Below are 266,527 nucleotides of genomic sequence, written 5' to 3' on the forward strand. Positions count from 1 at the left end.
TATCACTCCGGAGGTAATGGTATTCGAATAATTTTGGAATAGTGTCTAAGTCATGGACTAACCAAGTTTCTGTCACTGCTACGATGAGTGGCTTTAATCTGTCCACTAATGCTTCGAGTTCATAGAAATTATTTCTCAGACTACGAGGATTAGCATATAAAACTCCTAAGTAGGACGACCTATCCACACAGGCCTTGGTGGCATTCGCTTCCAAGACCTGACTATCCGAAAACCCACTAGCCGGGGATTTTCCTCACCGTTTTGCCGAAGGGTTCCTAATTTGGCCAGTGCTCTCTTCCTTTTTATTATGTTTTCGACAGACATATCAAGTCTAACTCGGATGTCGGAATTGTCGTGACAACAAGCGCTACTTAACAGGAGATCCCGTTGCTTCTCCGATCCTAGGATTACCTTAAGGAGTATACGTGGTCGGGGTTCAACATTGTCCTCAGTCCTCTTACTTATTCTAACCAGTTTTTTGACCTGAACTCAGAGTTATCTGGTAAGATACTACGAATATATTCTCCCAGCTTCTCTAAATCATGCGCGTGTCTAATTTTGGGACCAGGGTCGTTCGACTCCAGCAATCTGCTTACAATAATATTCGATGATATTAGATTCTTCTTTTCAGTCACGCCAGGGTGGGTTTCTCTCTTACTATCAGATTTTGGTAGTGTATTTTGTGACTCACAATTTGGGTCCACCAATGACTTGCTAACCACCTGCGTACTGCCTTCAGCTTTTTTCTTTTCGTTTCGTTTTCTCCATACTGTAGTCCATTTTTTATCCCTCAGGACACTGGGACTATTTGGAGCGGTGACAGTTTTATCCAGATTTTCAGTTTCCACTGGAGGTGCATGGTTACCAATGTTAGTGTCAGGTGGTACTACCCTACTCATTAATGTTAACGAAGATTTCACTTCCCCGTCAGTCAAAGTCGATTGTTTAAGACGTCGTGTAACAGCGGGCACTACACTGACACATTCGTCACTGTCAATGATTGTGTTATCAGCTAACGTGCCATCGTTCTTCTTAAAGGCCAAAGCCAATAGGCTCGTAGCCTCCTGTATTAATGACGTCTTATTTCCACAGCAAAACACGCAAAGCCAACGTGAGTTAGGCTTCGAACATCTTTTGTATGCGGTGGGACTAAAACAGGTGCACATCTTATATAACCACTTTTTGCATTCATCACACTGCATTCCTTCCTCCACAGGGAACAAACAGTTTGGTTGTCCACATTTGTGAGTACTACCAACCATTTTAGTCAGATTAAGGTGTAAAACAGAATATGATCGCAGTATGAACACAGTGTCAGTCAACGAGTAAAAGGGTACTACAAGACAAACCTTAGCAAGATTTCAAACTTTAACTATAGTATTTTGATTTAGACTAAGAATGCTTTTGATGCAAGGATAATCACAAGTACAAAATCACTGCCCTTTTTGAAACACCGACGAAAAACTAATATGGAAGCAGAAACGATACTGTAATTGAATACCTTAACTGAAATAAATCCAATTAATGTGAAAACAGTAGTTTTGATGTGTAATAAACGACCAAAACAATAGAATTTACTCAGCGAGGAAAAATACCACTGTCATTTTAATTAGTGCGCACAACTTGTTCTGAAAACTTAAGATAGTTCCTGTAAGTTGTCGTCTATTTCACCAGAAAATTCTTGTGAGTGGTCGGTTCAATTCATCTTTCTCAAGAAGCAAATGGCCAATGCCTCATTCTAGTAATCTCTGGAGATAATCAAAGTACTGTATACGTGCATAATAAAGTCACAGTACCTGAAAAAACAGCCCAGTCATCAAGTGGTCCATTCCAATCCTGAGAGCATGTTTTAGTGTACTGTGCTACAATCTCTTAAACGAAGGTGTGATTCCAGATAAGTGGAGAAGACAATATTATGGGCCAACTCTATTAACTTCAACTACGGCACTTTCTCGTGAATACTCCCAAGAACTGTTAAGAAAAACCGAGGCTACCTCTTATCGACAAACTTTTTAGATCATTAAAAATTCCGCGTAGTGTCAGCGTATCGGCATCAAACACTAGACAAACTATCTATCTACATAAACGTACCCCACATTAGAAAAATGACAACAGAATGGTGAATCATACACCTAATTTCATTGTTAATGATATTCAGTGTAGAATAGTTAATCGGCAAATGTGGCTATTTCAGGCATGAGATTGTCAGTCTGCCGTGAGAATTACTATTTGCAATACTTCATCTACAACTAAACAGGCTTAAAGTTTATACAGATATTCTGGAACTAGCAACGCTTTTGTCTGTAGTATATTTATTATCAAAGGTTAGCGACACAGTCAAAACAAAATTCAGGTTTGAATGTATTCATAAACATATTTGGAAGGTTGTCCGTACTTTGAGAAGCGTTAGGTCTGAGCTGCTTAGCAGTTGCAAGGGGTGAGTAGCAAGGCATACCAATTCATGATCTGGTGAGAAGGCATGATCGCGAGCCTTGAGCTTCAGTGCGTCCAGCAAATTTAGTGAAGTCGGCATCAACACTAAAGTCTTACAGAACCATACATTTTATTACTGAATATTTATAATATGAATTCATCTGTCCTCTTCGAGTAATACAGAAACAGTATGTCTTGGTTGCGGAGTTATGGAGAGCCGTCGTTTTAGTACCTTTGTAGAATTATGATCTAGTTCGGTATTACTGCTACTCTTATAAAAGATCCAACCACCAAATTTTAGATTTTTCATGATGTGACTAATTTATTTATAAGGTCTTACGTGAAAGTCACATTATTATCTACCCTAACTCAACCTACTGTGACGATCGGCAATATGATGTCTAGTATTTCTGAAGAACACCTTTGGGGTTAGAAAAAAATAATATATTTAATACAAAAAGCAAGAAATTAAAGCAACTGCGCCTGCATGACTAAGCCATGCCATTTCGATTCATCCTTCTCGCGTCCATCATTGTTGGCTTTCTCTTCCTGTTATTTGTTGAAAGTTGATCTCAGAAATTATACGTTCACCTTCAAGGATTGTGTGGTTAGGGATGAATATTACTGTAACACTTTAAAGTAACACGGGGTTTGTGTTTTGATATAATTTATTGCGAGTCATACGAAAACGCTTTGTACGCTATGCAGAAAAACATAGTCTGGTTGAACGGAATAAGTTTTAGTTCGTTAGTGCTGCGTTCATACAAAATATTGGCATTTAAGTCGTTACAATGAACTTATTTTTCAAAATGATAATAATTACAGTGATAAGGATAACATAATTTTTAATAAACATGGTAAAACCAAGGTCATATAAGCAGGGGCATGAAAATGTCATTTTTATTGAGTAAACTGATAATCATGTCGTTGTCAAAAGTTTTAATATTCAGCGTGAATATAAACAAATAAATAATCATATAATTAAACGAGAAGGCTCGACGTGGCGAGATTAATTGCTGAAATTGAGGTGGACCATATTTAGGAGGATCGGTAAAAGAGAAACATGTCGGTCAACAGCAAAAGGTCTGTGGTGAAGATGGACGGAAAGTAAACTGCTGCATGAGAGAAGAAGAAAGAGATACAAGAGGTTAAGACCATTGTAAAAGAAGAGGTTGCACGTTTCCTTTGTACACATAGATTGTCATTGAGCATTGATCGGCTAGAGAACAAAAATCTCAACGATGCTGCGAAGAGCGTTCTAGTAAGATAGTTGGGAATTCTACGCTTCAGGATGTTTATAGTTACTTCATCATTGAAACAAATATTCAGACATAGTGTTTTCTACTCCATGAAGGTTATTCGTGATTTAGGAGGTTTGAGTCTTATATTGTAGCGGCAAATAAATCCCCAAAATAAATAGCTCTGTAAGTTTTCGACATTGGATGCTGACTACATTAGTTTTAGTGGACCCACCTAGCTGAAGGAGCTCGGTCATGCATCCGCACCAGATCACGAGTGGGAACGTCGTGCTCAACAACCCCTGCAATCGCTAGCCAGATTAGATCAGACGATCCTCGTTATATTGATAGCTTATCAAATATATTTTCGAACCTTCTCGCTTCTGTCTTTTGATTTCACTTGGTGGGTACGAATCATATTAGGTGTTACTGGTTAAAGCATTGTCAAACTCCGAATACCTGTGGCATCTTCATTGGTGAGTCTAACGTGATCTGGTACGCCAAATTTCAAACTGTGAGTCTGTTTCTTTTTGGGATTTTATATGTCATTGCTTTGTTTTAATTTTTTATACATTGTGACACTTGTTTACATGTTTATATATATATATATATCACTCGTTCATTCTCGTACTTGATATTGCACTATGACGGAACAGACACCCAAGGTACTTAAGCTAAAGACTATGTCCCCACCTTCGTTCCAACTGATGCCCTTCTGGCCAGACAACATCGAAGCCTGGTTCTGCTACGCAGAAGCCGACTTCTACGAGCTTCTCCAACGATGACTGATGGCAATATAGTCTATTTGAGTTCATTGTTGGTTTGGTGCACGCGGTCGCCATGTTAGATGATGTCTCTCCTAATGCTTATAATCAGTGTTTGCTAAAAATAAACGATTATCTGAACACAGATGCAGAAGACGATCACCATTATCTGTTTGTTGAGCCAGGATACCAAAATACTCATCTAAAAGTCTTTCTGTTTGGTCTAAGCTACTTACTTAGACATTAAAGTCACTTGCTACGAGTACTATGTCTCAGCATTTAGCTTTCTGAAGAAGTTCAGAGAGCTTTCTGTAAAAGTCAACTTTCACTTCATCCAGGCTGCAGTCAGTGGGAGCGTAGGCAGAAATGACGAAAAGGTAACCACGTGTGTCCCTAACCTTCCGAGTTCTTACGAAGCAGTTTAGCCGAACTGCACATAGACGACTGTTAACGGAGTTCCACTCTAATGATACTTGTTCTGCCCTCGTACTTAGTGCTATGCCTACACCTGCCAGTCTACGAGAATTAGCCATCAGATCGCACGAACGAACTTATTGTGTTTGGAATTTGAAACCAGGCAATCATTAAGTACGGAGGAATCATTAGTTCATACAGACACCATATTAGCCGAACATCTCAAACTCAGTATCATAATCCTCCAACATGGAGTCAAGTGGTATTCTCGATTCACATTCCTTGGCATGTGTGAAAGATCAAGAGAACCTAAAAGATTCGCAATATGTCACATAAACCAGGACTCTGTAAGAAAGCTTGATTACGATAAACAGTTAATCTACTCCTTATCCTTCAATATAATTCCTTTGTTTTTGAGATGGTGAAGGAGATCGACAGTCTTGACACAGTAAGAGATCTTTCTTGGTAGTTATACTTAGTTTGAAGTAAAAAAGGAAATAACACAGGTGGATTCCGATTAGGATGTCAAACTTAGCTTTTTCCCAAGTTATTTAAATAATCATAATCATTTTTTATCTTCTGGAGCCGGTGTAAATAACATGACATTCGATAAGCGATTTTCTTGACAATCAGGATATCGGGTATTACCAGATACTTTCCATTCATTATTTTTTTTGGCTGCACCTATCATATAATATCCAAGTTATATGTATGCCATTTAAAATTCTGTTTTGTGTTTGTAATGGTGGTACTGGTTCATGTCCTTACTGAACCCTAGCAGGTAAAGCATGTGTTACAATTGATCTGATTCACCTTAACCTCGTAATATTGTGTCAATTGAGATCGCTATAAAAATAGGACTGAGGGACTCAATTTATGTAAGTTTCAGTGGGCAATATATAAAATGATGCTGCGTGATCGACCAGCTGATAAACCTATCTTTAATTGCACTGTGGTTCGAAAATTTAGATTATGCAGAGACATTAGTTCATCTCTGATATACTTTTCACGTGGCCTTTCAAGTGTTTAATTTATTGACGTAATTGATTGGTTATTGGTTGACATAGAGGTTCAGTTATTCAGTTTATAATCATACTAAAACATCTTTTTATAGGTATAAATATTCTGACATATACTTCAGTGTACTGGGATATTTCGGCTTACATCAGAATCATTAAAACTCTGTCTAACTTAAGCAGGCAATTATATAAACTAAATGGGAACCCACGAGTATGAAAGGCTTATCCTTGTGACTTAGACAAGCAGTCTTCATTTTTCTGTTTCGATTTACAATTATTTCAAATACATATTCAAGCATAATTAGTGATAAATGACGCGGTTAGTGGTTTCAAGTTAGGATGCTAACATTGATAAACATATGCTTAGAGTTTTGGAAACAGGAAATATATTAAAACGAACTCTGCTAAGAATTATGAAGTGAAGGCATATAGAGCTACACGCAGAATAAACGTGAATAGAAAGATTCAGAGGACCGTACTGACAGTATATCTACCCAGCTTTATAAAAACCAAATTCAATAGGTTAACACTTCACCTGAAGAAACATCCTATCATCAAAATGAGATTTCACTTGATCGAGTTCTAATTTTATCATTGATTTCTTCCCCAAATACATTCAACTGCATTTGAAAATTTATAAAAACGTTTCATAAATATCTATTAAATAAAAACTGAATAAATTCTACTCCCATGTTGGTAGTAACCCGAATTTATAAATTATATTAAACTGAGGTTTGATGACTTAAGCCTCTGAAAATGTCTTAGTTACTATGAATTAATTTCATTTCATAATAGACATTTTAAAAGTGCTTCAGTCTTTGGTTATATAATGCAGAAATATACTCAAATCATTCATCATCAACACTACGATTACTGTAAGAGTTGCAAAAACTATGTATTCATTGTAAAGCTTTAAGAGGTATCCAAGAATAGCCTGATTGTGGAACTTAGGAAAATCATTTATTTATTAGTACACAAATTACGTGGAGTTGCACAATTGACTAAATTAATCAATCTCCACTTAGTAATGTATGGAATGATATATCAAACTAATACCAGAACTCTTTAAGTTTGAATTAAAGTGTTGCACTTTGTCACCCCGCCCCCGCAAATCTGAATATATCGCAATATATATATATATATATATATATATATATATATATATATATATATATATATATATATATATATATATATACTTTATCATCTGTTGTGATTTATACGGAAAGCAGAGAATTCTGAATATCATTTTTACTATGTTTTTTGAAACTCGTAAATTTTTACCATTATTCGTTGGAATTATGATAGGAATTATTGTTATCTCACTAAAACCTAGATATGAAAATAAAATTATTCTATGTAAAAATGATAAATCCAAAAAAAAACATGCTGATTTACATCCAAAGATAAGAAAACAATATAAAATCCAATCAAATAAAGCAGTCGAACAAACTTACTGTAAGTTATGCTCAACCATTTATTTAACAAATTTAGTTCTCACTGACTCACTAGAATGTAAATGATAAGGTTATCTCTATGAAATTTACGTAGAACTTTGGCAGAATATATTTTCTTACAGACCAGTAACAAAATAATAAAGAATAAAGAGGTATGTAGTGTTAAAGAGCTGTCTGATTACCAATGTTTACCACAGTTTTCACCTAATAGCCATAAATTAAGTACTTACTTACTTACGCCTGTCAATCCTAATAAAGCATAGGCCGCCACAAGCATTCTCCAACCCACTCTGTCCTGAACCTTCCTTTCCAGTTCTATCCAATAGTTTTCCATTCTTCTCATGTCTGTCTCTGTTTCTCGACATGATGTGTTTTTTGATCTTCCTCTCCTCTTTTGGCCTTGAGGATTTCATGTGAGGGCTTGTCTTGTGGCGCAGTTGGGTGCTTTCCTCAACGTGTGTCCTATCCACTTCCAGCGCTTCTTCCTGATTTCTTCCTCTGCTGGGACCTGGTTTGTTCTCTCCCACAGCAGGTTGTCGTTGATAGTGTCTGGCCAACGGATCCGAAGTATTTTGCGTAGACAACTGTCATAAACTCTTGTATTTTCTAGATGATGGGTTTCGAAGTTCCACAGGTTTCCGTCTCATACAGTAGAACTGTCTTGACATTTGTATTGAAAATCCTGACCTTGGTGTTAGTTGACAGTTGTTTTGAGTTGGAGATGTTCTTCAGTTGTAAATATGCTGCTCTTGCTTTGCCGATCCGCGCTTTCACATCTGCATAAGATCACCGTATTAATCAATGATGCTGCCCAAATATGTAAAGGTTTTCACATCTTCCAAATATTTATTTAAAAAAATTAAGTACTTTTGGAAAAATTACTAATCATAATGTTGTTGTAAGATTAATAGAAAAGTAAACAAATTCTATAAGATAAACAAACATTTTAACAAGCTATTTTTTGGAGAATTTAATGAACAAGTTTGAGATTGTCTGATTCTAAAAGAAAAAAATGGAGTAAACTCATCAGTCAATTGTCTAATCATAGTTAATATATTTCTTATAATTATTCCAGTCTTAGCAGCAGCACTATTTTCATACGTGTTCCGTGCAAAGAGTCAGTCAACTTCTGTAGTAAATAATTAAAAGAATCATTGAAATTATGCGAACATTTTGAATTTTATAATTAATTATTTTATGAATTTTAGTTTTGATTGTGTTACATTCCAATATTAAATTGAAAATTGCCATTTCAGTTTTTTTCTAAAATTGTGACATTCGTTTTTTCCTTCATTTGATAATTAAAGCTTCAATAATTGGTAAATTACCATTGAAGAACAATAGGTTGAACACTCGTAATTACATATAACACATTACATACCAGTGAATTACCAACATAGAGCTTAATATCTTTTCATGTTTAGCTTTCAATATAATAAATGTGAATTTTCTAACTTACATACATACATACATACATACGCTTGTGACCCTGAATGGAGCATAGGTCGCCGACCAGAAATTTTCCAACTATCTAATAAAAAATATACTTTGAACTCTATGAAATACATAACTTTTTCATCTTGATTCAAGTATTAACCTAGTAATTCTTTGAATTTATACTGTGTTCATCAAGTTGATCAAGTATAATAACTCGAATATTGTTAAGTATCCAATTAAACAGTATGAATTTCTTGACAATTATTTTTGAACATATAGATTTTGATCTTAAATTAAATAATTAACTTAATGCTTTCGATGAATTTGTTCTAAACTAAATTATTTTACTAGGAAACTTCAACTTTTCACTTCAACAAGTACCCTATGAATTATTTTTTTCTGAACAGCTTATAATAGTTGGTTAATTAATTAGAGATATGTGATTCCTATTAAAAACCTAGTTTTAATGCTAGTTAAAGTCTACAAACAAGTATTAGTTACAAACAGCTCATGATGTTATTTACAAATAGTCTATAGAATTCATATATAGTATCATTTCGAGTACTACTAACTATTCAACAGTAAATATATTTAATTTACCAAGATTGATAGTCTCATTTTATAACTTACTTTAAGATACATTCAGTACTAAAGATAGGACAAAGAAACAATGGTGAATAACAAACCTAAACAAATGATGCTGAAGAATTTATTCGAATTCTATTGATTTCTTCTCAATTCAGAATACATTATACAAAAGCTAGTTCTTATAAAATCAGTCTTCCTTACGAATGTTTTACTTTGTCATCTTGAAAATATCATTTATCGGTAGTTAATCTATACAATTCAAAGGATATACTTTATATTTGATTTAACAATTTAATTAATTTTTAACTATTAATGGCTTTATACAATATTACATTTAGGTACAATATAGAATTCTCAGCACAGAGTATTTCAACAAGTTTCTTACACACAAAAAAACAGAAACAAAGATAAAACAAGGGAAAAAAGATTTTTAAAAATATGTGAAAAACTGTACAACTTTTAAAATTAAAGACATGTTAAGAATGCAGGTTATTGACTAGGTTAACTCTAACAACCTGTTCGTCACAGAGTATATTTGCTAGGTAAGGTATTATAGAACTTTTATACTTTTGCTTGTGTCCATGGATTTTAATGTAATTACGTCTCGTTCTACCAGATGATATACAAGGAGAAAGATAAGAGTAAAGGGGATGGTTAGTATCTGATAAAATAACACCTGCCAAGAGTTTGCATAACTTTAGATGTCTATCCACAACCATATTAATCATGACATCGAAAGGTTCACCACACACTTTGCTAACTGCCTTCAGCACTCTCCGCAACACAGCAAAGTCTTTTCTCAAAAGCCCTGGAAAGAATAGTGGAGAACAATAAAGAATAATACGTAATATGCAAGAATTGGCAATGAAGTAAACATCACAAATTTCTGAAATACAGAAACTAACTTGATAATATTTAATATTAACTCATAAATATTGTATATTGACAAATATTACATTAATGTTGATATAATAATTATTTGTTATTTTCATATTATTGTTTAGTAATGAATATAGAAGAAGCTAAAAAATTACATTTATCTATTCGTATATTATGTTACATTAATACAATACCCAAAACACATGGAACCAAAGCTATTTATGTTAAAAATAGTTGGGCAAAACGTTGTACAAAATATCTATTTATGAGTAGTGTATATGACAAGGAATTACCAACAATTAGTAAGTAGAAAAAAATTTTATATTATAGAATTCTAGTTTTTATGTAACTTCATTTAATCTAATTTTAGTAATCTTTACACTTTAGTTAATATAAATTGTTTACTTTGATTAGTTAATAATTTACACTAGTTGAAAACATGAGTCATTTGAAGCTAGACCATCATGGGAAACATGAAATTCAAGAGGCATTTCCTGGAGTTTTAGTGAGAAGCCGTGACCAGTGGAGTTCAACCAGGTCTGTTGTGAAATATCAGCTCACTGAAGACAATGGTTGATGGTGGCGCAATTTCGTGCATTGGCTGAAGTTAGACATTAACACCGTTGGATGTCGGCCGGCTCAGTGGTCTAATGGTTAGGCGCTCGCGTGCGAGACCGATAGGTCCTGGGTTCGAACCTCGCGGAGGGCGGGATCGTGGATGCGCACTGCTGAGGAGTCTCATGCTAGGACAAAATGGCTTTCCAGTGCCTCCAGGTTTTCCATGGTGGTCTAGCTTCAATTGACTCATGATTTCAACTAGTGAATTTTCTAAAATCTCCACAATACTTCTTCTGATAATAATTTAGTTAATTTGTTAAGCTAAGACGTTAATTTCAACGAAATAAAAACATTTTGATGAAATTTGATTTATTTAGTTAACAAGTTTACATATTTTAAATCATGAATTGATTTTGATTTGACCATCATTAAAATCTAGGAAATACTAGACAGTTAATTCGTTCTAATATGTCATTCCTCGACTGTTACTTTAATATATACAAGTTTTATCATGGATTCACACTTTGTAAAAAGCTGCAGATCTTTTCAGTTATGATGAATTCTGTAATATTTATTCAAAACTTTAAACCGTTTTTGTTACAAATAATTTGATACTCTTAATCTGTATGCTTTTCAGTTACGAAATCACATTTTATTTTCATGAACTCTGTTACAGCGATACGAACTGAAAAGTTCAAATAAATTATCACTATATAACAGTACTTATTGTTTATTGAAGTTGAAACTACAATCACAATGCGGATTGAGTTGAACTAAGGTGTCGAGTAGTGCTGATATAGAAAGAAACTCTTTATGACTCCCTACTTTTCTCTAGAATTAAAGTTCATATGACACTAACAATAAATTTTTCACTTTCTCTTATGCAATTTCAAATATTTAATTTTCGTTTTAATCAAACTCTCGATTAGAATAACAAAAATCAAGAGCATTGGCCAGAAATTCTGTCGAATTCAAATTGCTCAGTTGTGAAAATGCACAAATAAATTCTAAATCACATTTTACAATAAAAGGTTGATCTCAAGATTCCTAGCGATACAGTTGCCGTTACTATTTCCGAACACTTCAAAATAAGACATCAGTGTTTATGTCCAAAGGATTACACATAATTACAAAAAATCCCACAGAACAGATACCAGTCAGTAGATTAAGCAATTTCTGTCTTCGAGTGAAATGTTCTACCATTTGCTGAAATGGTGTAAATATACTTACTTACACCTGTTATCCCTCGTGGAGGAGTATAGGCTGCTCACCAGCATTCTCCATTGAACTCTGTCTTGAGTGATCGTTTTCAGTTGTCATACATCCTTTTGATGTATGAGTGTAAATATACTAACTCTTTATTCAGCTTTGACTACCAACGAGATTCGTTCCTATTATTACTTCATCTGAATTTTTTCACTGATGAGATTGAAAACTGAAATAGTAAATTTTTAATGACATGTTGATTCATTAAGTAAAAACCTTGATATTACGTAAATACACATACTCTTCATAATTTTCCTGGTAGTGACAAACAATCGAGTCTAAAATGTAAGTTCCTCGTTATTCAGGATTTTTCAACCGAATGGACCTGTATTATAATGCTGAAATGCATAATGAAACTCGAACTCAATGTTCAAATTATGAAATCATAAGACTGAATTTGAGAAGGGAAATTATAATAGTAAGACTTTGCACTGTTTTTCAGAAAAGTTTTTTTGAATACTTTTGTTCGCCTAATTAATCTACTAATATCACTAAGGTTTTAAAATTTATTTTAAACTGAGTATAAACTTTATTAAAGTCTATTAGTTAATTAAGTCATTCCTTGAATTATCACGTAAAAATCACCGAGTATTTCTGAATAATATTGAAAAACTGTGAAGATAAATGATGACAATTATTCTTTCTAGTATCGCGAATTTGTGAAGATTGTAATATTTTCACTTTTTAAATCACGAACTGGTTATACCTAAACCACCATTGAAAACCTGAAAGCACAGGACAGGTGTTTCGTCCCAGTATGATACACCCCAGCAGCCCTCCGTTAACTAGCATTTGCCACATTGTTAATGTGTTTATTCTAAGGCAGAGATAATAGGCAAACAAACAATATGGCTATATACATTTTAAACTATTTATTATTCTTTTACTAAACTAACATTTAACAACTGTTTTTGTTCTTAGAGTTAAATTTAAGTTATCCAGAAAGTCGTCAACATTTATGGAGTAAAATGCGAGCAATTCTTCGTTATGTCTATCAATATCGAAATGATTATGATTATTTTTTAAAAGCAGATGATGATACTTTTGTAATCATGGAAAATTTAAGATCTATTTTACATCAGCATAATCCAAAAGATCCATTTATGATTGGTTATAATTTCCCTGTAAGTTTGATTATTTTTAAACTTTTGGAAATTCGCAATATCTAACAGTAGTTATATTCATGATTTCCTCTAGTTCCCAAATGTGATTATGTAACAAAAGCGCATTTAATAAAAGCACTCTGAAATTTTTTAGTTTTTAGTTTTTATACGATAGTTCTTTTATCAGTTATTGTGAACGTATAAACCTGAAATAATCGTAAGCAAGAATACTAGTTACTTGATCTCTGAGTATGACTGGTTGACATAATATTATTGACCAAAGTACGAAGGTTTTTGTAAAACGTCAGTCGGGAATTATCTAAGACAAGGGCACTTTTACTCTCTCTTGATAATTACCCAAATCTTATGGAGAGTGCTAATACTCTCAAGCTTTCAGACATGTCTTCGTGATAATAGCTAACGCTTTAAGAAGCCACTCAGTTTTGAGTTGCATTAGGTTTGTAAATAAAGCTGTTAAAAGTAAGTTAAGTCAATGTTTAAATTATAAGCGTTTGTCATAGTCTGTTAGTTGTGGGATATAAAAGAAATACTCAAGTGATTAAATTCTTTTTCCAAAGTTATTATAAATAAGTTTATTTCTGAATTCATTTGGTATTGTTTACTTGAATCTTCCCATTGATGTTTAGGACTGCGATTGATCAGTCTCTTATTGGCATATGTGCATAATATGCGTATTGCCTCGATATTGCTTTAATTCACAAGCATTATAAGCAAAGATGGATGATGACAAGCAGTGGAATCCAGGACTCAGTAGCTGAGTGAGTAAGGCGATGGCATTTGAAGCGAATGGTACTAGGTTCGAGTCTCAGAGTGAACATCAACCCTGAGATGCAGGTACATTCAGCTGATGAGTCCCAAATAGGACAGAAAGCGTGTCCTGGATTCCACTGCTAGCCACTATCCATCTTTGCTCAGTGTTATTTTTGTTTTATACTGGGCCCTATTTTGCCCTATTTTGTGTTTTTATAATTAAGAGAGATTACCTTATAACTCAAATTATTAGTAAAATCCTTTTATACAAACAATAAGGAGATATAATGGAAGAACAAATTTCTGCATCCAATAATATGATTTCTTTTCTAAATATATTTGATCATTAGTAATGAAGTAGTATATCCAATATAAACGAATAATTCAACCTAACAAATCCTTTTTCTAAATAATCAATTTATAAATGGTTAGTTCAGATAACTTCTATCACTAACTGACATAATCTAGAGAATTACTAAATATTGCTAAACTTAATCAACAGATAAAATATACGACTGGCATCTATAAGATCAAAGGTGAATACATATTCTTACTCACAACTCAGTTGATTATTTTTATAGTAATCTATTTGATGATCAACCTTTAATGATCTAAATTTATTAGAAATTAGATAAATTGGGTTTATTCGACTAATTTATTGATTAAGAGTGAATATGATCTTTGAACTTAAATGTTAAAATTTAGCAACTAAATCAACTCAACTTATCAAAAATAGAAATCACTTAAGACATTTTCTTTTATTAAAACTATCGGAAAATATCGGAATTAATTATCGAAAAGAATGAAGTCATGGTAAGCGATGGTGATGTTTCATCATATACTAGTATTCCTATTGATAAATGCTTAGAATTCGTTAGTGGTTTACCAGAGAACGACAATACTCTTTCTGACAGATGTCCTTTAAGCATTAGTCTAATCATAAAATCCTCTGTTTAAATTCGACACTTTACTTTTAACGGGACGTTAGACAAATAAACTAACGGTGGTAACAATGGGATCCCCCGTGTCTCCGATTCCAGCCAACTTGTTTATCGCACACATAGAATCAAGTATTTTCGCCAACGACATTAAACTACGAATTTGGCTTAGATATGTAGATGATACCTTTGTTGTAATAAAAAAGACCCATCTAAGATCTTTTTCGAAACGAATCAATAAACTTTCATCGCACATCAAATTTACGAACGAGAATGAAAATGAACATGATGAGTTACCATTTTTAGATTGCTTAGTGAAAAGAAATCAAAATGGGATTCTAAATCTATCCATCTACCGAAAGCCTACACATATCCATTCAGTGCAAAGATCTCGCTAACCCTAAATCTTTTTAGAACAGCCAACAAGATTATCACATCGAAATAGGATAAACAAAAATTTCAAAAGAATGTAATTAGCATCTTACAATTTAATAATTTCCCTATGAAGATTATTAGAAGTATATTAAAACAAGACGTTCCATTGCGTAATATAATAAATCTAATGGAATGCCATGGATTGGTACTGCAATTTTACCATACCATCATGGCACAACAGAAGAACTCGAAAGAATCTTAAAACAACACAGAATTAAAGTATATTACAAAACAACTTGCACACTTCGAAATACTTTAGTTCGCTTAAAAGAAAAAATTCCCTTCATGTCAACACAGAACTGCGTCTACAAATTAGGTTGTGTGGATTGTGATGCCTTCTATATTGGAGAGTCATCTCGCGAAATCTTGACTCGAACTAAAGACCAATTAGGCACACAAAGAAACAGCCTAATAATCCCGTAGAACCGGATAGAATTCAAATTCAATAGACAATAGCAGTCCATCCTTTTTTCAACAAACACCAAATCGATTTCAAAAATACCTGAATATTATAAAAAGGTTTTTCCAATTACAAAGAACGGAGTGTAGCTGAAGTGTTCCATATACTGCTTAATCCTACTGCTCTCAATAGAAAAGAAGGCCTTATCATACATCCTATTTGGACTATCTATCCTAGCCACCTAGTCTGATATCATTCACAATTCACACTATTATCTTACAAGTTAAACTCTATCCTTTCTCACCATAAATGTCACACAATTTTTCACTCTTAAACAATACACACATATATACACACAACTTTACATACATATCACTTATAAATCACTTTGACCGAAATGACATGACATTAACCTGTTCAGACCTGTTTTTGGTTGATCAGATATTATTCTTATTGTTCCGTTGTACTATTTAAACTTGGATTAATTTTGATTTGGCTATTTATTCTCTGAAGAAGTGGCTTACACTGAGTCACGAAACGTCGGAAAATCTAATTCTTCTACTCATTGGGATATTACAAATATATTATTTGTTTTTATTAAAACTATTCATAAGTCTACACTAGACTTTACCAAGTGAAATCAGACCTACGAATTACAAACCTTTTGATGAAGATTTCGTTTTTCAGTATATTGGGTAATAAGGTTTACAGTAATAAGAGTTATTACGACATTGAGAATTTAATGTTTTGTAGTCATGTAAAAGAGTGAAGAGTCAAGTGTAAGCCCGGTAGATTTTATAAAAGATTTCCGAAACACGACTATTAGAGCTTTCAATCTAGGAATCAATACATAGCTTGTATCAACTGTTATAATAGTTCTGTATATGAAATATACTAGTTTCTTTTTGTGTAGTTCTGTTCTTTGTCGGATTGCCTTTATTTTAAAACGCATTAGTTTGCACATCGTATACTGGTTCTGATTTGCTTGTTGTAGACATTTTAGTCTGCCCTTATTCTAAATTATTTAGCTTGTATACATTTGAAAGTTGCTAAATAGATCCGTTTTAGTCATAAAACCATTTGTTCAAACAGTCTGTCATCAAGCATTAAGTCAAATATTCATTTCTTTCTGATATGAAGAGTCATCTAACGACAGGTATGTTAGTCTAGATATGTGGTATAATATCTAAGAGCGAATATAAATAATTTTGCATCCATGTTTAAAGGATTACCTATCAGTTGAGTAAACATCTCTACTCTCCTGTACATGAACAACAAGTTGGCATTACATTACATTTCCGGAAACAAGAACTGTATGCCGTTAATCTACAGATATTGAGTTCCAATAATCCTAATAATCTGGATTTACATAGTTAACATCAGCAAACTAACGAATATTTGTTAACTTCAGAACTCTGTAACCATTTAAGTTATAATTTTTTGCTTATTGGGTATCGAATCAAACGATTCTACACTATAATAACAACGGGAGTGAAATCTTATCAGAGAACATAAGTTTCAAACTACCTAACAATACAACTTGATTATTTCTTTCATTTGTTTCTAAAGAAGATATATATTGTATTGATTCTTTGATAGTACCTTACAAAAAATGGTTATTTCTCTGGAGGTGCAGGTTATGTCCTCTCACAAGAAGCATTAAAGCGTATTGTTGAACAAGCTATTGACAAGCATCCAAGTTGTCCGACGTACGATGAAGACAAAGAAGATGTGAAATTAAGTAAGTGCTGGAAATCGATTACATGCTTAACATCAAAGTGACTGAAAACTTGATCAGAAAATGCAATGAAATTAGGTGGTTTACTCAGCTGATCTAGTCCTGAGCAAACGGCGCAGTGATAATACTTCGCATTGACTCAAAAGATACTGAAAAGATTTTGTTCATTTCCACTATTACTGAATTTAGAACAACATATTTAAGCGAACAATATTGTTTTCGATTAGATCCTCATCAGGCTTTACTCTAATATACAGTAATATTTATATGCATATACGAATTTATTAAACCAATCAAGGTTGTTTATAAGTCAATGATAACAATGAAAACGATTACATAATAAGTGAAACGTGAAAAGTACAAATTGATGGTGTGACAACAGGTGCATTAGTTTTGATAAGAATAATAAAGGTTCAAATCAATGTTACATAATCGGAAATAGGTCAATGATTAGAAGAATATAGACACTGAAATAACATTTATAAAATTATGAGATGACGTAATAAGAAATGTTCAGATAATTAGACCATGAAACGTATAGTTGAGAGAAAATAAAGAGGTAGGAGGGGGTGAAGAAAAATACTAATAAACGAAGAGAAAGTTTGAAAAAGAATAAATAAATTCATTTATTACTTAAGGCCAGGGGAGAGATAAGGGTGTTACAAATTTCTTCTGAACACAAAGACTTGGCTTGTTGGCTCGGATTCCTATAGCTTCTGCTATGTGTAAGAGACGAGGTCGAACACCATAAGGAAAACTAGTGGGAATATGATAAATAACTTTGGACGACTTGTTTCTGTCCACTATATGACCGCTATCGATCAAGTGTGATAGAACTGAGCTGCGTATTGTTTTGGCGTAACCTTTTCCTAACCACGAAGTGAGGTGTTCACTAACTCGTTGGTTCAGTTGCCTGGTGGTGCGCCCAATATAGCTTTCTCCGCAGGAGCAGCTGGACTCATAGATACACATAGAAGTGGCATAACCAGGTAATTTATCCTTCAGTTGGGGAATCACTATAGATCGGGTCGAATACGATAGACAGAGGTTGGCAGCATTAAACGTTCTCTTTACTGTTCTAGTCAGTCTATCACGCAATACATCATTAGATACATCACCACTGAATTGCAGCTTCAAGAAAAGCAGTTTCTTATTAGCCGTCAGAGTCACTATTTTCTTGTTTTGTACACGCAAGTGTTTCTTCAGGAAACCCTGTGGATATCCCAATTCAATCAAAACATTATGAATGTGTTGTAATTCCCTATCAGTTGTGTCGACTGAGCATATCTTAATAGCTCTGTTTGCAAGACATTTGACTAAGTTTCTCTTATAATGAAGAGGCACAAAGCTTAAAAAATGTGTGTATTGGCTTCGAGAAGAACTTTTTCTATACACACCTCTGCTGACAGAACCATTTTCTTTTCTACTTAACAAAACGTCCAGGAAATTTAGTTTGTTATCTATTTCCTCTTCACATGTAAATTTAATTGCAGGATGTTTGTTATTAAATAGTTCTAGTAGTTGTTCTTTTCTAATGTTCTAATCGGCAATGATGAAAGTGTCATCAACGTAACGACAGTAGAAATCCAGTTTATTGATAACCTCTTTGAGAGGTCCGTTTTCTAGTTTCGCCAGAAAAAAATCCGCAAGGATGAGACCTAGAGGCGAACCCATCGCTATACCATCAATTTGTCTATAATATGTGTTATTAAAGACAAAATGGACATTCATTGTGTATTTCAAAAGTAATTCTTTAAGACTAACCTCAGGAATTCCAATATTAGTTTGTTTTTCCTGTAGTTGTTGGCACACAAAATCAATAGTCTCTGTTAACGGTACATTGGTGAACAGGGGAGCAACATCTAAAGATATCATTTGTTTCCCGTTTAAATTTATATGTTTCACTTTAGAAATGAAATCGAAGACGTCTTTCACGCTTCCATTGACGACTAATTTGTGTAAGGGGTTTAGGATACGAACTAGCCACTTTGCAGTTTTATGATAATGCGAATTATACATATCTAAAACTGGACGAAGAGGAAGACCTGTATTGTGAACTTTAGGTAAACCATATAGTCGCTGTGTGTTCGATCCAGTAGGCTTGAGTGAGTCATGTATGTCAGGAGTAAGAATACCTTTATTTTTTAATTCCTTCAGTGAGTTTGTCAGCAATTTTTCTGCCTTCATATTTAAGTCCTTAACGTCGTTGAGTTTCTGAAATTTTTTCGGATCATTCAAAATCACGTTCATTTTATTAATGTAATCAGCTTTGTTCATAAGAACTACCCTCCTCCTTTGTCCGGCTTGCTTATGATTAGAGTATTGTCGTTTCTAAAACACCACCAAAATCATCCACCTGAGCTACAAATCTTCTCCACCATCTCAGTAAATAGTGTACATTGTCAGCTCGTCAGCTTTTCCTAATAATCTACACATATATTAGAGCTTTTTGAAATTCAGTGTTTTTTATTTTCAGGTATGTGTGGTCAACCAGTCGGTGTAAAACTGTATCATATGGTTGATTTAAATGGAACCTTTCCATTCACCTGGCGAAGAGAACAAAGAAATTATTATCTTTTCCAATGGCGCAGTCTCGAAGGTGAATTTCTTAGCTTAGTTTATCCAAAGAAACGCGCTAAAAATTCTAAATCTCCAGCAACTACAAAAACGGTTGATCATCTTCATGATCCAAGTGTAAGAATTTGCATATACATTTTTATTCATTTATAAAATTTTGTTAATCTAAATGTTTTGTGGAACTTTATGAACATAGATGAGCAAACATTGATCAACTGAATATCGAAGATTTGATTTATATTTATTTAATTTACACAGCACATATCTAGCTTGAAAAACCGTTTTTTGCACTAATCAAGATCCAAAGTCTTTCACAGTCATATAATTCATATTTTGAGTTATTGTAAGTAAACAATATTCTATCCATGTGTCCACTGAAGAAGTGGCTTACAATGAGCCACGAAACATCGAAAGATTTAGTTTTTCTATTGATTGGGATATTACAGATATATTATTTTTATTGGTAATATTCTATCCAGTTTTTTAATATGTTCGCTTACTTCAATCAGAACATCTCTTTATTCCAAAAGTGATCATTATAATAACCACCATATTAGTTGAAAACAAAATCACACACAGTGGTAAACTTTTTGCACGTAGTTACGATGTATATAAGTTATTTCTTCAACACATTACTTCCATTAGTAAGTATCAAAATAGTCCTGGAGTGAACACCAACTCTGGGATTCAGGTACATCCGGCTGAAGAGTCCCAAATGGGACGAAACGCGCGTCCTGGATTCCACTGCTAGTCACCATCCATCTTTGCACATAAGGCTTGTGACTTAATGCAATATCGAGACAGTATGCCCAGTATGCACATATGCCAATAAGAAACTGATCAATTGCAGTCCAAACAATAATGGAAAGATACAAGCAAACAATACCAAGTAAGTTTATTTTACTATGTTTGGGAAGAATGCAAAAACAATACAACATGTAGGATACCTTTGTTTGTATATTTAAAAGTGTTTTAATATTAAGATATTTTGCTTTTTATGAAAGCACTCCAAAATTACCTATCAATTGTCAGTGACAACCCATGTAACATACATATATACCAGGGATAAATAAATAATCTATAGAGAAACCTTGATAGATTTTATAGATAACCATCCAGTCTTCGGACCGTTGAACACATGATTAAAGCATTTACTATATTTGTGGATGATCATTAAGGCATAAATTACTACGAAAACTGAAGCATAAATTAAAACTTTGAAAGCAACCATTTATGACACACATCCTTCATTGAATATGTTTTATTTATAAGGATTTGTACTTTCCCATTGTTGTTATTGTTGTTAAATACTGCAACTGATCAGTTACCGGATTTAATAAAAAGTTGTGACTAAACAACGATGCACAGTCAATCCACTCATGACGCACACATTTCAATAGGAACTGATCAACTGTGATCCTTAACATCAATAATGGTAAACCTTTACAAATCAAAAATTTCATACCGATCATATAATCTAATAAAGGTTTGAACTCATTATCTCCATGGATTACATGTTGTGAGTTTGAAGAGGACAGTAAGAGTTCGAGTCCTGGCGTTAGATTAAAGTCCATCTGGCTGACGCATCTGAAACAGAATAAAACATACATCCCTGATCCTACTACTAGCCACAATGAAAATTTAGTAAGACACTAAGTTTAGTTGAAATTTAAGAAAACATTTAATTTTTCATGTGAGCTTATGTATTTATTTATTGTCAGCAAACGCTAACCTGAGATTTTTCCAGCTTATTTATGTAATGTAATATTTTTCTTGCGGATCTTTGGAGATTTTAGAATTTTCGGTTTCAATCGCAACCTGGTCTTAACTGGACCACTGTTAAAAGCCTGTTTCGTTCTAGTATGGGACTTTTCAGCATTGTTCGTTCACGAACCAAAGCAGCAGCGTTCAACTGTGTTACTGTTTGATTTCAACCAAACCACGATGTTGAGCAGTCTCCATCCATTGGCTGAAGTCTATAGCAGCCCACACTCGATACGGATAATGTCGTAAGAGAACTCTCAGGTGTGGAAGATCAATTCATTGTTAAATGCACAATCACACAACGGTTTATTAAAATGTGAAAATTATACATCTAATAAATCGTTTGCAAATCTTTGAATAATCACTTACAAGCTTCATTGTTTTTTCATTCCTGTTGTTATCTTGATTGATTTTAGTTTTATTCTCTCTTCTTTTCACTTCAATCTTCTCAACCTTCTGCTCACAGACGTCCCACTTCTCACTGGTGTTGCATACTACTTATGTCTGTAAACACAAGTAACACACAACACGATAGGACTCCACTGGTCACAGCTTCTCACTAAAACAGGGGAGACCCATACTAAGACGAAACGACCTTTCAGTGCTTCCAGGTTTTCACTGGTGATCTAACTGAGACCAGTTCGTAATTTAAACTTTAAAAATATTTGACGAAAATATGATGACCTTTAAATGTACTTAAGTTTGGGTCCTAATCAGTATTTTTACAGTAGAAATAAAATGCTATGTTTAGTTATCTGGGGATATTTTGAGGTCTGACGCCGGTATTGAAATGACCAGGCCATCCTTTAAAAATATGATCAAAAAATCAAAGAGTAGTGAATTTGTTAATGATATAGTTTCAATACTAATGCAAATGGTGATACTTTTCTGGATTTTTTTAGGGAAATAAACATTATTTCAGGTCTTTTATTTGAGTATTTATTTGAAAATTAATCGTTGATGACCATTAAATACTATTTCCACCAGATACATAAGGACGTTTTGGTAACTCTTCCTTCCCTGAGCTAAGCTTTCGTTTGGAACGAAATCTTTGACGTTTATTTCTTCCAGTGGTAAATGCATTATAACGAAGCAAAGAATGAAACATAAATGTAAAGTAATATAATGAATCAGACTTGACAAATGGAATGAACTATTCAAATCACTTTTTTTAAAATCATCATTATAGTGAAATAGCTTTCACCTAAGTTCTGCGGCTTAATGGCAGGCTTTGTAATGAAGAGGAAGAGCTGTTGTTAAAACAAAAACACAAACACAATAGATGCGATACATGGTCCTAACAAAATCGTATTTATCTATCTTACTGACTTAATTTTTTCATTGAATAAAATTATGTAGTCAGGTATGACATCGCCACCACTGTAAATTCAAAAGACTTAATACATTTTTTTTTACTTACGAGTGTATAGTCTACAATTTCTGTGTCAAACTATGAAACATCGGAATACTTCATGATTCTGTTGAGCATTGGGTTTTATGTTTATATCAGAAATATTACTCTCTGTGTGTATAAATAAGTAGTATATGCTTTTAAATCAGGCAATAATCTTACGCTAAAACACTAAGTCCTAGTTAGTTATTTGGAAATGAGTAGTCATGTATTTTAAGTTATTTTTAGATGTTATTGATAAATATTTCTTCTGTACCCTGTTAGTGTAACTCTAATAACTTATTTTCTATTGATCTAAAGGATTTGCTCAGTGATCACTTGATTAGTTTGCATTATATTCAACCATTCTACATGTATTTACTGGAATTTGTTTTATATCACTTGAGACCAATCCAGGAAATGGATTATTTGAATGGATAACTGTCGAGGAAAAAAAATTAAAACTACGTTGAGAAACCACACTTTATGTTCATGATTTTTAAACTTACTACTGTCTCTACTTCTATTATGCACTGTATGAAAAATAATTAAAATTAACTTTATCGTTTATCAACGATTTATTTCATTTTAAAATCATGTTTATTTTTAATGTTACCTTTTTGGAAGGACGTATCATGTAATTTGTTTGTTGTGACACTTCAACTGTCTTCGATGTAAATATTGTTTAATTAACCAGTAAAATGTAAATATTTCATCATTTTTTCTTTAATTTCACGTTTCCAACAAATGACTACGTATGTTATTTCTCTACTACATTATTTAAGCGTCTTAGATTGTATAACTAGTTTCACCAAGAACGGGCAATAAATTAATAACTTTATGTCTGCTTTTTACAATAAAGCTATGTAAAAGCATAATTCTTTAATTTTACTTAAATGAAAGAACACTTGGAGGAGAAAACCATTTTAGTATCTAATGCAAATCACACAGTGTCTTAGTATATTATGGAAATTTTGCAATAAATACATCATATGCACATCTTTTTCACGTTATCCTTCACGTATTCTATTATTTCTCTAATTCTGTTGTTCTATCGATTTCACTTCGACTTCCTTCCTGTTTTCTTCATTTCGATCTTCGGCTTCCAGAGATTCCGCTTCAGATTGGTACTACATACTACTTGTATTTATCAGTATACAACACACTACTTGTGTAAATCAAGCGCTTTTTGATAATAAATATCTAGCCAAATATGGATTGAAATGTATTAATGAATAATTCCAGTTTTTGTTCGGAAGAAATACCAAAGGGCTTGAAACAAAGTAAAGTAACTAAAATTATTAGTATCCGGAAAACGTCTAACAGCACTTGACATACTTCTCCATCAATTGTGGTTAGGATAATCAGCAAACATGAAAATCAGATAATTAACAAATAATAAGATAATACATATTAGCGTTAATTTTTTAGTTGTAGATGATTCAACACCTGACGCTAACTGCAACGGAAAATCTTCGCGAGTCATCCTTACTCTTGTAACTCCAAAACATATACCTGTTGAGTTTGATTGTGTGAAATTTTGTCTAGCTTTTTAACAGTTGAAAATGATTCAGTTCACTGTATGATATGCATCACTCTTCTTTTCAGAAAAATAAGGACAGTGGTATTTTTCCTCTGAGTATATTTTATAGCATTGACCGTTTAATTACGCATCAAGATTATTGTTTTGCTTTAATTAAATTTATTTCAGTTAAAGTAATCTCCAAGAGTATCGCTTTTTTCTAGAAAGATTTATAATCTTTACTTTTTGAGTACGGATACAAAGAAGGCACTGGTATTTTTTCATCGCTGAGTATATCTTTTAGTATTGTTTGTATCCAAAAGTGTTAAGGTTTTTTCGTATCTACTGAAGTCGGATTTTTTCATTGTTGTTAGATGCACCAATAAACAAACCTCTGTTTTTTGTGTTCAGTGTCTATCACATAATAAGCCACAAAATATACTTATTCTAGTGACCAGTTTTCGCTTTTGTTCTTCCTGTGATATCACAAAACAATTTTATGCTGCAAATAAAACATAGTTGTGGCAGACCTGCATGCTATTTCCCCGCCGATGATGGGATGCATTGTGACAACTGCAATAAGTGATATCACAATGTGTGCACCGGACTTACACCGGCTACATATAAAAGGAGCTGCAAGCCACTATCACATTGGCTGTGCAAAGTATGTTGTTCTACAAAGTCTCTGTTGATACTTGAAGAGATTGAACTGCTGAACATGGCTAGAAGATTGCCCTCACATAAACAGGCAGCTGAATTCCTCTTTCAAGGAAATAGAGAGCGTTATCATGAGCCCAGCTCTAGATATGAATGAGACCATAAAAGTGAACCCAATCAGGGGAGCGGATCCGTAATCAACGTCCGTGAGTATCTCAGCCTGGTTGACCGTATTGAGAGATGAGCTGCAAAGGTAAAAATAAATGAGCGCCTCCGAAATGGTGAAAGAAACCTCGTACTCAAGGGTTTTGAAATTGTAAACGTTTTCAGCAAAACGATCCTCAAACCACTCTGAGTGGTAACAGAATTAAACGTGTGCTACACAAATGCTCCCAACACCAAGGTCGGAATTTCCAATACAAATGTCAAGACAGTTCTACTGTATGAGGCGGGAACCTGTGGAACTACGAAAGCCATCATCCAGAAAATACAAGTGTTTATTAACAGCTGTCCACGTAAAATACTTCGGATCCGTTGGTCAGACACTATCAACAACAACCTGCTGTGGGAGAGAACAAACCAGATTCCAGTGGAGGAAGAAATCAGGAAGAAGAGCTGGAAGTGGATAGGGCACACGTTGAGGAAAGCAGCGAACTGCGTCACAAGACAAGCCCTCACATGGAATCCTCAAGGTCAAAGGAAAAGAGGAAGACCAAAGAACACATTACGCCGAGAAATGGAGATAAACATGAGAAAAATGAACAATAATTGGAGGGAACTGGGAAGGAAGGTCCAGGACAGAGTGGGTTGGAGAGTGCTGGTCGGCGGCCTTTGCTCCATAGGGAGTCACGGGCGTAAGTAAGTAAGTACACAATCGCTCGCAGCCTACCAAATAAAATGGCGGAGCTCAAGACAGTGATGGATATAGAAAAACTGGATGTCTCAGAAACATGGTTGACGTCAGAAGTGTCCGATAATGAAATTCAGTTGACTGGTTTTTTATCCAGTAGGGCCGATAGATCAAACCGCAGGGGAAGCGGGGTTATCTTGTACATGAAAAGTACTCTTACCATACGAGAGTGGTACATGATTCAGGACGATGTGATTTGATATGCTGCAGACTGAAATGTAGACGGCAAGATATTGAATTAATCGTAGTATATCTCAGTGCAGAATGTGTAGTAGATGACTTCCTCCTAAGTCATCTTAAGTCCTGGTGTAACAAGGGTAAAAGCCTTATAGTAGGCGACTTCAATGCACCGAATATAAACTGGGTAAACTCAGAATTAGGATCATCCAAAACTTCATTTGATTGCAAACTGTTAGAAACCTCAATTGGTTTAGCTTTATTCCAGCACATTAGAGATCCCACAAGATATGATTTACGAAACTCCTCTTTCGGATTTAGTCTTCACACATGGCAAGTGATTGAGTAAAAAATTGGACGGGCATTAAAGCTCACTAGGTTAGGACTGACTTCGACCCTTTATCTTTTATCATCGAGGCAAACATCTTGCTGAGATAGTTCAAACAAATTCCCAGGAATCTTTCAAGAGGAAACTTGACGTATTCCGTCGGATTTAGTCTTCACACATAGTGATGACGTTGGTCAAATGACTTTTGTTATGGATGCAGAATAATGTGCCAATCATTATCATGTTAAGTCTAATGATGTCCTTGGACGTTAAATGGACATTTCCTATTGGCCATTATTTACTTCATCCGTTAAATATTGTGCAAATGTTGTTTTCTATTTTTATGGTACGATGTGGTATGTTTGGTTACTATATAGCGACTCACGTGCAAATGGGTTTATTCTCATTTAACTCGGTTAAGCCCTTTTGCTAACTTATCTAGCGGACAAAGCCATCCGCACTATAACAATTTATTGCACCCTTATTATTATTTTGTTCTTGTATGAAATACGCATGCTTGAATATTGCTTACGGCCTACGCATTTATTCACTCTGCTAGTCTCACTACTAACCGCTTATTTGATTCGATTACTCATTAATTTCACATGCTATAGATATGTCCATGTTATTCATATGGCTGACTCTGCTTTCTCGCTCGCTTGATTGTACTCGATTGCTTATATTCGCTCAGTCGCTCGCTTGCCTGTTTGCCGTTCGACACAACTCTTAATGCTCGTTTAATGCATCTGCAATTTTGGACATCTGTGTGTGTGGTCTCGAAATAAACGTAATCAACGCTTCGTATTCGCCTTCTGAATAATATACCGTTGGGGTTAAATAGGACGGTTATCAAGACGACTTGTATACGAAGTTTAAGGGATATATCGAATACCGACCACCACATAATTGGCGATCCCGACGCGCGAACACGAAACAATCTTCGACGACGTAATCCAATTCCTAAAATCCAACGTACTCGATTACAATTGTAACTATCATTTGGATTATAATTATAACTGTGGATTTATTATCTCATTATTTTAATTATACGTACATTATCTCACAAACATTATAGAACATAACGATAATATTCATAATAAACAACGATATTTTTACAAACAATTGATATTTTGGTGCAATTTAGTAAGTCCGTTCTTTGTTATAAATTGTACCATTTGTTTTTATCATTGTTTTTATCGACTCACTTTTCTCTGTGACATTCGCATTATATTCGTGTACTTTTTGATCTTTATAGATATGTCTTTAAGTAACGATACAATAGAACTTTCCTTAACGCCGTCCGTGAGGTCCATTAATGTAACTATTCCTCCTTTTAAGGTCACAGATCCTCAACTTTGGTTTATCAGACTTGAACATTACTTTGTAGTTAATCGTGTTCATACACAGCGAGATAAATTTGACCACGCGAGCTCGCTACTTCCAGATGAAGTAGCAGATAATGTACGAGAGATTTTAATCAAGCCAGACATAGAAAAGCCATACGATGCATTAAAACAGGCAGTGATTAAAGCCGTCTCATTAAGCGACCGGCAAGCCATCGAACAACTTCTCAGTCAAGTGCAGATAGGAGATAGGACTCCATCTCAACTAAAAAACTACGTGAGAAGCATAATCGATGACAGAAAAGTAGATAAAAACATATTTTATCAGTTGTGGTTACGACGACTTCCAGCGAACGTGCAGCAGATTCTTGCGGTTGAGGACAGCGATGTCGATATAGACAACATTGCTAAAATAGCCGATAGAATTTATGAGAGAATGAAACAAACGAGTCCGCAAAGGCATAGTACTGTAATGGCATTTGACCATAACCACACAAGACTACTCAGAAAATAGATATTCAATATTTAACACGGAGAAATGCCTAAGAATGGAGAAGGCGCGAACAATGAATTGAATGGACTGGAGTTGATCGGATGGCATGGCTCGACCATGCAGGCGTGGTCCCTCTGAATGTTACCTTATATCTTCTATTCATATTAAATATATTGTTCTTTCTCTAGCCTAACCTTGTTCTACATCATGTATTGGTAATTGATACGTTGCAGTGAGTTGGTGTAGTCGATGGTGTGACTTCCACGATTAGGTCTATTATTAGAGCAGTACTAATATCATAGTAGACCATAGTTCTACATTGGTGAGCCCAACTAAAGAAACGCAACTTATTATTATTAATCCTTATTTTCACTTCAACTTTCTCGATCGATTTTATATTTATGTTAACCCTGTATTCTAATAGTCCTCTGATTAATGCTCACATGCATTATCGTAACGTTATATTGATTAGTCCTCATGACACACTAGCTCAATAGATAAAAACTGGTCGTGTTTTTATAACTAATTAGCTTTGATGGTTTGTTAACAAGCTTTAATAGCATTTACATGCTTCAGCGACATAGTCTTGTTTAAACATCAAGCTCTAGCAATTATGACCTGTAAATAGCGTAAATATACATTGACTAACAATGCAACCAAGGACTAAATACTTGTGTAGTGACTCACATTTATCACGAGAACACGACTGGTTTAATAAAAACAATTATTATTATAACCAACTGTACCAGTGTTTGTTTTAACGTGCTTTTGTTTGACTGTGCTAATTATAGCCATTTTGTGCTTCCATTACCTTCCATCATTGTTCCGCGGTTTTTGGTACTGTTCGCACGTACTCCTTTCTTCTGCTTTCGCTTGTACCATTCCTTGGCACGATCTCGGTATTCGTTCAATACCACGAGATCGCCAACGAAATAAATCTGGTTACGTTCGATCCTCGCCTTCTGATTTATCTGGCACGTGTTTCTTGGTAGCGGTGTTCACAGTTAATCTCAACTCGACACCACGCTACAATTGGTAATCCCAAATCGAATACAATTGGTGACCCGTATTTTGGAACACGCCTCAGCTTCTGGTCAAATCTTCCAAAGAAGCCAATTCGGTGAGTCTATGATTTATCTATCCACGTCTGTCGTATATTTTCATATTTAATATATAATATACTCGACATGACGGATAACGATAAGAATAGTATTAATATAATAGACTCACATGTATGTGTACCGAATCCTTGTCACTTTATTCGCGTGACGATGAATTCCACGCTTTATTCGAGAAATTTCCCCCTATTAACTATTCTCCTCGCTGACCCGGCTGTTTGGTACGGAATGCATTCGCATAAGCATTAACGTCTACCTCCCAGCATCAAATGGTTAAGTTGAACGGTTTCACTGCCAACTTAAAAGTGCTCTACGAGCACACGAGAACGACAACTGGTACGAAACCTTATCGCTCGTCCTCTAAGGTATTCAAACGAGCCTGATGGCAGATATACAATGTTCCGCCGCTGAAATGGTATGCAGCACGACATTGCGTCTGCCCGGAGAATTCTTCACACCACGGAGCAGACCTAATTTCGGTAAATCAGACAACGTCCGTCGACTGTCTGCATTTATGTGAACGCTTTCTCCGGTGTCAACTCGAATACAACATCGACAGGTCGCTCTCCCTCGAGAGTTATCTACCTGTTCACATGTTTTTGTACGAGTAGATTCGGTACGCAAACCTTGGCAACAACCTTACGAAGGCCCTTTTCACGTGATCGCTCGTCACGAAAAGACCTTCAAAGTTGATCGATATGGACGCGTCGAGATCGTCAGCATTGATCGTCTCAAACCAGCACACGTCGATGACAGTGCCCTATCTGACACCCTGAGATTCAATGCTAGACCTATCAAACCTAGCGGGATCCTTAAATCTTCTTCAGGTCCCACGCTAGATGCATGTGAGACCTCATTCTCACGTCCCGGTCAACAGCACGCGTCATCTGCACCGTCTACGGACGAGACGACAGTCTCACGTCCAGATCAGCAGACCACGCCGCCTCTGACTTCGGATGAGATTGCAGGCTCACACGACGCGAACGAGACTGCCGTCTCACGTTCCGGTCGCCGAGTACGGTTACCCGTACGCTTCCGCGAATAGTCGCACAGTCAACAACCGATACGGTGTAGGATTATTCCTATACTACACGTATGCTACACTCTTCTTTTTTTGATTTTCTTTTTGTTTCCTGAGCCCACGCCTTCGACCATCTCCGTTTGGTTCCGTCGACTTCAGTCAACTTTGGCGAAAGCTGGATTGGCCACCCATGCTCTTGTCAACGCACTCAGTCGATATATTGGTTTTGAATGCTTGGCATAAGCTTGGTCGTTACGGTCGCTTCTGGTCTTTTGGCTCAACGTGGTTTCGTCCTACGTCTGCAGCGTTTCTGGTGCGCACCTCTACGAACGCCCTCTTCAGATTCTGGATACAAACCACCCTAGTGTAGCATGCCAACTCAAGCAATACATACAGCACATCGCTCCTGGCACCGTTCTCTGAAAACAACCTTCGTTGGCAACTCGACGATCAACGATCGCTTTCCTGTTCGCCAATTCTTCCGTCCTACAATCGCTCGTCAGCCGATCAGTCCCACGATTTAAACCTCTATTTATCGAAAGTGTTAACCCTTTCTAGCGAAGGGCTCCTGTAGTGACTCACAATTATCACGAGAACACGACTGGTTTAATAAAAACAATTATTATTATAACCAACTGTACCAGTGCTTGTTTTAATGTGCCTTTGTTTGACTGTGCTAATGACAGCTATTTTGCGCTTCGTTTCTCTTACTTACACTTTGATTGTAACTTCGCGCGAACTCGGTTACGTTCTGTAACCAAGCTTGTATTCTGACACGATCTCGGTATCCTTTCGATGCCACGAGATCGCCAGCGAATACATCTCGATTTGGTCCATTAATTGCCTTCTGGTATTTGGCTTCTCGGGGATTTTATGGAGTCATTTGGAACGAGCTTCTTACGCCTTCTGATCTATTTGGCACGTGTTTCTTGGTAGCGGTGTTCATAGTTAATCTCAACTCGACGCCACGCTACACTTGTCTGGATCTAATTATCTGTGTTCCTTCACCTAACACCTCTTGTAATATCTTTTCTTCCGACCACTGCCTGCCTAATTTCATATTCTCGAGTTCCACTGCCAAACAACAAGGGTGACACTTCTCCAAAAAAATACGGTGAGTTCTAGCTATAAGTTTTCTGCTATAAGTTCATTTTAGATGGCTCATTCAATGGCACACACAATTATCTGGATTCATTCAGTTGTTCTGATCAGAGTGAGTCCCAAAAACCTCGACAGCATCAAGCACCCTGGAAGTGATTGCCATACTGCATGTTTTATCCTGGATACTTTCGGATCATTACTACTCACGAATGGCGTTATGTATGTCGTCCACTGAATAATCTAATTTTCAAAAATAACCCAGGCGAGTTCAACTATTTTACTTAATGATTTTTTCTTACTTAACATGTATATGTTTTCCGGTTCTTTTTGCCATATATTTGTAAGTGTCCCTAGGTTAAATGCAGTGACTTCTTATGGAATGTTTATAACGCGTCATATTCCTGCCTGAAGTTTCACAAGCAGTCTTAACTTGGAATTTATTTATCTGGTCATGTTCATTACTTTTAAATCGTCATATACGTCAACAACCTGCATGTTAACCTGGCCCATACATACGTTACACTATATCTCCATGTCTTCTAAATTTACAATTATCATCTGGATCGCCTTTAACATTTATTAATAAACCCATCATAGTCGTTGTTGCTAATCGTATTTAAGTTTGTGGATTGGTTTATCATATTAGCAGCCTAAAATGCGAACATAGTTTAGATAATAAGATTAAAAATTTAGGTACTATCAACTGCACTAGTAAAATAACTAAATCCCTAGGTAGCTGTTGGCTAAATAAACGTTTAAAATCAAAACTCCGTAGCCTACTAGAATTAACACTAAACGAATCTTTCTGATATAAAATTTATAATTAAATTAGGCGTCTCGGATTCTTTAACGTTACAAATTTCTGATAATTTCGAATCACCTAAAGCAACAATACCTATTTTTCCACTGACTAATCCTCATTCAACACTATAACTAGTTAAACATAATAGTTTCAGGATATCGTCATAAAGCATTGTCATGACTTGACAATCACGTAATATAATTGATAATATTAATGAAAATAATAACATAATCGGTCAGCAAATTGTCTTATAATTATCACTAGTGTTGTTTTTCTTTTATCTTCATTCACTACAGATGATTACAGTATGTTTCTCTATCAGTTGCTCATTCAGTAAATATCTCAAAACCTTGTCAGTCTAATTGATGGTTTAGCGACACAATCATGCATGCAAATAATCAGTATAAGCAGTCGAGCAAATCTCCTGCAAACTGAAAACAACAATGTCGAATTTACCCCAACACTGACTAAGGTTCAAGCCATTATCATAGACATGAGTTGGGAGTGTACTCCCCCTGTTTACAACTTATGTTCTCACTGATAATCACATGAGCATCACTCACTATTAATCATCTTGTAAAAACTTATTTAGCCAAGTCCATCTTGCAGCGCCACATCACTTCGTAATATGACACATAGGCTTAACTGATTTCAATAACTTATAACCACCATATCTCAATTAAATCGTATTCCGCCTTATGATAAACTGCATACTTGCAACTAACTTGTATGACCAATCAGCCGGCAAGTATAAATATAAATAAATAGTCTGCTGCAGATCAGAACATTGAGTCTAGAGCATGTCTCTAACGAATACACTCATGTTTAACGATTTGTTCCTAGCTATCTGTCCAAAATTCATATAATTATCACTCATGTATTTAAATTTTATTTTGATAACCATTCATGAGTATTAGTAGTATTACTAAATTCTATCACGGTCAAGTAAACACGGGGTTGAGAAAATCTCCCCGTAACTAAATAAACCGTATCAAACTAACTGGAACACTAGTTGGGATTCTTCTCCACGGTAATACTTTTGTTCCTTCAGTTAGCCTACTAATACAGATGCAATTGTAATTCAACACATATGGACAACTTACCGGCATAATCGTTATTTGATTTCATAATTTAAACCAAAACTAATACCAATATTAACATTTCTACAATATTCATCACTTTAATATTCCTAAACACAAAATACTTACTACCTATACGTTAAGTTATTAACCAACATCTATTAACACGCATCGATTTGTTATTATTATTATTATTGTAATCCCATTTTTTATAGCTCAAATAATCTTCACCCAAATTTTTATTTCAAGCATGTTAAGCATAAAGGCAGATATTTTAAAATTATTACATGTAATTCCCGACCAGATGCTGCCGCCTTCTTTTTGATTTATCTTTCAGCTTACCAATACCCGGAGGATTCCTATTATCCTTGGTAACCTCCGGCGCGCGACGATCCCATCCAATTTGGTATCGAACCAACATCACGTTGATTCTGGTGGGAGAGTAGTGTAGTGGCGTTGGACCATAACCATACAATCTTCAAAGCTGAACACAAGACTATTGAGAAAATAGATATTCAATATTTAACACGGAGAAATACCTAAGAATGGAGAAGGCGCGAACAATGGATTGAATTGACTGGAGTTGATCGGATGGCATGGCTCGACCATGCAGGCGTGGTCCCTCTGAATGTTACCTTATATCTTCTATTCATATTAAATATATTGTTCTTTCTCTAGCCTAACCTTGTTCTACATCATGTATTGGTAATTGATACGTTGCAGTGAGTTGGTGTAGTCGATGGTGTGACTTCCACGATTAGGTCTATTATTAGAGCAGTACTAATATCATAGTAGACCATAGTTCTACAGTACTACAGTAGATGGACGAATCGATGCATTACAAAAGGAGATTAATGTTTTATGCCACAAGCTGATGAAACTAAATCAGAGCGATACACATAGAGGATGGTCACGAAGTAGATCAAGGGAAAGAAGTCGATCACGTTCTAGGAGACGCTCAGCTCCTACAATATGTTGGTACCATCAAACTTTCGGCGATAAAGCTCGAAACTGTAGATCACCATGTAAATTCAAACGACCACACCGATTGTCGATAACCGCCGCAACAACTACAACAGCTCCTAGAAACAGTCGTTTATTTTACGTTCAGGATAGAGTAACAGGCGCTCAATTCTTAGTGGATACGGGAGCAGAAGTAAGCGTCGTGCCTCCAGTAAGTAACGAAACACGAAATATCGATGCAGCGCTAACGCTTAAGGCAGCAAATAAATCCGATATAAAAACATATGGCAAGCGAAAAGTAACCTTGAATTTCGGTCGTACTACCTCATTCCTCTGGGAATTCATTATCGCAGATGTATCCGCACCTATAATTGGTATTGATTTCTTAAAGAATTTTGACTTACTAGTGGATACCCGACGAAACCGGCTCGTGAACGGCGACCATTCAGTAGTGATAAGAGGAGTGACGACTGATCACGGATCCATGAATTTAGTAGTGTCAAAAGACAAAAACGAGCCATATAGATCGCTTCTAAACGAGTATGCCGATCTGACGAAGGTATCATACGATAACAGAGATCTTAAACATACGGTACAGCACCATATTATAACGAAAGGTCCACCGACTAAATCAAGACCACGAAGGCTAGACCCGAAAAGGTTGAATGTCGCGAAACGAGAGTTCGAAAAGTTGACGAAGCTTGGTATCATAAGACCTTCTAATAGTCCCTGGGCGTCCCCATTGCATATGGTTTCGAAGAAGAATGGGGAAATCAGGCCATGTGGAGACTATAGAGCCTTTAACAAGCAAACGATAGCAGACAGATATCCGATACCACATATCCACGACATTACTACCAATATGGAAGGTGCCACGATATTTTCGAAAATCGATCTCGTTCGAGCTTATTACCATATTCCCGTAGCGGCAGAAGATATATCTAAAACGGCTATAACTACTCCATTTGGGTTATTCGAGTTTTTGCGAATGCCCTTCGGATTAACTAATGCAGCCCAAACCTTCCAAAGATTCATCGATCAGGTCGTCAGGGGTTTTACAGGAGTTCACGCATATATCGATGATATACTAGTAGCTAGCTCTACCAGGGAAGAACATCTACAACATCTACGACAGTTGTTTACGAAACTTCAAGAACATGGCGTCACTATTAACGTGGAAAAGTGTGAATTTGGAAAGGAATCATTGCAATTCCTAGGTCATATGATAAATTCACATGGTATCATGCCAGTTCCGACAGAAGTTGCTGCTATTCGTAATTATCCGTTGCCCGATTCACAAAGAAAATTACGAAGATCTTGGGGCTAATAAACTATTATAGACGTTTTATCTCAAACTGCGCAGCAATATTACAGCCATTGACGGACGCCCTGCGAGGACATACTCGAACATTCCGTCTTTCAGCGGATGCTATACAGGCTTTTGAGAACGCAAAGCGAGCGCTAAACGAGATGATGTTGGTACGACGAAAGAACGAAGCACCATTAGCAGTAATGACAGACGCATCGAACTTAGCAGTAGGAGCCGTTTTGCAGCAGTTAGTAAACGGTGCATGGGAGCCACTTTCATTTTTCTCGAAAAGATTAAATCCTACCCAAACGAGATATAGTACGTTTGGAAGAGAATTATTAGCAATCTACTTAGCAATAAAACACTTCCGTCATATGGTCGAAGGCATAAGTTTTACCGTCTATACAGACCACAAACCACTAACGAAAGCATTAAGCGCAAAGCAAGACAATTATTCCCCGAGAGAGATCCGACAACTAGAGTTCATTTCACAGTTCACGTCCGACATACAGTACGTTAAAGGACAAGAAAACGATGTGGCCGACGCATTGTCACGAGCAACGATAAGCACACTTATGGCAAGTGGAATTGATTATAACGGTCTAGCAAAGTTGCAGGAGAGAGACATCGAGCTAAATAAACTCAGATCCGGTGGTTCAACATCATTAGTACTCGAAGAGGTGCAGTTTGGTAACACGAAAGTAATTTGCGATACATCAACAGGCCGACCGCGACCATTTATCCCGAAAACGTTGCGACACAAAATATTCGAAAGCATGCACAACATGTCGCACCCAGGAATACAAGCCACGATAAAGCTGATTAGTGAACGATTCGTATGGACAAACATGAATCACGATGTACGTAATTGGACACAAGTATGCATGAAGTGCCAAAAAGTTAAGGTACATCGTCATACTAGCTCTGCAGTAGGTCCGTTTTCGCACCCAGACACTAGATTTGAACATATACACATCGATATTGTAGGACCACTGCCCGTTTCAAATGGATACAACTATATCTTTACATGCATCGATAGGTTTACACGATGGCCGGTAGCAGTGCCGATAAAAGACACCTCAGCTGAAACGGTAGCTAAAACCCTAGTTGAAAATTGGATTTCTTACTACGGTGTACCAACGATTATCACAACTGATAGAGGAGCACAATTCGAAAGCCGACTCTTTCAGCAGCTTACAGAACTCCTCGGTATTAAACGAATCCGAACGACGTCGTACCATCCAATGGCAAACGGAATGGTCGAACGCCTACATAGGCAATTAAAAGCGTCCCTTACAGCCGTCACCGTTAACAACGATTGGTCTAATAAACTTTCCCTAGTAATGTTAGCTCTAAGAGCAACAATTAAACAAGACATGGGATGTTGTCCAGCCGAGTTAGTATACGGAACTACTCTACGATTACACGGAGAATTTTTCACTTCAAGTAAAAGTGTCCCGACTGATGTAACCGGCTATGTGCAACGCCTGAGAAAGCACATGAGCGATTTAAAAATAACACCCCCCAGACCACAACAACGACGGGTATTCATACCACAGGAACTGCATAACAGCTCTCACGTATTCATCAGAAGAGATAAAATACAACCACCTCTTCAACCGAGTTACGACGGCCCATTTAAAGTGATAGAGAGGACAAATAAAACGGTTACCATAGAAAAAGCTGGGAAGACAGATGTAATTAGCATCGATCGAGTAAAGCCAGCTTTCATCGATAGCGATAATCAATCAACAAGTACAGACTAATCTAAGATGGTCACACCAGCGAAACACGAGTCCCAAAAATCAACGTTAACGCAACAAAAAGACAAGACTCCGATAACAACAAGATCCGGCCGCAGAGTAAGATGGCCCCAACAATATGTCGCTACGATTTTTTATTAATGATCTTCTACTATTTTAAATATTAATTATAACTTCATCTTAATTTTGTATAAGCCATTTTTTTCAAACAATTGAAACGACCCTATTCAGTCTACTATTTTTTTATGCAAACACAGACATTTTCCATATATCTTTGTTTGCAGGGGGGAGCTATTATAGCGACTCACGTGCAAATGGGTTTATTCTCATTTAACTCGGTTAAGCCCTTTTGCTAACTTATCTAGCGGACAAAGCCATCCGCACTATAACAATTTATTGCACCCTTATTATTTTGTTCTTGTATGAAATACGCATGCTTGAATATTGCTTACGGCCTACGCATTTATTCACTCTGCTAGTCTCACTACTAACCGCTTATTTGATTCGATTACTCATTAATTTCACATGCTATAGATATGTCCATGTTATTCATATGGCTGACTCTGCTTTCTCGCTCGCTTGATTGTACTCGATTGCTTATATTCGCTCAGTCGCTCGCTTGCCTGTTTGCCGTTCGACACAACTCTTAATGCTCGTTTAATGCATCTGCAATTTTGGACATCTGTGTGTGTGGTCTCGAAATAAACGTAATCAACGCTTCGTATTCGCCTTCTGAATAATATACCGTTGGGGTTAAATAGGACGGTTATCAAGACGACTTGTATACGAAGTTTAAGGGATATATCGAATACCGACCACCACAAGTATATAAATAGAGTATGTCTGAAATACAATGATTCATATCTCAGAGGTTGTGACTTGTGTTCTGGACTCATCTGACTGGGCTAGACAGGGAAGCGAGACCAATCGAGACTCTAGGCCGTCCGTACGTGTTTTCCGTGTCATTGAATCGATCGATAAATACGCTGCTCTCTAATCTCTTCAGTCAAGGACACAACAATTAGCACAGGGTAAAAATCGACCCAACTTAAATTCATAACAACTTTCCTCTCACCACTAGGGAGAAGTGACCATGTAGTTATAGTATTCAGATTCATAGCTGAGGTGGCCTGTCAGACAGTTGCGCCGGCCCGTCCTAATATCTGGAAGGCAGATATGAAGGCAATCAACTCTGCTGCATCGGCTGAAAACCTGGAAATTGACTCAAGGGCATCACCATGAGAGGCATGAACTCACTTCAGACAGTTATACAATTGGGTAACTCAACCATATATTCCCTGGACAGTCCCAAAGAAGAATAAGCACGGCCATCCCGGGATAGGCTGGAATGGTCGACGTTCACTATGACAAAAGAAGAAATGTTGGAATGCTGCCATCAGCCTTGGCACAGCAAGTACGATGGAACGCTACAGGTCGGTAAGAAACAAGTGTATAATTAAAATCCGCAAAGCTCAGAGAAATTATGAAACGCATTTAGCACAATCTGCAATTACGCAGCCTAAGAGACAATTCTCGTATATAAATTACCGAACAAGGATGCAACATTGTATTCTCAACCTAATTAAAGGAGGAAATGAATCTGAAATGATAGAGGATTATCAGCAAAAAGCAGAGGCTATACAAAAACTATTTCGTAGCAGTTTTCATTCAGGAACCTCTTCTAGACGAAGAACTAGATCCAAGTACAAAGTAAATAAACTGTCTGATCATTGTGCATTTTGATGGAGACGATGTAATTAGGGCTATTAGTACCTTAAACACGGAAGGGTCAACTGGGCCAAATGAACTGCACTCCAAAATCCTAAGGAGAATCGCATAATATATTGCATTCCTACTAACTGTGATATTCAATATGTCACTTGACCAAGGTGTGTTACCTATAGACTGGAAGGATGCGATCGTCAGTCCTATACATAAAACAGGACCAAGACAACTTCCATCGAACTACGTACCTGTCGGCGTCGACAGTGTCGTGGTTAAATTACTGGAAAGAATAGTCGAAACGACCGTAATGACACTCGTGCAAGCCAAAAACTTGTGGAACAGCGAACAATATGGTTTCAGAAAAGGTTTATCTTGCATAACAGACCTCCTCGTAACAATGGAGCAATGGATAGAGTCTATGGACAGTGGAAACTCAGTGGATGTTGTCTACATAGACTTCAGCAAAGCATTAGATAAGGTGCCAACAAATGGACTGCTCCTGAAGCTGGAAAATCTATACATTGCCAAACGTCTTGTAAAATGGCTCAAGGATTTCTTGGTAAGTCATAGACAGAAAGCAAGATTAAATTCGAAGTGTTCAGCCTAGAAAACAGTATTCAGTGGAGTACCGCAATGTTCTGTCCTAGGTCCGTTACTTTTTATGCTCTATGCAAATGGTCTCCCAAGTAAAGTTCAGCCCCCAATTTTACTATGCGCTGATGAAGTAAAAATCTGGAGAAACAACAGGAAACGCTGATGCATGCACAATTCGGGCATACTTAGATATTCTGATCAGCTGGTCAAAAAAATGTTTGTACCTATCAATTCAACCAACTTTGTCTATGTGCACTTTGGGGATACAAAGGTTAATAGGTACAGCGTAGGGGGAGTACCTGTATTCGTGGTCCGGTTTCGCAAGGATCTTGGTGTATTGGTGAGTCATGGTCTTAAGACCACAGACAGTTCCCGGGAGGTTGCAGCTAAGACGTTTAGACCTAATATATTCTCTCTTTTACTTCCCATTAGATCAGAACATGTCAGAGGACATGGCGGGCGGGTAGAAAAGCCACGAACGAACAAAATACCCGTGGCATACAGACTTTCACACCGAATCATCAATTCTTGGAATTTGTTACCCGAAGTAGTGTTGTCCACACCTTCAATTGACTCATTTAACAGAAGACTAGACACTCACTGAAGCATACTAGAAAAGGAATAATGTAAGCTAAAGGCCTTCTACCCTTATTACAAAAATCTATATCTGCTTTAAAAGTGAACAGTTATATCGGTTTGTGGTCTCAGATTAAACAATAACGAGTCGGGTTTCTATCAGGGAATGTAATTTAGAGCGATCCCCTTCGGAACCTATAGAGCTAAAATATTATTCGAGCCTTCACACTAAATGTCCATCAGAGGGTCACATCATCGTAACCTACGTTAGGGAGTTCCACAACTTATTGATTATAGCCTCGGATAATTTTGCACTAATTTTTATGCAAGCTCGTTTGTGTTCTGTATTGGTTAGGTACCCTGTTATGTGTATTCTGGTAATAAAATCAACTGTTGATCCACTAGTGTTCAGGAGGTTACTAACTGCATGATACATCATAAAGTAATGAATCGGCTGTAAATGAAGCGCTTCCAGGTGAGTCAATTTAGGTGTGCTTTTATTCACAATATATTTTTAGTATTCCCTGTTTAAACCCATTGCAAGAGAGTTATGTTCTTTTTTAAGTAAACACTGAATTCAACCTTGAATATTCCCGCAGTTGTGCTATCAATTGTTTTAGGAAGAAATCACAAGAGGTAGCATGATCTATTGGCCCCAGAACCCAAGTATGAGTGACACCAAGAGTATCACAAAGAATGATTCTAATGTCATTTTCATCAGTGGGAAGTGTGATATTAGACTCTCCCAGAAAGGAAGTGTTGGATGAAGCATCATTTCCATTCACCACTGGCATTCTGTATTTACTGGCATTAAGAAGTACAATTACAGAAGTTCAGTTGTGCATCCTGCCAAATCCCCTTGGAGAGTCAGGATATCAAAGAAGCCAACTATCTCATCAGAGATGGTAAGGCCATCCACATTTGGGAGCGTTTGATATCCTGGAAAGTGAAGTAGGTTGTCAGTTAGGTACAAAAAATATCGAAAATCAATCCGATAGAGTGGTTCAAACCCTGGTATTGTGTAACTTTCTTCTTCGGTAGTCTGAGAGCCACTTTATCAAACACCCGACTATATTCTGTAGGTTGCCTGAGGAGAGTCTAGGAGACTAATGTGCACCAAGTGGTTGTGTTTCGACGAGATTGTCAAGATATCCTAGACATTCAGCACATTTGTGTAACAAGGTATACAAGGTAGAAAATTGTGTTGGAATCCAACGGAAATGGATTTTTTGAAAACTCAGTCACAGAGATAACCATTACTAACGCTTGTTACGACCCTCACTACATCAGAGAGCAAGGAAATTGAATGATAATTGGATAACTTTGCAATGTTACTCTCTCTGTGCAAAGGTACGACTACCACTCATTTTCAATCTCAGGAAACTACTCATAACGGAGAAACATTTGTCGAGAATAGAACTAGGGAAGTGAAGAAGGTCTGAAAACTCTTCCTAAGTTAGGTATAATTTCAGATAGCATATTTATAGAATTATGGTTCACTTTGTTATTCGTACTGCTCTAATAATAGACCTAATCCTAAAATTGTAGATCTGTCATTGATTTAACTGCCAAATCTATAAGATATTACGTAGAAGTCACATCCTTGTCCACCCTGACTCATTGTATCATAAAAATCGCTAATATATGATGGAAACATTTAGGCTGGAGATAGAACATTATACTTAATATGGATATACAAGAATTACCACGCCTGCAAAGCTGAGCCATGCCGTCTGATTAATCCGAAATTATTGAATGAATGTTACCGCGCCCACCCTATTGACCTTCTCTTAGCGTTACATGTTGAAAGTCTATTTTCTCTGGTCTCGTATTCAGCTTTGAGGACTGTGAGGTTAGAGCCCAATGCTAATGCATATTTACACGGGTTCACATACCTCAGAGTCGCACTAATTTTGAGAAGTTCCGACTCCATAATGCTTAGGTGAGCTTTGGGAAAGATATGGGGGAGTCATTTGAAAATGATTTTGCCGGATGAGAATAAATATAGTCAGGATTCTTTAGCCATCAGCTTATCTACTATGTGTCTGTGTGTTGCTAAAGCATCCTAACCCACGATACTGAACTTGATGTTTGCTTTCTCTTTTAAAAAAGTTTTCAGAAACTTATGGTTACTCACCATTGGCGTCATCACACTAGATTGGTGAGTTACTCTATTTCGTTTGATTTTCTCGGTGGAAGTATTTCGTAAAGCCCTGTAGTATTAATGGTTATTGTTATCATCGGAGCAACGACAGTTGTTCTGAACAGCGGAATTGGTCTGGGCGAGTTCGCAAGTGCCATACTCTAGTCAGGAGGATGACCTTAGATGTTGGATATATGATTGGCCGAGGGAGGCTGCTGACAAAGGACTTGTTGGAGGATATTTCAACATTTGTACTAACTGATGATTTCTTTGTACTTGTAGCGGAAAGAGAACGATGAAAATCCCTCTGCAGCTTCTTTGTTGAACAGTATTTTCACTTATTTGTTCCTTCTCCCTGTTGCGTATTTTAACCTTTGTTCCGATCTCGTTTAACCTTATCTTTTGTTCTTCTGTCTTCTTCGTTTGAGCCTTTATTATGTGATTTTGATTAAAGACTTATCTTTTGTTGCCTAATTTATCATTGCATGTTGCCGTACCATTGACATTAAGGTCGTGTTTGACTAAGATCAAGGTCACGGCGTGGTTCAGTGTGTGATTGTTAACCTCTTGCTCATCTGCTTGGGAGGATTGCTGGAATCCCTGCGGATGGATATTTTGATCCCATCTTGTTGTGAATATTTTAACTGATTCTCAGCCCGATACTTTGCGTTAGAGAAACTTCTGACTGTATAGCACAGGCTGTACCGTTTGAGAACCGTTTATATTGAGCACAGAGTTTGTGTTTTGATATAGTATAATACGAGTATCTCAAAAACGCGTTGTGAGCTATACAGGGGAACGTGGTCTAGTCTAATCGAATAAATTTTGGGTTCGTCAGTCCGTCGTTCCAACCGAATATTGGTTGTTCAGTCGCTACAGTACTTGATGACTGCTTGGTTTCGAATTCCAAATACATTACGTTCAGAAGCGCTCATTGAGTCCTACCTACCTTAATTTGCACTGTTTTGGAAATTCTTAGCTAAGACAATAATTCGAATACTTCTAATTATCATAGATATTTTTCGGACAATTTCATCCTCCACCACCTTCGACAGAATCTTATTCCCTCTGCCAGGTCAGTCTTTTGAGATCTGCTCTGACATCTCGAAAATCAGCTATGAGCAAGCCTTAGGATTGGTCACGGAAAGTAGGTTACGGAGAGGAGGGATGGTAGGATGACTCTGTTGCTATGATCCAAATAGTTTAGTACTAGTTAGTCAGTGAATTTCAATACATAACTGGCGAAGATACAATCACGATACATGTCCATCAGGTCCTCATGGAGTACATCAAGTAACATCTAATAATCTGAATCATCCTACCAAGTCTCTAATGTAAAAACCACTTTAAAACCACAGCCTAGTTAGAAGTAATTTTAAATGTTGAAATCACCAATCAATAGCATCTGAGAAAATCTTAATTTTTTAGGGTTCTTCATACCTCTTGAAAAAATGAACTGTTTAGAGCAGCCAAGACTATGGGTGATGTATAAAATACTCTACAAGGCAAAAGACAAGGATTCCACCCACGCTGAAAAACAAAACATCCTGAGGACTTATTATGGAAGACGAAATTTCTAGATCTCTGACGGATTCAAATATATAGAGTATGACTCTATCACCAACAATTTCAGCTCTATCATCATAAAACAGCCAGAGGTTGTTGTAGGCATGTTCCCTATCACTGATATCACTGGTATTTTCACAGGAGGCCGTTATACTTTAGTCTCTTCCGTTTGTAAAGTGTGATCCGTAATCGAAATCATCAATGATAAGATGAAACGCTTACTACCATATATACTCCTCTCGACCTTGCTTATTCACTAATCACAATTTTATGTTTATCATAAAACAATTTTCGTTTTGTTGACTCATTTTTCCAATCATCTAGTTACTGTTCGGTATGTTGTTCATGTCTCTGTTTTCCCTGTTCAATAGAATGTAATAACTGTTTATTTTGCACACTGTTTTTTAGAAGCAGTTAAGGTTTATCAGGCCAAGCAGTTCACTTGTTGTGACTTTGGCTAAGCTAAGACTCTGTGTTTGACACTCAGGGGGATAGTTTAGAATTGTATCTGTAGGAAATAACATCCCACACCGTTGTCTTTTACTACATAATTAATATATTGGAGAGAGGAAACCATATTTCACCCAAATTCATAATAGCTAAGTTGTTATTAGAACAAGAAGGCCATTTATTCTCACTGACGACCCGAGCTCAGCAAATTAAAATATTTTTATCACAAAACCACTTTATACCTCTACACTACACGGAGAGAGCTTAACCATTGCCGATTGTCAAACGTTAACTGTAGTGTCTATGTCATACACTGAAAACTAACACTTTTTAAACGGCCAAGATTTCTATTCACTGTCTTTAGTCGATCCCAACTACCAAAAATAACTTTCGCAACACATAAGATGCATTACTCCTGCTAGATAGCACTGGAGTAGCATACAGTCAAACAATTTAGAATGAGAACCAATCATATGAGCTATTCATTTTCGAAAATCAGGTAAGATCATAAACATTGTAGTTGGCAACAAACTTAGTGAAAATAATGAATGTTCTGACATCAGATTTATGTTAAAAAGACTGACAAGTAAAATAGAAGAGTGAATAAGTCCTCGAAAACTATGTTTGCCATCGTCATATAGACCTTTTAGCTCGATAGCAGGTCAACAGCATTAGAAAAGCTGAGTTCAATTTTCACTAAACTAGTTTAAACGTTGCTAAATTAACAACCTTGTGAACTGGTGTGACTTTGCACGTTTTCAAATATTGCACTAGGTAGCGTTGGCTTGTTTTTCATATTGATAAACAATTGTGTCAATTGTTTTTATAATTTTAAATGCCCATATTTAACTGCGAAACTTTGGCTCATGAGTGATAATTAGTTTAATGACGTTGGAAACATTAAAATGAACGGGAAAGCAGTGGTCATAATCAGGTGTTTATACGTTAGTTACTTTTAATTAATGATTTTGAAATGTATTCAACCTTCACATTGTCTAATTCAAAGCCAATGATAAGATATACTCTTTCCATGTTTTTGTTTATGTATGGATATTTTCATTGTTGATTATAATCAAGTATACTTAATTTTGCTGCCGTGATACGTCATACTACTATCTTTTTAAGTACTGAGTAATGGTAAAAACAAAAGATAATTTAGAAAACTGCTGTAACAACAGTCGAGATGCTTCACCAAGTCCTTATCTATATTAAAATTAACTGACTAGTTAGCTATATTATAAAATAAAAGCTGCGTCATTAACATTCAAGCCTTAAGTTATTCAAATAGAAGATAGCTAGTTTTGTTGCATATCTTTTCTAAGGCATGATGAAAAAATTCTCAGGTTTCTAATAGACTTTCCTAGTAGTTTAGAAATTCAATCTAAAAATTGACACCAGTCTAACGAGTACCGTACCCACTAGTCTCAATCAGGATATGAGTTTGCGTCACTATCCAAAATTTTCTTATCACTACTCCCAAAATCTCTATGACCTTATAGCAAATAAGCTTTTGAAAGCGACTTAACACTTGTTTTTGCACTCTTGATATCTGGTTTCGAATATTTAATAACCATTTCAGTCCGCAATCAGATTGATGGTGGGTTCGTAGACCTACGTTAATGTTTTCAGTACATAGTTGCATAGAGTTAGATTTTTCTACCAGGTATTCACTGAAGAGAGTAATGCCAGTTACTTCGCTCTAGTGTTCCAGACGTTGATTAATGGTTGGTAAGTACGGTTCCCCACCTTGAGTTCCTACGATCACGCTTTTTAACTTTGTTAAAATGGTTTCACATATGATTGATCCTAGAGGCAGAAAAAAATTGAGACGTGTTAGCACTCAGTTCATTTAAGGTGCGAAACAACAACTTAAGATCACTTTACTTCCTGAAGAAAGGTGAAGAAATAGGGTTAGGCAGTTTAATCATACTTTCATCAAAGAAATTAAAATGTCTAAATCTTGCTAGGACAAAATCTCTCAGTATTTTTTCCTTTATTTAACTGGCCTTTGGGTTATTCATTTTACTCATTGTTGACTAAAAGATATCTGTGGGGTTGATTATATGACAATGGAGCTTTTACGTTAACGAACTAGTCTAAACCTGTGTCGACCGATATGTATTGATATATCAGTCTTTTAGGCTAGTGTCATGCCTTATAGCGTATAAACTACGCCACATATTTAAACGAGGGAAAAAATTCGATTTCGATGCTCTTCAAGCCTTAAACGCAACACAAGTTAACCACTGTTGATAAATTGAAGCGGGACTTGAGGTATAAAACATCACCGAACCGAGAGGAAAACAGTGTAACGATAGGAATCCTCATTGTATGCAAATAGTTGTCACTTCTTAACGGAGGAACAGTGATTCGTTTAATAACAGCTAAGGGCTTTTACTAAACTCTTACTTTGATTTATAGATTCTTTTTAGCTCTCTTGCGCTATCTTTACCTTAAAATGAGTTGAAATTCATCATTAACATGTATGTATTGTATGATATTCCCCCAGTTATTACTTCTTGCTCAATATTCACTTGAAAAAAGTCTGTTCTGTACGATTTGCCTTATTTTATGCTACTATTTGAAAAATACCGTCCTGAAAATCATACTTCATCTAACTTTCTGAAAATTGATCCTCTTACATATATTCACTTATCAGCTTAGGACAAGTAGACGATATTTTCTTATTTAAAGGCGCTGACAAATCCCATCTTATAATCTCTTAGAGTAGTAATTCAGCCATGTTTGAGATGAGTTTTCATCCCTCTCAATGCATATTTTTGCACCATAAATGACCTTCACCATTTCTTAGTTTGATCGTAGGGTGTACAGTAGTTGAGTGCGTCAACCATATGTGGTGTGCAGTAGTCCGCTATGTATTACTTAACGGCTACGAAATACGGTTCATGGAAGCTAAAGACGTGTTGGCTTCTGTTTCATAACATTGGATTCTCTGAAGTATTGTTTGAGTATCATGAAACGACTGGGTGGTTAGGCATAAGATACTAGGGGAAGATGTAAAATCGGTCGATGAAGTAGTAAATCTTCATTAACTGAGGTGGACGGGACGCGTACTTTTTATGATTAACTGCCTACTTCAGCAGTTGATGCTCACTGGAGTGGGAGAAGGTTGGAAGAAAGCTAATGGTGTTGCGAAACCAAGACACTGAGTCGGTTCTATGTGAAGTTCTACGATGTGTAACTTACAAAACCATTCTTACTCATCGATTAACATGTTTAAACAGTATTTGAGATGTTATCCTTATCCATTAGAATAGTAAAGATGATTCCGATTCAGTCAGATGAAAAACTCCAGAAATACAAAATTAGGTAGATTAAAGAAGAAAAAGTTCTAATGTTTTAGCAGTGATTAACTATTAAACCTAAAATTGATAAAATAACAAATATTTATATCGGACTTTTTTTAATACCTTATAGTTTTAAAATGTTATTTCTGTTTTTTATATATAAACTGATAATATTCACCCGTGGTTATTAAACTAGGAGTTTCGGTCAGTAATAGACCTGAATAATTTTCAAAAAAGTATGCAATAGGGACATTTTCATCTTTGTTTTAAATAGTTAAATGATTTTTGTGTTTTTCGTTTTTATTTATATTTCTAGTAGGATTTACTTTTTATCCTGATCAATGTGAAGGTGTAAGTTAAGCTACAAAGCTTCCTTCATCATCATCTTCTTAATCAGAATATTAATGTTTCTAAAGAAGTTTTCATTTCTATCACTTAATCTTTCAAAGGGAAATCTCCGTTGAAAATTAATTTGTTCTAAACAACTGGTCTATTCATGACCTCAATTATTCAACCGTCAACACAATCCTCGTCTTTTTTATCGTTATCATTTGAACCACATGTCCGAAGTAAAGTTTTACCATTATTGTCACCACAACAAATACACAGATCAAAGAATACTCGGCATGTTATCAATTGCAACCATTTATGCCACAAATCTTCAGCGGATGGGAACTTTTTGAATAATATGACACATCCACATGTAGTTAAACATCATTTGTCTTGTAAACCAGAGGCTACTCCGACTAATATTCCAAAGACATTACTTTTATCTCCACCACTACCAATACGTCGTAGACCCTGTGATTCACTAACATCACATCGTTGTTCAAGAGGTTCAACTAGTCGATCATTATCTTCGGATCATTGTGAACGCAGTAAGTTATGTGAAACATAACAAATATTTATTAACAGGGGCAAAACGTAATTTTTATTTATAAATACTATTTAATATTTTAATTTGTAGTGAGATAATGGTTATTTAACTTTTAACCAATAAAAACTACTAATTCAGTCAGTCAGCTACAACGTAGGACCAGGCACATATATGCATCGGTCCAGGTTGCCATACCGCATTAGCACAGCAAGATGAACACCGGATTCATAGAGTGGTTAGGTCAAAGGTGGTAATACATAGGAGAAAGATTGCATATAAGGATACAGTACAGGAAGAAAGAATTAGTTAGTAGAAAGAAAGATATGAAGCGATTTTAATCTCTTAGTTTAAGGGAAGACAGAGAATGTATACGCCTACGCCATTGTGATCGATTCTGAGCCATGTCACCAAGAGTCTCCAACCATCGGTTACGATAGTCACGCGAACCCCAACCAAGCAATCTGCATCTACCAACATGGCTCAGACTAAAAGTTAGTGACTTCAAGCACTGATGCCACGTTTTGGTTTGGCCGCCCCTAATTCTCTTCCAACCATCTCTAACACCGGTTAGCATTGCACGTCGTGGTAATCGGTGTTCAGGCATACGTAACACGTGGCCCAACCATCTCAGTCGATGAAGATTAACAACCTCATCAACTGATTTACCATCATTACCTAATACCCTGCATCCAACTTCACTACTATTCTTACCCCGTGATCCCAGCAGATGCCAGCAATATTTCTAAGGCATCTGTGGTCAAATACTAGTAGCTTACGGGTGTCTTCTACTCTTAAAGGCCGTGTTTTGCTGCCGTAAATTAAAACAGAACGGACTACCGCGCAGTATACTCGTCCTTTTATTGATAAACGGATATCTCGCCTTCGCCATAGGTGACGTAAGTTGGCAAAAGCCAAGCGAGCTTTTCGAATCCGTGCTGATTTCGTCACACACCAACCCATTAGGGCTGATCAGACTTCCAAGATAAGTGAAGTTGTCAACGCGTTCGACTACTTCACTCCCTATCATTAGTTCAGGTGTTGACGCAGGCCAGTCCTGAAGCAACAACTTGCACTTACTAATTATAGATTATATATGTATAGATAGTATTTCTAATATTTCCCCCTACCCAAAGATGGAGATAACATAAAATTTAACATTTAAAGCTACCCTGCTTCACGTTATCAGGAGGAGATGGAAATAAGAAATAAGAATAGTAATGGTATAAAAATGACGGTACCAAGAATAGTAAAAGATAGAGGTATAGTAGTATTTAGAATATGAAAATAAAAAATAATGACTGATCTGTCTGACTAACCGATTTTATGCCATATAAATTAATGTCATTTTAAGCTTCGCTTCAGTTACTTTAAACATTCTTGTTAGGTAGCTTGTACCTTCATGTATGGTTTGAACCTAACAGAGAAGAAACCGTTGCCGTCGCGAATAGAATTTAAGTAAAACAACATAGCACATTGTAGTAGGAACTGACTAGATGAAAGCAACAAGTACCTCACTTATTCTCAACGATTGACATCTATAACTTCAGTAACTGATTCCCAAATAGAAATTTCATTTGAATCAACTGTAATATGATTCGGAACTTTATATGAAGTGTAGAATGATTTTGTGATTTTTATAATTTAACAACAATAATCATATCTTAAAATTAAAAGATGACCTTGACCCGATCTATAATAATGTAGTATGTAACTCTCAACATAGACAAATTTAGTGAGTTTTACTTAAATCATTAATTATTTTTCTTATTCTGACATAACGGATTTTGTAACGACACTTAAATTCTTAATTGTTTTGAAATTGTTTCAATACAATAATTTGTGTAAACTGAAATTCACCGGATTATCATATTGTTACTTCGCTTCGATTGGGACTCATTCACTGAAATATATTTCATCTCAATATTAAGTTATGAAATTAACAAAACACCGTTAAACTACATCTATTAATTCTATCTTTAATGCTTGAAAGCGTTCAGAATAGCGGAAATTTTACGGACGCTACTAAGATGTAGAGGGAAGGGATTATTTATTTTTGTTTTTAGCAAAGCAACAATATTTAAAATACCGAACGGCATTACATCCTTTTTTGAAATTTTCTTAATTACAATCTACTTCGTACAGATTGCTGTCAATGTTTTTTCATCCTGATGAGTTTTCTTCCAATTCCTTCCTTAAGTAAAAGTGACAAATAAATGTGTACCTTGTGTGTTTTGTGTGCGTATGAAAGAGAAAATAAAGTGAAAGGAAATCACCCGATGTCAAAAAATTTGGCACAGTGCCAAAATTTTCCCTTTTGTTGTTTTCGCTTTATCGTTAGACTTCATGTCCTAAATTAAATGGACCAATCAACTGTGACATAAATACTCTTTATTCATTGGCTAGTCTTGACTACTAGAAATTTTGTTGTTTTCATCTATCAATAAAGTAGGGAAACTAACATGTCCTACAAAAAAATAGATAAATCAGCTGATGTAGTGTTTATTAAATTCGTTTTATTTTTTCTGCCTTCAAAAGGATTAATGGCATTTATTTGACTTTTTTAAGGATTGATTTTTCTACCTAGTATGATTAATCCATTGAATGAAGACGCTTAAAATAATCTGAAATATTTTGAATGGCTTAGGTGACAATGTTAACTTACGAGAAATGTATTAATCTCTGTGTCTCCGTAAATTCAAAGCATCATTGAACAAGAACATAAGTAAGTTAAAATGAAATCCCATAAAGTGACTTACCCTTCAAAGAAGTTTTTAGAAGTCACTCTACACTTTCTTGAAACACTTAAAACTATCGGTAATCAGCCGAAGACATAAATACTTAATCGGGATTAAAAATTAATATTAGGTAATGTGCTTGAAATGTTGACTGCTGTGTTATTAACTCCTGGTAGATTTCAGCTGAATTGCTTGTGGAACTTAAAAAACTATATAGCTGTTTGGTTTAGTGTTAGATTTATTTCTAATGATCCTGACTAAATTCCATTTGTAATGGTCTTTATAGAGCACTTGTCACTGGAGTCAATGATAAGCAACTTGTAATCCGACATTGATTTACATCAACCCGATTTTCCACACTCGATACTAATCCAGTGAGTGGAAATTAACAAAATTAAATGCATTTTAGTTAAAATAATACTAGCAAGCTCAGTAACCAATCCAACATCGGACGTAGAATTCCTAAAAAACAAATAAATAATAGGAATGAAAAGTGAAAAATACTATTAAATGTGAATATTCAGGGGAAAATGTAAAATGAAGGTATTTGAGCCACTGACAAAGATTGTAAATCATGTCACCTAAGGTCTCCAACCGTAGATTAGAGTCAATTCATAAACCTCCATTAAGAAGTCCATACTTCCCAACACTGCTCACAACGATGGTCAGTGACTCAGAGCTGATGTCATCCGTTGATCTGTCCTATTTTAGTATTTTTTTTATCCTACTTACACATATGCTATATAGTATCGTATTTCTAGGAAAATGGTGATTGGGATTGCCGAAAATACTCCCCCTTCAATTTAATCACCATAGGACCATTAATTCATCTATCGGTTTACTTTTTCGACCTAATACCTTCAATAATCTCGCGCGTAAAGTCATGGGCATCTTGAGTAAGTAAACCTATGTAGGTTAGGAACATTTATCGGCTGAAGCACTTGAATGATGTAATATTCACACTATGACAGCGCGCATATATCCGTGTAAATTTTAAACGCTATATATTTCCCTATTAATATAGTCCTGTTACATCCTTTTTGTTTATCTAAGTTATTTTTATACATTTTTTATTTCTTAAGAGATTTGATAACATGAATTGGTGCACTGTTGTGCATCATTCTTTTTCACTGACATGCGTTTGAACCTTGGAAACTTAGTATATTTCAAGTTATACACTTTCCATCATCTGAGAGGAAACACGAATTACAGTAGACAGCTTGAAATCAATTAGAAGATTTGGACTTGGCAGATGACCTGGCCTTTCCATCCTATACACATCGACAAATGCAGATGAAGACAACCAGTGTAGCATCAGCCTCTGCATCAGTAGGCCTCAACATACACAAGGGAAAAGCAAGATCCTCAAATGCAACGCGGAGAACATCAACCAAACCAATCACACTTGATAGAGAAGCTCTGGAAGAGGCTTGAAAGTTCCAAGTACCTGGGTAGCATCGTCGATGAACATGTAGGATCTGATGCAGACCTAAAGGCAAGGGTCGGCACAGCGAGGGCCTCATTCCTACAATTGAAGAATATATGAAACTCAAAACAACTGTCAACCAATAGCAAAGTGGGAATCTTCAATACGAACGTCAAGGCAGTTCTACTCTACGGAGCTGAAACTTTCAGAACTACAACAACCACCATCAAGAAGGTACAAGTATTTATAAATAGCTGTCTACGCAGGATACTCAACATCCATTGGCCGGATACCATCAATAACAGCCTTTTGTGGGAGAGAACAAACTAATTTCGATCTGAAGAGGAAATTAGGAAGAGATGTTGGAAGTGGATAGGATATACATTGAGGAAATCACCAAACTGCATCACGAGGCGAACGCTAACTTGAAGTCGTGAAGGGAAACGAAAAAGAGAAAGACTAAGGAACACATTGCATCGAGAATCGGAAGGAGACATCAAAATGATAAGTAGCAGCTGGAAACAAACGGAAAGGATTGTCCAGGACAGAATTGGATGGAGAACGCTTGTTCTCGATCCTTACTTCTCGACGAAGGGTAACAGGCGTAAGGAAAAAAAGTAAGTAGACCAAGATAGCCTTGGAATCGGAACCAGAAGTAGATGGTTTAACCCGCTACATGTACTTAATTTTATTGCTAAGTTTATCTTTTCGTCTCTGTTTTGTTGTTGCCTTTTGATTTTACCTCTAAAAAGCCTATACTTTCATCAAAACAATAAAAATTACCCTGATAATAAATCCCATTTAATAATAATTTTAAGAAGCTAGGTTAATGGGCATTTTTTCTCCTGTTTTTCTTTCTTCTAATTTGATCGAAATGTGACAGTTTAAACCAAACTAAATAACTAGCTCAAACTTGGCATGGAGCCAAATCTCACATACCTAAGAGATACATGATTTCTTCCCTTAACTGACTGCCTATTACTTTTTGTATAGTTGTTATTGTTGTTTATGTGTTTATCATATGTTATCTATCTAGCTTCTGTTCGCTGTTTGCTCATAGTCCAGATATTAATAAATTGTATGTAGTGTTTAAAAACAGACATAAATCAAACGTGTATGTATACATTGTGAGATTAATGCTTATATGGGAGAAATATATATACATACATATATGTGTACGTATGTAAGTGTCATACACTTGTCTGGGATTCATTCAGATTGAATACAGAAAGTCACTGTAGCATGAATTATTACATAGGCCATAATTATCATCTTTGGTTAAATATCTTAAATAGTTGTATTGTCATTCTTTAGTTACCACTATAAGAGATAGTTTCTATTTAATAATGTGAACATAATAATGACAGTAATTGATTGAGTTATTTTCGAAAATATTACGACATACTCAGTAACTTTATCAAAGTTATGATGATCTCTTTCTTCTTCTGCATTTTTATTTTCTGTATAGAAATTTTTTAAACAACTTTTTGGTGTAAACGGGATAGATACAAATGTCCTCTAGATTCTGCCATACATTCAAAATACTGTAATAAATAATTATAATCTGATGGGTACAATATCACTAGTTCAAGAGTTGTGATTAGCGTAAATGTTAATGTTCAATTGATGTACATGTATGTTACTTCGATTATGATGAATATTAGTTAATGGGCAATCGAGACTTATTTTCGCATTCGTCCATTTATAACTTACCCGAAATAGATTAAAAATGTGGATTATTCATTCAGTTATCGGAAAATTCGATGAGACTATAATTTATGGTATCGTTCCAATCACTTGAAGCGTTAAAGAGCGCCATCAGAACTTATGAAAGGGTGACGTACTGCCATTATGCAGTGCGCAACTCTCATTTCCATAAGGATCAGAAGTTTTATATTAAATTTGTATGTTGGAGAAATGGCCGTAGAGCACCTAGCGGATCCTCACAGTCGATTAGACGAAGGAGTTAATTTGAATAGTGTTATTATATTATTCATGAAGGACTGCAATGAGCACCCAATGTCCGGCCTTCATCTATTGTAAGTTTATTGAAGGTTACTGGACTGTTGTTTGTGGGAATGTGCATCACAATTATGAGTGCAATTATCTGAGGTACCACAACAATTCTTCGGTGCACAGGTTAAATGACGCGGAATTTAAAACAGTGCTACCTTTTCTGATTTCGGTTTGTTAGCGGGACATAGACTGGATTAAAGCATGCTCAATGCACGATTGCTTTGGTTTACGCTGATTGGCTAAGTCTTATCAAATCAGTGTTAGTCAATACTTAGTGAACACTCTAGAAATCTTCTCATGTGGAAAACTACAAATATACTAATGTTTTCCCTATTACTGACTTGCTTGCTTCTTACGTCCATCTAACCTTGTTATTTGGAATATAATCTCTTTCCTGTTCAACCGTGTTCTGATTTGGGGACTTGTCGAGTGAATCGGTGTCCGAGAATACTAAGCAATAGGAATAGCTGGGTCATAACCGTAAGAAAGAGATTATAACACGGGTACAGCAGCATTCGATGTTGTGCGTCAACACCTGAACTAATGATAGGGAGTGAAGTAGTCGAACGCGTTGACAACTTCACTTATCTTGGAAGTCTGATCAGCCCTAATGGGTTGGTGTGTGACGAAATCAGCACGGATTCGAAAAGCTCGCTTGGCTTTTGCCAACTTACGTCACCTATGGCGAAGGCGAGATATCCGTTTATCAATAAAAGGACGAGTATACTGCGCGGTAGTCCGTTCTGTTTTAATTTACGGCAGCAAAACACGGCCTTTAAGAGTAGAAGACACCCGTAAGCTACTAGTATTTGACCACAGATGCCTTAGAAATATTGCTGGCATCTGCTGGGATCACGGGGTAAGAATAGTAGTGAAGTTGGATGCAGGGTATTAGGTAATGATGGTAAATCAGTTGATGAGGTTGTTAATCTTCATCGACTGAGATGGTTGGGCCACGTGTTACGTATGCCTGAACACCGATTACCACGACGTGCAATGCTAACCGGTGTTAGAGATGGTTGGAAGAGAATTAGGGGCGGCCAAACCAAAACGTGGCATCAGTGCTTGAAGTCACTAACTTTTAGTCTGAGCCATGTTGGTAGATGCAGATTGCTTGGTTGGGGTTCGCGTGACTATCGTAACCGATGGTTGGAGACTCTTGGTGACATGGCTCAGAATCGATCACAATGGCGTAGGCGTATACATTCTCTGTCTTCTCTTAAACTAAGAGATTAAAATCGCTTCATATCTTTCTTTCTACTAACTAATTCTTTCTTCCTGTACTGTATCCTTATATGCAATCTTTCTCCTATGTATTACCACCTTTGACCTAACCACTCTATGAATCCGGTGTTCATCTTGCTGTGCTAATGCGGTATGGCAACCTGGACCGATGCATATATGTGCCTGGTCCTACGTTGTGGCTGACTGACTCCGTTTACCAATTTTATGGGAAGCGCCTGAACCCTCAAAATGTTTTTAACATGCGCCAAAATGTGTTCTCGCAGGCCAACCTTTCTGGTAAGCAGTGTGCCTATTTATATTGTAAACATTAGGTGATTACGCTAAATTGAAAACTCACATCATATCACTTGGTGGGTTTTTTGAGTACGAAATTGACGAAGAAAATTGTCTTCAGTACCTTTTCTCAATTGCTGATCAAATGAATTCGACAACTAGTTTTCTTGATGTTGTTTTTTTGACGGGACCTACAAAACCAATAACGAAAATTTATTTTTGTATCAAATAGGTGCATTGGATATGAATTTAATGTCAGTATCTGTTTAAGTAGCCTTTATAAGTTGCAAAACATCTGCCTTGCTGTCACGTTTACTTTCATTCTTCAAGCGTTCAACTAACAATCGGGAGTTGGTTAGTTTTGTCACAGATGACTCACCTGCAATAGCCGATAAGATGTCTCACTCATGAAATGGTTAACTTGACAGACCGGATTTACTCCTGTTCGAAAAGTATGGTCGATAATCGAACTCACCAATGATAACATGAAATGCTAACTACCATATTAACTCCCCTTGACCTTGCCTTGCTTATTCACCAACTACAACACTTATAAAGAGAATGGGTGAAAGTGGCATATAAAATTCTTAAGACGGATAGAGAGCGTTTATTTATTCGGTTTGTTAACTCATTTTTCCAGTCCTCTAGTTACTGTTCGGTATGTTGTTCATGTCTCGATTTTCCCTGTTCAATAGAATGTATTAACTGTTTATTTTGTATACTAATTGTGTTGATTTGCGTTTTAGAAACATATAAAGTTTATCAGGCCAAATAGTTTACTTGTTGTGACTTTGGCTAAGCTAAGACTCTGTGTTTGACAGACTGGTAAATTGTTTAGAATTGCATCTGTAAGAAATTGCTTCCTACACTGTTTTCACTTAACATTTAGCTGACGACGTGAGTTTTCGAGAAAAAAATATCACCTCTAAAATGTAAGAATTCTCTCTGAAAGCATCTAAATTATTAATTCAGTTTGTCATAATTGTTAACTTTCCTCAACTAAAAGTCGAAATCTAATTTATGTAATTAGAATTCCTCGCCTTCTCGTGGCGGGGGTGTTGTTTACGGAAATGAGAGGACGAAAAGCGAATGTCTGGCGCTTTAACCGGATCCCAAACCAATGGTGCACATGGGCTCCAGTATCCTGAGGGAACAAATGGAGTATGAACCAATCGTTGGTCACAGGCTACCATGGGAATGCATCTCCTCACGATGCTCCACTGCCTTGTGGATCAGACCTTTAGGTCAAAGGCTCGGGGTGTGGCCCCCTAAGAAAACTACCTGCTTCGGTTTGGACACCCGGGCAGTATCACAGCCCACACACAAATATGGTGTGGCGCATATATATTTGGTGCCCTCTTGTACCGATGTTTATGTGTTGAAATAAATAAATAATATTAATGATAGTTTAAGTTATCCGACTTTTGATATTCAGTTCCGAATTTTGATTAGTCTTTATTGGCCTATGTACATCTCGTGTGGATACATTCGATATAGGTCATTAGTAATTTAGAATAGATGGACTGTAGGAAGTTGTAGAATCCAAGACGCGCTTCTCGGCCTATTTAAGATTCATCATTCCGACTTATCAATACACCAGTGCTGATCACTTACCCGTTAAACAGGTTAGGGATTATGCAAACTCCGTAATCTGACGGTTAGTGTATTTTTGTTTGGATCAAAAGTAATGGATTCGAATCTCAGTGTGAACTTCAGCACGAATGCATGTACATTCACCTAACGGGTCCCAGATGAGAAGAAATGTACATCCTGGATTCCGCTGTTAGTTTTAATCCATCTATTCTAAGTAACTTGACTGTTTACGACTTTTTAAGATCATAATAATAATTAAATATACGTTGACTAACTAAATTTTGACAGTCTTCTTCGTTGGTCAAATATTCTGACCACTAACTGTAAATTGTAATTTTTACCATCACTCACATTGTAATCACCATACCGATTATTGTGCCATCATCAGTTATCTTGAAATGTTAACATTCACTTGGGGAATTAGAAATATTTAACATTTTTCCTAATTCAATGCAGTGAAGATTTTCCACATCACTTTTTTCGTCATTCCTTTAGACAGCTTTTAAAAACTTTGCATTTTTTGTCTATAGTTAACTAATTCCTTTTTTATGGTTTGCATCATATGATTTGGCTCAAATTCACTGTTTTATAATGTCTGGTTTTATCTTTTCTGGACTGTATGATAAACGAATTGTCTAGATAAAATGAAATTCGTTTGTTTCAATTCGTTATTTCACTGGCAAGTGATTAAATTAATTGGAAAGTAATTTTTTCTACTAAACTGATTGGTAGGTTTCGTTTCGCTGAAAACGATTATTTTCAAGGTTGTTTTCCCTATGAACCACGAAAATAGAAAGACGGTTTACAGAGTTATGGAGCAAACTAATGAATGAAGATGGTCAAAAATGCATGTTAATAGTATCTAAATGATCTCTTACTGTATTCGTGAATCATTTAGAGTTGAAATATTTCAGTACAAATGTACGTACTATGAAATTTAAGAGGTTTATTTGCTCTATAGTTTACTTCATGGACTGACTGTAGTTAGACCCCCAGTGGGATAGTGGTTGCGGATTGCTGAGAAGTCTTTTAATAGAACTAAATAGCTTCCTGATCTTTAATAGTTGTCTAATTTAGACTTGGAACTACAAAACTCAACAATTTCTATAAATAATCCCTCATGCTAATTTATTTATTCATTACTGAAAGGAATGTGGCTATTTCTAAATTCTCTTTGGTATTTTTCTACTCGATAATGCCTCGTAAATTTTTGCGCGAAATTGCAAGCTCATTGTAAGAAAGCTTATGTGTTATATGAGCTAAATGAAACTTGACAATATTTGGTTCTTAAAATGACTCGAATTGACAAAAATATCTTGTATGAAATCAAACAGTAAATATGACTTGATGTTTTTAAAAATCACAAGAAATACCCTCTGTTGATAAAGACTGTATGATAGAGTATTTGATTTTATTCAATGCATTGGTAAGGGTGTAGGCTTAACTTTTCAATAACTATCAGTTTGAGATTGTAGTATGTTTTCTCGAAGGCTCTCTTTTGTCTATCTCAAAACTATGCTATGTGATTTTCCCCTAAATGGTGAAGTATTATATACTCTTTTCTTCGAGACAGAATTCAAGAGTTTTGGTGTTATTTGAGTTTTAAACCGATTTAAGAACTTTGTCGGATAACTGTTTGATATCAGTTTCTTGGTCAGAAGTTTGTTTCTTCTTCGAGAGCATCAGAATTGATACATTAATTCACTCTCCTGTTTAACAATTTCCTAGTCTCATTTCTTGTGTTACACGTTTGAAATAAAGTTCATTTTAACAACTTCGTATCGAGTTTTATACTACTGACCATTGTCATAGAAACGGTAATCTGGTTTAGTACTAAACGAGAATTAGGATAGACTTGTTGATACCTACTATAACTTATCTGGATAGCCATGGCGACCGACAAATATGAATGAATTATGAGTTTGACTATTGGGGATTGGGGGATACAGTTGGCTATATGTCTTTTACTTCTTTCTCTGTCTAGTTGTGTGTTACCCAAGTGTTACAACCATGCGTCGTAGCTTATTCAGACCACAGACCTTACACTATCCTTCTATGTTTCACACTGATCAGCTTGATGTCTTTTAGATTTCATGGGTTTATTAGGAGAATTATTCAGGACCGCACCGAAAGATATCATCATTTTCTAAAATAACCAATATAAATTAAACGAATTATGTACGCGTAGTACTGAGAAATTGATTGACTGTCATGTTCATTAGTTCATTAACTTTTGTTTCGTATTGCATTCGTTTACATTTTGATCATATAATCTGAAATTATTTTTTCCCGAAAACAGATCATTCAACTTTAGATGATGAATACTTCCAAACAAAAACTTCTTTTCAGTCATTAAATTCAACTACAAATAAATTAATCAAATCGCAATCACCTCCAATGAAATTGAAAAAGTCTTCACATTTTATATCATTAACTAAAAGCAATGAATTTAATTCAAATGATTTATTATGTACTAAAAATGATGCAAATCATCACCAGGTTGCTAATCAATTAAATAAAGAAGAATTTTCACGTCTTCCTGTTGGTTTTCGATGGAATTACATTTTTGTAAAATTATCTAATTGGTTTCAACGTGTACATACAATAAATTATTCAAGAACATCATCAGATCGTGTATCATCTTCCATACCGATACATAATAATAAATCTGCCTCTATTTCAAATTCTTATCGTTATCAAATAAGAAAATTTGAACCGATTAGATCACGAAGTCAATCAGATGAAAAATCTGGCAAAATTAAATCTAACCTACATAATAATGATCATTTTTGTAGTGATTCTAAAACAAAAATACAATTATCAAGCGAAATTAATAATTCTAATCGAAATATTTTATCGTAAGTTGATTTATTTTCCTTTTGCATAGTAGTTTATCACAACTAAGTGTAAACGTGTTTATATTCAATTATTGTTATTGATACAATTCAAATACATTTATTTAATTTGATAATCATTGACTGTTTAACTAAGCCATATAGGTAGAATCAGAATACCTGAGCTGATGTCCTCATGACTATTATAACAAGTGGTTAAAGAAATTAAATAGGATGATTTAGAATCGGTTGTAATGACACAAATACATTCTTTTCCTGAAAATATTTATATCTTTTACTTCGTAAATTTGTTCTTCCTTCTTGAATTATATTGTTTCTGTCCACTTTTCCCTATTGTTATTATTATTCTTACTACTACTTCTAATACTGTCACGACTTTTACCACTCCGACTATTGTCTTGATAATTTCACCTTACCGTACTGATGTGGTATGGCAAATTAAACAGATGGATAGATGTGATTTTTAGGTTGATAATTGTAGAGATCTAATTGTTATAACTTGTGACCGCCGATTAGGGAACAGTGACTTATCGATCGGATCGATGACGCGTAAACCCGTATGAGCAGCCTAGAGTTCTGATTGGCCCTGCTTTCCGTCTAGCCCAGCCAGATAAGTCCAGAACACAAGTTTCAGCCTCTGCAATATGAATCATTATATTCCAAACATACTGAGTTTATACACCAATCAAACAGACCACAACGTACCAATAAAATATGAAACAACATTTGTACAAGAATTATCCAGATGTGGCTGTGAATGATGGAAGTGATAATTAATATACTGGGTATAACTCAAGAATGGTAAAACGTATAATAATAGTTTATGGGTCAAAATAAAGCTTATAATAAGAGGAATATGAATATGCATAGTTTAGTTACTTAATAGTTATACAATAGAAATATACGTCTAGTATTGGTTCATCAATAGATCCCAAAAGTTACCATCCATTATTCTTGTCGGGACATAACACTAATCGGTTGAAAAAGCATGTAAATTAAGATATTTTTCTTAAAAAACTGAAATTTAATTAAGGACCCATTACAGATAGTCCAAAACCAGAAAAATATTTTGGCATTGTTTAAAACTTTTTAGCATCACATAACCACAAGATTGAACTGATATCCATATTGAAAAGTGATTGACTCTCACAATTTTTATTACCACTACCTTTATTATTATTATTATTATTATTATTATTATTATTTAAGTGGATGATTTTCTGCCACATACCTCTAACAGTTTATTATGAATACTGTATCCACTTACTTTATGGTTTATCTACAAATTATGACAGTTATAGGAGAATTGATTTTTACGTTAAAATACATTTAAAAACGTGTCATTATTTAATTTCCTTTATTATGGAACGATTTCGATAAAGAGTTGTTTTGTTGTACTTAGATTAATTGTAAAATTCAGTGTTATTTGTCTACATTTTCGTATAATTAAATATTTAGTGAGGTCAGACAGTTAGCTACAACGTAAGACCAGGCATATATATACATCGATCCAAGTTGCCACACTTCATTAGCACTACAAGACGATCACCAAATTCATAGAAGTAGTTACTCCAGTAGTGGTAATGTATAAAATAAAGATTGCATATGAGGAAATAATGCAGAGAGAAAGAAGTGGTTCGTAGAAAGATAAAGTAATTCTAATCTCACGGTTTAAGGAAAGACAAAGAGTGTATACACCTACGCCATTGTGATCGATTCTCATCCATGTCACCCAGAGTTTCCAACCATTGTTTAAGATAGTCGCGCGGATCCCAACCTAGTAGTCTGCAACTACCAACATTGCTCAGACCAGAAGTTAGTAACTTCAAGGACTGATGCCACGTTTTAGTTTGGCCGCCCCTTTCTGTCAACCGTCTTCAACACTAGTCAGCATTGCACGTCGTGGTAATCGGTGTTCAGGCATGCGTAACATGTAGCCCAACCATCTCAGTTGGTGACGATTTACGACCATTATTCCCTAATACCCTGTGCTTAATCTCACTATTATTTAACCGGTGATCCCAGCAGATGCGAGCTATATTTCTAAGACATCTGTGATCAAATAATAGCAACTTACGTGTGGTGAGTTAAAAAGCTAGTATTTATCATTCATTCATGATGACAGTTGAACGGAATCCTAAATGATTCAAGTGTTAATGAAATAAGTTTAATATACATGTTTTTCATATCACAATAGAAGTAGGCTATTAAATAAATTAGTGGTTTAATGGTTGGTTGTGGTAATTAACTACCAATCATTGAATTTTTGGTCAACTAGATAATATTACAAAACCCTCTTACAAAATTTATCGTTTAAATAATTAATCACCAAGATCATAATCAATACAAGTTAATGTACTCAGCTTAAAGTCACAATGTTTATATAGAGACTAGTGATCTTGTTTCACAGTTCAAATAGTAATAAGTAGATTGAAGTTTGAATCTGTTATATACTGGGTATATATATAATTACAACTTAATATTTATTACTAACTGTTTCTTCTTTTTTTTGAAAGTACTTCTAAAATTCGACTAAAATGTAACTGCTGAAATTGTTCAAACTAACACTTAATAAATATAGTTCGTCTCTTATATTTTTATTTTATTATTCAGATCAAATATTGAATGTATAAACAATTTGAAAAAGGGAAGTTTACCATTCTTTTCATCATCATTAATATCTAATGAGAAATCAGTTGAAAATTTAATAGGTTTTTGTCATACTGATCAATCTCCTATAGTTTCCAATAATAATTCTTGCAGTAATAATAATAATAATAATAATAATAATAATAATAGTAATTCATGTTCGTGTTCAATTACGTCTCTCACTGATTTAACATACAGTAAATTTCACGAAATCTCTCCAAAATATAGTGATATAAATTGTTTTTGTACTCAAAGTTGTCCAATAAATTCACATCAATTAAATGAACTACATCTTGATAATGAGATATCATTTACATCATGTGTATCTGATTGTTGTTTTTGTCAAAGATACCTCAATTACTGTGATCATAATCGGTTAGTTTCATTTTCTTCTAATAATCAATATGAACAAGATGATCGAATTGTACAATCATCACATTATCATGATCTAAAACAACAGTATTACCACCATTATTATTCTTGTCAACATCATCACCATTATCACCATCATCATCACCGTCGACTACAACATCATCATCATCATCATTTAAGTCATGATTTCAATCAACGTCATATAAAGTTCACGAATAATCAACACACAACAAATACATGTTGTACAAATTATCCAAAACAAAACAAAGCTGTAAGAAATTTTCATTTGAATTTAGAAAACCAATATACTACTATTGGTCAACTAGATCAAATGAGATCTGATTGTAGGAAAATATCTCCATCGGATAATAAAAAAATTGATTGTTCATCACCTGTTATCACTTTACAGTGTTTAAATTTTACAGAAAAACAATCAAATAGATTGGACGATAATATTGGCAATGTAACAAGTGTAGGTAATAATAATAATAATGATAATAGTAATAATAATAATAATAATAATACAATAGATAATGAGCATTCAATGAATACAAGAAATATCTCATCATGTTTCATAGATTATCATCAACATCATAATCAAACGCTTGTACAAAATCCTGAGCATGACGTTGTTGAGCATATGAATGAAGGTGACAAAATTGTTAAATGTGCAAACTCAGAAATTATATGTTCAAATTTAGTTAATGGTAAATCTTTTGATGAAAAAGTACATTCGACGAATATTTCAAAACCTGATATTACTACTACCACTGCTAATACATTTCTTCATCAAAAGTTTGTAACAGATTTGATACTTTTAAAACGCGTAAGTTATTTACAAATAATAATTGAATATATTCACTATTCAAGATTTAACTATTTTCTATATGTTGGGTTAGAGTTGAAATACAAGGACGAGCTTGAGAGAATCGGGGAATGAGTTTGGCAGGCTGTTAATACATTCAGCCAATCAGAATACAACGAATGGATGAGGGTTTTATAATGCCATGATTGGGATTCAGACTTGTTATTGAGACCTAAGAGGATAATTATCTTGGGTTAAGATTATGATATGTAGTTCAGGTATTAGAGCTAGAATTAGGATCTACACCTCATAATTGACGGTTTAGGTCTTAAAAATTGTTATTGGTTTTGCCAAACCCTGAACTGTACATCCTAATTTTTTTCAATATGTTATAATATTTTTTGAGTGAATCTTTTCACGATGGAGTTAACCGGGAGAAATTCCCTCGTTAAGTTATTTACTTCACCATCTGTAAACGACATTTCCAATTTATATATGATGCGCCGTGACGTTCAAACTATTTGTGAATCCACTACCTCCCCGCTCTTATTGTTCAGCTTTGTTATATCCTATGACCCGTCAAGTATCATGTGACAAAATCGCCAATCAAAATATGGATTTCTATTACCTTGTCCCTGTGCTACATCAGTGGTGTGTCAAACAGCACTATCAGTCTTAAGTTAACTCATTAGTCTTCTGTATAGCAACTCACCTAACCAATCCCGTTCATTCCAGAACACAAATATCAGCCTCCAGTGTGTGAATTGTATATCTCAGACATATGTGCTCTATATACAAGCCGACCAGACTGCATCACACCATAAAATTAAAAAAATTATTATATAAGATCAAGTCAAAAGTGGCTGTATGGGATACTGTAACTAATAAACCGGTAATAAATTAAGAAGGGTAAGTCGTATAACAGTAGCCAATAAGCCAACTGAATGCTTATGACAAGAAGAATATTAATATACATATAATCTGGTCACCTAGTAATTATTCATTGAGAATCTATGTAATAATAATTCACAAATAACTCCTAGCGGTTACCATTCATTTATTCTTCATTCGGATATAACAAACTCAGTTAATGTTGGTTGTTTTTTCAAGATTATACTAAAGAAAAGATCTCAATAATGGTATTCCCAAGTTTTTTTTGTTAATCACTGTAATGTAAATTTCAGTTATGATCATATTAGAAATGATGCTAATTAACTGGGAGATCATAATAATGATAATTTTATTTTGCATAATATACCGCTTTATTTATCAGTTTAGATATTATTTGACGATCCAGATTAAATCGTTCTGTAAAAATAAAATATTTAGTACTATGTGATTGTGGATTATAATCTTCAATGGATTATCAATTAAATTCAATTGGTTTTCGCATTTAAATTACTTTTAAGTATTAATCAATGCTAATAATCACTTGTATTATATTCGATTTAAGAACTTACACTAATGTACATATACACTGGGTTTTTTTCTTTTTCATTTAAAGATATGTAGGATTATTTCAAATTAATAAGCTTAGTAAAATGTTTCCTCTCTTTAACCATTTTTCCATACTTATTGAATAAACGAGAAAATTCTTTATGAATTTTGGTTCAAGTACTTTATATTGATTAATTCAAAAGGTTTTTAGGGGCATCTACAAAGAGTTAGTAAAATTAAAATAATTTAAGGAGCTATCCGACTATTATCACTTTGTACTATAAGAACTTTTGTGATTTGTCAAGTTTCATATATCTTATTTAAATCTCCAACTCTCAGGCTGAATTTGGTTTGTAGTTTGTGTCTTCTCATTGATATCGATGAATTTGCTTTATTCTAGATGAGTTTATCTCAATGGAATTTTTAATTGTAATATGAATGCTACGTAAAAATGTAATCGAGTCAACAAAGCAAAGAATGCTCGAGTTTCATTTTGTTATATTTCAAGACGTTTACACAGATTTTCTGTTATTCATATTTTAAGTACATGAACCAAATAAATTATCCGCTTCTCTAGACATCCATATTGTACTATTTACTTCTTATCAATAAGAAACAAGTTGAATTTTTCAATTTTCAATTGGATTTCTAAGTTTTTATTCAAACGTTTTACAAATCTTATTATACTACTGATAAGTAGTGCGATAAACAATATTAAATGTTTTTCTATTGAAGATTGGTTGGTACTGGGGTCCATTGACAGTGGAAGAAGCTGAATTGCTATTAAAAAACTGCACAGATGGAACTTTCCTTGTACGTGACAGCAGTCATGATTCATATATTTTAAGTGTCAGTTTTCGCTCTGGTGGTCAAATTTATCATACAAGGATTGAACATCTGGCTGGTAAGTTATCTTAACAGTAGAAATCGGTACAATAAAAATAGTTGTTAAATACCTTACATATTATATCTTATCTTATAACACTTTCAACTATACTTGGGTTTTTATGCATTTAAATCTATTAAGCTCTTTAATTAACTTATTTAATAAACGATGTCATCCGGTCGGTAACAATTTGTCTATATCTTTACGTTATTGCTATCATGTATGAATGATCACACATTACAGCCCACACGTATATAGGCCTTGCTGGCTTAGATGTTAGTTAACTAAATAATTCGGTAACTCCTTCGCTTTCTAATATATATGTGCATCTTGAAACCCATTCTTTTATAAATTCGCCTGCATGCTCATTTTATCTGTTTTCTCTTTGTGTATTTGATGGTCTTGTTATCTGTGCTATACTGTAGTAAACTGTAGTTGTCTCTTGATATTGTCTTTTGAATTTATACACCTCTGGTAGTTATTTAATAACGATTATAAGAACGATTGATATACTAAAATATAGGAATTATCTCGAAGATATTCTACTACAATCTAATCAAGAGAAGTTTATGTATATATTCTTCCTGTTACATCTTATATGATGTTAAAACTGCTCGTAGGAATCGTGAAATCCTGGAATCAAAATACATGATATTGTTACTAATAATGCAATGCATTTTAACAAGCGCCAATTTGTGAGCTATTGAAGATATTTACACATACCAAGGTATGGACAGATGAGAAGTACCTTTTGTGATATTTATATAGGAATTATTTACAAAAAACATTTGGTTGACTAATTAACAGCCAGTAGCTCGATCAATTCATCTGTGGGGCCCGTCATTTAGATCGGACGATGTTTGTTGACGGGCTCTCCACTTTAGTGGCCTGAGTTCTGACTTTAATTCGATCATATGAATGATTGTTATTGAAATATATATGTTGCCTATCCTCGTTTATAATCATCGGCTTTAATCGCGTTAGTCAATAACGGATTTAGATAAGTTAAATAACGAGAATGGACTTTTGAATACATATATTTTGTATATGAAGCGAATGGAATAAAACAAAGCAAAACGACGCGCAGTGGAGATGGCGGGTAAGCCAACTCCCCTTTAACCAAACGTTAATTAATAATTATAGTTACACAAAAGTAAGTTACAGATATGTGATGAGTAATGGGATAAGAAGTGTACACACACCTACGCGCTCATATAAAAACAGTTAAGATTGATAAGCGAATAATTAACAAGGTCAAAACTTGACTCAAGTAGAATGAACAGAATAGGCTGTCCGAAAGCTAGAATAAGGTATATGGGCTTAACATAATAACCGACACTATACATCAACTAACAAATTGAAACGAGAAATGTACTCAACAAGTATATGCACTGTTACAAATAACTAAGTGTTTAATGAAAACACAAGAAATGAATACAAACGGTTAAGGATGTTAATTAAATATAATTACAACAGTAAATGGGTCAAATATCACATTTTCGTAGAAATACTTAGTAAAACCGTACATTAACGGGGAAGATTCATCGTCAAGCGCCTAAAAATGATTGAGGACGATATAAGTTACTAAATATTAGTAAGTAGTATAAAATGAGCAACCATAAACAGGTAAACTCTAATTACAGTTTTACTTTTCGAGTGTTGTCAACAACTAAAAACAGGAATTTGAACCAAAAGAACAGTAAATTGTATTTGATATTGGTTCTGTCTATATTGCTAATGGAGAGCCTTACACTTCAGAAAATTTGTGTTCAACACACAAATAACAAGTCTTATATGTTGTCTTCAAAGGCATGGCTCATTACAAATTTAAAAGAATGTCATTAAATGTTATGGTTTGAAGTATTAACGCTACAATTACCATGACAAAACAAGCCTTTTGCGGTAAGGTTTGATGTATACAAGCAACCAATTAGTCAGTCTTTTTCTGTAGTGGTTAGTATTGATCGAATTTTAATTCACTAAATTAAGTATCTTATACTGCCTTACTGAAGAACTGTATTTCGAGTCTCTGAGGTTTCATTACAATATCAGATAACTTTTGAAAATTCGGATAATAAAGTATAAACCTAGATGTTCAATATTCTGGTAAGGTTTATTTACCAATCAACACTGATATAAATGTTAACCATGAAGTTGTTTATTTTACTGAGATTCTAATTTCACATGTTACATCACAGAATGCTTTTAATTAGACGATCATTGAGATCCAGGAATCAATGGAAAGCTGTTTCATCTTAATATGGGATTTCTCAGCAGTGCACATCCACAACCCTGCCATAACGGGCGGACCCAGAACATTCAGTCTCATTGTGTGCTCTTAATATGTAGACTACCATACCGTTATCATTTCACGTTACTGCACGTTCAATACTTCCTAGTTTCCAATAGTTTACTAGCTAAGATTAATCTATGATGTAAACTGAAAATTTAATAATCTTTAGAAACTTCCTATCTAAAATATTTTTAAAATATTCATTTTATTACAATAGTTATCCTATGTTATTTGTTCATTTATAATTACAGGTAAATTTAGCCTGGCTCTGTTAAATGATTTAAATGACAATGTTTCATCAAGTGTAGCTGAATGTATTGAACGTGTAATGGTTGATTCTTTTCAAGATCGTATGCATTTTTTACCAACTCTTGATGACTCTTCACCATCTATTAATATTAATACCAGTGTACAGTTTATTAATAATGATCAACATCAATCTGACCAACATCGGCAACTTCAACAATTTAATAATAATAATAATAATAATAATAATAATAATAATAATACATCACAACCATTCGAATCCACACGCCGTTCTACCTCTACTACACATATTAAAGCTTCTTTAATTCATCCATTGTCACGTTTTTTAATTGTTCCATCATTAGTACATTTATGTCGTTTTGAATTGCTATTACATGTTCGACATGATCATATTGATTTATTACCATTACCACCGCATATATTACGTTATTTAAAAGAAAGTCAATATTATGCAGAATTTATTCCAGCTTATTTAGAATTATTAACCAATATGAATAGTAATAATGATAAAGTTTAATCACTATTCTAATAATAATAATAATAATATAGTCAATTTACATGGATTTCTTTGTTTTATTGTAAGAAAATTTACAGTTAGCATTTCTATTATTACATTCCAATATATAACTAAGAATTTATTATTATTCATTCAGTATGTATACAGTGATGAAACGATCAAAGATTATCATGACAATGGATAGTCTACACAAATTACTATTATTCTATAGTTTTATGTTGAGTAAAAACAGAAGAAAAAAGAACATTCTGTTTTGATGTCGTTCGTTTAGTTTCATTTATTTGTTTGTTCCACATCTATTTTTTATTGATTACAGTTATGTGTGTGTGTTTTTTTAATGCAACTGTTGATGTTGTGTTACTATCATGTTGATTATTGAGAATTTACCATTGTGGATATCACAAACCATACTACTATTCAATCATGAACAGTAGTTTTTTTTACTATAACTAGTTTGTTTAGTGAATATTTAAACATATGAATACAGAATTTGTTTGATTATGGTTCCTTTTTCTTTTTTTTCACTTTTAAAGAACAATCAAGAAAAACTATGTATGAATTCTACCTCACACTATGCTTGTAAATATATGTGTCCTTTTCTTCAAATAATTACAATATATATATTTACGGAATTTTTATTCATAAATTTTAAAGTGAGCGTTTACTTCATAAATATCCATATAAACATAAACTTGACTTAAAAAACAATACGACATTCAAACGGATTCGAATATTGAACATCAGTTCTTATTTTTATGTTCTCTCTTTATTGATTATTTGTTATTGTAGTTGTGTTTTGTTCTCTTTTTTTTGGTTTTATATTATCGACAGTGATAATAAGATGGACTTTTACAACATAAACTTCATTATTTTACTAAATTCTCCATTGGTTATTATTATTTATGTATATAAGTGTGCTAATCGTATTGTTTAGCTTATAGTCCTACTAGTTTCTTTTGTCTTTGTTGTTCTTCTGGTTATTTTCACTGTTTATTTTATATAGTTGTTATTATCAATGTGAATATTTCTAGTGTGTAGTAGTAGTAGTAGTAATTGTTTTAAGTAGTAAGATTTAATCACTGTTTAAATATATTTCAATGTTCTTTACGTCTGCCTACCGAAATATTAATGAACTGTGTAATAGTGTTATGACAATCAATCTGTATTTTGTTGTTTTAGTTTACATTACAAACACAAATATTAATGATAATAAATAGTTCTTTTAAATGAGAGATAAATTTTAACAAAACTATTGTACGTGTAAATAGGCTAATACTTTTATTTACATTTTCAGGTAGAAATAAGTAAAATGTAACGTACATAGATTTATGATTAAATGATCGACAACTTATAAATCCACACTTCATATCAATACTTCTTTTAATTTTTAAATATAATTCATCTAGTTTATTCAGTTGATCGAACTGTTGATATCAAGCAAAATTCTTCTTAGAAAAGAGTGAGTATGTGTAAACAACTACAATAGTTTACCATCGTAATTATTATTATGACATTTAATAGAGCAATTTTTTTCAGTCCTTGTAAGGATCTAATCTGAAACACTTAAACTTCACCTTGAATATATTTACATTAGCTAACAGAAAGTATTACATAATATCTGGATAGTTTAGTTAAAACTGTGAGTTTCTTACCATTGTGACAATGAATTCTTAAGTGTTTGTTGGTGATTGGCAGAATAGTTGGTTCGTCAAAAACATGGTAAGAATTTTTAATGTCCATGTTTCAACCAAATATTAGGTCCTGCCATTCAGAAGAAGAGAAATTAATGGATCAAAACCACTTCTCACTGTTCTTGTTGACTTCTTACAACATAGACCATAAATCATAAATTTCTATTTTGATAGTAGAGATTATATTGAGTTAATCTCTTGATTTTTCTAAAGACTAAGTTGAAATGAATATGATTCAGTTAAGTTTACCAAAATTTAGCTATGGCGTAATAACCATTTATCAATGTAGTCAAAAGCCAATAAAGTCCGTGAAATATTTGTAGATAATGGTTCGATTTAGTACATTATTATCACACATTGGCATCAATTCAAGATCCATTGAAAACTGGGAGGTAGGAGACGGTTGTTTCGTCTTTGATAGTCCCGAAATAATATACATCAAGAATCTAACCAAGAACCTTGCTATCTGTCGATAAGGGATCTTATGGACCATATTTTCACGTGATCAAAATATCCTAGACTGAACCTCTATTACGGTATTGAATGAGGACTACAGCCGGATCCTGATATAAAACGTAACAGCTATCTTTTACAATGGGATGTCAGTTAATATTCTTATCAATTATCATCATTAGTTACAGTGAAAAATGTAGTCTATCTCAAGGATGATATTCAACATATTGATTATGTTTCTGTTGGTTGTAAATCGATTTTTACTCAATTCGATTTAGTGATTTGCTATATGTTCTCAAGATGGCTATTGATATCTGTTCATTCTATTTATAATCATAGTTTCCAGTAAGGGGTTGTCGAGATTGTTAAATTTCATTAGAGTCATGAACCAATTGAATTTACACAATCATTCAAAGGCTGGGAGCACTAGATAGCCGTCTCTTCCTAGTATGAGACCCCTCAGTAATGCCCATCCACTACCTCGCGTCCGGGAATCGAACTACTGAGGAGTACCATACTAGAACGAACCAGTCTTCCAGTGCTTCCAAGTTTCTAATGGTGATCTAACTTAGATAGCCTCATAGTTTCAATTATAATCATTGTGACAGAAAGAAAGTACTTGATTCTTTTGAGCTCAGCATTCCGCAAAGGCGTAGTCAGAATATAGTAAACCATATCTCTCAAACCGATGTTGAACGTAATATAGCGAAAATAGCCCCTTTAGTTGTAATGGATGATAAAAGTTTTTCATCAGAGGCTAAAGTGGAGATTGATTATAAACTAGATGCTGGGACCAGTATTATTATCCCTTGCACAGATGATACCAGTAGAATATAGTCACTGCCCATCACAGAAGGCACTGTCAGTGACATAGAAAGCGGTTATAAGTACGTTGATGAAGGTAGAGTAGTTGGTCAGTCACTAAAGCCTTCGAATGTTTCGGCTTTTACAGGCATATTGTTGTAAGTCCTGTGCTTCCAATTGACACAGAGTAGTTAGCTAGGAAAGCAGTGCTTGACTTTTCAGAGACGTCTTTACGTAGCTGGAGGGATTCGGGTAGCCAATGTAACGGAAAGAACACACCGAAAGTCTCTCCAAAGCATTTTCGTCCCTTTTCCCTGTCATGTATTCTAACCTTTATTCAGATCTCTTTTAGCTACACTTTATGTTCTTCAGTCTTCCTTGTCTTGGCTTTGATTTTTGACTTTGATTAAAGATTTACCATACCACAAAGTTGCACGATGGCTGGGAGATAAATTAGAACCACTTCGTCAACGATTAGCCACCTATACACTAAAGGATTCATTTGCATTTGCTGACAGCTTGAATTACATAAACATTGCTGGTAAGTTTATAGTTTCTTTTGATGTGACATCATTGTTTACAAAAATACCACTTCTTGAAACCATAGACGTAATTTGTCAGCATCCTGATATCCTACCTCTACCAGCAATAGAATTCAAACGTCTATTACTCTTGTGTACAAAAGATGTTCAGTTCCAATTCAACAATACTATATACCGACAAACCGATGGTGTAGCAGTGGGAAGTCCGTTAGGCCCTGTCCTAGCAGATATTTTCATGGCTAACCTCGAAAGAACCAAGCTCAAAGGAGCGATTGATGAAATGATGTATTATTCGAGGATGTTGATGATACCTTCATCGTATGTAATAATCAACAACACGCAACAAATCTGCTAAAATTATTCAATGAAGCTCATCTAAATATTCATTTCACCATGCAACATGAAAAAGAAAACAAGTTCCATTTTCTCGATATCGCGATGAAACGAAGAAAGGATGGTACAGTTCAACGCTCGGTTTATTAGAAAGACACATGGAATGATAGTTATCTCAATTTCAACAGCTTTTGTCCAATCAATTATAAAAAGGCACTTGTCAAAACATTGTTTCACAGAACAGAAAGAATATGTACTACCGATACAATAGAAGAGGAAGTTATGAATGTTAAAAAGTGTTTAAAGAATAACGGATACCCATTGAAATTTATTGAGAAATATGGAAAACGTGGAGATAAAATACCCAAAGAAACTACAGTAAATAGAAAACCTGTTTTTATTCAACTCAAATTCAAAGGTGATAATGTCATAGGGTCAATCAATATGAGACTAAAAACTGCATTGACAAAAACATATCCTGCAGCTAAATTGATTGTCCTGTCCAAAATAACATGTTCCTTGACACAATCAAAGGTCGACAGGTATCCCTTTCATAATACCACCAACTGTGTATACAAATTTACATGTATCTGCCAAAGCAGTTACATTGGTAGAACAGAAAGGAGAGCCTACGTCCGATTCAAAGAACATATTCCGAAGGGTTTGAGATCAGACGGACAAAAAGCATTCGGCAGTGCCATCGCAAGACATCTCCTTGACACAGGACACGAAGTCGATATGCTGAAGTCCTTCAATGTGATCAACAAACAATCAAATTCAGACCTTTTGAAATTTGCCGAAGCTATAGCAATAAAACGTTTAAAACCAGATCTTTGTATACCAAAAGAAACAGCAATAAATCTTTCTTTGCCCTGGTAACATTACCCACCTTTTTTATTTTTATTTTTGTTTATTTATTACGTCATACCAACTCTTTCTGAATTTTATAATTACATCATTCATAACTGACCAATTTCAATTCATATCTGTCTTTATTACCATTAATCTATTTTCAGTTATTTTATTGCATAATAATCTAATGTGTTTTAATTCCATGATTTCTAATCACTATTCCAATGTTCTGGAACCTTCCCTCCCAAACTCTATATATTCGAAACAAAATTTTATGACCTCATTAACTCTAACGAAATCTTGGCCACATTATGTTACATATATTCATCCTTCATCGCCCTCTGTTGTATAAGTATGTCAATATCTATAATAATGTTGAATTTCAAATATTTTAGGATGTAAGCAGCTGATGAGAACCTAACGAAGTAAAATGAATTCATATTATTCTGCACCAACCTTTGTTCTTGCTCTCTTTAAAGATTTACGTTTAATTACTTCATCTTACTGTTGTATGTTACCGGACTATTGACAATAAGGTTGTGTTTGACTGAATTCAAGGTCATGGTGTGGTTCAGTATATAATTGTCAACCGTTGACTATCTGCTTGGAAAGGTTAGTGCAATTTTTGCAGATAGATATCTGATCCCATCTTTTTTGGAAATATTTTTTTATTGATTGTCAGAACAGGGTGTACCGTTTGAGGTGTTTAGTACTTTTGATATTATTTATTTTCTATCTTAATTTAGAACTGCTTAAACTGAACACAGAGTTTGTGCTTTGATATATTTTAATACGAGTCACTCAAAAACAATTCGTACTATATAAAGAAGAATATAGTTTGACTTAATCGAATAAACATTAGTTCGTTAGTTTTGTTTTCATATCAAATACTGAGATTTTGATCGTTACAATTATGGTTTATCAGAGAACAATATAGTGCATATATATTTAAAAACTCGTCATTATAATTTGATCATTTTATTAACTGGCTTATTTTCAGTTCATAATCATTCAATCCTCTTAACATACAAGACAAATTATTTACAATAATTTACAAACTATCATTAATTTTCAAAATGGGAATTTCATCAATTGATTGGTACAGAAATTAACCGAAAGTTAACATCTAAATCAATGTTCAATATTATTGAAAATTTGTTTATTTTAATGCATAACTATTATAAGTTAAAATAAATAATCATTATCAATTTGATTCCGTTTGTTTACAAACATGTCACGTGACCTTTTGCTTAGAGATGTCTATATTACAAATGAAATAATAATAATAATAATAATAATAATAATAATAATAAGCTAACTATACATCTAATACATAGATTGATGTGATCAACTTCGGCCATTTGGAATTTATTGTCTTTCATCCCCTTGATATTCTCTCATTATATTAGCTTATCTCATGAAAAACTTGTTCTCTTTATTGTAAAAAAAAGTTGATTGGAAAAATATAGTGATAGAATATATTTATTGTTATATGATTTAGGATTATCAATGTTACCAAAAATTTTCTATCCACAATAGAGATAACATATTTTCAACATAATAGTAATTCGATCAAAATGAATGACGTAATAGTATAAAATATAAGCGAAAGAACCATTGTTTTTTCCATACAGATAACATGACATATAATATATACATAATAAAGGAGAGAAAGATCTGACTATAGTGAATTTATTTATTGAAATCACGAACTGATCAGTGTTAGGCCACCATTTAAAACCTGGAAGCACTGGATGGCCGGTTTGTTCTAGAGTATAGGACTATTCAGCATCCATGATCCCGCACGCGGGATTCGAACCATGTGTTCACTAGCGGTTAGCTTCGTGAGGTAATTTTCGGAGTTCTAGAGAGAAGCCATGATCACTGGAATTAATCCGTGTCGGGTGTGAGGCAGTTACCCATTGATGACAATGGGAGATGGTCGCGCAATATCATAGATTGGTTGAAATTAGACATTAAAACTGTTGGACGCCTGTTCAGTGGTCTAGAGGTTAAGTGTGTGTGCGCGAGACCGAAGGTTCTGATTTCGAGGTCATCATTGATCCACAAACTGATGTTAGAAAGATAAATTATTAGACAAAGTAAGTTTAGAATATAGAAATATAATGATTGGTTAAACGATAGCAAATAACTTATTTAAACTAAGTATTGGGCAATATAACATTGATTATTAGTCCTTAATTAATAGAAGTAGTCATTACGGTTATACAAAATGACCATCGTAGCTCAGTACCAAAATCTCTGATGATCTCACCGGGTCATATTAAGTCAACTCACTAGGGAGAGCATCAATTGGTTCAAGATGTTTCTTACTGATGAATGTCAACTGGTATAAAAACTAGATCCATGAATTTGTATTGATTGTCACTAACCATCTATAATCAAAGAAAAAATTTATTAGCCTTATGGTCACATTATCAGAAGCAGCCTACTATGGAAGAGACCAAACCAGCTTCGGGCTGAAGAGGAAAAATTAAGAAAAGACGTTGGAAGTGCATAGGATATGCATTAAGGAAATCATCAAACTGCATCACGAAGCAAGCACTAACTTGGAATCGTAAATGTAAACGGAAAAGAGGAAAATCAAAGAACACGCTGCATCGAGAATAGGAAGCAGGCACCAAAAGAAGGGATTGTCTATGATAGAGTTGAACAGAGAATGTCGCTTGATGGCCTGTGCTCCTCCACCACGGGTAACAAGCGTAAGTAAATAAGTTATAGTCACATTGTGAAATGTGATCAACACTAGAAATTAAACAGTACAATAATGTTAACTACTGAATGATTGATTAGTACTATGTACTTTGTTTTAGCTAGTTAGTATAAATTGCAATGATAATACCGACTAATAAATCGATAAGGCTTGTAGAACGGTCATTGATCATTTCATTGAATTCATTATTAGAGACAATGAAACATTTAAGGAAAATGAAATTGAACTTTAGGTTTTCACTGATTATATTATGAAAGTTCGAAGATATACATTTATTGGAACACAAATGTAGTAACTCTTTTCGATTATTTATAAAACGATAATTCACTTACTCTACATTCTAAAAATTTCTATAATTTCAATAAGATTATCATACAGTAAGGTTTACTTATAGATTAAAAACTGGGGTTAGTATGCAAATATTCTCTGGAAACGTTGGTAAAATCATTAAATTTCTGATTGTGAAGTAACTAAACAGGGAAGGGATATCTTAGTTTGTTACTCGGTGAAGTAGAGTTATCTTTACTTTCGATTTTGATTATGGTATATATCTTGCCAAGGACAGTTATGTTTATTAAGTTTTCGGGTTGGCGTACGATAATTACAAATTAAGGAACAAATGAGATATTCTCATACGAATAGTTCTGTGTTTTGAACCGGATAACGGTAGCTGACACATGACACTAACGATTAATTGCGAACACTGGAAAAATGCAAAATGTAGTAAAAACTTGTTATTCAAGCAGAACGAACAGAAACAGTGTGAAATCATACAACGTAGTGCATAAACTAACGAAAGCATAATCTTCAAGCACACAGGAAATCAACTAACTGAAAATAGTGATAACCAATCTGAAAAGAGGAAGGAAATAAATAAGATTGATTTGGGAAATAAGCATTTTTAGTTGCCGCTCCTAGTAAGTATTACTAACAAAATACTGAATGCTTTAATAACTGTCTTAATAAATTCATCTTGTAAAATAATATGTATATGGATGACTTTCATCTCACTGCTAAATCAATAAATATCAACTAATCAATCATGTTTCCATTATATTCTTATATTACATAAAGAACTGATTTTTTAAAGAACAATTCGGTTGTAATTACACACCAGATCTCATTTTTGAAATTTTTTAAACTGATTTATAATAAGTTTATTTATTAATTTCAATGGTTAAGATCATGAGTCAGTTGAAGCTAGACCACCACAGGAAACCTGGAAGCACTGGACGGCCGTTCCGTCCTAGTGTGGGATTCTTCAGCAGTGCGCACACACGACCTCGCTCCCTGCGAGATTCGAACCCAGGACCTACTGGTTCCGCACGCGAGCACTTAACCACTAGACCACTGGGCCGGCAACCAACAGTGTTAATGTCTAACTTCAACTAATCCACGAAACTGAGCGACACATCTACCATTATCTTTAGTGAGTTACTATCTCACAACAGACCTGGTTGAACTCCACTGGTCACTACTTCTTTATTTATTAGTTTAAAATTATGGGACATATTTTAGGAACAGTAATAAAGAGACATAGTAATTAACACCATGGGCTTTACTGTAGTTAATAGTCATCAATTTCAGGGTAGAATGAATAAACGTACTGTTTACCAATAGAAATTGTAGAGGTATTTATCATTATAATTATGCCTATTTGTTATTCGAGTGATAAAACAATATTCCATAGAAATCATAATTTAAAGACAGAGATTTGGTTAATATTTACATTTAGAAATCTGGATTATTGCACAATTATTTGGTGAATTTCGAATGTCCTGATATAAAATTTATCTGCACTCAGGAGAAAGTATTGCCAGTATGTAGCATAATGTAATGATAAATTTTATGATTCTCCAAAAAAAATACCTATCAAAATCTAGTTGTTTGAAAAACAGTTCAACGATCTCTTTATTTAATATTCATATATTTCGCGGAAGAAAAATATCTTCCTTAATGTCAACGCATAAAATATGAAGAGGTATAAATATCAGTTAACCAATATAATATCAATGTTCTTTATAGATTGAGAGACTATTAGACAAAGGTGGTGGGACATTTTAACTGCAGCAAGTTTTCTTTCGTCATGACAAGTTCATTGTTTTTTTGGTGTATTTGAAAAATTAGAAAATCTCTTCCCCTTTCCTTATCCTTTAGCCCAACTGAAATGTGATTGGTTATTTAACACTAAGCGATATGACCAATCGGAAAAAAGAATATTTCTCCAATAAATGTAATTTACTCCCCTTAAACATCAGCCTATTATACCCAATATTATATATGTATATATATGGTCATTCGTATTGAAACTAGATTATAGATTACTATTCAAGCAAAACATTCTAATTGCATGACTTTTAAAGAAATTTACCTATTCTAAGAGGAAATTATATAATTTATTAAAACATGGTTAAAGGAAGAAATGCCAATAATAATAATAATATTACTGAGGATTCTATAGATGATTTTGGTGGTGATGATCCAGGGTAAGTTTTAAAAAAATTTCTACTTGTTTGTCAATAATCTTAAAGTTTTTCGGTGTCGATCATTTTTGGTACAAGTCTCATGTAAATTTTCCTTCAGAGTATTATACAATATGTTGCCTTTATTAAAAAATGACTTCAAACGTTAAGTTAAACGTAAAGTATTTCACCGGTTTCACTAACTGATTAGTAATGTTTAGGTTACGGAAACCAGTTTAACTAAGATCTAAAGACTAGATAGTATCACATAAAATGTGCCTAAGGATCTGGTTTACAGATATTTAAGTGTACAAATTTAACTTTATTCAGCTCACAATATTGCACGATTATCTTTCATTGTCCGTGGTGGGTACCTTACCCATACCAAACGCGGTTGGACTCCACTGTTCATTGCTTCTCATTAAATCTTTGGGAACTTCCTCTTGAAGCTAGTCACTAGTAACTACCTATATCTGTCAGAATGGAATTATGCAAATTGTTAAAATTCATTGAAGTCACGAAACTATGAGTTATTTGTTGATTTTAAATTAAATCAGTAACTACAATAGGTTGATGCGTCTCTCTTTAACGTTAAACTTACTGTAAGGGATATTGGTGTTACCTGGATGCCCCAAAATAAGTATGAAAACCAAGGTTTTAATTCATAACATATAGGTTGAATTTTGAGTTTTCTAATTGCTGAGACATTATTTCACTCAAACAAGAGGATTATTGAAGTGAATTAGATTAAGACTAAATTATTTTAGCCAATAATTAAATTAAGTATCTAGCTATCTTATATATATTTATAGCCTTTAAATATTATAAAAGTAGAAAACTTCATTAGAAGCAAACAATAACTACACCTGGATTCCGTTAGTAACAAATTGAATAGGACACTCAACTTTTTGGTTTTCTCAATAATGTTAGAAAACAATTATTAATATGAACAATACATGTGACAAGAAAAGATCATTAGTTATCGTTTTTTTAAACATAAATGTATATAAGACTGTTTATCAGTTATTTGGTTTTTTGTAGGTTCTATATGAGTAGCAGTTATCCGATGTTAATTATTAAGAAATTTATTGATTGAAATTAATAGTTGAATTCGTGAGTGATTTAAAGCTAGACCACCATGGAAAACCTAGAATCACTGGATGGCCGTTCAGGTTTTCCATTGTAGTTTAGCTTTAATTGACTCATGGATTCAACTATTAAATTATTAAAATCTCCTTCTGATAATAATCGAAATTAATTTAAAAACGTTTGCAAATGAAATTTTTTGGTGGAGTTTTATTCTCTGAGCTAAATGGTTTGGTTGTGGAGCTTTCATCGTTCTTCTGAACCACATCATTAGCACAAACTTCACCAAACTTCACCAAAGTCATCCACCTGAGCTACAAATCTTCTCCACCATCGCAAATGAAAATGTCATAAATAATAAAAAAAAACATCTAATTTACTTGATTATATCTTTAATGTCTTAGTACAATATGTGTGAAATATAAAATATAGAAATATCTTTTAAAATTGTTTTGGTAAAATATTAATAAGGACATTTTCGTTGTTATATTTCATGGATATTGATTTAAGATGTAGACAGTATACGTCACTTATTGACTTCATTAAAGAAACTTGAGTTCTATGTACAGCTATTTTCTCCCAGATGAAACTTCCTAGCGAAGAGCGCACACACCTTCTCTAGAAATATAGCCAAGGATCTTTAGATCATGTCGCTTGGATTCCTGACACTTATCACCTTCAGATGAAACGAATCTCTAGTGAATAACAACTTATTTAAAAACAATCCCAGATTTTCTTGTTAGAATTCACAAATAGTAGTAAGTAATAGAATTCAACAATGTTTGGCGTGAGACACGTTCCATTGACAACACTAGATGATTTTCGCGATGTATGGAGAGTGTATTGAAATTAAAGATCTGAGCCACAGTATTCCAGTTCAATTGTGGTATCAATAGTTTGAGTTCGTTGTGTATAACCCTTAGAGAAGTTATAGATTCATACTGATCAGTATCCTTATACTATGACAAGACTGTAGTCCACTGTCCCCTAGTTTTTAATGGTACCCCAACCACAGTCAGTTTGTGATGAATAAGTATTTTTATTAAAATAGTATGAACTATTTGTATTTCACTTACACCAAACTTACTACCCGTAGTATGATAGGTTAGTGGCTAAAGTGGTTCAAGTTTCATATATTAAGTCTCAGGTTCAAATATCACTCCACCTAGTTCTATATGAAAAACTGAGTAGTGTCACCAACCTTTATAGACCAAAAGTAATACTCGAGATTCAGTACTTAGACCTCTAAGTAGGAGATGACCTAATTTACCGACCTGAGTAAATATTTGAGAATAAACACTAAAATTAACAGTTCCATTAAAAAACTCGTTATGTAACATTCACAATTCACGACGTATTAAAAGTTAAACAATTGAAGATTAATAATGGTGGAGAAAAATTATAACTTGTTGCGTAAGGCATCAAAAAGTCTCCTCAACATAGCAACTAGATCAAACTGAAATGTAACCATAACTACAGTTAAAAGATATAAAAGGGGGTGGATCATAATGCTTATTCCTAAGGGAGTTGAAAACTCGTTACATTCGCAACAAGTCATTCTTTTGTCTTTCAGTTGATATACTGACCTCAAAGTAAATTGAGATCATTCGATAATCTGTTTATAAAATTTTACTCTGATTTAATTGCAGTGATTTTGTGAAAATTGGTTCATCGAGTAGGTCGTATTCGTAACAGGTTAATCCCAGTTAGTGTATCACTGAAATCGGGGGGTACTGTCTTGTCCTAGAATCACACTCTTTAACAATGAGCATCCGTAACCTAACCATGTATTGAATCCATGACATTTATTCATCCCAGAGAACGCTTAATTGTTAAAACCAGTGGATCGGCGTCTAAAGATGAAATTGTGATTGAAGTTGAGGTTGAATTAGTGGTCTGAATGGTCATGTATTATTCATGATACAATGTCGATACCTGGTGATATTGTAAGTAAACACGCTATAGGAGTTATATGCCAGGGCGGGGGTGGTTGTCCGCTACTACTATTATGTTAATTCAGTGACGAACGACTTTATTATTAATACTACCCAACTGTTTTTTCAAGACCGAAGTTCCTTGTGAAATATTTTGAAAAAACGATTAGATATACATTTTTCACCAAAATCAAGTAGGAAAATTCATTTGAATAAAACAGAAATCAATATTTTACTTTTCAAATCCGAATAATGTACAATCAGTTTAAGATCAGAAAATGTTCCGAGCCTCACATTATATACTGCTAAACAATATTACTGGAAAGCACTATAAACTATGAACAAATTTGTGGATATCTGGATTTTTTTCTAACTTAATGGATGAAAAGTGACAAATTCAAGTTCAAGCATGAACATTTAAATAGATACGATAACAACCTGGTGAAAAGTTCCATAACAGATGAAAAATACACTTTCTGGAATGCACTGTTAATCACAATACATCTATTTTCATATTACTCGACTGTCAAAACATAAGTGAATAAAATAATTCTATCACAATTATTTTGTACAGTATTAATAATTATAACGATAATAATAATAATAATAATAATTAAAAATCCTCGACTCATTTTGATTCTATATGAATGCATAGCACTTATCAACAATGGTTAGGTTTTACATAACTTCCATTATATATTTAGTAAATGAAACAAGGATTCATTGTTAAATAATGAAGCAATTATTCATAAATCTCTTTAGCTATCTATTCATTACTAAGATAAGAGGTATGTGTAGATTTTTCAGTATGACTACAGTTTTAACTGGTTGTCGAAACCAATTAAAGAACAGGCAGCAATGAACAATCATTTTAAAGTATTTATGAAACATCTGTAATCAGTTTGTAATGGTATCGTGAGTGAATTCTGTGAAAGAATCTTCAATTAAAATGAAACAATTTTAGATGTTTTTTGGTTTACAATGATTCTCTAGCTCAAGTTTAACCTTAATGATATTTATCCAATTGAATAAAAATACTTTATTAGGGAAACGTCTAACTGTTGTCTTATGAAATGAAATAGTGTAATTTGACATTCAATATGTATTAGGATATGTATTGGGATCGTGGATGCGCACTGTTGAGGAGTCATACAGTAGGACGAAACGACCGTCCAGTGCTTCCAGGTTTTTCATGGTGATCTAGCTTCAAATGACTCATGAGATATGTTTTATGCTTCTGTCGAAAATAAATTTTACAAACGAATGGTAATACGACAGTGACTACTGATCAATACACCGGTAATTTAACGGTTGATTTATTGATTTTCTAACAGTTTGAGTATATGATAATGATCAGAAGGGGCTTTGTGGAGATTTTAGAAATTTCACAGATTGAAATCATGAGTCAATTGAAGCTAGACCATCATGGAAAACCTGGAAGCACTGGACGGCCGTTTCGTCCTAGTATGGGACTCCTCAGTAATGCGCATCCACGATACCGCACCCCGCGAGGCTCGAACCCAGGACCTATCAGTCTCGTGCCAAGCGCTTAACCAACTAGACCACTGAGCCGGCATCCAGTGGTGTTAATATCTAACTTTCTAATAGTTTGAGTATATGATAATGATTAATTGTTCACCCGTTGAGATTCACCAACGAAGTGGCTCATCGTATATATTGGACTATATATATATATATATATATATATATATATATATATATATATATATATATATATATATATATATATATATATATATATATATATATATATATATGTTTAATCAAAATAAAAATTATGAATGATTTGGTAACCAAATTACATCATCATTTATTTTAAATAAAACGTTCATTGTTAATCATTAAGTAATTTTGACAATATAAAATTACACTAAGTAACTGAATAATAAACTAATATGAACGATATTTACAAGTAAAATATAAGAAAGGAACTTGTTATGTAATAATTATATGGTGATGCAATATTCATTGGAAATTGTTGTCATTAAAATTGATTTCTTTAGTGCGACATCTGTCTGACGATTTTTATTATGATTAGTCTTAGGAACAATAAAAATTGGAGTAAAGTGTATAATTAAACGTATAGAGAAATCTTACATAATTATGTATTTAACAGTTGGTGTAAAACTATTGAATAGTAGTCCTACATCTGAGGCTTTATACATCAATATATAGAACAACCATCGTTTATTTGATATTGTTCATCAGACTTATTTTTCTTAAGAAATCTCAACTGGTTCACTCATATAGTTGAAGAAGATATCTCCAACTTAAAAGGTCTATATGCAAGGGTTGAACAGATAAGATTTTCACTGCAACTGAAATGATTCTACAATATCACTATGGTTATAATCAGAAATTAGTTGTGAATTGATTTACATCCTATCTGACAACCTTAATTCTTTCATCCAGTAAATAAAAATGTGTCCTGTAGTTTGCTACAATGTTATGGTATAAAATAGTAACAGTCATCTAATGTCTCATACCAAACAGATCGCTTTCCTCTTATTGAAGTATACAGAAATAAAGGTTGCAATTAAATGAAAAGGTGTATTTTCTATTTTGATTACTTTTCAAGGAACTTTATTTATGAGAATAGACACAATGAAATAGGTAACTTGTTTTATAAAGGCAATAAATTATAAATCTTTTTCTAAATACTGGTTACACTTGTTTTGCTATAGATTTCCGTATGTGCTGGTGGTGGAGGGGTGTGGTAAGTGGAAATGTTGATCTGTGTATGTGTGTGTGTGTACTAGGAATGACTTATTTTCTTCTACATTGAATAGAGATTATAATTTCAGGTCAGTCGTAATTAAATTCATTTAGAAAAAATAGTATTTGAATTACAATTTTATTAAAATATGCTTAATTACGTGCAAAATATAGAAGTGATTTCCGAACTAATTAGTAGTGGAATCATTGTCATCATTGTTGTTTATCTTGTTTTGAATATTCAACTGACTTAAAAAAATATGACCTATTCATCATCTATTTACATAATTCCATGTCTGTTGAATCAATAAAGTGATGTGTACATTATACTCATTAAAAGTGAACCACTTACAAAATATCCCTTAGATCAACTTAAGTTTATTTCTGTGCATATTTGTAGGTCTATGCCCAATTATTTCTATGTAAAGTATGGTAAAATCATTAAATGTTTGTTTTAAGTAATTGGATTTAACAGAAATGTTGTTAGGAAAATCTTTTTGAGACATAATTAATCGAGTTTACATAAGTGTATGTGTGTATGCGAGTATTGTACAAAATGTCTTATGAATGGTTTGTTCAAATTTTCGTTTATAGTTGGTACTGTATTTTTTTCTGGGATTTCAAATACTTCAAAGAATAATAATGGTAAATAGATGAAACACATGGATTTTCCCAAATTTTGTTTAAGTTATTTCTTATAATTTATGTTGTTTTTATCTCAACATATTGAACTCATAACCGAAGATAAGAGAACATTTTGTATTGCCTGCTTGATGTAAGTAGTCCCAATTAAAGTTATTATTACAATAAATTGAACGTATGTGTTTAACTTAATTTAGGACTCATCAGTTCGGGTTACTAGTAGTTTTTCAAGATCCGTATCGCCTTATCGACACTTTATCAGAGTAATTACAATTCGAGATATGATACTATTATTGCCTTTTTTATATAACGTAGGTTTCATATACTTAGCTTTGGGTTATACTATTTGTGAAAACCTAGATGTGACTGAGTTTCAACCTTCAATCTAATAATTGAAAGCCTACTGCTTTAACTACTCACTCATCATTCTACTCATTTCACCAAAATTAATAGCAGGTATTCTCAAGCCAGTACTTAGAAACAAAGAATAACAGTTGTCAAACTGATGTGTTAATCTAACTGACTATTATAACAATACACAGAAGTCTCTTGACCTTTCATAACGTCAACTTCAACGATCCCTACTATCATATCATATTCTTTTCATAAATCATATAATTATTTGAACCATACTGTAACCCATATAGATTTTGTTAGATTAGCAACTAAATTAACCTCAAATGTGTGAAAACTATGTTTGAATGATGCAATTAATCAAGTAAGGGAAATCATGAAGGTGTGGACATTTATATAATAAAAAAATAAGTTATATAAATGTAAACACTACTGATTAAATCCTAGTTTCAATAAAAGTTTTGTAAAAATGATTTGTTTTTAACAAAATACACTCATCAAGTTAGAATAATTCTCATAAAAAGATGCGGATTTCTAATACAAAAAGCAATGTATCCCAGGTACTATTTTTATAAGACTTAGTTTAAGTAGTCTTATCTATGGCTTTTCATAACCTGAGGATCTCATTAGAAATGGCATCTCTAACTTCAAATCTCATAGACAATCTTAATTTCCTAAAAGACTTCAGCTACTTTCTTCTCATTTGATTTCAATTATCTAATATTTAACACATTGTATTGTGATACCAGATTACTGATACTGTTTCTTGATTGTCAGTGACCAAGGAAACATGATAATGAATACCAGTCAACAATCAATTAATAATAATGTTTCTTTTGAAGTTATATTCAAAATTCTAAGCGCTAATAAAGTTTTTTTGTTGTGTTCTTTGAAACCAATCCATTCATTGCTTTTTATTACATATAACTGATTACAATTGAACGATTATTTAGATTATAGAGAACTCAGTACTTTCATTATTTCATCCAACCAGATCCTTTGATAAATTAAGCAGATCAACATATATGTTGAATTGCTTCTATTTTACAGTTTCTCATCGGCCGCAAGAAGTCTGAAATCATACTTATAAATACAATAACAAGCAACGGTTTAACATATTATAATCCTATTTTACCTTCATTACGCTTATTACTAAAAATATAAATACGCATCAACCTTAACTATGTTTATTTATGGAATTTCTTTGGTTTTATCCCTTCTATTATGATTGTTTTCGGCTATAAAATAGAATGAATTTATTTCCTATTTTGACAGCTTACTATTCACACTCTGTTTTTAAATCATTATTATCCATTCTGGAAATTACACAGTGAGTGATCACATTAATCAAAAATAAGAAATCTATTAATTGTAAATTAAAGTAAAGCTCAGCATTTGATAGATACAGTGTTAATGTATAAAGATGAAAAAAGTTTGCAAACTTGGTAACTAAGTGTATTTTCATGTACTTGCTTTTAAGTCACAGGGTTTTATAATGTATGGTTAAGCTATTTATCTCCTTAAACGATGAAACTATAATTTATGACCTTTGATAAACGCTAAAATGACCTTGGAATGTTCACCTATTATTGGGGTTAAATAAGGGTTATATATATTAGTGTAAGGAATTAGGATTGAAATTTACAGTTGAACGTTAGGGTTAGGAATTAGATTTAATGTTTTCATCAAGAAGTGACATACGATATAATGCCAAAATGGTATTTAACCAAATAAGTGAATAAATTTCGTGCCAAAGCCCAAATCTACTATCTCAAACCTGATTGGTTCGTCCATAAATTATAGTCTCGCCAAAAGCAGTCAACTCATCATTATCCAGTTGGAACTATTGATAAGTTTTGGATGACGAGATTAAGATCTTGGCGACATATATACATAATTTATTAATAGTAGTAATTGACGATTGTTTCTATTAAATGTAATCAAATGAATTCTTTCTCGAAGCTGGTTAAAAGTGTAATTGTTTGAACTAATCAGTTCCTTAATTTAGTGTATATCATAACAGGTAGAAATAAAGGATTTTCAGTTCTTACAACCTCTCTATGTGTAAATGATATTCAGCTACTCAACCTTAATAGTTAGTGAAATAAATTTAGTGATAATTAGTGATTTAATTCAACAGATAAATTCAAATATATTTATTATAATAGAGAATAAACTGATTATAATCATTAAGTTACAAGTGATGAAGGATAGTGATCAAAATTCAATTATTAACATCAACAATATTCAAACAAGCATAATAGGATTCATTCTCACTGCGTATACTAGTGGTTATTTGAAGTCAAGAGCTCAGTGGAAGATACTGGGTTCAGATTGCGGAATGAAAATCACTATCGAGATCCAGGCACATCCGACTGACTAGTTCTAAATAGAACTGTCACCAGCTATTCATCTTTATTAGAATCATGTTTATTGAATAGATGTTCCAATTTATTATCAAACTATTTCAATTTTTCTTTTAATTCTAGTTCTCCATACACTTCTGGAACAGATAGAAAACGCAGACGTGGAGTAAGTTATAACTTACAAGAAATTTCAATAGATTTGTTTCACATTAGACTTTAATATATGAAATTCCAATGTTTATGACATACATGTTTAAGTGGAATTGGTTATTTTATGGTTAAAGATGCTAAATCCCTCATAATTATATTGTTCCTATTTTGCTAATTTATTTTTTCATTTCGAGTCGTATCTTCAACATCTAATCTTTCCTATTACCACTGATACCGTTATTGCCTCGGCTACTCTAGGATATGATTTGAAAACTTCATCGCTCTGTGCTAATTGGGTATGGCAACTTGTACATACATACAAGTTCTACGTTGTAACTGACTGACTGACTAGAAATATTTTGTGTGATTACTACTAGAAATTTTGATCTCAAAAATGTTATTTATATAGTTATTTAGTATTCAGAAAGAAATTGTGACATGAGTTTTTAGAAATTATTGACCCGTAAACTGGTAGTGAACTGTTCGAATATAGTTCAAAGACGGTATCATTGATTGCTTAAATAAGTTAGTCTAACTTACTAAACTATCAAAAAGATAATAAGATACGGTGAAAAAGTCGTTTATACTATGCATCACAAACTGTTTGTTAAGTTGTTATACTGTATACACTAACTAAATTATGATAAAGTAACTCAGGATATTACAAGTTAAAGGTTGATCTCATCAACAATGTAACATATACATTTAGCTAATACTTAGAATACTGAATTACTACTTATTATTTAATTAATAGTTGAAATCACTTGGAGGACGGCTTTTAATGTACATGATGGTAACTACTTCCCATCAATGTAAGCTCAAACTTATATAGAATAACTCTAGAACACCTTTAATCAATATTATTCATAATGTAAAAAATTGATTATTTGTATCTTATATAAACCTTCTTTTTAGCTGTCATCTGTATGAAACTAAATTTATTTCATTTAATTTATGTTAACATTTTGGAGAAAAGAATTAATCATTATATGAACTGTAATGACAAACCACTTTTTCCTAAAAATTTCCTAAACCAATATCGGTTACTATTTTACAGAAACTAATAAATTTGACTATCATTGATTTGAAAAGTGTCAACTAGATAATATAGATAATGACATAAAGAGAAAGAAATAGATAGTGTAAATGAAGTTGATAACTCATCTTCCAATGAAGTACAAATAAGATAATAATAATAATAAATAATCTTATTATAGTTGACAGAAGAGGATAATCAAATTCATGAAGACAAAACAGATATCTATTTATGACATTATCAATTTGTTGAGAAATATCAATTTTATCTTCATGTTTTACTTGTGATACTTAGAAAGATGTTATTCAATAATATTTGATCATCTCATCTTTTAAAAGTTATGAGATAAGAAAAATATGAGTTTAAATCATCTGAATGAAGGTTATGTATTTAATCCACATGCACATATAAGTCATGTATTTATTTACAATGTAGAAGTTCTTACTATATGGAATCCGCATCAACTAATTTAAATTTGTGGACTATTCTCTTAGATCTATGCTGGACCATCTTTCAGAGTACAAATTAAAAACAAAAAGTTTTGGGACTCTTTACTGACAGTAAAAAATAAATTCTCTTCTTGTTTGAGATGTTAAGTCATTGAGGGTAGTAAACTGTAAACCTTGAATCTAGGTGAAAGCTATATAACACAAAATTTAAGTTCCGAGTGTCCTGTCAACTACTTTCAATTAACTTTGGCGGCCTGCATGGATATCTGGGGTACCTGTTCCTGCCATCTACATATTTCAACAGGTTATTAGTTTTTGTTTATATTAACACATCATTATGCCTATTAATCGCATAACCTATTCAGAAGTGTTTATGAAAATTCTACGATCTCTCAATGTACAAGACGTCGTGGTGGCTGACAATAGGCATTGAAAAGAATGAACGTTATTCAGTTCTCGATTGCTGAACAGCTAACATCTAACTGGCAATCACTCAGTATTTATCGTCAGAATCGATGAAGAAATAAGCAAAGGAAAATCGCTGAAATACTTTGTGCTGAGAATTCTGTATTGTACCAAAAATATAATATTGAATAAAGTCACTAATAATAATAATAATAATAATAATAATAATAATAATATCTCATCACAGTGTATGCGATGTGAAATCACTTAGACCGGTAGCCACATCACAAAGTGAAGGATGAAATATCGATAGAATTAAGTTTATGATAATAATGACAGAGATATTACTACTACTATGCAGTAGGAGTTATGAAAGTATACATATAGAAATAAACGGTTTTGTTATTTAATGCGAATAATTCATCACCTATTATTATATAATGTGTTTAGTTTTATTGGAAAAGTCACAATCAACTTTCTTTACATCATTTACTAGGAAAGAATAATTACTTATACCATTTTTAAGTTGATTTTCTGAAAAAAGACAATAAAATAGATGACTGATCAAACTGGATTAACAGTTTGTCTTTTAATCAGTCAGTCATTCAGCTACAACGTAGTATCAGACACATATATACATCGGTCCAAGATGCAACACCTAATTAGCACAACAAAATGAATACTAAATTCATTCAAGTAGTTACTTCAGTGGTGGTAATATATAAACGGAAGATTGCATATAAGTATGTAATACAGGAAGAAAGAATCAGTTCGCAGGAAGAAGGGAATAAGATAATTTTAATCTCACAGTTTGAGGGAAGACAAAGAGCGTGTACACCGAAGCCGTTGTGACCGATTCTGAGACATGTCCCACACAGTCTCCAACCATTGGTTACGATAGTCACGTGGACCCTAACCAAGTAATCTGAATCTACCAACACAGATCACACCAGAAGTTAGTGACTTTGGTCATCCCTAACTTTTTTCCAACCGTCTTCAACACTGGTCAGCATTGCGCGTCGTGGTAATCGGTGTTCAGGCATGCGTAACATGTGGCCCAACCATTTCAGTCAATTAAGATTTGATTATCTAACTGGATTCAATTTACCACTAATCAAAAGAAGTCAAACATTTCTACAGTGTGATTCATGCTGTGCTTGTGAACTGTTTTTATAACATTTATTTCTACTAAGTTTTATAAAGAAATCAGTTAAAATTGAATAGAATTGATATTAATTTCCAATATAACTGATTACATTATGAATATAGAAGGAAAGTAACTGAGGCAATATGTTAAACGTTAAATTATTTATTAATTCACTAGAAGGAATTGACACACATGACAGTGATCATCACCCAGTGACCAATCAATTGCTATTGCATCTCAGTCCTACAAGAAGTCGGTCGCGGCCCAGATAGCCCAGTGGTAACGTCTCTGAATGTGAAGCTGGTTAACACGGGATCGAATCCTTCAGGGAGCACCAGTTCCCTCAAGATTACAGGCACACCTTGCTGACGAGTACCAAGTAGCACGAAACTCGGGTCCAGGGTTTCCTGTCGACTACCTCCAACCACCATCTTATCTCAACATAGTGCACGCAATGTCGAGCCACCTAGACTAGTGGCCACATTTCAACTTGGTCGATAGCATTCGATTTGCACTAAGAAGGACTTGACATCCATGACATTGGTCACCGCCCAATGATCAATCAATTGTAATTAATTCACTAGAATTTTCGACCTTTGATTTGTACAACTGAATTCACTTCAAAACAAGTTTAATCAAAACAGATACTTAGTACAATCAGCCATGTATTCAGATATTAAATTACTCTAAAAAAATTAAACTATTTTTAAAGAAAGTACCCAATATTGAAATGGTACACCAAATTATTACTATAAATGAAAATCTCTAACATTTTGAATCAATGGTGTTTGTAAAATGTGAGATTCATATTTAGCAGTTACTTGACAGAACAATGTACTCACGTCATAAAAATTTTGATTTAGTTTAAATCAACAAGTTATCAAATGATTAACAAATATAAACTAAGTCATGACAGTAAACATCCTTATGCCTAAATATATACATAACTTACCTATATTATTATTCGATAATTAAGTTTAATGTTATCATTATAGCGGTAGATAAATGATTAAAAGACTCAATGTTTACACAGTTGGTCTTAGGTTCAAACTTACCTCTGATTACTTTAATCTGAGTAATCTTGATTACGTAAACATGTACTTTATAACAAATTTATACTCAGTAAAAAGAAAAAAAAGAATATTCATACCAAGATTTAGAGCTGATTATTTTTTTTTCTTCTGTTTTTTCCCCAGGTGATTGAAAAACGTAGACGTGATCGAATCAATTGTAGTTTAGCTGATCTTAAACGTTTAGTACCAGATTCAAATCATAAACCTGTAAGTAATTCATTCAGAATTGAAAAGATATATCACTAGAAAATTCCCATTATATTAAAACACAGTTATATGAACGACAAACATTCTTTTCAATAATTTCTCATCAGGTTCTACAATTATCTCATATCCAAATTAATAATCCATAAGATTGGCCAGATTTAAGGCAGAGTACACCATTTAAAATTGTAATATGTAAATCAAGGTTTTCCATGGTGGTCTAGCTTCAATTGGCTCTTGATTTCAACTTGTGAAATTTCTAAAAGTCTCCACAAAACCCATTCTGATAATAATAATTACCTGCTCACTAGTGACTGACTTCAGGAGACACTCCTGGAGTTCTAGTGAGAAGTCGTTACCAGTGGAGTTCAACCAGGTCTGTTGTGAGATAGGAACTCACTGAAGACAATGGTGTACGGTGGCACAACTTCGTGGATTGGTTGAAGTTAGACATTAACACCGTTGGATTTCGGCCGGCTCAGTGGTCAAATGGTTAAGTGCTCGCGCGCGAAGCCAGTAGCTCCTCGGTTCGAATCCCGCGGAGGGCGGGTTCGTGGATGCGCACTGCTGAGGAGTCCCATACTAGGACGAAACGGCCGTCCAGTGCTTCCAGGTTTTCCATGGCGGTCTAGCTTCAATTGGCTCATGATTTCAACTTGTGAAATCAAGAATTGTTGTTTGCAATATCTTTACCGTTATTATTATTATTACACTTGATAACCTTTCTGAGAAATTTATTCAGCATCCACCCCAATCTACTATATCTGACCTCATTCATATTATTCTGCATATTACGTAATTTCTTATTTTTATTCCATTATTCTCTCTCTCTCGCACCTCATGTTGATCATATTTATTCTGACCATTTATCTCACTATTTCATTTCACTTATAAACTGATTCAAGTTAGCAACTTCATATTAGTCAACCCCAAAATTAACGATCTGATTTGATTTTATATGACAAACAACAATTCTTGATTTACATATTATAATTTGAAATGATGTACTCTGCCTTAAATCTGGCCAATTTTATGGATTATTGCATTGGATATGAGGTAATTGTAGAACCTGATGAGAAATGATTGAAAAGAATATTCTTCGTTCATACAATTGTGTTTCAAAAGATTTATCATAATATTATTTATATATGCTTGGCATAAAATTTGTAAATGATTATTTCTTAACCGTTATACTTATACTAATCCTTTAAACATTTATTCTCTGAAGAAATAGCTTACACTAAGTCACGAAACGTCAGGAAATCTGATTTTCCTACTCATTAGGATAATACAAATATATTAATTTTTTTTAAAATATTAACTATAATGAAGAAACAATTGAGTAGAAATTGTTGAGTTTTTTTGAGTTACAATATTTCTTTAAATTACAAAATCTATAACATTTGAATAAAAGAAAATATGATCAAATTCTATTGAACAATACAAAATATATGAAGGGACATTTATCATATTGTTAAAGTTTATATTCATATACATCTATTGAGAGACATTAGATCTTATTATTCCTAAGTTAATCTAAACTGGATGAAATGTGATTTTTTTTCTTTCTAAAAATATACCAAGAGTATGACCTAAATACCTATGACCTTAATTCTTGAGATACTAGCCACTAGGCAGAATACTTTCAGTGAGGTTTGTGAACCATATTCTTGTGTTTATTTCTGATAAATGATACAATATTATTTTAAAAGAAACTGCTATAAACAGGGTATGCGATATATTTACAAAGAAATGATATAAATTCATTTATCGGGTGAACTTTATTAGTATGGTTACAATCTAAAATTCATATTCAAAGTTTTAAGTAATGTTTTTTTTCATATTCTCAGAAGGATAGTGAATTACATAGGTAACATAGTTGTGGATAAATTAAAGACAGTAAATATAACTGATGATAAAACTTTACAGCTCTAGTAGATGCTTTTGATGTCCTCTAAGTTCTGTAAGCTAGAAGTTTAAATTGTCAGTACGGGGATTTGTGGAGGTTATAGTATTTTTATAGTTGATCTAAGCTTGAACACGAGTGAAAATCTAGAAGCAATAAATAGCTGTTTTGGCCTAGTATGTGGAGTTTTCATTGTTGCTCTGGTCAATATTATCAGCAGTTACGTAGTGTAGTAAGAAAAAGTTTATATCTGTATTTTATAAGGTTGTTTCTTCATAAGTGTAAATTCTTGTAAATGTAATGAAACGTGATGCGCATCTGACAGTTGCAAATAATCAATATATATATATATATATACGAAATTTCACTGGTATCATTTCACTTAGCCACCCAAAACGATAAATAAATGAGGTAGACAGTAAACAGATGCAAAAAAGATATGAGGAATAATTAAATAAATTCATATTTCTCATCTACATTCATTGGTCTTACTCGATTAGAAATAATTTTGTTACACTACATAAACTTTTAGAATAATATAAGCTTTACATTAAATTACATTCATAAATCAATTGACTCTTCCGTAAATCAACTAGCTTGATTTCGTTAAAACAAAGAATTATATTTCTTAAATCGATGTTTTTAATTCATATATTTTGGTACGTGGTGCATATGTTGATTTTATTCTTTTGTATGTGTACAAGTTTATGTCAATAGTTTTTCTATTTTACTATTATACAATGTTTGCATTACCACTACTGATTATGAGTGACCTTAGAAACAAGATCTTCAAAATGATCTTGTCAATGATAAGTTTACCTATGAAGACTATGTATGTGTTTGAATATCGCTAGGTGTATCCCATAATCATCAATGTAAACAAATTTTAGATAAGATAATTTCTCTTTTCACCTGTACATGTGAACACATAGTCAAAAATGGAGTTTTATGAAAAGAAAACATTGAGAGAGAGAAGAATGTTTCCTAGATTACAAAGCAATCTATGATCATATCATGTTGCTGTGATTGCTAATTGATGATAAGCTAATCAGATACCTTAGTAACATCATTATCAAAGAAGAGGAAACTGATCCATTATTATGCATTTACAGCGTCTATGATAGGTGCAACATAGAATGAACACTTTACTGATCATTATCTATGTACAGGTCAAATGCATTCGTACTCCTAAAATTATTGAAAGGACTTTATCATCTTACATTTACATGCAGTAGATATATGCTTGTGTGTGTTCATGATTTTTAATGATGGATGTGAAATTTTTTAATCACTGCCTAGTTTATCTAATATTCATTCTTTTCGAATCAACTGTGAAGATGGATTGTTAATTGAATACAATCTCGGTTAATTTATAATGGATAAAAGTTTAAATAATCGTAAAATAAACTTTACAAATATTAATGGTAAGATCTCAATAACTTTGACAATACTTTTTAAAAAGAGAGACCATCAGAAAACTTAATACATCTTAATACATTAACAAAAATCAAATGAAGTGACGAGAAAGAAGTTTCTGATTTGGTTAAGTTGTCAGTTAAATCTGTAATCAATATACAGTTCTGCCTAGCTAAGGAGAGAGAAAGTAACGTTAATATACCAAAGGCATATGTCAGTTTTCATGTTTTATTTATTTAAACACATAAATTTTGGTACAAGGTGGCACCAAACAAATATGTGCCACATAAATCACTCTATTTATGCTCGGGTGCCCAAACCGAAGAAGGTGGTTTTCTTAGGAAACCACATCTGGGGCCTTCGACCTAAAGGTCTAATCCACAAGGCAGTGGAGCAACGTTAGGAGATTCAGTCCCATAGTATCCAGTGTCCAACGATTGGTTCATACGCCCTTTGTTCCTTCGGGATCCTGGATCCTCCGTATCCACCAACCCGGTTAAAGCGCTGGACATTCGGTTCTTATCCTCTCAGTTTCGTAACGAACACCACCGCCACGAGAAGGCAGTGAGAAGGACTTCTCTGGCAGTTGTTGTATGCACGTGGCCACTTGAGGGGATTTCGAGAAGGAGAGCTGACTCTCCCCACTCTCGGCTATAACATGGCATTAGAATAATAGAAATTAAACTCAGAATATTATCGAGCCATTCAACAGTGATTTTAAGGAGTCGTTAACTACTTAGAACCTATAATAAATAAATGAGCTAGAGGGTAATAAGTACTCTAATTAGTATTAGTTGAGTATCATAGTCAGATACAATTAATATAGTGTTTGGTACATATGTATATTTGTTCAAGTTGCCATTTCACATGAACACGATAAGTAGAAATCAACAAGATAATTAGTAAACGAATTAAACTAATATAGTCAAAATTGTAATAAGAAAGACTAAACATTCAGAATATGGTTCGAAAAGATAGAATATGAAGGAATTTTTATAAATAAACACTAAAATTCAAGATCGAGAGTAATGAATTATTAAAGGGATCTATGCATAATTTACAATGTGACTTCTACTACACCTATCTAAAAATAAACTTGATCATTTCATATTTCTAAAATGTTACCTTTCATTGAAGAGAAAAATTTAATATCTTGATAATTTGTCTAATGTATATTGTCAATTATAATAGTTTATTCTTCTTTATTCAACTCAAAATAACTGTATACTCATGTATAGAGACGTTTAAAAAAAGATCTTCATAGTTAACTAAATAAGATTAATGTGAATGATATGTATTATAATGTATTAAATATTATTATAAGTAATAAAGTACACCTGCTTATCTTGGAGAAGAATAAAAGCGTATCACCATAGTGGAGCAGCTGGTCTAATTATATACATATGAATGCCAAATATTCTTGATTAAAAAGGAATTTTTTATTATCGGATCAACTAAAAGGAATATTTGAGCAGAATATAACTTATTTTACTCACACCTTGAGTAACAAAAAGAAAGATGATGTACAAACGTTTACACAAACACCCCCCCACACACACAAATGATTCTTTTTCCTTTCCCCGTATTCCAAGGGGATATAGAACAGTGAAGTGACAAAAAATATGACATAAAATAAATAAATTCGACCTAAAGAAAGAAAATTATGCTTAAATACAGATATATTCATAAAATAAATTACTCAAAAAACCAGATGAGAATCATGTTTGCTCGAACTTAACCAATTATGTTTATGTATACCGATGGAACGTATGTGTTTGTGTATATGAGTTACTGTTGTCTTTTACTAATTCGATTTCGGAACATATTTGTAAATGAAGAGTAAAATAGGAAAGAACCATCTGCATCACATGTAAACATATTTTTAATGAACAAAATGATCTCTGATCCTTTGTTGTATAAGTTTTATTGATTTTTATGTTTGTGATTGTTCTGAATTAAATGTAATGCTTGACTCGGTATGTATTTTATTAATTTCAACTCATGTAAATTGCCTGATCGACACCTTTATAATATATTTAGTTCAATCTTAAAGTTTTCCCAACATTGTCCAATGTCTAGGCCTAATAAATGATTCAGTCGTTTAACACACTGATTCATTACTGAACAATAACCAATGCCACATTTATGAGGTTTTGAAAAATGATCAAATTTTATCTATCAGGTTGTAACATGACCACTAGTCCAAGGGGCTTGACATTACATACCTAATGCATAGTTTTTCTGCGGTTGGAGGTAGTTGGCCTAATGGGGACCACTAGTGTTTTTTGAGATTATGGCTACATGTTACAGGTGAATGCCAAGTGGTATGTAATTTAGGTTCAGGGTTTCCTTCCGAATACCTTCAACCTTCTCAGAGTTGATTTCCAACTATTTGATTACTGACCGGAGATCTCCTTGTGTCACCATATAATATAACTGGCAACCATAAAATTTTCAGCTCAAAGCAGTATATATATATGCTGGTGGGCGGCCTATGCTTCTCCACGAAAGGTAACAGGAATGGCCGACCATATATATATGGTCAATTAATTCGGATTTATACAAAACCAAATATACATTTCCATAGCATTAGCATAAGTGACTTTTTATCTTTTGGATAGCCTCTTCTACAAACTAGTAAAATAATAGTAACACATATTGTTAGGAATGATAAATAAATTTACCACCATTACGGCTCAATAATTATCGTAAAAGATTATAAACTTACTGGGACTAAAAATGTCTAACCATAGTTACAGACTTATCAGCTTAAATGTATTATGTTAGAATGAGGAGTCATAGTATGCCTAAAGTTCACAAACGAAGATCAAATGTATTGATCAATCCCCTCACCTCTACAGTAGTTTCCAATCTTTCTCCAGAGTTTTTTTTTTAGTTCATGATAAAATTTGCTTTCAGAAAATGCGTTTTTTTTTGTAGTCAAACATTTGATATATTCTCAAACCAAAAACAGTCATATTATATACTTCTTTTGTAGTATGGGGTTATAATGTAACACTTAAAATTAATTAGAATTCCAAAAACTATGGATCAATGAGTTGTTGAATTCTTTGTATAACACAATGAAATGTTTTCCATACTAAATAAATTTTATGAATTCAGATTGTAATGATTTTAAATGAGGCTCTTATTGATGAATGTTTCAGTTTACTTACCCCTCGTGGAGGAGCATAGGCCTCCCACCAGCACACTCTATCCAACCCTGTCCTGGGCAATCCTTTCCAGTTCTTTCCAGTTGCTATTCATCCTTTTTTCAGTTTTCCTATGATCAAACAAAACGATTCTCAACTCATTGTATCCATTTTTTCTATTATTATCCAGTTGATATAGTTTCCTGGTGTAAATGACCTAGTGATGAGATATATTATTTTAATTTATAACGCCATCACTGATTAAATATTTTCATTGACTCCTTTTTTTATTTAATAGGGTTCAGCCAAACTGGAAAAGGCTGAAATACTTCAACTTACCGTTGAATTTTTACAGAGACTTCATAAAGAAGGTGAGTGTATAATGGAATTCTGTTTCTTTTATTTACATGCTAAAATATGAAAATATTTCACTCATTGAATAACACTACCATAGCAACCGGCGAAAATATCGTGGACATGCTATGTTAAAATGTACCTACTATGACCCTTCTTAAGCACATAAATATGCGTTCCTTTTTGGTTAAAATTTTAAAAGTGATTATACTTCATTTATACAAATAATATTATTCTATACATATGATTCCTTTTCGGCAATTTTGAACGGCTTAAGAGCCAAGAACCGTACAAGATAAAAGGAAACTTGTTTTTTAAGTGCATCTCACCAGATTCCAACTACTTTACATTGAAATATAGTGGTCATATTGTAACTTGGTCCATAAAATTCCATCGGCACTAATGACCTAACAAATATTACATTGGTTACTACTTACTGATTGATCGAAGTAAACCTCTCAACCCCACATGAAATCATTAGCCATTGAAGTTGTCCATTAGTAACTCTCTAGAATTTCAAGCTGGTTCACTTGCGTTTGCATCGAACAGGGTGAATCAGTCTACTCAAAATTACAGGTATGGCTTGTTGACGGGCTTTAAACAGCAAGAAACATAAGTGCGAGGTTTCATGAAGCATACCTCCAATCGTATAACATAATCAGTAGCAAATATTTTGTATTAGTTTACATAGAGAATTCTTTTTTTATCATTTTAAAGGCTATGTACTTGGTTCAGAAGCTCGTTCAATTGAATTACGTCGTATAGGATTTAAAGATTGTCTCTTAGAAGTAACTCGTTTATTATCCACATATGATGGTATCAATATATCTGGTCAAGAATTAAGTCGACATCTATTGAATCATCTTCATCAGTGTGAAAAACAAAGAGATTTAGAAACAAAAACTTATTTAGCTAATATTGCTTCTGTAGCCAATGCAATGTATTCAAAAGTGAATTCATCTAATTCCACTGCTACTACCACTACCAATATTGTTGGCCAACATCATCAGTTACACTGTCAATCATATTTACATTCTCATCAACAATACAACTTAAATCATGCTAACAGTTCAAATTCAATGAAGTCAAAATATTCTAAAAACAATTCACGTGTAAATGAACAGTTGGAATTATTAGATAAACAATCAACTACACTTTCATTAACAAATAATTCCGTAAATCTTTTACAAACTAATGCATGTCATCAAAATGATGCTTATTATACTTCATCAACATTTCAAAATAGTAGAAATAATTACACATCATATCACTCAGTAGATTGTAAAATGAATGAGGAACAAACATCCCATAAATCTCCATATAAATTAGAAGATAGATACTCGGAACAATTACCTAATTACTTTTTACAAACGAATACATTTTATCCAAATTATATGTATAATGAATATTGGAACAAGTGTTCACCATATACTACTTCATCATATTTATCGACTTCCACAACGACCACTACCGTATCTAATGGGAATGGAATTATAACATGTGAATCAAATTATTTAAATACTAATTACCATACTTTCTCCAATTTCTCAAATACAACATATTCTACCGTAAATACTAATAATAGTAATATCGGTAATTCTCAGTTATCTACCGGTCTTGGTCCAAATGAAAGTCAATCTACATCATCACCACCATTTCGTTCAACACCAGAAGAATCAGATATTGGTTTCAGTCCACATTTGAAAATTAATTTATCAAATATTGTAGGAAACGATGAAATTGAAGATGATTGCAATTATTACAATCGTGAATGTACAGGGGGATTTATAACAACAACAACAACTACAACTGTCTCCTCATCTAATATGACTGCTACAACAATGAAGCCAATCCTAACAAAAGAATTTTACCAACAATCTCACTATGATAACAATCATGAATATGCTTATCATCGAAAAAATGATGTAGGCATGAATTTATCTGGTAATTATCAATGTTCACCTATTAAATCACATCCTTACCCCATGAATAACAATGAAATACATTCAAGGCATTTATCTAACATATATAATAATCAGTACAATCATTCGTTGTATTCAAATTCTCCCAATAATACATGGAATCATATTAGTAAAACAACAGATTTAGTACAATATCAAGCTAATCTTCTTCATCATTCACATGCACCAACTTCTGTACTAAACATGGATGAACGTACAAATTTATCTACAATACCGTTATCAACAATTTCACATAGTTTCAGTTCTATCACTAATACTACTACTACTACTACTACCGTATGTAGTATGAATAACCGAATAGTTAGTGAATTAAGAGAATAATAATGAATAAAACGATTTTGTTACAAGTCAGATTATATTTTATTAATTTATGAATAAACTTCTGTAGAATCCATACGCACAAATGCCTAAAGTTATTTAACTAGCAAAAACAGATTTTGTACAGTACATTTTACATTATTAATTCGTACATTAATAAAGTGTTTTTCTTTTTCTTTTTTCTTTTTTTGTATTTCTTCATCTCCTATTTTCTGTTACTTATATTGTGTACACATTAATGTTACCCTCGTAAATTTGATGTAAATTACCAAAGAAATTCATTAATATTAAGCATAGAATTGTTATTATTATTTTAAAGAAATAGATTAGCATTGAAAGTTTTCAATGATAGTTAATTATGTGACTTATGGGATTATAGATGGAGAGTGGTTGTAGAAAGAAAGGTACTAATGACCAATATGAAAAAAAATTCATACTTGTTAGGAGCGATTGGTTGTGATTTTTGGCAATTTTATTCCAACATTATAGAATGATATTTAAATATCTTTTTATTTTAACGTAACTGTCAATGTGAAACTAATATCAGTTAGTGAATTATTACAAATCAGAAAAATCTATTCAACAATCCCTATCCATTTTTATTATACTACAGTATGATATAAATATATATACATAAACATGGAGCAACAATGCTAGGATGTTTGGGATGCGTTTCTCCTCCACTCTAAATCCGAGTCTTTACTTCAGGACTGGCTTGCGTTAACTCCTGAACTAAGGATAGGGAGTGAAGTAGTTGAAGGCGTTGACAGCTTCACTTATCTTGGTGTCTGAAGAAACCTCTGCACGGATTCAGGAAACTCATTTGGCTTTTGCCAACTTACGTCACCTATGGCGAAGGTGAGATATCCATCAACCAATTAAGGGATGAGTGTACTGCGCGGTAGTTCGTTCTGTCCTACTTTAGAGCTGCGAAGCATGACCATTAAGAGTAGAGGATACTCGTAATTTGCTAGTATTTGATCACAGATGTCTTAAAAAAACGGCTCGAATCTGCTGGGATCACCGGGTAAGTAAAGTGAGGTTAGACGCAGAGTATTAGGAAATGGTGGTAAATCAGTTGATAAAGTTGTGAATCTTCATCGACTGAGATGACTGGGCCATGTGTTACGTATGTCTGAACACCGATTACCACGGCACACAATGCTGACTAGTGTTAAAGACGGTTGGAAAAAAGTTAAGGGTGACCATAGTCACTAACTTCTGGTGTGAGCCGTGTTGGTAAATGCAGATTACTTGGTTGGGGTCCACGTGACTATCGTAACCAATGTTTGGAGACTATGTGTGACGTGGCTCAGAATCGGCCACAATGGCTTCGGTATATACTCTCTCCGTCTTCCCTCAAACTGTGAGATTAAAATTATCTTATTCCCTTCTTCCTGTATTATATACTTATATGCAATCTTCCTTTTATATATTACTACCACTGAAGTGACTAGTTGGATGAATTTGGTATTCATTTTGTTGTGCTAATTAGGTGTTGCATCTTGGATCGATGTATATATGGGTCTGGTCCTACGTTGTAGCTAACTGACTGAGTGAAGTCCGATTAAAACGATGATTCGAGTCTCTTAATGAATTAGGTATCCTTCAAAACTGCATAACAGTATGATCTTTATCAAAGTAATGATGATTGGAGCTTTGCACAGAATTGCTTAGAAAAGTCTATGCACTTGAGAATAAGACTGGTAGACTAAATAAACCACTTAAATTTATACTGTACCTTAATTTATTTACTTATTAGGAAACACAATAATGAAAAACCACAAAACTCGAGATTATATATATATATATATATATATATATATATATATATATATACTACTTACTCAAACCTTTATGTCAAATAGCATATTTTACAGCAAACTGACAGAAAGATTTTAAAATTAACTAATTTTCTTAAACTTTCAGTTCATTGAAATTTTAAGTACACCATTGTTATTAATAATGTGAATATACATTGAAAATAATCATTGTTGCCATTAAAGAGGAAGAATGTACTTATAAAATCTGAACGAAAGAATTTGAAGTAAATCTGTTGTTATGTTACAATTGTTATTATTATTGTTATTAAGTGAAATGAAACCAATGAGTTCAATGAAACAATTTATCAGTCGGTAATTTGCTAGCAAATATAAAGTAACTTACAGTCTATACGAAATGGATACCAGCTCAGTGGTTTAGTTGGTTAAGCGCCTGGCGCGAGACTGATAAGTCGTGGGTTCGAAGCCCGCGAGGCGGGGTCGTGGATGCGCACCGCTGAGGAGTCCCACAATAGGACGAAACGGCCGTCCAGTGCTTCCAGGTTTTCCATAGTGGTCTAGCTTCAATTGACTCATGATCTCAAACTGTTTAAATTACAAACAAAAAGCTTAATATACTCGACTAAGCAATTGATAGATATTCAAAGCCTTGAGACCATCTATTTAATTTGGTTCTCTTTCTTTCTTTCCTTTTTTCATAATGAATTGTCCAGTTTTTTTAAGGTATATTTGTAATAAAATAAAATATTATTCTACTTTATCTTGCATGTAATACAATAATTAGACAAACTATTTATTTTAGCATGAATAAAATATGGCAAAAATAAAGTCATTATCAGAATATTAATCATCATTGAATCAATAAAATTAATGGTGTTTTATTCTTGATCGAATATTAGTAACATGATTTTTGTAACTATGCGTCAATCTGTTGCAATTAATATCTAATTTTCTACATGAAACATGTAACAGTTCAATGTTTTATTGTTTATGTCGGTTTAAATTGATGATTATAGATTTTTTTAAAAAAAGGAATTATTGTAACAAAGTAATACACAGAACTAATACAGATTTCACTAATTATTCACTATTATTCTAATTATTTTTTGTAACAGTTAAGTAAAAGCTAATCCGTGTCGGGTAGAGACAGGTATCTACCTCAGTACAATGGAAGTTGGTAGCGGAATTTCGTGGATTGGTTGATGTTAGATACTAACACCATTGGATGCCGGCTCAGTGGTTCAGTAGGTTAAGCGTTCGCGCGCGAGACTGAAGACCCTGGGTTCGAGTCCTGCGAGCGGGATCGTGGATGCGCACTGCTGAGGAGTCCCACAATAGGACGAAATGGCCGTCCAGTGCTTCCAGGTTTCCATAGGTGGTGGTCTAACATCAATCGGTTCATGATCTCAATCAAAGGAATTAATAATCTCCACAATCCCTATACTGAAAAATGTATTTCATTTGCATTGAGTAAATTTCAAAATGTAACTGGAAAAACACATGAATAAGAATATGACTTGAAGATAATTAGATATTATCTGCTTCATTTTGGGCACCCGAATAGTAAGTAAGACTTGTGTGGCACATATGTATTCGGTGCAACTTTGTACGAATATTTATGTGTTCAAATAAATAAATAGATAAATAAGAAGTTATGAATTACTAAGTCGCTAATATGATTAACTGAATTCAGTCATATTTTTACGTAAATGAATTAAGAATTTTCGGATTTAATTAAATTTTCTTAATATCAGTGATGACTGAAGTTCAAGTGAGAAGTTTTAATTAAAAATCATTGATAACTGATAGAAACTTTAATCAGTTAACCTACTGTTCCTGGGATTTTCGTTGATTGCTATTATTAACTTAACATCTGTAAAATATCTTTCATTAGGCATTGGACTCTGCTATTTGGTTCCGTATAAACTGCTATGACTTTACGTCCGGCTAGTTATCAAGTAATTTATTCGCCAATCAAAATACGACTTATTCACTTTTTTACCGCACTAAACCAATGACGTTCGACCGGTATGAGCAGCTTAGCGTCTTATTAGTCCCTTGCTCGCCTGGGCTGTCGAGTTGAGTCCATAACACCAATAACAGCTTCTATTATGCGAATCATTTATTTCAGACGTACTGGGTTTATATAACAACAAAACAGACCGCATCACACCACAAAATAGGAAATAACATTCATATACAATAAAGCCAAAAAGTGGCTGTGAACGTGGGAGACAGTAATTAATAAACTGAGTATAATTTAAGAACAGTAAATCGTATAATAATGATTTATAAGTCAAAATGAAGCTGATAACAAGATAAATATAAATTTACACAACCTAGTTACTGAATAATTATACCACACATAAGAATATATAAATAATATTAGTCCGTTAATAGGTCTCAGTATTTACTCGTAATTTAATCTTCGCTAGGATATAACATAAACATTTGCTAGTTCGTTCTGGTTTGTTCATAGAGCGATTTATTAATTAGATTCAAAATATTGATAATCAACCTAGATGAGTGAGCTACAGGTCGTTTTATGCACAATTCCATCATTTCGTTACGACAATCCATTTGCACATAAACTAATTGAGACTAAGTTTTGAATCGCTGCGATAATTATGCTACCTGAGTGCTTCTTATATTCATGCATCACATGAATAAGCAAAATTAAATGTTTTCTTTGACTTATGTGTAAAACATATTATTTAGTAGCGTGATACTATAGATCAACAATATGCCTGGATCTTGTTCATACACTTTAGTACATTAAATCACATTATTCAGTATAATTTATGAAGAACATGAAAAAAAGTCTTTCAATAGCCTATATTCATTGGACATCACAGGTATTCTTTAGATAGTATCTCATTTATTCTTTGAACTGAGTATTATTCAGAAGATTCATTACCGATTGAATAAAGTCAAGTATAGAGCTTTTCCGCACAGTTCCTTGCGTTAAACTTTTAGAATAAAATGTATAGAATGTTTCACTCTTTACTTATTTAATCTCTACCTTTGTTTTAAACACTAATTATTAAACCTATGGATATTTTCAGATAAGAAACTGAGTGTTTACTAAAAGTAATTAAAAAATGATTAATAGAAATTAATTCTTCTCAGTGAGATTATTTTCTAATTTGTACAATCATGCACAAATATTAGAATATCAGTCTACAAGCATGTCGTATGTTTTTCGTTTTATCATTAAGGATGCACATATGCCAATAAGTGACTGATTAATTTCAGCCCTAAATAGCAATGGAAAGATACAAGTAAACAACAAGTTAATTAAAAACTTCACCCCATTGCACAAGCAGGTGACTATCAGGACTCAGTAGCTAAGTGGATAACGTGTTGGCATTTGAAGCTGCCGATACTGAATTCGAGTTCCAGTGTGAGTATCAACTCTGAGATGCAGGTAAATCCAGCTGACGAGTCTCAAATAGGACGAGACGGGCGTCCTGGATTCTACTACTAGCCACTATCCATCTTCCCTTATCATTAAGATAGTTTATGATTAAAACACAGATTATGTAAGTTTAATATAGGTTCGTGAAACATATTATTTATTAAATCAAACAAGGTAGGTATGAGTATAATCGAACCAAACTATTAAAATAAAGGGCATGTAATTTAAAAGATAAAACGGAACATAATTAAGGAAAATCATTGATACGATAATCGAAATCATTTGAGTAAGAATTGAAAGACAGGAAAAAAGGATGAGGTTCAAGTTACGGTTAGCAAAAGAATCTACCTGAGTCTTTTTCTATAGATGTTTATGATTCAGTATTGCGAATGAGTGGTACTTTTTCAGTGCTAATTATTTTTAGGTGTAAAACTCCAGGACCGTATGATAAGACCTTGTAAATGATATGAATACCTATAGTTTGAATGTCATTAATATACCACATATTGTAAAACAAAGGACGAGATTAATCTGTTTGATACTTTGCCAAATCATGTCAGTAGATGTTCTATGATTTGATGAAGGAACTGAACAAAAAACTTGAGTACGTTAAATCATAGACATATTTATACTGGTGTATGCATATTGAATTGACTCCTTTTGGTAGCATGAAAACTCGGCTACAATGATAAATTATACGATGATCTACGGCATCGAACTTCGTTAGAATGAATTTTTTAAGGGTTTATGCTTGTATCATCAAGAACTTGAAGGTTTGTAAACAATGATTCTTTCAGACTAAATACTTGGTGTTTGAAGAATGTTTATATTTCTTACTCTGTTCAGTAGAATATTATGAACACTCATTTTTCAGAAGTGGTGATTTGCAGATGATTCATCCTTAATTAAGTTAAATAAAAATGTTTTGTGACAACGTGAGTGCAAGAGATTATCAGGAATTCATTTCTTAGCTAATGGGACCTAGCACTAGAAATATTTTCTACTGTCTATTCTATATGGGTTTGATAAAGAAAAAGAGAAGATTTAAAATTCCAGATTAAAATCCTCTTCCATCTAAAATATTTTAATGATAAGTAAAAAAAGTATAAGTTCACTTTATCAATCATCAATTTCAGATGGTAATTTTCAAAATTATTCTTTATCAAACCAGAAATTTATAGATTTATCAGTGACCCGATTGTTCTCCAAACTTCAACCTATTGATCTATTTCATGATCGGAAAGATTTTGATGACTTTAATAAACATATCACATTTATATTCACTTGATGTTGTTTACTTGTATCTTCCTATTGTTATTTAGGACTGCAGTTGGCCAGTCTCATATTGACATATGTGCATTCTGTGCGGACTGCCTCAGCGTTGCCTTAGATCACAAGCTTTATTAGCAAAGATGAATAGTGGCTAGCAGTAGAACCCAGGACGCGCGTCTCGTCCTATTTGAGACTCGTCAGCTGGATGTACCTGCATTTCAGACTTGATATTCACTCTGGGACTCGAACTCAGTGTCGTTCGCTTCAAGCGCCATTGTGCTGTCCACTTAGATACTGAATCCTGAATCAAGGCCATATCAAGGCAATATGCACAGTATACACATATGCCAATAAGAGATTGATCAATTGCAGTCCTAAACATCAATGGGAAGATTCAAATAAACAATACCGAGTGAATTTAAATTCCAAGTGGTCATCAGGATTCAGTAGCTAAGTGGATAACGTGATGGCATTTGAAGCGGACGATAGTGAGTCCGAGTCCCAGTGTGAACATCAACTCTGAAATGCAAGTACATCCAGTTGACGAGTCTCAAATAGGACGAAACATGCGTCCTAGATTCCACCGCTAGTCACTATCCATCATTACTAATATCACATTTATCTTTATATATTGACTGACAAATTATTTGTTAATTTACGATTTTATTACAATACATAAAACAGTTAGTATTATTTTCCTATTTTTATTTGTATCTATCATTTACAGGTGTTGATAGAAATTCCTTAGTAATTTTCTAATCTCTTTCCTTGTTTCTTTTTCTTTCATTTATTCTCTCGAAATGATTGTAAAATCCATATTTTGTAAACATGTATGTTGTATATTCTTGTAAACAAATATTCCTTTTTTTTTCCAATCTATTTACATATCTGTCTATTATACCATAATCATTTGAAATATTCATTAAATATTTAATAATAAAAATGAATAATTCAAACAAAACTTACCAATCAACTAATCAACCAGATGTTTGTCTAACAACCATTAATATGAACAATTACTAAGTAAAACAAACATTAATTTAAAGAAGAATGAATTAAACTTTAGGGAATGGAAAGAAGAGAAGGAATAAGGAATGATCTAAAGAAAGAGGAAACTGTAAACAAAAATGAAGAATAATGACTTTTATGTTCAAACAAAAAAAAGATTCATTAAATTATATGACATTTCTTCATTATGAATTGTAACTATGTCAGAAGTGTGTTATTATGCATTTTCTTCCAAAAAAAGTCAAATATTGGCATTTTTTTCAAAAATTATTATGGTGATATGAAATTCTCCCAGTTAATTAATTAATGAGAAGAAAAGAAAATCTGTGAAACAGATTTCAGTCTTGCCATCTTGACTTATTCAAGCATGAAAATGTTTATAACTATGAAATCATATAGTTGTAAACTGATTAAGGCTAAGGATCAGTATGAATAGTGTTCAAATAGTTGCTAGTATTATTAGTAGGTGATGTATTGTTCTAGCTTAATAGCTAAATTTAATAGTTTAGTAAATTAGACTATAACATCTGAAAGAATTGAAACGTGATTTGATTTTTAATCAGAATACTAAAGTATGTACAAGAAATTAAATTAAGAAGTAGATATTATTATCGTGGATTTGATCAACCATTAATCTAGTTACAGAAACTCAGATGAATTTCTCATGAACCTACTAAGTACAACGATGATCTCATTTATGGTCAAATCATTTTATCATTACAAAAAAAGCAATCGATTCATTGCATATTCGGTGCTTGATAAACGAATTGAAGAATGGTGGAGAAGATTTGTAGCTCCGGTGGATTAAAGAATCTTTGGTGATTAAATTAGTGATGGATAAATGCGGTTTCAGGGTTACTTAACTTATTAGTATAGGGATTTGCGGATGTAACCGAATTTTAAAATTTGTATCACTAACACTCCTTCTTTAGATAGTCGATGAAAATCAGGAAGAGCTGGGCAGCTTTTCTGTATCAGTAGAGTAGTTGTCATCCACAATCCCAACGTGAATCGAACTCAAGATCTTCAAACTTTGAGGTAAGTTCTTAATCTTTAAACCGCTGAGCTTATACATTGAAATTTTATTACCATAAATTTAAGCTTAGGTTTCTGAAATTTGATTATATGTACCTTCAAACTAACAATTATGCATGGCAAAGTCACCAGGCAAGGTTGTAATTATAATGTCAAGTAGAAGTGGTTAACTAGTTAATGAGACTCAGGACTTTCATCTAATTGGATGACTGAGACATATTTGACGAATACCTGACAACTACTTGTATCAATATGATATGCTAGTAAACACTAGTAGGTTAGAAGTTATAAAACTAAGGGATCATCTCGTGGCATTAGCTCATGATTTTACTAATTTTTGCTCTGAGTTGTGTTATGAGTTGCATAGTTTGCGGTTGGAGCTTGCAATTTTATCATAGTCTGTGTTTAGAGACCTTAAATGACAAGGCTTGCAGTCACTAACAGTATTCAAATACAAACGTTCTTTACCTTCCTTAAGAGTTTGGGTACTTTTATTGCTTAGTACCTTTCATTTTAGGATTTTGTCACTTTTGACCCATATTTCTCATGTTTTTCATTACCGCTGGTATTATTTTTTCACCCTTTTAGTCTTCCCATTTGTTAGCTTTCTTTCACTATGAGGATAGGAAGTGCACCGCATACATGTTAGGTCCTACTCCATTTGTATCACTTTTTCTGTTAAGACCATGATTGATTCTTTACATTATAAAGTTATATGAAGGAAATTATTTCTGAGTTGTGGGAAATTTTTTTTTGGTTGAGATCATGAACTGATTGATGTTAGACCACCATTGAAAACCTGGAAGCACTGGACGGCCGTTTCGTCCTATTGTGGGACTCCTCAGCAGTGCGAATCGATGATCCCGCACCCCGCGAGATTCAAACCCAGGGCCTTCAATCTCGCGCGCGAACGCGAAAAATGTTTATCCAAAAGCTACTGAGTCACATACAACAAATATAACTTCTTAACTGTTACATTGAAACACAGGTTTAATGATTCCAATATGATGATGCTGGACGAAAACTCAATGACCTAAAGGTTTGGCGCTTGCCTTTGAAATTGAAGTTTCTGGGCTCAGTCGATCATAAAGCCGGATATGTAACATACTGCAGAGTTCTATATTAGGATGAAGCATCTATCTAGTGCTTCCTAGTGTCTACTGATTACCTATGAAAATCAGTTCGTGGTATGAAAACTCAAACACAACAATCTCCACAGCATTCTATAATGACAAACTAGATTGTTTATAATCTAAATATTTTTATAATATCAAATGATCTATTAACTGATAATAGTAATAATATTTCATCTTAAATCAAAAGTAGTTCATCATCATTAATTGATCAATTTGCTTTCTTGAAACATCAATCATTGTTTATTTTTCATATGATCTCTACTTCCTTATTTATTTTCCTTTAGGCATTTAAAAATTATAAGTGTTGTGCAAATAATGAACATAACCGACAGAAATTATTGCGCCACATCAATATTTATAAATCCATTAATTATCTTATTGATTTAGGTATTTATTTCAAGAAGTCTGAATATACACTTGACCTTAACTAATAATTATTTAGTAGAAAAATGTTAGTTAATTATGTTTTATAAGACTGATATAGTTTGGATCCAGAAGAGAAAATGATTATTCAATTGAATTCTTGTTTATAATACACTTGACAAATATATTTTAATTTGTATCACATAAATTTATGTTGTTATTATGAAATGTATTAGGTTAAAATGCACTCCACCATTGAAATGTAAAATTTGATAAATATTCCATAAAACCAAATGATGTAAGCCCCTTTGTGTATACGAAAGCATCCCTTATGTATATTACATATTGACAATAAACTATTATTTCACATTACGTTTAAAGTTACCTCCCTTAGTTTCATTATTAATGTATATGATACTTATTTCTGATTTCAATTAGATTATCATTTCGTCGAAAAATTCAGTTCTTCAGACGTATTTTTCTTAGTGTTTGATTTTTCGTTATTTTAGCTTTGGTTTATTCATCTTGAGTTGATTTATTTATTTATACAATCGTGGACAGAATCCTGTCCTTTGTTTTCAAGATCATATTTTCTAATTGACAAGTAACTAACTTTTTGTTCTTTAATAATTTATTTACTTGATATATAATATACTTGATTATACAAGTTCTCTGTTTTAAATTGCTAGCAAGATAGCTTAAGCAAGTCGTATTTACGTATTTTGTATACTTTCTAACTTTAATTATTGTATTTGTGTTCAAATACTGTCGTAAATATCACAAAACAATAGTCTTTTGTTGTCCTTTGGGGGACACATGCTTCACTTGCATACTCAAACCGTTCATAAAAATGGAAAATTCAAACTACAGAGCTTTTCCCTTCTAAACTAAAAAGGAAATGGCTTAATCAAAATCACCTCTATAATAAAAATGTATCTGGACATCTGAATATGTCTAACACGGCTATCAATACATTCATATACGATATAGAGGGAAGGTAAGGAGTCAGTTTGTAGGGCCAGTGAAATATCACAGAGCCCTCGATGAGTCATGCATCAAGTTGAGTTGTTTCTGTGTTGGGGTCTAGTTACTGGACGTTGAATCTTTTACTGAATATCCTCAAGTTCAGGGTTAACTAAGTCCATGAAAATGGAGCATCCAGCAGTCAATCGCCCATCTCTATACTGTTGGACAGTATTTCATAGGTTAGGAGGTCAGAGAACACGTTATTTATGACCCCGACGCATGCAGTGTCATAACTACCGTCATATAACACTTAAAGTTCGTTCAGGTTATGCTTATCGTCGAATATATCTGTAACTAACAAGATATAAGAGAAACCCATATAATTTTAGCATTAATTACATAATATTTATCTGAGTTGATGGGCTTGTCAACGTAATCTGCTGTGATGTTGTGCAGAAGGTGAACATGAGTGAAAGGATAGCTAAATACTGACAAACTGCGTGAATCTTGATGAAGGAATTATCACTTCTTGTTAAACAGCCTTAGTGTGGTGTTTAAATGAACTAATGATTCCTTTGTATCTGTTGAATGCTTGACTTCGAATTCCAAATACAGTACATTCATTCGTGCTTATCTAGTACTTCTTGATTAAACTGCGTTATTTCTGGGATTCCTAGTTTGTACTATAATTCATATACTCCTAATTATCACACTTAGTTTGACCTGAATCAGAAGAAAATTTAGGATTTGTAGCCTTCGGTTCCGGATGTTTGAACGTCTTAGTTTTATCTATTTAACTTTTTCGCAAGAAGTGGTAGAAAGAAGGTTACAGCCAAGTCCTTTGTCTCTTGGCTGCGTAATTTCGAGATAACTGAGGTGACTCAATTTAGGTTTCTATTAAATTGTCTTATGATTCTTGGTCTATTTTCCCCTATTTTTATCGCTTTTGGGATAAACTGATATTTTTGTACGGATACTTCAGAGTCAGAGCTTCCTGCCCTACAGATATTAATTTCATGGTAGGTATCTCAATGGTCCGTAAGGATAGATCGTGTACAGACCAAATTGCAACACTACGGATCATTGTGGAACAATCAGTTGAATGGAATTCATCACTCTACATCAACTTCATTGACTACGGAAAGGCATTTGATAGCGTGGTCAGGATAACACTATGAAAGCTTCTTCGACACTACAGCCTGCCTCAGAAGATAGTTAACATCATACAGAATTCCTATGATGGATTAAACCGCAAAATTGTGCATGAAGGACAATTGACAGACTCGTTCGAAGTAAAGACCGGTTTCAGGCAAGGTTGCTTACTCTCTTTCTCTTGATCCAATCACAATTGACGGAGAAGAGTTTGAAGATGTAAAAACATTTACATATTTGGGCAGCATCATTGATGAACACAGTGGATCTGACGTAGATGTGAAGGCGCGGATTGGTAAAGCAAGAGCAACATATTTACAACTGAAGAACATCTCCAACTCAAAGCAACTATCAACAAGATTTTCAATACAAATGTAAAGACAGTTCTACTGTATGAGACGGAAACCTGTGGAACTTCGAAACCCATCATCTAGAAAATACAAGAGTTTATTGACAGTTGTCTACGTAAAATACGTCGGATCCTATGGTCAGACACTGTCAGCAACAACCTACTATGGGAGACAACAAACCAGATCCCAGCGGAGGAAGAAATCAGGGAGAAGCAATGGAAGTGGATAGGACACACGTCGAGGAAAGCACCGAACTGCGTCACAAGACAAGCCCTCACATGAAATCCTCAAGGCCAAAGGAGGAGGAGAGGAAGACCAGAGAACACATTACGCCGGGAAATGGAGATGGACATGAGAAAAATGAACAAGAATTGGATGGAACTAGAAAAGAAGGCCGGGGAGAGAGTTGATTGGAGAATGCTGGTAGGCGGGCTATGCTACATTGGGAGCAACAGGCGTAGGCAAGTAAGTAAGTAAGCATAAGGCAATGTATAATCACTTACGACGTAGTATGAAACCTAATAGGCAATAAATCTTTGTAACTACTTTATTCACATAGGTTGTGTGTAACATCAGCTAGGGTGAAAATCAGTATTCTTAAGTAATGGTCGGTCTTGAGATTTCTGTGTAGATGGACATCACTTAGTAACATGAGACATGCATTCTTTAACCGATCAGTCATAATCTAAGTAGAGCACGGAACAAAAGTGGGTTAGCCTAACTAACCATACAACATCAACGCGAAAAATATAATTACAGGAGAAAAGCCTTTAAATCTTTTTACAGTTTCCGCCAGATATTCATGATAGTCACTATAAGAAGTCTAGTAAATCCCAAATAACACCTACTACCAATATAAGTGTACTAGTTGTATGTGCAGTTAAGCCGCAGTATGAATATCTGTAATCTATTTTTACCTTCTAGATGCTATACAGTTCAAGTAACTTGGTTCTGTATGATAACACCAACCTTTTAGATCTCACGAATGACACTAATAATAACCTGAAACCAAGAACGAATAGCAAGATACAAAATAAAGTCATTGGTTAGATACATCGAACTTATAGACAAATTTAAACTTTAGTCGTTGAGAATCTTGCATCGATGCTCGTTCAGAAAGTATTACTCTCTTGGTCACTAGATTTACTCAGTAAAGTCTGATTATACTACGTGATGATCTTAAGATTTTGATCAGATCCAGTCAATTAGTAGACAGATTGTATGAATGAATGATTTAGTACAAAAGTAAAATATTCGTATCAACAAAGGCTGGGCGTTTAAGAGTTGCCCCAAGACATTACAACCCAAATATTTACTTACGTCCTTAATTTGCATTAGTATTGTGTTTTTGGTCATCCCGTATTAAACGTTGAAGCTTCGTGTGTTTAAATGATAACCTCATGCTCCGACTATTTTGTTACACGATCCGGGTAGAAACTTATTATATTCACCAGTTTGGATTCTCCCCAGTAGAAAACGTAGTGTAATTACCAGCATTGTAAGTTTATGAAAAAGATATTGCTATTGCATTGATAATGAATTCTTTTGAGCTGGCTGTAGGTTATTAATCGTCAGAGATTTTGATGTTCATATCGGTGTTGAAGAAGTGAGGTTGGATGTTAGTTCTTAGATAACAACTTTCAACCCCAAAATTTATTTCCAAACATAATTTTAAATTATAGACTTAGTCCTTGTCGAGCAGTTTGTAAGAAAAACAGAAACAAATTAGAAACTGCTGTTGAGGTCACTGCGAAATGGATGAAGCACACCTTACTCTTTGTTAGCTTTTGACAAGGTCTTTGTATGTCCTATCTACAATTGTGTCTCTATTTATTGATAATAGATGGTGATATGCAAATCATTTTGATAGGGGTAACCTTGACTGATAGATTATTTGTTTGTTGTAAGTATTGATTATAAGAACAAATTGGACTAATTACGGTTAAAAAGTTTCATAAATTTACGCAAAAACACATTGGGGTTACATAAATACCAAAATTTATTTTGGAACTGACTATCTGAAGTGAAGACACGTTAAAAGATGCTCAAATATGCACCATTTACCTACTAAGGGAACAAAAAGATAGAATAAGAAATAATTTTTCAGTCGGATGGTCCCCTAATCTCATAGTAGTTTGGCTTGCATGTTTCATGGTCAGAAGTAAAGATCAGGCATCACAGATTTTTCCTACGCTTTAGTAGTCTATGTATTCTTTCAGCAATCCTTGTAGAGTGACTCTGTAATGTACTTGGTATTCGATTGTTTTATCTTCGGATATGGTCTTAAACTTACTCGATACTTCAGAGGACTGGACCATATTACCCAACAAGTTTGGTTAGGTGGGTGAAAATAGATGGTTGACACACACTTGGATTAGAGGCAACAGATTCAAGTGATATCTCATGAGCTTTGGACCTGAAGTGAAAACAGTGGGATCACTGTTTGCTAAGAAAAACGTCAATGGGGAAGTGCTGGTATATAGGCATCGTTAATAAATTTTCCACTGAAGTTAGCAGCTCATAGATTGCACTGAGGGGAATTGACGTTTTTGGGCATTGCTGTTTACATGACCAGGGTAAGACAGATATTCAGCAATACTGTTTAGAAAATGATGGACAGCATATGGAACTGTCTTTTGAAACTTTCAGATTGCATGGAGTTCTCAACAGGGACTGTCAGAATCATCAACCACATCAACAACTAACATGGGGTACTGTGGTCAGACTAGTGTGTATAGAGCTGTGAGAGAGTTCTGTTGGAGCTGCGGAATATCAGAAGCGCAACACTTGGGGTTACATTAGGGAGGAGTACAGTTTGTATTTACATGGCATAATTTTTAGAGTATTGGATTACTGTAATATTATATTCCTATGATGTTGGATTCTGCTTGACTTATAAGTTATTTTTACTCGTCTAACTGTTCCTTAACTATTATTAGTATTTGTTCACCTTCTGCTCCGCCCCCTACCACTTGTGTTTCGGTTTTACTTATGGTGTGTTGTAGTTTGATAATTAATATATCTGAAAGCGTAAATGTTTATGGTTTTGCCCGGTATTAGGTGCAATTACCTTTGCTACTAGAACGATAGACCTAATCCCAAAATTGTAGACTTACCATCATGCGACTACTTAATCTATGATACATAACGTGGAATTCATATCATCGTCTGTACTGACTTGTCTTATCATTACACTTGGCGATATGATGTTTGGAACTTCTGACGGAAAAGGAATCAGTTGCACGCCTGTATGGCCGAGCCGTGTCATGCTGATTAATTCTTCCTGCGTTCGCCATATCTGCGCTTCCCCAAGTGTTAAATTATGAATGTGAATCTTCTCAGTTATCGTATGTTCAGTTTCAGGTATCGTGGTTGGGGACCAATGCCACTACAATCCTGCGAATGCTTTACAGTGTCTGTATCTCACATATCACTGGATACAAGCAAGAAGAGAAACATGTGTTTTGGACGTATGGGCTTTGATAACGATAGTAGTTACTGTTCAGGTTCTCTGAACCTTTTCCAGAAGCTCACTGTCTTTTTTTAAGCAGGGGCTAGCCGCTCGTATGCAGCACTCAAGTTTAAGACGGACGATCACTGTATACAAAGTCATGAACGTTTTAGCGTCCGAATGAGTAAAGGCCCTACGTATTGACCATGAGGTTCTTAAACCTTTGGCGGCTATTGCACGCCAGTATACAGTAGTCTTTAAGTCTTAGCTAACGATGACTCCTAAGTCATTTTATGTCTGGACGACAGGTAGCTCAGTGTTATTCATCGTGTATGTATGTGTACCTTGATGACCGATATGCATCACAACACACTTGGAAGTATTTATCGGCGACTGTCAGGTTCAAGACCACCTAGATAATTTCTTCGGGTCATTTTGCGGTTCGAAGCCATCATCCTTACATCGTATCGTTCTCCATATTTTGACATCGTCAGCATATAGCAAGACCGATGATGATAGGAGACAACGAAGGTCATTTACATACAAGAGGAATAGCACTGGCCCCAAGACTGTACCCAGGGGCACTCCACTAAGCACAGTTCCCCAGCTAGATAACTTTGAGTTCACCCCCAATCTTTGTTGGCGCCTAACTAGGAAGTCTTTTATCCACATCAATAGATTGCCTCCAATTCCGACATTTCTTAGCTTATATAACAGCCGGTTGTGCAGAACTTTGTCAAAACTTATCCGAAATCAATGTAGGCTACGTCTACAGGTAACTTTTGGTCCTTAATAGCGCACCAGCCATCACGAGCCACTAATAAGTTAGTGAGACAAGAATAACCTATTCTGAAACCGTGCTGCTTCTCCGAATGGATCCGGTTTTCATTGAGAAACTTAAACAGCTCCTTCTCAATAATGTTTTCTAAGATTTAAACAACCACATTGGTTAGGCTAACGGATCGGTGATTTTCAGGCTTATGTTGATGATGTCACAGGTATTCAGTGTTTGACAACGCTTCTACCAGTAACACCTAATGTATTTCGTTCCCACCCAGAGAAATCAAAAGACAGAGTCGAGGAGATCGGAAGAGTATATTTGGCGATGACCAATATATCGGAATTCTCTGATCTAATCTGGCTAGCGATTGCGGTTGATGTTGAGCACGGCGTTACCACACGTGATCTGGTGCGGATGCCTGACCGAGCGCCTTCAGCTAGATGAGTCCACTAAAACATATGGTCAGCATCCAATGTCGAAAACTTACAGTGCTATTTATTTTGGGGATTTATTTACCGCTACAATGTTTCGTACCTATTATGAAAACAGGACTTACTATGGCGTTTTTCCAGTCTTTTGGTAAACGACCCTGCGTTACGGATAGGTTAAAACATATACTTAAAGGGTTCGCAACGAAGTTAGATAATTCCTTCAGTAGCCTAGGATGTAATTCATCGGGCCCCGTGGATTTACCTATGTCAAGCTTATTTAGTAGACCAAAGACATCGAGTTCTTTAATGGTCACGCTATCCAGTGGATGTGTGGGGGGATTTGTATGCGCTGATGGGAATGACTCTTCTATGGTATATACATTACTAAAGTAGTTTGGGAGCACTTGAGCCTTACCAAAGTCGTCCTTCACTAATGACGCAGCAGTACTGTCTCCCCATAGTGCAGGAATATTTCCTCTTCTTTTTGTCCTTTGGTTTATATAGGAATAGTAGCATTTAGGACATTCTATGGATTCCTTAACAATTTTTTCTTCGCACAACATTCTAGACCTACGGAGGTTAGAGGCTTCGAACGACACGGCCAAAAATCATTTCAAATGGAGGAGGTCTACCCATTCTTTGTTTTCTTTTAAATCCTTAGACCCTAAATTTCTTTTAACGTTTCTGTTCTTATTTCGCTAGTTTATATCTTCTTTTAGAGTCGTATCTTTGATGTCTAATCTTTCTTACTACCACTAGCACTGTTATTCCTTTCATTACTATGATATATGAATTGAAAACATCATCGCTTTGTGCTAATGGGGTCTGGCAACTTAGACTGAATGTATATACGTCGTGGGTCACTAACTGACTAAAACGCATCATATGAACTGCTAAAACACATATAATGCACAAAATACAGTATTAAAAGCTGCGCATTCCATGTGAGACTGTTATATCTATCCAAAACATGATGGAAGACCCAAATCTGTGTCATGAACCACAGGGATTGTTATAATGGATAATTTTCAAGGTCGCATGAATATTAGTCACATATTTGATTGTAATTTTTCTTTGTTATCGCTAGTCTGCATTGTCAAATGTAAGTTCAATTTAATTGTTAATTGATTTAACGACTTGCCTTCCACCTCTTCTTCTATAAGAATCTCTCATATACTGTGTTTTATACGTTTCTCTGACAAAACAAACGCACAGACTGGTCACAAAATAATCAAAGGCCGAACATAACCATTCTACGTTTCAGACTTGAAATGTCACTATCTTGGAAGTCCCCTCAATCTCATGAATCAGAAAATGACAAGAATAATGTGGGCAGAAAATCAGTTATCTTAAGTTTATTGAGTCCAAGCAAAGGAAGATTATTTGGAAGCAATACGTCCATCGCTGACATGCCCTGTAGCGTACACTTGTTGGATGATCGTTGCATGTCCGTTTCAGTATCAGTAAGCGATTTATTAGACTATGATTTATAAATGCTATCATTTTAGCGAGTAGTTACGGATTAAGTTTTTTCAAAATATAAACTCATTAGAATCATGGTAACGAATTGCGGTTTTGAAGCCACAAATGTTCACAGTAATATTGATAGATACTTAACTTTCGAAGCATTGTTTCGATAAAATACTTTTTGAGTAAAATAAGAAAGAATTCACCTTCAATTTGTGTTAGAGAAAGGTTCATTTTAAAGTCTATGTTTTAAATGTACGTTATTGTAGAATGGATCACAATAAGATAGAAATTGTTCCACTGTTTTTCAAGTCTTATAAATAAATTATCTCTATTTGAGGAAAATGAAAATCTAGAAAACTATGGCTAGTTTTAGCAATGGTTGAATTTCGTCCGAACATTTTTACGGGACAAGCTATTATCAGGCACTGAAACAGTGAAAATTCTTTGAAAGAGTCAGTATTCAACTTGCAAGTAATGAAAATATTCACATGGTTGGTTTGGTTCTACCTAAAGAATCAGATGCAATCTGATGTCAAATTAGTCTTCAAGAGTACGAAACGACAGACTATAAAGCTACCCTCAATCAGGAATAAAACTGAAAGTATATAAAAAAATGGAACAGTACAATCTGTTGATTATTTTCGAAGACTGTTTCGCAGATTTGGTCCACCACAGTCATTGTTACCGTAAAATCGACTTTTTTACCCATGTATTTTTCGACTTTATATCACTGTGCCGATGTTAAATGTGATAACATGAAATTGTACAGATTTTTTCAGGGCCATACTTTGTTTACAGGGGGGCAACTAACTAGAGTTGGTTATAACTCTTCTTACTTTTATTTGCTCAAAAGAATAAGCACTTTAGGTTTGGATGCTGACCACATTAGTTTTGATGGACTCACATAGCTGAAGGCGCTCGGTCATGCATCCACACCAGATCACGAGTGGGAACGCCGTGCTCAACTTTTCTTGCAACCACTAGCCAGTTTGGAACAGTCACTATCCGATATATTGATAACCTATCAAATATATCTTCAAAACTCCTCGCTTCTGACTTCTGATTTCACTGGGTAGGCTCAATTCATTATAGAAGGTATTACTGGTTAAAGTGTTGTCACACTACAAATACCTGTGGCATCTTCAGTCTTATCTACTGTTCTAAAAATAAAGTTCAGTTCTTTATTTAATACTAGCTCTGTCTAAAAGGTTCATATACTTGTATAAAGTATCTTATGATACGTTTTACTGTGATTTTTTTTGTTTATGTTTGAGGTTTTTTGAACCCCTATCTGCACCTTAGTTAGTCATAATGTTCTGTCATTCTTTGAGAGAAGAATAGTTTCCCGATACATGACGCAAGATCGAGCAATGAACAATATTTTCAAACACTTTAACGATCAACCTAATTGAACTAAGTTGGTAATCTGAGTCAACTATGTCCTCAATGTGGATTCAATAAACCAAATAACAACCTACCAGTCTTTCACTGGTTTTGTCCGGTTTAATAGTTTAGCAGCGTTAGTACAGTGACAATGATGTTTGATAGTACTAATGTTATGAGATAAAATTGTTTGAACCAAAGAACTTATCAAGTGATAGATTCAAAAGCAAAACTAGCGTTTTTCACTTCTTGGTCCTCATATGCTCTGTTTTCCTGAGTTACTAATCACAATTGTTATGTTGGATCTGCTTTTCACTCCCAAAATAAGTAGATAAAACTCCATGGCTTAGAATATATCTTGGGATTGTTTCGCATACGTATTGCTAACGGAAGAGTAATGAAATCGTTTTGCTCTGGCCACAGGATTCTCATTTTCCAAGATATTCCCGCAGTTATTAAACTATCTATTCCTCTCATGTCAGTTTGTTCTTTAATAATAGCACTTTGTGCAACTTTTGTCAACTTATTTTTCTTAGCACTTGTTATATGCTTATTGCCATTATCGAGTGATGTTTTTGACCCAATTTTTGCTTTACTAAATAATACTCAACCTTCTGAATAGCCCTTTAAACCTGTTAATAATTGTTACATATCAATCAAAATGATGAAACTAAACGGTCAAAAATTATGTCTGAGCGTTTGTACAGGTAGAAGGTGAACCTATACTACTTAATCAATGAATTCGTGTGACTCATTCATGAAGATCTTTAAAGTTTAGTGATAAGTAATTCCCAACAAACAAGACATGGGTTAAGCCATGATGCTTAAAGCTAGATTCCAGCTTTAGTGGGAGAGATAAGGTTTATTCTGATATAACTTTGTCTAGATGATAATTCACAAGTCCATTAAATCTGTATCCATAGTTTAAATAACAATCACTGATCAGTAATAAATTGTAGAAATAACTGAAGTCATTCACCTAGAGACAGTTATTTGGGCACTAAGCCTGGTGACATTCATCAAAGAGAGAACAGCGTTGTTACGTACAAACAGTTTTACATTGTTTAACCGTTTTTAATAGCAATCCCAGATTTACGTGCCTGCTTCAAGCCTTATAATATCAGTTTTGCTCTTTAAAAGTTTAGTGAAATCTACTCATTGTCAAGGAAATTTAACACACCCATTTGTTGATAAAACTGAGAGCTGATTTTTAACTATCTCCTACTAAATTCAGTAAAATACTGGAATAATCCTTGTGTAAATTTTGATTAACGAATTCTCTATATAGCTACCAGAAGATACCAGCTGTCTTTTTATTCATTAGTGTGGTCCAATTTACAAGGAGTCAAAACTTCAATAATGTGATTACTGTTTGAAGTCATAATATGCTTGTCTCTGTTCCTGACATTAGAATAATTACGCTATCCTTCGGAAAGAATATAAAACTTATCTCGTACTACAAAAAGCTTAGGGAATTTCTCACTGACATTTTACCTTGTGACTATTTAGCGAGTATAGGACTATGGTATAAAGTGGGATTCCAAGATCTGGTACCAGTTTATGGAATTATTAACTGAGAAGAGCACAGAAGCTCAAAGTTCCTGACTAATTTACCCATAGTTTAGAAATATACTTCTTCAAATTCCGTTTCTCAAGATGCTGAGCATTTTTCACTTTATGTTCGTTTATTCCACATTAAGTGAACTCTTCCAATGTTTTTTTAATTCTAACTATTTTTCCCCAACCTCTTCTATCTGTCGCATTAAAAAATTTAAATATCAATATAGTATGTTTTCGTGAATAATTCTTTGTATTATGTCTTGCTCATTTCCGAGTTCGTCATAAAAAAGATTGATTTCAAACAAACGGTTTGCACATTTTTCGAGGTAACATAGTTGGTATCTTTTAAGAGGGTGTAAACATATTAGTGAAAGTTTTATTATGATTTGATAAATAATACATACTAATCCAGTTTTACTATTCCTATTTATTATTTGATATTCTGTTGGGTATTTTGATGAATAATTGATCAGGTCACACACTTCTCTTAACTATTCATCAATCTGATTGATAGAATTTATCAGTATAATATAATAGTAACAGCATTAAAAGTTACTAATACTAATAGTTTAATGTATATAATCAACAAAGTCTTCTTTCAATATTTCAATACTGAAGTATGTACACAAATTCATGGAGGTATGAGTCAATTTGACAAAAGAGTACACAGTTGAAAAAACAAACAATACGACTAATCAATAATATTCCATACAAAATATACTTATCAATATTAAAACAAAATTTTTATAATTTAATTGATTTTATAAAAGAACACTAAATCAATTTTTAAAATGATGTATTATCTCTATCTGAATTAAAGTCGATACTTGACATAGCAACAATTCAATATTTCTGTTTTCTTAATTATATATTTTAACTCAACAACATGTGATGAATACGAATAATTTAATACATTTTAATGGCATCAAAGTTTTGATAAATTTGTTCTTTATATATATATATTTAAAAGGAGTGGAGAGATTAGAGTTTTGTTATCTTTCATTGACTTTAGAGGAATTTTCTAGAACGTCTGGTATGCGATTTAAACTTCCTAATCATGGAACAAATAATGTATTAAGATACATCTTTATCTTAATACAGGATTAGTTTTAAGAATTAATGTTATGTTGACTTATATACAACAGTTTGTAGTTGGTAACCACGGAATAAATTTTATTATTTGTCCTATTATACGCCTATAGAATCAAATTGATGAAAATAGAATTTACTCACTGTTTCATTCAGTTTATCATCCAGTACGAATAAACAAATTAGATGATGAATAGTTTATCTACAAGAAATAAAGAAGCTATAACTTGTATGAGTTTATAACAACTAAACTGTAATGCTTGTGATGATTTTCAATCAGTACTAAAATGAGTTATAAGCTATAAGGAGTAGGTGGTTTAACGTCTAGAATCCTAGATTTATCGAAAAATTATAGTTAAAAATCTAAACTAATACGTTTTAGTTATTATGTATTAGAGTACAAACACCGACCCTTTACTCTGTAATAACTTAAACTAACATATCATTGATTCATATTCTACATTGTTCTGAAAAACTGCAGTAATAAATACATCATATATAACTTACTACTATACTCATGTTATCCAAATATCATTGCACTTACCTAATAGAAGCGCTACTAAATGGTGTTTTATAAATAGAGAATAAATTCATAATTACAAGATCGGTGTGACTTTTTCACACTACTAAACTTGAATAATCCTTAAACGGATGTCGATACTACTATGCATCTTACTAAACAATAAGCACATTGTTGTGTCATATCATGAATTAATTATGTACAGTAATTTGAAGTAATTTCTGGAATCGCTCTTGTTTTCAAAAATAGTACAAAGGCTCATTTTTATTAGAATAATATAGTTCCCTTCTGAATTTTTCATAAGGTTACCATTAGAGCTTATATGCGAGCAAATTGAAACATCCATACCACATAGATTTTTAGCTAATAATGTATTTAAGTTTCACCGATTAGTAAATTTTAAAACCAAGAAAATATTACTGGTATTAGAAATTATGCTTTAATGCTGTGTAGCAGGTTTGTTTGATATCTTCTGTGGTGATCGGACTATATAATGAAGCGTATCAATTTCAAAGCAACATAAGGTCAACCCAGACATATTACATCATCTTCTAACTTATTTAATAGATCATCGTTGTGATCATCAAACAGTTAGTTGGAAAAATAGGCAACCACATCGATAATCACACTAGTGCGCTAATAATATTTCATTATTGTAAGCTAACCAACCACTTTTTCGTTGTTCTTTTATTTTACATTTTGTTGAGTAGTAGATCCTTTTTTCAGAAGATTGTGACATATATCCTAAAAAGCTGAACTATGCAAAACCTAAGACCAGAAATCAAATAATTTCTCAGAAAGAAAATTGGTAAAATACCTCTTTTGTAAAGCATATGGAAACTATTTTAGCTATGATATTATTTCATAAATGTGTATGAGAATTCATAATACAATTGATTGATCATTGGGTGGCTATCAATGTCATGCGTGTCTAGTCCTTATTAGTGCAGATCGAATGCTATCGACCATGTTGCAATGTGGCCACCAGCCTAGGCTGGTGTTCCCTCAAGACTACAGGTACACCTTGCCGACGAGTGCCAAGTAGCGCGAAACCTGGGTCCAGGGTTTCCTGTCGACTACCTCCAACCACCATCTAAATTCATAATACTGTTATTCATATAACTATAAGATAAATTATTGATAAAGTTTTAGCATATTAGAATCGTGTAAGTTTCTAATCAAGATGAAGTATTTATTAAACTGAATTTTTAAAAAAAAAGTAGTATTATCGATCTGAATTTGGTAATTTAAGTTTCATTCTTGGCTTAACATAGAAATAGTCTGATAGAACAAACTGGATTGTGTGAAGATTAAATATTTAATTCCAATGTTACATACTAATTATTTAACTTGATATGATTTGGTTTAGTAATTTTTTTTCGTTTTTAGATATAAGATTATTCTTCATTTGGATAATACAGAATGACAATGATTTATGATAGTATTGTCTGGTATAAGTTTTTTTAGGATTGTGGTCATATAAAAGAGAAAGAAAAAGAGAGAAAACAACATTTATTTCTTGTTAATCAACTTATTAACTTTGAAATAACAAACAAACAAACAAAGTAATATCTATTTGTTCCTTTAGATCTATTCAAGGGTTGTTATAGTCTAAGTCGTTTTGTAAATATATTAATCATAATTATTAACTATTAGTGACTAAGATAGTACTGTTGTTACCTTTAAACAAAGAACAAACTGTAAACTTCAAATGAACTTCGATATGTACAATGTAATTTGTAGATTTAAAGACACTCATTCATAAAATATGTAAATGAAATTGTGTAGGTGTTTTTTTTTTTTCATTTAATGTCTCAATATGTAAGTCATTTTCATAGTCATGTGTTAATGTAAGTAAGTAGTCAATTCATAAATAAATAAAAAAAATCAACCCACACAAAACAAGACTTGACTTAGTTTAGATTTGGTTTTAAGAATTGTAATAATAATAAACCAAATTGTTTAAATATGAAGTACATAATGAATACCAGTTATTGATTAGTTGTTTTATGCATTATTTAAATCTTTGATTTAATGTTTTTGATTAGATATTAGAGTGTCTTTCTCCTTCGTAATTATGTATAGAAAAATAGATACCCCATCTTATCTAGATAGAACCGTATACGAATTAACTCAATAGACTATCATATGAAATATTATTTTTATGATTTATTATAACTACTGTCTGGAAAACATAATAGTTAACGTTTTTTTAGCGGGTTAGTTTTCTACGGTATGGGGTCGCTAACCCCATGACCAACCCTCCTCCTTTATCCGGGCTTGGGACCGGCAGTAGCCCCCGGTGGGACTCCAGGTGGAGTTTCTGGAAAACATAGTTGCTTTATATATATATATATATATATATATATATATATATATACTGTTAAAGGTTGTTCAGTCTGAGCTACTGACCAACTTGAGTCATATGCTAACTCAAGAGATCTTCTAAATTATTGGTTCTACAATGATGATTTGAAGACTATTTCTGTGAAATAACAAACAAGTAGTATTACAAAATTATATTTGAAATATTAAGTAGTTTGAAAGTAACTTGAATAACTTAACTATAATTCCAATAGAGCTTAGTAATCCTGTTTGTACGGATCACTCAATTATATGCTAATAAAATCTTTTTATAACATGATCATAGATATATATCGAAAAAGTAAATCTTTTTTTTAAATATTTTTTATTTCACTTTTAGAATAAAGCATTTGGAAGATGTTTACTTGAAGTTGTTTGTGAACGTCTTGATGTTCTTCCATATATATCCTATTTTGGACTTCGTTATTCTGACAATAATGGTATGAATGTAAGTGGTCTTGATGTGTTAACATTTGTAAGTCATTGGAAAAAAGCTTCATGATTAAGTATAAATGTATGATTAACAATAATCCTTCAATGTTTGTCGTTTTTTTTAAAAAGAATTTATCATAAATTGTTGGCACAGCGGTTACTGTGTTGAGGATAATAAATGATCATACTAGAATCATCATTTAGCAATTGAAAGGTGAATATATGTAATTACCCTTCATCATAATTTATCATAGATCATTAATTCCATAGTATCTTATTATAAGTATCTAGATAAAATAGATAAACATGTCAATGGATTGGCTATTTCCAAATTACAAATTACTTGGTATACTGGTAGAGTTTATTAAAAATAATTCTGAAAATAGTTGACTTGTTGAAAATGTTTAAAGAAAGTTGTGTAATACCTTACCAGTCCAGTAAAGTTTACAAATACTGTTATTTGTAATCACTGGTATAAGACTTCGTAAGTGTTGAATATGTTTTAAAAAAAAGATTTTATTAGTTTTTACGGAATGATTTCGTAGAAACAAATCAAAACGACATTAAAACCCAAATTAAATAGAAATGAAGATTGAAACACTAATGACCTGTGTCTATTCGAAGAACAGTGTTAAATCCTTAACAATGTGAAACATAAGCAATGATGGATAGTGGCTAGCAGTGGAATCCAGAACGCGCGTTTCATCCTCTTTAGGACTAGTTATCTGGATGTACCTACATCTCACAGTTGATGTTCACGCTGAGACTCAAACCCAGCACCGTTTGCTTCAAACGCCATCACGTTATCCACTTAGCTACTGAGTCCTGATAGTCATTTGCTTGCACAATGAGGTTAAGTTTAAACTTACTTGGTATTGTTTTACTTGGATTTTCCCATTGATGTTTGGGACTGCGATTGGTCACTCTCTTATTGGCATATGTGCTTACTGTGCGGATTGCCTCGATACTGGGTTCGATTCCCGAATAGGACGAGACACGTGTCCTGGATTCCACTGCTAGCCATTATCCATCTTTGCTTATAATGCTTGTGAATTAAGACAATATTGAGGCAATACACACAGGTTGCACATATGCCAATAAGCGATTGATCAATTACGGTCCTAAACATCAATGGAAAGATTTAAGTAAACAATACTAAGTGAATTTAGTGTGAAACATACTTTTAGAAAATCAACCGATTTTCCGCCAACCGAAATAATATTGTAATTACTTCATAAAATTAAGTGATGTATGTGTTAAATAGTGAATGATTTGTGTACTGTTTGGTTTTTAGTAAAAAAATCATGTGATTGAACATAGAGTTAAAACAAAAGTTTTCTTCTGAGGTGTGATGTTTTGTATGTATACTTTCTACTGTCTATTTCGTATTGATACATCTATTGTACACTCAATTATTGTTTTCTTTTCTTCTCAAAAGCCATGTATTTGAATATCATATGACTTCAAATGTATATTGTTCTCAAAATGTATTATGCATTTTATGTTTAAAATGCTTTGGGAATCTAATGTTAAAAGTTAAACTATATGGCTTTGATTTTTGTATTTACTAAGATAAAACGGCCGTCTAGTGCTTCCAGGTTGTCAATGTTGGTCTAACATTGACCCATTCATTATATCAATTTAAAAAAATATATATAATCGTAATAAAGTGATCAACATAACCAAAACAACGGTTGCAAAGATTCAGATAAATCTTTGATATTACTAACAAATTACTCCTAGTCAATCAAACAGCTTATTTAATAAAATATATAGCTATTCTAATCTCAGACATTATAAATTAATGTTTCGATATATGACAATCATAATAAAACTACCAAATTGTTGGGGAAAATAATAATTGATTATCAATATATTCCAGTTGCAACAGCTCATAAGAATAGATATTATGTTTTGTAATATCCATTGTCAGTTCTAAATTCTTCATGTGATATATACAACCTATTCTTATCACAAAATAAATACAGAAATATCACTGAATATTTAAAAGATAAAAATTAAAAGTGATCTTAAATTAATTTTAGTTCATTTGTTCGAAGAAAATAATCATAACTGTTTGAATGGTGGTTCACATGTAGCATCTTTAAAAGAATATAAGTCCAGTTACTTAACATTCGTACATATATTATTCTTTAAATGGTAACAGTTTTCCTAATCCTATTTATAGAGGGAAACAGAAAGGACAACTTAAAAGGATGCAAAAAATTTCTATTGTTCAAATTAACATACTAGAAAGAGGCGATCTATAATAACAAGATAATATTAAATTGAATATAAAGGATTAGAGTGAATGGATTGTCGGATATATAAATGAAATATAGTGAAATAATTACAAAACAAAACGAGATAAGACATCAGTAGATTTAACACGATATAATCGATTTCGTTTAATGCAATTATACTTTCTTGATCACTTGAATTTCAAATCTTATATTAGGTAAAAATCTAGCTACTGGATCTATTGATATGTTGGAATAATTTAGCCATATACTACTTAACTAGTGAGCCTTAAAAGCTTTATTTATAGTCACATACCTTTCAACTTTAAAGGTGATATCTCGTTACCGTAATAAAGTACTGACTTAATTACATCTCAGTTAGTTCGCTTTCATCAGTGAGATATAATATTGCTAACATATTTAAAAGCTTGGGAATAACAACCTTCTGTGTTGTGTTATCTAGGTGATGATACATGAAACGTACTATCAGTCACTTTTCTCCTGGATACCTGTAAACATCATGCATTTTTTAGTTGATTTGACCTTATAATATTTCAGTTCTTTTGCATTTGCTATCATTATTATTTGTACTATCAGTTCGTTTAACATTAGTCCATATACCTCATTCTTAACCTACCGTACTCATTGAGTTTAATTTAGATAATTGTAACCAGTCGCTGTCTGATAACACTCGTTTTCTTATTTCTCGCTTAGCAATGGATCAATTTAAATGACAAAATTAGTAAACAGCTTAAAGGTGAGTACATATCATACTTTTTGATCAGTATGTGACGTTTTGTGTCTTATTTACTCATTATATATATAAGAAATCCAATAGTTGAATTCATGAGTCAACTGAAGCTAAATCACCATGGAAAACCTGCTGAGGAGTCCCATGCTAGAATAAAACAGCTGTCTAGTGCTTCCAAGTTTTCCATGATGATCTAGCTTCAACTGACTTATGAATTTAACCATTAAATTACTGAAATCTACAAAAAATCCTCTTCTATTTATAAGAAATTTGTTTTAAAAAGTGCTCTCAGGAAATAACGTCTCTAGATTAGATATAACATTACAATTTTATCTCATGAATTCATTTAATATAATATCATCATTCACTAAACATTTTGTTCTGTAATTTTAAAAAAAACTAGGCTTTACATTGTTTTCTTCATTGAATAAAGTTTTTAATTGTTAAGATCATGAGTCATTTGGAGCTAGACCACCATGGGAAACTTGGAAGCATTGAATGGCCGTTTCATTCTAGTATGGGACTTCTCAGCAGTGCGCATCCACGACCTCGCCCCCTGCAAGGTCCGAACCCAGGACCTACTGGTTTCGCGCGCGAGCAGTTAACCACTAGACCACTGATGAGCAGGGATCCAACGGTGTTAATTTCTAACTTCAACTAATCGACAAAATTTAGCGATACATCCACCATTGTCTTCAGTGAGTTACTATCTCACAACAGACCTGTTTGTTGAGGAGTCCCACAATTGGACGAAACGGCCGTTCAATGCTTCCAGGTTTTCCATGGTGGTCTAGCTTCAATTGACTTATGATCTTAACCAACGAAATTACTATAATATCTACAAAACCCCTTCTGACATTAAAGTTTTTAAGTTTAAATTTACTTCATTAAAGATGAATTTCAACTTTAATTAAAGAAACATTGAAGAGAAACAAAATCAACACATCTATTCATAATTCAATACATTTAAGAATAATCAAGTGATTATTATTATTATCATTGATGATAAATCGATATAATATTAAACATTCTAATTCATTATACATTCAACTTGTAAGATGATTAATGTCTTTGTTATATGTATGTTAAATTTGTGCCATTTACAAAATTATTAATGACAATACATATTGAGCAATTCATATGATTTATCATTTAATATAACTGTCTAAATTCAAATGTATTATTTTGTTACTTATTTAGAAACCAGTTAAAACATTCTTATTCCAATTTAGTTTTATGTCAGAAGGGATTTTTGTGTGGATATTATAGTAATTTCAATAGTTGAGATCATGAGTCAATTGAAGCTAGACCATTATGGAAAACTTGGAAGCACTGGACGGTTGTTTCGTCCTATTGTGGGATTCCTCAGCAGTGGGCATGCACGATCTCGGCTCGTGTCAATTTATTTATACATAATTAATTTTGATTCATAATTAGTTGACTCCATTTTTTGTTTGTTTGTTTGTTATATCTTCTGTTTTATATTTACAGAAGTTAAAAATTCCACGTTTGGTTTTCGATTTATTTATTATCCAAACAATCCATTGGCGTGTTTCCCTAATGAAACAATTCGGTAAGTATTGAACAATTTCGTTGTAATGATATAGTAATAGTAATAATGACACTAATAATAATAATAATAATAATCTTTGTTTGTTATCAAACAAAAAGACTTTCACCCTTTTTACAACAAAAATCAAATATTCCAGTGTATACTGGTTGATTAATTCTATACCATGGAGTAAAATCTGTAATAAACATTATTAACTGATTAAATAATGTTCACCGTAACATTGTAAATGATAAGGTGAATGATAGCTAGTAGTGAAATGCAAAACTCACACAAGCTAGTGGCTATCAGGACTCAGTAGCTAAGTAGATAACATGATGACGTCTGAAGCTAATGGTACTTGGTTCGAGTCCAGGAGTGATCCAAGTACACCCATCTGACAAGTCCTAAATAGGACAAAACGCGTGTCCTGGATTCCACCGATAGCCACTATCCATCTTTGCTCCTAAATGACTTAAATCAATATGGAGGTAATTTGCACAGTATGCACATATGCCAATGGGAGACCGATCAATTACAATCTTAAGCATCAATGGTAAGATTCGAATAATGAATACAAAGTGCATTGTAAATGATAGTTTATAATTTAACTTGATGGATGTTGATTCTAATTTTCAGCAAAGATAATGAGATTAAATATATTTGACGAATCCCAATGTTTATCCTGTTAAAATATCTTCTCAATCAAAGGCTTACATCATTTGTGTGTTCATTAAAAAGAAAAATATGTTCATATTCTATTAAACTGACAAATGAGCTTAGTTTTTGTAACAATTCACCACCTAAAATTGTATTTTTGTGAATGCAAATTTATTCAGATAATAAGATTTAAGTGGAATAATTCTAAATTGTTACATAATTAAACAATGATATATATATGCTTTTATTATATGTACAATAGTTGGGGAGGTTTTTTATTGGAATGGGGGAGTTTATGGTAGTTGTACTAATTTTAACAGTTAAATTTATGGTTCGTTCTAAGCTAGACCACCACTGAAAACCTGAAAGCAATGTATCACCGTCTTGTTTTAGTGTAAGATTCTTCAGCGGTGTAAAATCGTGGATACGCACTGCTGAGGAGTCTCAAACTAGGACGAAATAGCCATCCAATACTTCTAGGTTTTCAGTGATGGTCTAGCTTAGATCAATTCGTGAATTTAACGATTAAGATTATTTTTTTCCGAATACGGTTTATAAATACTAATCAATATTTTGATTTGAAATAACCAGAGAATTTATAAAGATAGAACATGATTAGAATAAAGTTTTACATTTTACGACGAATAATTGAACTTCACGTAGAAAAAACCCATGAAATTTCTTATACATCTATATTTAACATTTAAGGCCTTTGATTCTGGTACAAATAATTTGAGTTTAACATCATTAATGATAAGAAATTATATTATGAATAAAGGTAACATTATTATTATTATTGAATACATTCTTATTAGTCTATCGAAGTTTATTAAAGGGACCAATCGCTTTACATTTAAACTAGTTAGGTATCGAATAAAACTCATATTCAGATCTATCGACTTATATATGTATATACTTTGTAGATCATATTAATTTGTTAAAATGAAATATTACGCAACAAAAATCATTAGATTATATGTTAAGACTCATAATTTTCCTTAATATGTGTATTTACTAAAGTGTAATTAGACCAGTTTGGGGAAATCTTGTTCAAGACATTAATATAAAGCTTTATAAATTTCACATCATACAAGTAAAAAGGTTTGATTACAATTGCTGACCTCCATGTTAGATACTTATTCTTATAATTCCTGACCTATCCTACCAGAATTGTAGCCAAATTACCAGTTTATAAATACTATGCACGATTGTATATATATATATAATAAGCACATTAACTGATAGTTTTGTCTCAAAGATAAACTTGTATCTTGATTTTGTATGTAAACACAATAAAACGATCAGTAATTTCATTGCAATTAAAATATGGATAAGAGTTAGGTGTTTTTTATCGGTTAACTAGGAGGAAGATGATTTAGATTTTGTTGTCAATTGGATATTGTTTAATTTCGACTAATCTGTTCATATTTAAAAAGTCACAAATGTGATCAACCAATTATGCAGTAAATCTTTACTGTTGTAAACCAGAGAGAGAGAGATATCAGAAAACAATAACAATTTTATTTGTTCAAAAGCTTATTCAAGGTATTTTAGTTTGGAACTTAATGAGATCCATTGAAAGAAAATGACATGCCAACAGGAATTTAGTCTCAATTAAATAAAAATTGACTGAAAGAAAACTGTTCTTGTCTTTCTTCCTGTTGTGTAATAATGAATAGACAATTATTTACTTTAAAATTAATTCTCAAATACTAATTGAAATATGAGATAAAGTACAGTAAATATGTGTGGTAGAGAAGTATACTGTCTTTTATTAATCTTTGAAACACAATTAAAGAATTTGTAAATTATGCGGTTACTGTTACCAGTACAATAGTATTGTTCTGTATTAAGAAACATCAAACAAGGTAACTAAACGCTTGACATGAAATAGTAATTTTTATTAAGTTAATTAGTTATAACATCTAAGGTGATGGATCTAACTAAGTAGAAAATCCTTCACCGTTATTTGAATAACAAGATGGAACAGTATGTTGTTTGCACCATTTTGTCTTCATCACTTACTTTCATCTGAGTACATATGATAAAATTTTCTCTCTCTCAAAACTTATTATCTGTAGATTTCTAGCTTTAAAATGTCTAGTTATCATCAACTAAACAGTCTCAAACTATGATGAAATCATTATTTATTACTTGTGATATAACAGGGGCATTAAAATAGTTTTCTTTCTATACATGATATGACTATACTACGACAATAACACTGGTGACCGAGTTTATAATACCGTTAGATTAGATATTCAAACGGTACACTGTACACAGACTAAATCATTTTCTATCAGATATCCGATTTACAAACAAACTAGAGAACCAGATTAATGTTAGACAATACTTTGTTCTACGTGATTACAAGAAGTCACTATCAGTGAGTACAGAGTAGAAATCAATAAGAGGAAAGGGAATCACACATTTAATAAACAGTAAGTTGAATAACTGTTTATTCACACTTAGTGACCAACCACATTTACTTTCCCTACCATATATAAGATTTTCAGCTTTTAAAAGTTGTTTAGATAATTTTGTTCTTTACACTGGTAAACTACTATATATATATATATATATATATATATATATATCACTCTTTCTAAAAACAGCTCCAATTAACATTCTTTTTATTGATAAATCAATCAGTAACTCATAAACAACTTAGAGAGGTCGTAATATGAGTAGCGACCGCATAGATGGTAGTAGAAAAGATTATGAAATTTAATAGAATATAGACGAACCTCTGGATACTTTAGTTTCATTTATTTATTCGTATTCACTTTCTTAGCAGGATGAACAAAATAATCATAGTTATTTTATTCTTCAAAAATTGATTAATTAATTAAAAAAGATCCCAGCTTAGATCTAAATAGTGTTTAAAATACATGGTTCCGTTGAATGGTACCATTTTGCAAATTAGGTAAATATAAGTTACAGATTTTCTTAAGATCATCAATCATTGATTGCACTGTAGCTAAACGATATCTTATTTTTCTTTAACGAAAACGTTTTACGAATATAGGCAAGCAATAATATTTATAAGGTCAATCACATATGTCCGTTTATCATAAATTTTGTCAGAAATAGTGAATAAACACCTTGGTAGCACTAAATTGTATATGTCATATTATCTTAATAACGAAATTCAGTGTTTTCAATAAATTCGATGAAAAGACGATCAAACTGATGGTATAGTAAATGGAGGTCCACTAGGTTCTGTTTTAGTAGATGTTTTCATGGTTAATCTTCAAAAAACTAAATTCAGAGGAGCGACTTGTGATGTGGTGTATTATGCGAGGTATATTGACGACAATTTTATGGTATGTAATGATCAAAAACCCGCAAAACACCTGCTAAAGCTTATTAACAACGTTCTTAGAAATATCCAGTTCGCTATGATACATAGAATGAATGATAAGTTACACTTTCTTGATGTTGTAATACAACGTAGTGAGGATGGGATAATTCAACGTTCAGTCTATTGAAAAGACACACGATGTTGGTTATATCTGAATTTTTAACAGATTTTGTTAAGTCGGTTACAAAAAAAGCACTTGTCTAAACATCATTTCAGAGAACAGGAAGGATTTGTATTGCCGATACACTGAATGCAAAACTAGTGAATGTTGAGAAATATACAGGGAAAAAATGACATCTGCGGAAACCTGTCAAAAAATACAGAAAATGTGTGGATATTAAGACTAAAAAAACATGCAAAATCAAACATTATTTTCATTCAACCTGAATTTAAATGCGATAACGTTGTAGGGATAATGAAAAAAAGACTCGAGAACGACGCTGACCAGAACCTAATCTGCAATCAAACCAACTATCTTATATAAAATAACATGCCTTTTACTACAGTCAAAGATCGATAGAAACCCTTAATATGTTTCCGTCAAATGCGTTTATAAATTCGCATGTAACTGTCAAAAGAATTATAGGCTTTCAGTTACTCTACTCCATGAGATCTCTTTGATACAGGATATCGAATTGGTCTAATAAAATCTTTCATGATGATTAATCGACAATCAAACTTTACTCTTCTTAAATTTACTGAAGGCTCAAAAGTCGGACATATTATATCGGATTCGTGTATTTATAAAGAAACAATGATAAATATTTCATTACCATAATGATCTCTCTCTTACTTCATTACATCTCTCACTAGAACTTTTTCGTTCCATCTAATTGTTTCATTTTCAATTTTTCTGAATACATAATTTTATCAGAAGGGGTTTTGTGGATATTATAGCAATTTTACTAGTTGAAATCATGAGTCAATTGAGGCTAAACCACCATGGAAAACCTGGAAGCGTTGAATGACCGTTTCGTCCTATTATGAGACTCCTCAGTAGTAGAGTTCTAGTGAGAAGCAGTAACCAGTGGAGTTCAACCGGGTAGGTTGTGACATAGTAACTCACTGAAGACAACTGTGGATATGTTATTCAATTTCGTGAATTAGTTGAAGTTAGACATTAACAACGTTGGATCCCGGCTCAGTGGTCTAGTGGTTAAGGACCAATTAGTCCTGGGTTCGAATCCCACGAGGCGGGATCGTGGATTGGCACTACTGAGGAGTCCCACAATAGGACGGACCAGCCGTCCACTGCTTCCAAGTTTTCCGTGGTTGTCTAGCATCAATTGACTAGTGGTCTCAACTATTAAAAATACATGATTTTATCTTTCATAAGATAGATTTAAATTCATGTTATGTTTAACCACAAGTAACTTGTATTTAACTACTTCATTGCATTATCAAATAAATTTTCGTTGTCCCTTTTATAAATTTTGATAAAACAATGAGAAGACGTAGCTGATCTGAAAAATGTGATGTATTTGCGCTATACATTTCACAGAATCTGATCACACATATACTTTTCAGGGCATTTTATATGAAAATAATAAAGGTCAATTAAATGAAAGTTCAAGCAAAAAAGTAACAAAGGGGAGAGAAACAATTTTACATTGTATATAAAGAATAAGGAATTGTCGCGTTATCCTAGGCCATAGAATGACTTAAGGATTACCAAGGTAAATTTAAGGTTACGACAAATTTACGAATAGCTAAGGCCTCAATAAATTTGCGAATTCGTCCCTGGTAATTTCTATACAACGTTCTAAAAGCTTTATTAATGTCAATTATGTGCACCGTTTCAATTATATGTTTCGCTATCGATGAACCTAGTTTTCTACCTCCCACGTTGATCGGATCATTTGGCACACATTGATTTTGAAATCATCTAGGCGCATGTTGAATGACCCTTGGTTGCGTCGTTCGATTACTCCTCCCTGTGCATGTGTGTCCACACAAACATGTAAACTGGTAAATAAAGTGGGATGTGACGCAATCATTTGTGCATTGTCTAAGTCTATTTGGAATCATGGGCTTAGACTTTTCAATCACAACCAATTGAGCAGCATAATAGGTTTTCTCGATAGGTGCTTTCAATCTCTGTCTTAAAACTATACTGTTAAATTCACCTCTATATGGTAGATAAATATAAACTTTTTTCTTAGGAACTGAATAAACAAGAGGTCGTGGCATTAACTGACTTTTGCACCTAATAATAAACTTTAATGGATAACCATTTGCTATTAATGTGTCGGTCACTAACTTTTCATTTTTTTCCACCTTACCAGAAGTACAAATTCTTTGGGTCCTCTTAAAGAAACACTTAACCAAGCCTCGCTTGTATTGCAATGGACAGAAATTATGTAAATTTAAGTGTTGTCCAGTCCAGGTTGGTTTCCTATACACTGACCGTCTAATAGTGCCATTCCCTCTTAGACTTAAAAGTAAATGTTTTGATGATAAAAGGAAGAGGAAGTAATTGTAGATAATTAAAATATACTCTTATTAAACTGTATATATATATATATATATATATATATATATATATATATATATATATATATATATATATATATATATATATATAGACTGAAGTATTCCAGCAAGAATCCACAATTAAATATTTTCTAAGTTTTTAATTTATGAAAATTCATATTTATCTTATTCACTACTATTTTTTCTTTTTTGTCCTTTATTTTTCTTCCTTTTTTAATTAAAATGAAACACGTTTTATCAATTATGGGTATGTAAAGAAATGTTTAGGTCCTGGGTTCGAATCTCGCGGGGTGCGGGATCGTGGATGCGCACTGCTGAGGAGTCCCACAATAGGACGAAACGGCCGTCCAGTGCTTCCAGGTTTTCCATGGTAGTCTAGCTTCAACTGACTCATGATTTCAACCAGTGAAATTTCTAAAATCTCCACAAAACCCCTTCTGATAAATGTATATGTATAAAATTATTTAATAAACATAATTATAAATAATCGTTGGTTTAATGATCGGTATGTGCATAATAGTCTGTAATTGATATTACTATTAATACTGTTTTGTTTGATTAATTATTTGATATCAGTTTTAAACCGTAAATTAAATCAACTAAACTAAGGCAACAATTAGAAACCAAGGAAATACAAATTATGTAATTCATTTTAGTAGTGAATATTTACAATCGTTGCAAGGTTTAAATTCAGAATATTCATGTTATGCTCTCAAGATTTTGATAGAGTTTTGTTCTCTGAGCTGGATGGTTTGATCGTGGAGCTTTCATGATTATTATGAACGACATCATTAGCACAAACTTTAGATAGATAAACATTCAGCTCAGTGAACAAAAATCCATCGAAATCATCCACCTGAGCTACAAATCTTCTCTACTATGCTCTAAAGATACTTACTCCATTTAGTTTATTTAGATATCATCCAGTCGTTCATATTTTCAATTTTATTCAATTTGTAAGATAGTATGATGCTTATTCATTATCAATCTGGCTTAAAATAAATAAGTAAATAAATGACTGGATTACGTGCGATTCATATTGTGAACCTCATTGATTATCGTTTTTGTTTATTAATGAATCTATCTGATCTTTTGTTCAACATTCATGTTACATTTTGTATTCTTGAATTATTGTATAGGATTCATACTGTATAATATTGTTTATTCTCAATTTTAATTAGAATATAAATATTTGTTATGTTTTACATAGATGAAATTGTATATTACTTGATTACTTATCTTATACTTATTTTTCTTTATTTCAACTCTTAGTTATTTACTTTTCCTTCAGTTGAGAAGGGATTTTTATGTTGGTCGTTTAAGAGCACAAGCAATGAAGATTTATGAATTAGCAGCATATGCTATACAAGGTAATTAATTTTAATATTAATACATTGATACATTAAAAAGAAAAATAATATTTTACAAAAATGATACAAGATATAATGTGTACTATGTAATGACTGACTGTATTATGTAATGAATAAAGATGATAGTAACTAAGGTATATGAATTTTTTAGCTATGATTGTTTAGTCTTTCCATTAATTATGACACAGTCTTATTCAAAACAATTAGTCCCTTTGATCAATTTTGATAATCCAGTGAAAAGACGAAGTTTATAAGAATTATGTGATATATTTGCGCAATACACTTCGAACAATCTGATCACACATATATACTTGTTAAGACATTTTTATATGAAAATTAAAATGTCAACTAGACAGATTAAAGGTTAGCCGTAACAAAGAAAAAAATAATAATAAAGTACATAAAAACAATGTGATTACCACTCTGGATAATAAATCAGTGTTACCAGGGTAGGTTAAGTGTAAGGACAAATTATTTTTGAATGCATAAAAGGGGTCTAAGTTTCCGTACAGCCAAGGCTTCAATAAACCTTAGTATACGTCATTGAAGGCTTTTGTATAACACTACAAATGCTGACTTGCTGTCAACCTTAGAAATAGTCTCAATCAAATGTTTCGCAATAGAGGATAGTGTCTGTCTATCCTGTGATCTTATTTGACCAATGGAATTAATTCGTTCCTGCAGCCATTTTGATATGTGTTTACCCACCCTTGGTTGCAAATCACGATCGCTCCTCCCTATGAACGTGTTTCCGCACATACATGTGATTTGATAGACACAGCGGGATTGGTAGAAGATAGACACTAACGCCGTTGGATGCCGGTTGGGTATTCTAGTGGTTAAACGCTCGTGAGCGAGTCTGATCGGTCCTAGGTTCGAATCTCGCAAGGTGGGATCGTGGATGCGCACTGCCAAGGAGTCCCACAATAGGACAAAACGGCCATCCAATGCTTCCAAGTTTTCCATGGTGATCTAGCTTCAATTGACTCATGATTTCAATCAGTGAAATTTCTAAAATCTCCACAAAACCTCTTTTGATATAATTGGATGAGACACAATTGCTTACGTGCTGTTTGAGCTTTTGGTGAAACCTAGGCCTTGTCTTTTCAATAATGACAAGTTGGTCTGCATAAAATATCCAGTTGATGGCTAATTTAAGTTTTATTCTCCTCATTTATACGGAATAATCTTAATAACGAATTAAATAACATTCATTAGTATTTTTTTAAACCGAAAATATAATAAATTTTATAGGAGATATAACTAGTGATCATAGTATTCATCATTCAGTTTGCAGATTAAAGATGTGAATATATATACATTAAGCTAATGATAGTTGTCAAGTTATTGTTTGTTTTTATAAATAATTATTCTGAAATATCAACTATTTTCTATTTTCTTCACAATGTCAGATATTCATGTATATGTTTTTGTCGTCACAATGATTTTTAATTCACGCCCATGTATATATAAAGTGGTTTTTATTAACTACCATATATAGTATTGGAATTTCGGTGATTGAATATTATCTTGCTTTGTAGTATCAAGGTTTGTAAACTGTTATAAAGCTGTATAGACATTGAAAAGCAAACTAAGCAAACATTGTGAAGTAAAAGACCATTTACAATTATCTACCGAATAGTTTCAAATATCCAAAGATGATACATCATCATGTTGCCCGAAGTAACTATAAAAGATGAATTAACTTACAGTTAATAGTCAGTATTGATAAAAGAAAATCCAATATCACTCAAAGATTTCAACATGTATGTTCGTTGAAAAGATATTATGACTTTTTTTATTCTAGGAGGAAAAACTATAATGTGCTGGTAAACTTGAGCGAAACTAAAAATGGTCATAAAAAGCTTTTGTTAGTCATTGTTTGCTGATTATAAAGATTGTCAAACTTAACGATCTACTGCTAAAACACTAATGAAAGCCAAATGTATGTGGGGATTTTACTTGCTCTGAGAGGTTTGTAATCGATCTTTTCATTGTAAAGCAGACTATTTTTAGTATAAAGAAACATTCGATCAATAAAAACTCAGTTTAGTTTTTGATCCTTTACCAAACTATAACTACTTCTGTAAGCAATTTCCTATAGTTAATACAAGATTTACGGGAAAAGCATCGATAAAATGATGATATGAGATCATAATCTTAAAATTATATAAATAAAACTTATTTTGTTAAGCAATACTTTGACAAAGTTGTTTATTATTCACTGCATTAATAATGACATAGATTAATTTAGATGTTCACTTTGAACAAAGTAGAAAGAGCTCAATATCACTATCTAATACATTGAATATAATATTTATCAGATGGGTATGCTTATCGAATAATTCTCCTTTTATTACGATATAATATGCTTTCTCTTATCAGTCTTAAATGGTCTAGCAACTAAGATAATTTCTAAAACAAAACACTTCATAAGGAGTATTCCGTTTGGTTTAGCATTTTGGATTTCACCTTAAAAAAATTACAACTATTTTGACTTTGGTAGGCTCATCAGTATAATATAATTCAACCTTACCGATTCGGTTCTATTCAGTTGTGTGTTTCATTTTCACCACATTTTTAATATACAATTACTTTACTATTAAAGATATTCTTGTAGGTGAATACGAATAAGATTTAAAAAACAATTGAATACAATGATTGTTGCTATTGTTTGTCTGACAGGTCTTTTGTTTTGTTAATTAAAAAAAAAACTTATTCAATATAGCTGAACATGGTCTCAAGGAGATTCCTCAAGGTTTTGACGTGGATACTATTCCTGGTGGTATGCGTGTCCTTCCTCAACTAACAAAACCTATTGTACGGCGAATCAAAAATCAACTTGAACAAATCATGTAAGCTTTAAAGCGAACGGTTTGTTTCTAAAATTTCATTTCAATGTAGTGTGATAGTAAAGTTCAATATGAAAAGGCTATTATAGATTTGTAGCTTAATATATTTCCAATGTTTTCAGAGTTTTTATCACAATAGGAATGACGATTTTAATAGCACGAATTGGAATAGGGCTTTAGATTTTTCGGTTGACACGTAAAATATTATATTAGATGGTTAACGATAACCTACATTAAGCCTTAGGCTCAGTTTAAGTATTTATTGAAACTTTTCAGCAGGGCATATTTCCCGAAATCAGAGAGCTGATCTGCGTACCAGCCAATCCTATAGTTGGGGGCAATATCATTGAGGGTGAATAATATGGCCTGCGGTTTTTGGAGGCACGTTTTGGTGGCAAGCACTGACTTGTATAAAACCTGGTTTTAGAATATTCCACCGAATACCTCCAATCAGTTAATGAGAAGTAGTTTGTATTTTGATACTGATCCACTCAGAGTGTTGACCACACTGAAGTTTAATTGATAAAATTAATTAATTACTAAGCAGTGAAAAAAGACTGGTTAACACTAGGTGGTTGATTCTCATTTCAGTTAGACTATTAATGAATATTTACTTACTTCAAACCCATTTAGCATTACGGATTCATATACTTGGATTCAATCCATAGTCTTTTGTAAACAAACCGTTTAAACCCATGTGAATGGAGTGTTGTTTTAATTTATCAACCATTGAGTAACTGTTAAGTAGCTTAACTACATTAAATCCTAAAGTGTAAAACTTAAAACAGTATAAGATTCCTCAGAGTGTTATACGGAATAATATATATGAATAGATTAAAAGATTGGTTTACTATCAAATTACCCACTTGTTTTACATAGTCAACATCCATCTTAAGATAGGACATTGATCAGAGTACCAACATATTTGTTCATAAATATTAATTCATTATTCTAATTCTTAAATAAATACATAATAGTTATCTATCACAGTTTAGTTTATGGGACATGCAACGAATCTTGTATACATTTGTTTTGATTTGAATGATAATAAATACACTAAAATCTAAATAAAGCCAGAACAAATACTGGTGCAGAATAATGTGGAATTGAGGCTGCGAGGGACTAGGACTCTCAACAGTGTAATTGCTCGATATTTACTTGACACCGGACATACCATCGACATTCCTTATGTTTTTAAAATTATTAGCAGACAAAGAAGTACGGCTGCTCTCCGTTTTACTAAAGCGATCGCGATAAAAAAGCTTAAACCGCATTTATGTATTCAGAAACAGACAGCAATAAACTTATTACTACCCTCGTAATTCAATTTTTTGTTTTTGGTTATTAGTGTTATTTTATTTATTTTTAAAATATTTAGTTTGTGTTATATTCCTCTCCCATTACCGAATTCTCAAACCACCCTTTCATTCATATATTTCCGCTCACTTGACCCTCTTAAATTATGTGAACTCTTCTAATTCTATTCAATTATTACGTAACTCATCTTATCAATTTATTAATTCCATGAATCCTTCATTACCTCTAAAATTATCACATAATTTATCTTATCTGTCTTAGAACTCCACTCAACTATTACACCACCCATCCTTAACGTTTCCTTGATTCTAAACACTAAATAACCTCTGTCATGTTCTTGCATATATATATATATATATATATATATATATATATATATATATTGTTACTAAGCCAGCTACTGAGTCCTGAAGCGAATGGTACTGGGTTCGAGTCTCAGGGTGAACATCAACTCGGAGATGCAGATACATCCAGATGGCGAGTCCCAAATAGGACGAAACATGCGTCCTGAATTCCACTACTAGCCACTATCCATCTTCGCTTAGAAAAACTTGTAAAATTAAGGCAATATCGAGGCATACGCATAGTAGGCACATATGCCAATAACAGACTGATCAATTGAAGTCTTAAACCCCAATGGGAAGATACAAGCCAAACAATACCAAGTGAATATGTAGTTATTATTGATAACCTTTGTCATTCCAATCCTTTACATTCATTTTTATCAATTGTTCCATATTATGTAGAATTCCAATACATATTTGGTTGTAAGCAGCTGACGAGAAACTATGAAATATAATGAATTCATATTATTCTGCATCAATATTTGTTCTGGCTTTATTTAAATTTATAAAGGGAACTAATTCCATGAAACACTAAAATCTCTTGCAATGTTCAAATACTATGCATTCTTAACATCTGTTTTAACAATATTATTTTTATCCTACTATTATATTTTCCTTATTTATTAATAATCTAAAGCCAATATTGATAACTGAAACATGAAACAAAGTAAAAATCGTTATCCACGGAATGTTTGCTTCGATTACATTACTTCTGAACTATAGACCATAATAATAATAATAATAATAATAATAGTAATAATAATAATAATAATAATGAATATTGAATGTAAAAACTACATTCGAAATAATCTATGGAATAAACCAATGAAATTTAATTTAATTCTAAAGAAACTCAGACCAGTTTGTTGGGTGCCCAATTTTTTTTAGACTGTTCATTAAAAAATCCAAACATTCTTTATATCAAATCACAAATATTTTTTTATTGAACTGTGATTTTTGTTTTATTTCACTGTGATTTTTTAATTTTTTTTCCTTGGAATAGAAAATATCTTATTTCAAATATGATGATAATAAGGAATAATGTAGTTCTCTCCCCAACTATTTACTATATTTAATACATACTTACTTACACCTGTTATTCCCAATGTAGCATAGGTCGCCGACCAGCATTCTCCAACCCACTCTGTCCTGGGCCTTCTTTTCTAGTTCTATCCAATTCTTGTTCATTTTTCTCATGTCTATCTCCATTTCCCGGCATAATGTGTTCTTTGATCTTCCTCTTTTCCTTTGGCCTTGAGGATTCCATGTGAGGGCTTGTCTTGTGAATATTTAATACATACCTGTATATATATCTACATAATATGCTAAATTTCTATTTGACATGATTTACACTCACATACATAACAGAAATTTCAGGAATGTTACATGATAATAATACTTGAAAATGATAGAACAATATAACACAATAATGATTCACATTTAATGAAGGGTATTTCGAAAAGACGTTTAATAGAATAAGTCTATATAAAATAATTTAATAAAAAAGAATAGATCAAGGGATGACAGAATATTGAATGTCTTTGTAATAATATTGATTAATCGTTGGTTAATAAAGTTTTGACTAGATTATTTATGGTTTAGATAATCAATAAATTGATGATATTGTCAGCTTACTTACTTACTTACGCCTGTTACTCTCAATCGAGCATAGGCCACCGACTAGCATTCTCCAACCCACTCTCTCCTCGCCCTTCCTTTATAGTTCTATCCAATCTTCGTCAATTCTTTTCTCATTTCTGTCTCCATTTCTCGATGTAATGTGTTCTTTGGTCTTCCTATTCTCCTCCTTTGGTCTTGAGGATTTCATGTGAGGGTTTGCTTTGTGATGCAGTTCGGTGCTTTCTTCAATGTGTGTCCTATCCATTTCCAGCGCTTCTTCCTGAATTCTTCCTCCACTGTGATCTGGTTTGTTCTCTCCCATATTAGGTTGTTGCTGATAGTGTCTAACCGTAGACAGCTATTACTAAGCACGTGTATCTTCTGGATTATGGGTTTCGTAGTTCTGCGGATTTCCGCCTCGTACAGTAGAACTGTTTTGACATTTGTATTGAAAATTCTGACCTTGGTATTGGTTGGGAGTTGTTTTGAGTTGGAGATGTTCTTCAGTTGTAAATATGCTGCCCTTGCTTTGCCGATCCGCGCCTTTACATCTGCATCAGATCCACCCTGTTCATCAATGATGCTGCCCAAATATGTAAAGGTTTTTACATCTTCCAAATCTTCTCCGTCAATTGTGATTGGATTGGTGCATTCTGTGTTGTATCAGAGAATCTTGCTTTCCCGTTTGTGTATATTGAGACCTACTGCTGCCGAGGCTGCCGCTACACTAGTCGTCTTCTCCCGCATTTGTTGTTGCGTTTGTGATAGAAGAGCCGGAACATCTGTGAAGTCTAGATCGTCCAGCTTCATTCTAGCTGTCCACTGTATTCCATGCTTCCCATCAGATGTTGACGTCTTCATGATCCAGTCGATCACCAGGAGAAAGAGAAAGGGTGAGAGTAAGCAACCTTGCCTGACACCAGTCTTTACTTCGAACGAGTCTGTCAATTGTCCTCCATGTACGATTTTGCAGTTTAATCCATCATAGGAATTCTGTATGATATTGACTATCTTCTCAGGCACCCCATAGTGTTGTTCTGTCCACGCTATCAAATGCTCTTTTGTAGTTAATAGATAGAGAATTGGATTAACTGTATTTATTGATATATAATAATTAGTTAAATTTCGTTCGATACTTTTAAAAGTCATTCAAGAATTGAAATTAACCAGTGTTATATCTAGAGCTTAGATTCTTAATATACCGCGTATAACTTGAAAACTGGAATTATAGAACCCTCCAAGTCTCAAATGAGAAGACAGAAGAAAAGTGAAAGGGATGCTATTCTAAACAGTGTCAATTAGGGTATAAAACTGTCAAACATTTATGTTTTTAAGCGTAACATAGAATAAAATAAAGATAAAAATTTCTTGTTAGGCTCAATTTTAAATATTATGGAAGTCGGTTACTTAAAACATCGAGATCCAAAAATTCAGATGAATAATTATACCATTACATGACAGTTTTCTATTTATTTGGACATTCGACATTTAAACATCACGGTCTTATTTCTGTTTTATTTGCTCCCTGTTGATATCCGCATTGTATTACACATACTTTGATGTTACAAGTAAAATTATTTGATTGTGATGAAAGTCCAAATAAAAACAAATGAATTTGCAAGTATATATTGTAATTTTTTGTTTACTAATTGTAAAGTGGCATGTCTAAATCTGAAGCTGTGGAAAAATTCATCGATGAAGCGTCAAAAATTGAAACCTATGGCATGGAACCTTTTCAGGTGCAAGTAAGTGTGTATAGTTGTTTACTTTCAAATATTTCCGCCATTTAAATTTATTTAGTAACTTAACTTTCGAGCTTATTGTAATACATACGTAAACCAGTCGTCACATCAGACAGCCTGGTTGGTTAGTAGTATTGTGCTGTAAATCCAGGTGACTAAATTTAGTACTATAAAACATAAGTAACCCTGAATCTGTAACTCGTGGGACAATTTAATCTCAACAATAAGAGAATAAAATAAAATTTAAGACCACATAGACCACCTAACATTAACTTAGAATCCTGAAGGGAAACGGAAAAGAGGAAGGTCAAAAGATGCACTACGCCGAGAAATGGAAGCAGACATCAAAGGAATGAATAGCAACTCGAAACAACTGGGAAAGGTTATTCAGGATAGAGTTTGATGGAGAATCCTTTTGGGTGTCCTATGCTCCTCCACGAGGGGTAACAAGCGTAAGTAATTCAACAAGTTATATATAACTCAGGCAATAAGCGACCAGCAATTTGTTGAATCCAGTAATACTCTAAATCGAGCTTATTCTATGTCAACTACATTATATATATATATATATATATATATATATATATTTTCTATATATATTTTTTATTTTCTGGTAAGCGTTTTTTTAGCGAGTTAGTTTTCTACGGGATGGGGACGCTAACCCCATGCCCAACCCTCCTCCTTTACCCGGGCTTGGGACCGGCAGTAACCCTATAAGAACTACAGGCGGAGTTATATATATATATTCGTGACAGAAATTCTGAGTGAAAACAATGTATTTAACTGATTCTTTCTATTAGCCTTTACAAAGATGATAATAAAATAGTTTTTACAAAGCATGCACTTTACAGTCGATTGATTGATGAGTAATGACCAGTGTCAGGTTTGTTTAGTTCGTTAGTTTTGACAGAACTCTGTCAATCGTACTACAGTATAGCCACTAGTCTAAATGACTCAACACCACATTTAATATGTCATGATATTAGGTTTTTGCATCAATTCTTCCAAGAATATAGGTATACCTTACTGACGAGTCCTAAACAGTGCCGAATCTAGGGTCAGGGTTTTTTGTTGAGTACCTTCGGTCACCTAAGCAACCAAAGAATATGTTCTTTAACACAATAAAAATCATAAGGTTTTTGTTTTATTGTAAATCATCTACATAATAGTGAAGGAGCAGTTAATTAAAGGATTTTTAATCGCAATTTTGTTAAAATTGGTAAACAAGCCTTGAAATGTTATAAAATGAGTCAAATATTAAACATCATATTCAGATTGCGTTGTAATATGTTTCGAGTAAGCGAAGAATACTCATGGGTCCAGTATCTAATAACTATTGCTCCTAACAGACGAACATTTATAGCTCTTCTAATTTTTAAGCCAATTAGATAAGTAAATATACTGCAAACCCAATCAATATAATCCGGTCAGCAGTAAGGTTAAAAAGAATGAATTCAATTATTATCTGCTAACTATTGATTGACATATCCCAAATAATTCATCAGTTACTCCTTTATTTTTCGTTTTGAGTGATGCTACACCAAATTTTTAGAGAATCTTATTTTGTCTACGCACACACATTTTACCAACGATTACTGGTCTACACAAATATGAGGCATAAAACTTCTACAGAGTGTTTTAACTAATCGTTATGATATTTAACTTAAAACGGATATGATTAGAAGTTAGGTTAAGATGACCAATAGCACAGAGACATAAAAGCTTCATTTTCTACAAAATGAGTTTCATATTTGCTTGTTTGTCAAGATTATTCAATAACAGTGTATTTGTTCATTTCATAAAAATATATATTTTTTGATCGAGATCATGAACCGATTGATGTTAGACCACCATTGAGAACTTGGAAGCACTGGACGGCCGTTTCGTCATGTTGTGTGGATGCGCACTGCTGAGGAGTCCCACAATAGGACGAAACGGCCGTCCAGTGCTTCCAGGTTCTCAATGGTGGTCTAACATCAATCGGTTCATGATCTCAATCAAAAAATTAACAATCGCCAAAAGCCCTAAACCCATAAATATTTGTTAGATTTCCTTCTTGTGAATTTTGTCTCATTATTGCTCACAACTTACTTGTTAGTTGTTTTTCTTCAGAGGTAGCTTCAGGGTTACATCTATTTATGTATCTAATTGTTACATGATCCTTAACTTAAAATTATGTTTGATTTTGAATTTAAAGTCAACAATAAAAGAATCGCTCCTTTTTTCCAAGTTACACAATTATTTTATTCTATAAAAAGGTTATTAGCCTGATGACCAGTATAATAATTTAAACTATAATAGAGAAGAGAAAAACCATTTACATGTTGTTATGACTTTATGTCCGGTTTTTTATCACGTGATTTATCCATCAATCAAAATACGACTTATACAATCTTCGCACTGTGCCAAAACTAATAACGTTCGACCGGTATGGGCAGTCTAGCGTCTTTATTGGTTCTATGTCCGCCTAGCCCGTCCATTTGAGTCCAGAACACCAAATACCAGCTTCTAATATGCCAATAGAATAGAATCATTTATTTCAGACATACTGGGTTTATATATCAATCAAACAGATAGCAACGCACCATAAAATAGGAAATAATATTTGTACACAATAAAGGCAAAAAGTGGCTGTGAACGTGGGAGGCAGTAGTCAATAAACTGAACATAGCTTAAGAACAGTAAATCGTACAATAATAAATTATAGGTCAAAATAAAGCTTCTAATAAGAGGAATATAAATATACCTAATCTAATTATTGAATAGTTACATTATAAGAATATATAGATAATATTAGTCCATTAATATGTCTCAGAAGTTACTCGTGATTTAATCTTCGTTCAGATATAACACATGTTTGTTTAATTCCTTTCTAAGTAAGTGCAGAACAATTTGAAACTATAAGATAACATATAAAATCATTTTCTTTTTATCAAAAATATTCATGGAGAGCAACAAATAGTAAAGACAATTGACTAAATGGACTATATATCTTCACAAAATGATGAACGGGAAATCATATCAGATTATGAGATAACATCTTGAGATCAAGAGAAAAAAAGCATTTTTTGTTTGCTTATTTTTCTATGAAATTTTTTTTTAAAATTTTTCACTTTATACAAATAAGATTTCTTCTAAGAAATAGACGTATATAAATAATACTTTTAAGCATAGATTTGTTTGTTTAAAAAAATCAGTACATCAGCTGATTTTGATTACGTTCATAATAACAATAATAATAATAATAGTAGTAGTAATAGTAGTAATAGTAGTAGTGGTAGTAGCAGTAATAGTAATAATAGTAATAAAGATGTTCCGAAAAATACTGATTACGTCAGATGTTTTAGTGAAAATTAAATCAATATTATTATTAAGTTCTTATTATCTTCTATACTGTTGTTCCATGTGACAATGGTCTTAACGAACTCATTATGACTGAAAAAAAAACAAATTATAATTTAACTAACATATTGACAAAACATAAAAAGAAACTACTGAATATTCTATCATTTATTTTTTGAGTAGTAATTTTAATTATAAGAACATTCGTTATATATGAATGTTATTTATTTCTGGGGTTATGAATTAGGAAAATGTTTACTGGCAAGTTTAGTTGAATTTATGAAAGATAAAGTAAAAAAAGTAAATACGTCACATCTAGTCTAAGTGACATAACTAACTGTTTTACATCAATTAAATTTATAAGAATAATATTACAAAATTGATAGGAACTGGCTTAATTAAATACTACATATCTTGATTCATGGAGCTTTACATAGATTAAGATAAACTTAATGATTAGTTCATGCTTTTATTGAACTAGTTAATGCAAATCATATAGTGTTTCTTACTTACGACTTAAGTTTAATAATGGAGTTGCATTTCCGTTCAGTAATAGATAGATATATTACTTACCTACTTACGGTTACTACCCGTCGTGGAGGAGCATAGGATACTTAAAAGCGTACTCTATCCTGGATAATCTTTCCCAATGGTTTCGAGTTGCTATTCATCGTTTTGATGTCTGCTTCCAATTCTCGATGTAGTGTGTCTTCTGACCTTCCTCTTTTCCGTTTTCCTTCAGGATTTCAGATTAGCGCGTGCATCATGATGCAGTTTGATGATTTCTACAATATATGCCCTAGTTGTATTATTTAGTTTTAGATTAGGAGCTATTCACTATAATCATAAGATAAATTCAGTTGTTTGGAACAGGAATAATGATTCAGATGAAAGATGATGAAATAAAAGTCACGTAGAATTAGACTAGATAAACGTGTATTTGACTAGTTGGTTTGATGAAACTTATTAAAAACACAATACGTCTACCTTAAACATATCAAAATAATAATAAAAAACAAAGATCACACTACCATATAATTTGGATTATTATGAATAGCTTTTTTTCTAGTAAAATATTATAGATTTTATAGCTGGAAGAAAGGTTTAATTTTACAATTTTAATATACTTACTTACTTAATTACACCTGTTACTCTCAATCGAGCATAGGCCACCGACTAGCATTCTCCAACCCACTCTCTCCTCGCCCTTCCTTTATAGTTCTATCCAATCTTCGTCAATTCTTTTCTCATTTCTGTCTCCATTTCTCGATGTAATGTGTTCTTTGGTCTTCCTATTCTCCTCCTTTGGTCTTGAGGATTTCATGTGAGGGTTTGCTTTGTGATGCAGTTCGGTGCTTTCTTCAATGTGTGTCCTATCCACTTCCAATGCTTCTTCCTGAATTCTTCCTCCACTGTGATCTGGTTTGTTCTCTTCCATATTAGGTTGTTGCTGATGGTGTCTAACCATAGAATCCGAAATATTTTGCGTAGTCAGCTGTTAATAAACACCTGTATTTTCTGGATGATGGCTTTCGTTGTTCTCCAGGTTTCTGCTCCGTACAGTAGAACTGTCTTTACATTTGTATTGAAAATCCTGGTTGATAGTTGTTTTGAGTTGCAGATGTTCTTCAGTTGTAAATATGCTGCTCTTGCTTTGCCGATCCACGCCATAATTTTAATATAAAGATTACGTAAATAAGTTTTCGTTCTCAAAGACCAAAACTTCATCAATAGCACCCATGTGAGCTTCAAATCTTCTCTAATATCTCAATTATGTAAATAAGTGTTAATTTGAAAGATTTAATTTATTAATTGTAATCTTAATAAATAAGAATTTTATCTTTGTAATAACAGTAATTCTATCCTCATATATGTTTATTATCCGTTTGATTAGTAGTATTATCTAATCAAATTTTTATGTAAATTATAATTATCAAGTTCTTATTTCTGTTGATAGAATTCTGATTATGTAATTGCAATTTATTTACTAGTCTATATGACTTAGCATTGCATTTACCATGTTGAGAGGTAAGATGATTGAAAGTAATTGGTAAAAACTCGGGACCTAGGTTTACTGCCATTTGGGACTCGTCATCAAGATATGCTTGTAAATTAGGAAGAACTGATGCTCGATATCGTATCATCCAGCTTCACAGAAAAGGACGTTACCACTGAGGTTGATTGATAGAATTTGATCAGAACTTAAAAGAACTTGACAAAAATGGCATTTAATCACTGATCAGTGATTAATTATTTGTAGATACTTCTCGGTCGTACAAGCGGTCAGTTGAGGCCAGGGAAGCTCAGTAGATGCACTTATTACGGGACCAAAACCATCAGGGAGCCTCACTTCTCTTCAGATCACAGGTAGACCTTACTAACGAGTACCAAACTGTACGAAACCATCTCTAAATACCTTACATTTGAAAACACCTTTTCTATTACCCTCTTCATTTGTTTTACTTATCTTGACTCACATCGCTTAGATTTATTTTAGTATCTTCTGGTTGTTGTTGTTTTTATTTTTTGAATATTATTTAAAATCGTGGTAACTTGTAATGATTTAATTTTGAACAGACCACTATTTCATCATTTCTGTCTATCTTATTCTCGAGGTTCAAGTACATCTGAACACAATTATGTATTTATCCAAAAACAGTTGAGATTTAATGTAAAAGATACCTAAACACGTCATAACACATAAGTCTTATATAATTATACCTAAATCTGTATAAACTGTTTCAATATGCGGAAAAATATATAATAAAATTCATTAAGAGTGCAAAAACAAAAATTGCTTACAAAAAGTGATTGGTAAATTCTCAGGATATGAATATGGTCATAAATTAAGTTATCTGATATATTCCTAATAAAAGTGAAATGGGAAATAGTTCCTAGCACATTTACCTTGCTTTAAAGTTAAAACTTATTTTTGGTTGAGATCATGAATCGATGAATGTTAGACCACTATTGAAAAGTTGGAAACACTGGACGGCTGTTTTGTCCTGGTATGGGATTCTTCAGCAGCGCTCATCTACGATCCTTCTTCGGGACTCGTACCCGGGACCTTCAGTCTCACGTTCGGGACCGTAGATGCACATTACCGAAAAGTTCCATACGAGAGCGAAACAGCCGTCCAGTGCTTCCAAGTTTTCAATGGTGTTCTAGCATTAATCGATTCATGATCTCAATAAAAAACTTAACAATCTTCACAACCCTACACTGATCAAACTTGTTTGTCTACAAGCTCTGTGATTTGTGTCTTATTTTAAACTCCATTAAATCTGCATACCCCAGAAAATGGTTTCCTCGAATTGACATTTCATCCATCTCAATCTATTTCACAGACACTAATCATCTTTTGTGGAAAACGTCATGAAACAGGTCCAATTCATCTTGTACGGCAATTTATTATTAGATTAACTAATAGCATCTAATAATTTAAAAATGTCTATCAATAATTTTGTGTTATTTTTCTTCTTAATATCTACAATGAAAACGGATTTATCTAGAGTTTTTACATTTGGTTCCATGTAAGATTTTTTTAGATACGACGCTGAAGAGTGTAGAGTACGGACAAAACCGCTTCTGATTGCATTTCACTTTTGATGTGTTCTTTAGCTAATGTAAATTCGTAATGATAATGAAATAAATCAAACTAACTTTTTGATAAATGAGCAAAACGTTAGTGAGTTGTAACACTAAACAAGAAATAATTTCAATTTTAATGACTATAGTCTAAGTAATATGTGGCTAGTAATGAATATATGTATATATGAATAGGTGAGAAGTTTTTATAACAGCTATGAATAACTTAATTGATGAAAGATTGATCAAAATATTTGTTGTTTTGTACTTTTATAATTGGTGGTCATAGTACAATTTTACTTAACAATATTATTGATTTGGTTTTCCTTAAATCATACAAATCTGTACGCTTACGCATATCCGAAGAGTCTAATAGTCAATATTCATGCATTATTATGTTATTAATTGTTAATATTTTTCTAGATTCTACTTTTTATTCACAGTAATAATGTCAGTTTTTTTTTAATTGTTGAATGCATTTTCAAGCAACTTAATTACTTGACCACAGGATATCACATTCTAGGCTGAGATTTTTTTCCTAGAGAGAATGGATAATTAATTCTTTAAATAAACCCTTGAGGTATTTATTTATTAAGAAGCATAAAAAGATAGATTTGATAGAAATGATCTATTAAGTTTAATCGAGATCTTTATTTGATAGTTTGTTTAAACTAATATCAGATGGAATTAAGTCACTTCATACGCTTACACCTGGTGCTTGCTAGGAGTAAATACTAATGGTTAAAGTAGAAAGTCATTGTTATTATTCCATCAAACGGTAATATCACTAGCTTCACGTAAGTGTTGTTTTATTTAGTTGAATTTAGCTCAATGTTAATTACCGATAGACACTGAAATTACTACTTTTGAAAGCTTAGTGTTATGCTACTACAGTGTTTCTAAGGAGACCAGAAATAATACTACAGAATTTATTTTTCACTTCATTTCAGCACTAAGACGAAAGACCATAAACAAGCAACACTTTATTTTGATCCCTCCAAGTTTCACAGTCTTATTTTTGTTGGTGAAACTTTAGATCAGGAACAGTTTAAACGTTTGAAGTTTTAGTTATTCTGTTTTTGAAACATTCTCTCTTTTGTAAATATCAAAACTTATGAAGGTAATCATCTATATGTACAAAGATAAACTACCACAACTGATAATCACTAGTTAATAAAAATTTTCCTGATAAAATTTGTTGTTTATCGAATCATTTACATTTTCATTTGTCTCAGTGAATTGAATGAATCTTACACATTTTGAACTTAACCTATGCACATTTTTATTGGATCAACATAAGTGACATAGTACACTTATCTGCACTAAGACAAAAGATCTAACTGAAATTTTTTTTGAAGTAATTTCATAATTATGCTAGATAATTCAGTTAAGTAATTTGTCAATAATCTATGTATCATAGATAACTAAATATTGAGTTGTTTCCCACTAATATTTCAAAGGTAAATACTTGAGTTATAACTGGTACAAGAGCATTCGTTGGTTATAGAGAAGCACTGTAATTAAATTTGTGAATCTTTTCTTAACTTGAAACACATTTATGTGATGAGGATAGACTGTACTGTTATTCTTTAGGCTTTAAGAAATGGAATTTATTGGCTCTTCTATTGTCGTTAACCTACAAATGTTTTATATATTTTGCTTACATCTTGTTACCCTTTTTTAACTGAACTATTCAACTGTAGAATACTTGGGGGGATGGGGATAATGAAACTTTGATATTGCTGTTTTAGCGCTCGATATATTTGTTATGGTCCAGTGGCAAGATGATGGGGATTATATAGGACGTAGGATATTAGAGATTTAGGATTTTGAATACGTCTCTCTTTCAAGTCTATGTGAGGACGAGGGATACTGTAGTGGCTGGTACTATGTCAATCCCACATAAACTACTCTGGCTTCTCGACAGACCAATTTATTCATACTTCTCAAGACACATCTTGACCTCGACACTTATTAGTTCTGTCTATATTTATTTGAGTGTGTGTTAATTGCTTACTCTATTTATTGTGTGTCTGTAACTTATTTTTGTCTGGGTATAAATGGTGAGTCACGCTTTTTCAAATTGGGTTGATTCACTCGCCTTCTACACTGCGAGTCGTTTCGTTTCGTTTCGCTTTCTCCTGTTCGCTTCCTTCGCTTTGTCCCTCTGATTGTCTGTTCAGATCAATGAGTGTACGAAGTATATGTATTCAGAATTCATTCTCGTATTTGACTTATTTAATTCCGTTATTCACTAACGCGATTGAAATCGATGATTAAATACTAGGATTGGTGACATGTATATTTCGATAACAATCAGCATACAATCTGATTGGAATCGAATACGAGGCCACAAAAATACTACTTGGTCACCTTAACTAACGTAGGTCAGAAAGAAGATTGGGAATTATCATCATGTACTGACTGAAAGCTGAGTGCTTCAACATTTAATCCACATTATGTCATAAACTGATGGTTATTTTGAGGTTGCAATTGAACCAAATGAGTAGTAAATTGTTATGTATCATATTAGCAAATTGAGTATATATATAATAATAAACCATTGAAATCTTGATGATCAGGTTGAAAACTTATTTAATAATAAATGAGTTTCAAAGAAGTGTTTTGCGTGAAGTTATTGGATTTTCATAGAAGGGAACCCATATTTCTTATTGCTGCTAAACTTGATATTTTTTACTGAAATAGAATAAAACTAAGATGTTTTCTACAGAAAAAGGAACCCGAATTATTTATGCAGTACAAAAATGTAACGACGTTGTTATCATGAAGTAATTCACTTTCCATTTTTGTATGTTCATAGTACCTGTTGTTTGACCACAAAACCAAGTGTTATTGTAAATACATAAGAAGATTATTTCCTTTAAATAAATAGCATATTTAAAATCATTGAAAGATTTTCTTTGCCTTGTCAAACTTTGTTAGAAATAAGTAAAGACAGATTATAGTTATTTTAATTCTTGTTTGTTGAGATTTATTGGAATAATCGATTCAACCATGAAAATACATGTGACAAAAAATATTCGGAAACTGCCTATCCACCAGTAACTTTCATTTCAGTTTAATTTCACTGAAATAAAACTAAAGGAACTATTGATTATTATGCAGTTTCAGTAGACATGCAATGTCTGGGTGCGAAAGATGGTTACGAAACAGTTGTTCAATGCTCCCTGATTTTCAATTATCCTCTAGTTGATATCGATCTATGATTAACAATTTATTTGATGATTGTTGTTTGTTTGACTGATGGACTTATATCTTTATCACTTAGCTGTTGAGAATTGTTACAACAAATTTTGTGCATTATTATTTGAACACTTTTCTGGTTAAAAGTAGTAATATTGATTGAACAAAGAAGCTAGGAAATTGTTCTCATAAAATGATAAAAGCCAACTGTTTTTGTATAGGGATTTGTGGTGATTATAGGATTTTCACAATTCAAATCATAAGCTGATCTTTGCTAGGCCATCATTTAGAACCTAAAAGCAGTGGATGGATGTTTCGTCTTAGTATAGAACTACTAAACAATACCTGTCCAAAAACCCACACGTGAGATTCAAATCCCAAACCTTCTATTTTGAGTACGGACACTTATCCCTTAACCATTAAGCTACGGTCCAGGTGTATACAAGTCTAAATCCAATCAATACACGATATTGTATAACCCTTTATCTGTTGCTCGGGCTAGATAACTACCTCACATCCGACAAGGGATAGAAATTGTTGTTGCATTTGATGAATCAATGAATTTAAGTATTGTTTTCATTTGGGAAGAGGTTAATTTTTAACCCTTCACAAAGCAAAATATCTTTAAGAATGTTTACTTTTAAAGGAAATTAATCAATCTAATTTTTCAATCAATCAAATCTCATTACTTTTTTCCAAGAATTACCAAAAAACTTTTAGAATTTGTACAGTATTCATTTTTTTAATTCTTTTTTTAAGGATCAACGCCAAAATGGTTTATGTATTGGATTTAATTATAAAGGTATTTCTATATTCAAGGATGGTTGCAGTATCAATGTGTTTGAATGGTAAGTATACTATCTTCTAATTAAATTCACATAATTATAGATACTTTAATTAACTAACTTGTCACAAGCATACAATCAATTACATATTCAGTATCAATTACTTTTTTTATACCTTAGATTTAGCAGACTTAAAATTGTGTCTAAAACCTACCTTTCAAATAACTATCTCACAGTCTAATTTGTTTTACTAAATATTTTTAGACTTGAAAGCAAATTACAACTATAGTCGGTTATCATTTAAATGGAATAATCATTGACTAATCAGAATAACAATAGATGTAAACATTAAGAAGATATATTTTGAGTATCAAAAATGATTTTTAACATATTTGGTATTGTTTTACTTGATGATTAGAACTGCAATTGATCAGTTTCTTATTGGCATATGTGCGTACTATACGTATTGCCTCGATATTATCTTAACTCACAAGCATTATAAGCTGACGAATCCCAAATAGAACGAAACACACGTCCTGGATTTCACTTCTAGCCAATATCCATCAGTGATTTTTAACATAGTTGATAACTACATTTTGCTTGTCTTGATGCAAAATTCTAAAGTTGCTAAAAAATATTATTGAACTTCATTTGTTGTATTATGTTTATGCAGCATTCGTGTAATTAATATGACTCAGTAATAAAAATGAAATTGAACCTAAAAGTAAATAATGAAATAGCATTAAACAGTATATTACAATGCATTTAGGACAATTTTTGTAGATTAAAGGATTTACTGGTGGCTACATCCGGGTGGTCTAAAAGATATTCACGTTTACTGTTATCTAGGTTTCATGATTTTAACTAATTTATTCTAAATTATAATGTTATCGATAGGAAAGTTGTACGTTTGGAAATGTGTTTATTTGCAAAATATGTTAACATGAACTGTACATTGTGTAATAACTTGTAGATTGTATTAGTACAGTCTTTCACTGTCTTATGGTTAGTTATACTTGTTATTCAAATTGTAATCTATGATCAGTGTGGCTGTTTTATGATCATATTTTACTGATATTATTGAATAGTATATGTCACTTCATGTTACAACGTATCAAAACAAAGAAATATATGGAAATAGTATGACTTGAACATAAATAATGAGATGAAGAGGCAAATGATACATAAATAGAATAAGGATATCATGGCCTAGTTTATAAAATATGAATGTGAATTTACCATGGTCTAAAATTATTTATTATCTGTTTCTTATAGAATCTATTCAAGAAGTCTATAACTTCTTGTACAAGTTCTCTGAATACTTAGGGACTTTTTTGATCAGATTTATATTTTCAGGTGTCAGTTTTTAGTTCTTTCCAAGCTTAACATTTAAACCACTAGGAAACATATGTTTTTTAAATCTAAATTTAAGCATGTTTACTAATTTCTCATTTGATGAAGATTCACAATCTTTGTGTATAGCTTATTTCTGAATGAAGGATTAGCTCATTATCTCAAAAATTTTCATTAGGTATCATCCTATATACTGGAAAATGATTTAAAACATCCATATACGATGGTCAAAATGTATCGTCACCACGTCATGTAATCATGTATTAAGTCGCATAAGAAAAGAAAGGAAATAATGGGTTATTTAGAGAAGTTCAGTTTGTTGTTGTGCCACTTGTCATATCGAAAAAAACCCTAAACTAATTTGATCCTTGATACTGGGGCACTATGAATCGGATGATCTAAGTGGAAATAAGAAATCCATAGACATGGATTTACTTGATCCTCAGAATAAATCAAAATAATATGTGAATATATAAATTTCTATATGAGTTGTTTACAGTCAGACTAGTATTCAGATTAGTATAAGTTGAATTGAACGGCACTTCGAATTGATTAATCAATAAATTACTATACGAAGATATATTTGCGAAATCATACAATTAAGCATCAATAACTAATCTGAATACATTGTACAGAAGATTTTGAAAAAAATCAATTTCATATGTTCCTCGCACTTCAGTCAATTCAATACCTGCTCACCACATAACCACTGTTTGAATCATTTAATAGTGGTGGTCGATAAATGAATCCAATCAACATAACAATAGTAAAGGGATGTGTAGCTCTATTACATAAGAATAAAACACATAAATGATGAATGCAATTTATTACTAAGTATTAGTATGAAAGTAATAATACTATAAATTAAACAGACGACAATGAAAAATTGTGGTCAACGTACTGATTTATAAATAATAAAAAAAAATAAGAAGTATGTATTAGAGAACTTGGCTTAAACACTTTTTGTTACACAAAATCAATGAAAATGTGTTAAAAGTTATGTAATTTATTATTTACGTATTTACCATTAATTGCTGGCTCTGTGGTCTAGTTGGTTAAGCGCCTGGCGCGAAGCTGACGGGCCCTGGGTTCGAGTCCTGCGAGGCAGGGTCGTGGATGCGCACTGCTGAGGAGTCCTACAATAGGATGGGACGGCCGTCCAGTGCTTCCAGGTTTTCCATGGTGGTCTAACTTCAATTGACTCATGATCTCAACTGTTGAGATTCTATTTTAAGCCTGATTAAATCATTTTATGATCTTATTTACTACTGTAAACTTATGTTTTTATCAATTAAAAAGGAAAACTTTATTAAAGTTAGGGCTTTTTGTAGGTTGTTTATAAGAAGTTAGTTTATAGTGGGGACTAATAAAAGTAGAAGAAATATCGTTAACGATAAACAGTGGTCACCTTGTTCACAAATATGACTCAAACTATAAATCTTCAAGGCATTTAGTAAGATAATTTTAGAATATAATGAACTGAATTTCTAAATTCATTGAATTTTTTGATACAAATTAAATTAGTCAAGTAAAAATGAGTAACTAGACTAGTGTATCCATTGGTCATTAGTTTCACTATGTAACAACTGAAAATGAGAAATTCCTACAAGAAATATAGCTTGAATTGACAAAAAGCAAACGATTGTTCAATGTTTATCCCATTATTAGTGCTAAACTAATCTATATGATCTTGCTATTTCTTAAGCAAAACAGAAGTTAGTGTATTACTCATTAATTAGTTTGTAATCGTTTAAACAACATATTACACATCTATTCGATGAAATTCTTAGTGCATTGAATTTCTACAATCCGTTAATTTCAATTAGTTTGTGCTAATTAATAAAATTCAACAGTTGAGATCATGAGTCAATCGAAGCTAGACCACCATGGAAAACTTGGAAGCACTGGACGGTCGTTTAGTCTTATTGTGTGTCGCCCCAGCAGTGCGCACCCACGGACCCGCCTCTCCAGATTTGAACACAGGACCCACCAGTCACGCGCGCGAGCGCTTAACCACTAAACCACCGAGCTGGCCTCCAACGGTGTTAATGTCTGACTTCATTTAATTCATGATATTGCGCGACCATCGTCCATTGTCTTCGGTGGGTAACTGTCTTTTGGATTGTGGATGTGCACTGCTGGGAGGTCCCGTGATATAAAGAAATGACCGTCCAGTACTTCCAGGTTTTCTAGCACTGATTTATTCTTGATATCAATCTAAACTCAGCAATCTTCACAACCCTATACTGATGATATGAACTCATAAACGTTTTAAATAGCTATCGCTTGTTTTCAGTATTGAGGTCTAATTTCAGTTTTTTTTCCATTATCGCTATACAGGGCATTTATCAAAAACATTTATCCAGAAAAAAAGAATTTGGTTTTAGTCGTTAGTGGAAAACCGGTAAATTCTTTTGTTGATTCATCATTTATGTTGAGTTAACTTGTATTTGAAAACAAAGTTTAATTTACATTGTACAATTGAAAGCATCTAAATAATATAATGCGCTTTCATTTTATCTGTATTTATTCTGTTTTGCGTCAAGGTTTTCACTAAGTTTTCATGTATTGTGCATTGTCATGATCTCTTCGTGACATTTCCTTATAAAGAAAAATAAATCATATTTATTGTTGTTTCATTAGTTCAGTATTAAACTGGTTTCATCATAAAACTAATATTCTTACGATTTGACTAGTAAATCTGGAAGATTATCGATTCTTATGCACTTCATTCCTTTGCTTGTACTAACTTACTCTCGGAAGGGAATAAGTGTTATTCTCACAATGCTGTAAAATATAGCGATTCGTTTTAGTGACATCAATGAAGCATAGTTTTATTAGACAAAGAGGAAAAGCTCGGATTTATTATCTGGGTTGTGCCGCAGGATGTCAACCTTCTGATGGGGACCACAGCAAATGTCGTATTTCGTGGTAATAGACGCTGAGTTGTACGACCCAAAATGAATTACAATAGCTTCATTACATAAATTCTTTATGTTCCTTTAAATCTCTGGTTGATTTTTATTCATAATTTTGACCATGAGTGACTGATTTATCATTAGTGCAAATAGCTTCCCAAAACAGTAGTAAACCTAGCTTTCCTTAAAAATTTGCTTTCATATTTCTTTTCAGTCAGAGGATGACAGAGATCTTGTTCTCGGGTTCAAATGTAAATCGCCTTCAGAAGCCAAAACTTTATGCTTACGAGCACTCAACTGTAAAACATTCAAAGAGTAGGTCATTTTTTCAACCAATAGTAACTGAAAATTACATGTTTTAACTTTTTGTATTGTTGCATATTTATTACATATTTTATAATGTTTTAAAGTTTTTTCTTTTGATTTCATCAGTCAGGTATTATTTTCAGAGGTCTCTGGTTCAACATGGTTTACTATTCTATATCGAGTATACGTTCATTAATTTGTATTTAATATGGTACAGCCTCACATACCGGTTCATACTAAGTCTTAAGTCATTAGTACACCCTAGGAGGCACATTTAGTGAAAACGTTAGTCATTCAACTTAATGAATAAAAATGTAGTTAATAAACAACACAGCTTTCTAGAGTATAAATATCAGTAGTTAACAAAAGTGAATTTGAGACTGTCTTTCAAAGTTAGACTACCGGATAGAATTTATAAACACTGATACACCAAAAACCAGTGTTCTTGTTGACAGTAGTTTGAACCAGGACATGGAATTCAAGGAAAAAGTTTATTGTTACAATTTCACTAGAGCAACCGACGAATAAATTTGCACTTCTCAAACTACTTGCTATTTGTGAGTAGCATGTAACAAACGTCATAAGAAACAGTGTGCATGAACGTTAATAAAGGCAAAAATGATTTAACTGAACTGCAGGTCTTAATATACACTCTTCTCAGGTGTAAAAATTGGTAGCTATTATTCTGTTTGTCACTATTATGAGTCTGCATAGCTAGTTATTTCCTTCACATTAAGGTATGTTTATTCGTGACATTTTCGACTATTAGTTAGCTATTCAAAAGACTGAATCCTGTTCACTGATGGGAATCATCTCGAAAATACCGACTATTGATAGCGTTTTTTGTAATGGCACTGAAGACAAGTTTTCCATGTTCTATTTTTACCTGATCACACTAAAACGCCTTTATTATAAGCACTAAACTAGTAAAAAATATAGAATGAAACAAAAATATGATAGTCTGATGACTGATATAGAAATTTTGGTGAAGTTATGTTCTCTGAGCTGGATGGTTTGGTCACGGAGCTTTCATTGTTCTTCTGAACAACTTCGGGTAGAAGTAAAGTATTTGAGTTTCTCTGCATATGACTAACAGATTTTCCTGTTGACCTTGATCTTGGTTGGTTATTGTTGGCCTTTATCCTGTCATTTTCTACCTCTTTATTTTGATTATATCTCCCTTTGACTTGATTCTTGCACCTATATTTGTCCACAATCTTTCTGATTGGTTGATATCTTGACGTGCTTGTTGATTGCTAATTGACCTGAAAACCAAGTTCTAGAAACTCCCTGGTGTTCTTAATATTCTTTCTATTCTGGATGTCAACATTTTCCCAGTTGATTATGCATTCATAGCTGTCCTTGCGCATTGATATAAATGAACATGTGTTATGGCGTTTGGTCGCTAATTGATGTTCGTGCAGGCAAAGATGAAGAGGGCATCCACTTTGTGTTATGTAGTGTTTTTTGCAACTGGAAAAGTTTGTTTTGCAGATGATGTTTTGTTTTGCTTCTTTGTCACTTCGTCCTTTGGTTTGCATAGGACTGATTGAAGTGATTTTACTTGTTTATGTGCTACACCTATTCCGAATAGCTTCAAGAATTTCATGATTTTTGATATATCTTTTATATATGGTAGGATGATCAGTTTACTGGTCCGCATACTTAATTTTGTTTCAGCTGATGAGTTGGGTTAATATTTTTTGATGAATTTGTTTGGGTATCCATTCTTTTGAAAGATGGTTATTAAATATTTTCCTTCATTTTTCTGCTCTGCAAGTGTGCTACAATGTACCTTCCTCCTCTTGAATAAAGTTTTTAGGCAGTTGATTTTTTGAGTTCTTGGGTTGTTGCTACTATCGTTGAGAATCCGATACACTGCTTTTGCAGTAAGTCCTGTCATTGCTGATCACATTGATGTCCTTTTCGTTTGTTCGTAAATTTTATTGTTAAGTTGAAGATATGTTGTTATTCATAAATCGATGAATTGTAGCAGACTTTAAAGCTCCGTGAAATCTGGGAGATTTCTGTGGTTAGTGAGGTACATGGTTAGAGTTCCTTTGCTAAGCTTGGTTTGATTAAAGTGAATAAAGCAGTTATGTCCAAGGATATCATCAGTTCGTCGTTGTTGACTTGATTCTACTCAACCTTATCCAAGAATTGTGTGGGAGATTTAATAGAAAGGTCGGATCAATCCATTAAATGGTTCAGTATTCTTGAAACTTCTCTTGATAGATTGTATGTTGAGGTTCCAGAGAGTGATAAAATTGGACGTAATGGGATGTTTGGTTAGTGTAGTTTCGGCCTACCGTAGAATCGAGGGAGCGCTAGTTCATTAGATTTCATTTTTTATTGTTCTGCTGTGACTAGTTTGTTCAAAGTTTTTGAGATTTGTTTGTTTTTCACATAAAAAATAAATTAGCAGCATGAGAGAACGCATATTTATTTCAACACCAGACTACAAAGGTTTATTTCTTGTTATTATTAATTGTATGATATACTACACTGTCACTGTTGTTTTTCCAAAAGACCCTTTGGTTGATTTAGTGTTTTACATATATGTATACTAAATATAACTGTATGTTAGAATAAGACTAAAGGAAGTCCTAATTGAAGACAATATTGTTCATTTATGTGTCTGATTCATATATAGTTTTATTAAGTTGTTGATCAAATGATTTAGTAAACTTTGTCATCTATATCGAATATACAAGTTTAGGCATTCAATAATCTTTTCCAGTACTTCGATATTACTTGACTTTTTAGGTAGATATCAGTTAATTATTTGAATAATATTTTTGATTGAGTAGTCAGTCCTGGATTCCATTGCTAGCCACTATCCATCTTTGCTTATTTAAATATGTTTAATAATTGTTTAGGATATATAATTGTTTCTCATATTTAATCTTATAGAGTACAATTACAGGAGATGTCTCTTATTCCTCGACCTTTTAGAACATCTAACATTTTAGCTTATCGGTAAGTAATAGTTACTTAATTTTTTTAATCAGTAATATAATGGTTTATGATCATTATGATTTTACATATTTTTTCTTCATCAATTTAACCATTTGTTTCAAATAACTTCATATGATCATTCATTTACTCATGTAACAGTACAGAATTCATAATGTTAACTTAATTAACTCATTTCAACATATGGATAAATAAACATGACAAATTAACAAAAATCAATTCAGATAATGCATAGAAAATTTCACATTTAAATACCGATTTCAATAGTTAAGATCGTGAGTTAATTGAAGCTAGACCACCATGAAAAAACCTGGAAGCACTGGACGGCCGTTTCGTTCTATTGTGCTGAGTCCCACAATAGGATGAAATGGCTGTCCAGTGCTTCCAGGTTTTCAATGGTGGTCTAGCGTCAATTGACTCATGATCTCAACTATTGAAATTACTATAATATCCACAAAAACCCCTTCTGATACATAAACATCGTTTAGGTAAAATTCTATGAGTTAGCGTATTTAATTTATTATTTTCATTTTATTATAATCAATATACTTTTCAACTTATGATTACTTAATTAACTTAAGGTTCCATTTATTGTAACATTGAAGAGATCTGGTAATGGTTAAAATTTACTTTTAATCTTTTAGGTGTATGTGATTATTTATGTTGTTACAAAAGACTTTCTTCGGTTACTTGATATAACTTCAGATCTTACATTCACATTATGATAAATTTGCAAAACCAAAGCATCTCTTACCAGTTCAGCTTCTCACTTCTATATCATTATGTCATAAATGTCTTCCCTAAGCAAACTTCTTAGAACTATTTAACTCTATGATAGCTGTCTTGCAGTAGTATACTTAGTCTATAAATTTGTTTCTACGATGCTTATAGACAGCTAAGAAGTAAAATATTTTTAGTTGCTTAATGAACAGAATAGAGAATGTTAACCCAAACCTTTTAGATTATCTTTCAGATGTTTGCTTACCAATCTAAAAATCATTCCAAGAAAAATGTTCATTTTCTATTAACTACATACATATATTTTCGCTACTCAAATACCCACTGATAGTATGATTTTCTAACAAATTGAGGTTTATCAGCTTGATATAAACTCATTCTTATTAAATTATAATATGGTGTATTCTACTTATGTCGACAGATATAAGTTGTAAGTAATACCCATCAGAATTGGGATTGTCGAGAGCAGAAGGTTGAAAAAATCGAATTGAAGAGAATAGGAATGTAAACAGAGAGTAATTGTAGTAACAGCAAGAATGAAGGAAAGATGAAGTTTGTATGAGACAATTGATCAAAGATGTGCAAATGATGTAATGTATGATTTGCATATTTTACGAAAACATTCTGTAATTTGTATTAAACAATAAATTGGTTCTCCTCACCTCAGCGTTCGTTTACTACAACAATACTTTCAATAAAATTATGGTTAGAGCATATATTTCCCCATAGATTGCAATTTCCCGTCATTGATTTATTCTAGAGAATTGGTCAGTCGATCTCAGCATAGACGTATAAAACAATGTTAAGTTGATGTAGCTTTTAAAAAAACCGTTATAATATTTAGTGGTGAATAAATATGTACATATTTGTATTAGGTTTTAGCCTTAAATAAAATACACTAGAATATGTAATGAATTATAATGAAATTCAACCAGGCAATTTATAATTGATCATAAATGTTGACTATCATCCTGAAGTGACTTTGTTTCTTTAATTAATCACCTTTTATAACCGTCATCATATAAATCTCAACGGTGTTTGAAATCAGAAAGCAATAAAAGGCGGCAACTACAGTTTATTTGTGGACAGCATGGATGACAAAGCTATAAACACATTGAACGGGTTTGAAGCAGAGAGGCGAATGTGTGTATGTCAGCAAATACAGAGATAAATTTATAGTCAAGTCGAATCAAGGCTTAGCTAGGGTTATCAATGGCTAATAATAGGATTCGAATACATATATACATGGGGAAGAGAATGAATCATCGAGCGATATTTAGGTGATTAACATTTTAGCTAGAGTCTGTCATGTGACCAAGTATACATGTTTATACAGACAACATACTGATTATCTATTAAGTTAATAAAAAGACTTAACCAAAACTAACCATAATCGAAATTGATTGTAGGAGATTTGCTATGGTCCTTTGTTCTTTGGAAATCCGTATACTTTGTTGATTATCCCCCATACCATTACATCCTACTATTATAATGTTGTTTAGTACAAAAATTTGAATATTGTAGACAATTAAAATTATTTGGAAGTAACTCGGAATGGCGATTAAATTATTTAAGTCGATTGATAAATAATGAAGCTATAATTGAATTGTATGCATTTCAATAATTAAAAATTGACGCGTTGGATTAACAGATTCAAGTAGCTGAGTAACGCGTTGGCGTTTGAAGTAAAAATACTGTGTTCGGGTCTCTATATGGACATCGATATGGATAGAGATAAATCTAGCTGACTAGTTCCAAATAAGACAAAACAGGTGCACTAAATTTCTTTGCTAGCCACATACAGAAAATACTAAGAACTTGTAACTAAAGTGTATATTGCGGCTATCTTCCTTCAGGAAGAACACATGGCAATAGAGATTGATCAATTGCAGTCCATAAGATCAACAACGGGTAAAAACAACCACATCTATAAAGTTATCAACTTTGATTAATATTTGATTTTTGTTTTCTCTTCATAGACCATCAGAAATTATTAATCAAGATTCTTTAAGTGACTCTTCTGATAGTTCACAGTATGCTTCACTAAAATGGTAAGTGGTGACTGTTTAAGTACTAGTTATTTCATAATGGTTCAACTGAGGAGCAATAATATTTGAACAATAGTCGACTAATTTACATTTTTCAGAATCTCGAGATTATTATTTTCGTTTATGGCGAATAGATCTAACTGATAATTTATTAGGGAATTTAGATTTAAAATTATTCTGATTACATTAATTCACTACTAGATATTTGAAGAATCGCCACTAAAAATCATATAAATGACGCTTACCATTCTCTAAGCTGATATTACATTTAGATTTTAAAAAATGTTAAATAGATCTTATTTACACATCAATCACATGAATATACGATCTATTTTCGTTCTTTGAAATATTCAAATGCATCAATTTTACGTTGTTTGTAGCGATAAACTTTAGAAGTGTTTCAAAAGAAGAGAGTGATGTGAGCAATGCAAATATCCTGAAGCTAGTATTTTATTATTCTTATTAAATGGGTCGATAATTGATAAGTGGCGACACTAAATTAGAAGATCGATTATGTGTCTAACATACATTTTCTTAATTTGAAACCTAAATTATTTTATTTGTTTTTAACCCTGGTTTTACATATAAGCAATCATTTTCAGATGAATGTATCTGATCCCTGAAATCACAAACGTACTGCAGATAAAATGAATAATCAGAAGTGATGTTATTTTATAGTACAACACTGCTGATAGTATACACACAGTCATAGTTATAAATTTTGTTAGCACAGAGTTATCCCTATTTAATGCGAAACATAAATATATCAAGAAGGTGGGATCACTATTACGTCATTTGTGTTTCAGAGTGATAGATTTTATATCTCTGCCATGGATGATACATTAAACTATACGTTCTCTAGAGTTCAGTTTGCTGTTACACATTGAAGCTAGACCACCATGGAAAACCTAAAAGCACTGGACGGCCGTTTCGTCCCATTTCATTTCGTTGGTTGTTGTCAGCTGCTTACAACCTATGATATTTAAAACCATAATTACATAATGGGTTTAAATTACTTACATGAAAGTGTTTAGTTGGAAGTTATGCTGAAGACACATCAGTATAGTATAGCAAGGGTGTAAATAAATTTGATAGACTGAATATTGTAAATATATACCTTATGTAAAAGAAAGTTCTACAACACTGATTGTGACAACAGTCCAAGCGACTAAAAACAAGTGATTACGTAATGAGTAAACGGTGATAGGAATTAAATGAGTAAAGCTCATTTAATAAAATAAGATTACTAGTCTGGAAGATAGTTGAAATAAAAACTCGGTGACGTAATGAATGCAATAGAGAGTTAAAGAAAATGTTTAAGATGCAACGAAGGCATATTTATCACCACGGCAAGAAAAGATTAATAACCATCTCCTTTTGAACATATAAGTCAGGTTTTTGACGCCTGATAGCAACGGCTTCAGCAAACTTCAAACGACTGGAGTTTGGCTGCCTACTTATCACCTTAAAAATTGCAAGGGTTCGACTTGATGTCCCGTATCCAAGAGATGTTTAGTGATTGCACTGTTTAGAGTCTTTCTTTCTCTCTCTTCTTCTGAGGTGTTTTGGAACATGCTCAAAAAATTCAAGATATGTCCTCATTTATGTTCGGCCAATGTAGCTACTTTGGCAGGTACATGTAAATTTATAAATACAGTTGGCGGTAACATGAAAGGGGTGCTTGTCAACCTTTGATTGAGTTATTGAACATGTTGTTTTATACATAATTAAAAGTATGGTTGCGGGGTAAGTTCTGGCTAGTGCATTGTCCAGTCTCTTGTTGATTGTGTTTGCGACGTCATCACCTTTGAAGTTGAGATTTATAGATACTGGTTTTTTATTGAACTTAATAACTTCCGTCTCGTTTTCTTTAGGTTTTTTATATTTTTCGATAAGTTTTCGTGGGTAGCAGTTGTATCTCAGACATTCTTTGTATCATAATTGTAGAAATATTCTCATCGTTGAAGATTATTAGAATATTTATATGTTAAATAATATACATAGATTCTAAAAATATAACTTTCGTAGGTTATGTGGAAAGGGATTAATGTATGAGATAGAAATTTAAAGTTATACAATAATGATAACAACAACAAAGACTGATTATAAGATTTGAATCTTTGAAGCTCAGATTAAACTTTTTAAAAAGTATGAAGATTATTTTTCACTAGTAAATAAAAATATGTTTCATAACTACACGTTGGAAATAGTGTTCAAAGCAAAGAAAGAGTGGCAACATTAATCTGGTTTAAGTCCTTTGATCGCGACGGATTCAGTAAAACGTAATAAGATTTTCGTTTATCAACAGTTTTGAACGATTTTGAAACATTAAAGTCATATTCATTATCAAGTAAATTGTGGGCGATTGAACTATTGAAGACATAGTAACACCTTGGTTTCAACTTTTGAGGAATGTACTGGAAGGCGCAAATAGTAACTTTTCTTTCTCCTCATTTTGTGTATGTGTGTGCTTTGGCGTTTACATGTAAACTGGTATTTGTGGGAAACGTAAGATGAGCGTCTGTCCACTTTGAAGTGTCTCAACGAGCGATTCGTTTCTTATATTGAGACAAATTTCGTGAGTGAATAAAACATTCTCGAAGTAATCATTAGTCTAGAATCGATTTCGTTACTTTTAAGGCTAATTCTTATGAAACTAGGTTTGTATCCCAAATTCTTCCATATTCATAACTATTTTTATTAGTCATTATCGGTGAGAATATTTCTAAGATTATGATACAAAGAATGTATATTCCTTTTGAATGATTAATAATATTTTGTTTGGATTGTAAGTAGATGATGAGACATTGTGAAATGCAATGCATCTACTCTTTGTGTTCTCCCAAATTCTAATCTTCTGAATTCTTCGTGTCCTTTTTTTCTCTTTCCAAATTTATTTAACTGGATTATACTCCTTGAATAACATCTTCAACCCTAATGTTTCCGATTACTACTTTTACTCTTACTACATCTACCACAACGGGATTTGAATTGACAATTGCATCTCTGTGCTAATGTGGTATGGCAACTCGAACTATTGTTGTTAAGACTGAATGAATGAATTCATATTATTCTATTAAGTTTGTTCTTATTACTGTACTTGAAATAATTTATCACTGGTAATCATTTGAAATGTTATTTTTTAAAATCATTTTTCATAATAAATATGTCTGTATATATTTTTCTTCAGTAAATATACTCCAACTGTAAATATTCAAACAGATGTAACAACAACAGCAGCAACAACAACAACAACAATGGCAACAAAAAAATCGCATAAGAATTCAACTAGTTCAGAAGCAAGTGAAAATACAGCATGGCCAATTGATTTTACAGCATTCGTTGGAAAAGAATGTATTGCTAATAATGATGTTAATCAAGACAATACTAATCAAAATAATGATGATCAAACACATAGAATAAATATATCATATTTAGATCCCCCATCAAAACCGGTGAATAGAGTAAGTCCACGAACTAGTTTTGGCGGAAGTATGGACTTACCTATACCAAGTGAAAAAAAACTACAAGTTTCTGAGTTATCATGGAAATCTAAACCGGTTCATCGGTTAGTTAATTCATCTTCTATCAATGTGAACAAGTAAGTTTTTATTAAGCTTATATTTTGTTTTCATAATATTACACGTGATAGTAACAAACCGTGTTAAGTAGAGGGTAGTTACCTACAGAAGATAATGGGAGGTGATCGTACAATATTGTGGACTGATCGAGATCAAAACCGCTCAATGCCGGCTCAGTGATCTGGACGTTAGGCTTGTGAGCGCATGACTGAAAATCCAGCGTGCAGGATCGTAGACGCACACTGCTAAGGGACCCCATATTAGAACAAGATGACCATTTAGTGCTTCCAGGGTTTCGCCTGTGATCTAACTTAGAACTTTTCATGATTTTAGTGAAAATGAACAATATCCACAACCCCATATTTACAACAAATCAATTTGGAATTATGCACCTTACGTTTACTTGTTTAATAATATGTTTGCAAACGTAGATTGATGAGCATAACTCAGTAGTTTGAAACTTAACGCATCTTCCTAAGAATTAAGGATTTTGGACTTGATTATTAGTGAGTATATTAATTCTTATCAGAAAGGAGTTTTTGTGGATATTGTAGTAATTTAATAGTTGAGTTCATGAGTCAACTAAAGCTAGACTCAGTGGTCAAGATGTTAAGCATTCGCACGTAAGACGGAAGGTTCTAGATTCGAATCCTGTGTGCGGGATCTCAACTAAAATATTAGCTCTAACATTTAATCTATGTATCATTAAAAATATTGAACAATTAGAAGATGTACATCATCTGAACTGTATAAAGTACAAGTTTTCAAAGTAACCTCAAATTGTGATGAATCATTGAATATGTCTATATCTAGGTTGTTGATTAAAAGTTACAAAGCACGATTTTGTGATTTTATCTATTAACTGACATCTTTTTGAGAATTCTCGAAAGTCATAGAACACCGAAAAGTTATTTCTTCCTGTTATTGAAATCCTAACTAGAAAATACAATACTTAGACTGTCTTTACTTATACTACAAGTCATCACAGTAAAATACAAGATGAGGTGAAAAGTATCTAAATTCTATTGCAATATTCGAAAACGTAATACCTCTCAACAAAAATCAATATGTTCTACAGGTAGTTCATAGTTTATCAGAAGGGGTTTCGTGGAGATTTTAATCATTTCAATAGATGAAATCATGAGTCAATTGAAGCTAGACCATCATGGAAAACCTGGAAGCACTGGACGACCGTTTTGTTTTAGTATCATCTGCTCACTTGTGACTGACTTCAAGAGGCATTTCCTGGAGTTTAAGTTGGAAGGCGTGACCACTGGAGTTCAACCAGGTCTTTTGTGAGATATAAGCTCACTGAAGACAATGGTTTACGATGGCGCAGTTTAGTGGATTGGTTGAAGTTAGATATTAACAGTGTTGGATGCTGACTCAGTGGTCTAGTGGTTAGGCTCACGCGCGCTAGACTGATAGGTCTTGGGTTCAAATATCGCGGGGAGTGAGGTCATGGATGCGCACTGCTGAGTGAATCCCATACTACGTCGGAACGGCCGTCAAGTGCTTTCAGGCTCCATATGATGGTCTAGGTTCAATCGACTCATGATTTCAACTATTGAAATTTATAGTTTACTCAACATCGATATTGGTGTTATGATCTTCATGATAAGAGCTAAAAGACATATACCTTTATAAATTATGAAGAGTCGGAAAATTAACTGGTGAATCTTCGTATTTCCCAACAGATTATATTTCATCACTTATAAGATGATATTCGTTTATATAATCTACTGTTTTAAATATTCATAGTTAATGAAATGAAGAGGGAATAAAAATTCCTTTCACATTGAGTAGTTTTCTAAAACTCATTAAAAACACTAATTAAACATGGAACAATTTCAGAAATGTTTAGTTGCTATCCGAATAATAGATAGACTATGAGTATTTAATAATAAAACTACTGTTTTATATTAAAAAGAGCAAGAACAAAAATTCTAGCTGAATAGCATGAGTTCATTTTATTTCATTAGTTCTCTTTCACTACTTACAATCTATGAGAACCGACGAAATAAAATGAATTGTTATTAGTAATGGCTTTAATCAATATTATATTTTGGCACAATATAGAATTCTCAGCACAAGGTATTTCAACAAGTTTCTTTTACAAAAAAAAACAGACATAAAAAAAGGAATAGAAAAATATGAAAAAAAAGAAACTGTACAACTTTCCAAATTAGAAACTTGTTTAAGAATACATGTTATTGACTAGATTGACTCCAGATAAGGTATTATAGAATTTTTATACTTTTGCTTGTGTGCATGGATTTTAATGTAATTACGTCTCGTTCTACCAGAAGATATACAGGGAGAAAGATAAGAGTGAAGGAGATGGTTAGTATCTGATAAGATAACACCTACAAGGAGTTTGCATGACTTTAAATGTCTATCCACAACCATATTAATTATGACCTCGAAAGATTCATCATACACCTCGCTAACTACCTTCAGCATTCTCTGCAATACAGCAAAGTCTTTTCTCAAAAGCCCGGGAAAGAATAATGGAGAACGGAAAAAAGAATAATAGGTAATATGCAAGAATTGGCAAATTGTAAGAGTAAATAACGAGTAATCCCAAAAGCATACAGCCTCTTTATGTAGTAAGTCAAACGAAAAACTATTCTGCTAGAATCTTTATTCTTTCTTTTTTCAAAATAATAAAAGGAACTATGTGTTTATGAATAATATTATTTCATAGTTGTAGATTGTGATTTTTCTATTCAAAACAAATATTAATTCTGATAAGTCTTGCGAATTGAACGCTATATTCGTTTCCTAAGCTATTCTGTAACCCCCAAGTTAGAACTATACAGCGACCTGAACACAAGGGAGAAGGCGCAAAGTATGCGAGAAAATACTTTACTCCAAGTTTCGTTTTTGTACAGAAAACACGGGTATTTATAGATGTTAACATTTATTAAATCAACATCATATTTTAGCCAATCCACTAAAAGACATATTATGCTACTGACCAATAATAACACACCACGTTGACATTCTAGAAAGCTTCATCATGCTCTGATTGGCTAGGACTCTTTGGCTCTTCTAGAGCCTCTGGAGGCTCCGTTGCAGTTCTCGGAAAGCCGACTCAACAAATTCACTCTAAGCTTTATCCACAAATATCATAATAAATTTTAGTAGGGTATCTATACTTTATTAATTATATCTTTTGGTTATTACATTTTATTTTTCATCTTAAAATTGATCCAGTCACTGTATATACATATATGTGATTATTCTTATGTTACTTTTTAGTGAAGATGATAAGTAACCAAATTTATCTCAGTTGAATATTATCAATTATTAATAATATCAAGTACAATGAATGGTATATTCTTTTCTCTCCAATTCTTTTGACAACTATTAAAATAAACAAAAAATATAACTACCGATGAATTATACATCACTTTTGAGTGATTCATTACTATTATTATTATTAACATCATCATCATGAATATTATCTAATATGATAATGAATCTGAATCGATGTATTCAGTTCTTTGTTTTTTTTTCTTCTAATCATTATCGTAATTTGATAGTGTATATTCATGTATTCATGTAATTTTTTTTCTCTTCAATCATTCACTATTATGAATTCATATTAAAAGAACAATAAAAGTAAAAAAAAGAAAAGAAAATATGAATTCCATAGATTTATGTCTTTCATAATGTATATTGTAAAAAAAAAGAAGATATTTCGTTTTATTCCTTATTTTATTCTCGTCTTCATTTTTATTTTTGTTGTTTTTTCTCTCTTCCAATTTCTACTACACATTGTATCACTTAATGTAAAGATTTAAAGTAAAGCAGACAAATGAAATGAATTAATTTTATATAGTTTTATTGTTTACTAGTAGTAATAAGGATAATAATGTTTTGTTTTTGTATTTTCATTTGGTTGTTTACTCGTTCAGTCTCTTTTTTTGTTTTTCCTTTTTCCTCCCTCTATTTCATACGATTAATTGAATGAAAAACAAACTATTTTGTTTTGTCATAACATGATTGAAGATTTTTCAATTCAATTATCAGATTTAAATAATAATCTTAGAAAAAAGTAATTTATTTTGATTATTAAAATGATTCGTTATTAGTTGAACAAAAATAGACTAATTAACATCATGTATTACTGAAGAACAATATTAGTAACTATGCCATTATTATTATTATTATTAATAGTCGATTATTTGCACGTTACTTATTTTTGGAAATTTCTTTCAGTTGATGAATTTTTTCTTATTTTTTGTCTACAGTTTATTTATTCTTTTATCCTACCTTTTGAAATTCAATTCTTATTTGTATATTCCATTTTGTTTTGTGAATTCAAGGATGTTGCTTATTATTATTACCTACTGATAATTTAATGAATATGATCTGTTTGGATAACAATATGTAATTGGTAAAAAGAAGGGGTGGGGGGTGGTGAGGGGTGGATGAGATGAGATGGATATACTTGTTTATCATTACCTGTCTATTTATTATGTTTTAGGTGTAATACTGTTATGACTTTAGGTTGCGGTCGATTTTTACCCTGTGCTAATTGTTGTGTCCTTGACTGGAAAATTAGAGAGCAGTGTACTTATCGATCGATTACAGTGACACGTAAACACGTACGGACGGCCTAGAGTCTCGATTGGTCCCACTTCCCTGTCTAGCCCAGTTAGTTGAGTCCAGAACATAAGTCACAGCCTCGGAGATATGAATCATTGTATTTCAAACATACTCTATTTATATACTAACCAAGCATACCACATCGTACCATAAAAATAGAAAACATTTTGTACAATACTCAACAAGTGAACAGATATCGACCAATAGGAAATGTCCATTTAAAGTCCAAGGACACCATTGGACTTAACATGATAATTATTGGTCTTTTCCTCCGCATCCACAACAAATACATCGGTTGATTTTATTTGTTTTTATTCTGTGTTGTGTAAATGATAAATAGAATGTATAAAAATATATATGAAATGATGGTTTTTTTTTCATTGGATGAGTTGTTTTATGGAGAATAGCTTAATTTGAAGATATATGTATCGTCACCAAGGTTTGATTTGATAATTTCGAATAAATTGAGCATTCGGTAGATTGTTATCAATAAATAATATATTTGTAATATCCCAATGAGTAGAAAATTAGATTTTCTGACGTTTCGTAACTTAGTGTAAGTCACTTCTTCAGAGAATAAATAACCAAATTAAAGTTAATCCAAGGTTAAATAGTACAACGGAACAAGTTAAATTATTTAAACTTGGATTAATTTTAATTTAGTTATTTATTCTCTGGAGAAGTGACTTACACTAAGTCACGAAACGTCAGAAAATCTAATTTTCTACTGATTGGTATATTACAAATATATTATTTATTCATAATTTGAAGATAGTTCTTGTCAAACATGAATTATATAAATAATCTTTGTAAATTAAGAATTATTGAATAGCTGTTTTATTCTGATCTGAAACTACTGAGGAGTGCTAATTTCTTAACTTGATTGTAGATCTATTTTGAAACTTCTATATCTAGTAATTGGCTTAGTATCTCATTTAACTTTAGTCAGTTTGTCATGTTGTTCAACAATGACGCATTGAAATAAGTGAGCAACTAATTAATCTATGATTTGTTTGTGGACCATTGGATTTTAATTTCTAATGGGGTGTTGTGAGAGCTTAAGGTCCTTGACATAGTCTGACATGAGGTCCAAGGCACTCAATGCTAAAAAGTCTTCAGCAAAGAAGAAAATACACCCTCAAGATTATATCATTTTTTCCCTAATTTCGCTATTCATGCATAAGTTGCTAATTGCTAATATTTGCACCATGCTAAGCACGATTATTTTGAAAATAATATGTATGTGATCTTATAACTAAATAAATTTTGGTCCCGCCCTAAATATGCATCTACTAAGTTATTTTCATTCATTAATCAGTGTTAACATCTATCTACTACATGAGAACTCTACAATTGATTGATCTCTGAGTACTGACCAGTGTTATATATGCCATGTCCTTCTTATTACAACTTACTACTCAGTTATCAATCGATTTTAAATGCATATCAGTCCCACAGGAGGTCACTTGCGGCTCAGATAGATCATCAATAACGCCTCCAACTGTGAAGTAGGGTGACACGGGACCAAATCCTCCAGGGAGCATGGGTTCCCTCAGAATTACAGGTATACTATGCTCACGAGTATCAAATAGCGCGCAACCTAGATCACACGGGATTTCCTGTCGGCTACTTCCAACCATCACTCTACATGAATACATCTTTGCAAGCGATTTATAATACGAAATTATCTGATATAGTGATTACATCAAACAGTCAATTGTGAACTAAGTCGACAATGGAGTAAGTATAGTTCGCAAAATTTATGTCAGTACTGTTTGAACGAAATAAAACAAAAGTAAATAGTATAAATAATCGCATTAACACAGCTAAAAACAAAAATAAGAAATACATATCTAAAATGAAACTAGTGAAGTCAATGAATATAAAGTTTGAATAAACGATTGGCTTAATATTTTAATAAAAATAAAATATAGAAGTATCTGCTTCACTGACACCTTTGATGAGCAACGGTTCCAACCATATATCTCATGAACCTTAGCTACATTGTGTGAATCTCCTGGATTAATTCAAATAATTGATTAAATACTTTAAAGCTCGATCTAATCATTCCTCGTTTGTATTCAATTTACTCCTATACTGGCAAACATATGACATTAAAATAAGTGGTAACTGATCATTTGAAGCACATCGTAATCTCTTTATCCAATGAGTGTTCATTTGGTCGCAAACCGATTTATTAACTTTGCTTTCGTGCTTAAACTCAAAATCATCCGTCGGTTCGACTACATGTATAACTGAACATCATCAACCTGGATACCACTGCTAGCCGCCATCCGTTTTTGTCCTTTACACTGTTCATAAAAAAAGTACGGACCAAATGTCTCATAATATGCTTTCACTTCACCATACGATTATTCTCAAAGCCTCGTTGCTGGCGGTTTGAAGCGATAAGAGGGAGGAAGATATTTTCTTATCAACACCGACATTTCTTCTAACATCAACCCATTATGGCATGTGGAAAAATCTGAAGAGAGCTGAAACAATCAATTTACCTTACTATTTTATTTCCTACAATCAAACTGAATATTGAAACTGACCAATTCTGACCAAATAACATTCAATTTTAAAGACTATTGTACTAATCAGTTACTTTCGTGGTAAATAAATGAATAGTATCTTTACTAATAACTAAAATGTTATTAACTAAATAAAAAAACACAGCTAATTCCATACTGTCAATGTCGTTGATCATTAATGGCTTTTAAACCTGTGTTATATTCAATTAGTAATTAAGAAATCGTAGAAAACCTATATCTGATGACTGATACCTCATTATAAGTATTACAGTTGTTTCGAAATGAGGTACATTTATTTGAACAGTTTCTTCAAAAAACCTGTTTACATATGATAATGTTATAATTTTCTCATATAGTAACGATATATCTAAAAAGTGAACCATGCATCGTTGAAACTAGTCAGTTATGAATTACTTGTCACAGAAAACTTACAAGTTTTTGACTTACGATTTATGAAATAATGATTTACGTGAAAAGTACAAACAGTGAATTAATTTATGTGATTATGTGGTACTATTTACTATTAAAAAGTAGTGTACAATTTATCTACCAATATTGTCGTCCACCGTGTATAAGTTACATTAAAAGCTGTAAAATTCCATCTCCACTGTAACAAATTTTAGTCTTGGCACAGAATGAGTACAGTTTGGAAAGATATTCTATTTCGCGACTAAAATATTAGTGTAGAGAACATATTGCTCTTCGAATACTTGAATATCAGTTCTATCTTTTCATAGGACTCGGTTATAGGACACAATTCAACCGATTGTGATTATCTAAAGTATAGATATATTTTGGTGTGCAAACATAAGAGTAAACTGAACTGGCTTTGTTAAGAAAATTCTGTGTAATATACTCAACTTTTAAGCAGAATTGTTCACCTTATTAAATTTTCTAAAATCCTAATACTGCTTTTACCGCAGGTAACTATTATCGTTCACTTCTTAAAGAGGGGTTATAGAGGTCTATATTAAAGACATAGTAATCTTATGCTTCAATATCCCCATGTATTCAGTGACTAAATTATAACGTTCAGAAAGTTTTTCATAACTATATATTCCAGAAGCTGAATTTCAATACTCAAAAATATTTGTCCCATCAATTTTTTAGTTATAAATTTGTAATCATTCGGTTATTACTAGGGTACCCTGAAGCACATTGTATGAGGATAAGAAATTTAATTTTACTAAGAAGTAGTGAGCATTATCAATAAATATCATTCAAAAATCCTACCGGATTAAAACACATCTATGAATGATGATTGTTATATTCGATAAATTCATTACAAATTCTACAGTTATAGATCCAAATGAATGATCGACATACCAAGTTTTAGGTAAGCCCATCTTTTGAAGTTATATATATGAGAATATAAAATTGTTTCAGAATGAAATGAAAGATTGATATAAATAAAAATGGAAACCAGTAAACAAAAAAATTTTTCATTTAAATGTAATTGTTAATGATGTAATAATTAGCTTGGAATGTTAATTAAAACAAATTTATATACTCAGTGAAGTTGTAAGATGAATAATCTGAAAGAATAAAGATAATATAGAGTGAGAGAAATAGTCATATGATTACAAACCAGATTACATATTTGATCGTAGACCACGTAGTGTATGAAGTGATTTGATATCGGTAGGAAATAATAAAATTTGTTAAGTACTGACCGAATTATCCGTATGTTAAGAAAATGACGAATGATAATAACAGCAATACAAAGAAACGCCAATAGTAATAATAATAATAATAATAACTATAATAATAGTAACAAGATTTGAGGTACATCAAGACAAAGGTGAATAATACATGTACATTAGTTAAAATAAGTCATCCTACAATTCATTTTGTATTAGTTGTTTGAATCTTCCCATTGATACTTAAGACTGCAATTGATCAGTCTCTCATTGGCATATGTGTACGCTGTGCGGATTACCTCTATATTGACTTTGGTCACAAGCATTATAAGCAAAGATGGATGATGGCTAGCAGTGGAATCCAGGACACACGTTTCGTCCTATTTGGAACTTACTAGCTTGCGCAATGGGTGATCATCTGGACTCAATAGCTAAATGGATAACGTGATGGTATTTAAAGCAAGTGTTACCGGATCGGAGTCCTGGAGTGAACATTAACTCTGGGATTCAGGTACATCCAGTTTCGAGTAGGACAAAAAGTGCGTCATGGATTCCACTGCTATTCACCATCTATCTTTCAAATCTCTTATTAGGCGTTATGCTGGTCGTGGTAAAAGAAGCGTCTGAACTTACTACTTCTGTGTACAAAGCTGAAGTTTTTCCAACGTTAGTATCAATTGCTTTCAGTAGTATTGCATTTTATGAGCTAAATAGTTCTACCGTAAAGATTCTATTATCTTGCTAAAAATATTATCGGTACAAAATGCAGATAGAAATGTGCTATTCGAATTTCTCTATATACGAATAAAAGATTAATTTGTTAACCTTGAATTCGATTTAAAAACCTGAGCAACTGTAAATTCAAAAGCATCGTGAACCATATTACGCTGATCGAACCTTTAACCACATTGGGAACAACTCAGAAAAGTATCTAACAACTGTTTATTAAAAGAACGGCTACTCACGAAGTTCAGCAACAGTCATGAAATAAAATGTAGAAATCAGAGAAAGGATTATCCTAACATATGTGAAAGACAAACTGCAGATTGCAACCGGATTGTTGGACTTGATTGTAATAAGACAGCAAAATTACTTCAGCCTCTCTTATGCAAAGTAAAACATGGAATGACAGAAAAGTGAAAGCCAAACGTCACTTAGACAATAAACTCCACCATGTGCGAGAAACAGCATATTCCTCTTGATCTTCATTTGCTTGAATAACAATTAGTTGTCAGATGCAACGATGTATCTCCACTTAAATCAATGCACGTAGTTAGTCGTGGACAAATGATCAACTGGTAAGATTTTTGGATCGTAGACAGAGGTAACATAAAGAACGTCGAGGGGTTTCTATACATTTAGGACCTAAGTGAATCAGCAATCAATAAATATCTAAATTGATCTAATTTATCAACCAGTTAGTAAAATCAAGAACAACTATAGGGATGAAAGTCAGATCAAAAGGGGAGGTAGTCAAATTATGTATGCAGCTAAAGGATAATTTCCAACAACGACCAGTTATTAGAATTAAACTGTTAGTCATAAATGAAGAGATTTGATTAGCTGACTCCTCTATGAAGTTTGTGCTGAGGATTTTATCTAGAAAAACAATCGAAATCTCACGGTTAAACCGCTTAGCTTCGAGAACGCGGATCTAAGCAAATCATCTTCCTGAGTTACAAATTCTATTCACCATTTCAGAATAGTTATTACTTCTTTTTATTTAACGAACTTTTAGCCTGATTGATTTTGACAGACTTAGTTTTACTAATATTTTATTTTAGAAACTATGTTTAACTTATAAACTATGAATGATTTTAAAGGAACTATTTGAGCTTTAACTTGACCATTCTTTTAGATTAATAATTTAAATTTATAACTGTAAAGTTTGATGAGATGATATTCTTCGTTAATCCAACAGTATTCACATAGTGTCTGTTATTTATTATATTACATGTATGATTTTCATATATATATTTTTGGAACCAATACAATTGTTTAGAAACTACAATTCAGTTGAAGTATCTACGTATAGTCAACGTAATCTCTACACGTTTTAAGTGATGAGCTTTTTAAACTTATATGCAAATAATAAGAGTAATTTCATTAAACGTTATTACAGTATCCTTTTCTCCAGTATTGAGATATAAGATTGAACGTAACTTATTAAATTCCAAATTATAAACATAATGAGAAAGTTTATTGAGATTACTTAATTTTATGAATGGTTTTCATCATGAAATAACTTCAGGCAATGATTTAATTGGAAACCATGAAAACAGTGAACTAATTTCCTATCCTAATGTGAAACTTCACAGAAATAATTACAAACAAGTAGTCAAGGAACGAATCTAGAATCTTCTATCCAGTAATCTTCTAATCCATAAACAATATTATTTTCGAATGAACCTATATAAATTCAAATATCGAAAACAGTTTTTTGTATCCAACCATTTTAAATGAAAAAAAAGAATCAAGATAGAAAAAACACCTTTTATTACTTTCAATGGTTAAGATCATGCGTCAGTTGAAGCTAGACCACCATGGAAAACCTGGAAGCACTGGACGGCCATTTAGTCCCATCGTGGAACTCCTCGGCAGTGCGCATCCATGACCTCGCCCCCTGCGAGATTCCAACTCAGGACCTACTGGTTTCGCGCGCGAGCACTTAACCACTAGACCACTGATGAGCCGGCATCCAACGGTGTCAATCTCTAACTTCAACTAATCCACGAAATTGAGTGACACATTCACCACTATCTTCAGTGAGTTACTATCTCACAACAGATCTGGTTGAACTCCACTGGTCACTACTTCTCACTAGAACTCCAGGATATACCTCGTGAAGCCAGTCACTATTGAGCATATCAACTGACTCATGATCTTAACCATTGAAATTACTACAATCTCCACGAAACCCATCTGATATTAATCTTTTATTACTATTTATCCCTCAACATGTAGGCGTTTTTGTTTGTTTGTTTGTTTGTATATAAACACATATCGATTAACTAGAAGAAACAAGACATTTTCTATTCGGAGGAATTTAATTCATGTAAATGTTTACCACAATATTTATTTCTTAATCAATTATTGATTAAATAAATTGACTGATGAGTAACTTTAATGGATGAAACATGATTCACTCTTTTGTAATATTTTTTTATCAGAAAATCGATAAAATCAAAGATATAGAATACAATGATGGTAATTATTAATAGCAAATCAACTTAGTTAATTAAGCAGATGAAAAGAGATCAAAACTAACCAAATAAAATAAATAAGTAAATTTAAAAAGAATTCACAACTATGTATCATAACAAAACATAATGGACAATGTAACAACGTAGATGAAAAACAAACAAACAAAACGACGACGACGACAACAACAACAACAACACAAATTCAAGACAATAACAAAAACAAACAAACAAACAAACAAAAAGAATCTAACATTAATGTGTTTTTTTCTCTTTCACTCTGTTTTTCTCCTAGATAAGTTATAACTAATGATTGATAAATTTACTAATTTTAAATTTCATTGTATTATATCAGTTGATTTATTTGTATCCAAATTTTATGAAACGGAACATTTACTGTCACGTTTTAATTTTAAATATTCTGGATCGTATATATGATTGCCTTCACCCAAATAACGCATTTTATAATCTTTAGTACGTTGTTCAACTACTGATATTGGTAAACTATAAGCCATTACTTTACGTTTACCATGTATAAGTACCTGAAAAATAAAATTATTAGATATATAAGATATTATAGAAAATGATTATTTTCATGGATAAAATAAGAAAATTCAGTGAGACTATAATTTATGCATGATCTTGAGTATACCCACCTAACTATTAAGGTTAAATGAAAGTTATAAATCTGTGTGAAGAATAAGAATTATGATTTACAGTTGATAGTTAAGGTTAAGAATCAGATTTAATATTTTTATCACGGACTGACATAAGCTAAAATGCTAAAACTATATTTAGCTAAGTGAATGAATGAATTTCGAGCCAAAATCCAAGACATGTCATCCTAAATCTGATTGGTTTGTCCATAAATTATAGTCTCACTGAAAATTCTGATTAACTGTTAATTAATAAAAAATGATAATGGGCTTTTTAATGACATTCATTTTAGTATATATGTAGCAAGTTTAGTAAAAATATTACATTATGTTACTTCAAATGCATTTATTAATAGCAAATGTTAATACAGAGGAATGAGCGAATCAACACTCTTTAAGTACCTATCAGCTGAACATTTTATTTTGCATTTTTACATGGGAAGTTTTAACCCTAAATTAGATATTTATTATAACGAGAAGACTAGTGGGGAAGTTAAAACTTTCGGATTATAACCATTCATATTTCTGTGGTATAGTTCGTAGATAACTGTATTACCGTATTTCCATATTTATCTTATTATCAGCTTATAGTACACCTAGTAAACACTGTTACATGTCTTACTATTCTTTATTTATTACCAATTAATTATGTATTGTTTACTTCATCCTCTACCATTTATTGCAATGTTATGTTTAAAGTATGATTTCATACTTCGTGTACTGTTTGGTCAGTCAATTCATGTATATTATTGTAGGCGTTTTGAGTACAAGTGAGAACTAATCTGCTTTCCAACTTCATCTTCCAGCTGGCTATCGTGTTAAAAGAAGTTCAAGAAGCAATAAGCTTTAAGGCCTTGTTTGTGTTTAATTAATCAATGTGTAAATTCGTGAAATGGGAAGTTGCCAGTACCAGTCGCTGTATAGGTGGTTTATTAGATAATCGGAACCCTCAACGTATAATATAGCACATGATATCGATTAGAATCTCAAGCTATAACAATACCACAGATGATTTTAATCATATTTTTAAGTTCCAATACATATTAAAAACCTGACATAAACTAAATTCATGGTTTAATTAGGGTAGATTTAGCTAATGATAATCAGTTGATGCCATTTACAAAATAATACCAAAGCAATTATTATAATGTTGAACAAACTAGATCAAATGTTTACCACTGTTCAGCTGATAAAAATAATCAGAAATCAGCATGAAATTGGAAACAGTATAAAGACAGAAAGGAATCAGTTAGGATAATTAGTATAGATTGTCTAATTCTAAGAAAATGAGTATTTACTGTCTGATTCATTTAGTGGTAGCTTAAATCAAACCAAATAGCAACGATAGTAGCACATAATATCAATTTTCTCGCCAGCTAATCTTATCAAATGTAAGTAATATGAGTGTCTTTTGTCAGTAATCTAATATCAGCATGACGATTTGTGGAAGTTGTAGAATTTTCGCAATTGAAATTACGAGTCGAATTAAAGTCGACCACAATTGGAAACCTGCAGGCAATGGACGGCCATTTCATCATAGTATGGAACTCCCCTGCAGTACACATCCAAGATTCCACATGCTCAACTCAAACTTGGAACCTTCGGTCTCGCACACGAACGCCTAACTTCTGGATCACCTGAAGTTTAAGTGAGAAGCCGTGATCAGTGGAGTCCAAACCGTGTCACTTGCCAGACTGTTATCGATTTCAGACAACGGATGAAGGGTTTTGCAAAATCATGGGTTGATTGAAGTCAGATACAAACACTGTTGGATGCCAACTCAGTGGTCTAGAGGTTAACCGTTCTCGTGCGAGACCGAAGGTTCCGGGTTTTAGTCCTGCGTATGGAATTGTGGATGTGCACTGCAGGGAAGTCCCATACTAGAGCGAAATGGCCGTCCAGTGCTTCCAGATTCGCAATGATGGTCTAGTTTGGCTCAACTCGTGACTTCGACTGTGAAAATAATCTAGTAGTAAAACAATCCATCATTCTCAAAATAGTTTAACGAGTGTTTTAACTATTTTTTCAGATTTCTATCGCCTCTAAACTACTTAACCTAACAAAGTAATGTTACACAAGCAATTGGTTATCTGGGGTTCGCATCTTATTGGATAAGGCATAGGCTTTCTAAACAAATGGTGCTGGCTTCAAATCTCGGAGTGAACATCACTTCTGCTGGCGATTCCCAAATGGGACGAAATGCACATCCTGAATTTCATTACCAACTATGTTCTAACAATTCTATATAAAAGTGATATTAAATTAAAATGATACACATTTCTAATCGTTTACCAAGTTACTTAAACATATCTATTCAGTTAAGATTATTTTTTTAAAATAACATGGTAAAACATAATAATTATTTTAATTCTTCCTGGGAAAAATGAAATTAAACAGTTTAGTTTTCTGTGTATGAGTATGCTATGTTTGAAGCGATTACGAATTCACCTAGTCTGCGAAAGCAACAAAGACTCTGTGATCAAAACCAATAAGCCAGCTATTCTAATGAGTTCCAGCCCCACTAACTAGAGAGAGAAGTTCGTGTTCGAAACGGGGAAATATATTCCGCAAGCAGCCAGAAGCACGTGTAATCCCGACCCGTCTAGTCGGAAATACACTCATTTATATATTGGTTTTTACACCCATAATTCATATAAGAATGTCGTATGTTATACAGAATAAAATGTCATAGGGGAAAACGAAACAAGTACTATACTCAGTAATCATCATATTGAATTAAAACGGAATTAATGTTGAATAAAAATCATATTGAGTAAATCAATCTAATTTTGAATTCTTATCCCGGTCACAACAGCGTAAGTTGAGTAGAAATCTATGACTTACATTTAGAAATAACTGACAAAGGGTGATAAACTAAGTAAAAGTATGACATTATAGTCAAATGACTTGATTACTTTCAATTAACCTACCCTAATATAATAAGTTATCTTCAGTGATTCTAAGCAGCTTTGTGGAACTGAATTGATTGGAACGTTTAATGTTAAATGACAACCGGCTTTACGGGCATCTCTAGGTAAATCTTTATATGAATCACAATGTAATGTTCTTTGTGATTGTTCTGTTGAGTTTAAAGATTCACATGATACACGAAAATCACGATAATGACTTGGTAAATGTTGTGAATTAGAAAATAATCGTCCACTTTCAATTTCAGCTGCTTCAGAGAATGGTAAAGGTAGATTTTCAGTAAAAGTAGTTTTTTCTGTACGGCCATCAATAAAAACATTAGGAGGATACTTCTTCAATTTATATAATGCTTTTGTATCAGAAACTTTTAATCCAGGTATATGAAATATACGAAGTAAATAAGCTTCAGCATAACGTATACCAACTGGTTCATCCGTAAATATATAAATATTAATATCATCAGCCTCTTGAAAGATTATATTTTCAATCTGTAAACGATAATAAAAATTTAAAATCGTATTTTGTTAAAATGAATCCAACCAGAAAAAAAGTCAAATGTTCAATGAACTTAATTTAATAGTTTTTTTAAAATAATCTTATGGAAGCTGAATAGACTGCTAAAGTATTTGATCATAATTTTAAAAGACAGATGAATTTACGAGCTGATATAAGCTAGACCATCAGTGAAAACTTGGAAGCACTAGACGAACATTACAAGTATAAGACTCCTCCTGCGGTGCTCTGTTCAGTGCTTTTAGATTTTCAATGATGATCCAACTTAGATCAATTCGTGTATTCAACTGTTAAAATACTAAATGCTTCACAAATCTCCATACTGATAATTTTAGAAAGATCAAATTTCATATATTGATAACAACTACATTGTGTAATTCAAATTTTGATATTTTCTTAAATGATCAATCAATTTTTTTTTAAAAAAGTGAATGCTTTTGTACCATCTTATTCCCTATATCTCAATTTTTTGAAGTTTATATATTAAGCTTGTGAATAAAAGCATACTCTTATGTACTTATTTGAAATTTGTTGTCATAGCAACTTAGAAAATTTACTGTATAATATACTAAATTTATAGAATGATATTAGGAAATATTAGAAAAGTGATCACATTATCAAAAGGAATACAAACTAGATATTAGTTCCCTTAAAGTAATATATAAAACTGATTCATTTTAGTAAAAATAAAATAACTAAGAGTATTCAAACCATTGTAAGATATTCATGTGCATAAATTATACTTAACTGAAGTGTTTTATAGAAAAATATCAAAAATAATTTAATAATCTGTGAATTATGTGAAGTTGGTTAAATAATTTACAATAGAGATGGTATCCATGCTATTCCATAAGTTGTAATTAAGATTATAACTAAATTAAAGAGAGCAATAAGGAAGATTGGTACAGTATAATATGAATTCATTTTATTTCGTTAGATTCTCATCAGTTTCTTACAACCGAGAGAAAAATATTTGAAAATTAACATTATTACAGATATTGACGTACCTATACATAGTAGGGTGATTAAAGATGTATCATGATGTTGTATCATATATGTTGTATGAAATATAACTAAATTAGTGGGGAAACAAGTAACTTGTAATTCAAATAAATTCTTCTCAATGTTGAGATGGTGGAGAAGATTTGTAGCTCAGGTGGATGATTTTGGTGGAGTTTTGTTCTCTGAGCTGGATGGTTTGGTCGTGGAGCCTTCATCGTTCTTCTGAACGACATCATCAGCACAAACTTCAGATAGAAAAGAAGTGTTCGAATTTCTCCATATGTGTTTCACAGCTTGTTCTGTGCACATATGGAGGAATTCGAACACTTCTTTTCTATCTGAAGTTTGTGCTGATGATGTCGTTCAGAAGAACGATGAAGGCTCCACGACCAAACCATCCAGCTCAGAGAACAAAACTCCACCAAAATATTGTCAATGATATCACATTCTGTTTGTTCTGGATAGTTTGTTTATAATGTTTTCATTATGTATATTGTATCATATTAACAAAATCTAATTCAAATAACTAACAAAAGAAATGTTATATCATTTCTGTCAAATTCTATTCATTGAATTCATTATGAAATAATAATTGTTAGATAGGATAATGAGACTGATATTCAAGAATTTTGATAAACTTAATCCACTCAATATCTTTTACGGTATATAACTGACTTGATTTATCAATATGATTTTGGATAGACTGATAGCCTACTCGAATATTTGGTTGAGAATTTTGTAAAAATTTCATAGATAATCACATTATTTCAATGATTGTAAATAAAAGAAGGACTGACAAGTCCTGGGTTCGAATTCTGCCGAGCGAGGTCGTGGATGCGCACTGCTGAGTAGTCCTACAATAGGACGAAACGGCTTTCCAGTGCTTCTAGGTTTTCTATGGTGGTTTAGCTCTTATTGACCCATGATCTCGACTATTAGATCATAAGTAAGTGGAAAAAGTTTTCTTTGGTAAGGAATTTATTCAATAATATTCATAATAGTGGAAGGAACTATGTTTAAAAATTATACCTGTATTAACATTTGTCTATTTTCCATTGTAAATGTTTTCATGATAGCTGGTATTCGTCCACCATTAGGAAGTGTATAATTTGGTGGACCACAACTAAGAACTTTGACATTTAAATTATCTGTACTGATTGTTACTGAATTATTTTCATTTGGTCGACTCAATCTGATGGTTCCATAGATATAATATCTAATGTAAAAAAATTAATGAAAGGATAACGATAAACAGAAAAGGCGAAATTCTATAAAATCTCAAAAATCATCATATTGTGAATTAGAACATATATAAGCGAACGATATTGTTTTTAATTAGTGTTGAGGAGACCCGGAATATCCCTCAAAAAAGCTCGAAGGGACCCTGAAAACTCTTGGAAACATTTTATCTAATTAGCATTGAGTAGACGTTTCTTAGAAACATTTAGAAAATGGCGAGTCAGGTGGCACATTTCTGATTGGATGATTAATTATTTTGCTACTATGTTTAGAAAGGTTCTAGAACTTTCCAGAAGCTCAAAGCTATCTGAAATACTATAAATACCCTGAATTCTCTGTACATAAACTAACCTTGGAGTAAAGCATTCCTTCCATATTTCGTGCATTTTATATCGTGTTCAAGTTGTCGTATAGATTTAGCCTGGGGTTATTAGTAGAGCTTAGGAAACCTATTCAAGCGTTCAGACAGACGATTTATCAATTACATTCTCATCATGCTTTACTCAGATATGCACTAATATTTATATGTATATACGAAATTACTAAACCAATTCAAGTAGTTTATGAGTCAGTGTTAACATTAGAATGGATTACATAAATAAACATAATAAGTGATTTCGTATATGCATATAAAGATTACTGTATGTTAGAGTTAAGCCGGATGTGGATCCAACTGAAATTCCATAAGCCTAGAACATATGCTGGAGTGAACTGACGACATTTTATCTCTAAATTAACTGGATCCATCTCATTTGGTCAACTAACTAGTGTATACCAGTGATATGGTAATTTATTTGTTTAAAACATTTTTCTTTAAACTGATTACCAGTCCTTTGGTTCACTGTTTAACATGTTTGCAGTTTAATATGAAGTCCCCAAGTTTGACTCTCAATAAGAATAAATTAATCATAGAATTTAATGAATCAGTTTTTCATTGAATATTGGTCTTGAAAAGCATTTCGGAGATTTTGGCTAAAAGATTTCAAATCAATAACCCAGTAACTCAAGAATTGAGCCAACCAGTCAAACTCGTTAAACAAATGGTCTTCACAATCACATTTAACTAACTTGAAATATTATGACTAAAGTCCATACAATCGATTTCATGTCACAATAAAACCTCGTTTACAACTGTTTATTTGGAGATACAAAACTAAAACCTTCCCATAACCACGTACAATTAGAACACAGCAAAATGTAACAGACCTTAATGGCAACCATTCGTAAGTGTCATTAACTGACTCTTATCTGACTACGTTTTTTCACGGCTTTATGAATAATAAAAGCTCTTCCTACCTTATCAAACCTGCACATATACATGGTTGATGATGTAGGTCATGATAATAATGTCTAATCATTTACATAATAAATATTCACAGCCTTCAATCGTTCATTTTCATCTTTCGGTATGTTCTACCATCTAGATTACCTCCTCGTCTGGTTTCTAAGTGATCCATCAATTTATTAAAACTCTTTACTCCGTTTGACAATTGTTGCAACTTTGACTCTGCTTTCTGCTGCATACTACCTACAAACAATCATGTGAGTAGCGTCCATCACAATGGCAGTAGAGCTTAGCAATTGGATGATGTTGCTTAGTGAATATAGCATCATCAGTTGATCGTTCATTATATTCCATACATACAGAAAATTTACTAATAAACAGTTTATGGCTAGACTATTAGAGATCTCACTCAAACATATACAAAGGAAAATTACTGAATTTGTTCAAAATATTTATTAAATTAAATAAAACGTCATCTACGAAACTAAGAAGAGTCGTTTTATGTGAAAAATTCAATTTCCGTTATTTTGAAAATGGAGTTTTTATTTAAAATATAGCTGAATTACATAACAGCTGTTTGATGTAGCAGTTCATTTTTACCAGTAACGACTCAATATTTAATAAATTAAACAAACCCAATTGAAATAGAATCATAACAGCTTATAAAACAGCTTCATAGTTTGATTGGGAAAAAAATTATTCTTACCTATGTATAATTTCTACTTCATGCGTAAAACCAACTTTACCCTTCAGTAATATTGACGGATGTGCATCACTTTCAAGAGGAAACGCAAAAGGAATTGCATGATCACCTGGAGCAAGTTGGACAGGTCCAATATATGGTGAGAAACATGGATCACTAAGATCAACTTCTTTTACTGGTGACTGCATAAATTCTGGTTCTTGACAAGTAAATTTACGTATTGGCATTCTTTTACCAACTGATGGGTCATCTGACAAAACAGTATATGATATAGGTATTCGTTTCTAGAATAATAAATGTAAGAAAGTAGAGTTAAGTGAGCACAAACGTTTAATCAACGCATTTAATGAGTACTTTTCAGTAAAATATATTTGAATGACGGTAAATTGTTCGACTACTTTAAACACAAGCTGCAGATGCCTGCATTATTCCATGTACTATATGCTCATATAACTTATATATACATTTGAAGGTGTTCAGTTTGATATTGAAATGCATTTTACTCTTATTAATGGAAATTAGCTGCTACCATGAGTGAAAATTTATGCCTGATTAGAGAGTTAACCTAAAAACTCAGTGACATCTGATTTCGTACTCTCATAATTCAATTGAGAAGATTACTTTAGTAATATTAATCACTAGTAGACGAATTTTCAGCGATAGTTTGTTCATTATTCTAACCTACATAAGACACGTCGTTATAGAATGTCTATAATTAAAAAAACACCTTATAGTACATTCAGTTCATTTTAATGGAGTCGACTTGATGAATTTCATACCATGTCTGGCTTTAATTTTATCACATAATGCGAATAGTTTACTTAATATGCTTATCAGCGTTTCGGTAAAAGGTATCGAAATCCCAATTTATATATCTTAATGTTAAACAAAATTACGATTATCAATGAAGTAAGAAATTTGGTTTTTCATATATGCATCCAGCGATATTTATTTCTGGAAATTCATTGTATGTTGAAGATCACAATATATTTCATGAAAAAGGTTTATAGCTGATCTTATGACACTTCATATATAAAAATCAGTTTTGCGAGAGGCTGCAATTGATTATAGAGAAGTGTCCGGGAAAGAACTTGACCATCCTGATAGGAAACCTAAACTCCAAAGTCGGAATCGACAACATCAGGTATGAAGATATCATGGGACGACACGGACTGAGGGAAAGGAACGCGAGTGGTAAGATATTTGGAAATTTGTGTGGATTCAATAAAATGGTTATATGTGGCACAATATTCTTACGAGATGCTAGCACTTTCAACCAATTCAAAATAGCTCTCAACAACAGGTTCCAAGCCTTACAGGACCTAATGAAAGAAGGAAAAACTACTATGAAGAATAACCAGAAGGGGATCAGAGAAGCACCAACTTCGACAAGACAGGAGGTTCTAGGTCGCAAAAGGCATCAGTATAAAGGACGAGTCTCTATGGAAACCCTGTTTTGGATTCAAGAAGGGAAGAACAAGAAGATAGCAATTAATAATAGCCGGACAAAAGCAAAGAAACTCAAGGCAAAAGCTGAATACACAGAAGCAAACAGGAAAGTGAAGCAGAGCATTAGAGTTCACAAGCAGAAATACATGGAAGACCTAGCGACGACAGCGGAAATAGCTGAAGCAGAAGGAAATATTGGACAACCATACGATGTAACGAAGAGGCTATCAGGGAAATATGGTAAGCCAGAACTTCTTGTCAAGAACAAAGAAGGTAAACCGATCACTGAGGTTTTAGAACAGGAGAACAGGTGGATAGGAGACTGAATATTTCTTGAGTTTACTGGACCCACTAAACACAACGGACATCGAAGCAGTACACACAGACCTTCCTATCGATGTCACCTCACAAAAGGTCGAAGAAATCAGGATGGTTATCACGCAAATCAAGAACGGGAAAACAGCAGGACCAGACAACATGCCAGCTGAAGCACTGAAGTCAGACAAACAGGTAAAAGCAAAGATGCCTCACATCCTATTCAGGAAGATTTGGGAGGAGGAATGAGTGCCGACAGGCTGATATCTCCTCAAGATACCATTGAAAGGAGATCTCAGTAAGTCTGAGTACTACAGGGACATCACACTCCTATCGGTACCAGGAAACGTTTTCAATGGAGCGTTGTTGAACCAGATGGAAGATTTACTAGACACCCAACTTTGAAACCGATTCGCGATACTACGGATCATCGTTGAACAGTCAGTTGATGGGACTTATCACTATACATCAACCTCCTTGATTGTGAGAAGGCATGGATAGAATGAACCTATGAATCCTTCTTCAACAATATGGTGTACCTGAGAAGTTCGTCAGCATCGTATGGAATCCATAAGATGGACAACAGTGCAAGGTCGTGCTTAGTGGACAGCTGGTAGTTGCATTCCAAATGAGAACCGGAGTCATGCAAGGCTACATACTCTCCTCCTTTATCTTTCTTCTGGTGGTTGACTGGATTATGAAGATCACGACATAACAAGGGGAACATGGAAAACCTATTACAGCTTACATGCAGCCAGATGATTCGAACTTAGCAAATCATCTAGCTATTCTACCACATACACACCAACAAATGAAGGTCAAGACAGCCAGTGTAGCAGCAGCAACCTCTGCGTCGGTAGGCCTCAACATACACGAGGGAAAAAGCAAGATCATGAAATGTAACACAGAAAGGTAATTACGAACAAATTTTTGCTCAAGATACTCAATGTCCGTTGACCGGAAACCATTAGCAAAAGCCTACTGTGGGAGAGGATAAACCAGCTTCCATCTGAAGATGAAATTAAGGAAAGACGATGAAGGTGGGCGGAACATACATTGAGGAAATCATCAAACTATATCATGAGGCAAGCGCTAACGTGGAATCTTGGAGGGAAACTGAAGAGTGGAAGATCAAAGGATATACTATGTCGGGAATTGGAAGCAAACGTTACAAGGATGAATAGCAACTGGAAAGAACTGGGAAAGATTGTCCAGTAGAGAGTTGGATGGAGAACGCTGGTGGGGGGTGTCTATGCTCCTCCACGAGAGGCAACAGGCGTGAGTGAGTAAGTAAGTAAGTAATAGTTCGAATCACTTTATACACTACATGGTCTTTGACCAAGTATGTTAGGATTTGTAATCATATGACCATTTCTCTCACCCTATATAATCTATATTCATTCAGATTATTCATCTTATAACTTTACTGAGCAAATAAATTTGTTTATTTAACATTCCAAGCTAACGATTTTTGCATAAACATTTCATTTTACAAACAATCCTAAATTTATATTAAAACGTATGTACAAAGTGATTTCTGTGTTTTTAAGTCGTATTATTTTTATCGTGATTAGTGTACTCAGAATTGTTAAGTAGGTTGGGTTTAGATGATATATAAGATATTTGGGTAATACTTCTATTTCATTCTCATCTCTTATATTTATCCTTATTTATATACACTCAATTACTTGACAGTTGTTAAGTCAATATGTTACACTGGTTACAGAACGAAAGATATTCCGTCTATTATGCCTAATTTCAGTGGTAAAATAAATTAAAAACATTCGTCAATACATTATGGTAAATGTCGTAATAACAATAGCAGATTTTACCTCCATATCTTGTTTCTCATCTGAAGATATTGTTTTCGTAACCATTTCTGTGGTAATAAATAAAGTATTCAATTTAATTGGTTCTTTAAGACATATATAAACAACACCACGTAGTGCACCACCTGGAACTACAGCTGAATCGAATATACGAATAATAACACGTTCCACAGAATCATTAAGTTCACCAAATTGATTAGATAAAGTTGCAAGCTTTTGTTCAGGTATATCACTTAGATCAGGTTTTCTAATTATAAAATAGTCATCAAACATATATGGTTCTGTAGGCGCTGATAAAGTTACAGGTGCAATGCTCATTTTTACTATCGATAAAAGAACAACATATGATGAAAAAATATATAAATAGTTTATTATTAGTTGTAAAAATGATAAATCGATTAAAACCTGTCTAATTTCGACACATTCAGTACCGTATAAACTTTAAACGATCTTAAATTATTAAAAAATTATGTATAGTTGGACTATTGGAAGATATTTTAGTGGCCCCTCGGGATCTGACTCCAATTAGGTCATAATTTAATGTCAGCACGAACAAAAATAATAATTCCACGTTAGGTGATAATATAACATTAATGTGTTAATAAGACTATGATAATTATTTGAATCATAATGGGACAATCTGTAGGAGTTGGCTTACCTGCCTTCTCCACTGCACGTCATTTCGCTTAGCTGCTTTCTATTCGCTTCTCCGATATTTTGTCTGGATCAACGATTGTATGAAATATACATATTTGAAATTCATTCTCGTATTTGACTTATTTAATTTCGTTATTCACTAATGCGATTTAAGTCGATGAAATATACGAGGATACGCAACATATATATTTCGACAGTAATCATTCAATAATGAACATTCTATATTGACCTAATTGGAGTCAGATTCCAGGCCACTAAAATATTTTTGATGAACAAGTCAAATCATGTAACTTAAAAGTTTACAATAAAACTACTTAACATTTATTACATAGTTTTTGATTTTTTTAAAAAAAGAAAATACAAACTTTCAACTCATTAACCTGGCATACTTTGAACCCAAATTTGAAGTTATTACTAAGATTTAGACCAAGTAACCTTCACTTCAAACATATTATAGCAACTCACGCGCATTGAGTTGCTTCACATTTAATTCGGTCAAGTCATTTTGTTAACTTATTAACGAACTGAGTCATCCGTACAACAACAATTTATCTATATCACTGTATCTTGATTATTGTTGCGAATGTATGAACATGTATGCTTGAGCATTGCTTACTGCCTACGCATTTATTCACGCTGCTAGCCATACTACTAAGTGCTTAATTGATTCGATGATTCATTCATTTCACTATGTATATACATGTCCATGTTATTCATGTTCATTGCTCTCTCTCGCTTACTCGTACTCATATTAGCTGACTCACTCGCTCGATCACTTGCCTGCTTGCCTTTCGGCACAAATCTTTCATGCTTGTTTGACGCACCTGTAATTTTGGATATCTGTGTGGTCTCATAATAAACATAATCAACACTTCATATTCGCCTTCTGATTAATATACCGTTGTTGCGTTATCTAGTGACGGTTATCAAGACAAACTGTATACGAAGTTTAAGGATTATATGGAATACCGACCACCACAATCTGATACCTTATCAATTGAACTACTGAGTTCACATAACTATTCAAATCTGAATCTCTTTAAACATCTTTTATCATAAACTAAATGATATTGATATTTGAAAACTTGATCTAATTTTTTCGAAAAAAAATTACAAAGATGACCTTGTGTTTCATTAAATAAAACAATTGAATATAAGGATGGTATGAGTTTTTTAATACATTTTTAAATTCTTAGACAATATAAATGGTGTATATTAAAGAAGTCAGATATACACTGTGAACAATCTAATTAATAGAAAACTAATAAATAGTTGTATTACTCTAGTTTTTTTAAAATAATTTCTTAATATCTGATACTCACTATCTCAATCAAGATGAAAATAAGAATTTTTAAGACTTCCAATGCCGTATATCTAATAGTGATTCATGTATATTGGTTGATTGGATCTTCCCATTGATGTTTAAGATTGAAATTGATCAATCTATTTTGGTATATGTGTACGACTTGTCATAAATATTAGTGTACACTTCATGATTTAACTCTTGGATGCAGGTACACCCAGATAATGAGTCCCAAATAATACAAAACGAGCATTATGGACTACACTGTTAGTCATCACTCATCTCTGCTTAAACTGTACATCTAATATATGATTGGATAAGGCACATTTATCACCATTTAGGATTGTTATTTAACTCATTTTAGTATTAGCTATGTGCTTAAAAGGACAAAATGTATCTAATGTACCTTAGAATTAATACAGAATTATTTCCACACCGAAAGAAATTAAAATAGAATTTAAAGTTTTAATAAACTTCATATGAAATTCAGAAGACAATAGTCATCGGTTAATAACTTGATGAATAGGATGATATAATATTTTTAAAAATTTCACTTACCTGGTGATATTTCTTCATGATCATTATGTGCCATAACATCCCTTCTCAATTTCGATGGTTTAGCATAAACTAACTGTATATGCTGTCTATTACTCACTTTTGGTGAATTTGCCATGCTGTGATTGTTATATGACTAAAATAAACAGTTTTCGGAAAATTGTAACAATGTACCTTGATTATTTAATAAACAGTTTTCTTTTTAAACAAAAAAATGTCAGATGGGTTTTCTGGAGATTGTAGTAATTTCAATAGTTAAGATCATGAGTCAGTTGAAGTTAGACCACCATGGAAAACCTGGAAGCACTGGACAGCCGTTTCGTCCTGGGTTCGAATCTCTCGGGGTGCAGGATCGTGGATGCGCACTGTTGAGGACGAAACGGCCGTCCAGTGCTTTTAGGTTTTCCATGGTGGTCTAGCTTCAACTGACTCATGATCTTAACCATTGAAAAAAATATTTTAAAATTAATTACAAAATTTAAAATATCTAACTCATGAAATCTCTATGTTTATTCAAGTTAGCAAAGTTACAGATTGTAAAAATGAAACAAATTATTGGTACAGAATACTCACAGTTATAGTGAAATCATATAAATCATTAGACATTTCTACTTAATAGAAGTTTATGTTTATACTGAATTAAAATTACTGAGTGAAAATAGAATAATTTATAGTTTAGAAGAAAATTTCTAAGATCAATAAAGATTGGTTACTATGTAATGGATTAACCATTTATAACATAGTTCAAAGACAAATTATTTCTGAACTATATTGTCATATTTCATAAACACATCAGTCTAACCAACAAAAAGAAAATATTTTGACCTTGTACTTAAACAATAACAGTTGAAGGTATGAATTCCTTCACATTTTTTTTTACATTGCGTAGGCGTGACTGGTTATTGTACTGATCACTGTCCAACGAAATCACATCTTTGAGTATGATGTCCGAGTTCATTATCATCACTATTATTCTGAAACTTGACTTCCATATTATTTCCTTTATTTTTTTTTTAAACTTTTAATGAAATAAATACTCTTAAATTTTCATACAGTTTGTATAATAATTAATAATATTCCTTTCACTCTACTAGTTTCTGGGTTAATTAAATAGATTTTAACCAAATATCAAGAAGGTAACTTTAAGCATAAAACAAACACAAATGGAAAACATGCAGAATTGAAAGTGTAGTTTTTAGTGTAAATCGAGGAATTTAAGTAAGAACGTTGTATACCTTATGACGGCGTAATAAGTCATTATACCGACAGTTTTAATGATAATAGTAATTGAAATACGAGTAAAAAAGGATAGAAAGAGTAAATTGAAAATGTTTACGCTCTTTAAGAGTGATAAAGTCGTAAGATGCCATGTTATCAGGATAACTAAACGTGAACAGCAGTTTCCGTTATCCTCTAAATAATGGTCTGGAATTACTTGATGGTTATAGTTCTAGAAAATCGGAATATGACTCAAGGTATTCTTGCTGTAGGAACAAAATATTTACAGTACTCACAGATGAAAAAATTCTGTATTTGCCTGTACTTCTTCACCTTCTTCCTCTTAGAATCTTCATTATCTGATTATTTATATAATTTGTTACGTAATTAAAGTAACTTTTAGTGATTATTATTTTAAGATCTGTTGATCAAAGTTTGTCCTACCTCACATGTTGTGTTATTTTCTTGTTTTTATTACTATTAGTAGTACACATGTTTTCTTACTAACAATTTGTATTTTTTACCTACTATGTGTAGTTATACAATCTAATTCATTATGATCATTAACTCATAAACTACCTTGATGGGTTTAATATTTTCATATATCCATATTCATGTGCATTAAAGTCTGATGACTATCTAACAGAAAATAATACTTAACAGTATAGGATTGTGGAAATTATTGGGTTTTTATTGATAACCCGAACCTATGAATGTCTGACTACTATTGAATACCTGGAAGCAGTGGACGACGGTTTCGTTCTACTACGGAACTCCTCAGCAGTACTCATCCATGATCGATATAGGTCATACAGTTCTTAATACACTTGTTGATAAGGATAAATAGCTTGATTAAAATAAATCATAATTAGAAATACGTAATATTGTTGATTTAAATGTGTTGTTCTAATATTCTAGCTGAGTTTAGCTGATGACTGACCACTGAGTTTTTATTATTCTCAATGTGTTATTTTAATAAAAGCAAGGAATCGTATTTGAAGTAACCATACAAATATAAAAAATAATGGAAACCTAGTGGGTGACTGCTACATTTTGAATTCGGACTATGCAACAGTATACATTGACAAATCTATCCAAATTTGAAACCCAGGACGCTCATTTTACATGATAAGAACGGTATCATCAATTTGATTACATGGAATTTGAATAATCTCATTTTTTCGACTTCATTTAAGTCTTTTGACTACTTACAGATTTAGTCAGTCAATTTTTAAGCTGAAACATAACAGGATTTATTTAAAATTTTTGAATTACCTAAATACTTCAAAGAAATATATTGGACCTTTAACTAACCAACTGAAGTCTCTGATAAGTACTAATAAGAAAGATTTACAATTGACGATTTACATCCAATATAATGATATTTGTTAGTTATATTTTAGTGAATAGAACCCTAATATATGTGCTTCCATGTTTTTATTGATTGTTTAACTTGAATAGATTCATGATTTCAATAAATTACCACAATCTTCATAACCGCATACTGATATGATATATAGTTGGATATAAGTATTTTTAATTAATCCAGGCAAGTAACAGTTTAAACAAACAAAATAACAATTTACTTACATGCATTAAACTTTCAGTAAACCGTGGATAAATCTCTTTGTAATTATTAGTCACATCTTCTGCATGAACAATAACAATATTAGATGACTTTAAATATTTATCTTGTTTCATCTGAAACATACAAAAAAGGTGATTTTAAGTATTGAACAGGGTAGTAAATTAAAACTTAAATGAATTTATTGCACTATCAGGGTCCTAGTTTTAAAAGAAGTAAAAACACGCGTTGTTGAAAATTTTCAGATTTAGCTGCAAATAAACTCTCGATAAACGTTGTCACCGTCGGATGCCAGATTAGTGGTCTAGAGGTCTAGAGGCCCTTTCGAAACTATCTGGCAGTTTACCGATCTTCGTCAAGGTCATGGGCAACCATCGCTCACCAATCAATTGTATGCCATGGAATGGCTCATGCGGTTGTGATCGCAGACTGTTCCTTGTACTTACTCTTACTAATTTATTTCTGCAATAATGTGATTTGTGTTGTGCGGTCATCAAGGTATCCATAGCACATGGATACGACGAAAGGTTCATTCATGTTAGGTACTAACCAAGTAGTATAACTTGGACGTTAGCTGGTTGGTCGCGCCATTCTCATCCAACTCAGGTAGGCCCCCAATCATCTATGTTGGTGATCCACAGATTCTTAGTGAAATGGATTAGCTTGCTTAAAAGTAACTGCTTAAATCAGACTTTGTTTTCATGATTATTGTCAACAAAAATCAAAATGTTCATTTGAGAGTTACTTTGTTTCTGTTCTTCATTAAAAAAGTCCTGTAAATGAATGCAAAGTGTTTACCGGATAAAACAAAGTGCCTACATTTACTAGCTAGGGAAGTCAGTGAGGAAGATGGACATTGGTTCATTTTTAAATTCCTTTAATATGAATACAAAAGCTTATTTAGGGGGTCAGGAGCTTTTGTAGCTTCCTATTTAGCGCAACTTTTCTTGTTTTATTACTGACCAACTTCCTATAGCCTGATGCTAGTTAGGTGGTGCCACTGTAACGTCATAAAGGAACACAGGTTCATCTTATTAGGAAATTAACAGTTTAAAAAAGCATTCTAGATTAGTCTTATTGAAATGGGTAAACTGTCGATTCACGGAATCTCACAAATAGCTTGCAACCATTTAAAATCAAATTACCTGAATCTTATAAGACAATATAAAATACTGTTTTCAAAACAGTATACCATATCAAATAGGATTATTTCTCGTTTTCTCACATTACCAACTAATTCATAATAAACTATATGTTACTAAAGTATTAGTATTAATAATAATGATATTAAATGATCTTCCTGGTACAAAACGTATGTTTTGTTTCACATGCCTTAATGCTGAAGGACTTTAAAAAACATATTCCATTCAGTCTGGTTTCAGCTCATCACTTATGAATTTACAACTTTACTATGGTTTTGTACGTCTAAATTTCTTGTGCTTCATTTGCTTTAATCGTAATATATGATTTTAGTCATCTATTTATATTATGTCTCTAAAAGGTAATGTAGATTCATATAGATAATTCTCTAAGGTTTCATTAAATTTCTTGTATTAACTAATCTATCCATTTAATTTTTAGTTATTAAGTTTGTTGTTATAATATGCAAATAAGCAACTTGGTACAAAATGGTGAATCAAGTTAGAATCTATATTTATTGTTTTGGGGTAAAAAAAAGTGTTGGGACGGTTTCCGAGAACTATGTCAGAGCCTTCAGAAGCCCTAGAAGAGTCAAAGAGTTTCATTATCAGAACGCAATGGAGCTTTCAACGTGGCGTGCTCCTATTGGTCAGTAGCATAACATGCCTCTTTGCAGATTGGATGGATTATAATGTTGATTTAACAAACGCTAATATCTATAAATACCCATGATTTTTCCGTACATTTTGATTCTTGCCCAACAAACGCTTTCTCCAATCTTGTTCTGTCTTCTCTTTTGTGACTTGGGAGGGTTCTAGCGTTTGAGTGCTCGAGTCATACGCGGTATATTAAGAATCTAAGCTCTAGATATAACACAAAGAATATAATCGTCTTAAAGTTGATAAGTCACAGTACGAGTAACTACTTAGTGCTGCTGTAGTCATGTACGATATTGAGAGTTAAATTTTTGGTAGATTTCATATCTTTGAGTTGACAGCATTCAACATTAATTATTAGAAAATTAATTCAACACCTAAAAATGGTTTTGATGGAGTCTTGTTCTCTGAGCTAGATGGTTTAGAGAACAAAACTCCATCAAAATCACCCAACTGAGCCACAAATCTCCACTAACTTAAAAATAATCTATATCTTATGCAAATAATTTTACTATTCTTCTATCCATTTAAGTCTTATGGTTATTTTTCATTTCACAAAATACCTTGAACTTATAATCTACTCGTAAACACTATCCGTAAAGCTGTCTATTTTTTAGATGTGTATGTGTAACATATTTAATCGGACTCCGTTGCTAGTTAATTATGTTTTTTGAAGACCTATGATCTATGATTCAGTTTATTCATGGAACTTATTCTAGATTTATTTATTAAAAGATTGATGATGATGGACTGCATATGCTGAGTAACAACTACGATTTATAACCATGAAATTCAGAAAATGAGATTTCTTTTCAGAAACGTCATTATTGTGACGGATATAAATAAATGAAAAAATATATGAATCCATCTGAAGTCCCTCCAGGGTCATTGCCATTCCAAAGCCCGAATCGGGCATGGGGTGAGCAACACCACCACATAAAAAAACCTTGCTAAGAAATATATATATATATATCAATAATTAAATATGACTATAGAAAGATAGAGATTGTGTTGTAAAGCGTTTCGACATTTCAAATATCCAATTGGGTTTCGTAACAATCAGGAGGTTAGAGAAGAATAGGAGAATGAAAATAATTTACAGATCAGAATTATGAAAGATAATTGTCCACTTGACAGTTGTGAAGAACAATGGAAAACGTAAAGGTCATAGTAACAATTGAATAACAATCACGAAAAAGGGTAACAATAACTGGTTACGGTTTAAAATTTCAAAAAAATAATGCAAGCAATACAAGACCAAAACATAATACAAGGGAGAATTAGGGCCAAGGAAGGATGATGGGTTGAACGCAATGTTTTAGCACGCACAGTTCAAACTTAAATAGGTGGATGGCCAGCGCCTCAGCATTACATAAGTTTTGATACACCCCCCTCTATTCAGTTCACTTGATTATGTAGATTATTTTGAAGGAAGATTCCTTTAGAACGACGTAACCAGAGTCGATTAGGTACTTCTATATTGAACTGATGACTGTTATGCATTCTCCTTTTAACAGACACTCCGGGTAATCTTTTGAGATGTGTTTGGAAAGTGATCGCTTGTACGACCAATGAAATCTGTCCCACGTGATCAAGTAAATTTATAGATACACATCGATGCGACCCAAGGAGGAAGTCTATCCTCAACACATCTATGAATGGTAGGCCGGCTTGAGAAAACAATTCGGAGTTTAGCGGAGTAGAACGTTTAATTCAGTGATTTTGAAATCAGTTAACTCAAGATTTTGCCAGACGTATTCAAAACCCTATTCGTAAACAGTTTTCTGTCCAACTCTTGATGTTTTATCAAGAAGGTTGTATTTGTGTTAAGTTTCTTCCGACGAATCTAAGTGGATAAGTATTTCTGTCGTTTATTTGTCGAAGTTGAAGTACTTTGTCATCTATTGTGTCAATAGAACATATTTGGTCTTCGAGGATAAAAAGTGAAAAGAGTTCCTCTTTCTACTCAACGGGACCCAACTATGAAAACTCGTATACTGAGCATTTCAGGTCGCTTTTTGTATGTAAAACTCTATAAGGAACCATCTGACCTTCCTTCCAACAGGACATTAGGGAAATTAAATTCCTCCTTCGCCTCTTGTAATGTGGGTTGAATTGAGTGATGACAGCTATTAAATATATGCAAAATGCCATTGAGCTCCATATATTCTTCACAAATAATGAAAGTATCATATATATATCCCGTAAATCAATGAGATCTCTCAATTATAGATCGAAGTACCGTACCATTGCAACCCCATCAGTTGATCTATAGAAATCATCATGAAATGTGAATTGCACGTTGAGAGTACATTGTGGAAGTAGCGCTTTTAGATGATGTTTTGGAATACAAATATCAAGGTTATTAATTTCAATAAACTCACATAAAAGCACATAGTTTCTGTGAGAGGAACATTTGTAAAGTGAGAAGTGACATCCAATGAGATCATTTTCCCACCATTTATATTGATATTTCCAATCTAGCCGAAAAAGTCAAAGGAACCAAGGGAGTTGTATCTATTGATGTGATTTTTAACGGGTTGTAACTATTTAGCAATCAGTTGATACGGAGAGTTGTTCATATCAAGTATAGGACTTAGAGGAACATACTTCATATGAACATTTGGGACTCCATATAATTTCGGTATGATGAAATACGATGCTCTTAGTTGTTTATAGAAGTTGCAATTGATAATAGACACATCCTTCATCTTCCTTAGGATTTTGGTTAACATCCACTCCATTTTGTCAGTTGCAGCTTTTGGCTTATTTGGAGAATTTGACAGTATCCGATAATGTAGGGTATAATTTGACATCATAGTCGCGTCGATCCAAAAGTAAAATTCCCGCATCCTTACCTTTGAGACACAGCATTAAATTCTGATTTCTCGGAAGATCAAATAACCGAGATTTATTTTCTTTTGTGAGCGGTCGTCTAGTTGCAGGTATTGTGTTTACATATTAATTACAACAGTTAACTAGAGTTGTTTTGAAATATTCATAATCTCAACTATATACGTGTGTAAGGTCACTTGTCTGAAGAATGAGGCATTCAAAATCAATTTTAGCACCGACTTTATCGATGTTATTTGATGTATTGCAAAATTTAGGACCAATTGGTAATGTTTGTAGTGGAATAGTCGATGATAATATAAAACAGTAATTAAATACATACGTTTCTAGTGTTCTCTCAAAAGAGCACGGATCTCAGTCGGTTTCGAACTTTCCAAATCTTCTGTAGGATTTATAGCAACTTTATCAGTGTAATCCTTAAATCTAACGCGTTCGTCTTCCGACAAATCATATGAAATATGTGTTCGTAATGAAATATTTCGTTCTATTTCTGATATTCCTGACTTGATTTCATCAATATAATTCAAGGTGAGACATTTCAAATAACGATTGTTTGGATGGATCTGGGTTCGACATAATGTTTAGAAAACTGGTCTCGGATAATCATGTATGTCTACACAGCTTTGCGGAAAATCGACTCTGACATTTGCTATAACAAGCTTGACAGAAGAACCAAGAGACACATTTTAATTCTTCGGATAATAAAAATCCATTGTGTCATTGAGTAGAAATAAATAGAGTTCAGGGAAAAAACTTCTTTCGAAACGAAGTGATTTACTTAAGCTGTATAATAGTACTTAAAGCTGTTTGGTTAACCGTAAACAGTTATTAATATCATCCCTTCTCAAGTTTATTATTATGAGCTTTACGTTTTTCAGTGTTCTTCACAACTGTCAAACGGCCAATTATCTTCCATAATTCTGATCTGTAAATTATTTCCATCCTCCTATTCTTTTCTAACCTCCTAATTGTTACGCAACCTCAATTGGTATTTGAAATCTGCATTTATGCATGAATATATTAGATGGATAAATGAGAATAACATTGAAATTAATTTTAATTCAGCTCTGTAAAAAAAATATTACACAAAATGATTTGAACAATAATCTAGACTTACTTTATATTGATTATTAACCTTATCTTCGTTTGTTGATGTCTGAAAAGTTCTAAACTTACTAGGAGATATTACACTACTTCTCATCATACTGGGTGAATCATCAATTGCACTAGTTTCTGCAGTAGGAGTTGCATTCCTTGGTGAAAATGGATTATTCTGAGTAATACTACTATTATTCATTCCCTAGATAAAATCACCATATAGATTAGATAGATCTAAATGAGAATATTAATTTTGCATATATTTTTATAATACATTTCAAAACTTTGGTAACTTATTTAACTGTATCATTATTTGACCCTTTCTATCACTTATAGTATCATTTTTTCGTCTCTTTTTAAGTATATGCCCCGTTGTTCAATTATTTGAATACCTCTTATTATACAATTTTATAATTCTTAATGAATGTTATTTCAGGGTCTATTTTTTCTGAAGCCGATGACATACTTTTTATTGATTGATTCAAACCTTTATCATCCCTTAACGCAACCAGTACACTTATTATAACACTATCAATTTGTACTTTTTACTCATTTTTTTTAAAATTTATGTAATCTATTCCACTGTTATTACTGACGTATCAACTGTCATGATTTATTCAATATTCCCATATTTTTATACTGATATTCTTGTATATTAGAGTAAAGCTTAATAAGGATCTAATTAAAAACAATATTATTCACCTAAATATGTTGTTCTAAGTTGGTTTTATTTATAGTTCCATTTTTTAAACTGATCGATTCTAATTCATGTACTTCTTAATTACAATTAATCTGTGTGTTTAGTTATTTCAATCAATCTTGAATTCAAATATCTTTGGTCACTATTTTTGTTGTTCTTAAATCTTCTTTTGTATATGATATTCATTCGCAACATTTTTTTTCCAATATTACTGACTTTAATCTGGATCTTTGATCCGTTATTGCGGTACTTATTTATTTCTTAAAACATAACTTATAGTATCACCCATAGTTTTAATGTTGAATTATTATTATTTGTAATTAGCATATGATTAGAATTTGAATGAATTTATGTTATTCTGTTTAAATACTTTTTCTTACTCTCTTCAAAATAATATAGGAGACTATGTGTATGAAAGGATAATCTTTGTTAAATCGACTTGTAAGACTGTAGTCAAATAGTGTTTGTAGTTAAACTACATAATTGTAGATTTTTTGATTGAGATCATGAACCGATTGATGTTAGATCACCACCTTTGGAAACTTGGAAGCACTGAACGGTCGTATCGTCCCATTGTGGGACTTCGCAGCAGTGCGCATCCACGATTCCGCTCGCTGGATTTGAACTCAGGGCCTTCGGTCTCGTGCACGAACGCTTAACCAACTGGATCACTGAGCCGGCATCCAATGGTGATAGTGTCTACGCGCACTGCTGAGGAGTCACACAATAGGACGAAACGGCTGTTCAGTGCTTCCAGGTTTCCAAAGATGGTGGTCTAACATCAATCGGTTCATGATCTCAATCAAAGAAATTAATAATCTTCACAAACCCTATACTAATAATTGTAGATGTTAGACTTTTCATTGTTCTTTAAATAATACATATTTGGATAATTAGAATTAGAATTGATTATACTTGGCATATTGCTAACGTTACTGCTAAACAATTTAACTATTGGATTGAAACTTTTTTAAATGATACTTTTACTAGTAAAAATGAAAAAAATGGCAACAAACACCTCCAATTACATTTTTGTAATATATATAAGTGTAATTTCTATATCATAGTTGGAAACCATTAGTTATAGCTTCGTAATATAATCTCTATTTGGCACAGTATTCAATATGATGTCATTTATGTGATGAGTAGGATGAATTAGGTAAATGTAGGAACTGTCCATAAGTTTATATTTTTCCAATATATTCTAAACCATATCAACAAGTTATGAGAGCAAATAATATCGATCTTTCGTAAAAATGACATAGAAAACTATTATGTTTAAAACTACTATCATGTTTTTGAATAGACCAGTAGTTTACAAAAGAGAATATATTAGTTTCCAATTTCAATGTTAGTTACACTAAATATAATAAGAACCTAGAACAATCCAAATTTACATAGGTTGATATTATAGTAAGTTATTTGACGAAAAGTGTTTAATAATGTCAATATATGAAATTATTTATTTACTGTTATCAACTATTTAGATAAAACTAATTGATTAGGTCAGTCAGCAACAATGTAGGACCAGGCACATATATGCATGAATACAAGTTGCCACACCTCACTAGCACAACAAGATGAACACCAAATTCATAAATGTAGTCACTTCAATGATAGTAATATATAAGAGAAATATTGCATATAAGGATATAATACAGGAAGAAGGAATTAGTTGGTAGGGAGAAAGATATGAAGCAAATTTAATCTCACGGTTTAAGAGAGACGGTGATCGATTCTCAGCCATGTCACCCACAGTCTACAACCATTCGTTCCGACAGTCACGCCGACCCCAACCAAGTAGACTGCATCTACCAACATGGTTCAGACTAGAAGTTATTGACTTCAAGGACTGGTTCCATGTCATGATTAGGCCTCCACTAACTTTCTTCCAACCGTCTCCAGCATTAGTCAGCATTACGCGTCGTGGTAATCGGACATCTGTGATCAAATAGTAGCAACTTACGAATATCTTCGACTCTTATTTGCTACGTTTCGCAGCCGTAAATTGAAATAAAACGAACTGCCGCGCAGTATACTCTTTCCTTAGTTGATAGACGGATATCTCGTCTTCGCCATAGGTAACGTAAGTTGGCAAAAGCCAAACGAGCTTTCTAAATCCGTGCAGAGATTTCGTCAAACACCAACCCATTTTTGTGTTATTTATACATAGATGCTGTAGTTCTTTTCTACAATAAATTGCTATAAATATCACTCTCTAGCTTTACGCTTTATAGACATTTTCAACCGTGTCTGTTGTGAAGCAGTAACTCAGTGAAGACGGTGGTGGACGGTCGAGCATTATCGTTGGTCGGTTGACGCTAGACATTAACACCGTTGGATGCCGGCTGAGTGGTCTAGTGGTTAAGCGCTCGCGTGCGAGACTGATGGGTCCTGGGTTCGAAACTCGCTAGACGGGATCGTGGATACACAGTGCCGAGGAGTCCCACAATAGGACGAAACGGCTGTCCAGTGCTTCCAGGTTTTCCATGGTGGTCTAGCTTTAATCGACTCATGAATTCAACTGTTAAGTTTTATTAATCAGTTGGTCAATAAGTTTAGTATAACAATTTTCTTTGAAATCAAAGTAAAAATAATTAATAATTATTTTAGTATCAGAAAAACTAACGATAGTTCTATTTTGTAGACTGTTAATTGGCAGTGGAATCTATGAAGGTTGATTCCATGTATTGACTTCAACCGGACAGTAATATATTTACCAGTTATAAATTTAAAGAGACGTAAACGTGTGTGATATGATTCTTTTTATACAAATAATTAATTTAAGTAATCATAAGTGTAGAAAAAACCTACGATAAGAAAAACTGGTGTAAAACTAGAAAGCATAAAAGTCTGGATATTTTGGCTACAATTTTAAGAAACGCCATGGTTTCGTTGAGTTTATGATATGAACTCGAAGAATAATTACCAAAAATGTAGAATAACATTGTAAATCATTTGGCTAACACCATAGTTACTAAGATATTTTTTCAGTTTTTCTCAAATTGGGATTCTTTAGTAGGAAGAAATACTTATTATGATGTTGTTTGGTTGTGACTAACAATGGAAATAATGAATTTAGGTTTCTGTTAAAAAAAGCTCCACTTAGACTACAATGTTTCTCCTTGTTTAATGCGATAGGCACAAATTCCTTAATTATATTGTTATGCTAGGTTGTAGCTGAATATCTTAAATGTATCTCACATTTGTCATTGGTGTACAAAGACATTCTTTGACAGAAAACTATTAGTTGGACCAATGGATACTGACAATATTATCATCGAAAACATGAAGAAGTTGACTTTTTCTCGTAAGTAAAAACTGATAATAAACATGAATAAATATTGAGTGTCGCATGAGTAGCCAGGGATATGCAAAATTTGCTAAAAATATACTCAGATTTACTAGCTGCTATTTTACTAATGGAATGTCTATCATTACAAATCGGTTTCCTTTAAAGATAGTGTCAAACAGTATATCCGCAATGTGTGCTACACCAACCGATTGATTACTAGCATCCAGTAATATTTATTGTCTAGTTCTCAGATTAGATCTACCATTACAAACTAGCTATGTAATATGGTCACTGAATTAAACAACACTCACTCAGCTGGACATTTTATGTTAGTTTTTATTTTGCTTAAGTTCCATACACAAAGTAAGCCTGATATTCTGTTCAACGATTTGAATCCATTTGGAATGATTTGAAACTGTTTATTTCAAAAAAAGTGATTGAACTTACTAATTTCTATTCATTATCAGTGAATGTTAAGCGAAAACTTTAAATGACGTTAAACTTTACGATTACATGGCCGGATTAAATTAAGTTTTTGAATTCGAATACAGCCTACTTTTCCTTTACGGATTGATTACTTAATTTGTAATCACTAGTAAGTTGTAGTGTAGATTAAAGCAAAGAATAAAAACGAATTTCAAATGAATCTAACTAATTTAGAATCAGACATGATAAAGTCAAACATTATTGTTCAAGTGAATTTCTCTGTTTGTATTATAACAACTTAAGTCACATTTTTATAATACATGGATTGTGGTTAGCAGTGAAGCTGAAGACTGTTTTCCCCATTTAGGACTCTTTGTCTAGCTTATCTGTATTCCGATGTTGGTGTTCAGGCCGAAACTTGAGTCCAGCGCCTTTCTCTCCAAATCATCAACTCGTTGTCTAATAAGTAATTGAGTCCAGATTGCCACCCACTCGTTCAAAAGGCATGACGTCCACAATGTTATAAGTATGGGTTTGAATTGTCCCGTTACTGATATCCAAAAATGAACTGTGATTAGTCTTTGTTTGTATTTGTAAATTCACGAGCAGATTACCCTGATATTACGTCGGCGTTTGAAGCGAAGTTTAACCGGTTCGATTCTTTGTGTAAACATCAACGGTGTAAGTACATCCGGTTGTAGAGTTCCAAATGGGGGGAAAGTTTCATCTTGGATTTCACTGCTAACCGCGGTTCAACTACCCTCAAATTGTGAAACGAAATAGCTATATCAAGGTGATCTTATTGCGATGTATAAATACCAACAAAGTTTGTTCATTATTTGGTTATATTTATTGTGTCAAATATACCAGAAAGCATAATGATTCATGTGAGGATTTTCATGTGCAAAATATATCTATGTGAAATAGGTTGGTAATATTATATCGTGATCACTGAACACACAAGGTTGGTAGAAACTTATGATACTAAACTAACTCAGATTTAAAGTCTGTTGATTTAGCATTTTCGAAGTTTATTAATGGGCTAAGGTGATGATAGATGATAGGCAAAACACTCCGAGACTAGGTTTCATACTAGCTAAGGCGTATCTACACTTATGAGTCACTGAGTAGAAACCATTGTGACCTTGCGCACTCCTCAGTAGATATCAGATCTTACAGTGAGTATCAGGTTCCTGGAGGCCGCTAACAAGTGGTAACTACTATGAACTTGGAGACCAAGGCTTCAGTAATATATTGGCGAAACGGACATTGTAGTTCTAGGTCAAATAGTCTACTAACAATACTGTAACTGATCAATAGATTTCAATCAATACAATGGAGTAGATACTTTAACATTGTGCACTACTTGATGATTAATTAATGTAAATTATATGATATTTATAGCAAAAATTTTTCTTATTTAGATATTCAAGTCAATTAAAAATTTGAGAATTTACTTAAGATAGACTTAGTTTAAAATTCTGAGTTAATAATAAAATACTGCTTCTTTTATATGCATGCATATATATATATATACAAGATGAACACTAAATTCATAAATGTAGTCACTTCAATGATAGTAATATATAAGAGAAATATTGCATATAAGGATATAACACAGGAAGAAAGAATTAGTTGGTAGGAAGAAAGATATGAAGCAAATTTAATCTCACGGTTTAAGAGAGACGGAGAGTGTATACGCGGATGTGACTGTGATCGATTCTCAACTATGTCACCCACAGTCTACAACCATTCGTTCCGACAGTCACGCCGACCCCAACCAAGTAGACTGCATCTACCAACATGGTTCAGACTAGAAGTTATTGACTTCAAGCACTGATGCCACGTTTTGGTTTGGCCTCCCTTAACTTTCTTCCAACCATCTCCAACACCGGTTAGCATTGCACGTCGTGGTAATCGGTGTTCAGACATACGTAACACGTGGCCCAACCATCACAGTCGATGTTGACTCACAACCCCATTAACTGATTTACCATCGTTCCCTAATACCCTGAGTCTAACCTCACTATTACTTACTCGGTGATCCCAGCAGATACAAGCAATATTTCTAAGACATCTGTAGTCAAATACTTCTAAGAGGTAACCTGTTTATGTTTCAGTATAACAAATAAATATAATGATATTAAAACAAAAGTCATTGAACAGTGATCTAAGGTTTCTATTATTAAATGACTCAAAAGTTCAGAATTCAATTTTATGTGTTTGTATAGTTATTAACTTATCTACATGTAATACAACTAGTTTATACATTTTGTTTATTTAAAATGCAATTACAAGAGTAAATAACATATATATGCGTAATATATAACTTACATCGGCAGAAACTTCAAAAGAATTCCCTGTAACGACAGATGAATTTGTTATATTCATAACTGTCGGTGTTTTATGATTTATTTTTGGTGTAGATGAAGCAATTGCCACAGGACTAATATTTCTATTTATAGATGGTGATTCAGATTGTTTACCAAATTGTGTATCATTTTCAATTTTCTCATCCTATTAAAGGTCAATAAAATAATTTAATGTATATAAGTAAATTCCAAGTGAATATTGAAAATTCAAAACCATGTTATATTATATAATAAATAGTCAACTATATATAGTAGGTTCAATTGATATTATTTACTTGAATCTTCACACTGATGTTTAGGACTTCAATTTATCAGTTTCATATTGGCATATATGCATCCTGTGCGTATTGCCTCAATATTGCCTTGATTCACAAGCATTATAACTAAAGATGGATAGTGGCTAGCAGTGGAATCAAGGATACGTGTCTCACCCTATTTGGGATTCGTCAGCTGGATGTGCCTGTATTTCAGAGTTTATATCCACTTTGAGACTTGAACCCTAGTACCGTTCGCTTCAAACGCCATCACGTTATCCACTTAGCTACTGAGTTCTGATAGCCACTTACTTGTGCAATGGAGTGTTTAGAAACGAACGGTACTAGATTCGAGTCCCAGAGTGAATTTGAACTCTGAGATGCAGGTACATCTAGCGCGTCCTGGATTCCATTGCTAGCCACTATCCATCGTTACTTATATATAAAACCATTTAGATATCTATTACTCGTAATAATAATAATAATCATGCATTAATAATTAAGTGTAATACAATAATATTAAAGGAAAAACTTACAGTCGAATATTTCTATTAGATATAAATAATTTTACAACTTTTTATTCTGTTCATAGGGATAAGTGTGATTTTTGTTCACTTAGAACATGTTTCATGTTTATATCGATAAATGAAAATGGAATAATTATCTACTATACTGTGTGTCATCATTACTTTACAGATTATTAGGATTATAAAAGTATATCATTGGTTTTTAATCACAAGATATTGAAATACTATATAGTGTATAAAAGAATCATGTGAATTATTATTGAATTAATTATAATACAATTTTGGATTGAATCACAGCCAAATGAGAAGAAAAAGAAGAAGAAGAAGAAGAAGAAGAGGGATGTTTTGTCTTTAAATATCGTTGTCGATTTATAATAAATAAATTTTAATAGTTGAATTTATGAGTCGATTTAAGCTAGACCATCATTGAAAATCTGGAAGCAGTGGATGACCTTTTCTTCTTAGTATGAGGTTCCTAAGCAGTACACATCTATGATCCTGCATGCTGGATGAATTCATTTATTATAAATTATTACAATATCCACACATTTCTATTCTAATAACAAATACATTTTAATTAAATTAGAGGTAAATTATTAGCTATGAACTCTTGTTTTTAGCACAAAACGTGTAATAAAACTAAATCATCAATTTTTAATGGAGAATATTGTAGTTATTTTAGTTACGTTTTCTTCCAAGTTCCTGAGACATTTTGATTTAAAATAAACAAGAAATGAAGCGATGTTAATCATGATATGATTCCATCGACTATTATAATAAACTCTGCATATATATATGCATGAGCTTCTATAGAGCACTCCAAACAAATGAGCGATAGAAGTTCGAAATCGATAAAATTGTTATTCAATTTAAAGAGTTGAATTATGATATGAATAGGCCAAAATATTCTTCACAGACATCCATCCTAGTTAAGTTCAATAATAATAAAAGTCTACTGTATGATTATATATATGGTCTACTACAAATTAATCCATCTATATTATTTTGATCGATATGCGAACCTTTACTCAAAATATTTTTTTAGTACTCAACTACATGTTTCTTTTGGGTTAACAGGGAAATGATTCATTAAATATCTAATTTGACTCTTCCTTCGTATCTGCGATATCCTTCTTACATCAGGTTATAATCATTTTAAATTTCATATAATTTGAATATTGTTATTGTTGGAACATAACAGAAGGGAATCTGAAGATCATTTAAATTGCTCTCCTCGTATTTTAGTGCAATAGTGAAACAGTGTTTCGTTTTGTGCTTTATTTGCTTTCGTTGCATTTAATTACATTTTTCTCTTTTCTTGAAGACCAATGAGCCGATTTTCTGGTATTAAACATTTAGGTTAACCTCGTTAATGATATTGCTTGAATTCGTTTCTATAGTTCTCCTCTCATCTGTTATTCATAAAGAGTCTGCTAAAAATCTCTTAGTTTTCTGAAAGCATACTGACATACACTAAAGCTGGCTTTATACCAAGCTGACCATTATCATGTAAAAAGTCTTCTAACTACATGGAGTTCCTATTTAATCTTTCATTGAATACATGTGATATTGTTATCTTTGTATTGACATTGCATTGCTGTGATATTTTCTACTTTTTTTAAATCAAAAACGAATATGTAAATATGACTTCAATAGAGAACGATTAGTATAGAAAAATATATTTCAGAAGGAATAACAGTGATCCGTTGATATTCTTCAAATCTCATTGTTCCCATTTAAATACAAATGATCTAGTCTCACGAATGGCTAATCGCGGTTCAACTAATAACAATTCTAATTGTCACCATAAATAACATAACTTCAATTCTCAGGAACAAAGCTAATTGTTTCAGATATACACATTAATACTCTAAGAAAAGTATGTGATATATGTAATTGTTGAGTTGAAAATGGTAGTTATTGTATTTTGGTTCAATGATCATAAGTTATGATTGAACATTGTTCAAGATTTCTAAATAATAATGGGACTAATTTTAAATTTGATAATAAAAGTTATATCACTTAGTAATATGGTAATTAAACTTTGAAAATATCAGTTTCATTGATCAACTTTGTCTTACTACAATAAAAATCAAGTTAAACGTTTAAAGTACTCTATATATTTGGGACTTCATTTCTATAGAATTATTCATTTAAACTTCAGTGATTTTCATATTGAAACATTAACATCTTTAAGAGTTTGTCAAAAAAGAGAAAGATTGAACATTGAAGTTTAAGTAAACTTATAGACTGAAATATAGGATGCTTTTATGAACTTACAGAAGGTTTGAATCGTGGAAAGTGACGATAATTACTTGAATTCCAGTCACTTGAACCATTTTCTATAGAAAAAAGAAAAAAAATATCTTATTGACAAAAGTATTGTATAGTATATGAGATAGAAAACCAAATGTAAATACAAACATATTTTACATAGTGACTAAAAACATGAAGTAATATGTCGTCACAGGTTGATAATCGATATATATCCAGTATAAATCAACGACAATCTGATGTAATTACTTCAATAGTTTAATTTATCATTCAAAAGGTATCCTGAGCATTAAGCTTTAAAGTTTCAAACAGATGTTAACGATTATGTTTTTTATTATGAAAAACACAATTGTATGAAAAAGATAGAAGAAGAATATATGGCAACATTTTGATTTTGAATATAGAGTTGTTTTATCTACGAGACTAAACTTGTAACTACTGATTGTACAATGTTTATGTATGTACGGAGGTAGAACTAACAAATTCTATTTAGAATTGAGCAACATTATTTTCTTTGTATAATCAGTGTAATTCACAGTTTTATTAACACATATAAATAGTCACCAATCTCTACGCGCAAACATTCAGTAAAACAGATAAACCGAATTGCAATTCAATCAGCTGTTGAATATCTATCTTCGTGAAAGATATGTTCAAGTCAATTATTCTCATCCAGATCATATCCACTTCATTATTTCAAATTCCCATAGTAATATTAAATTTAACTTCTTGTTTCCCTATCCTTATTAATCTTACCACTTTCAATCTAATATTATTAGTTGTCAATCCATTTGAGTACAATTTGTAATTTTGTTATACATCACGTTAAAAAAAAGAAAAACAGTAACTAAATGTTTTTCACAATCCTTTTATGTTTATTAAGTAAACTATCCAATAGAATAGATAGTAAACTTAAACTATATAAAGTACAAATACAAGGAAAATATTCATTTCATTTAGTCAATGTATAGGTGTATATGAAATAGAAATTATTCTTACTAAAATTAGTCCCTTTGATAAATTTCGATAAAGTAATAAGAAGACGAAGATTATACATATTAGTGCAATACATTTCGAACAATTTGATCACACAATATATACTTGTTAAGAGCATTTATATATAAGAAAATAAAAGGTCAACTAGACTGGAAACGGGGTAAGAGGAGATAAGGATAATCATAAGAGTAATAATAATACTGTGAACATAATTGGGGCTTTTGAACAAACCAGATCCCAGCGGAGGAAAAAATCAGGAAGTGGATAGGACACACATTGAGGAAAGCACCCAACTGCGTCACAAGACAGGCCCTCACATGGAATCCTCAAGGCCAAAGGAAAAGAGGAAGACCAAAGAACACATTACGCCGAGAAATGGAAATAGACATGAGAAAAATGAACAAGAATTGGATGGAACTAGAAAAGAAGGCCCAGGACAAAGTGGGTTGGGGAATGCTGGTCAGCAGCCTATGCTCCATTGGGAGTAACAGGAGTAAGTAAGTAAGTAAGAACACAATTGAACACCTAATCACTCTGGATAATAAGTCAATATTATCAGGATAGGTTTAAGGTATGAACAAACTGCTTTTGAACACACAAAGGGGGTTTGAATTTTTTTATGGCTAAGGCTTCAATAAACCTTAGTATACACCCTTTTACACTTTTATACAACACCACAAAAGCCGAGTTTAGATCGATCTTGTGACCTGTTTCAATTATATGTTTAGCAATAGAGGTTGATGGATCCTCTGCTCATATTGGGTCATTTGATTGCATTTGTTTCTGCAGCCATTTTGGTAGATGTTCACACACCTTAATATTGAGCTCACGATTGCTCCTCCCTATGTATATGTGACCACATACACATTTAAATTGGTAAACACAGTGGGATGTGACACAATCGTTTTCATGTCTTTTAGATTTTGAATGAAGCATGCACCTTGTTCTTTCTTTGATGATGACCTTTGCTGCACAATACGTTTTATTGATGACTGATTTAAGTCTTTGTTTCTTACTACATTCATCCTACTTGAATTGGTAATACATTTTGTAAATTAATATAACTATAATTTTATATTATCATCTTTTAAATATTCATTAATATAGACATAAATGATTTATTGATTAAGATCATAAACCGATTGATGTTAGATCACCATTAAAAACCTGGAAGTACTAGACGGCCGGTTTTTGGATAAACATCGCTGAGAAGTCCCATAATAGAATGAAACGGCAATCCAGTGTTTCCAAGTTTTCAATGGTAGTCTAACATCAATCGATTCATGATTTCGATCAAAAACTTAATAATCTCCACAACTCTTATAGTGATAAATGCTTTGATTAGAAATATTTTATACATTCCAAGACTGTTTAGTTATTTTCGGTAATCTTCTTTTTTTTTCTTTTTTTCTATGATAAGAAAAAACTACACTGTCAATCAATAAAAGCCAAATAAATAAAGAAAAAATCCAGAAAGAAAAAAATTGATTGATTTTTGTTAACATTTTTTTTCTGAAAAAAGAACAACATAAAGCAAAATTCCACCTTAATAAATCACAGAGGAATGTCATATGTCAGTTTAATGTATCTTTATAATTAATATACGTGAATATATTTTTGTGTGTATGCTTTTATATAAAAAAAAATTTCAGTAGTGCCTAGTGCACAGAAACCAATTTTATCTACATTTGTGAGTGTTTATCAGTTTTTTTTTAATAAAAAAATAGTAAATATTTTGTTGTTTGGTAAGGTTAATCTAAACTTCTAGTTATGTAAATTTCTAATTATTTAACTCTATATAAACTTTAATAAGATATCAGAATGATGGTTTGTGGAAATTTAAGTAATTTCATAGTTGAATTGATGAAAGCGTTTGAAGGATTTCAAGATTACGATGCCTGATACCTGATACTTACGTATGATTGGTTCATAGAGGATTTTAGAGAAAGTGTGATAGTTGAGCAGCTGCAACAGATGGGACAACTGAAAAATTCCTTTGTTTGTGATTGTGGTAATCAAATGACTTGTGAACCTTGTGCAGATTTCAGTGATGATATTGTCTTTCGATGTAATATATGTTGGAGGAAGAAGTTTGCTGGAATAGGATTTTTATCTCTTGATCTAAATTCAGACTAAAGTAAAATATGACAATTGTTGCGAATTGGATCATAAAAGCACCAGTAACACTGGCTGCAGCCGGCTATTACAATATATACGAATGATTGGAGAGCGTACAGATGCTTACATAGACTTGGTTATGTGCATCGTATGGTTATCCACAAGCGTTATTTTGTGGATTCAACAACCGGAGTGCAAACAAACAATTTTGAAGCTATATGGTCGAGGCTGGAAGAGGTTTTGCGACTTTATCATGACTCCAGAGGCCCACTATTATGAAGCAACATATACGATTTCCTCTACCATATGTATTACGATTTCGGAGTATCTGAACCTCTTTTTTAACCTTGACAAGTTGTTGAGTCATTTAGAAAAAGTGTATCCAGTTTAATTCTTTGGTTTTGTATAGTATATTTTTACCCTATACTAAGTGTTTTCTGACTGGTTATTATTTCTAAAGGTCACTAAAGATTAGTTCAAAGGTCGTCCATAAATTATAGTCTCGCCGTTGAATTCATGAGTCAATTAAAGCTAGACCACCATTGAAACCTTGGAAGCAGTGGATAACTGTTTCGTTCTAATATGGGACTACTCAGCAGTGCGCATCCACGATTCCGCACACGAGACTCGAATCCAGGACCTTCAATCTCTCGCGCGAACGCTTAACTTTTAGATCACTAATTCGGCATCCAACGGTGTTAATGTTTAACTCCACTTATTGTCCACCATCGTCTTCAGTGAGTAACTGCTTCATAACAGACATGATTGAACTCCACTGATGGACTAGCTTAAATCGATTGATGAATTCAACTATTAGTGGAGAAATATTCATTAATTTCTTTAACTTTAGCCAATTTATAATGAAATATTTAATGAAGAAATAAAAACGTTACTAAAGGTTGTTATATAAAAGTAAGAAAATGTAAACTAACCAAGAAAATTCAAAAATAATTGAATAATATTGTAATCATTGATAAATAGTAAGTAGCCAATGTAACATAAAAGATAGATGATTGAACAGTTACAGAATTAAGATAACATACGGTAAATTTTGAAAAATAAGTTGTGTATCATCATAAAACGAATAGAAAACAAAAAAATTAGGATATAAGCACAAAGAAATGGCACAATGAATAAATTGTTTTGATGTAAGAAGATAACAAAGTTGAATATATGATAGTGACTAAGATTATGATAGAAACTGTGTTCATTTGACAATATTTTGTATACTTATAACAATAGATTGAATAATTTTATACAATTAGATCCCTTGATAAATTTAGACTGAGCAAGAATAACAAAGTTTTCAATCTATTAGTTTAGTTTACAGTTTCTTATCAGTTGTATACAACCTAGAATTACAATTAAATGTATAACTATTAGGGCAGTTGGACGATCTAGACTTCGCAGATGATCTGGCCCTATTATCGCAAACGCAACAACAAATGCAGGAGAAGACGACCAGTGTAGCAGCAGCCTCAGTAGCAGTAGGTCTCAATATACACAAAGGGAAAAGCAAGATTCTCTGATACAACACAGAATGCACCAATCCAATCACAATTGACGGAGAAGATTTGGAAGATGTAAAAACCTTTACATATTTGGGCAGCATCATTGATGAACAGGGTGGATCTGATGCAGACGTGAAAGCGCGGATCCGCAAAGCAAGAGCAGCATATTCACAACTGAAGAACATCTGTAACTCAAAACAACTCTCAACCAATACCAAGGTCAGGATTTTCAATACAAATGTCAAGACAGTTCTACTGTATGAGGTGGAAGTCTGCAGAACTACGAAACCCATCATCCAGAAGATACACGTGTTTAGTAATAGCTGACTACACAAAATACTTCGAATTGTATGTTTAGACACTATCAGCAACAACCTACTATGGGAGAGAACAAAGCAGACCCAATTGAGGAAGAAATCAGGAAGAGGCACTGGAAGTGGACAGGACACACATTAAGGAAAGCACCGAACTGCGTCACAAGGCGAACCCTCACATGAAATCCTCAAGGCCAAAGGAGGAGAAGAGGAAGACCAAAGAACACATTACATCAAGAAATGTAGGCAGACATGAGAAAAGAATTGACGAAGATTGGATAGAACTGTAAAGGAAGGCCGAGAAGAGAGTGGCTTCGAGAATGCTGGTCAGTGACCTTTGCTCCATTAGGAGTAACAGGAGTAAGTAAGTAAGTACGTAAGCAAGTAAGTATAACTATTAAAAGACAGATATATGAATGAAGAATATTCTTTTCAATAAATTCTTATCAGGTTCTACAATTATATATATCCGAATTAATAGTTCAAAAAGTGATCAGGTTTATGGCAAAGTACATCATTTAAAATTATAATATGTAAATCAACGATTGTTTGTAATATAAAATAAAATCGTTAATGAACAGCTTGAACGTACAGATTAAGTAAATGATTTGGTCGAGAAGAAAATTTACTTTGCTGAATTCACTTTTCCTTATTTAATGACACTATGAGTTATTTTAATTATCTAAATAATTAATTTTTTTTTATTGAAATCATGAGTCGATTGAAGCTAGACCGCCATGGAAAACCTGTAAGCACGTAACAATCTCCACAACCCCTAAAATGATAATTATCATGTGCTCACTAGTGACTAGCTTCGTGAGCAAATTCCCAGAGTTCTGGTGAGAAGTCGTGACCAGTGGAGCTAATCCGTGTTGGGTACAAACAGGTGTCTACCTCAGTACAATGGAAAATAGTTGGGGTTAGACATTAACGCCGTTGGATGCCGGCCCAGTGGTCTGGTTGGTTAAGCGCTTGGCGTGAGACTGATAGGTCCTGGGTTCGGACGCGGGGTCGTGGATGCGCACTGCTGAGGAGTCCCATACTAGGACGAGACGGCCGTCCAGTGCTTCCAGGTTTTCCATGGTCGTCTAGCTCCAAATGGCTCATGATTTCAATCAAAAACTTAACAATCTCCACGACCCCTAAACTGATAAATCATTAATGTTTGAGTGAAACGTTAACTTGAGTGAGCTTATACGTATAAATAAAATTGTAGGATTAATTATTAGAACAAATATGGTTAATATGAGGTGAAAGAGATATTAATGTAATTATAAATCAGAAAGTACGTAATATGTAATATAATATGAATTGGGCGCGAATTATTACATAAAGGTGGATAAATTTCTCAAGAAGGTTAGCAGGTGTAATAGTAGTACAATTGTTAATAATAGTAATAATAATGATAAGATGTGTGGATAAGTCTAACCTATAAAAATGAACCTCAATCAAATTATAAAAATGATTACTAATTAGTTGGACTCAAAGTTGGCCAGGGTCAAAGGAGTGGTTGAACATATTTTGTTCGGACGTAAAGCTTCGACTTTTTGATTCAAATAGTTATTGCTTCAGGTGTCTGAAGGATTCTCAATCTGACGGTTTTAGGCAGATTTTTGTTAATGCGATATATTATTGTGAATGATTGCTGCATGTTAGCTCTATGGCCCGTTTGTACTAAATGAGCTAAAATCGAGCTATTAACTATACCTATGCTTAGCCATACTAGGAGCTGTCAACGAACCCGAAAATACAAATTCTTAGAACATCTTCCAGTATAACTTGTTCCACAGGAGCAGTTTAAACGATAGATATAGAAAGCAGTGGCTAATCTAGGCAATTTAGCTTTCAATCTCGGAGTGACCATCGGATGAATAGGAAATAATAATTATGGTTTGGCTGCATTATAGGTTCTTTGGATTGTTCTGTGCAACTTGAGTATTAGCATTTCGCTGGTTGTATCGCCTCTAAATTTCAGGCGCATAAACAGTAGCATTTTCCGCACAGTTAGGCCTTCTTTATGCTCTCTTTTCTTGGCTAAATGTTTATTTATAAACAACTCAGAATATCCATTTTCCCAGGGTAGTATGCAGTGCCTTTGTTTTTTCCAATCACATCTACAGAGCATATGGTCTTTATTCTATAATGAAGTGTCGTAATCAGGTTCATTATATATTGTAGAGTAACAAAATTAAAGGACTTTTTATATTGGCCAGTTTAAGTAGTTTTCTTTTTTAAGTTTCTTCTTAGTACCTCATCTATTCTACTTGTAAGTAGAACGTCTAGAAGGGTTATTCCACCTCTTTTTTATGGGGCGATGAACTTCATTAAATCGCTTAAGTGTTTCTATCCGGTCAGTATGGTCGCTACGAAGGACGAACGTATCGTCCACATGTCGACATCACGATGAAAACTTGTCAATCTAGTGTGCTAGTGGACTATTTTCTGGTTTAGCGAGAAGAGTAGGGATACAAAGTGCATAGAAAAACTTAGCGAAAAACAATGTGAATTTATATGCTGGTAAGTCATAATGCAGAGTTGAATAAGTGTTGTAGTTACTAGTAATCATAATGAAGATAAAAGAGGCTATGAAAAGTCAATGGAATAAATAAGTGATTGGGTAATCGCTCAACATGATAAAGAATAAAATAAATAAATGTATCAGGATATGTATGGGAATAGGATTGAATAGAAATTTAAAGTTAATAACGTTTGTTAGATAAACACCAGTCACCATGGGAGGTGAAGGCTAATCACACTTTTCTTTTGTATACGTAGGTCAGGTCACAAACGTTTTGAGTGATCGCCACTGCAAAACGGAGTAAGATTGGTGTTCTTTGTTTGTTAATTATTTTGAATACATTGCTAACATTCACTTCGCGTCCACTATCCAAAAGGTGCACTTGTGAAGACTAGTCGTCCTCAGTAGTAGATTGCCAGGATCATGTTCAGAAAAATCAGGAGAGGCCCTTATATTTGTTCTCTCTGTAAAGTTGTCTCTTAAGGCACATGTAAACCTACTGCGTTTGAAAAGCATTTTTCACATTTCAAGTGACTGTAAACCATGAGTCTGTTATGACTGAAAGACAAACTTGAATAAGATTAACTACCATTTTATGCCTCATTTTATCCTTTTTTTAAAACAATTTTGCTTCCAATGAGTATAGTGTTATCGGCTTGTTATAAAGTGATAAGTATATCAATAATAAAGAGTGTTTTAGAATTACATTACAAATAAATAAGCGTTTCATACTTATTATTCAAAATAATCATCTCATCTAACTATATATATATATAGCACTTCAATTAATGATAATTACTGTTTAAATGATGACACTTGCTTGACGATGCAAAAGGTTTTAGGTAATCTTTTTCTGCTTAGTTAAGAATATCAGCTGCTCATTTGAAAACATGTTAGAAAAACCTTGTTTTAACAAGATAAATTTTTCAACAAGTACAAGGAAATGGTGTTGTAGAATACAGGGTTATTCTCAAGAGATAATTAATGTGTGGATAATCTAAAATTTATACTGATTTTATATTATGGGATAAAAATAGATAGTCCATATTCCGAACTAAACAAATTTGTAATATTATATAAAGATACAAAGGTATTCTTCTAAATTTACGATAAATAAACAATTAATAGATTAGTTCAAAGTAACGTGAAATTTATAAATTACTTACCATAGCTAAAAGAATCAGTGCAATTGAATGAACCTGCTTTCACTATTTTCGCATCTAAACATGTAAAGTATTGACATATTAACTCAAGAGATAAGTAAATATGTTACTGATAAGTTATATTTCATTCATGATAAATTAAATACTTTTTAAAACGAATAAGAATGTTGTACGTTGTTTTGAATACGTATGTCTATTTATTGACTCATAGGATTGAATACAATCGACAAGGAAAAAATAAATTATTGAAAATGGTGGATTTTATAGTAATTTCAATAGTTGAGATCATGAGTCAATTTAAGTCAAACCACCATGGAAAACCTGGAAGCACTCAATTGACGTTTCATTCTATTGTGGGACTTCTTAGCAGTGCGCATCCAGGATTCTGCTTCGCGAGATTCGTCCGCGCACGAGACAGAAGATCCTGGTTTCGGATCTCGCGAGGCGGGACCGTGGATGCGCATTGCTGAAGAGTTTCACAATAGGATGAAACGGCTGTTCAGTGCTTCCAGGTTTTTTATGGTAGTCTAGCTTCAATCAACTCATGATCTCAGCTATTGAAATGGTAGATTTCTTGAAAATCATTTGAATAGTTATAGTTTGTCAGGATGGTCAGCAGTAACGAACAAAGTGTGAATAAACAACTTTTCATAAAAACGGAAAACACTGCATAACACAGTATGGTTCACTTAAAAGACAAAATATAGTATAACTAATCTAAAAACTTTATCATTTTCTAGAATAACATGAGAGGACTAAATTAATTCACTAAGTACTCGTATTAACGTCAGTTATATATATATATATACGCGCATTGAAGACAACCAGATCTTTATTACTTAGTGATCAATCTGTTTGTAAATATCTCAGTACCATAGGATGTCATTTGGGACCTGAATAACTCAGTCATAACGTTTATGATAGTGAAGTCGACTGACAGGAATCTGAATCTCCAAAGGAGAGCCATTTCCCTCAGAATTACAGGTACGCCTAGCACGAAACTTATGCTCAGGATTTCCTGCCAACTACCTAATATTTCAGCATAGTACCCTATATAGAGAGTCGTTTTGTCCAATGATCACACTGTGAATCAGTCTATGGGATTCAGTTGGTGTAATTAAAGACTAGGAAAACATGATATTGGTCTTAATTTAGTGATCAATGAGCTGTGCAACCAAAACTGAGGCTTGACTGAAAATCGATTCTTCGTTTAAAGACTCATTTTAACATAGTCAACAACGTAGTTAGAACTTACTCTGTTTGGTGCTAGAATGATCATAGTATGAATATCGGCGGTCTTTTTGTGAATAATCCTCTGTATGTAGAGAAAAAGAGAAAAAACTATAAATACAGTGGTACATAATTCATATGATAATAGAACTTTCTGATCATTACTCTTAATTATATCCTTTTTCAATGCTCTGTATTAAGAAAGATTGATAAATTCACAAGCTTTATTATCAATCGCTTAGCATGATTCATGGCACAAATACTACTCACAAAGGAAAATTCATATTTTTAGTGAGTTCTTTCTTTTTTTAACGGAATGGTCATATTCGTGCATAAGGTGACAAGATCTACTCCATTGGTTGATATGTTTATTGAAGCAAATAAATACGCGATGAGGTCAATGATGGTTGATAAACAAGAGGGGATTCTATTAATTCAAAGACCTCGTAACTAATCGTGGCTGTAAACTTGAATCTACTGTTTTTGGAAAACTATTCAAGTTTCCAAACATTGAATACCATTTTGATGGAAGTTTTGATTAAATTTGATATTTTAGTTACACTACTTATAAGTAACTGAAATCAGATGATTGTATAATTTGTGAAACGGTGTTTTCGATGTAAATAATTTCTATTTTGTGAAGATGAATATTAATTCAGTGTTTAATCATTGCCAGTATTAAACCCGATAAAAAAAGGAACATAAAAAGCTATACTTTGAATGTTGAAATATTCAGTTTAGTAAACAGGCTATGATTTCATGTTTCATATTTATAAATGCATAACATTACTGGTACAACTGAGCATTTTAGTGTTTTATGGAGATACTTGTTATCACCTTTAGATTTTAAATATTCACTAGGTTGAAGAAGCACAACAGTCAGCAAGTAGAAAATCAAAATATAAATTTCTCATATATAGTTATGAATATTCAGAGCAGTATGACATAAACAGAACAAGTTCAGATCATTGTTAATAGCTTTTATTCTGAATGATGGTAATTTAAATTTCAACAGTTGAGACCATGAGTCAATTGAAGCTAGAAGACCATGGAAAACCTGGAAGCATTGGACAACCGTTTCGTCATACTGTAGGACTCTTCAGCAGTGTTCGTCCACGATCCTGCTCGCGGGATTTGAACACAGGACCTGCCGGTCTCTCATGCGAGTGCTCAACCACTAGACCACCGAGCCGGCATCCAGCGGTGTTAATGTCTAACTTCAATTAATCCACGAAATTGAGGGACTCATCCACCATTGTAATCAGTGAGTTACTATCTCACAACTGGGTTCGAGTCCCGTGAGCGAGACCGTGGATGCGCACTGTGGAAGAGTCTCATAGTAGAACGAAACGGCCGTCCAGTGCTTCCAAGTTTTCCATAATGATTTGACTCATAATCTCAACTATTGAAATTAATTTTTAATTAATATTCGATTAAAATGATTAGGCAATCTATGATTATCAGTTTTGCTCTTGGCAACGCTCATATTCAATATGTATTTACTTGGTATAAAAGTTAATTTTGTGTTAAAAGGAATTATTCGAGATAAAAACTTAAATGAATATACATCATGAATGATCATCAATCCTATGGATAACATTCCTTATGTTTGACAGATTCATTCATTATCATACTTCACTGAATGTGTGTATCTGAAAAATTCATTTATATTCATCATTTTTGTGTTATTTCAATAGTTCAGATCATTAGTCCATTGAAGTTATGTTATGTTTGATATGATTACAAACAATATACAAATCTATAATTCTCTACTACTCACACTTTATATTAACAAAATAATCATTTTTATTTACATTGGATGAAATTTTCGAGACATTATCGACAAAAAATAAAAACTTTTAAAATGTTTCATACCTTTACTTAGAAACTATAAACGCACCTTTTAATTTTATAGAAACTGCACATATGGTTAAAATTCAATCATTGCCAAATCAATATTTAATTCAAGGTCATTAAATAATCAATCAGAGCACTAGTTACTAAAAACTCTCTTTTGATTACTTTTAAATTAACCCACATTTACTATCAACAACAAAAATTAAAACTAATGATTGTTTAGATTTCTATTGTTTTCTATTCACAATAAACATTGACATCAGACATAGTTTACATCATATTTTAACAGTCAGTATTACTGTGAATAAATATGAAATTGGTAATCGATAGAGAAAGACTATAGTAAGCATTGAACGAGAAGATATTGTCATATTGTAAAGTAAGCTCTGAATACATAGGTATCGCATTGATTTACCTATTAACTGGTCAGTTTTAATTGGGATATCAAAGTAACTATTGTTTGTGATATTCATATTAATCCATACTCTATCGTGTTTTAATGACAGACATTACATTTAACCTTTTTTCAATATCTTATAAAGCAAATTACGTGTTTCTTTAATCCAGATCAATTTTTTAATGTTAGATGTTTGGTAAACACTTGAGTTTTCCACTCATGTAATAATAATAATAATGTCAATTCGGCGCGAAATATTTTGTGGCAGAAAACAATCCTCGGAACTAATTATGCATCATTACAACAAATTTCTCCTGAACATAGGTTTCCATTGTAATGGATTAAAACTTATTTTAAAAATATTTTTCTCGCTCACCATCTTCCATTTGTATTCAGTCATTAAAGTTCTTTATCAAGTTAGCCGTTGTAACTATTTTTTTCCTCCATCATACACAAGATGCTTGAGTTTCAACATGTTTATCTCTCGTTTTTTCCAAAGAATGAATATGAACGAAAATATCTCAAGAAATTCAGTGTTTGTGCTTGAGATTTTTGGTATTTAGCATCACAGTAACTTGAAATCGACAACCTTCAACCATCACCTCATCTTAACATACTTCATGCGATGAAGAGTCACCTAGACTAGTGGCCACAGTGCAAACTGATCTATAGAATTCCGTTTTCATCTGACACACAGGACATGGTCACGACCCAGTGACCAGTCAATGGTAAATAAACTAAAGTCCTACGGGAGGTGATTTGTTGCCTGAATAGCTCAGTGCTGACGTCTCTAACTGTGAAACTGGGTGATAAGAGATCGGATTCACCAGAGAGTATCAGTTCTCCCAAGGTTACAGGTACAACATGAAGACGAGTGCTATGTAACACTGAACCTAGGTCCATTTATCACCTAACAACTTGTGATCACATTATGGTCCCGTGTGGATATATACAATCAAGAGTTATAATTACTAAGCTTAAGCCAATCTAAAAAGATTAGGTTGATTGAAATGTTATAACAGTTGAAAAATCGATGGTCGAAACACTTGAGAAAACTGTCTTCTATAGCCATTCATTATGTACAACGTTTTGCATCTCGAAATTCGTGAATAATAAAAAGTTTTAATTCTAAACGTTTTCTAGGTTGTTTTGACGAACCCTGCATATAATATAAACATGGTGCATGATATGCAGAACCATTGTTTTCAAATGATTTGTAATATTCTTTTAGTTTACAAGCAGCTGATGGAAAGTAACGTAATAAATGAATTAATATTTATTCTGATACTATTACTGTACATGTTTTAAAACAAATTAATTATATGATTACAAATGATAAAAGTGTGAATTAAAAGTACTTTACTATTGAAGTTACTTATATGTACTTACCATCTGTGTCAGTTAATGTATCACTGAGATTAATATTACTATAGGCTTTCCTAGTAGATTGTTCAGCTAATGAAAAAAAATAAACAGAAATGAACACAAAAAAACTGTATCAACGCTAAAAGATAAGACAAATTGTGTTACTTAGTTATTAGCAATAGGTTGTATTGTTTTTTAATCAATCTCTTTTAGGATAAATGAGATAAAGCATCTAAATGAAACATCAAAGAAAGGTGTATCATTCAGTGAAATGACTTTTTAAAAAAAAATAATTTCATTCTGCAAATTTGTGCGTTGCTTTTCAAAATAACATTCATTTGTTAAACATTGTAACAATGAAATAAAATAGGAAATTTCATAGTTTTGTAACAATTCCTCCATTTAAATGCAGCCTACATTGCTTAATAAATTCAGCTAGACAACCGTCGGAAACTATGGAGTAGTCGATAATGATCTCATCCTAGTCCTAGACTCCTCAAGGTTTAAGCTAAAATGATGATTTAGGCAATCATGATAACAATGTTTTTGACAGTTGAAGAATCATGCCTTCACATATTTTTGTCAGTGTTTCAGTGTATGTATTAGAAACATTAAACAACGATGTAAATTATTGTTATTGTTTGACAACCATCTTTGAGATCATTTATCAGATAACACTTAGTTATGACACTATGTTACGCTATTTTAGTCAGCTTATAGTGAACGAGATCACAGATGAGGGACATTCGAATATATTAGAACACGAAATTACAGAACATTTTACCAAAGTCTGAGAACCATACAGTAAATACTTATTTCGCAAAATATCAATCAGTTATCTAAAACTTGACTATTCCTTTTGAAAATATCAGTCAGTCGTCTTAAACTTCATTATTCCTGCATTTTCAAAACCAATTGCTTTCTGTTCCCATTCTTTTCTTTTCGACCTCCTGTTGTCAGACATTCTGACCCTGACTATCGTTACATACTGCTACTTTCGATATCAGTAGCACACACCACAAGCTCTTTATTACTTACCGAGATTTCCATAAGCTTTTCTTGCACTGGGCGGCAATCCAAAATCAAACAGTTTTTCACGGTCGTTTGGATGAGTAGACGGGGTACTGGACAAGTGATCTATAGAGTTTAAAAAAAATGAAAACATAAAATGTAACCAACACATGTAGAATAGAAACACCCTTATAATATGCTAAAACTATGTTTGTTTCATCAAAGCTAAAATGAAACAACTTTTCACCACTAACTGATTTCTTATCTTTTTTCAATCAATGTTAGATCATGACAAAACTAATCTTCAGATTGAAATTGATTAGTTAATTTAAAAAAGTGATCGATTAAAACTATGCAAAATATTAAAAAGTGTCCCTGGTTACTATGATTACAATATCACAAACATAATATATCCTTCTGTTTTTATTTTGTGTTCTCTTGTCAATATTTTATTTAACCATAGGCTAATAATAAATTGGCATCGGATAACAATCGTAACAAACTTATTTTTATACAACCATGTAACATTCACTCAAATCAGAATAGAAGAATTTCTTATGAAATCAATTTTTAAAAAAAGTCAAATGTTTCATTTCTCTCTATTTTAAGCTTTATGTTACTTTTTTTTTCATTTCTAACTTCTATTATTCTGATAAATTTTTGTTGTTGTTGTTGTTATGGTTGGAATGTTAGAGATTCAATATTTCTATTATTACTGTTTGTTATATATCTCGAAGATTGTTTTAAAAACGAATGGTTATCAAGAATAATAATAATAATAATAGTAATAATGGTAATAATAATAATAATATTAAATGTAATGAAAATAATTTACTACTGACTCTTATTTGACATTTGATCTCATAAATGTATATGCGTTTCTGATAATGCTTATATGAGTATGGTATGTTTAGGTATATGTATAGAATAGCGTATATACAGTTTATATTACTGATTTTTAAGACAGTACAATTAATCAACATCTATATGATTATTATAGCATGGTTAATATAATAAGAAAGTAATTGAAATAGTAAATTAATTGACTTATTGATTAATTGATAAGTAATTAAATAAAATAAACTAATTAAATATTTGATTTCCTTTATTAGATTTAATGAATTCTATAATTTAGTTAATATTTATTTATCTTTGTATAGAAAAATAAACATTAGTTTAAATTATGTATAGTAAACAATTTTCAACAATAATGATAATGGTAGTATCAGTATGAAGATATTTGATATTTATTTCTGGCAATGTTACTTTTTAGTGAATACTGTTAATAAAATATCAGAAGAGGTTATTTGTTAAGATTATAGTCATTTCAATAGTTGAGATCATGAGTCAATTGAAGTTAAACCACCATGGAAAACCTAGAAGCACTGAATGGCTGTTGCATTCTATTGTGGAGCTCCTCAGTAGTGAGCGTCCACGATTTTGCCGCGCGAGACCGAAGATCTTGGTTTTGAATCTCGCGAGGCAAGATCGTAGATGAGCACTGCTGAGGAGTCCTACAATAAGACAAAACGGTTGTTCAGTGCTTCCAGGTTTTTTATGGTGGTCTAGCTTCAATTGACTCATGATCTCAACTATTCAAATTATCTGATAATGGTACATAACTTATTATATAAATTTATGGAAGGAAAACTCTAGTTATTATAGGATTCACATATGCCTACTGATCATTGGATCAGTACAAAAATATATTTTCTAACAAAATGAATGGTAATAAAAGACTGATAAACTGATTGATTTAACACTCTAAGACTTCATATATATATATATATATGAGTATACAGAAATTCTTCTTTGAAACATGATATTCCATAGACAGTCTGTTTACATTATTTTCATAATGTCATCTCACTACTAAAAAATAACCCAATCAAATACATGTCTTCAGTATTTTCTGCCATTACTTTATAATTAAATGGAGAATTGTTAAGCCAGAACACTAATAATGGTTATTATGGTAGTCAGTAAATTAGAGGAGTTCAGTGAAAGTAAATATGATGTGATATGAAATATACAAACGCTTTTGTAATCACAATTTTTTGTTTGCTTGAAACATGTATATAGGTCAATTAGACAAAGAACGCTTTACCTTATATAGATAAAATGAGCTCCGGGAAATTAAACTAAGTTACATATGATCTCAACATTCAAACAAATATAGACTAAGCTTTATCACTATATTCCCTGTTATGATTATTTCCATAGGAGAATATTTAGAAGTTATTTTGTAGCCATTATTAGATATAAGATATAAACCTGTATATATTCGTTTAGACAGTCAGTATTTCTCACTTTTAGAATTAGAGATGATCTCGGTGCTCATATACCAGAATCAAAAATTCAGTCAATACATGATATCATGACGAATCAATGGTTCTAGTGAAGTTTTTTTTAAAAGTTCATTTACTTGTGAGTATTATGCATTGAATAAGCAATAATCATCAGAAAATCCAAATTGATTTTATCCATAAAACAACCACTTATGCAGTCATGAATTTCATAAAGATTTAACAGAGTGATAATGCGATGTTTGCTAGTAAAAGGAAATAACTCGCTCTCTATTCATAGATGTGTTAGTTCAGTTCATGTGATTTGCACACATTAGAAATTAGAACAAAACGTTACAGTGTGAGTTACAGACTGGCAATTAATAGGTGGTAAAGTGAGTCTCGAATTGTGTTTATGTGATCATTTTTAGTATATCGAATATACTAAAATATGTCACGTAGCTGTTTTTAATTATACAAATTTAAGAAAACTTGAAAAAGTCTGAGAACTCCGATATCCGTCTATTCGATTTGATCGATAGTTGTTGTGTAACTTTGAAAAATTAATATTTCACAACAACATCTCAAAGGTGTTGCGATTGTGCTATTAACAGGTTGGTCCTACTTCAAACTATTAAAAAAGCACGTTTGTTCTTTCATTTCATTAGTAATCTACTATGAAAATGTAATAAAGAAAAAGAAACGCTTTGGTGCTTATTCCATGGTTCTATAAATTTGTCGGATATAAACTCAAAGTTACATCTTGATATTGATCGTTAGCTTTTTCTTCGTTCCTAATCAACATTCAGATAAATCATAGGAATTACTTAGACGATTTTCACTGGGTGGGACGAGAGGTGTTATAATGATATTAAAGAATGGGTCATTCCTAATAGTTATATTTGAAATTGAACAGTGAAAGCAAAAGAAGATTCTTTTTAGCTAGATCAGTGGTAGAAAACAGTATGCCATTTCAATGTTACTAAATGTTTCCAGTGTTTCCAGGTTTTCCAGGGTGGTCTAGCTTCAACTGACTCATGATCTTAACCATTGAAATTGTTTCCATTAAATTAGTGAGACCCTTGGGTTTGTAAATTAGTTGTCAATCAGTCAATTACGAAGTAATATGGAGGATTCAACTGCTGAAAATGTCACATTTCACACAAGTAGTGCAATAAAGAAAATAACTAAACTGAAAAATATTGAATTCAAAAGTCATACCAGTAATGGTGTAAATTTAAATGAGGTGAATTTGGTTAAGAATGAACGATTCAAAATAAAAATGAAAATCAAGGGATTGTAATATGTAGATCTAAAAAAGAATAAAGAATGTGAACATCTATTTCGGTGCTTTAAATTAGGGTTTTTAACTGGAGAATAAGACGTTTTGGTTGTAAGGTATGAACAGAATGTGTGTGACATTCGATATAGCTTAATTCATCAGTAAATGACTTAGTTTACGGTTGTCCTACTCTAGACTGATCAGCAATAACCATTTTCCCAAACTATAACTTGCTGGTCACCACAGTGTACTAGAGTAAGTTGTAGCTGAGAACTCCCCAGTACATGATCTAACTACGTCACAACCTATAGATGGGTAAATTTTACTAATACATTGATTTAACTTCAAGTTTCCGTACTTATGTGAGTTGCAGTAATATAGTTCCATGGTAATTTATACGTCATCTCACAATGTTTTCATTATATTGACTGGTTAATTCAGTATATAATCTTTATATCTATTAATCAAATTTACACTGTCAAGTTATCAATATTCTTCATGATAGAGATTGCATAGCTGTTTTTGAATGTTACTGCGGCTAAAAACCGACCTTAGTATATTACTGAAAACCTGGAAGGATTGGGTAGCTATATTTACCCAAAATGGGACTCCTCAGCAATATGTATCAATAACCTTAAAATGGATCAAATCCAGGACCTCCAGGTTTTGTAGAGAGTGCTTGACCTCAGGATCTCTAAGCAGCGTATGAGAAATTTATCCACATAAGACAATGGCGTTTAGTTGAGGATCATCGCTAGTTGGCTGAAGTTAGACATGTTAACCTGGGAACTCTCCAGTACATGATCTAATAACATCACATACTATAGATGGGCTACCAATATCTAAGCTTCATTATTGTTAGTCAGATATGAAAATATGTAAATTAAATGATCATATATATATATATATATATATGAGGGTCTAGATATAAGCACTTATTATTCTTAAATGAATTCTAATATAAAGTCAATTATTTAGTTAACTCAAACAATTAACATTCTTTCTGTCATCAAAAAAGTCGTATGTTTTTTATTCATGTGATCAGTTGGATAATGAAATAGTTGATAAGTTTGCCAAATGTTTTTAAAAAATATAAAAAAATAACAATAATACTAAAGTCTAAAAGATGTCGTCTAATAATTCACGTTTTAATGTAGATATAAAATTGTTACACTATTCTTTTAGAAAAAAAAAGAAAGTAAATATCCTATCTTACCATTCAGAATGTAATTTAATGCTTCCACGTGGTCTGATGTTGAGTATTCAAATAATACTTAAGTTATATAGCGTAACCAGAAAGTTTATTAAATATATGTGAATGGTTTAATTATAAGATTAACACAATTTGAAATGGGTATATAATCCCTGACAACATTTTCTAATTAATTATTAAAACACAATTCATATGAACGAAGAATTTTCTTTTCAATAATTTCTCATCAGGTTCTACAATTATCTCATATCCAAATGAATAATCCAAAAAAAATTGGCCAGATTTAAGGTAGAGTAACTTGTTCCACAGAGCAGTTGAACTGATAGATACAGAAAGAGGTGGCTAGTCTAAATACTTTATCTTTCAACCTCGGAGTGATTATTGGACCTGTGGAAAATATTAGTTGTAGTCTACCTGGATTAAAAGTCCTTTGAATTGATCTGTTTAATTTCAGTTATATTGGCAGATGTTCTGAGAATTTGTACATTTGGGCTCGTGAGCATCTCCCGGTGTGGTTAAGCAAAGGTGTAGTCGAAACAGTTAACAACTCCATTTTAACCCGTTTAATTCAGACGGGACATATAGCCAACATAGAGCAATCTTTCTCGATAATATATCGTGTTAACAGCAGTCTACCTAATTCCATCAGACTGAGAATCCTACAGACGGCTGAAGTAATTAATATTCGGATCAAAAAGCCAGAGTTTTGCATCCAAAAAAATTATTTTCAGCCTCTCCTTTTACCCTGATCAACTTTAGGGCCAACTAGTTAAGAATCAATCTTAAAATACAGTGACGTAATTTGATTAATGTTCATTTTTATGTCGCAAACTTATCTTATTATTATCATCATCAGTTTAGGGGTTGTGGAGATTGTTAAGTTTTTGATTGAGATCATGAACCAATTGATGTTAGACCACCATTGAAAACCTGGAAGCAATGGACGGCCGTTACGTGGATTGGTTGAGGTTGGACATTAACAAAATTGGATGCCGGCTCAGTGGTCCAGTAGGTTAAGCGTTCGCACGCGAGACTGAAGGTCCTGGGTTCGAATCCCGCGAGCGGGATCATGGATGTGCACTTCTGAGGAGTCCCACGATAGGACGGAACGACCACCCTTGTCTACTCTATCTGACCTACTTCATATTCTACATATTACGTAATTTATGATTTTTATTCCATTATTTTCTCTTTCTCACCCCATGTTGATTATATTTATTCTGACCATTTATCTCACAATTTCATTTCACTTATAAACTGATTCAAGTTAGCAACTTCATATTATTCAACCCCAACATTAACGATCTGATTTGATTTTATATAACAAACAACAATTCTTAATCCATATATTACAATTTCCAAATGATGTACTCTGCCTTAAATCTGGCCAATTTTATGGATTATTGCATTGGATATGAGGTAATTGTAGAACCTGATGAGAAATGATTGAAAAAAATCTTCGTTCATATTAATTGTGTTTTAATATAATGGGGATTTGTCAGTGATTAATTGTTGTCGAATTGAGGTCAACTTTTTTTCAATTTTTTGATGAAGTTTTGTTCTCTGAACTGAATGGTTTGGTCGTGGAGCTTTCATTGTTATTTTGAACAACATCACTAGCACAAACTTCAGGTATGATGAAAGTTCCATGATCAAACCATCCAACTTAAAGAACAAAATTCCGTCAAAATCATCCACCTAAGTTATAAATCTTCTCCATCGTTTCGAGGTTAACTATTGTTGCTTTTAAAATAAAAACTTTATAATTCTCTTTAATTTAAATCACAATGAAGAATATCCCATTTTTAAGCGCAACATTAATATAATTTTATTCTTATATCCTATAATAAGTTTATCATGTTAAACAGGCATAATTAGTTATCTACGGTTTTCTTGTTGAAATGAGTTATTCGTTAATCATTGATTGTATGGATTGGAAATTTTATTATCTAAGATTTACATGAATTATGTTTAACTCGTGTTAAAAATTTGTGATACCTTAGTGAAATCGATGAAGTATTACATAACTGTTATTATGTAAATTAGTTGAATGTCCATTGATTTAAACTGGTAATTACCATGTAAAATGTTCATAGCAAAATTTCATGTAGGCTAAGTGGGATATAAATTCATGATATCATGCGTTTAAGTGGAATCTTATATGAAATATGATGAATAAAAAAAAGGAATGATATGATTACCAAGGATAAAGGGAGAATCTGACGCGCAGGTATTTGCCCTTTATAGATATGATTAAAACAGGCAATCAGCATTAGACTAAAAACTGCATTGACAAGAACTTATCCTGCATCTAAATTGATTGTCCTGTCCAAAATAACATGTTCTTTGACACAATCAAAGGTCGATAAGTATCCCTTTCATGTTACCACCAACTGTGCACACATATGTACATGTATCTGTCAAAGTAGTTACATTGGTAGAACAGAAAGGAGAGCCTACGTCCGATTCAAAGAACATATTCCGAAGAGTTTAACATCAGAGGGACTAAAAGCATTCAGCAGTGCCATCGCATGACATCTCCTTGATACAGGACACGAAGTCGGTACACTGAAGTCCTTCAAGTTGATTAACAAACAATAAAACTCAAACCTTTTAAAACTTGCCGAAGCGATAGCAATCAAACGTCTAAAACCAGGTCTATGTATACAAAAAGAGACAGTAATAAATCTTTATTTGCCCTGGTAACATTACCCCCCCCTATTTATTTATTACGTCATTCACTATTCTAACTCTTTCCGAATTTTAAAGTTACATCATTCATAACTGACTGATTTCAATTCACATCTTTCTTTATTACCATTAATCGATTTTCAGTTATTTCACTTCATAATCATCTAGTATGTTTTTTTGATTCCGTGAGTTCTAATCACTATTTCAATGTTCTGGAACCTTCCCTTACAAACTTTATTTATTCGAAACAAAATTTTCATGATCTAATTAACTCTATCGGAATCTTCGCCCCATCGTGATACATATATTCATGTTTAATAACCCTCCTACGTATAAGTATGTCAGTATCTGTAATAACGTTGATTTTCAACTATTTTAGGTTGTAAGCAGCTGATGAGGAACTAACGAAACAAAATGAATTCATATTATTCTGCACCAGTCTTTGTTTGTGTATAAAACAGACATAGGCTTAAAGTATTTCATTAATTTAAATCAGTTGTAAATGATAAGCTTAACTACGATACATTTTATACTGATTTGATAAGAGGTTTATTATTTAATTAATATACAAAAGAATAAATTTACAAATAACACCTACTACTCATTAATTTCTCCTTAACTCCACGCAATGAAAGCTAAACGTGACACTTTAAAGTCAAAGTAAACTATAAAATTTACAATAGTGTTCTGTAAATATATGTTTTGTAACTAATCATTTCGTATCAGAAAGGGTTTTATGAATATTATAGTAATTCTAATCGTTGAAATCATGAGTCAATTGAAGATAGACCATCATGATAATCTTTTCTTTCTCAATTACACCTTATGTAATAATGAATTGAAATTATGTTTAATAACTTTCATCTCAAGTACCAATTTAATACAAGTTGATCTATAGTTGACTCATTACTAATTTTATGACTAGCAAGATTCAGTTTATTTTTCATAAAAATAAAAGAAGAAAAGGAATGGATGTTATATAATAAAATGTAAAGTGATTTTTTTTTGAAAGTCTCTTTTATGATTAACTACAGAATTGATAATGATAAATAATAAACACTATTACCAGTCTATGTCCTGCTTAAGTGATGTTACTCAATATATTACTCATTTAATGAAAATGTGTAATCATCTTCTATAATAATTAAATGAATAATAAATGAATATAAACACAGTTATAAATATTCGTAGCTAAAATTCTATACATTTAAGCTGATTAGGTTCAATTCCTTTTTAATTTTTTTATAACTGTTCCATAAATCAATATCCAAATTTGATTGGTTCTTTGGTGATTTTAATTATTACTCTGAAGAAGTCCAGACAAGTTAGCTGGACGAAACGTTGGAATTATTGAAATTTCAATCGCTAAGATTATTTCAAATATAATAATGTTCCATAAATGATTACAGTTTAAAGTAGTCGAAATTTAAGTAAAAAAAATCAACGTCAACCTAGTTCGTTGATATTCCTTTTCAGCCATGTTATTTTCTATTGAGTATTGTTTCAATTGGGAAGCAACATGTTAATTAATGAATGTTATATTATATGATAATGGGTATATAACGAATCATAGCTCTGCTACTTCATACCATTGAATTAATAAATTTAAATGTCAGTATATGTTCCGTATATAGAAGAATCCATGATAATAATAGGTTAGGATTGTTTTGATATTATTAGCAGATTTATTTAAGGTACAATGTGAAATTTAGTGAATTAGACAGTAATCTGAAATAATTGAGTCAGAGTATGCTACTTGTGGTAATAAGATGTAGTGTTCTGTGTCAACGGTTTAATTTCTGTACGTACCAGAACTTCATACGATATAGTGATGTATTATTTTGAATGCTACTACAATGTATAGTGATTTGAATATGTGCATAAACTGAATTTTTAAGAAAAGACATTTAACATTTAAAAGTTTATTGACTTTAAATTCCAGATGCTGATTGAACATAAAATGTAAACTTCTAATACAAATTTTATAGACAATTTTAATCTAAAATTGTTACAAATATTTTAAATCGGATATTTATAAGCAAAGATGGATGGTGGCTGGAAGTGGAATGTAGTACGTCCTATTATGAACTCGTCAGCTGGATGTACCTATATCTTAGAGTTGGGAAGATTCAGGCAAACAATACCAAACAGATATTTATAATTTGCAATGCTATTAATTAATTATTTTGAATAAATATGGAAAGTGGACCTATAGTAAAATAAATTTCAAAATGCCAATTTTGTCGAACAGGCGTTTATACTTGACAAAACGTATTTCAAACAAGTGAATTGGCATAGTAACGAAAAATAGTTTCATATCATGAAAACTATTATTTTATGTGGGGGGGAGTCATTAAAATAAAATAACATTTGTGTAACTTAAAGTATATATTCTAAAATATTGTAGATAAATTTGGATAAAACACTAAAATAACTGGTAAAAATGTTAACACCACACACTGACTTGTATTTTTCAGCATCTTTTTTGAAATATTGAATCTGATTCACTGATAAATTATTCCGCAAGGAATATCATCAACAGTAATACAATATATCAAACATTAACAATGTGTATCCAATAAAAATTGTCTAAATTCTTTTGTAAAAGATCCGTAATTTAAAAGAACATTCCATTTATCAAAGTGGTTGTTAGTTATCAGAGATAGTTGTATTTTGTTTGAATCACTTGTTTGACCTATGTAAAGTAATACAAAAGAGAAGAAAAGAAAATACGACACAACATACTAAATTAAATATAGTTAGTAACATATACATATGTATGTGAACATCATGTATTCTGTGGTGTTTACTTTATCATATAATAACAAATGTTTGTCAAGTATTCTATACAATAAATACCATTAGTATGATTAGAATTTAACATTAAAAGAAATTATAAAATTTGTTAAATAAGACCACAAAAACAGTAGTGTATGTTGACTTATACCTAACTTACAAGCATATTTTAAGCATATTTATTACATAATAATAAAAAAATCGTTTGAATAATAACTTGTATGAGTACACCTACGCGAAGCGTCTTCTGTTTACCTTTATTCTTTATTTAATTTTATGAACATGTGTCTCTCTATCAATCTCTATATCAATCTGTTAAAGCATATGAATTTATACATGACCAGTAAAAACCTAAAATTCACATAATAAAGATAAGTGAACATAATTTACACTACATTTAAACAATGTTTGTACTTGTAAACGGGAACAGATATATCTATTTCTATGTATAAATATACAATAACTGATTGTGATTGTTAATGACTCTAAGGCAAAATAACTGATTGTAGATAATTCAGATTAGTTACCTCAACGAATCTAATCAAATATATAATAAAATATTTGGTCAATGAATGTTTCTTGGTTAATTCCAGGGATTTTTTGGAAAAAGTATGCATAAGCTGAGGTTAGACGCGTTCGCGCGAGACCGAAGTCCCTGGGTTCGGATACTGCGTGAGGAACCATGGGCGCGAGTCCTATACTACGACAAAACGATCGTCCAGTGCTTCTAGGTCTACAGTGGTGGTTTAACATTGATCGATTTATGATCTCAATTAGAAATTCTTTTCTTTACACATTGTTCTGCGTTGATGGAAGAACAGCCTAATTTCTACAGAAATTTCGATTCTCTTTTCTATCGTTCTAATCGTATATCTGAAGTTGCTTTTATACTTGAACGATATTCTTTATAGTAAAACTACTGACATGTTCGTGTGGTAAGCTATTATTTTGCGACTTCACACTCGGTTCTATAAATAAAACTACGATTGTCTTCTTCATTTTCTTCGCCACACTAGTTAGATTAAAACCTTCAGTTGTTGCATAGAGGAATTGTTGATTAAGACCCATCAGAAATCAAAATACATTTTAGATCATCAGTTGTGTATCGATTACAATTATCATAGTTCAGGAATAAAGTGAACAGAGATCACAGTGAAGAAATATATTGGAAGCTCGTGATCAGAATTGACAGTAAGTAAATTAATGTAACGAAAATGGATAATGATTTTCTTTCTCCTGAATCGTATTTTGGGTTCACGTATCCCAATCAACTACAGCTAATGATTTGTACTCGTCCAATGTTAACACTGAATCTAAAACATAGATTATCTAAGGTAGTTATTTCTTACTATGTATAAAAATCCAACATTTTATATTGGAGTTACATTGACTGATATTTTAAGAGTTCACTATTCCATACTACGAAACAACTTCCACTATGTTTAAGTGAAGGTATATTCAAGATATTAAAGAGTTTAATCTGAGATGAATATCAATCAGTTATTGCCCTTAAGGTGTCGTATCTACCAAAATTAATCTAGGAAAGATGATTAGGCTTTAAAAATTTCGGATAGTACAAATGGTATTCTCAACAACTAAATACAATAATAATGAAATACTTTCACAAAAAAGTAGATCCAGCTTCTTTTGCTAACTTGATTGCACACATATTCAATGAATGGATAATCAACTAGATAACAAAGTAACTAGATATGTCTAATTTGTTTATACCCTTCCGCTTGGTACTTTTTAAACCTAATTATTTTCTAATTTAATTATATTTTGTTGTTAAGCTCTGAAATAATTTATTTTTCATCACTATAGATATAGTATCAATCATATGATTAATATCAATCCGTTTACTACGTAATCTCGAATTGTGTACATAGTGTGAACAATTACTTTGTTATTTCTACAACTATACAATATATGTATTAACTTATTATTGTCACAGTTTATTTTACTCACAATCTGAATAGAGTATACTTTACATCTCTACCAGCTTTAATTATGTATATTCTCCGATTACCTTGTCTCATTAGTTCGATGTGATTACTATGGAATTTGCTTTGAATTTATCAAAAAAAATATTCAATTTATACATATGTAATTGTTTCACAGTGAGAATTAGTTCTTTTAATTATTTTAGATACGGCTTACTGACGAGTGTTAATGAGCCCAAAACCTAGGTCAAAAGTTTCTAGCCGACTACTTCCAACAACTTAACAGCAAAATATAATCAATGCGATATCGGGTCATTTAGAATAGTGGTCACGTTATGACTTTTTTGATGAAATTATATTGGCGTTAAGGACTAAAAAAAGCATGGTAATCATCATTTTTCGGTGATCAATCATTGTAAATAATCCATTCACTTTAAAAGTCAGGATAGTAAACATATAAACATTTGTAAATTGCTCATAACCTATACTCAAGGAACTTGATCTAACTGTTTATATGCTTGGTAATTCAGATTACCCAGAAAATCAAATGAACATTTGACATAGGCAAACGTAGTGAAATGTTGACCTGAGCAATAAAATCTCTATTAAGTATCTAAATTTTAGTGCTAGTTATCTTGTAGTAATTCTTAGATATTAAGTAAGAGAGCATTTACATTGGAATACCGTTGAATATTGCTGCTGAATTAATCATTTTTATTTAGACAGTCTCGTAGAAGTAATCACAATTAAGTATTTTAAAACACGATAGACTACAAAACATGAATTCAGTAAACATGTCAGTCTGATGTAGTATACTTTTTTCAGAACAAGAATATTAAATTAAACTGCATTTATTATCAGAAACGGGATTTTTTGGATATTATAGTAAATTAATAGTTGAATTCATGATTTAATTAAAGCTAGACCACCATGGAAAACCTGAAAGTACTGGACGGCCTTTTTGTCTTAGTATGGGACTCCTCAGCAGTGCGCATCCACGATCCCGCCCGCGGGATTTGAACCCAGGACCTGTTGGACTCATGAATCCAACTATTAAACTGAAATTATTTATTACCATGAAGGTAATTATTGGAGGGAAGTTGACTGAATAAACACGTTGAACTTTCATGTAATAAATACAGTTGTTGTGCTAAGTATTTAAATAACTCAGTCGATAAATTCCTATATTCATGGGTGTATCATTTAGTTCCCTTCGCTGAAATTCGTGTTTTAATTTTAATGTTTAAATGGGAATTATCTGTCAATAGTTCAAAACTGTCCAAACCAATAAATATTACAATTTACCAAAATGTTAATTCAACTGTGTTGTAATCTATTTTGATTGATCTACTTCTGTATGATGCATCGTGTTACAGTTATGCTCGTCATATTTAAAAAATCTTGGTTAAAACTGTCAATAAATGAAATAAAACAGCTGTATCTTTGATATATTCGTGAAGATTGTCTCCAGTCGTAAGCTTTTTTTTTATCGATTCCTCTTTCGAGGCTTCTACATAAATAACTATGAAAGTTAAATATGATCATGACATTTCGATCTATTTGCTTATAATAACTTTAAAGTGATTGGCTAATGAAAAGTTGTATAGAGAGTTGTTTATGTGAAATAGTTTTTCATTTGACTAAACAATGCATTTTAAAAATATAATTATTCACCTACTTGGTAACCTGATTGAAGATAGGTTTCTCACTCCTTATTTCTAATGCAAAAACACTCTGACCAAAGCTGAATACGACTACACTTAGTAAATAGTGAGGAATGTTTAGTAAATGAAAAATTGTGAAGATTATTATCAGAAATAATAACAAGATGAATTATCATTTGCATCGTTTGAAAGTCCTTATAGATACCTATGAATACGTATTGTTTTGATGGAGTTTTGTTCTTTGAACTGAATGGTTTGGTTGTGGAGCTTTCATCAAAATCATTCACCTGAGCTACAAGTCTTCTCCATCATACCTATTGTTCGAACTGAGTGTTATATATTCTATAGTTAAGTACTTCTATTGATTCAGACAATCATCTCATATAATTCATTTACTAACTCGAATCTATCCGTCCATTCCTTATAGATCAAGGGAATGGTTAAGGAGAAAAACGTTATTAATTAATTGAATGAGGTCTGTTGCAATATATCAGTGTGGTTGAATCATTATCAGTTATGAGTGAGATGTCAAGAGCTGCATCATTAGCAGATTTATAAAAAAAGGGTAAACAAAAAAGAGAAAACATTGAATGTTACTTTTTACATTTACAACATAATTCGCTACTTTTGAAGTGCAAAACTTATCGTACTTGTACAGTGATTCAAGAAATTGAATTCATTCATGAATTCATCGAGCTTACACGTTATTACGAGCTTGCGAGTCTGTTATTCTGAGAACAGTACAAAGTATTCGCTTGTTTACGACTACATTTCTTGAGAGTTCATACAAAAGACTATTTAATAATTTACTTTGGGATTTGAAAAATTTCAAAACTCAGCATAAAAACCACTTAGATATACTAGATTTAGAATATTAGAACACTAATCAAGTTAGGATGTTATTTGTCTGAACTGATCATCATAGTTGGTAAATGAAACGATAAAAACTGTTCCAAGGAAACTAATGCTTCTGTCATTATCTAATCACACTAAACTCCTCCACATTAATGACTATGTTTTGTGCAATCTAAATATCCTTAACATTGACTCATTTCCATTTATCTGTTGTTTTTTGGTAAATATCAAACTCAGTCATATCATAGATAAAAGAATTTTGTAATAACAAGATAAAAGGCATACGAGAGACTCGTGTGACATGTTTAGCTAGCCATCGTAAAAGTTTTGCTTGAGTAGATTTCATCTGTTTATATCATTCACCAACACACATGGTATTATTTTCAAGCATATACTCATTATGCTGCTAAATGCAACCGACTTGATGTACACTGTCGATCGAAACTTTTCATACTGACAGGAAACGTCACTAGTGTTAATAAGTCACATACTTACGCCTATAAGAATCTAGGAATAGCATTAGCTACCGACCAAGATCATAAAACGAAATCTGTCCTGAGCTATACCTTCCGAGTATTTCCAAATTGCCATTCACTCCTGCTTGAGCATCTGGGCTACCTGTTCCTGCCATCTAGAAATCTCAACAAGTTATCTATTTTTGTTTGTTTTAATATATCATTATGTTTATTAACCGCATAACCTATTCTGCTGCGTTTCTGAAAAGTGTACAACCTTTCGTTGTCAAAGTTACAAAAAACTCAATAAGAGATAACGTGGTTGCTGGCAATATACAACGAAAAGAATGTACATTATTCAGATGTTCATTTAGTGAACTGCTAACATCTAACTGGCGATCATTCAATATTTATCGCCAGGACCGACCAAGAAGAAAGAAACGGAAACTTGTTGAAATACTTTGCGCTGAGAATTCTATATTGTACCAAAAATATAATATTGAATAAAGCTAGTAATAATAATAATAATAATAATAATAATAATAATGGTTTCTTCCCCAATTCCTTATACTGCGTGTGCTTTGATCTTCTACTTTCCCGTTTACCTTCACGAGTACAAGTTAGTGTTTGCCTTGTGATGCAGTTTGATGATTTCCTCAACGTAAATCCTATCCACTTCCAACGTCTTTAACTAATCTCCTACTCTGTTGGAAGTTTGTTCGTTCTCTCTGACAGTAGGCTGTTGCTGATGGTTTCCCGTCAACGGACATTTCGTTTCATACGTTGACAATTGTTTATAAATACTTGTACGGTTTCGATGACGGTTGTAGCAGATCTTCAAGTTCAAGCTCCATAAAATAGAACTGTCTTGATGTTTGTATTGAAGAATCTCACTTTGATATTGGTTGACTGTTGTTTTGAGTTCCATATGTTCTTCAGTTGTAGAAATGTTGAACTTATTTTGCCGACCCTCACCTTGACGTCTGCATCTGATTCTCCTCTTTCATCGATGATGCTGTACAGGTACGTGAAACTTTCCACCTCTCTCAGAGTTTCTCCAACAAGTGTGATTGCATTGGTGTTCCCTGGGGAGAATTTGAGGATCTCGCTTTCCCTTGTTTATGTTGAGGCCTACTACTGCAGAGACTGCCGCTGCTACTCTGTTTGTCTTGACCTGCATTTGTTAGTGCGTATGAAATAGAAGAAACAGATAATCTGCGATGTCCGAATCGTCTGGTTGTCGATTGTATTGAGTGATTCCCATCAGATGTCGATCTCTTCATAATCCAGTCAAGCACCAGAAGAAAGAGAAAGAGCGACAGTAGATAGCCTTGTTTAACTCCGGTCCTCACTCGGAATGCGTTTGTCAGCTGTCCTACATCCACGAATTTGCAGTGTAGTTCGTCGTATAAATTCCGTATGATATTGACGAATTTCTCAGATACAACGTAGTATCGAAGATCTTTCCATAATATTCTCCAATCCACACTGTCAAACTCTATCTCACAATCAAGGAGGTTGATGTATGGTGACGAGTTCCATTCAACTGGTTGTTCAATGATGATCCATAATGTCACGATTCTATCTGTGCACAACCGATTTTTACAGATTCCGCTTTGTTGATAACAAACTTTAGCATCTACCGCGTCTTTCATCCGGTTCAGCAACACTCTACAGAAAACCACAGAGGTGGTTGACGAATGCTATTCAGCGGCCTATTCTCCTCCACGAGAGGTAACAGGCTTAAGTAAGTAAATTTTTATTATTCTTTTAATTTATAAAGAGTTATACAGTATGAATTTATTAAACCAATTAATTAGCATAGTTAACCGTCATGTATGATTTAAGATATCACCAAGGTTTTTTTTGTTTTTCATTAAATTAGTTGCTTGATCCATTCAAAATTTAGATTTTTATTTTTTTATTTTTTTTATGTATCTGTGTAATATTGTACGCAGATTACAATCTTTTTTCTTTTTTTTGACAGAACCTTGATATGAAATAAATTAATCTTAGTTTTTACATCAAAAAAAAACTTTTAATAATTTTGATCATACCTTTAATTAGTTTGCTCTTTTTTTTGCTTCAGATCTGGGGGACTAAACCAACAACAACAAAAAATTGAAAATTCCAATTTTTTTATTGAGCAATTCTATTTGTCATTGACAACTAACTTGCATCATTGATGAGAATTTTACAGTTTAGGTAGCAACTGCATGAAGTTAAATGAAAAAAAAGACTAGCAAACAGACTGTAATCATTAAAATAGTTGGTTTCTTAAGATCAATAAAATACATATTGGAGATCATAAATTTTTAAAAAAATCGTATAACAGATCTCACATGACGTAATATTACCATTATTATTAATATTATTATTATTATTATTATTGTTAATTCACCAAAGTCAATATGTTCTGTGAAAGTAATCTTATACAATAAGAAAATATTTTGGGAAGTTAAGTTTATTTAATAGACTTTTAATTACCCTTCTATTGTGATTTGCGCTTTTAGTAGCATATACTTTGAAAAGCTAGAAAAGATCTTCAAAGATAATGAATAGTCTTAGACTGTGTTGTAGTACAATAAACGTATTCATCTTAGAGATGAACGATACGGAAAATCGAATTGAAGTATTTCCAGTAATCAGTTAATCGAACAACAACAAGTCATTATCATATAAATGCTTAGTGGAACGAAGTAATCTAAAAGTCAGTTAGTGTTTTATCTAACATGAGATGATTTGACCTTCATTTTTCACTTCTTTCGAGAATTCTTCAGTGATTTTTTACACGTTTTTTTGTTTTGTCCCATCAACCTTCACCTAATTACACTACCATTAATGTTTGTTACTTTATGATTTTCTTATTTATAGTGAGCTTGTTACTGTGATTAGTATTATCATACTTGTTGTTCAACAAAGGTTTAGCAACACACGAAATTCATTACCCGCTTTCAGATTCGTCATACTATTATTATTATTATTATCGTCACCACTGTCAAGGTTATATTACTGATGCTTCCTTATATTTATTATAAATTGAATTATTTCATCTGACCTATGGTTAACAATGTGAACTTAGTGCTTGTAATGACTTTACGGTAAATTCTTTTACTTATTATGTTCTTTTATAATTGATGACCACTACCATTAGTGAACTGAATTGATTTGTACATGATTTATTCGAAACTATTTGTGAAGAACAGGATGTTAGTCATAAAATTGTATCAGAGAACACTGATGCAATCACACTTGATGGAGAAACTCTGAAAGAGATGGAAAGTTTCACTTGTGTGGATGGCATCATCGATGAACATGGAGGATCTGATGCAAACGTAAGGGCAAGGATTGGCAAAGCAAAGACTTCATTCCTACAATTGAAGAACATATGGAACTCAAAACAACAGTCAACCAATATCAAAGTGAGAATCTTCAATACGAACATCAAGTCAGTTCTATTGTATGGAGCTGAAACTTGAAGATCTGCTACAACCATCATCAAAGATGTTCAGGCAATTGTTGACAGTTGTTTATGCAAGATACCCAATGTCCGTCGGCTGGATATTATGAGCAATAGCCTACTGTGAGAGTGAACAAATTAGCTGCCGGTTGAAGATGAAATTAAGAAAAGACGTTGGAGGTGGTGGGTGGGATATACAACACGTAAATCATCAATCTGCATCATGAGGCAATCGCTAACCTGGAATTCTAAAGGGAAAAGTTTAAGAGGAAGGCCAAAGAACACATAGTGTCGGGAACTGAGGAAGATATCATAAGAATGAACAGCAATTGAGAATAACCGGAAGGGATGGCCCAGAACAGAGTTCGTTGGAGAATCTTGATAGGTGGCTTATGATACTTCACGAGTGATAACAGGCGTAAGCAAGTATGTAACTAACTAAAGAATTAATTCATGTCCTTATACTTGTTCACAGACTTACCGAATGATTGAAAAGTGAGTCTACATGAGAATATTTAAGGATTGAAGACTGGCCTAAATCCATAAACTCCAGGAATCCTTTAATCGTCTTCATTTTGGTTCTGTACTGATTTACTCGTCATCACTGTTGGATCTATGTCTATAATTATCTGAAACAGAGTATCGTTAAGTTTGACAGTTAATCAGTGGACACCCATATGAACACGATGAAACTGATTGCTTGATTTGGTGTAATTTTTCGAGGGAGTTAGTGAAGTTTGTTCTTTGCAGATAAAATTCCAGTTATCTTCTTTGCAGAATATCACTTTTCCATGGACTTAATCTTCACCATAGCTTTCTGTGATTTCATATTTCACTTGATATTTTTAATAACTTTTACTATTATTTCATATAATTTTTTATGATCAAATGTTTTGCATAGGAGTTAGGACATTAATGATAATTTTAGATGAATTAAGTTTTTTGAGAGATTTTTTTTGAAGATTGTCAAATGTGATTTTATAATAAATGAACTAAATTAAATCCTTCAAGTACTAACTTCTTTTATGTCTTGACAAAAGTTCTTTATTAAAAGTCATTATTTACGATGAGAATGCTCTGATATAGAAATCAATTTTTACTGAACTAAGGTCAAATATATCTACAGTTTGTCTGACTGTTACTAGCAGGAACTAACTATATTTCAGACGTGTTTACCTGAAACATGAACACAGTTTGAGTATTCAAGTTACATCAATATTTGTCCATTACAATGACAAGTAGTTTATTTTATGTTTGGTTTGTATATTACACTCAACTGTCCACCACAATATACGCTTGATAGGAAAGCTAAAACGAATGCAATATATTGACTAAAATTGCTTTAGGTTGACTAGTGATAGGAAAATTAGTTAACGTGCGGATAAACTTGACATTTTTCGTAGTTGTTAGAATACAGTTTATTTCAAAATTCTCAGTATAGAAGATATCTATGTAATTAAATTTAAATGTTGTAAAAGTTTAAACACATAATTATGAAGGGCATATATTAATGTTTTAAGTATTTTATTTAATCAAGCAATCATTGTCTGTAAATCTTGTCTATTATTTGAATATTTTACAATTCATATACATTAATTATACTATTATATATCCCTATCAAAATGTTAGATCCCGATAAACATAATGAATGGTAACGTTAGGATCCTTTTATGGACCAATACTAAACGTATATTTTTATCGTATAGTTGTTAAATAGCTAAACTGTTTATATTCATGTTCCTTTTATTATAAGCCTTATTTTGACCTATGAGCCATTAATATACGTTTTACCATTCTTGAGTTATACCCAGTATATTAATTACTACCTCCCTCATTCACAGCCACATCTGGCTAATTCTTGTACAAATATTGTTTCATATTTTATTGGTACGTTGTGGTCTGCTTGATTGGTATATAAACAGAATATGTTTGAAATATAATGATTTATATTACAGAGGCTGAGATTGGCGTTCTGGACTTATCTGGCTGGGCTAGACGGAAAGCAGGGCCAATCAGGACTCTAGGCTGCTCATACGTGTTTTACGCGTCTTTGATCCGATCGATAAGTCACTGCTCTCTAATCGGTGGTCACAAGTTATAATACAAAACCACTATCTATAACATTAATTATGAGGTAGTAATGTGAAATATGTTGCTTGATTTATCAATGTTTCTAAGCAACAGAAATTTCTGTAAATAGTCGGGAGTGCCGTATTTTTTTTCTGGGAACATAATTCAGTGATGAATGTAACAATATATAACTGGTAACTTCAAATTATGAAGTTTTGTTTCAAAGTAATTTAATTTGTACTTAATTGTTTTCATTAAACATGTGATATTTAATAACATGTGTGGACTGTTTTATTACTATATAAATTGCCTAGGTTTCAAGTACCTAATTAGTAATACCTTTTAGAAATAAGTGTAATATTTATTATTGTATGGAATATTTTTAATTCAGTTTGTTACCATGGAAAGAAGGTAAAAGCTATTGAAAATATGATGTATATATTACATTCCATTGCAACTGTCGTTACACACATTAACTTAAAACTCATTAATTTCAAAATCAGAAGTCTACATATTGAAAACGGCTGTTTTATGCAAATAGAACGATGTCTCGCCCATACCATGGTAATAAATGATGTATTACATAATAAATAATGCATAAAAAACAAGGGTTTATGAAAACAGAAATGACGGAAACTAATTTAGAGTTTTGAATATTTCAAGAGATGTTTTACAAATTTGATATATTAGTTTTACTAGCATTACTATTATTACTCAATTTTCCAGTTGATCAAAAGTCCAACTTATGCTCTTACTAAAGATCTGAATCACTCAATTACGAAACATTGTCGTTTGTAAATGTACGTAGGTCAGAATTACTTATCATCAATAACAATTGTTTGTTAATCCCCTTAGGTAACTCAGTTTAAACTTCATGCTATTCAGGGTCAACACGGCTTATCATTTATTCTTGAAAACATGAATTATAGTTTCTGCTTGAATTAAAAATTATCTTCACGTTATACTTTTTATTTGGATAAATCATTTATACTACTTATGAGTAACTTGACGTTTTATACTCTCTAGAAGATGATCATTTGGCATTGGCCTAATGGCGAAATCAATTTAATCTCGGCCTGGTTTCAACCTTATTTACGTTTAAAGGAACTTTATATAAACAAACGAACAGAGTGGTCGATTGTCAATGATTTGCCCATATCCCATCCCGGATGTCAATAGAACATGCATTTGGCTTAGATATCTAGATGACAGTTACATGAGGAACATTTCTGAACTGGTAAATACGTTTTCAGCGCTCACAAAATTCGAGAATGGTGATGAACACAGTAAACTACCACTTTTAGAGTGTTTAGTTTAAAGAAATTCAACTAGAAGTCTAAAGCTAATCACCTACCGCAAACCGACACAATTAAATCGATATACTGGTTTCACCATGGCATATCCAATCAACCCAAAAATCTGTTCACTTCTAAGCCTATTGAGACGGATGTCAAAATTCATTATATCAGATGAAGAGAAACATCTTAAACTTAAATACCTTTCCCATGAATCTTACTAAAACTATGCTAGAACGTAATTTCCTTTCATCTGATGATAGTAAATTAAATGAATTATCATGAATTATGACTATAGTTTTGTTATACCATCACAGAACAACAGAAGGACTACAGTAAATCCTCAATCCACACAAAGTTACAGCATTCTATAAAACTACAAACACTTCTAAATCCTTGAGTTCGAATAAAACTCACACACAGCAAGAACAAAGATTGGTGCAGAATAATATGAATTCATTTTATTTCGTTAGGTTCTCATCAGCTGCTTACAATCTAAAATATTTGAAAATCAACGTTATTACAGATATTGACATAACTATACGTAAAAGGGTGATGAAAGATGAATATATGTATCAAGATGTAGTGAAGATTCCGATAAAGTTAACGAGGTCATAAAAATTTTGTTTAGAATAAATAAATTTTGGGAGGGAAAGTTCCACTATTTCACTATTTCAATGTTCTGGAACGTTGATTGTCGAATATTTAAGGTTGTAAGCAGCTGATGAGAACCTAACGAAACAAAATAAATTCATATTATTCTGTGCCAAACTTCGTTCTTGCTCTGTTTAAGATTATAAACGGAACTATGTGTATGAAAAACTCACATAGCTGTCTCATATAAGAAAAATAATATTGACTATAATGACATAATAGTATTTATATGATCAGACCTATTTTAATTTTGATTATTCTAAAAATATTCTGCTTTGTGCTCTATACACTATTACAACTTGAGTTAATTTAATTTGTGATGTTTTGTGTTTTAAAGATGTGGCTTACATGATTATTATCAATCTGCCCGATGCTCAATTTATTTGAAATTATCAAGTCAAATATCGACAGTGACAATTACTAACACTTAATTGTTATTTAATTTATTCAATCCCTGATCATATCTCCTATATCTCCTAAAAATCCTGTGATTATAGTAACTGTAAACAGAATTGCCTAGCATTAGTTTCAAGAATCATATAAATCTAAACGAGTGATGCAATAGCACCTCTCTTACAATTAAGTTTGTTCACTGTTAATTTTGTCAAACTCTTAATTTATTTAACAGACAGTGTTGTTCAGACAGAAACAATTCGTATTATTATGATCACTGTCATGTCTGTATAAACATATGCTTGATCACATGTGACAGCCTACTCACGTATTTCTCTTTAGCTTAAATGTTAAACGATTAAATCATAATTGCCGCTTCGTATTTCCTTCTGAATTCACATACCATTGAGATTTATTTATGAACGGTTATCAGGGTGAAGACAAGCCACTAGATGTTCAACAGTCTTTAACTGTTATGTGACTTCCCCAGTTAACAGCAATATAAACATAGTACTTTTATTCCGGATGTCCTACTTTGGTGTAAATCAAATGGTTGAGACCAAAAAGTAATATCTTCCTGTCAGTAACTTTATTTTCATAGTATTTTTATTCTGTTGTGAATTTTCAGACTACCAAAACAAAATTATTTTTCCAATGTCATACTTATGGATACCAACTGACGTCATATGATTTCATTCAAAGTTGTTCAGTTATAATTTAGTAGTCGAGCTACCTTGATAAATGATAAATATACTGAAAAAGAAAGTGTACAGACAAGGTTGTTGCTGAATTTGAATCACCTACTACTACTGTGGTGTGGGTTACTTATATTCACATAAATAGTATGTAACGGTGGTCAGGCATAGAATATATTTCAGTAGAAAAGAGCGGAAACGGAAAGCAATTGGTATGAAAATGCATTAACAATGAAATCTGGGACAATGGACTGATATTTGTAAAACGATTCAGTCAAGTTTGAGACGATGGATTGATATTTTGCAAATTAACTATTTACTATATGGTTCTCAGATTTTATTGAGATGCTCTGTAATTTCGTGTCTAATACATTCGATTGTCCCCACTCGTGTTCTTGTTCACAACACTACTGCCATTACTACTACTAATAATAATAATCATAAGCAAGAACATGATTTTCTGATTACAGAGATACATGTTTGGCTTATACTTTGTTGAAGATAAAATGGACATTCAGTGTGCATCTTATAAGCAGTTCCTTTAGATTATCGTCAGGCAAGTCAATGTTGATTTGTTTTTTGATATTTGCTTGCATATAATCTCAATACTCTCTATAAGTGGTACGTTGGTGAACAAAGATACTACATCCAATGAGATCATATTTTTCATACTAACATTAATATTTTCCACTTTGGAGGTGAAGTCGAAGACATCTTTTACACTATTTCTAACAACTGATTTGTGCAAAGGCTCTAAGATCCGCTTTGCAATTTTGTGGTAAGGAGATTTGTACATATCTAGAACTGGACGTAGAGGGAGACTCGTTTTATAAAATTTAGGTAAACCGTACAGTCGTGATGTAAATGATCCAGTCGGTTTAATTGAATCATGAATCTCAGTCGTAATTATCCCCTTTTTCTTTAGATCCTTAAGGAAATTAGCCAATTGTCTTTCTACTTTATTATTGATGTCATAATTACTAGTACCTTTCTGAAATTTGCTAGGATCACTAAGCATTGTTTCCATTTTTTCCATGTAATCCTTTTTGTTCATGAGAACTATACCTCCTCCTTTATCTGGTTTGCTTATGATCAGGGTTTCATTTTTTCCTAGTTTCGTTAAACAGTCTCGGTGCTGCTTGGTTAGTAGGTGATTTGTGGTACCCTTACTATTCTTGTATTGTTGGCAGCTATCAACCAATGTGGTCTTAAACCGAGCAAGATCCTCCAATGAGGTAGGAATGAAGTCAGTTGTTTGTGAAAATAAATTCTCAAATTGTATATCAGTATCTAATTGGTTGATTCTATGCTTACATTATTTGACTAAATATGTATTACTGATTAGAAAAGGTTTATAAATGTGTACATATAAATTTCATCCTCAATGTATACTGAAATATCCTGATGGAAAATCAAAATAAAACATTTTTATCACTTTGACAAAAAAAGAAAAATCTTTTTCTGTTTGTTTGTTTTTTTCTAACCGCTATATTTCAATATTACATGTACCAACAAAATACAAAAATAATTTTCTTAATTGATATATCTATCCAAGGCAAACAAAGAAAGTTGATGCGATTCAAGAGTGGATTTCATAAAAAACATCTTTCTCAAGACTCTCTTCGATAGATACCGATTAGCTTGTTCAATAATAATAATAATAATAATAATAATAATAATAATAGTAATGTTGAAAGTATGACTTGAAATATGCGCTTAAAATATCAAGTATGGTAATATTTGGACAGTGACATTTGTTAAGTTTCTGTACGCTTTTCTTTTTTCTTTATTTTACTAAAATTTTAAACTTAAATAACCTTTTTTTTCTTCAATCAAAAGAAGCATTAAAAAAGTTGTTCCGTTGATTGAATATTCACTTAGTCAATAAGTGTACGGTAAGATTTAGAAAAATTACTTTGTTACAATTACCGAATAGAGTCTATAAATCTTTTCATGTTTAAAATTAACATTCTATTCACATATTGTTTCTGTTAGATAATAATTTATGTTAAATGATTATTTTTTTCATGTTTGATACAAAGTAGGAATTGATAAAATGTAATTTTAGACATATATAACAACTGAGATTAGTAGATTCTTATGTAGACTGTTAATGCTATTTACAATTGATTGATCATTGGGTGGTGATCAATGTCATGTATATCAGCTACTTCTTAGTGCAGATCGGATCCTAAGTTGCAATATGGCCATCAGTCTAGGTGATTCGACATTGAATGCATTATGTTGAAATAAGATGTTGGTTGGAGGTAGTCAACAGGAAACCATGGACCCCAGTTTCGTACTATTTGGCACTCGTCAGCAGGGTGTACCTGTAATCTTGAGGGAACTGATGTTCCCTGACAAATTCGATCCAATTTCACCCAGTATCACAGTCAGCGACGTTATCACTGGGCTATCCAGGCCGCGACTGACCTTCTATAGGACTGAGATGTATTTACAATTTATTGATCATTGGGTGGTGATCAATGTCATGTTAGATCGTTCTTAGTGCAGATCGAATCTTAACGCTAATTCATTAACCTTAGCGACTTTGAAGAGATGGTAGTTTTATTCTATGAATTTATTCAAGTTCCAAGATTATCTTCATGAAATAAATTGAAGAGCTAAAACAAAGTGAGTGAACTATCTAATCAATAAACAAGAAGTTTTACTGAATATTTTTATGCCTACTTGAGAGAGTGTCCAATAATATCCATGTTGTTAAAAAATTATTTATTCATGCAATGGGATGATCTAATCTAAATTTTGTAAGTGCTAATTGTAAAGAGATGGATGCCAGTTAGCACTGAAATCCAGGACGCACGTTTCGTCCTGCGTGAGACTCGTCAGCTGGATGTATCTGCATCCTAGCGTTGATGTTTACACTGGGTCTCAAATCCGTGACCTTTCACTTTGAACCACATTGATTTATCCACTTAGCTACTTAGTGCAAACAGCCACTGACCTGCACAACGGGAGGTATTGTAATTTTAATTCATATATATTGATTGTTTGAGTCTTCCCACTGAGCATTATAAGCAAAGATAGATGATGGCGAACAGTGTAGTCTAAAACAAGCGTTTCATCTCACTTCGGACTCATAATTTAAATGGACGGGCTGAATTGTTTAACTCGTTCGTTCAGACACTCATAAACATTTAAAATACATAAAATAATTTTATGTGGAAAGGAATTTTTACAAAACTACATAACTGATTTCGTGTATTTCTGCCATGAGTTAAAGCTTATTTTATTAAATAATTATAATTTTATCAGGGCTTATGAAATAAACCCCAAATCTATTCAATTGTTTCTTCACAAAATATCATCTAATAACTTTGTTTAACTGATTAACTTAGTCAATGAATTTAGTAGAACGACTATAATTGTTTTTAATGAAATAGATAGCCAAATCTAAACGTTAATCCTGAATTTAATGACATGCAGAAAAAATAATAGTACGATAATCATATGACTAAAAATTGATAGTCTATTTACACTATGTATTTGTTCATTTATTTGTTAAACATTAAGCAAGTATACAATTAATTCATGTTAGTACCAAAAAAAATAATTAATAATGATGATTAAATTATGTAACTCAGGCTGCTCGTGAAATTTATACTAGACGTTTTAAGTCTATCAGATTTAATTTGTCAGGAATTTCATACGTTTTTCAAGAATGTATCTAACGCGACAATGTGTAGCCTTCCGGAGTTATCGATGATAGAAAAATAACTTTTAGAATATATTATTATATCATTGATTTGTGAACTAATTAATTATCAGAAAGGGGTTTTGCGGAGATTTTAGTAATTTTGTGGTTGAATTCATGAGCCAGTTATAGCTAGACCACTATCGAAAACCTGGAAGCACTGGACAGCCGTTTCGCCCTAGTATGGGACTCCTCAGCAGTGTGCATCCACCATTTCGCCCCGCGAGATTCGAGCCCAGGACGGTGGCTCAACTTCGTGGATTGGTTGAAGTTAGACATCAACACCGTTGAATGTCGGCTCAGTGGTTTAGAGGTTAAGCGTTCGCGTACGAGACTGTTAAGTCCTGGGTTCGTAACTCATGAGACGTGATCCTGGACGCGCACTGCTGAGGAGTGCCACACTAGGACGAAACAGCCGTCCAGTGCTTACAGGTTTTTCATGGTGGTCTAGCTTCAATCGGCTCATGAATTCAACCGTATAATAGTACTCCTCGTGGAGGGAAATGAGCCGTCCATTAGCATTCTCCATCCAACTCTGTCTTGGACAGACACTTCCAGTTATTACCGATTGCCATTCATTCTCTTGATTTTTGCATCCAATCCTTCTTTACGGTGTGTTCCCTGGCCTTTCTCTTTTCTGTTTCCTTTCAGGAATCCAAGTTAACGCTCTAAACTAATAACTATATAGTAATTCTATAAAATGTTTATTAACTAGAAAATTTTCATTAATAGATGCATGCAATCATTTAATTACAGTAGAAAATTTATTTTCAAATTAAATCATATTAATTATTCCAATTTATTTATTGTCATCTATTCAAAGAAATCAAATAGAACTTTCTAAGTGAATACAAGCATGCGAGCACACACATACATACATACACACATACATACACATAGAAACACAAACACACACGCACACACATAGGGAAGTATTTAACCAAACTATAAGTAAACAAATAAATTACTTAATTATTTAAATAAACAATTAAATTTTTGTTTACATTAAGACAAAAGTTAATTTTTGTAAAAGATGGTGAAAATTAGATTAGAAAGTATTAAATAGAAAATTTCTTTATTTTTCACTTTGATTACTCATGTCCATCAGTATATTTCAAGAGAAGAAAGAAAAATAAAAGATAAAAAGAAGAGAAAGAAAAAGAAGAAGAAGAGAAGAACAGATAACTATTGTGTTATCTTCAATATTGTTGAATTCTTATTAATATTGTACAGAATAGATTCCAGTTTATCTTAATAAATCTCACATCAATTATAATCTATTTATTTAATGAAATGAACTTTCTTTTAAGGATTATTCAATTAATGTTTATGAATTTATAAATAAAAAAAGGTTAGTAAGTAATACAATTATGTTAACTTAGACTAAGTGTCGTTATATTGTAAAGTATAATTAAGAAAACTGGATACTAATTAAAGATGGTTATGAATTTTACTTCTAGAATGATAATGTAATGTCTATTTTCTAAATAATCATCTATGGTGTATTACATTGTGATCTGTTGTGTAAATTATTTGATATAATTCTGTGTTCTTTAAAAGATTATCATTGTATTTGAATATGTATTTCATACATTCTCTAGTTTAATTATGATCAGGAATTCATTATCAATAGACAGCTAAGAACCAACTAGACGATTTGGACTTTGCAGATAACCTAGCCCTCGTATCCAATACACACGAAAAAATTCAGATAAAGACAGCCAGTGTAGTAGCGGTCTCTGCATCGTTAGGTCTCAACATACAAAAGGGGAAAACCAAAGTCCTCAAATTCGAAGCGGAAAACAGCAATCCAATCACACTTGATGGAGAAACTCTGGAAGATGAAGAATCCTTCACATATTTGGAAAGCATCATCTATGAATAAGGAGGATCAGATGCAGACGTAAAGGCGAAGATTGGCAAAGCAAGAGCCGCATTCCTGCAATTGAAGAACATATGAAACTGAAAACAACTTTCAACCAATATCAAAGTGAAGATCTTCAATACGAACATCAAGGCAGTTCTACTGTACGGAGCTGAAACTTGGAGAACTACTACAACCATCATCAAGAAGGTACAAGTATTTATGAATAGTTGTCTACGCAAGATACTCAACATCCATTGGCCGGATACCATCAATAACAGCCTATTGTAGGAGAGAACAAACCAGCTTCCAACTGAAGAAGAAATTAGGAAAAGACGATGGAAATAGGTAGGACATACATTACGCAAGTCATCAAACTGAATCACGAGGCAAGCCCTAACTTGGAATCCTTTAGGGAAGCGGAAAAGAGGAAGGCCAAGGAACACATTACGTCGGGAAGTAGAATCAGATATGAAAAGGATGAATGACAACTGGAAGGAGCTGAAAAGGATTGCTTTGGACAGTGTTGGATGGAGAATGCCGGTGAGCGGTTTATGCTCCTTCACGATGTGTAACAGGCGTAAGTAAGTAAGTAATATTATTTTCCTCGTGTGATTGATTAAGGGTTTTAGTAATGATGGCCAAGAAGTTCAAGTAAAGTAGTAAACTTGTAGTGGTACTGGTTCCTAAGTAAATGGTCTTTGAAGCTGAACATAATTTATTTTCAACATGCGACATTAATAGATCAATAATGGAGAACGCGGGAACAATTCATTCAATCGGATGACATGGCTTAGCCTCGCAGACGTGGTCATTTTTTATGACATGTCTTTATTCATATTAAATATATTATTTTACCTACAGACCATATGTGTTCTTCAGAAATATTATACATTATATTGCTGATTCTTATGATACTATTAGTCAGAGTAGATAATGATGGGACTCCCACGTAAGATCCGATAGATTAGGTAGTCACATCATGATAAATCTACAATTTTAGGATTAGGTCTGTTATTGTTAGCAATAATTATAACGAACTAGACCATAATGCTACAAACTATCATAAGTAATTGAATTTCAAGCTACTGTACAATCAAAAATCAATTTTAGTGCACTATCAATAATGTAAAACGTGAATCTATAAGTATAGATTGATAAGAAAATATGAAGTTATGGAATTCATATTAATTATTATGCGTAAACTGAAACTTAGACTATTTGTATGTTATTGCATCAAACATATTTACAAATTATGTTTCTAATCTCATCCTTCTTAATCCTAACTAAGAAATGAATCACTCATTCACAGTGGAATCGTTAGTGTTAATGATAAACCAAAGGGAACTTGACTGCTAACATTCATATATGACACGATATGCATATGAACGATAAACAATACCATTTTTCATAAATGGGATTAATAGCATGAAATACCATTTTAATTAATATCACCGTTGGATACCGCCTGGGTGGTTTAGAGCTTATGTGTTCACACGCGAGACCGAACGTCCCGGGTTCGAGTTCCGCGTTCTGGGTCATGGGTACGCACTGCCGAAGAGTCCTATACTAGGACAAAGCGGCCTTCCACTGCTTCTGGGTTTTTAATGGTGGTCTAACATTTATTCGTTCATGATATCAATTGAAACTCAACAATCTCCATAACCCTGTACTGATAATGCCTTTTTAATCAAAAGTAATAATGAACTTGCTCGACTCAAGCGTTTTTACCTTTTATCTATTATCTATTAGTCAAGATGTTAATGTCGATATATTTAAGGTAGATTGATGTCCCCTTAATGCAACCACTAACATCAAAAAATAATCTATCTATGCCTTATGTTTGTAAATGTTGATTCATCGATAATAACATGATATGAACATAAAAAAACCAATCGTTCAGTATACTATTTAATAGCATACATAAATAAATAAGGCTAATATGTACACTAAGATATTTAAAGACAATAAATTATTTTAACACACTTATATAAGCATACCAGTATTCCAGAGCTGGAGAACAAAACTCCACCAAAATCATCTACCTGAGCTACAAATCTTCTCCACCATCTCAATACCAGTGTTCCATTTGTTTTTCTTCTCAATTATAAGAAGAATAGATTTGAACATGAATCATGTGAAATTCTACTGTCCATCGAATTATTGTAAATATACGAATAAACAGGAATAGAATCTATTTTAAACAAAATATCATTTTGTTGAATTCTATGGTGAAGCAGGATTGAGTGTAGACAATTTTGATCATTAATGATATTTATTTTTAAAAAAACCAGTTCAAATAACTGAAATGTCCCCAATATGTGAATACATTTCCATCAGCAAACCTTCAAGGTAAATTATCATTTATCGCAGCTTTATAAGCCCATATGATAGTGATTCAGTAAATATTAAGGGATACGTTTATAATGTTGGTGATGACAGATAGAAAGGACATCAAGCCAAGATGGTAAACAGGTGTCGACTTCATAAATTGATAAATGAACTATAAGATGACAATCTAAGAGCCACCTACCCTTTAAGCAGATTGTACCTATTTTTATTTTCAGTTGATATTATGGCTGAATTTTAGACCACTGTTGAAAACCTGAAAGTACTGGACGGTCGTTTGGTCTTAGTATGGGACTCCTCAACAGTGCGCGTCCACGATCTCGCACGCGAGACTCGAACCCAGAAACTATCGGCCTCATATGCTCACTAGTGACTATCTCCAAGAGGTATTTCCTAAATAACTTCCAATGGCATGTAAATTTCAGAAGACAATACGTAGCGTATATTATAGAGCTACGAGTACACATAACAAATACGAGCAGAAATGAGAATGAAAGTGAATGCCAGTGAGCGAATAAGGACGGATAAAGAGAAGAATGAGTTGATATGATTTAAAAAGCATACATATGCAGGAAAGTGAATGAGATTTAAACAACTAACGTTTAGGCTAGTAAGAAAGATATATTTATAGGCTGCGACACATAATGAAGCATAGATGCTCATACATACATGGTAATAATAATACAAGGATATAGACAAATTGTTACTGTTCTAGCGACACTGTATTGTTAAATAAGTTAATTTCAAAGCTTAACAAAATTAAACGTATACAGACTCATATAGGTAAGGAGCTATATATTGAACAATCTCTAGGTTCTCACATCACGACAATAAATTAAAACAAATATGACTATTGTTCTTGTATCATTAATTATTTGTCAATAGTTTTAATTAGACATTATAGTAATTTAATAGTTGAATTCATGAGTCAGTTGAAGCTAGACCATCAAGGGAAGCCTGAACAGTCGTTTCCTCCTAGTATGCCACTCCTCAGTATCGCGCACCCAGGATCCCGCCCCGTGAGACTCGAACCCAGGACATATAGGTCTTACGAGCGAACACGTAAGTTCTAAACTACTAAGCCGTCATCCATCGATATTAAAGTCTAACTTCAACCAATCCGCAAAATTGCACCACCATCTACCATTATCATCAGTGAGTTACTATCTCGCAACAGAATTGATCGAACTCAACTGGTCACTGCTTCCTACTAGAACTTCAGGAAATATCTCTTGGAGATAGTCACTAGTGAGCATATGAGACCGATAGTTCCTGGGTTCGAATTTCGCGAGGCGAGATAGTGGATGCGCACTGTTAAGGAGTGGCATACTAGAACGAAACGGCCTTCCAGTGCTTCTATCTTTTTCTTTGTCAAAGAAAGAACAAGGTGCATACTTCATTCAAAACCTAAAGGACATGAAAACCGTTGTGTCACATCCCATTGTGTTTACCAATTTAAATATGTATGTGGTCACACATACATAAGGAGGAGCAA

At 32.7% G+C, this 266,527-nt stretch overlaps 6 protein-coding genes across 9 annotated transcripts; 5 read left to right on the forward strand and 1 right to left on the reverse strand.

Annotated features, from left to right (window-relative positions):
- The first annotated feature begins 3,448 nt into the window (after positions 1-3,448).
- Positions 3,449-25,757, forward strand: C1GALT1_1 (Core 1 synthase, glycoprotein-N-acetylgalactosamine 3-beta-galactosyltransferase, 1). Of its 2 annotated transcripts, XM_051209755.1 has the most exons (6): positions 3,449-4,185; positions 10,355-10,531; positions 12,975-13,177; positions 17,300-17,441; positions 19,915-20,132; positions 23,491-25,757. In XM_051209755.1, the coding sequence occupies exons 2-6, from the start codon at positions 10,357-10,359 to the stop codon at positions 23,608-23,610; spliced, it is 858 nt and encodes a 285-aa protein (XP_051075213.1). In that variant the 5' UTR covers positions 3,449-4,185; positions 10,355-10,356; the 3' UTR covers positions 23,611-25,757. The 2 variants fall into 2 exon arrangements, with proteins under 2 accessions (XP_051075213.1, XP_051075212.1); XM_051209754.1 differs by lacking the exons at positions 19,915-20,132; positions 23,491-25,757 and having other exon boundaries at positions 17,300-18,228.
- A 71-nt stretch (positions 25,758-25,828) lies between these two features.
- MS3_00000928 (uncharacterized protein) lies at positions 25,829-32,126 on the forward strand. The gene is made up of 2 exons (XM_051208496.1): positions 25,829-31,852; positions 31,895-32,126. Exon 1 carries the CDS (start codon positions 28,021-28,023, stop codon positions 28,618-28,620), a length of 600 nt encoding a protein of 199 aa, XP_051075214.1. The 5' UTR covers positions 25,829-28,020; the 3' UTR covers positions 28,621-31,852; positions 31,895-32,126.
- A 13,405-nt stretch (positions 32,127-45,531) lies between these two features.
- SOCS7_1 (suppressor of cytokine signaling) lies at positions 45,532-70,604 on the forward strand. The gene is made up of 6 exons (XM_035731195.2): positions 45,532-45,583; positions 48,434-48,995; positions 60,582-61,140; positions 63,751-64,984; positions 67,136-67,304; positions 69,831-70,604. The coding sequence occupies exons 2-6, from the start codon at positions 48,614-48,616 to the stop codon at positions 70,361-70,363; spliced, it is 2,877 nt and encodes a 958-aa protein (XP_035588288.1). The 5' UTR covers positions 45,532-45,583; positions 48,434-48,613; the 3' UTR covers positions 70,364-70,604.
- A 9,574-nt stretch (positions 70,605-80,178) lies between these two features.
- Positions 80,179-102,947, forward strand: MS3_00002187 (uncharacterized protein; the record flags this gene model as incomplete). The annotated part of the gene is made up of 5 exons (XM_012940282.1): positions 80,179-80,258; positions 89,476-89,518; positions 93,736-93,819; positions 100,589-100,661; positions 101,362-102,947. 5 exons carry the CDS (start codon positions 80,179-80,181, stop codon positions 102,945-102,947), a joined length of 1,866 nt encoding a protein of 621 aa, XP_012795736.1.
- Positions 102,948-121,056: 18,109 nt separating this feature from the next.
- On the forward strand, positions 121,057-179,030 carry MS3_00002188 (uncharacterized protein). 2 transcript variants are annotated; one of them, XM_051209756.1, is made up of 15 exons: positions 121,057-121,190; positions 121,252-121,551; positions 128,815-128,922; positions 131,861-131,903; positions 133,389-133,470; positions 141,236-141,333; positions 144,062-144,188; positions 149,124-149,211; positions 160,102-160,190; positions 163,821-163,884; positions 164,613-164,713; positions 167,618-167,683; positions 170,398-170,469; positions 173,657-174,067; positions 177,312-179,030. In XM_051209756.1, exons 2-15 carry the CDS (start codon positions 121,360-121,362, stop codon positions 177,325-177,327), a joined length of 1,557 nt encoding a protein of 518 aa, XP_051075215.1. In that variant the 5' UTR covers positions 121,057-121,190; positions 121,252-121,359; the 3' UTR covers positions 177,328-179,030. The 2 variants fall into 2 exon arrangements, with proteins under 2 accessions (XP_051075215.1, XP_051075216.1); XM_051209757.1 differs by lacking the exons at positions 121,057-121,190; positions 121,252-121,551; positions 128,815-128,922; ... (4 more) ...; positions 173,657-174,067; positions 177,312-179,030 and having other exon boundaries at positions 133,019-133,470; positions 163,821-167,269.
- A 5,946-nt stretch (positions 179,031-184,976) lies between these two features.
- On the reverse strand, positions 184,977-243,752 carry MS3_00002189 (uncharacterized protein). 2 transcript variants are annotated; one of them, XM_012940284.2, is made up of 16 exons: positions 243,684-243,752; positions 243,289-243,519; positions 233,381-233,479; positions 232,367-232,432; positions 228,749-228,808; positions 227,497-227,550; positions 218,880-218,941; positions 215,781-215,963; positions 209,045-209,227; positions 203,284-203,394; positions 200,479-200,611; positions 197,964-198,283; positions 194,371-194,651; positions 192,170-192,356; positions 189,628-190,113; positions 184,977-186,583 (listed from the first exon to the last, which is right to left on the reverse strand). In XM_012940284.2, exons 2-16 carry the CDS (start codon positions 243,302-243,304, stop codon positions 186,419-186,421), a joined length of 2,406 nt encoding a protein of 801 aa, XP_012795738.1. In that variant the 5' UTR covers positions 243,305-243,519; positions 243,684-243,752; the 3' UTR covers positions 184,977-186,418. The 2 variants fall into 2 exon arrangements, with proteins under 2 accessions (XP_012795738.1, XP_051075217.1); XM_051209758.1 differs by lacking the exons at positions 209,045-209,227; positions 243,684-243,752 and having other exon boundaries at positions 185,874-186,583.
- Positions 243,753-266,527: the final 22,775 nt, after the last annotated feature.

This window comes from Schistosoma haematobium, chromosome 1 (assembly GCF_000699445.3).
Source record: "Schistosoma haematobium chromosome 1, whole genome shotgun sequence".
NCBI lineage: Eukaryota > Metazoa > Platyhelminthes > Trematoda > Strigeidida > Schistosomatidae > Schistosoma > Schistosoma haematobium.

Coding starts and splice junctions, on each gene's coding strand:
- C1GALT1_1 (XM_051209755.1), top strand. CDS start 10,357: ATGAATATAGAAGAAGCTAAAAAATTACATTTATCTATTCGTATATTA. Junction 10,532..12,974: donor CAAGGAATTACCAACAATTA/GTAAGTAGAAAA, acceptor TTTTGTTCTTAG/AGTTAAATTTAAGTTATCCA. Junction 13,178..17,299: donor TGATTGGTTATAATTTCCCT/GTAAGTTTGATT, acceptor ATTCTTTGATAG/TACCTTACAAAAAATGGTTA.
- MS3_00000928 (XM_051208496.1), top strand. CDS start 28,021: ATGTCTTTAAGTAACGATACAATAGAACTTTCCTTAACGCCGTCCGTG.
- SOCS7_1 (XM_035731195.2), top strand. CDS start 48,614: ATGACCTCAATTATTCAACCGTCAACACAATCCTCGTCTTTTTTATCG. Junction 64,985..67,135: donor ATTTGATACTTTTAAAACGC/GTAAGTTATTTA, acceptor TTTCTATTGAAG/ATTGGTTGGTACTGGGGTCC. Junction 67,305..69,830: donor AAGGATTGAACATCTGGCTG/GTAAGTTATCTT, acceptor TTATAATTACAG/GTAAATTTAGCCTGGCTCTG.
- MS3_00002188 (XM_051209756.1), top strand. CDS start 121,360: ATGTCACTATCTTGGAAGTCCCCTCAATCTCATGAATCAGAAAATGAC. Junction 131,904..133,388: donor AATTAGTAAACAGCTTAAAG/GTGAGTACATAT, acceptor TTATATTTACAG/AAGTTAAAAATTCCACGTTT. Junction 149,212..160,101: donor TGGAACCTTTTCAGGTGCAA/GTAAGTGTGTAT, acceptor TCTTTTTTTAAG/GATCAACGCCAAAATGGTTT.
- MS3_00002189 (XM_012940284.2), bottom strand. Junction 200,612..203,283: donor TTACTGAAAGTTTAATGCAT/GTAAGTAAATTG, acceptor TGTTTATTTTAG/TCATATAACAATCACAGCAT. Junction 186,584..189,627: donor AGATAACTTATTATATTAGG/GTAGGTTAATTG, acceptor TTTATTTTTCAG/GTACTTATACATGGTAAACG.